At 34.7% G+C, this 239,348-nt stretch overlaps 20 protein-coding genes and 1 long non-coding RNA gene across 41 annotated transcripts; 10 read left to right on the top strand and 11 right to left on the bottom strand.

The window, feature by feature from the left end:
- Positions 1 to 7,071: 7,071 nt before the first annotated feature.
- Positions 7,072 to 10,625, top strand: LOC117920098 (protein NRT1/ PTR FAMILY 8.1-like). The gene is made up of 5 exons (XM_034837452.1): positions 7,072 to 7,206; positions 8,031 to 8,163; positions 8,315 to 8,532; positions 8,699 to 9,249; positions 9,611 to 10,625. Exons 2-5 carry the CDS (start codon positions 8,058 to 8,060, stop codon positions 10,440 to 10,442), a joined length of 1,707 nt encoding a protein of 568 aa, XP_034693343.1. The 5' UTR covers positions 7,072 to 7,206; positions 8,031 to 8,057; the 3' UTR covers positions 10,443 to 10,625.
- Positions 10,626 to 11,183: 558 nt separating this feature from the next.
- LOC117919608 lies at positions 11,184 to 12,230 on the top strand. Its single transcript, XM_034836807.1, has 2 exons — positions 11,184 to 11,577; positions 11,674 to 12,230. The coding sequence occupies exons 1-2, from the start codon at positions 11,245 to 11,247 to the stop codon at positions 12,115 to 12,117; spliced, it is 777 nt and encodes a 258-aa protein (XP_034692698.1). The 5' UTR covers positions 11,184 to 11,244; the 3' UTR covers positions 12,118 to 12,230.
- Positions 11,572 to 16,530, bottom strand: LOC117919609. 2 transcript variants are annotated; one of them, XR_004652100.1, is made up of 4 exons: positions 15,773 to 16,530; positions 14,039 to 15,559; positions 11,929 to 13,177; positions 11,572 to 11,733 (listed from the first exon to the last, which is right to left on the bottom strand). It is a non-coding gene; the product is annotated as an uncharacterized LOC117919609 (long non-coding RNA). The 2 variants fall into 2 exon arrangements; XR_004652101.1 differs by lacking the exons at positions 11,572 to 11,733; positions 11,929 to 13,177 and adding an exon at positions 13,392 to 13,878 and having other exon boundaries at positions 15,773 to 16,526.
- A 4,661-nt stretch (positions 16,531 to 21,191) lies between these two features.
- LOC117921190 lies at positions 21,192 to 39,473 on the top strand. Of its 3 annotated transcripts, XM_034839008.1 has the most exons (4): positions 21,192 to 21,309; positions 21,906 to 21,952; positions 30,651 to 30,971; positions 37,975 to 39,473. In XM_034839008.1, exons 3-4 carry the CDS (start codon positions 30,708 to 30,710, stop codon positions 39,100 to 39,102), a joined length of 1,392 nt encoding a protein of 463 aa, XP_034694899.1. In that variant the 5' UTR covers positions 21,192 to 21,309; positions 21,906 to 21,952; positions 30,651 to 30,707; the 3' UTR covers positions 39,103 to 39,473. The 3 variants fall into 3 exon arrangements, with proteins under 3 accessions (XP_034694899.1, XP_034694897.1, XP_034694898.1); XM_034839006.1 differs by lacking the exons at positions 21,192 to 21,309; positions 21,906 to 21,952 and adding an exon at positions 29,681 to 30,506; XM_034839007.1 differs by lacking the exons at positions 21,192 to 21,309; positions 21,906 to 21,952 and having other exon boundaries at positions 29,681 to 30,971.
- A 3,559-nt stretch (positions 39,474 to 43,032) lies between these two features.
- On the bottom strand, positions 43,033 to 47,094 carry LOC117920729 (protein OCTOPUS-like). Of its 2 annotated transcripts, none has more exons than XM_034838326.1 (2): positions 44,866 to 47,094; positions 43,033 to 43,828 (listed from the first exon to the last, which is right to left on the bottom strand). In XM_034838326.1, the coding sequence occupies exon 1, from the start codon at positions 46,871 to 46,873 to the stop codon at positions 44,882 to 44,884; it is 1,992 nt and encodes a 663-aa protein (XP_034694217.1). In that variant the 5' UTR covers positions 46,874 to 47,094; the 3' UTR covers positions 43,033 to 43,828; positions 44,866 to 44,881. The 2 variants fall into 2 exon arrangements, with proteins under 2 accessions (XP_034694217.1, XP_034694218.1); XM_034838327.1 differs by having other exon boundaries at positions 44,875 to 47,094.
- A 10,700-nt stretch (positions 47,095 to 57,794) lies between these two features.
- Positions 57,795 to 81,368, bottom strand: LOC117919661 (mitogen-activated protein kinase-binding protein 1). Of its 2 annotated transcripts, none has more exons than XM_034836877.1 (20): positions 81,173 to 81,368; positions 76,264 to 76,482; positions 75,411 to 75,519; positions 74,873 to 75,250; positions 74,715 to 74,770; positions 74,146 to 74,392; positions 73,997 to 74,052; positions 73,548 to 73,812; positions 73,237 to 73,400; positions 72,960 to 73,099; positions 72,783 to 72,884; positions 72,220 to 72,358; positions 71,931 to 72,017; positions 71,657 to 71,818; positions 62,244 to 62,600; positions 61,212 to 61,399; positions 61,002 to 61,120; positions 59,753 to 60,120; positions 58,860 to 59,078; positions 57,795 to 58,464 (listed from the first exon to the last, which is right to left on the bottom strand). In XM_034836877.1, exons 1-20 carry the CDS (start codon positions 81,347 to 81,349, stop codon positions 58,027 to 58,029), a joined length of 3,990 nt encoding a protein of 1,329 aa, XP_034692768.1. In that variant the 5' UTR covers positions 81,350 to 81,368; the 3' UTR covers positions 57,795 to 58,026. The 2 variants fall into 2 exon arrangements, with proteins under 2 accessions (XP_034692768.1, XP_034692769.1); XM_034836878.1 differs by having other exon boundaries at positions 61,212 to 61,396.
- Positions 81,369 to 87,726: 6,358 nt separating this feature from the next.
- On the top strand, positions 87,727 to 91,744 carry LOC117919552 (probable anion transporter 3, chloroplastic). Its single transcript, XM_034836711.1, has 8 exons — positions 87,727 to 88,372; positions 89,674 to 89,900; positions 89,998 to 90,346; positions 90,448 to 90,492; positions 90,670 to 90,816; positions 90,923 to 91,060; positions 91,188 to 91,221; positions 91,309 to 91,744. Exons 1-8 carry the CDS (start codon positions 87,962 to 87,964, stop codon positions 91,479 to 91,481), a joined length of 1,524 nt encoding a protein of 507 aa, XP_034692602.1. The 5' UTR covers positions 87,727 to 87,961; the 3' UTR covers positions 91,482 to 91,744.
- A 1,917-nt stretch (positions 91,745 to 93,661) lies between these two features.
- On the top strand, positions 93,662 to 96,756 carry LOC117919748. Of its 6 annotated transcripts, none has more exons than XR_004652137.1 (3): positions 93,662 to 94,536; positions 96,043 to 96,226; positions 96,400 to 96,756. XR_004652137.1 is itself a non-coding variant. In XM_034836994.1 (2 exons), the coding sequence occupies exon 1, from the start codon at positions 94,191 to 94,193 to the stop codon at positions 94,527 to 94,529; it is 339 nt and encodes a 112-aa protein (XP_034692885.1). In that variant the 5' UTR covers positions 93,662 to 94,190; the 3' UTR covers positions 94,530 to 94,536; positions 96,386 to 96,756. The 6 variants fall into 6 exon arrangements, 2 of the variants coding, with proteins under 2 accessions (XP_034692885.1, XP_034692884.1); XR_004652134.1 differs by having other exon boundaries at positions 96,003 to 96,226; XR_004652135.1 differs by having other exon boundaries at positions 96,003 to 96,226; positions 96,386 to 96,756.
- A 507-nt stretch (positions 96,757 to 97,263) lies between these two features.
- LOC117919747 (protein DEFECTIVE IN EXINE FORMATION 1) lies at positions 97,264 to 119,403 on the bottom strand. Its single transcript, XM_034836992.1, has 13 exons — positions 118,973 to 119,403; positions 118,427 to 118,537; positions 118,220 to 118,302; positions 117,767 to 117,884; positions 117,489 to 117,649; positions 116,276 to 116,787; positions 116,071 to 116,141; positions 112,731 to 112,987; positions 109,754 to 109,935; positions 98,441 to 98,724; positions 98,237 to 98,354; positions 97,950 to 98,132; positions 97,264 to 97,855 (listed from the first exon to the last, which is right to left on the bottom strand). Exons 1-13 carry the CDS (start codon positions 119,116 to 119,118, stop codon positions 97,538 to 97,540), a joined length of 2,544 nt encoding a protein of 847 aa, XP_034692883.1. The 5' UTR covers positions 119,119 to 119,403; the 3' UTR covers positions 97,264 to 97,537.
- Positions 119,404 to 120,340: 937 nt separating this feature from the next.
- Positions 120,341 to 149,717, bottom strand: LOC117920000 (mRNA-capping enzyme). 5 transcript variants are annotated; one of them, XM_034837336.1, is made up of 18 exons: positions 149,440 to 149,712; positions 148,909 to 149,120; positions 147,494 to 147,626; positions 146,157 to 146,308; positions 134,882 to 134,965; positions 134,714 to 134,776; positions 134,184 to 134,315; positions 133,879 to 134,085; positions 129,342 to 129,464; positions 128,430 to 128,479; positions 127,905 to 128,067; positions 127,656 to 127,793; positions 125,726 to 125,848; positions 125,512 to 125,610; positions 125,067 to 125,156; positions 124,854 to 124,938; positions 121,027 to 121,157; positions 120,341 to 120,926 (listed from the first exon to the last, which is right to left on the bottom strand). In XM_034837336.1, exons 2-18 carry the CDS (start codon positions 149,035 to 149,037, stop codon positions 120,783 to 120,785), a joined length of 2,046 nt encoding a protein of 681 aa, XP_034693227.1. In that variant the 5' UTR covers positions 149,038 to 149,120; positions 149,440 to 149,712; the 3' UTR covers positions 120,341 to 120,782. The 5 variants fall into 5 exon arrangements, with proteins under 5 accessions (XP_034693227.1, XP_034693228.1, XP_034693229.1 ...); XM_034837337.1 differs by lacking the exon at positions 148,909 to 149,120; XM_034837338.1 differs by lacking the exons at positions 120,341 to 120,926; positions 121,027 to 121,157 and having other exon boundaries at positions 124,881 to 124,938; positions 125,492 to 125,610; positions 149,440 to 149,716.
- A 6,716-nt stretch (positions 149,718 to 156,433) lies between these two features.
- LOC117919913 (steroid 5-alpha-reductase DET2) lies at positions 156,434 to 157,456 on the top strand. The gene has a single exon (XM_034837214.1). The coding sequence runs from the start codon at positions 156,556 to 156,558 to the stop codon at positions 157,327 to 157,329; it is 774 nt and encodes a 257-aa protein (XP_034693105.1). The 5' UTR covers positions 156,434 to 156,555; the 3' UTR covers positions 157,330 to 157,456.
- A 246-nt stretch (positions 157,457 to 157,702) lies between these two features.
- LOC117920495 (acetyl-coenzyme A carboxylase carboxyl transferase subunit alpha, chloroplastic) lies at positions 157,703 to 164,499 on the bottom strand. Its single transcript, XM_034838065.1, has 12 exons — positions 164,183 to 164,499; positions 163,391 to 163,735; positions 163,214 to 163,288; positions 162,638 to 162,745; positions 162,339 to 162,499; positions 162,028 to 162,142; positions 161,791 to 161,945; positions 160,485 to 160,536; positions 160,332 to 160,400; positions 159,806 to 159,883; positions 158,551 to 159,724; positions 157,703 to 158,179 (listed from the first exon to the last, which is right to left on the bottom strand). Exons 2-11 carry the CDS (start codon positions 163,718 to 163,720, stop codon positions 158,576 to 158,578), a joined length of 2,292 nt encoding a protein of 763 aa, XP_034693956.1. The 5' UTR covers positions 163,721 to 163,735; positions 164,183 to 164,499; the 3' UTR covers positions 157,703 to 158,179; positions 158,551 to 158,575.
- Positions 164,500 to 168,297: 3,798 nt separating this feature from the next.
- On the top strand, positions 168,298 to 175,723 carry LOC117921254 (OVARIAN TUMOR DOMAIN-containing deubiquitinating enzyme 3). Of its 2 annotated transcripts, XM_034839096.1 has the most exons (8): positions 168,298 to 168,405; positions 168,470 to 168,611; positions 169,311 to 169,398; positions 169,708 to 169,771; positions 170,126 to 170,231; positions 170,333 to 170,387; positions 173,054 to 173,107; positions 175,152 to 175,723. In XM_034839096.1, the coding sequence occupies exons 1-8, from the start codon at positions 168,378 to 168,380 to the stop codon at positions 175,293 to 175,295; spliced, it is 681 nt and encodes a 226-aa protein (XP_034694987.1). In that variant the 5' UTR covers positions 168,298 to 168,377; the 3' UTR covers positions 175,296 to 175,723. The 2 variants fall into 2 exon arrangements, with proteins under 2 accessions (XP_034694987.1, XP_034694988.1); XM_034839097.1 differs by lacking the exon at positions 173,054 to 173,107.
- Positions 175,724 to 178,101: 2,378 nt separating this feature from the next.
- Positions 178,102 to 182,899, top strand: LOC117919881 (ataxin-3 homolog). Its single transcript, XM_034837165.1, has 2 exons — positions 178,102 to 178,472; positions 182,036 to 182,899. The coding sequence occupies exons 1-2, from the start codon at positions 178,230 to 178,232 to the stop codon at positions 182,609 to 182,611; spliced, it is 819 nt and encodes a 272-aa protein (XP_034693056.1). The 5' UTR covers positions 178,102 to 178,229; the 3' UTR covers positions 182,612 to 182,899.
- Positions 182,900 to 183,332: 433 nt separating this feature from the next.
- On the top strand, positions 183,333 to 186,926 carry LOC117919882 (reticulon-like protein B12). Its single transcript, XM_034837166.1, has 4 exons — positions 183,333 to 184,178; positions 184,545 to 184,725; positions 186,185 to 186,396; positions 186,488 to 186,926. Exons 1-4 carry the CDS (start codon positions 184,112 to 184,114, stop codon positions 186,655 to 186,657), a joined length of 630 nt encoding a protein of 209 aa, XP_034693057.1. The 5' UTR covers positions 183,333 to 184,111; the 3' UTR covers positions 186,658 to 186,926.
- A 520-nt stretch (positions 186,927 to 187,446) lies between these two features.
- On the bottom strand, positions 187,447 to 192,241 carry LOC117919880 (E3 ubiquitin-protein ligase HAKAI homolog). Of its 2 annotated transcripts, none has more exons than XM_034837162.1 (4): positions 192,137 to 192,241; positions 191,142 to 191,452; positions 189,921 to 189,979; positions 187,447 to 188,830 (listed from the first exon to the last, which is right to left on the bottom strand). In XM_034837162.1, the coding sequence occupies exons 2-4, from the start codon at positions 191,394 to 191,396 to the stop codon at positions 187,651 to 187,653; spliced, it is 1,494 nt and encodes a 497-aa protein (XP_034693053.1). In that variant the 5' UTR covers positions 191,397 to 191,452; positions 192,137 to 192,241; the 3' UTR covers positions 187,447 to 187,650. The 2 variants fall into 2 exon arrangements, with proteins under 2 accessions (XP_034693053.1, XP_034693054.1); XM_034837163.1 differs by having other exon boundaries at positions 191,142 to 191,447.
- Positions 192,242 to 195,825: 3,584 nt separating this feature from the next.
- Positions 195,826 to 201,125, bottom strand: LOC117920408 (mitochondrial uncoupling protein 1). Of its 2 annotated transcripts, XM_034837907.1 has the most exons (11): positions 200,645 to 200,733; positions 200,307 to 200,458; positions 200,163 to 200,229; positions 199,553 to 199,771; positions 199,392 to 199,470; positions 199,114 to 199,247; positions 198,902 to 199,000; positions 198,708 to 198,812; positions 197,384 to 197,458; positions 196,600 to 196,686; positions 195,826 to 196,246 (listed from the first exon to the last, which is right to left on the bottom strand). In XM_034837907.1, the coding sequence occupies exons 2-11, from the start codon at positions 200,342 to 200,344 to the stop codon at positions 196,211 to 196,213; spliced, it is 939 nt and encodes a 312-aa protein (XP_034693798.1). In that variant the 5' UTR covers positions 200,345 to 200,458; positions 200,645 to 200,733; the 3' UTR covers positions 195,826 to 196,210. The 2 variants fall into 2 exon arrangements, with proteins under 2 accessions (XP_034693798.1, XP_034693799.1); XM_034837908.1 differs by lacking the exons at positions 200,163 to 200,229; positions 200,307 to 200,458 and having other exon boundaries at positions 200,645 to 201,125.
- A 476-nt stretch (positions 201,126 to 201,601) lies between these two features.
- Positions 201,602 to 207,799, bottom strand: LOC117920409 (probable sugar phosphate/phosphate translocator At3g11320). The gene is made up of 4 exons (XM_034837909.1): positions 206,934 to 207,799; positions 204,816 to 204,919; positions 204,454 to 204,682; positions 201,602 to 202,088 (listed from the first exon to the last, which is right to left on the bottom strand). The coding sequence occupies exons 1-4, from the start codon at positions 207,372 to 207,374 to the stop codon at positions 201,942 to 201,944; spliced, it is 921 nt and encodes a 306-aa protein (XP_034693800.1). The 5' UTR covers positions 207,375 to 207,799; the 3' UTR covers positions 201,602 to 201,941.
- Positions 207,800 to 209,737: 1,938 nt separating this feature from the next.
- On the bottom strand, positions 209,738 to 220,085 carry LOC117920407 (neutral ceramidase 2). 3 transcript variants are annotated; one of them, XM_034837906.1, is made up of 11 exons: positions 219,808 to 220,085; positions 218,547 to 218,696; positions 218,067 to 218,448; positions 217,521 to 217,729; positions 216,260 to 216,616; positions 212,677 to 212,941; positions 212,310 to 212,580; positions 212,076 to 212,201; positions 211,265 to 211,328; positions 210,769 to 210,935; positions 209,738 to 210,476 (listed from the first exon to the last, which is right to left on the bottom strand). In XM_034837906.1, exons 3-11 carry the CDS (start codon positions 218,408 to 218,410, stop codon positions 209,928 to 209,930), a joined length of 2,352 nt encoding a protein of 783 aa, XP_034693797.1. In that variant the 5' UTR covers positions 218,411 to 218,448; positions 218,547 to 218,696; positions 219,808 to 220,085; the 3' UTR covers positions 209,738 to 209,927. The 3 variants fall into 3 exon arrangements, with proteins under 3 accessions (XP_034693797.1, XP_034693795.1, XP_034693796.1); XM_034837904.1 differs by lacking the exon at positions 219,808 to 220,085 and adding an exon at positions 219,239 to 219,785; XM_034837905.1 differs by lacking the exon at positions 219,808 to 220,085 and adding an exon at positions 219,156 to 219,238.
- A 2,064-nt stretch (positions 220,086 to 222,149) lies between these two features.
- LOC117920410 (60S ribosomal protein L35a-1) lies at positions 222,150 to 224,067 on the bottom strand. Its single transcript, XM_034837910.1, has 5 exons — positions 223,935 to 224,067; positions 223,791 to 223,826; positions 223,481 to 223,709; positions 223,344 to 223,386; positions 222,150 to 222,469 (listed from the first exon to the last, which is right to left on the bottom strand). Exons 1-4 carry the CDS (start codon positions 223,964 to 223,966, stop codon positions 223,345 to 223,347), a joined length of 339 nt encoding a protein of 112 aa, XP_034693801.1. The 5' UTR covers positions 223,967 to 224,067; the 3' UTR covers positions 222,150 to 222,469; position 223,344.
- Positions 224,068 to 229,711: 5,644 nt separating this feature from the next.
- On the top strand, positions 229,712 to 236,036 carry LOC117920840 (protein SSUH2 homolog). 2 transcript variants are annotated; one of them, XM_034838500.1, is made up of 7 exons: positions 229,712 to 229,829; positions 229,928 to 230,131; positions 230,936 to 231,002; positions 232,448 to 232,782; positions 233,023 to 233,164; positions 233,267 to 233,392; positions 235,258 to 236,036. In XM_034838500.1, the coding sequence occupies exons 1-7, from the start codon at positions 229,790 to 229,792 to the stop codon at positions 235,640 to 235,642; spliced, it is 1,299 nt and encodes a 432-aa protein (XP_034694391.1). In that variant the 5' UTR covers positions 229,712 to 229,789; the 3' UTR covers positions 235,643 to 236,036. The 2 variants fall into 2 exon arrangements, with proteins under 2 accessions (XP_034694391.1, XP_034694390.1); XM_034838499.1 differs by having other exon boundaries at positions 229,925 to 230,131.
- The last annotated feature ends 3,312 nt before the right edge of the window (positions 236,037 to 239,348 follow it).

Here is a 239,348-nt window from a genome sequence, read left to right as displayed (position 1 = left end):
TTCTACACCCGGATTCAGTCCAAAACGAGAGTGCGTGCTCTCTTTCAGCCAAAGGAGGAAGGAGCATGGAGACAGCCAGAGAGGGAGCCCTTCCTTTTCTTTTATATATATATATATATATATTCATATATATATCACACACATTATTTGGACCACCACTTGACTTAATGGGCCAGTCAAGTGAATTAGGGTGAGCCCATAAAAATCAAACAACAATATGTGTCCAGTCCCATTATGGACCACAATGCAAAAATAAATAACACTGATTTATGACATTATTAAATTGATTATGTAAGTCCACACATAAAAATTCCAACAATCTCCCACTTGGACTACATAATCAAACATTACAACATACACATAATTATAAATCAATGTCCCATAGAATCTCATCAAAATAAATAATCAAAAGTAATCATACATGCTTCATTGCTTGATTCACAGGGAAATATACAATAGTAGCAATCCTTCCAACAATACCATAATATTATAATACCAAAAAATGGCTCCCACTAACTTAATACAACCTAGGCTTGCAACAACCCCATTTGAGATACATGTTCCTGAAACGCAATTATGGGTAAGCCTTTTGTTAATGGATCCGCCAACATACTTTTTGTGGACATGTGTTCAATATCAACAAGAGACTCCGCCACTTTCTCCTTAACAAAATAGAACTTTACATCAATATGTTTGGAGCGAGAAATATTCCTAGTGTTCTTGGAGAAAGCAACAACTGCGGAATTATCACAAAATAATTTCAGCGGTCTAGAAATGGAGTCAACAACTCCCAAAGCTGAAATGAAATTCCGCATCCACATAGCATGACAACAAGCCTCATAACATGCCACATACTCTGCCTCCATAGTTGAGGATGCTGTAAGTGTCTGCTTGACACTTTTCCAAGATACAGCTCCTCCTGCCATCATAAAAATATACCCCGTAGTGGATTTCTTATCATCTATGCAGCCAGCAAAATCAGCATCACAAAACCCAACTACATCAAGTAAGCTGGTGCGCTGATATGTCAACATTAAGTCCTTAGTTCCTTGCAAATACCTAAGGACCTTCTTAGCTGCTTTCCAATGTTGACTCCCAGGATTGCTCAAGTACCTTCCCAACATGCCCACAACAAAAGCAATATCAGGGCGTGTACATACTTGAGCATACATAAGGCTGCCCACCATAGATGAATAAGGAATGGTCTTCATTTCCTCTCTCTCATCATCATTTTGAGGACACTGAGCCTTTGAAAATTTATCACCCTTCACAATTGGCGCTTTAGTAGATTTACAGTTGTGCATATTGAACCTCTTCAATATCTTCTCAAAATAGGTTCTTTGTGACAATTTAAGCACTCCATTATCCCTATCACGAAGAATCTTTATGCCCAAAACATAAGAAGCCTCACCAAGATCCTTCATGTCAAAATGGGTTGACAGCATGTGTTTTGTCTCAAACAACAAGTCAGAATCATTTGATGCGAGTAGTATATCATCAACATATACAACAAGAAATATGTAACTACTCCCACTGACCCTCAAATATATGCATCTGTCAACTGTATTCTCTTTAAAACCATTTTGGGTGATAATACTATCAAACTTCAGATACCACTAGATCTTTCATCTGCAGAGCTCACATCAGTGGGCTTACTTGGCTCATCAACCCTCAAAGCCAAGTCCAAAATGTGGATAGTCATATGCACATTGAAAGACTCAAAACATTCCTCAAAATTATTCCAGTAAGAGGTTTGATGGCAGACAATTTCAGAGTAATACCAGGATTGCTAGTAGCTGGAAAATAGCAAAATTAAGCAATATGCATGTTACTACAAAATCATGCATTTGCTAGTTTCCAGAATTTCTCAATTTAGCAATAGCTTGGAATTTTGAAAATTCCACAGCGGTAAGGACAACTAATTAAATATCACAACCAAGATATACCAATTTTATTACCGAAAGGGCAAAGAAAATTAGTACGGTTCATAATATATAATCAATTTCCTTCACCAATCTAAGCATCCTACCAAGCATTGTTATCATCGATAGGACAATTACAATACCCGTATGGATCTTAGTAATCACAATAATAAAGCGATCAAAAGAGGGAGATAAAATATCTTAACAAAGACAATTTGACACATATATGATCACGATAGGCAACCACACATATGTTCACTATTGTCATGATAAACTAAAATATTCAATTTGCGCAACTTGACACACTTGGAATTGCGATAGGCAATCACACAAGTGTTATAAATTGCCACAATAAATTCAAATAGTTAACAAAATTGACCTTGAACAACATTATTGGTACAAAATAAAAAATTATACCATAAAACCAATAATAATAATAATTGTCCCAATAAAGTCAAATTTAACAAATGTATAATAATTCTAGCATATGCTCAATCAATCCAAGAATACCAAGGCAACAAACAAAAAAAAAAAAATTTGGTTTTTTTTTTTTTTTTTATGACGTCATGATGACGTCATCATGTCACTATTCATCTCCTTCTCCAGCTGAACACGGGCTGGTGCAGGAGAAAATTTTTTTTTTTTTCCTTTTTCGGCCAAAATTTTGGGCATTTTCCAACAAAAAACGCTTAGATTTCCATCCTCAAACATCAACCTTCAATCTAATCCCAAAATTTGCACAAAAAACGCATAATAGGAAGAACAAAAGCAAGCCCTAATTCTCGAAATCCCACCAAACAAGCTCCAAAAATCAAATAAAATGATGGGTTTTGCTCCAAACAATATTCTCTACAAGTTTCCAACAACAATCGGGCTTGAAAACCAAGAATTAACACCAAACGAAAAAACCCCAAAAAATTGTCTTCCGCAACCAGAAAACGGGAAAACAAAAATTAATCCAAAATTGCAGCTCAAATGTCAATCATGCACGCTCTGATACCAATTGAAGAAAATTTAAACAGCATAGGATCACATGTTGACATTTAAGCATGCATTGAACGGCAAAAACGGAAACGTTCACCTTGGTTAATTCCGTGAAAAACCATTTCTTCCTCTTTTCTGGTATTCAGGAAGCTCCTCCAGTGCTTGATGATGCGAGAATTACGGGTTAATGAGCTCTTCCCTTCTACACCCGGATTCAGTCCAAAACGAGAGTGCGTGCTCTCTTTCAGCCAAAGGAGGAAGGAGCATGGAGACAGCCAGAGAGGGAGCCCTTCCTTTTCTTTTATATATATATATATATATTCATATATATATCACACACATTATTTGGACCACCACTTGACTTAATGGGCCAGTCAAGTGAATTAGGGTGAGCCCATAAAAATCAAGCAACAATATGTGTCCAGTCCCATTATGGACCACAATGCAAAAATAAATAACACTGATTTATGACATTATTAAATTGATTATGTAAGTCCACACATAAAAATTCCAACATTTACTAGTCTAAGTTTTGAATTTTTTGTATGCATAATATAGTTAGATAAAAATTTACTCCTCTTCTCCTACTATGACCTTATTCATCTAGCAAGCGTCTATTTATTTAAATTTTTAATTGGACCATAGGAAACCTGCCATTGGAGATTCAGTATCCCAACAAACCACCTGCGGGACAGGGAGATTCCGTTTACAAGCAAGGATTTCCCTTTCGAGCCATGTTTACATACACCTGCAACTCAAATGGTATACTGTCACTGTCCAATCACATGTGTTCACCACCAAAAGATCCACGAATTTGGACCTTTCACGCGTCACCCTACATAGTCTCCGGGCCTTACCCTTGAGTGTAGTGAGTATAGGGCTGCCATAAGAAGTTGACAGAGTTGCTGTTTATAGCCATTAAGGAACAGAACTGGAGGTAGTGAGAACGGGGCCGAGTAATATTTTGACCTAATCCTGTCACATGGTCTAGCTCAGTGAGTGGTTCATGCGGAGCTGATTTATATTTCTGTGTTAAGTCCACATGGTGCCATAGAGGCTTTGACCTACCATTGCTTTTGTATTTGGATACCTGACAGCTTGTCTACTCCAAATGGAAATTTGCTATTGCAATCCTGTTTTAATAAGATTTTATTTTGTAATTCCCTTTATCTGTTTTAAATTTACATATTTTTTATTATTAAAAAAAAATTAAACTTCAAATTATTACTATTATGTCGCCCTCTTTTTGTGTAGGACCACATTGTCAAAGTCACTAACTTCCTACTGCATCAAATTTATGCTTTGTAAAACAAAAATTTGTTTGGGAAGATAAAATATTTTAATTTATTTTTAATATTTTTAAATATATTCTAAAAACAAATTTTATCTACAATACTTTATTTTTAATCATTTTATATATTTGTATAATTATTTTCTAAAATAATACTTAAAAACAAATAAAAATAATAAAAAATAATTAAAAGATGTTATCTGAAAACATTGTATTATTTTTTTTAAGAACATAAAATAGAAAATAATTTTTTTTGTTAAATTTATTTTCTTAATTTTTTATTTTAAAGAATATAGAATTGTTATAAAAAAAAGCTACTAAACAAACCCAAACCTTCTTTAGAAGCGTGAATAAGGAATTTAGGTTATGATTGTCATTTTTACTAAAATTTAAATAAAACTTAATTTTATTTCATTTTAAAGATACAACTCAGTAGCATTAAATATTGAGTTTTTTTTTATTAAGTGTTGAATTGTTTGCTCTTTATATTCTAAAAGTTAACATCTAAGAAAATTAATTTTTATATTAATTCTTATTTAACCAAAAATAATAATTTAACATATTTCTAAAGATCTCATAATAGAAATATTATAATAAAAAAATCTTATGACCACCTAACTTTTGGATTAATAATAAAAATGTTTAATACACTTTACCCCCTCAAACTATTCTATTTTTTGCACATTGCTCCCTTAGGTTATTGCACCCTAACCTTCTTAAATTACAGTGCTCTACATATCTTATGTTTTGCATATTGTCCTTTAGGTTTAAAATTAGGTTTTGGATTTAACTTGTATTGGATTTAAAATTAGGGATCCAAAAGAAAATGAGAGTGAGAATAAAAAGGAGCTTTTCACAACAAAAAAAACCCAAATGTCCGCTAAAATATCAAATTCAATCCCCAAGTCAAAACTACCACAAAAAACCAACTCATGAATTCAATCTAACACCTATTAGGCCAAATTCTATCCATTTATTAAAAAAAAAAAAAAAAAACCTAATTGCCAAAACCAAAAAAAGGGAGAATTTCAAAAAACAAAATTCCAAATTTACAATAAAATCTCAAACTTCAACCCCAAACACAAATCTAACACTAATAATTCACCAAAGGTACATTGCTTGATTTTAAACTGAAGGGTGATAATGTGAAAAACACAATATAGATGGAGAAGGTAAAATGTAATAAACTCATTAAAAAAAAAATCACATATTTTAATTTTTTTCTATTCAAATAAAAATATTGGTAAATGAGTGAAAATTTTTTTTAAAAAAAGTTTAAAAGTAAATTACATCTAATATTAAATTAAGAAAAAAAAAACTTATCTTAATTTGATTACATTGGCATCCTTATAAATTCATAATATAAATTTGAAAACAATTTTTCTATCCCTTAAATGTGGGTTGTACAAGCCAATCAATCAGGTATATTCCCTCAATTTCTATAAATGTAAAATAAATGGTTATTTGATTAAAACGTTTATTAAAATCCAATTTTGGAAATCTAACATTTTATTTATTCATTTATTTTATCATGATAAAAATGTCCTCATTCTTTTCTCATAAAAATAACATCTTATTTAAAACTTACATATAAATATTTAAAATAATTAAGAGCATTATGTCAAAAATGTATTACTCTTCAACTAAAAACATGGAAAATATTAAATTCACAAATATGAGTTCATCCATTTTAATTAATTAATTCTAAAATAAAATAGAAACTTTGCCCCTCTAAATTTTTTTATTTATTTTAAAATAGCTTTTATTAAATGAATAATATTTATCTTCAATATATTAGGATTTCAAAAAACACTAAAAATTATTTTTAATTAAAAGAATAATAGTTAATAGTAGGATTTGAATAAAATAAAAAAAAAAACAAATAAAAACTTCCACAGAATCTATTTAATATTCATATCTTTTTTAGTTCTCGGTCATATTAGGAAAAGTCATCTTTAATTTATATTGTAAGATATAACATGCTTTATATTATAGATAATTTTTAAATGAAACATCATTATCTACTAATTTTATATTTAATTATTTTAAAAATCTCAAAATTTTAGCCTTCTACTAAATAATTAATTTTTGAAAAATCCTTAATTCAAAATTCAAAATTCAATTTTTATTTATTTTTTATTTATTTGTAATTAGTTGACTGATTTATTATGGTAAACTTAAATTCTAAAAACTCCCTGAAATTCCATTTTCCACTTTTTCCGAAAAGGATCCACTTTTTCCGAAAAGGGATCCACACTTTTAGTCAGCACATTAATTTCAAGGACCCTCCGCTAATATCTTCCAAAAACATTACAATAAAATATCTTTACCTAATATGAAAATATCTTTACCTTTTAAAACAGTCTCTTTATAAAAAATAAATAAATAAATATCTATAAAGTCTTTATTTTTGCAGAAATACCCATAGAATAGATTATTTAGGAATTGCCTTGCCATAGGAAACGTGTCGTTGGAGATTCAGTATCCCAACAGACAACCTTCGGGAAAAGGAAATTCCTTTCATTAGGATTTCCAATTTCAGCAATATTCGCATACATAGTACACCTGTAACTCAAAGCGCGTACTGTCACTATCCAATCAAATGGGTTCATCATCCATGAATAAGAGGGTTGTTCCACACGCGTTTGCTACTTGCATTCACTCTCCTCCTCTTTTAATTTTAAAATTTTAAAAATCTCTAATTTTTTGTATAGTAATTTATTTTTTCCTATTTTTCCTTTCCGCAATTAAAGAGTAGAGACGGGGAGCAACTAAGAATATAGCACAAATCCAAGGATACCACTGCAAAAAGATGAAAATATATGCCTACCATTTGGAATATTTAGCCTTGCAGGCAACAGATGGACAGTGATGTGATCTCCTTCCATATCTTGCAGGAGATTGGAAGGCGAACCGGGCTCGGTCTCCTGGTTTTTCTAGCATTCCCTCTGCCCCAAAACCCTAGACTCTCACTGAGACTTCCCTTCTACTTTCTAATTTTCACTCAAGGTATGTCTCATCTCTCTCTCCCCTTCTTTCTCGAGGTTCGTCTTTAATTATGCATGTGCATGCAGTCATGTCGGTGGTATTGTCTTCTGGCTGCTCCATAGTTGATTCTTCTTCAATGGGTCTGTTCTTTAATCTTCAATAACCTTGGGAATATCCAGATATATCTATCCCAAGAGTAAGGAGTCTGTGAACAATGGATGCCGAATATGTTTTTTCTTTAATTCTTGGATTATTGCCCTATCGTCTTATCCCATCAACTGCTATGTTATTTGGTGGGTTTCCACAATTATGACTCCAATGTTTTTTTTACTCCTCTTTTTGATATATGTCACAATAAGAGTAGAAAAAAATGTTGTTGATTGTACAATTTTGGGTTGGAAGTTTGATCTGAAGATGGGTTTTTGTTAAAGTTGATCCATGGATTCAGTTGCCGATTGTGTCTCTTTGTTGTCCCATTGTTGTTCTCTAGCAAATGATATATTTAATGGGAATTGCAGTAACTTAGAAAATTTAGGCCTTTTCACTCGTGCATATCCTGATTTGGTTGGGTGTTTCTCTGGTCATTTCATGTTTAAAAATCGGGTATGGAAGGGAAGACAATACCATATGCCTATCAATATTTTATCTTTTGACCTTGCGGATAGAGTGTGCTAACAATATAGTGGCAATTCAAAGAAGTGTCACTCCAATCCTTCCATTTAGAAGACTGACACTTCTTTGTGCCTTCAATTTGAATGCAATATTTTTTTAAATAAAAAATCAAATCAAATCAAATTCTTCTATCAAATGTCATTGTTTTAGAATTGTTCATGCTGAAATTGTAGGTGAGTCAGAAACACAGGGAGCATACCATGGCAGAGGACGACATGTACACAAAAGATGGGACAATGAATATCCACAACAAACCTGCTAATAAGAAGAAAACTGGACAATGGAAGGCTTGCCGCTTTATCCTTGGTATGGTTCTAAAGTCTTATATGTTTTATCTCTTACTCTATCATTATTTATACATTTCCATTTACTAATGTTTTATTTGTAATAGTGTTTTGTTTCTGTCCTTTTGGGTGTTTTGCTTGATCACCATGTTTAACCTAATACATTTTTACAGGGAATGAATGTTGTGAGAGGTTGGCATACTATGGGATGAGTACCAATCTGGTTAACTACCTCCAGATACGTCTCAACCAGGGAAATGTGACTGCCTCAAACAATGTCACAAATTGGTCAGGGACTTGCTATATCACCCCATTGATAGGAGCATTTTTGGCTGATGCATATTTCGGAAGATTTTGGATAATTGCCATTTTCTCAATCATCTATTTCTGTGTAAGTTTATTTTAAAGCTTAAAAGTATCTTGCTCTTTCTTGTGTAAGAAAATCTTGAATTGGGTACATTAAAGCGCTTAGGAATTAACTTAATAGGATAGCTTAACTATAAAGTACTATTATTTTTCATCAAAATAAAGAATGTTAATATTTGTTGTTGTTATAGGGAATGGTGTTGTTAACCATGACTGCTTCTATTAAAGGACTAAGGCCATCATGCGATGATAATGGTTGTGACCCAACTAAATTACAAAGTGCAGTATGCTTCATAGCACTATACTTAATTGCTCTTGGAACGGGTGGAATCAAGCCATGCGTCTCATCCTTTGGTGCTGATCAATTTGATGTGAATGATGAGGCTGAGAAGAAGAAGAAGAGCTCTTTCTTCAATTGGTTTTACCTTTCCATAAACGTTGGAGCGCTTATAGCTTCCTCAGTTTTGGTCTGGATACAAATGAATGTGGGTTGGGGTTGGGGGTTTGGGATCCCTGCAGTTGCAATGGCCATTGCAGTTGTGTCTTTCTTTTCAGGTAGCAGGATGTACCGGCTTCAAAAACCTGGAGGGAGTCCTCTAACGCGAATTTGCCAGGTTCTGGTTGCATCCACAAGGAAATATCATGTGAAAGTTCCCAATGATAAGTCTCTTCTTTACGAGACTAAAGATGCAGAAAGTAATATTAAAGGAAGTTGCAAACTTGAACACACTGAAAAATTGAGGTATGTGGAATACTAGATGTTACTTTTGAGTTATTTATTTAGTGAAATTCCATGACTTACCCCAGTCTTTTTCCAAGGTTTTATGATAATCAGCAAACTAGGTGAAATTCATTAGCTAGCCTAGTCTTTTCTGTTTTTCCTTGATTCAAAATTTCAATTATTTTGTTTGTCAAATACTTAAAAAAATGTATTTCAATAAATTGTTAAAACACGGTATCAACTGATACAAACATAGGAGCTGCAACATTTGTTTTGCATTTTTCTTTAACAGCTTTAGTTCTATGCAGTCTCTGATTGATGATCCATACCTACTAATCTTGATAGTTCAATTGGGATCCTGATTAAAATTATCCAATCCCAGATTTTTTGACAAGGCTGCTGTAGAGGTTGAAAGCGACCATGTGAAGAGCTCGAATAACCCATGGAAACTCTGCACAGTGACCCAAGTTGAAGAGCTCAAGTCCATCCTTCGGTTGCTCCCAGTATGGGCAACTGGAATACTCTTTTCAACTGTCTATAGTCAAATGAGTACTATGTTTGTTTTGCAAGGCAACACCATGGACCAACACATGGGCCCCAACTTCAAGATTCCATCAGCATCCCTCTCTCTCTTTGACACTCTCAGTGTTATCTTTTGGGCACCCGTTTATGATCGAATCATTGTTCCATTTGCTAGGAAGTTCACAGGCCATGAACGGGGATTCACTCAGCTGCAACGAATGGGTATTGGGCTTGTTATTTCCATTATTTCCATGATTGTTGCTGGGATTTTGGAGGTTATTCGGCTCAACTATGTGAGGAAGCATAACTACTATGATCTTGAGTACATCCCCATGTCAATATTTTGGCAAGTCCCACAGTATTTCTTGATTGGTTGTGCAGAAGTTTTTACCTTCATTGGACAATTGGAGTTTTACTATGACCAAGCGCCCGATGCCACGAGAAGTTTGTGCTCGGCTCTGTCACTCACAACTAATGCATTGGGAAATTATTTAAGTACTCTGCTAGTTACAATTGTGAATAAAGTGACTACAAGAAATGGGAAGATGGGGTGGATTCCAGATAATATGAATAGGGGTCATCTGGACTATTTCTATTGGCTATTGGCCATTCTTAGCCTGCTCAACTTCCTTGTGTATCTTTGGATCGCAAAATGGTATACTTACAAGAAGGTGACTGGCCGTCCTGGCTGACACACATCGAGCAGTGTAATTGGGTTGTTATTTATTCTATATCCTTTATATGGTTGTGGGCATGGTGTTTCAACTTCAAGATTTAATTTTCTTTTCCTTGAATATTATTGAAGTTCTTGTAAGTATTGTGTTTGAGTCTTGATTATAAAGTATTTGTCAATTTCCTAGTTTCGATGTTCTTAATGTCAAACTTTGACTTAATTTGCATTCACAAATGTGAAGGTAAAAAAAAAAAAAGGAAGAAAGAACATTTTTCTTCCTTTCCGTAGTACTATTATTCCTTACCTTTTTTTTCATATTATAAAATTTAAATGTATTTCTTTTATATTACTTGCCATTCATCAATTTAAAATGGTTATATTGTTCTTAGTTGTGTCCCCAAAAGGCCCCACCCAAGCATCGGCCCTATCCACCCGTTAATAATAAGGAAAAAAAGAAGTGTGAAAAAATAGCCCCACAAACGGACGGACCAGTATACTGTCGTGTGAATGTGTGATGCAGATTGCAGAAGGAAAATATATTATCTTCTTTGGGCCCTAACGCGAATTCAAGAAAAAGAAGAGAAAGGAAAGAGTGTCTCTGACTGTGACACTTTTCCCCAGGGAAAGATATTGTAAGTTGTAACCACTTCACCTCACTTTTCAACGATAAACATTATATAATAATGGAAAGGGATAATGTACATTCAATGGGAGGTTCAAAATACTCCTTGTGTATATAAATCATCTTCTCTCCTGCTTTCTCTCCTCTCCTCTCCTCTCTTCTCTCGTCTCTCCATCCGACAGCAAATACAAGGGAATAGATGATTGCCCTCAAAGCCACTCAAACCTCCTTCACTTCCACCAAATATGTGCTTTTCCACACAAGAAGACTGCCCAAGAAGCGGTCAACTCTCTCCCTCTGCAAGTCCAACGACGATGATTCGAGTCCATCAGATGGTTCATTACCTGAAGGAGATTCTCGCAAGCAGGAACTTCTTGCCAGAATCGCCATGCTTCAGGCTCAGAAAGTCCGTCTCACTGACTACTTGGATGAGAGGTCAGCTTATCTAACTCAATTTGCTGAAGAGGCCAATGCTGAGTTTGATCAGATAGGAGAAAATGCACTCAAAGAACTCGAAGAAGCTGGCACTAGGGTCTGTTCACCTTCTTATATACCCATCCAATGCATAGAGATACAAGGGTCTTGCTTCGGATGATAATACCACTTCTTATTCATTTGTGATTAGCAGATTATGGAGAACATGGAGAGTCAGATGCAAGCCTTCCAGGAATCCTCAGAGATGAGTAGACTGGAGATAGAAAATAATGAGAAGAAGTTAGCAGACTTCGAAGGTCAAATTGAGAAAGAAAGGAATGAAGGGCTGTTCTTCAAGAACCTGAGGCAAAGGACAACTAAAGAAAAAGCAGAAGCTAAGGAGGAAATGGAGAAGATTAGAGAGCTTACCAAAGAAAATGCTGGATCAAAAATCAGAAGGAACATTTACCTTGCATTAGTTGCGGTGCTAGTCATCGGGATCATTGACAATCTGATCTCTCCTTCATATGATTGGCGGAAAGTTGCAGTTCTGGGGGCAATTTTGGTGGCTTTGCTTTCTCAATTCATCTATGAGCAGAGGATGACAACAGAAGCAGAAAGAACAGAAAAGGAAAAGACTGAGGAAGAAAACAAGTGAAATCCTTTATTTCCCCTGTTGTAAATTAATTTCTTACATATAATTTTCCACTATCTTGGATCACTATAGCATGATACAATAACCCCAACCAAAGTCTCACTGGTTGGGTTTGATACATCAGGCCACTTGGCTTTTGCATCATCCACATTTCATCTTGATGATAACTCTACAATCACCAAAACCCAGGTAACTGGGTTACCACAATATGATGCTTTATGATGAATTCTGCTCCATCGTGATATTGGGAATAATAATAATAATAACCATAACTCAAGCTTTTATATCAGTTTTAGAACAATTTAAAGATTGATGCAAAGAGATCTAGATACATATTTTGATTTCTTTGACACCGTTTTTGTAGTATGGGCAAGCTACAAATAGCAGACAAATGCGTAATGTTTTCTACCCGACATATCCAAGTTGGCAAGCTATTTCTAGCTACCCCAAGAATACACCCGCATTTGATGAACTCAGTTTAGCTTTAGGGGCCTCCCTCAATTTTAAAAAGATACTCTCCCCTCCCTTGAAGCTTAGTTACAAGGGAGACCAAACAACATGAAGTTATAAAAAAGGTTGCCAACATAGTTTCACTCCATTTCTTCATCACTAACTGGGGGATCAATGTATTTTCAAAAGCATATAAGGAGGTTTCTGTAATGAAACTAAAACCTAGAGATGAGGATATAATTCCCTCCCACACCCCCAACCTGCCCCCAACCCAAACACAACACTACTCAGGTTAATAATCCAGGCAGTATATAAGGTCAGGTAGATGCCCCTAATCTTTTACAGGATTCTGAGTGGAGAATACACAACTGCTGGTAAGTACATGTGCCACTGTATTTGGCATTCCAACATGCTTATAGTTCAAAGAATGATTTTCCATTGAGCTTCTGGTGATACATAAACTTACATGAATGACATTCGATGAGAGCCAAGTAGAAGTCTTGTTTTAGCAGACTGACTCTCTCACTGGACTGATCGTTTCATCAACTGGATGAATTGGTCTTGACTCTTAACATTTGACAAATTTTTTTTAAAAAAAAAGATCAAAATCAACCTGCAATAATGGACATAATATTGGGAAATGACTTCAGAGTCCCAAAAACTAAAATAAGCAGAGAAATGGCTGATAAACATCAAGGTTATGTTTGATTCCTGAAAAGTTTAAGAGAAAATAAAAGAAAAAAGAAAATAGAAAGGAAAAATAGATAGAAAGAAAAAGTGAAAAAAATAAAAAAAAATCAATAAATTATTTTTATATCCTACTTTAATTTCACTTGTTTAACCCTTATAAATAAAGATTAAATAATTTAAAATTTTATATTTAACTTTCATTTGTACTTTCTATAGTAAAACAAAATATAAAAAATTCATTTTTCTTTGCTTTATTTCTTTCCTTAGTATTCTCTAGGAACTGAATGGAACTTGAAAGCTTGTCACAGACCTTTTCAAAGAAAAACAGAAGTTTACAAGTTCAAAATATCCCCATGTGAGTAATTCCTTGGGATTGATGCATGCGTGAAAACTTGTGAAAGAAATATGTGGAATATATTCAGAAGCAACAATTGTTGGCATATATTGGACAGGAAAAAAAAAAAAAAGAAGCTAAAAACTTACTCCCATGATATTTCATGGCCAAAGAATCATGTCAAAGCCCTATTATCAAGCACTGCCCTGACAAGTATGTTCCATGTGATAGCAGTTGGAAGAACCCAATGATCTACTGCTTCATCCAAGAATCCAATGGCATCTGATATTCTGTAGCAAGAACAAAGGCCCTCAAGTGTAAATATTCTAGGAGATTGTATCTGGTTGTAGACCATTTTTAAATTGTGAAAGGAATACGTGGAATATATTCAGAAGCAACAATTGTTGGCATATATGCGACAAGAAAAAACACAAGAAGCCAAAAACTTACTCCCATGATATTTCATGCCCAAAGAATCATGTCAAAGCCCTATTATCAAGTACTTCCCTGACAAGTATGTTCCATGTGATAGCAGTTGGAAGAACTCCACGATTTACTGCTTCATCCAAGAATCCAATGGCACCTGATATTCTGTAGCAAGAACAAAGACCCTCAAGGGTAATATTATAGGGGATGCTATCTGGTAGTAGACCATTTTGTAAAATGCGATCCCAAATCTCTGGTGCCTTTTCAAAATCTTCTACTTTATAGAAATCCTTCATGATAGTATTGTGGGTCACAAGATCTGGAACACAGTTCCATTGCCTCGTTTTTTTAATATAGCTGCAAAGCATCCTCAACTTTTCCTGAAGAGCAGAGCCCATGAATTATAACCTTGTGCATCTTCACACCTGGCTTGAAACCCTTCTCTCAAGGGCTTGGAACCAGAAGTTGAGGGGCATGTCAAGCTTGCCTTGACAAAGGCCATTCATCAACAAGCTATATGTGATCGTGTCTGGCTTCCACCCTTTTTGCAGCATTTCCTTCACAAGGTTATTGACCATACCCCCAAAAAACCGAATTGCATACTCAAGTTTTGAAGCTCGGACAAAGCCATTAATGACTGCATTACAACACGAGGATTTGGTCTACAGCCATGCTTAGTCATCCTATCAAGGATACCAACCACTCCATCTAATCTTCCTTCTCTGCCTAATCCACTAATCATCGATGAACATGCAAACGTATCCAAATCCACCATTTTCTGCCTCTTCTAAGCTTGATAAAGCCTTATTCAAGTAGCCGTTCTTGCACAATCCATGAATCAAGATTCCATACGTTGTGGAATCTGTACAGCAACCTTTCTCTGGCAAGAGCTCCCAAATTGAAATTGCTTCATCCACCTTCCTATTCTCAAACAACCCTCTGATTAGTGATCAGTACGTTGTAACTGACAATACTACAGCAACCATCGTTCCCCATTACCTTCCACAACTCCAAACATTCCTTAATTCTCCCTACCCGAGAATCCCTATTAAGCATTGTATTATGTACAACCACATCTGGAGATACCCCACCCTTGAACATTGCTTTATAAACTCTTATCACCCCATCAAGATTCCCCAACCCACACAATTCATGTATCAAAGTACCTTAAGTAAACAAATCCTGTACTCGCTCATTTTCTTTCATGCTACGCCAAATCTCCAAACTCTCATCAAGCCTTCCGACATTTACAGATACCATTAATAATAACGTTATAAGGACGTTTGGGTAAACAACCTCTCCCAAATCTCATTAGCATTCAAAAGATCACCTTTCTTGAAAAACCCATCAATCAAAATGTTATAACACGCCACATCAGGGGTTACCTCTCTTTCAGGCATTTCATCGAACAACTTGAACGCATCTGACATATAACCGTTCTTCGCTAGCGCATTGATCAAAGTACCGTAGCTAAAAACATAAGGTTTCAAACCCTGCTCCCACATCCAATTCAACGGTTCCTTGGCCTTCTCAAATTGCTTCTTCCTACAAGAAATGTTAGATGAAAATATTATAGCTTTGCAAATTTGGAGAACCACCCACCGTTTCAAAGTAGACAGAAAACGACTAGGCGTGGACCCATTTATTGGACTGAATGAAAGCATTAAGAAGTGAATTGTAGGATATTTTTCCTGGTTGACACCCAAAAATCTCGTGCATTCTTTGAAAAATATCCAACGCGTAATCAGAAAAGATTACCGTTAATGCAACATCTTCCGGATACTTGCACTTCTGGTGCGAATGAGTTCCACAATTCTACTCACGTGAGTTGATACAACCCGGAAGAAGAAAGGAAAATTGACAGAGGTTTATATATGAAAGTTCAGAAAAGATTACAATAGTTAGATGATTTCCCCCTCCCTTACAATACCTATTCAATAAGAAAGACTAGAATATTTCATACTCATGATCTCGGCACTTATACTTAATTATTTGCGTATTTGAAATCCTTTCTTATTTGCTACTCTTAATAATAGGTAGGTATGTAACATTCTCTTCCCCTGAAAAACTTTGTCCTCAAGGTTTGAAGCGAGAAAAATGGCGGCTGAGTGGTTCCAAATCTTCCCATGGGGCATCCTCTTAGAATGAATTGGACTAGTTAATCGGGACTTAAGTCTTTGGGGGAGTTGCTATATTTGACTATACGATAATCCAGAATTGCAAGGGTTTCAAACAAGACCTGTTCGTCTTTGTTAACGGCTGGTAGCTTGGGTTCCGCAACTAATTGGTGGCTAATCTTCTTCTTTAGGCAGGAAACATGAAAAACAGGGTGAATTTTGCACGAAAAATGTAACGCTAAACGATAGGCAACAAATCAAACATGAGTGAGAACTTGAAAAGACCCATAAAATGGAGGAGAAAGTTTCATATTTTTTCAGAATGCAACAGAAGATTGTCAATATGGTTGGAGGCGAAGATCCACCATATCCCCCGCCTCAAAGGATCTTTTAGAATGAAGTTGGTCAACTTGTTACTTACAGTGTTAAGTTTTCTCTAAATTTTCTTTGAGCACCCGTATTATGACATTGCAATCCTTCAACTCGTGGTCAATAGTTGTCACATTAGAATCACCGGGAGTATATATTGGTAAAGAAGAAGAATGTTGGCTATAAATAATTTCATATGATGTAAGCTTAGTGGTTGTGTGGAAAGAAATGTTAAACCACCATTCTGACAAAGCAAGCCAATGCGACCATTTTTTGGGCGATCACCTATGATGCAATGGAGATAGGTTTCCAAACAACTATTAACAACCTCTATTCATCCATTCGACTGAGGATGATATGCAAAGCTGCTGCACAGATGAGTGCCTTGCATCTCAAAAGAGTATTCCGAAAGGTGTTGTTGAAGACCAAATCTCTATCACTGACAATAGTGGCAGGCATGCCATGTAATCAAAAGACATGGTCAATAAAAAGTTTAGCAACATCCTCGGTCGAATAAGGATGACACAATGCCATAAAGTGGTTGTATTTATTGAGTCGGTCAAGTAGAGATTGAGAAAGGTTGAAGCAAAGCTTGAAGAAGCAACATGTTCAGATTTATTACACTTATACACATCACATTCAACAACATAACGTTGGATATCTCCTTTTAATTTTGGTCAATAAAATTCTCGCTTGATTTGATGATAAGTCTTTCAAACCCTTGAATGTTCTCTAATGGGACTATCATGATGTTCAAGTAAAATTGCATCTTTAAGGAAAGAAGTTATACCTAAGACAAAGCGACCCTTGTACTTAAGTTGACCATTTGACCAAGTATAACTATGCTTGAATTGTGGATTGAGTTTAAGTGTGTCAATTAACAACTGTAGTTACGAGTCTTGCTGCCCCCTTTCCCTCAATGTATCAAGACAATTAGAAATGGGGCTTAACAAGGCCGTTAGTTGGGTGCCTAAAAAGTGCGAACCATTGCTAGAATTTTTTGGGAGGTAAGAAAGTGCATTAGCTGTTTTGTTATCTTTGCCACTATAATAAACAACTTCAAAGTCATAACCCATTAATTTAGATAAAAAACGTTGTTGTGCAGGGGTGTTGATTCTTTGGTCTAGCATATATGTTAAGCTTAAATGATATGCCAAACAAGATAGGAATGCTACTTATGAATTGCAAAAACCACTACCATTAGTTCCTTCTCATACATTGACATACCAAGGCTTTTAAGGGATAATGTGTGACTAGCAAAGGCTATTAGATGTCCCTCTTGCATTAAGACAACCCCAAGCCCCATATCGAATGCATCATATTCAACGATAAATTCTTTCGAAAAATCCAACTAGGCGAGAACAAGTGTGGATTTCATAGCTTACTTTAAGGAATTAAATGCAACTTCAACTTCTATGGTCCATTGGAAATTGATCTTTTTGAAAGAACATAGTAAAAGGTTGATTAATTTCTTTGTAATCTCAAACAAACCTTTTGTAGTAACTTGTGAGTCCCAAAAAGCCTCACAAGCTCTTCAATGTTGTGGAAGTAGGCCTTGCAAGCATAGCAACACTTTTTTTCAAATATGTGGAAACCTTATCTTTGGAAACCAAGTGCCCCAAATACTTCACTTATGATTGATTGAAGCTATACTTTAATTTCTTAATAAAGAGCTTATGTTGTGGTAATACCTACAAGGTGGTGGATAAACGATCCAAATGTCTTTCCCAAGTCCAACTATAAATCAAGATGTTACAAAAAAAAAAAAAACACAAGAATAAATTGAAGAAGATAGAACCAAAATACCTCATTCATTAGACTTAGAAAAGTTGTCAGCACATTTCAAAGGCATGACAAGGAATTCATAGTGGCTTTCATAAGTGCAAAAGACTGTCTTAGGAGTGTCTTATGGATGGACTCATATTTGGTGATAGCTAAAGTGCAAATCCAACTTTGAAAAAACTTATGTCCCAAGTAGTTCATCAAGATGTTCATCAATCACTAATATAGGAAATTTATCCTTAATGGTCTCCTTGTTTAAGGCTCAATAATCAACACACATACGCCAAGGGTTATATTTTTTTTATAAATTAACAATACTAAGGACGAAAAAGGCCTTACACTTGATCGAATAGTACCAACCAACAATTTTTCTCTCACAATCTTCTCAATTTTCATTTTTTTGGGCATATGGATAACAATAAGGTCATACAATTATAGGGTGGACTTAAGGTTTTAATGGGATCATAATGGGGGTAAACCATGGGGTTCTATAAATACAATCTCAAACTTAGAGAGGATATTTAGGAGATTGGGATTATGGTTTTCAAAGTTGGTTGGTATAGGCTTTGGTAGGATAAAAAATAGTTGAGCAATCATACCATGCCTTGATTTGCCAATTGTTTTCATAATTCATGTTGGCCTAATAAACTTGATTTCACTACTTGTAGCTGTTTATAGAACATGTCATCAATTCTTGAATTGAAATATCATTTTGAGTTGATGAAAGTCTCACACAATGGGTCTTAGAGTATTAAGTCATTGAACCCCTGAAACCATGTCACAACCTCCTAGAGATAATAAGTGAAAATCGACATAAAATGTGGTACCTTGCATAATCCATTCCAGACATTTTGTTCAATCTCATTCATTCAAACATTTTTGTTGTGTTCAACCTTATAGTTTTAGACATTTTCTTATTGTCCAAACTTCTAAATTTGAACCTTTCCACAGTATTTAGCCTTCCAAATCCAGACACCATGAAATAAGTTCTTTTTTTCTTTTCATAATGTTTCACTTCTAAATCATTTCTAAATTCTTCCTAATTGTTTTTCAATTATTTTTACAACAATTTTTTCATCAACAATGCAAGAATAAGCTCTAAAAGATATTCATATGGTATTATGGGAGCAACGGAGTGTCTCAATTAAGGTACAACCGAATATAAGGTTAACCTAGACAAGCAAGGGGCAGTGCCCAAATAGGTAAGCATGTCCTCCATTTGAAAATATTCATTTAAATAGAGCAAGTTTTTTAATAGATAACTAGTTAAAAAAAAAATGGTAACCCTAGACAATAAAGTAAGTATTAAAAAAAAACTTTTGTAATGTATAAACGAAAATTAATGGGTTGTCGTTACAAAATTAACACCCCATAAAATGTGTCTCCAAAGTCGCTAAGAGTTATGAATGATCCTATCTTTCTCCTGTCTACTAAAAAAGAGAGATTGGCTTGATCTTCAAAGAGGGCTATTCGAAAAAATTTCTAAACATTCTTTTTGTGCAAGAATAGCGAAGCAAGAAGCAGAAATATTAGAGCTACAACAAGTATGTTATATGAATTAAACAAAATGTATATAAAAAAAATTACAAATAACTATGAATATGGTTTGAATACTCTTTTGTTATTAAATGAACTTTAGAGAATATGATTTTCTATTAGGGTTTGTGGTTGAGAAAAAATAGGTTAAGAGAGAGAAAAAAAAAAGGTCTAAAGAGAGAAAACAAGAGAGATGTTTTGAGTATTTCTAAAACTTAAAAGTGGATGCATTAATAACTTTTTAATTTTATAGTGGATTTGTAAACAAAGTAGATGCAAAGATATTTTTAGTGGATGTAAACATAATTTACCTATATATTATCTTCCAACTTTCTTTACCTTTTTTCTTTTAGGTCATGGGAATTATGCTAAGTAGCAAGGAAAATAAACCGTGAGAAGGAAAATAATTTTTTCATATTTATTTTATTATAAAAATATGAAAAGATAAATGTTAATAAAATTAATTAGAATTTTATATATTTTCAAAATTATTATATCTTTTATATAAAATAATGTTAGTATATAAAATAATTTATTAATTTTTATTTTTATTTTATTTTTTTATTATTTTCTTTCTTTTATGTTGGTATATTAGAGAGTTAGTTGTATCTATCAACTCTCTTTGTGTTCGTCGTGGGCGCTTGAGTTAATGCATTATAAGGTTAGGTATGCGTATTTCTTAATAGCAATTACTTTTAAGAGAGTTGGTAGTCCTACATTTTATATTTTCTCCTTCTAAGTAACAATATAATGAAAATCACATAAAACAATCAATTTTGACATTATGAGTTCATTTCATTTACATCCCTTGATTCAAATTTCGTTACTTGGCACTCTAATAGATATATTTCATATATATAATATATTTTAAAAAAAACATTTTATATGCCTAAAATCTTTTTACCTAAATCTCTTTTTTTAAGAAATAAATTTTGTAAACAAAATAAATTTATAAGGGTACTAAATGATGAAATTTAAAATCAATAATAAGTAGGTATATTTACACCAAAATTTGTAAAATTTGAGTGAAATCAATCATTGAAATTATTTAGGTTATGTTTGATTTTAAAAAAATATGAGGAAAACATGATGGAGAAAAAAATAAATTTAATACCAATAAATTATTTTTATATAGTACTTTGAATTCATTTTATTTATTTTAACTATTTTATATTAAGAATAAGTAATTTAAAAATACATAAATTTATAATTAATTTTAATTATATTTGATTTTTTAAATATTTTTCATATTATATTTAAGTAATTAACCTTGTAGGTTGCCAGGCTGGTGACCATTTGCTCAACGTCTCGCCCAAAACAAAACATGGTATTCCCAGGCTCCCAGCAGGCCGGCCCGAGCACAGTGCTGCTCAATTTGTCACATTTTCACCTTTAAAAGTGGACACGTCGTCATCTTCTCAAAACCTATTCTTTCACTCGCCTACCTCATCAGTCGGCTGCTCTTCGCCAGTGTCGGCCTCTCGGATCAAGGTGCCTCTGCTTCTGCCCTCTCTCTTACACACGCACTTTTTTTTTTTTTTGGTTTTTCATAGAATGCCATGTTTGGTTGCATAGAAAATGGAACAGTGGAAAATTTTGAATCTCGATATTACCCACTGTTTCAATTCAAGAAACTTTGTAAAATTCCCTTCTTTGATTTCCCTTCCCTTCTCCTCCTATATTCTAGCCTTCAACATCCTGGATTTTGAGGGGGGAATTTTCAATTTTTGATAAAAAAAAATTAATATAAAAAAACTATAAATAAAATAATTAAAAATCCTAATAAGCTGAGGAAGGAAAAAATTAAAATTGATTAATTAATTAATATCATTAATTTATCAATCATGGTTAGTAAATGACCAAAAAATATAACTTTTGCAATTTTATAAAATTAATTCTTTAACAATGGCGTTTTAATTACTTTTAGCTCAAAGAAGGACATTTATGTCACTTCATAATTAAAAAGAAAATATAAAAAAGTAAAAAATATAAAGAAAAGTACTTTTCTTCATTTTTCCTAGGGTTTCTTTCTTCTCCTTCTTCTTCTTTTAAGTTTCTTTTTTCTTTTTTTTTTTTCTTGTCCTAAGGCTTCAAAGGGGGGTTGTGGAGGAAAGTTCAGAGGAGTCTCCAAAAGGTAAAGAAAACTTTCTGACACTGTGTATAATCTTGTGGTGAGAAACCCCTTTCCATTTCTTTAAAATCGTCTTTATTTACAATTAAATTCCTTCTTTTTGCTCTTAAATTGATTGAGAAAGTCTTATTAGAAGATTATGACGTTGCATGTGACTTTTAACTAATTCTCTTTTGTTTTTCTAACTGTTTGATTGTTAAGAAAGTGAAAGAAAGTGTAAAACCTCACATAAAGACTTTTAAATGTTTAGAGTTGTAACTTGTAAACATTATCATTTGCTTAGAATAAGAGCATAAGGGAATGGGTTGGAATCTTATTTTTCTCATATGAGTTATTTGGTAACCTAGAAAATGAAGGAAAATATAAGGATCTGTTTGGCAATTTTCAATAATAGTTTTCCATTTTTTGTTCAAAAAACAGGATAACACTTTTCACAATCAAAAGATTAAGTCCGGTTTGGTAACTGTATTTTAAAACAGTTCTAAAAAACGGTTTTTGAGAATAATGTTTAAAAATTATTCTCTAATATTTTGTAAAACAAAAGTCTGTTTAAAACCTAAAATGTTTTTACATTTTTAAATATGTTTTAAAAATAATTTTATAGTCAATGCTTTATTTTTAACCATTCTACATGCTTATATAATTATTTTCTAAAACAACTCTTAGAAAACAGTGAAAACAATAAAAAATAATTTAAAAATGTTTTCTGAAAACACATTGTTTTCTGTTTTTAAGAACAAAAAAAGGAAAATATTTTTTAGTTGTTAAGTGTGTTTTCTTGTTTTTGTGTTTTGAAGAACAAAAAATTGTTCTTGAAAGCAATTGTCAAACAAACCCTTAAGCCTTGTTTAGTAACTGTTTTTTAAAACTGTTTTGAAAAATAGTTTTTAAGAACAGTTTTTGAAAACTATTATATAATGTTTTATTGAATAAAAGTCTGTTTGGGAACCTAAAATGTTTTAACCTGTTTTTAATATTTTTAAATATGTTTTAAAAATAATTTTTATATCTAGTACTATATTTTTAATCATTATGTATGTTTGTATAATTATTTTTAAAAACAGTTCCAAAAAAACAAATGAAAACAATTAAAAAATGTTCTCTAAAAACACCATGTTTTCTATTTTCTGATAACAAAAAATAGTTTCTGGTTGTCAAAAGTGTTTTTCAATTTTTTTTGTTTTAGAAAACAAAAAATTGTTCTTAAAAGTTGTTAAATAGACCCTTTTTATATTTTATATTTTTTAAAACAAAAAATATAATGTTGTAGATAACATCTTTTAATTGTTTTTAGTTGTTTTCACTAATTTTCTAAAAAATGTTCTAAAAAATAATTATGCAAACATGTAAAACGAGTAAAAATAAAACATTAGATATAAAAATTATTTTAAAATATTAGAAGTAGATTGAAAACATTTTGGTTCTCAAACAAACTTTTAGTCAACAAACCATTGCTTTTAACAATTTTTTTCGAAAACTATTTTTGAAAAATAATTACCAAGTAGGGTCTTAGAGCGTGTTTGAGATTATTATTATTATTATTATTATTATTATTATTATTATTTTAAAATAGCTCTTAAAGAAAAAGTTTTTGAAAACAAATCTTAAAAATTAGTTTTTGAGAAGAATGTCGAACATACTTTTTTTTAACTAAATACTATTTTTTGCTTTTAAAAATAGAAACTTATTTTAAAAAATGGTTATCAAACAAAACCCATAATTTAAAAAAAAAAAAAACGATTTTCTTTCAAAAATTTTGAAATATGTTTTTGAGTCTCTAAAAATAGAAAATAAACACAATTACCAAACAAAAATAGAAATAAGTTCTCTGAAACTGTTTCCCCTAAAAAAAATAAAAAAAACTATCAAATATGTTTTTGAGTCTACTAAATGGTTTTCCATATTTAAAACTATAAAATTATCTTAATCAAAGAGGCTGTTGAATTTTGAAAGCTTAAGGAGTTTACTGTAATTTATCCAATATTTTATTTGGTTTCCTCTCATTCTTTATTTTTTGCAATAGAAAAAATCTTTAAGGACTTGTTTGGAAACATTTTCAAAAATAGTTATAAAAAAGTATTTTTTTTTATGAGTTTTAAAAAAAGTTTTTAAGAACAGTTTTTAAAAATAGTTTTATAATATTTTTCTCAAATAAAAGTATGAATTTGAATCTAAAATGTTTTCAACCTGTTTTTTTTTTTCAAATATTTGTTGAAAATAAATTTTATTTGTAATGATTTATTTTCAATCATTCTTCATATTATACAATTATTTTTTGAAAGAACCCTTAAAAAAACAAAATAAAACAGTTAAATATATTTTTAGAAAATAACATAAGATACTTTCATAACAATGAATGCTCTATTTAGGAAGTGTTTTCAAAATCAATTTTTAGAACATTCTCTAATATTTTTGTAGAATAAAAGTCCATTTGAAAACTTAAAGTGATTTTAACATATTTTTTATATTTTTAAAATATGTTTTAAAAACAACTTGTACTTTATTTTTAATCATTATCCATATTTGTATAATTATTTTTTAAAATAATTATTAAAAACAAGTGAAATAACTAAAAGTAATTAAAAATATTATTTGAAAATAACATGTTTTTTTGTTTTTATAAATAAAAATTTATTTTTTATTTTTTTATTTTCATTGAGTGTTTTTTTTTCTCTAGAGAATAGAAAACTATTTTCAAATTTAGACTAAAATGTTTTCAAAATAATTCTCAAAAACATATTTTGTGAACAATCGATAATCAAATATGTTTTTTTGTGTTTTTTGTTCTTAAAAAAAATAAAAATAAAAATTGTTCTTTAGATCCATTCCTAAACATAGCCTAACTTTTTTTTTAAGAGAAAGACCTTATTTCAAATGTGGCAAACATGTTCTATAAGTTATAAATTGTTTTTAATTATAAAAAATAAAAATATTGTATTAAAAATTGTTTTTCATGATTACAAATAGTTTTCAAATTAACCATATATCTTCGCTTTTTATACTATTCAATTAAGTAGAATGGAATTAATCTTTATTTTTTTTACGAAGTTAATGTCCACTTATGGATAATGTAAAAGTTTTGGATGTATTTTCTATATTTTTTATTGTAGGCACAATGCCTTTTGGCTTTTTTAATTTGTTTATTTATAGAGAAAAGTATAATGGTAGCATGATCACATAGTAACAAATTTTAAGGTAATGAAAATGATTTAGTCCTCTAGGCGTGCAATGTGTATAACTCTAATTTTCTCAAGTTACAAAGTTACTTTTGTTATGATTCCAGCTAATATCAATATAAGGGAAGTATCCTAGAGAGGAGGGGTTGAATAGAATGATAATCATTTTTTTTTTTTTTTTTGTAAATTTAACAATTATAGAATGCAAGTGACAATATAAGTAATAATATGATAAAAAGTAATATAAGAGCAATTGCAAATAAATAAGAGAATAGGGAAGAAAAGAATGCAAACGCAAGATTTAAAATGATTCAGCCTAATCCTAACCCACATCCATTCTCATATAACTGCAATCTCAAGCTTAAGGTTCCATTATACCAAGGCTTCCAAACCAAGCTTTGAAGCTTGACATTTGAATTAATAGGTTCCAATATACATTTGCAATTTTTCTCAATAAATACCTCACTTTTGAACTCTTCGAATGATACCCCACACTTGGCAAACCTTAAATGATACCCCACACTTAGGTTTTGCCCTCAAGTAATGCCCCATATACAAGAAAAGATTTTGATAAGATTAAAACTCATAGTTTACAATTTTGACATAATACTATTGGGATTTGACTCAAATGATTTATTTTTTGTTTTTTTTGACGAAAGTTAATATTTATAGAGTTTATGTTTTGGTAAAGTACCTTTTAAAGTTTTACTAGGATTAAGAAACTATTGTTTTCGGATTAACGCATACGGCTTTATAAATATGTGGTTTTATAGATAGAGAAAAAAAAAAGAATAGAAAAAAAATGTTAGAAAAATGTGAAAAAGATAGGCAAAACATGTATTGGGTTTTGGGTAGAAAGAGGCTGAGAGAGTTTGAAGCATGTGATCATGAAGGTTATAATAAATTTGATCTCCTTTTCCTGCGAATGTAGATGTTTACACCAAATCATGTAAATATTTTTTTCTATTTTATTTTATTTTTCCTATTGCATTTAAGTGTTATGATTTTTCCCAGCAAGTGAGTGGTATCATATTTGTGGTATGAAGATTGTGATACAATTACTTTAAAGATGATGTTAGGGATAAAATATAATAATCAACCTTTTGATAAGAAAAAACAATTTTAATATCTAGCAGAGTACCGTTAAAGATGCTTTGGTGCAACAAGGACTTCTCAAAGCATTATGAGGCAATAAACCATAGAGAATGATAGATGATGAATGGAAAAAATTTGAAGCAAGAATGGTAAATTCTATTTCTTTAAGTCTAGCTCCTAAAATACAGTATAGTGTTTTGAATGAAAAGTCTTCTTCTTATTTATGGGAAAAGTTAGAAGAAAATTATATGTCAAGATTCCTTACAAATAGGCTAATATTTGAAGAAACAACCATTTAGTTGAAAATTGATGAAAGAACGAATGTTAGAGATCATATAAATAAATTTAATAAATGTGTCACTCAATTATTAAGTATAGAGGTTAAGATTTATGATGAAGATCAAATCATTATTTTATTAGCATTTTTATCAAAATTAGATGAGACAATGGTGACTACACTCTTAGTTGAAAAGATAATGTTGACTGTGGATGAGATGTTAATTGCTTTCTTAGAAAATGAAAATATTAAACAACCAAGTAGTTTATCTCATACTGGACAAGCTTTTGTGATGAATTCTAAATCACATCATGGTAGAAGTAAATCACAAAAGAGGAATTATGATATAAGAGATGATCGTTCCCAATCACGCTTCTGAAGAGATATGGAGTGTCATTACTACCATGAAAAGAGACATATCGAGATGTACTATGAAGAATTGACAAAACACTTAAAAGTAAGGAAAAATCTTGAATCCCAAGAGACTTCAAATTCTACTAATATTGTTGATGAAAATTTTGGTAAGAAAAGTGATGTTTTTTTTTCTGTTATGGTTGATGAAAATTTTCTTGACTCTTGGATTTTGGATTCTAAACATTCCTTTCACATACTTATAAGGAATGTAATGTTAATACTATTTGAATGGACAATGATTCAAGATCTAAAGTCATTAGGATTGATACCGTAAAAGTGAGAATATTTGATGGTGTTGTGAGGACATTGAGTAATGTTAAGCATGTTCCTAAGTAGAGGAAAAACTTAATTTCTTTAGGGGCTTTGGACAATTTGGGCTATGTTTTTTCCATAAAGAATGGTATTATGAAGATCAACAAAGGTGTTTTCATAGCTATGAAAGAGAAAAAGGTAAAAAAAATTATATACTTTGATTAAGAAGACAATTTTAAGTGGGACTATGAAGGTGGAGCCAAACCATGAAAAGTCTTTTATGAACATTAAAGAAGTTGTCAAAGTAGAAGAGTACAACAAGATGATTAAGACTTCGTTTTCGGCTAAGACTACTCATTGGCACAAGGATGAGAGTAATTACAAAAAGAATGAAGTTATAAAGAAGACGAAGATGATTTCTTGAGTCAAGTTTGACAAGAGTTTGAACTTAACACATGTTTATTCTTACTAATTGTGCAAGATTAAGAAAATTTGAGTCAAGATGAAGTTTGTTGGGATTTTACTCAAATTATTTACTTTTTATTTTTTAGGAAAGTCATTTTTTAAGGAGTTTATGTTTTTGGTTAATTACTTTTCTATGTTTGACTAGGATTAGGAAACTATTGTTTTAGGGTTAACACATAGGGCTCTATAAATATATGGTTTTATAGAGAGAGAAAAAAAAAGTAAGAAAAAGTGTGAAGAGAAATAGATAAAGGATGTATTGGGTTTATTTTATTTCTTCCTTTTCCCAATAAGTGGTATTAGGGCTAATATAATATAATATAAAGAAATTAGGGTTGAATGGTGCATTAAAATAAAATGTAGGTTGTAAAGTAGGTGCATTCTAAAAATACTTCCTCAATTTAAATAATATTCAAGAATAGTTTAGAACTCTTTCCCTATCAATACAAAAAATGTGAAGCCTTTAAATAGGAGTTGAAAGCTCAAGCTAGTTGTTAGACACAATTTAGAGTGGACTAGTGGATCAAGTGGTCAAACTAGCTATTAGTCGTTGGATGGTCGGAGGTACAAAAAGTGACCATTAGGTCATAGGAGTTCGACTGATCGATTATTGGTTTGATTGATCCTCAATTGGTTGATCACTGGTTGTATGCCTCAACCAATTTAGACCATGTTACAAAATAATGAAAATAGACAACAAGAAAAAAAAAAAAAACAAAATAAAAACATACAAAATTACATGGAAAACCCTAAACGAGAAAAACCATGGGCAAAGAAGAAGAAAATGTACTAAGTCTAAAATTGGTATAAGAGGGGAGAGTTGTGAGCGACTACAACAAAAAATAATCATCAAATACCCTAGAAAAAATAATCATCATCACACACGCACCCCCAACCACTACATACCTTCTAAAAATCTCATAATTTTTTTTCACCACGTATGTCACATTGCAAGTTTTTCAAGTCCAACCAAATAGAATTTAGGTCATTAAACTCTAATTAACCAACTTATACTACTTTGAAAATTTTCCTAAACCGACTAATCTCTTAATCAACCGCTTGTCAAACAAACAAACAAAAAGGTAACAAAAAAAATGATGCACGATAATATTTAACAACTTCAATTGTTTTAGTATGAAAACTTAGATTGTTTTTTTTTTAATGATAAATGCACATCAAAACATTAGTTTTTATTCTTGGAACGATAAATCTTAATTTTTATGAAAATTATTCAAAAATACATAAATAAAATTTATAATTTTTTGCAATTTTTGCATCTTTAATATAAAATTCTTAGAGAAAACCCGATTAGATCATCATCATTTTGAAAGCCTTTTTAATTATGAATAACATTAAATAAATGTGGTTTTTATTTAGAACAATTATTCATCTAATTTATAAAAGAATAAAATCGATTTAGACACTTGAATGATTTTAGGTGCTTCAAGTAAAAATGAAATGTATGATTTTAATACACTAACAACCTTACAAAGAGATCTTAGAGAATAAATTTTGCTCGATATTCTCTTTAAGGTATTTTTTATTCTTTCTCGATTTCTCTTTATTTGATATGAATTTGATTGCTTTTTTAGAAATCTTTTTACATAAACATACTTAAAATAAATAATTAATTTCAAACTTTATTTTATTATTATCAAAATTGAGATTAATTAAACTTTCGTTTTACAATATTAACATATCCCATGTATCAAAAATCTATGAGCAACTATTTATATCATCCAATAAAAATAATTAATTTTGATTCTTGTAATTTAATGATCGAGATTGATTTTCAAATATTTTATGTTATCTAAAAAACTCTTATAAATGAGAGCAAAAGTTAAAATATCAGGACTCCAAATTCTTTGAGCAAGTCTTCTCCAATCTTAGAGGTAAGAATTGGTTTGATAAAAGGTTTTGATGGCCATGATTCGAATTTCATCCACTAATTAATATTTCATTTAATTTTTATTTTTAGTTTTGAAAAAAAAAAAAAACAAGTATAATGCACCGTCCCTCGCTCTTAGCCCCACGCTCTTATCACCACCAGTATCCATTAACGAAGGCCTGTGGTGTCTATTCTGCAATTTTCACATCAGCCAATTAGTACTAACAAGTAAAAAGCTGGCGCATGTTGCCGTCACACCTCATCTCACCAAAATGGCCATCAACTCTCACGGCATACGATCACGAATCGTGATGATGAATCATTTCTTTTTTGTTTTATTTATTTATTTTTTGAAACTTTGGATTCCGATGATTCTAGGGTTAGGGTTTCCTCCAGAGTCGTTGCCGTCTAAACCCTGATGCTCCTTTTGGTTGCTGAGCGAACCTCGGGAAAGAGAAGGGAATCTTGGAATCTCACAACCGTGGATTTAAGACCTACATTTTCTTCCCTTGTTCTTGTGGTTTCTTGTTAAACAATCGGATGATAAGGTTCTTCTTTGTTTCGACGGAGTAGAATTCGGGGAACAAAAAATCTTTAGTGCAGCTTCGTTTTCTTAATCCCGATGAATGTTTTATCATGAACTTGAGGGGAATGTACTATGTCCTTTTGCTAGTTTTCGTCCTTTGCGCCTGCCTTTTTTTTTTTTTTTTTTTTTTAATAATTTTCCCCTGATATAAGTTTTTCTGGAAGCAGTCTTCAAAACAAACAAAGCTTTAGTAGAACTTTGAGACCTCATATGACGGTTCCCAGGTGTTGCATTGGTTATTGAACATAATGCCCGGATATTGGAGATGAATGATGATGAGTCATGTTTCATTCTCGGACGTAAATAAACTTAAATCCTGGGTTTAAAACCATATTGCGTCGACGACCATATGAATCAATCCCATGGGGTTTGCTCAAAGTAGGGGGGCTCTAAATGGTTGGATGGTAAGATGGAAACAATTTTGGTACACTGTTTCTGGGACTCATCAGTAGGATAGGTCTAGCAGTTATCACCTCAATTATTAATTTAATTTGATTGAGTATAATCTTGATGAGGGAGAAGCTAATGATAGCAAATTTTCGTTTCAGGGTTGAATTCAAAAGAACTTTTAAAGAAGATATCTTGCTGCATCCTAAATATCGAGGATGGCAATAACACGGAGTGGCGGTGGTGGTGGTGATTGTGGAAGGCAGGGAAGAAAGCTCAAAGATTCGTCTACTGGAGATGCTAGCAGACAAAGACAATCACCTTTGGGGTCATGTGCTGATTCAGACCTGATATCATGGTTAAGGGGACTGGCTCTGAATCCTTGCAACTATGAGGCCTCAAAAGAGTCAGGGGGAAGATTATGGGATCAGCTTCTTAAACTGCGGAAAATTATGTTTCTGACTCATTCTGAATTTCCTCGGGTAATCTCAAATTTAGTATTTTCCCCTTGGATCATGTCATCACATTTGTTGCAAATTTCTTATCATACATGTGTTGTGCGATTTTTTTTTTCAATAGTATGCCTATAATATAATAATGTAATGCAAGTTAAAACAAATCCATATGATAGAATGATATTAAAGTTTAATAATAAGTAGGCATTTCTTAATTTCTTCAGATTTGTCTATGGGATTTCTAGCAAGTCCTCCTATGCCCTTTCATATTATATAAGACCATAATTTGTGTTAAATCACTCATCAACAGATTCTTTTCTTTTTCTACTAACCTAAATTATTCTTTGACCTTGTTCTTGTAGCATCATTAACATAACCTATATTGCTGTTTACTAAAGCAAACGTTGCTTCTGACAGGACCATCCCAGCTAATTTGTCTCATTTTGTCTCTAGTTTGTGTCACATGCGAGTTATTGCCCATGCATTTTCCTATGATTGTCATTTCTTGGTTCTTTGTTCATCCATATTAATGCCTTTCATATTAAATGCTCTTATTCTATGTTCATATTTCCAATTACTCAACACTTAATACAAGAAAGCATGGCTGCTTCATCTTTTCCATTCAATTTTATAGATATAAATTATGCCAAAAACCCTTTAAAAGCATGTGCTTACATATATTATGTTCATTGAAATCCAACCATCTAGCCTGAAACCAATTGGCTCTAGGAAGAGCGATTATGGCAGACAATTCACTTGAATTTGTTATTGTGGCTCATATGCCACTTCTTGTCCTAAATCTCATTGTTTTACCTAAAGTTAATTTTTCTTTTTTCTTTTGGGAAGAATTCATTGAATATAGTTATGTCATGGCATTCAGTCTACTGAGATGGGTAAACTGCAAGTTTATAGTGGGAACAGTGATCAAATCCCCCATTTATATTGTAGCTTTGGTCCCTTGTGATACATGTCACACTTTGGAATTGAACCCAAGGGCATGATAGTCATTAATTAATTTGTGTAAATGTGTTTTAAAGCTATGAGTAAGTCTATAGTGGACAATTCTACATAATCTGTGAGAGATGATATTATAGCAAATTCCAAACTAGAAATGTATATAGTTTGACCACCCTTAAGTCCATGGATCATGATAAGAATATCATACCTACATAGGAGGGTGAGTGGCTATTGAGGCAACTCAAGTGGCAAGGTTTTAGATGGGGATGTGAGAGGTCTAAGTTCCAACAAAGGAAAAGGTAAAAAATTAAGAAAAAAAGGTAATGAGTCTATATGTATATATATATATATATATATATATATATATATATAAAGCTTTAATTCCTTTTCCTCCAATCATGAGTTATGAACAAGTTTAAAACCTTTGGCAACCTTTATTTATTTATTATTTATTATTTTTTAATAATGAGATATAAACTGATTCCTTTCATAGGAAGTGAAGACAATAGTATAAGAGGGATGAATTATAAGTTAACAACTGAACGTACTTTTATCTTATGAAATAGGACTATTTTATCCATGATTTAACATACACCATGGGATCTATTTTTATACATTTTTTTTTTTTTTTGGATATGCAGATCTATTTTATACAATGCCAATTGTCTACCCTTAACCAACTAAAAAAGACACATGCTCGATGCTAACATTTGATGCAAACCACATGTGTTTTCTCTAAGGCGATAAAGATTGAAAGGAGGTTTTTCTTTATCTAAAACCCTTAAAATGATGAAATTGAAACAAGTTTAATTCAAAAGTCTTGTAATAGAGCATACTTAGACCTGTTTAGAGCAATTGCAATCTCTAACTCAATGCTTTTTGGGACATGGTTCAAAGTGTCGATCAATTCCTGTTCATCTCGACTCTTGACTAACTAGTATCTATTTTGGTTGTTATCATGATAAATTTGAAATGCTAGTAGAATATTGTGCAATTTAGTAATAACTTGGTCTCAACTTAGCCAACTCGTGAGACTACTCAAAATCACAACACCATGACTCAAATTCGATGAAAATGAAAAGGAAAAATACAGATAATCACTGTATTTATTGGAGATACCCGTTATCAATCAAGAAAAAATTGCCTCAATTCATAAGTATAAACAAAAAAAAAAATTAAAATTAAAATACTTTATTTTCAAACAATTATCAACATGTTATTGTTAGAGTAGGCAATAATTTGTTGGAATAGACAATTATTTTCTATAAATTAGCTATATATTTACTGTTGTATTATTATCACTGATGTGGATTTGCTACGTATAAGAGGTTAGGATATTTTTCCTAGTTTAGTGCTCTATAGGAAAACTAGTGTAATCTATACATCTTGTAATATTTTTTCCTAAGAAATATTAATTTTCATAACTCTTTCATAAATTTAAGATGGTATTAAAGTTTCATTTGGTGGAAGGTCATGTGCTCAAGCCTTTTTGCATGTATGTTTTCCCCATTTGTAAATTTGTTTTCTCTATTTGCATAAGTCCAAAAGAGCTATTTGTGGTTGTTTGCCTACTAGCATGTGTATCTCTCCACGTATGGGTATGAGGTTGCACATGAGGGAGAGTGTTAAAGAGTATGATGTACATTGCAAATCCAAATCCTACCTTGTTAGTTTAACAGTTGTCAATCAATATTTTTCTGTATTGGGTGTAAAAATTGGTATAGTGATGTTATGAAATGTTTCAATTCTTGATACAATTATAAATTATTTTGAAGATGCAATTTATAACTATTTAGATAATGTTAAATATGATAGATTAAAATGTTACATGGATATCACAAATATGATAGATAATGGATGGCAATGACCTTTGCCTCCTATTGCTTGGGTAATGATCGAAGGATGTCCATGACTTTCTCCAGTTTTGTATAGATCTTCACAAGAGCTTGGATACCATTAATTTGAACAAAAGTGAGATCTTGCCAGTGGGTAGAGTGGAGAATGCTGAGTTACTGGCAACTGAGCTTGGCTGCAAAGTGGGATCTCTCCCTTCTACTTATTTGGGGCTCCCTTTGGGTGCTTCGAATAAGTCAGTGAAGGTTTGGGACGGTGTGGAAGAGCGGATGAGGAAGAAACTTGCCTTGTGGAAAAGGCAATTCATTTCTAAGGGAGGAAGAATCACTCTCATCCGGAGTACTTTGGCGAGCATGCCAACTTATCTTATGTCATTATTGCGCATGCCAAGAGTGGTTAAATTAAGAATTGAGAAAATACAAAGGGACTTTCTTTGGGGAGGGGGAGCGTTGGAGAAGAGGCCCCATCTTGTTAAGTGGGCGGTTGTTTGTACTCACAAAAAGATGGGTGGATTGGGGATTAGGAATCTCTCCATTCTTAATAGAGCCCTCTTATGCAAATGGAGTTGGCGTTTTGCGGTTGAAAGAGACTCATATTGGAAGCTTATTATTAGTACGAAGTATGGGATTGAAAGAGGAAGGTGGAGCACTTGCGGGGCTAGGGAGGGCCATGGGGTAGGGCTTTGGAAGGAAATCAGCAAGGAAAGTTTGCTACTGCTCAATAATGTATCTTTCTCGGTGGAGGATGGTAAAAGGGTGAGGTTTTGGAAAGACATTTGGTGCGGGAACACCCCCCTTTGTGAGGCTTTTCCATCCTTGTTTGATTTAGCGGGTTCTAAAGATGCATGAGTTGCGGACTATTGGGACCCAATGGGGGAAGAGGGAAGGTGGACTCCTCTTTTCCTTATACCTTTCAACGACTGGGAGGTGGAGGAGGTGGAAAGACTCCTATCGTCCTTTCAAGGGAAGAGGTTGGATGCTGATGGGGAGGATAGGATGCCATGGAAAGGGACGAAAAATGAGATTTTCACTGTAAAATCTCTTTACAAGTCTCTTGCTCATAGCCGTGCAGTCTCGTTTCCGGGCAATATTATTTGGAGTCCGTATGTTCCTACAAAGGTGAGTTTTTTTGCTTGGGAAGCTTCTTGGGAGAAGGTCCTTACTCAAGATCAGCTCAAGAGGAGGGACTGGATTCTAGCCAACAGATGTTGCTTGTGTTGCGTTGAAGAGGAAACGATAAACCATATCCTCGTTCATTGTTCTAGGGTGAAGATTTTGTGGGATCTTGTGTTTTCTCTTTTTGGGGTTAATTGGGTTCTGCCGTTTTCGGTGAGAGACACTCTATTAAGTTGGTATGTTTCTTTTAAGGACAAGAATCATAGAAAGGTTTGGCGGGCAGCTCCTCTCTGTTTATTTTGGACAGTTTGGAAGGAAAGAAATAGGATAGTCTTCGATAATGAGGCTTTGTCGGCTTAAAGATTGAAAAACTCATTTGTTTGTAATCTCTTATCCTGGGCTAATTCTTCTATAGTTGTAGGCCCCTTATCTTTGTTTAACTTTGTGGATTGGTTGGGTTCTTGTTGAGGGCCAGTGAGTGCTTGTGTTTTTGTTGCTTGTTTTAGGTGTCTCTTGTATACTCCCTGTATGCTCCGGGTTACCTTTCAAGCACCCTTTCTCTAATATATCTTTGTGCTTTTGCCTATCAAAAAAAAAAATTGTCTCAATATCTTTCATACTAAAAAGTTCATAACTTTGCACAAGAATGTTTATTTTTTATTCTTTAACCTGGTTTGTTCCTTTATGGGTGATCTCTAAAAGCTTCATATATCCTTGGAGGATTCACATTGGCACACTATTATATTTATTTATGGTTTAACTTTGGAATAGAAACCCCATTTTCAATTTTTGTGGGAACATAGGGGACCATTTTAAATGACTTTCCATAAATTACAGTCAATAGATTTCAAAAACCAAGTTATTCTAACCTTTCGAAAATCAAAATAATTTCCAATAAAAAATTGGGTTCTATTAACATAAAACTCTTCCATATGGGATGAAGTTGATGGATTAGTCATTACCTCTTAGACAGATAAGTCTTTAACAAGAGGTCTAATTCTAATAGCAAATGTGAAGTCTAGCTAACCCTACCTAAGGACAAGGGGAAGGGTTGAATTGAGTGTTGGTCAATTTTAACAAATTTTAACTCTTATTGATGCCAATGACAAAATAAGAGATAATAAAGACAATGAAGATTAAAAGAGAGTGAGAAAGAGAAATATAAATAGTGTTTTATGGTGGCTTGGGGCAATCTTGACCTACATCCACTTTCCTCGAGCTCCAAAACCAAGCCGAGGTATCTACAAATCTTTCAAGGCTTCAATCAAACCTTAATCACCTTTACACTTGGATTCTTGTTTCCTAGGGACTTTCTACAATACACACTCAAGAGATTTATAACTCTTGAACTCTCTCACTACTTACAATTCAAAGAGATGGTATTACAGGAACCTAGCAACAAGTTGTAGCTCAAGAATTATAATGATAAGCTAGGATTGAAAAGGGTGCACTAAGCTATGCAAACTTTGGGTCTATTTGCACTCAAAAAGCAATATGATAGCTGTTAGGATTGATAAACAGTAAATTTAAGGTGTTCTCTTAACAATAGATAAAGTTTGAAGCACTTATACATGAGATGCATTGGGAAACTAGTTGTTTAGACATGATTTCCCTCGATCGGTTGACCTAGGCAGTTGATTACTTGAGTTTCCCAACTCAACCGGTAGCCATTGCCAAAGCATGGTGAGAACACTTTCAAGGCTAATTTTAAACTTTTGCAAATTTCTCAAGTTTAGCACAGAATTAAAGGAGAACAACCAGCTAGACTACTCGTAACAAATTTGAAAAACCCTTCTTGAAATCATTTTGGCCAAGTTAAGCTCAGGTTTTTCCTCAATTTGATTTTCATCCAATTTTTAAAAGAATAAAAGCAGTTTAAGATTATTTTGGATGAATATAGGGTGCTTTAAAACAAATGACGTGCATTGGAATTTTAATGCACCAATTCAACCTTACATACAAATGTCCTAAGGGGTATACAATACTTTGATGCTCTTGTGATGTCTTTTTCATCCTCATTTTGCTATTGACTTGTTTAATTTTCTTAAAAATTGAACATCAAAGACTTAAGAATATCATTAGCCACTCCAATCTTGTTTTGTAACTAAGGGAAAACCTTGGGCTAACAAACCCCTCATCAGCTCTTTATAAAACCTTCTGATTTTTATTTTTTTTTTTAAATATTGTCTTCACCATCTCAAAGAACTCCTCTTCATCCTCTTCATTTCATATCTTTAATCACCGTTTGAGAAGACTGAAACTGGAAAACAAGCTTTAGATTAAAAAAATAAAAATCTTTAACCTTAAAAAGCAAAGTTCAATATCACATGAACAATATATCCAAAATAATAATAGAGTAAACACATGATATGTAAAAAGGGGATCTAGAATTAGGGTTATCTGGTAGTTGATAACTGGGTTGCAACCTCTTTATCAGAAACCTAACTAGGCTTTTAGAAACATAACTTTTTTCTCTATACCTAAATATCCTCATAAAAGCCCAAGTTTCAACATATTTCTCTTCTTTCCTAGTGGCTACAACCAATAAGGATATCAATTGAAAACCAATCTTAAGCCCAGAGGAAAAGAGAACTATCTAACAAAGATCCCATGCCCATATAGGACATACCTTTATCTTATAAAGTCGATGTCAGATCGTGTTCATTTTGAGTACCTTAAGTGAAACTAAAAAGTCCTAGTGATAATTGTTGCCTTTAGCTCTAGGCTTATTGAAATAGCCATTTAAATTTAGTTTTGAATTTGAGAAGAATTGTTTATTAGAATTTTTCTATAAAATAAATAAAATTTTATTTTTTAATTTTTTCTTAAGATTATCATAGAATCATATCCTTGTATGCTGTCACCCAGCTTCAATTAGCAAGATAAATCCAACACTGACAAAACATTACATAGAAAATGCAATTTTCCTTTCACTTTATTGCTCTTCAGTGGTGTTAGTTTGCATGAATTTCTCTATCTTGCAATTGAGTTTTCTGTATCTTCAAGCAATTTTTAGTTGAGGTGCTCCCTCCTCCTTAAGATGAAATTTAGGCTCTTTGTTCTTGCAAACTAAGGGAAGAACCTTTTCCATGCCTCTTTCTCAGAGAAAGCGGGCACTTCAGCAGTTTCTAAAGGGTGAATTCACAACTACTCCTGGACTGGTGAAATCTGATCAGCAGAGTTTCAAGAAATTGAGAAGGCAATTCTTTCACACCTCTTCAATTTCATGCTCGCTTAATTCGGCTGACTCCATTGGAAGCGACAATCAGTGCATTGCTCATAACTCGCGTAGTTTAGGTAGTTTATTGACATTTGAGGACAATTTTCAAGGAAAACATGTATCTACCAATTTGCCTGTTTTGGATAATTCAACAGACTCGAGTTCATTAAAAAGGGATTCTTCTCCCTTAATGGTTTCAGATGAATCAATTTATGGTTCTAATCCAGTGAGTACAGAGAACTTGACCATCCATGATGCTTCCTTGCTGGATTTTGATGACTCGGTTTACAGTTCAAACTCATCAAATTTGGAAGAACCAAAGCAAACAGATCATCAGACACCTCGACGATCAATCAGGTTATTGAAGTTCATTGGTGATTATCTTCCAAGAATGGCTATTCCTGTTGGGCCTTTCTTTCAGGCCAATGTTCCTGACTGGACTGGTCCATCTGACCAAGGGAATCTTTGTGGTAGGGATGGTGATTCCGAAAGTTCAAGGTGGTTAGGCACCCAAATTTGGCCCGTAAGAGGGGAAAGTACAGAAACTTCACCTAAAACAATTGGGAAAGGCAGACCTGACTCTTGCTTCTGTGCCTCTCCTGGATCTGCTGATTGCGTCAAACTTCATGTTCATGAAAAAAGTCTCTTTTTGCAATCTGATCTTGGTCCTGCTTTTATGGATTGGAAGTTTGACGAGATGGGGGAAGCTGTCTCAAAGTCATGGTCATTGAAAGAACAAAAGACCTTCCAGTCTCTGATGAAGTCAAATCCACTTTCTAATGAAGTGAAATTTTGGAAGCATGCCTTCAAGTGCTTCCCAAACAAGTGCAGGAAAAGCATTGTTAGCTATTACTTCAATGTGTTCCTCCCTAGACATATAAGCTTACAGACTAGATCATCCCTTAAACAAGTTGACACTGACGAAGATGAAGCTGAAGATGTTAATCATACAGATTCCCAGGAAGGTCGTGCTAAAGATGTGAAAGCTCGATATTTGCGTCGGGGTTGTTGATAGCTGAAGGGTGACAATCATATAAACTCATCATAACTTGGTGATTCTAAGATCCCTTTTGTAGCCTGGTTTTTAAACCTTTTTTGAGTACGCATCAAGGTGTTGTTTGGGTTCTCAAACACTAAAATTTTGATCATATCAGCAGCAACTTGGTTAATTTACTGAGTTGTTTCATTGAACTTCACTTTTGATCATTTCTTTAGCAACTTGGCTAGTTTCTTGAGTCATTTCTTTTAGCATATTACTTGGCAAGTTTTTAATGTTTAAGCAGGAGTACATCTTGTAGCAATCATTTTTTGCAATTGAATTGTAAAATATGAATGTCATTTATTTGTTACTTGATATTTATTTTTCACCTTATTGATGCAATATACTCGTGCTTTAGTTCATTGAGAATTGGTAGTAAAACAAAAGTTCTCACTAAACTGAATATGGTACAACCATATAGCTTATATCACATTTTTTTTCATACCACTTGATGTGTGGTTGGTGCAAACAATGTGATCATGTCATAATTATATCATTTTTGTTGGTGAATGTGGCAGTGGTACCAAAATCAGGTGATTACTCTGGCAACTTAATGTTTATCCCAGGTTTTAGAAGGCTGATTACTTCAAAGCTTTTCTCAGCAAATAGCTTTGGAAGTTTAGGGGAGGGAAAATTTTGAGAGACAGGTGGTGGTAATGAAGTATGAGGGTAGGGGTCGGTGGTTCTCTATCGATAGTAATTCTCATGGATTAGGCATTTTTGGAAATGGATAAGCAAAGTTGGAGCATTTTCTCTGTCGGTTTCTGGGCAAAAGGTGAGAGATATGTTGCAATCTGCCTTTTAGCAGGGCAATTCAAGATTGAGAGTCAGAATTAGCGACAGATTTTTATTTTTTATTTTATTGTTGTCCTGACTCATGAGATGGATGGTGTTTCTGGTGAAGCTGTGAGGTTTAGGCGCTTCCCAAAAAGGAGATTGGTTCTTGGAAATGACTCTTGCCACAGCTCAAATGGGAAGAAGATTTTACTTGGCCCATCGGTATTGTATAAAAGCAGCACAACGTGACTAAAAGGTCATGTTCTGATTCATTGTGACCTTCCTGGGAAGTTATGATCCTTGGCCTTTGTCGCCTATAGCTGAATCACAGTATCATGTGGAAAAACATGAACCAATCTTCTAATTAAAAACGACTTTTGACTTTTGACTTTTGATTTCTATAAAAATAAAATTTTTATTCCAATTTTTGAACTTTAAAGATGCTCTTAACATAAGGTCGATGACAATTCGGATTAGTTGGAGATGTCCACTATAGCCCATATAGGCACAATTTTGTAGTGTTGTTTTGTGATAACCTATACTTGCTTGCCAATAGTTCTGGTTGAGGATGACGTTTCATTTCTTGTTGTTTCTATCATCTTTTAATCACTTGTATGTGCACATCGTAGAAATTTTGGTTTGTGTACATTAAAAATAAACTTTTTTTTGTCATCTTATGATAGCCTACCAAGTACCAATGATGGAAAATTTTGAAATATTACCAATGTGTTGACATATTCCGGCTAAAATAACAGTAATTTCAATGTACCAAGCAGGAACCAGGAAGACATCCCTCTTCTTCAATTTGATCACCGCCAAACTAAAAATTCACTTCTGTAGTCCTTGTTTATTGAGTACTGGAAAAAGCTTATCTGGTCTGACTCACCTTGTAAACATTTGTCTATGACTTTCCTCTCCATCTTCCACCCTATGCTAGTTTGTCAGCATTCTATATGATAAAGTTATCACAATTGGTCTGCTATATCTGTAACAAATACTGGATGGGAACTCTCAAGGGGCCCATGAACAATGGAGTTCATGTAAGGTTCATGACCTTGTTTTGAAGAGCAGGAAATTTAGGATACCAAGAACCATGAATATAGATTCAGCCATGTCTCCACTCAACTCAACTCAACTAGGTCGTCGTCTTAAACCAGGAAAAGTGGCATTGTTCTCCTTAGTAGAGAGTGTAATTTGGAACCATTCGCATCTCTTTTTGACTATCTTCCTAAAATTGAAAAAGGAAAGGATTTAAAGGACAAAAGGGAAGGCAAAGTGAATGTAACAAGTAACATAAAGCATTTCTTTATGGATAATGACCATCTCAAATGACGCGTTTTGTTGACCATGAAGGGAAGATTGATTGAGCTCATTGCTTAAAAATATATACACCTTGCAAAGACAAAAATGATAATCCATCAATTCACTTCACTGATAGTTTTTACTAGAGATCACCTGTTGCTGTTGTTGGACTAGCTTTTCCTCCATTGTGGGTAAACACCTATTTCTTTTTGGCTTTGCTTTTTCATGAACTCTACATTATTCCCTCTTTGAGAATGAGTAAAATGTCCCAAAAAACAGTTAAGTTTGTTGTCAAGACCCAGAGGATTTCCAGGTTCTGATTTGATGATGCCAATGACTCTTGCCTGTTGCTTTTGCAGAAGACGGTTAAAATTTTTCGATATCAGTTTGTGTGAAATATGTGAACAGAAAAAATGGGACCCTCTTGGTGAAGAAAATGAGTATATGACCGTTGACAATGAGGCTTTTCATGATCTCAAAACAATTTTTTACCAACCATTTCCCCTATGGGGTTAATAGGAACAGGAAGGAGCTTGACATGCCATTGGATAATGAGCCTCTTTTTTCTCTTTTTTCTTTCCTTCTTTCTTTCTTTTTTTTCTCTCCCCATGAAGGAGCATTTTGGGATGTTTTCCTCCTCACTTTTTTGACTTTAGAGGCTTTTTTTTTATCATTGAGCTTTTACATAAATAGAAAACAAAAGGAGAAAACATAATCCTGCAACTTATCGAAAGCACACAATAGCGTTGATTAGTTTGATTCCTTCCATATTCCAGTGCCAGTATGCAAGAAAAAGGGGAAAAAACAATCTTATTTTCTGAGAATAATGATTACTTAGCTTGATCCCTGTTCTTCTGATGGGATTTGAGCCGACTGAAGCCTTACCCCCCCTTTCATCGTGAATCTCATGGCCAAAATTATTGATATCTGGGAGCTAGAGTCACATTTATATATTGTCATCTGATAGTTGAAGAAGCTCTAGCTCCATGAAATAATGCCAATTCTGTGGGTGTTGAGAGTTCGAAACAACACTGCAACAAAATCAAGGTGCCCATTCCCATTCCAAGGACTGACCTGGAAATTGAACAGCCTGTTGCCTACATTGTTGTGCCCATCAAAAACAAAAAGAAACAGCATGCTGTTCCTCCCACAATCAGCTTGGGTGCCCCAAGAAGAAGAAATCATTCCTTTCTGCTTTCCCGGCCGCAGTTTAAGGCATAATTCCCTCTTGTCTAACCAGTCGGCCGTGGAAAATGAAGCCAGGATCTCAAATTACCGTTCACAGCCAGAAATTGAAAGTAAGTCCATTAACAAAACATACTTAAAAGGTCCGGTCCAGCCAATTAAGTGATGAAACAGAGGATAGACTCGGCACTTAGCTCTTTTCACTCCCCATCTGATCTTATCAAGTACTGGTGTTCTACTGATGGGATATCAAGCACTTGGAACCGTACACATAAACATTAACATTCGGTGTCAGCCTGAGGTTGTGCGGTTCCAACTCCAGCTTCCAAGTTAACCCTGTAGCTCAACAACCATGCTGACAAAAAAAATGAACTCAATTCTCTTAACTCATCAACTGTATGACTCCATTTTTGCAGTACATGCTCCTTTCCATCCGGGTCCTTCAAACCCAAGAACATTATGAACAAAAATTGTATCAGTTTTTACGAGAATTGTGAAGCCAATTGCCATCTCTAAAATTAATAAAGATGATGAATAAATCAAGGGGCGCCGATCCAAGACCAATGTGAATTCAAGAATGAGATTGATTCCATTTCAAAACCACATTTTTAGCATTCAACCTAGAAAATTAAATGGATAGCATTTGAAACCCCTTTGGAGCATTGATATTTAAGGCATGATTTCGTCAATTTTCTTATTGATTTACAAGGAAATAAGAGATTCAAAACCAAAAACATTCTATCTCAATTTTGACAAATCAACCAACTCATCTCTGAACCATTAACCAATGGCAAATACAGGATACAGACCCACAATAAATAAAAGTAAAATGATGAGGAAGAAGAGGACGGAAAGAACTGATGCCTTCTGAGTTAATAATTCTCTGGACATGAGTACTCCATGTTCTCAGCAGCCTTTTTGTGAAAGTTCTTGGATCTCAGCCTTCTGCCTTGTGTCTTTTTTTTCTCTTTTCTTTTTTTCTGTTCAAGAAACAGATTGTGCTTGATATGCCTGCACTCCTATGGAAGCAAAGACTTGCAACATTGCATCCACCAGTTTCACCAAATCCATCACTCTGTCAAACTAAAACATGGGCTATGAGTTCATATGTTAGCAGGGAAGAGTCTAACATTACACATTCCAGCTGTTGAAGTTTAAAATAACACAATACTGCTGTTGAAGCCCTCTCCAGAAATGGCTGGCTCTTGACTTTCCATCGATATTGATATTGATATTGCTCTCTTCGCTGACCCAGACCTAATAACCAGGCTTGAACATAGCTTTGAATAATGAATCATCATCAGTATCTGCCGCCTGCAAAATCCCATAAATGCAGCTTTCTGTGCAAAACCCAAAGTGGCCCTTCGCTCCAACTCTGCTACCAACAGGGGTAAATTTGAGCTGTAGAACCTCCTGCATATAGGACAGGTGTTCACTGCATATGAACAAAAACCCATGTTACTCGGGTGAGATTAGAGCAGAAGCATACGGGTAAAAAGGGAAGGCACAGCGAATTGAAGAACATGCCACAATTTTTCCACTTCTCATTTTAGCTATGTGTATTGTAACGATATTGAGCTCTGATTAATGTCAGACATTATATGCTATTCATTCTTGCAATTATATCCTCCTCTGAACTAGAAGGATGAATGTACCATGTTTGCATTGCTACACCATCTTAGAAACACAAAGGACCAACCATGAGCTCTCAGAGAGACTGACCCATCAGCAATCAATGAACTCATCTAAGAATAATCACAAGTATGACCTCAAAAAGAAACATTCACATCAATGCCACCCAGACGCTGAAACATAGAGAAAATGAAAGCTAAATTGATTTCAACAAACTAGAGTTTGGCACAGTGAAAATATAACTTGATCAATCGAAGAAAACAAACAATTGAAGTTGAAGTTGGTGTGAGCTAATAAAAATCCTATTTATGTAGTTTTAAAATTCCAAGTGGGATCCAGGTGAAAGCTCACCATTAGGTCACATCTAAAAAAGGTTGAATATTTGATAGCAAAGTACGACCAAGAAGATGTCTACACTTTCTCGTTTCCAACCAATCAACTCTTGACAGATAGCCAGTTCTGAGTCCACATTAGCATCACCCTCATGTGCACATTGTAAATGTAATACCAACTTTCAACAAACACCAAATTGCACATAAGAAAAGGTTAAAAAGGAAACGACATCGGGTCCTAAGGCCAGCATATCTGCATTTGTAATCTACACGCTACCTTTTGTAGAGATTTATTTTGCACGTAGGAAAATTCAAAGCCCTAGAAACAATATGATCAGTGGAAAGAAGATACTGAAACTCTTGTTATTGGAATAATTGAAAAAGCATGCAACATGCAGGAAAGACAAAATGCAGGGTGCTGTTTTATCCAAACCACCATCAAGAATACATAGACATGTGTAATTTACACAACAAATGCAGCAAAAATAACAGTAAATCAAAAGAACACCTGATTGACCTTCAACTCAATATAGCCGCAATACACTCCTTGCAATAGAATGTGAGTTACTTGGTCTAGTCTTCCCGGAACCACCTCTCCGACTGCTCCTTAGAGGAGTCAAGTAAAACCTTAAGAGGCCATTGTCGATGTTGTTTGGTGAATACCTAGCACTCCGATTCCGCTCCAACACAAACTCATCTCTCCTCTTTTTCCCATGCCCATTGCTCTCGGCGCTGCTTTTCCTTGTACTGCTGAATGATCCTCCCATGGTAAACGAATTCCTCGAGCTAACACTGCTATTGCTTCGAAAGACCTTCCTGTTAAAAGCTCCTCGTACATCTCCGTTGCGCTCGCCCCGCAGTTCTGGCCAGGACTCAGATAAGGACCGCTCAACCCCATTTACCCTGCTGAACCTATCGTCATCCTCATCCTTGGTGCCACTCCTGCGGTGTATAAAACCCCATATATTCCAAGCCTTGCTCCACCGGCTGGACTTCTTGGAGCCCTTCCGCTCACCGTTCCCGGTGACGGAAGCAGCATCCCTAAAAGCCATTTCAAAGGTCTCTGAGCAGTCATCCCGTAGAGAATTAGAGTTTGAATCCCTCAAATCTTTATCAGCAGGTATCAATTTTGGTCCATGGAAGTAATCAATGGTTGCTGGAGACACCTTTGCATTTGAAACCGACTTCGACTCATCCAAATCCGCCACTACCGCTGCAGCTGTCTTCCTTATGGAGTTGGACCGATCGAGACTCTTCCTCCGCCTGGAAGACGAGTCGGAGTAGTAATCTCTAGTCTGAGCAGACCCACCAGGAATGGACTCATCCTCATTGACAGAAGAATTCCTAGGCTCCTCAACAGGAATTTGATTATCGGACCTCTGAACTGGTACCGGAGCATCCTCCACCACAGAAACCATAGGCGGTAGACGGGGAAAGGTCCGTCCAATCAAATACCCATCCCAAGAAGCCCTAGGCTCATCAAATGAGTACCTGGGATCATCGAACGAGATACGACCAGCATCAAGTGAGAACCTGGGATCCGTGTCGCAAGATCGCCGGCCAAAACCGTAATCGGCGATCTCCGACTGTGTTTCCCTGTACTGCCTCCCAATGGGCTTCTCCACCGGCAATGTGGCGGAGCCACCGCCATTGTCACGCTTTTTCATTTTCTGCTTTCGCCTCCATTTCTGTAATTTCTTGCTGAACACTGAGGCCGCCGACCAGAAACTTCCGGCAATCTCCTTCAAATCTCTTCCCGGTGGCTTCTTGTTCTGAGAATCGAGATCTATGTGATCCTTCATGGTCTTAAAATCTTCTGGTTCTTGTAGCAGTAGTTGTTGTTGTTGTTGTTGTACCTGTTGTAGTTGTTGTTCCTGTTCCTGTTCTTCTTCTTCCTCTATGATTTCCTCAACCCTGTCTTCGACACCGTTCACCACCACATTGGGTTCCTCAGAAACCCTAATTTCGTCCTCGGTCTCGTCCTCTTCTTTGGACTCGAACACGGGACCTCCGACACAAGAAGAGCCCAAATTTCTGGTATCAACCTCAACCTCACCCCAAGCTTCCCGCTTGGAACCCTTGCGTTCGTCGTCGAGGTTGAAAAGGGTCCAGAGAGTGTTCCGAACCCTAACGTCACAGGACTTCCTCTGGGGCTCGACAACGCCAGAGAACCCCTCACCTTTGGAGGCGGAAAAGGACTTGGTGCGGCGGAGTTCGGGGAAGAAGGATGAAGAAGAAGAGGGTTTGTGACGATAGGAGTTGGACTTGTCGGGACCGCCACCGGAACCCTTGAAGATGGCCTTAAGGGCGGCGGCGGCGGTGGAGGAAGTGGCGATAGAGTTGGAGGTGGATTTGCGAGCGGAGGAGGACTGATCTAAGCCGGCAAGGCGTTCGCAGAGGCATGAGGGGCAAAAACCAGTGAAATGCTCGTCAGGATGGCGGTCACAGGCAAAGGAGGAGCGGTGGGGCTGAGGCAGAGGCTGAGGTTGAAGTTGAACTGGTTCTGAAGGATTCATAACCGAAGGTGTGCAATGCACACTCTGCTCATGTTACGCTCAAACACACGCACAAACTGAATGAGTGAGTGAGAGAAAGAGTATGTGTTAAGTGAGAGAGAAAGAGAGAGAGAGAGAGACTGTGAGTGCGGTGAGGGGCTTTAGGGGTCTGGGTTTAGTCCCAACGGACAGTAAGAAAGTGAGAGAAAGAAGGAAACAACGGGAAAACACAAAGAAAATCTCCTGAAATTTCTCTCTCTTTCTCTCGTTCCATAATAATAAAACTTTATTATTATTCTTTAATATTTTTTAAAATTATATTTGAAAGAATAACAAGGGGAAGGAAGAAGGAGAAGGGGATTGCTTTGGATTTTCAAAGATTCCTGTCGAGAGAAAAAGCAAAAGTAAATCACGCCATCACTAGGAGGTGGGGGTCTCTCTCTCTCTCTCATTTCGCTTTCTTTCTTTTTCTCCCTTTTTCTTTTTCCTGTTTTGGCCTTCTTTTCGTTTTCCGCTTTTCTTTTTCCTCTATTTTCACTTTCCTCCTTATTATATAAATACATAACTTCCACTGTACCCACCCCTCCCTCCTCTCCCTCTCTCTCTCCATCAGTTACAATTTACAACGACGTCGTTTATCGCTCTTTTCTCCAGTCCAACATCAGAACTTCAAATAGAAAAAGAAAATGGTAATGTTTTAATTACAAATTGTAAATACGCCTGATTATTATTATTATTATTATTATTAAAAAAATCAAGACTATAAAATAAATACAAATAGAAATGATATCAAGTTTGGAAACTCTAATAAAAGGTATTCGATGGGGAAAAACTTATCCAATTAATTAATGCGGATATTCTCTTTAATTTGCCCAAACGTATGACTTCTATCTATATACGTTTTCGCTTTATCTAAAAATATAAAAGTATAAACTCTCATACATTATGTATACTAAATATCCACATATATTATGAATGATTATTCATTTTCTTTATAAAAATTATTATATTTTGCACAAACATACTATATACTATATTTCCATTAATAAATACAATATTATAAAGAAAATGATTACAAATATTTTCATTAAAATTGTTTAAAGACACATATCAAGTATTTTTAAAAATATCTCCAAAAAATCTAAAAACTCATTTGTGTTTTTGGTATTTATCGTGGTTGAATAGCCTCAAAGGCAAGGGTAAAGAAATTGAGTTGAAATATGAGAAAAGTCAACCCATCTTAGTTGAAATGTTGGAGGTAGGAAGGAAGTACAATTATTTGTAGGGGAACAAAACATAGTCCATCAACAAACAATTGCCTCATACAAATTACAATGTTCATCAACAATCATCTACTTCTACTTTTTCACAACGCGGTTTGAGCCGACTTACAGAGTTTCGGCTCGGCGAAAAGCGCAGTAAAAATAAAGGCCACTTTAGAAAGCTTGCAAAAAACAAGGTATAAAATTGAAAATGAGAGACCCAAATTACCCAAAATGTCCCTCCATTCACCCGCGACTAGCTGGCTCCGTCCTGCCCAATCAAAACATGAAAAAATAAATTAAAATATTTAAGTAATAATTAATTGAAGTACTAATTTAGGCTTATTGGGAAGCAGAGGTGGGGGGGAGTAAGTAGTCCAGTTGTGACAGTGATAGTGTGATGTGCCACCAAACCCCATGACAAGGAATCATTTATTTCACATAAATTTAAAACCTGTGAATATGCCTCTTTGTGCTTTCTTTTAAGGAAACCATAAATAAATAAATAAATGAAATAATTGTCTTATTTAATTGCTTCATTAACTGCTTATTTGATGCAGTTAGACAAAAATTAAATCAAGAGAAGAGGGCGATGGCATGACAGGATTGGAAGCAGACACGTCCAAAGGCAGTGAAAGAGAGAGAGAGAGGCTGAAAGTAGAAGAAACAAATGGTTTGAGTTGAGGCGCAGAGGGAGCCATGCATAAGCATGCATGCATGCATGGACGCATCATCGCCCACATATCCAAACTAGTGGTGGGGTTCATCCCTGAAAAAGACGCCTCTGCTACCTGATTGGACAATGATGCTTCAAAGCATGCATTCTCCATCTTTTCTTTTCTTTTCTTTCTTTCTTTCTTTCTCTGTTGTTTTTTCTTTCTTTTTTTTTTTATAATTGCTAAAGAAATTTTATTTTCGTCCACTCCATGATGAAAGAGAGCAATTTTTATGTACAAAATGTGTGCAGATTAATAAGAAACAATGGTGAGGGGTCTCTGGCATTATGAAAATATAATTTCATAGTATTTAAGGTTGTAAAACAATTATTTCATGGTATTTTAAGGAAAGGTAAGAGATGAAAAGAAAAGTTGGTTGGTGGGTTTGTAAAATTTTGAGGGTTGTGGGAATGGTGAGGTATGTGGGCGGACGTCATCTTTGGTGAAAAACAGAATCCAGATTAGACGCATCCATGTCCGTATAGCTTTTCTTAAACGCGCATGGTCGGAATACTGGAATGCCCGCTCTCTCTTCTCCTCACCTCACTCCTCTGCTGCCGCCCCCACCCCTTCTGCAATCCTTCCTGTAATTCTTTCATTTTCCAGGACCCTGCCCAGGTATAGCATGAATTATCCATCTCCCAACTCATTTCATCTTCTTTTACTTTCTTAAGAATTTTGATGGATGATCATAAAATTTAGAATCTCTGTTATATAAGTCTCCCAAACCCTAAATTCTATCTCTTACTTACTAGTTTAATATAAGTTATAACCCATAAAATCAATTTTAACGTCATAAAGACAAAAAATAATAAAATCGTTAGTACAAGATAATTAAAACATGGAAAAATATTAAAGTTTATTCTTTATGGTTTTTATATTTCTCATTTTTTAAAATAAAAATAACATGTTGCTTCGAGTTTTTATGGATTTTTGAAACTTTCGACTCAAGTCAATTCGAACATTTTTGAGTTATTATTTTTTGAATCAAATTTAGTCGTAATTCATTCAAATCTTACCCACAACAACCCAAACCCATCCAAATTACGGTATTATGCTTGAGACTCTCCCAAGTTCCCTATAAAACTAATTAGTGATGACACCAACAAGCTTCTCCAAAACTTAAGTTAATGGAAGTTAGAAAGGAAAGAAAAACTTAAAAGATGTTATCTCTAATAGAGGTTTTCTAGTATAAGATAACGATAATTATTTTTCTTAAAATAAATTATTTTCTAAATATTTTTTGGGAACCAATTATAGCTTAAGGCTCACATCAAACATGATTTTCTTAAAGAGATGCTAAATTTTGTTAATGTGGGTATTCTTCAACAAGGGCAAATACTTATGGTGGTTAAGGTTTTCATCTTGTATTACTATTTATGATAAGGTCTTTATCCTTGCTAAGTTAACTCAAGATGAGTTACAACTTACTATTATAAGATTAATGTTCTCTATACCATATATATATATATATATATTGACTATGCTCATTCTTGCTTATTGTGCATATGGTGATTTATTTAGGTTTATTCATGAAGTTATTTGTCGATTGATCAATATATTTTGTCATGTGGTTGCTTGAGTTAAGGCTTATCCTCCTAATCACCTATCAAGGTGATTAAGCATATTTATTTCCACAATCCCACTAATCTAAATGTGATAGTAATTATAAGCAAAACTAGAGTACCAACCATGGCTGAACATTAGTATGAGTTACCACATGACAAGCATTCAGGTGATACCCTTTTACATATCTTAATATTTTTATATTCAAATTCATATTTAATTAATTAAAGGGGCAATTATGTTAAGGGAGTAAATGAATTTGATAACAGCCCTAAATACCATATATTTACATAATTATTGGAAAGGATATAAAATATGAATGACAAAAATACCCTTATCAAGTGCCACATCAAATGACACTATATCCTGTCCAATCAATCCAATACTCTCCATAGTTTCCTTTTTGTATTTCGGTCTCATCTATCTAAATGGTTTCCACTATTTCATAGGGTGATCCTTGTGAAACCCAAACCTCCATTATTTCTAGCCTCTGCAAGCTCTATCAACACCATCATAGAATATCTCAACTCACCTGGTGGTCTTCAATCTTTGGACGGTCTTCGAATCCAAACTTTGTCTCTAATCTTCAACTATAGATCGTCACATTTGGGTGTGAACTTTTGTCTTCTTGAATTGATTTACATTCCAAGACATGGGTGCCACTACAATGAGAAAATGACAATGGGGTCGGATATCTTAGCTAATGCCTAAAGATATTCTAGCCTAGGTGCTTCTAGTTCGGGTATTGATTGGGAGCGGAGGAAGATGGTGATGGAAAAATGAGAAGAAGTTGTTAGTAGTGGTGATGTTGATGTTTGTGTTGACCGCATTTGAAGTGTCAATTCTCAAAATTGAATCTATGGATAAATGTTTGATTCTTGGGTAGGTATCATCACAATCTCGTCTTCATTGTCAACCCAAGAGGTTCTTTTCCTTTTTTTAAGAAACACTACTATTGACTTTTTTTTTTCTTTTTATTATTATTATTATGTTTGGTTGTTGAAAAAATGAGAATAAGATTGAGAATAAAATTTTAGTTTTTGTGATTGTTGTTGCTTAAGTGTTTGAAGTTTTGAAACTTGAGTTAAATGGTTGTGCTAGTGCAGTTTTTTATTGTAAGAATTATGACTGAATCATGGTTAACATACTTATGCACACATCAAAAAATACAAATGTGGAATTTGAACAATTGTATAAAACAATTATACTAACTATACAAGTATACAAAGTAGCTAATTCTACAAGAATTAGAATATTTCTTTTCAACTTCCCTACTTCTTTCCCTCATTTAACCGTTGCTCACTTCTAAGAAATACATTGACACATCACATATTCATCTCATGTATGTTTGTAGACCCACATATTGAAATTTTTAATACCTACCCCCACTAAATGTATAGGATTTCCTCTTTCGAAGTAACCAAATTACGGATTTTTTTTACCAAACCACTAAAAACATGGTTAGCATACTTATGAACATACCTAAAAATATGAATGTAGATTTTGAATAATTATATAAGACCGATCAATTAAATATACAAGGGGTGTATAAGACAACTCATTTTGAAGGAATATGAGTATTTCTCTATAACTTAGTTGCTTCTTTCCTTTGCCTAAGGACCATTCACTTCCAATTAATATGTTTGATGCATTACATACTCATCTCCTATATGTTTGTGCATTTGTATAGTAGAGTTTCAAATACCTACCCTCCTTAAATGTAAAGGTTTTCTTTTCAAAAACAACTAATTTATGAGTTCATTTTTATCGAACCATTGGAAATATGGTTAACATATTTATATACATATCCAAGAATACAACGGGAAGAGTGGTACTAATTGTATAAGACCAATGAACAACTCTTTCCGCAACTTGTTTCTTTCCCCTACCAAAAGACTTGAAGCATTTTGAATAAATGAGAATTAAAACAATAAGAGTTAAGTTTTGTTTTCAAAATCTAAAAAATCCAATAAGTATAAAAATGGATTATTATTTTTTAGCAATAAAATAAAAAATGGAAGAAAAAATTTGTCCTTGGAATTAAAATTTAATTTTTTTTATCTTTTAGTTGATTTGTAAATGTTTTAAAAATAAATAAGAAAATGAAAATATTTTAATTGAATTATAAGTTAAGATTTAAAAATAGAAAATAATAATAACTTTCACATAAAATACAAAAACTTTTAAAAGTTTATATTAAAAAGGTAATGGTATTAAAATTTTAAAAATTCAAGTAATAATTTTTATTTTCTATCTCAAATTTTAAAATTTTTGAAAGTAAATTTTAAGGATATAGAACAAGTCTATATTTTTTATAGAAGAATTTTTATTTTTAAGTTAAAAAAATTATTATTACATTCTACTTTCAAAAAACAAAAAACAAGATATTTATTTAAAATAAACCTCAGTAATAAAAAAATTTTAAAATATATAGCAGTAAAAAAAATTATTTTAAACTTTCAAGTAATACCAAATATTTAGAGATTTTAGGGATTTTGAGTTTTGAAATTATAAACCAAATTTGAGAATTCAACATATCTTCGTCTTCTTTTCATTTCTTAATCTTGTCACCTTAGCTATTCACATATAACACTAAAAGTCTCCGCATCTTAATTTTTTAAAAAGCCATTTATTGAGTATTTTTGGGTGATAATATGTGCTCATGTAGCCTTCACGATAATTTTGAAACTTGTTCTACTTCTACCCTTTTATCCTAATTATATAAAATATATGACTTTTAAGACTATTATCATACTAATTTAAATATTGAAATATTGAAAATTATTTATGTAAAAAATAAATTATATTTTAAATTTAAATATAAAAAAGGTCTAATTTATAAATTTAATATCATTTTATCTCTTTTAATTAAAAAGCTATTTCATATCAAAGAAAAGAAATGAGATTGAAATAGTGGGTACGGGAATCTTGGTTTTAAGCTATAAATTGAAAAATAGAGTACGGATTTTGGAGTAGCATTGGAGGGATGAGAATCAATGAGGGGGAATGGAATTGATGGAAGTGGGGGTTGGAAGGGGGGTTGAAGGCGCCGGTGAGTCACGAGATAGAAGGGAGTTAGGGGTGGGGTGTGAGCGTGGGTAAATCCACATAGACGGGGGCCACACGCCCTAACCTTTCGGTTGCAAATCACGAGGCCCCATCAATTTCACACCATCACATGGGACATGTATGAGAGAGGGAGAGAGGGAGAAAGGGAGAGAAGAGAGAGGACTTTGGCTTTGGCTTTAGCTTTGGCTCGGCCTCTGCCCCTGCCCCTGCCCCTGCCCCCTGCCCTCTCAAGTCTCAAGTCTCAAGTCTCAGGCCATGTATAGTGTATTTGTGCATGGAATGAGGCGTAAAGTCATCTCCTGTCCTCAACCTTTACCTTTTCTTTTTCTTCGTTTCTTTTTTTGTATTTTTATAAATAAATTTTTAAAGAAAAAAAAGGGGTTTCAGGGTTTGTCTTTCTTCCTCTTTCTAAATGCATGCTCTCCTTATTCTCTCTCTAGTGTTTTTGTCTTTCTAGGGTTTTTATTCTTTGTTTTTGCTCATCAGTCATCACTAACCTCCTAAATCCAATGTGGATATAAGCTCCACTAGTGGGATTTTTTTTTTAAAAGGGATTTGATTTGGGACAAAAATTCTCTCCTCACTGTGCCCAGTGGCCCCCTCCAACAATCCCATCTCTCCCTCTCCCCCTCCCCCTCCCCCAGTCCCTACACTCCCAACACCCCAACATGTAGTGGTTGTTTTCAAATAAAAGTCTTTTCCATGTTGTGAAACCGTGTCGTTTTGTACCCCTTGCTTCATACCTTTGTAGTCCATTCCACACATCCAGTCCCCACACCCACCTCGATTTTTTTTTTTAGCCACTTTCACTCCAATCATGGTTTGGTGTTTAGAGTCTTGGCTTATATAATGACATCCCCATTGTCCTCCCCTTTGACCCTTGTCGTCAAAATAAGATGGCGATATGCCACCCTCTATTTCTCATCCAAACAACATTCTCAAATGTCTTTTGCGATTACCATTCTACAATTCTTACCACCAACATACATTACAAAACCCAAAAAGTACACACTGATGCTCCTGCTTCCCTTTAATTCAATTAATTACTTGCCTCGTGTCTCCTCATCTTTATTTGAGAGTCAATTTTTCCAACTAGCTTGTGTGGCTTTGTATTATTGTATGGGATAATCGAAATAAATAAATGAATTAGGTCTGTGGATAATCCCATGAGACTTGAATCCTTCCATTATGACTCATATAAATTCAGAAAGTTTTTTTTTTTTTTAATGATCTTTAAATGATTAACCATTCATTTTTCTTCATTATTCTCTAAATAATGCACTTGTTCATTTCAAAAATTGATCCTCATTTCTAGCATTATACTTGCAGCTTAGAATTCATGACAAACACAAAGAGAATTAATGGATTAAGTTCAATGATTTTGATCTTGGAGAAGCACAAACCGGTTGTGTGATAGAAACCACCATATTGAGTAAGATACTCATACATATTGTGTTGGATGAACATCAGTGTATTGAAGGGTGTGATGCAGCTAAAGCCCCATTTCTCGTGTCACTTAGTATTTAGATTTTGTATTGAGAGTGACACATAGAGGGGATCATTAGTACTATTCAAAGCATGCAAACAAAGATTAGGATTATGACACTTGTATAGATTTGTGAGACATTTTTTTTTTGTAGTTCATTTTTCTGCTGTTTCCTGAAGAACTGAAGATTCTGTAGTCAGACCAGTAGTTTTGTCTCCGGAGCTTTATGCAGTGAGAATGAGCTTTCCTTCACTTCTTTAATTTTTGTCATTTTCTCCATGAAAAGAACAAGAGAATTCAATCTCTTTTAGTATTCAAATCCCTACAACATGGTCATAGGACACCGACTTTATACTAAAAACACAAGCCCTGTGATAAAATGACCGGCAACATGCTAGTTCAGTGGCAGCTGCATCAAACCAAATGATTATAATAGCTGCAATTTCATATATAAAGGAGCTCCCCCATGTGACAACTGGGGTTGCAGGAGCTAGCATTATCATGGAGTAGAACCCAATATGCAGACATGGAAGGCCATTTAGAGCAGAGAGGATGGCCCTGGAAACATTCCCATTCCTCAATCCTCATCATGCGTCATCTCAATATTCCACTTAGCCAGAGCACCCTCTTCACTGCAACCACAAATGTTCTGTTTGAATAGTATGATTGTGGAAATGGAAGGAGATTTGAAAAAGAGTTCTGTTGAAGCTTGTAATAAATGGGAAATTTTAGTTTGGAGGAATTAAGGTCAGTTGAAATGTGATCAAGAAGTAAAGGCCAAGATGAACACGCACGCTTAGATTGAGCAAAATCTGGCAGAAGCCATGAGGAATAATGGTGTCTTACTATAACCAAGATCATAATTGTCCATAATTACACAACCATATTTGTACATAAAGTTGTTCTCCTGGTAGCATTGTTGTGATTAGAATAAAATTTTTTCTTCTCATTAGTTTATGGGGCAATAAACGAAAAGGGAAAATGAGTATGCAAAATACATGTCTTACAGTGAATAAAAGGGGGGGAAAAAGAAGGCACATCATTGCAAAAGATGAATGAATGCAAAAGGACAATCGAATTGAGTCCTTTACCCCACACACATACAATACAAATAAATCAAAGGCCCTTTTCCCCATTTAAAAACACTGTACTGAATGATAGCCCACTATAAGCAAAGCCTCCGTTTTGGACCCCAACATGCCATTGCAGGAACCTCATTCACATCTTCCTCCTAATATGATGAAGCATGTTATTTTGAAAGCTTTTATTATTATTATTATTATTTTGTAATAGTGCCTATGCTTAAATTATGGCCAAAATGTGGCCAGACCGAAATTTATGTCTCGTCTGGGCCATGATCTCGGATGAGAATCATTCTTTTGCAACTGGATTCCACAAGAAGGTGGATCTAAAACCCATGGGGTTCCATTAGAATGTGGCGTGGCGTGGCATCGCCTATTATTAGCTATAGCACTATATAATTAAACATGTAGAGTGAAGGAATCCCAAGAAAGTATGTAGAGTTTGGCATGTTACTAAAGCAAGACAAAGGCATAGAAGAAGCATACAAGAGGATGATTTCTAGGCATACCTTCTTAGGGATTTACAAATATTCCAAAACATATAGATATCTGAGGCGGTTATTATAAGTGTTTTTAGAGCTACATTATTCACTGACATGCCTTGAAATTTACAATAAAGAGATTACCCTATGGTTTTTTATATTAGAATTGCATGAAAATCACCAGAGGAATTGGTTTTCAAAGGTGAAGGGATAGGGAAAAAAGCAAAGATGGACTTTGCTTTTGGTCCCTTTTTCTTTTTAATGTTAAAGTGGAGAAGCCAATGAGTTTATGGTTGGAAAGGATGTGCCTAAAAGAAAAGAGTGAGTTCACACAATAAAGACTCATTTTCTTTCTTCTAAATTTCCCTTTTGGAAAATTTCTTTCAGAGAAGCAGCCCATCTCTGTTGAATTCAGTGTTGTGATATCATTGCTCTGCCATTTCTCCACATCAATCTGGAACTTTGGAATAATAATGGGCTCAGGAAAGCACTTCTGAACTGGGCCTCTCCTGTGACAAGGTTGGGCCACATGCTACTAAACTGGAGCCCGTATTTGTTTCTCAAAAGGTTCAATCTTAAAAGAATAGGAAATAATTCAGAAATAAATATGAGTGATAGATGTTCAAGAAGTAGAGAGAAGACAAGGGACAAAACAGCAGAAGCTGTGCATAGGGCTTGGACAAAGATTGGTACATCTGGAAGCAGATTAATAGCAGAAATTTTGATGCCATGAGAATTTGTTGAAATCCTTCTTTGTCTGTCCAGATGGAGGAGGCTCAACAAGAAATTAATTGTTGGAGTTAAGGACTACTTGAGTAAGGCAGCATAGTGTGCCCTTGCTACTCTTTTTCCTTAATAATGTCTATGCATGACTTGTATGGTCTGCATCTACCTCCATTGCAACTTTTTCCTCTCTTCTTTTCTGTAGTTCAACATATTTGACATGACTTTAGCACTTTTATATATATATAGACACACACATGGATAGATATGTGTGTATCTATCTTTTGTTCTAACGTGACTTCATGTTCATTTCCAAACCATTACCAATTCCATTTTTTTTCACTAGTTTTTTCCCAAGGAGGGTAATTATTTACAATGGCTTCCTCTCTCAAGGCGATTTTGTTTTCCAGGAAACAAATGGAGGTAAATATTTTACTAGCAATGCTTCTGATTTTTTTTTCCTTATATGTTTTTTTTTTCTCTTATCTTTTCAATCGTCCACTGTCCTCTCCAAGACTCCAACCTATATGTAGGTTATACTTTTGACAAGGGTCCATCTCCCAAATGCTTAATGCATTTCAAACATTATTATAAGTAGATATTCCCCATATCTCCCATCTCATTCTTCATTACAAAATCTCCTTGTATCTCATTGAAAAAATGAGAAAGCAAGGTACTACGCTTATTTACAGCAACATTATTTTATGGCACAATGTACAACATACCTCGTTGGGTCAAGGAACATGCCCCAGAGTATCGAGCTTGATCTTCAGCATCCCAACCACCCTTCATGAGAGATTCTCCGCAAATGTTCCTAACAGAGGTTCAAGGGTTGAAACTTCCTTTTTAGTTTTTCCACACAAATTATTCTTGCTGGCTTGCACCAATTTGGCAATGGCATTAACCTTCTCTGCTATTGATGGTAGCAGCTCTGCTGCATGATGGTATAAATCAGCTTCAGGTCCACTCGAAATCTCTTCTCTAGAAGCCAAATTTTCCAAATTAGAAAATAACCGGAGTGCACTCCCAGCTGCAGCATCCAAACAGACCAATGCCTTCTTGCATGCAATTATAGGTTCCTCCATTTCAGTTCCCTTAATAATACATTCCTTCTGGTCTCTGACTTCTCTTACTTCCATACACAACGAATTTTTTTGGACAAAGCATTCACTTTGAGACTCTGTGTGACTTGAGCTCAGCAAGCCTTGAGGTGGGTTATTGGTGTCCTGCAATGAGCATCAATGGCAGCAAAATCCTATCATGATGATCCATAGTCATTTCATGGCTACTATAACAAAGGCTTCCCAATTTCCAGTTTTAAATGAAATTAAAGATTCAGGACTTTTCAAGTTTCCGTTAGTACCGATCTGGATTTTGAATTAAAAGAGTTTTACAGATTCAATTTAAGATCACTCAATTGTTGGGAAGGTTTCATGTTCATTAAATGAGCAAGATGCCTCACCAATTTGAAAGCTGAGATTTATTACCAACTCATTGAATTCTCTATGCACTCCTATTTAAAATTCTATCACTTTTTGTTTCCTAGAATGTTCCTTAAGCACATCCCTATTATTAGAGTAAACACTATCCCACAAGCTTAGTGTCAGAATAATGAACATACCTGTTCAAAAGCATCTATTAACTGTGGTTCTTCCAGCCCTGGAATTGATGGATTCTTAAATATAGAGTGCTGGGACGATTCTTCCCCACAATTCAAGGTTTCACTACCTAAATCTTTAATGTAAGTCTCAAAAAGTCTACTGCAGTCTCCAATACAGTCTCGCCGCACAACAAAACGCGCAGAGAATCTTCTCCTACCTGAAGATTTCCTTCCCTCTGTCTAAAAGCAGATAATATGTACCAAATATCAGTATAAAGCTTTACAAATATGAACAATTCTCTAAGAGCCATTTATTGAAATCAATAGGTATATTTAAAGAAAGTTGCCATCAATAACATCTTTTTTTTTTATCATGTAGAACAAACCCTGGGGTTGCTCCTGTTGTCCTCCATCTTTTAAATACACAAACCTCCTGCTTTTCCATTCCTGAAAACTTATGACAAGTAAAACTCTTGAAAGGAAAAGATTGGTAAATCAAATTCTCAAAAACTAAGGATAAGGAAATTATGCCTACAATAGTTGGTTGCATAATAAGCACAAATTGGAAGTTTTTCAGTTAAAAGGTTGTTTGTACTGTTCATGGCTTCTGTATACTACTAAATATTATTAAAAGATATCTTCAATAATCTACCAACTACTAAAAAGTATTTAATATTTCTTTTATACATTGTAAGTTTTCGGATGATGACTCAGATGTAAACATTTATTAAGAGAATTTAGTTTAAGATTAGTGTTAACAATTGAGAAGTTCTGTTTTTCAGACTCCCTACTCCAATCAGATGGATTAAGACACCATAATGGGCTTAAACAGTATAAAGTGGCAGAATTGTTGGTATGATGATACCAAATATAAGTATAATGATATTATATGTTTGCATGCAACAGCTACTCACCTTTGGTACAGTCGATAAAGTACTGAAATGCTGGTTGAACAGGTCATTGTCTTGGGACTTGAAGTCTAAATTTGTTTGCACCCTGCTCTCAGTTGTGTTTGATTGCAACTGTGCTGACACTTCACTAACAACATCATAATTGCATGCACTTGCATTATGAATACAAAGTTGATCATTGTTCTCAAACATAGACCCAGGAGCATGATATTGAGGATGTCCACTTAAAGTCGCCTCTGGTCCATCATCCACAACATGGTTACCATGGCTTGAAGGGTGCTCCACAGAAACATGATTCACTACTGTGTGACCTCTTGATGAAATTTCTTTGTGCTCTTCATTAATTGGTGTCTCTACAGCCATGCTTTGTACTGTATAAGAGTATTCAATTCATAAGTAGGAAAAACATTTCTGGGAAAAAAAAAAGACCTTTACTATGATCTCCATCTATAGAAATTTATTTACAATTTTGCATAAAAGATGTTCTGTGAATTTGGGCTGCCCAGAAATCAATAAGGACTGCAAATGAGATACATATCATAATGTCAACATGAAAAAGAATTGCAAACCACCATTTGATTGTTTTATATTCTCCTTGTTTTAATGTCTGTTCAAGCGAAGGGGGGAGCTAATCAAGCATCTTCTCCTCTATTGTGAGTGGACTTCGGAGTTTGTTGTGTCTTTGGTATCCTATTTGGTAGGGCTATCTTGGGTGCCTCCTCAATCTGTTAAGGATACATTGCTAAGATAGGTTGTCGTATTGTGGTAGGGGTAGAAAGAGGATGTGGAGGATGTCACCTCTTTGTCTGTTTTGGCTCATTTAGAAAGAACATTATTTATTTATGACTTGGGAGTAGATGGGGTTAGCAAAGAAAGACCTTAAATCTCTGTTTGCATGCTCTAGTCTATGGTTTCTTTGAGCCTTGATAATGAATTCTATTTAGATTGCATAGATTGCTTAAGAATGAGATGGTTTCCTGTGCACATGGGTTGTATCCTGTCTTATGATTGGCATATTTCTAATCTCTCCAATTTGCCTATCAGAGCAAAAAACTTTGTGCATATACATGCAAAAGTGGTGCAAAAACTTCCTCTACTTGTTGAAGCAAGTTCTTTATAACATAACACGCCACAAGAATAAGCAAGTTCTTTGTTGCAAAGCAAGAAGAAAATTGCTTTTAAAATCTTAGTTTTATCATTATTTTCATCCTCCATAATGCAGATATTAGATAAAGATAAGGGTTGGACTCACACAAATGTGGGCTGGACACTGGCATCCTCATGTCCTTGATGTCCCAAATCTCTGGGGAGTTCAGTAGATCCAGACAAACAGTGTGAATGGTGAGCCAACGATTGTCCATAGCAAAATTTCTGAAGCACAAATATGAAACAATTAGCATGGAAGATAATCAAATGCCTTTAGTCCACATGATAGAATCACAGAAATTTGATGGATGCTCACCTATGGATTTCTGGAGGCATTGAAGAACTTCCGCTGCAATCAGTATCAGATGAACTGCTGAATATGGTACCAAGGCACTGCTTGTTATCTCCCATATCATGTTTAGGAGGAGTTTGAACTTCAGGGTACACAAAATCATGTCCATCACAACTACCGACTATGGGGGAGAAATTTTTCAGTTCCATCTGCTGGTATTAAGAGTTGGAAGCATCAAGGAGCAGAAAGATAACCAGGATTAGAGACATACAATGTTAAAATACTTTGACAACTTGCCAGGGATCAAGTATTAGGTGGGAAAATGACCACTTGTCTATTAAATGTTCCATTAAAAAAGATTAAGCATTTGGTTGAGAGGAATCAAGAACTTCGACAGAACAGAAAGAACGAAAAATCAATGATACTGTTGAAAAATCAAAGATTTCAACCCATAATGTATATCATGCACCCCAACACCCTCCCTCACGTGTAGCCTCCATTTTTGGGCTTACAAATAGACTTAATAAATTGGGTAAATAAACATGCAATGGTGAGGTCCAAACACATGACCTACCACCAAACAAGGTTCCAATATCATGTTGAATAACCAATTTTCCTAAAAATTTAATGTTGTAGGATTTAGGCCCACAAAGTATATCATGCACTCTAACAAATACTGTCAGACCTTAAAAGTTATACCATTGGGAGTTATTATGAGCATCTCCAACAAAGGTTCATTTTGATCTTCACACAAGTATCTTGACCTACTTGCAAATATCTATTTTACAAAACAATTCTCTAGTTCAAAATAAAAAGTAAACTGGATCTAGTGAAATGCCTTTGAAACTTTCCAGAACAACTTAAGTGTTTCACTAAATAGAGAACTACAAAGAGATGAAGAAAGGAAAATAGTGAAGTGAGATCTTATTGGGTGTAGCAGTGTTAGACAATGAACAGCATATATTCTGTTTCTGCTTTTTCTATTTCCATTTTTTTTTTCAGGAATTCAGCATAATTTGCACCTTCCATGTGTACAACAACTATAACATGAAATACCTCAGATGAAATGACCACAGCATCTCCATGGGCATTCTCAGAACTAGTTACTTTAGATCGTGCCCACTTAGGAAGTCTTGAAATGCTAAATTTAAATGCTGAGGTCTCTTGATGATTCTTTTCTTGACGCACACTTCGATTGACTTTGTTGAAATCTGTTGGCAAGGATTTATCTTCAGGATTGATTTCGCATAGGTGGTAATCCTCTTCAAGGGACAAGATCCGACGACTTGATGAGAGTGGCAGGAGCATGCTTGCTGGAGACAAAGGATCAGAACTTTCCTTGATTCTCTGCAGCATCCTTGAAGACAAAGAGGTCGGCAATTTCCAAACAAAAATACAGCTATCACCACCTACCTGAAAACAACAACAAAATTTAACAGTGTATGTACAATATATAGGCCAAAATGACACCTGTGTATTAAAAGAGAGAGAGAGAAGAGAACACAGTTACACATTCAATTACATGTATTTTCAGGATTCTCCAATAACATTTTTATCATTTTATTGTATATCAGTATTAATATTATTGTATGAATTTGCCTTTTACCACAAGATATTGTATAATAAAATGAACAATATTTATCAGGACTGGCTAGTTGGCAAGTCCAGAGTTAGTTCCCTAATTCAGGACAGAATCCTAAGAGGACATTAGTTGCTGATAAACGGTGGCAAAGTGTATATACTTCCAGATATGGGACCTTGTAAAATAAGTTAAATGATTGGGTAGCTAATTAAATATACTGTAATTAATTTGACTGAAATGATGCAGTAGTAAATGCAATTTTCAAGAGTTTGGGAAGGCCATTTCTCTGTTACTTATAAAAATTAAAAGGAGTTTGGGAAGGCCATTGCCTCAGTCTATCCCTTGGACCATCCGTGTTACTAAAGACTGATTTATGTTAAAAACCTTAGCCTAATTGAAACTACCTTCTGCCCTTCTTGGAAGTTTTTAGTTCAAGGGAATTAGGAGTTGGAATTTTGGAGAGAAAAATGCTATTTGCACCACCAGTTTTACTACCTTGCTAGATGGCAAATGGTGATTGGATGCCAAAAACCTTGAGCATTTGCAAATAGAGACCACTTTTTATGACATCCAATCAATATTTTCCATATAAGCAGAAGATAAAAATGGTGGTACATGCAGCACCATCCTTTCGGAAGTGAATAGATTTCTCTCTTTCAAGGTAGTAAACATAGGCAGATTCCACCCAAATGGGATACCTACAAAACATTGATACGTTACCAAGTATCCAATACCATGTACCATGTCATTAGACTGACATGGTGTAATCTTCAACTTCCTTTTCCCTAGTGAACACTATTAGTTGAGATGTTAAAATGAAAAAATAAAAATAAAAGAAAAGTAATTGAAATTGTATTGAAGGATTTTTTCAAATCAAGTTATCTTTTTTCTTCTTTTCTTTCTTTCTTTCTTTCTTTCTTTCTTTCTCCTTTCTTATTTCAAAATTTATCCAATATTTGCATTTCAATGACACTTCTAATTAAGAGAGCAAAACAGTATGTTGGATATAAACAAAAGGAAAGAAAAAAATAGCTCTTAAACAATTTTTTTTATCAGAAGCTCTTACACAATCCTTGATAATCAATCTCAAATTTTTAGAAAATATATACTTTACAGCATTTTTCATTTTTCCTCTTATTTTTTCCAAATAATAATAATCATAAAATGAGTAACATTTCACTTTTACTCAAAAATATGAGAACCCTCCAATTGTTTCTTGTAGAATACGAAGAATTGGAAGGTTAAAAAGAATAAATTTGTTCCTTTTTTTTCAGTTTTTTCAATAAGTACATACTCACATATTTATATAAGTATTCCTAGCACAAAAAATAGAAACTTTCCTAACCTAATTCTTTCAAATCCCCTTGATTACGGGATTGTCCTAATCCTCTCCTTAATTACAAAAATATATAACTATAATCTTTCCTAATTACATTCTTTCATGCTTCTCTATCCAATTTTATTTATTTTCAAATTTTTGAACTCATCCAGAAACTTGAGAAGGCATTTGCTAAGCATAGTAACTTAATATGACTTAATTGACTTAATTTTAAGTCATTAAGTATGAAGGTATTCAGTAGATCAACTTATCGACTTAATGTGACTTAATGACTTACTTTAAGTTATTATGCATATTAAGTACATTCGGTAAAGTAACTTAATATTGTAACTTGAAGTTAAAAATGACTTTGGTAAATAAATTTAATAACTTAATCTGATTTAATAATTTAAGCATAATTGAACTTAAAATCACTTTAAGTCATTAAGCATTAAGTATTAAGTTTTACCAAACACTATATTAAGCATGATTCGTGAAATGACTCAATACTACTATCTAAAATCAAAATTAGCTTAAAGTAATAAGTTAAATTTCCCTATTGCCAAGATTCTTGACTTCTCACTAGGTCTATACTACAACCATAGCTCTTTACTTCCTTATTTTTCTCTCATCAACTCATTATTTAATATTAATGAAGCTAAATATGTCAAAACTAATAATTTTAATAGTCAAGGAAAAAGTTAATTAGTAAGTTTTAAGTTAGCAAATTCAGAAAAATTAAAATTAAATAACCTTAAATCATTAAACATTTAAGTTTTTAGTTTTTTTCACATGCCACCTTAATCTTAAACTCATTGGAATTATTCAACCATAGAAATTGAAAAATACAAATTACTCATCAAAAAGTGTTTGTTGAGAAGAATAGGTCTAAAACCATTTGTCGGAAAGTTTGCTTAAAAATATTTTAAAATATAAATAGGAGAAATTGAGAAAGAAAAAGAGAAAAAAGATAGCTTGATTTTAGTATGCACCAAGTTTTTTGGAGAAGCTAAGTTTCCAAAAGATATGACCTTAAAAAAAAAAATCAGAATCTAGGATATCAAAGAAAAAGAAGGGCTTTTATTAGAGGAAGATGAAGAAAACCTAAGATTTGTTATGGACAAATTCAATCATTTGGCTATTCTAGAAGAGACTTTATAAAGGCAAAAGTTAAGGATCTTTTGGCTTAAAGAAAATAAACAAAAACATGGAATTCTTTTATCATTAGACCAATACTTGTTGAAGAAGCAACTTTATTTCCAAGTTGAAAGTGAATAGGGAGTGGCTTTCTTAGGAAGTAAAAAAAATCATTATTTAAGAAATCTTAATTTAGGAGACCTAATATAGAAGGAGAGGTTGCTTCAAATGCATTAGCATCATGGATAAAAGATGGTTTTAGAGGCCATTTTTTGGGAGGAAAATGTGGTGGATGCACTCTCAAATTCGTGGAATGGGAAGGGGGAAAACACAAATAGGATGTCTAGGCCTAATAGATTCTCAGTAGCCTTTTAGCAATCTTTCTAGCCAATAATGAGAGGGGAGTAATAGAGATTTTCCAAAAATTTCACTTCATTGGGTATTTTGAAAGCAACCTCAATGCTATGTTTTTTATACATATTTTTAACATGGGTGAAAGAGAAAGTATTAAGAATTTTAGACCGATCAATTTCTCAAAGGCCTATATAAATTCTTAGTAAAAGTCTTGGTGAATGGATTCAATAAAATGATTAAGAATAGGGTATAGGAATCATAGAATGCACTTGTAGAGGGTCAACAAATTTTGAATATTGCCAAGGAAGAGAAGTTCCAAGATAGGTTTTAGCACGCAAACTGAATATAGAAAAAGCCTATGATAATGTAAACTATTCTCTTTTCAGTTATGCAAAAAATGGATTTTAGGTGAAGATGGTTGAGATGAAAGCATTTCTATATTTCCACAATGAGACTTATGGTATTAGTTAATGAAATTTGCAGAAATGCTTTGAGTTTCAAAGAATTGAGATAGGGTGACCCTATCCCCATTGTCTTTTTAGGTTGATAGTGGAAGTCTCAACTCCTTTATTTTGAGAGAAAAATAAGGGAATACATTAATGGCTTTAAGGTAGGAATAAGAGGGGAAGATGAAATAAAAGTCATTCATCTTTTATTTGTAGAAAACACTTTACGCTTCTATGATGTAAATATAGAGCATTTGAAATATTGGAAATGGATGCTTATTTGTTTTGTGATTGTGTTATGATAAAAACTCAGCTTACATAAGAGCAAAATGATCCCTATTGGCAACATGTTCAAGGTAAAGATATTAGCCTACTTGTCTGTTGTTAAGGCTAACTTAAATATGCGACGGGGTATTGTAAGTGGCAGAGTGGCCTTACTGCCATGATCCACCGAGATTCAGCCCTATGTCTCTCCAATTCGTCCCTCCCCCCTTTCCTTGACCGTGGCCCTGAGGTTTGAACCCCTTCGGAACGCGCCCGGTCTGCCCTCCCTACCCTTCAATGAATCTGTCGGTCGGGATCCGGGCCCCCTTATCGCCACGACCCCAATGCCATGTCTCAAAAACATGGTCAAGGCATGGAAACTTGGAAGCTTAACCAAGACACGTGACATGATGCAGAACAATACAAGATGTTTCCTTTGACTTACCTTAGATTGCCTTTAAGAGCATTTCACAAACCTTGTGTTTGTGTAGTTTGGGGTTCAATTGAGAAAAGATTTGAAAGAAAATTATGAGCATGGAAGAAACAGTATTTGTTAAAGAGAGGGGAAAGAAAGACTTACCCTTATTAAGAGCACCCTTTCAAGGGGCTTAATTTATTTTATGTGATCCCCAAAAATGTGAAGACTAGACTCAATAACATTCGAAGAGGTTTTTATGTGGAAATCATCCAAAAGAAGAAAAATGCATCTTGTGAATTGCACAAAAATTTGTAAGGACAAAAAAATTAGAAAACTGCATTCTTTGAATGCTGAAGCTACATAGCAAATGGATGTGGAAATATATACACGAGGGTAATAACCTATGAAGGAGGATCATTTATTGAAAATTTCAAGTGGTGAAAGTGGATTTCAATGTGGGGTTGTGGCAAGATATTAGAATGAGGTGGGAAGAGTTACATTCTAGCACTTCTACTGTGGTTTAGGATTAAAAAGACGACTGATTTCCAGGTGGATAAATAGGTAGGGAAGCAAACTTTGAAATAGACCTTCCTTATGTTATTTAGTCTAAACTCTCTTAGAAATGTTAAAGTGGGAGGTGAAAGAGGATAGAGTTCATTGGTTCTTCCAATTCCAAAGACATTTTCAAGATTGGGGAATGAATAAAACCCTGAGGGGTAGCTCAGTTGGTCCGGCCTTGGGTTTGTTCCCCAATGGTCACCAGTTCGAGTCCCCTCAGGGCCACTAGAGGTTTACCCGATCGTTAACTTCAGGGCCCCGTGGGATTAGTCGAGGTGCACGTAAGCTGGCCCGGACATCCACGGTTATCAAAAAAAAAAAAAAAGATTGAGGAGTGAATAAGGTAGGACAATTTCTAGATATCATTAATGTTGCAAGATTTCAAGCAACAAAAGAGGCAACTTATTGTCAAGAGAGGATAAAAAAGGCGATATCCTTTTGTATCTCCTTATGTGCTAAGGATATGAATCTATTTTATGTTCATGAGGTTTGAGGAACTAGTGTTTCTAATGAGGACTTCTTTTGCATAGGAGGAGGTAATAGAGGAAAATCTTAATTATAAACCTTGTTATGAGGATAGGTAGTTGATAGCAAACAAATGCAATTTTCATAAAGCTAGTGAGGTGACAACAAATCATATCCTAATTCACTATAATAAGACCAAACCAAGGGATTAGTTACTGGATATTTTAGGTTGCAATGGGTCTTCCCAATGTCAATTAAGGAGCTTCTACTGGAATTGAAGGCTTGAGGCTTGGATAATTGGAAGAGGAATTGGTAAATGGCCCCTCTTTGCTTATTTTGATGCATTGGGACAAAATATAACAAACTTCAAATAAAGAAGAGCATTCAGATCACAAGCTGAAAAAAATGGACTCTCATCAAGTCCCTTTTGGATTAATCTAGGGTCCCACCAGTGTTGGCTAATTGTACATTACTCAACTTCATAGATATCTTAAATTGTGGATAACAGGTTACTGTTTTGATTTTTTTTATTTTTTTTTTCCTTTTGTGGGGCTTGTGGTCATGGAAATAATTTGTGCCAATTAATAGGACATGTAGATCCCTTTAGGTTATTATTCAAATGACATGAGCTTGGAACTAAAAATAGAAATTACACCTGTCAAACAAAGCATTTCAAGTCTCTAACATGAAGAAAAAAAAATTCAATAATTATAAATACCAAATTACCATTTGATGCAACTGACCACAAAGAGAAGTTTTTTTTTTTTTATAGGAAACAACAAAGGAATATATTGATAAAAAGGATGTACAAAAGAAGGATGAGGAATCCTCCCACCAAAGAAAAACAAAACTACAAGGAATCAAATATAAGAAAATACAAAGTATAAACAAACAAACTCTCTAGTTAGACCAACCCATTGGGATTACACACCGCCAACCAATCAAGTTGTAACACGTTAAGGGGAATCCCCTTAAAAACCTTAGAACAAAAAGCCCAAAGAGAAGCAAGGAAACGAATAGAATCCCAAAGATTCTCTGAATTCCTTGCTTTATCCTAAAAAATCCTTGCATTTCTTTCCCGCCACACCACCCAAATTAAATCGATGCACGCGGCTTGCCATAAAACAATCTCTCTCTTAGAAAATCCGAAACCATTAAAATTAGTAGATATCCTGTCAAAGATGCTCCTTGGAGGTACCCAATCCATCTTTGCTAACTGAAATAATCTGTGCCACAACCCCATCGTCAAAGAACAATGGAGGAAAAGATGATTTACTGTTTCTCCATGCTTCATGCACAACTTACAAATGTCGGGACTAAGTGCTTTATAGGGTCTTCTCAACTGTAGCAAGTCATTAGTATTTACCTTCTTGTGTACCACTAACCAGACAAAAGACTTGACTTTGAAGGGGACTTGAAAATTCTAGACGAACTTAGTAGGGAAAACTGGAGGCAAACCAGAAAATTGGGATAAGGCAAGAAAGAAATATTCGATTGTAAAAAGTTCTGAATGAGATAAAGACCAAGATCTCATATCTGGAACCGAATGTGATAAATGTAGACGATCAAGAGACTGCATGAGGCCTTCTAAATCTTCTATCTCAAAATCAGAAAGGTTTCGGCAAAAGTTAAAGTTCCAAGAGAATGGGCAAGTAGAGCCGAGAATTGAAGAAATAGGAGTATTTTTATCCGTGACTACTCTAAGTAGTCTTAGATATTGGACCCCCAAAGGTTGGTCCCCCCATCACAAGTCTTCCCAGAACCGAATTCTTTCTCTATCTCCTACCACAAACCGAGTAAACTTGGAAAACTCTTGGGAGACTTGTGCAATAGCCTTCCAAGGACAACGATGTGACCATCTGACTATAATGTTGGCATCCCAACCATTGGAGTGTGATCCATAAGTGCTTAAAATAACCTGATGCCACATAACTGAACCCTCCCTAGGATATCTCCACAACCATTTCCCTAAGAGAGCGAAATTCCTTACAGAAATCTTTCCAAATCCTAATCCCCCTTTCGCCTTCAGATTACACACTACATCCCAGCTAACCAGATGATCTCTTTTGCCTTCCCCAACCCCTGAACATAAAAAATCTTTTTGCAATCTCTCAATTTTTGCTGCCACTAAGGCGGGAATCTTAAACAAGGAGAGAAAGTAACAAGGCATATGGGTGAGACAAGATTGAATGAGAGTTATCTTGCCTCCAAAAGATAAATACTTCTTTTGCCACCCATCTAATCTTCTCGAGATCCTCTCAATCACAGGGTCCCAAAAGCCATAAGCCTTGGGATTCCCTCTCAGAGGAAGACCCAGGTAGAGTATAGGCCACCCAGAAGCCTTGCAATCGAGCATCTCGACCAACCTAGAAAGATGATTCTGTTCAAGATTAATGCCATAAATATTACTTTTTTCAAGGTTAACTTTCAGCCCAGAAATATGCCCAAACACTAGCAAAACACTCTTGAGGATTAGCATATCCTCTTCTCGAGTGCTAGAAAAGAAAATGGTATCATCTGCAAATTGTAAATTGGATACCCTTGTTTTGTTCCTACCCACCCTAAAACCCTCCAAGACATTTCTTTCCTCTGCTCTCAATAACATCCTGCTCAATACATCTGCAATTAAAGTGAACAAAAAATGGGATAAAGGGTCTCCTTGTCTTAAACCTCTAGATGCCTTAACCCACCCTTTAGCGTTTCCATTCACTAGGACTGCAAAAGATACCGAGGACAAACAACCTCTCATCCATTTCCTCTATTTAGGACTAAACCCCTTCTTCTCCAACACATGATCCAAAAAACCCCAACTCACATGGTCATAAGCCTTTTCAAAGTCAATTTTCAAGACAATTCCTTCCTCCCCTGATCGTCTTTTCTCATCCACAAAGAGAAGTTCTCAATTAATAAAAATCATAGGTGCACATAAGATGCTCATGAAAAATATATGGTGGCTTAATTAGAATATATTCGGTTTTTTTTTCTTTAAGATGAATTTAAGAACTCACTGAACAGGGAGAAACAAAGGGGCAAAATTTTCATTTGTAGATAATGTTTTGCAAGGTTTCCAAAATAAAAATATTGGTAAGGCATCTTCATTTCAAGAATGCTTTAGGCATTAGATTGAGTTAGTGAAATAACTCAGATTTGCTTAATTATAGTAGAGAAAAATATCCTTTGATATAACTTCCCATGGATAGTCAAAAATTAAGCATAACAAGAACTTATAGAAATAGCCATTGGACTAGCTTCATGACCAAATGTTACAACGGGAATCAAACTCACAAGTTGATTACTTGGTACCATTTCTAGTAATGAACTACCTGTTCATGATTTCGATTCCCTTTGCATGGCCCTTAAGCAATAAAAACAGCGGACTACAATGGGTCAAAAAAGTGTCATACAAATAATTTGTCAATAAATAGGCCATTTTAAATCCCTTTATGCTATCATTCCAATGGCATAAATGTGGAACTAAAAGAATAAACTGTACATGCCAAAAGAAGTATTTCAAGTTTTTACACAAAAAGTTTTCAATAATGAAAGATCCAAAAGTACAATTGGATGCAACAAGCAACATGGAGAGGTTTTCAATCACCTTAGGTTTATATAAATCATAGTCACAGTATGATGCTCATGAAACTATACCGTGCCTTGATTAGATTATGTTCAGTTTTGCCCGTCTTTTCTTTAAGATGAATTCGAGAACTCATTGCATATGGAAGAGACAAGGGGGTAAATTTGCAGATAAGGTTTTGCAAGGTTGCCTAAAATAAAAACCCTAATATGACATCCTCATTTCAGGAACGCTTTGGGCATTAGATTGAGTTAATGAAAAAATTCATATTTGCTTAATTATGGTAGAGGAAAAAAATTATTAAATATAACATGCCTGGATGAATAAAATTGAGCATAACAAGAACTCACAGAAATTATGTGCTTGCAGTCAGGTAAGAAAATAACACCAGTTATAACTTCACTATGCCCCATTTCTTGTGCAACCATCTCTCCCGTGATAAAGTCATACATGCAGATGGACTTGTTGGAGTAGGAACAAACAAGGTAAGTGCAACTTGGGTCAATGGTGACCTACAGAAAAGATTTGTTCTCAGCATGAGATCATATATTGATGTTACTAAGCATTTCTAACCATCAGCATAACTCAGCTTTATTTATTTAATTCCTCAAGTAATGTACTCACCTTTATTGGGTCTCCCAAATCTCCATCTTGCTTTAATGATTTAATAAGTTTCCCAGAAGCAATGTTGAATGTGTTTATCTTCTTATCCTATAATTAAAAATGCTAAATCATAAGTCATATTCAGTGAACATTATTCCAGAAATTAAAGGAATTTTCTAGTTATATCATATCAGGCCAGCTAACCAGTTGGTTTGCATGGCACATACACAACCATTTTGATCACACTATAGCTAGAAAGCAGTTGTGGAAGTCAGCCACAAACGATAATCATTCAGATGCTAGTTTTTACCTGTCCAACTGTAATAGCAACCTCCAATTTTGGATCAACAGCCATGTCATACACAGTTCCATGAGATGCCATTTGATGATGGCGACGGGAGATCTTACAACCAGTAGCCATTACAGCCACATCACGGAACACTAGAGACCTAGAAGAAAGGGACCAAAAAAAAAGGTAAATATGTTCACTCAGATAAAGACCCAATTGACTGCTACATGGAAATGAAATTGTTCTATTCAGAAAAAAACAGGGGGCAAAAATCATATATTGGAATGGCATCAGAGAAAAGCCTTAAAAAACTGGTGTCACTAACACGACAGAATATTCCTACTAGCACTGAATACAGAAAATTTTACCATTTTAAATGTATGGAAAACAAGACAATCAAACTCCAAATGCTACTAAGAACTATATGGGCTCACTCCAACATCACATAAATCCAAATGGAATAATCTCATTTTCTTGTATCTTCAAACATTCCCTACTAATTCTGATGGAAAAAAAAAACACTCCCCACTAACTGTCTGAGTTTAAGGAATAAAGGCACAGAGGGAGCAATTTTAGGGACTTACCGATCAGCACTGCAACTAAGAATCTTACTGCCATTGGAAGTGAGTTTTACAGAAGTCACAGAAGCTGAATGATCATCAGCACTTCCAACAAGATCAAAATTCCTGACATGGAAAGAAGCTTAATAATTAACATGAACATCCAGCAAGCTAGATAAGCTCACAAGTTATGGAGACAACCTCTCAACATCATAAAGATGGATTAAACGATCTCGTCCCCCAGATGCAAGGAAGTAATGGCTTTTAATTTCATGAGAAGTAAAATCCTTCCTGCTTGGCAAGTTAAAGCTCAATGATAGAATCTCTGCATCATGAGCATCCTTCCAGAGTACCAAACATTTATTCATGATAAGATGCACAAGTTAAAAAGCACTCATATAACATAAATTTTTGTTACATATATTACTTGATTCGAACAAGCATGAATTATGGAATTCGCATAGGTATCTATGTCTACCTGGAAACAGGTATAATCAGAAGTGTGTAGATTATAAATGTGCAGGTTTCCCTGGCAGTCACCAGCAGCCAGGTACTTTCCATCTGAGCTAACTGCCATAGATCGAAATCCTTGTGTGCCAACACCAGAACCCACATTATCACTTTCAAGGATCCCAGCACTTACTGCACATGAAGACAGAAGCCACAGAACAACAAGTAAGCCACACGTTCAGACAAATTCCAAAACCAACAGATGACGTAATGTGTGTGCAACACAGTGAGTGTATGTGTATGTTGTTTTCAGGCCTGCAAACATGACAAGACAATTACCTAAGTGTGCAGTCCCCACTGGTTCAGTAATTAAAGAACAATGGTCCACGGCAAGTTCGGATGTGGTATCCTCTGAAATATCAGATTGCAAGGCAAGATCCCATAACCTAATATTACCATCCGCAGAACATGTTGCAAAAGAAACTCCACCATAACAACCCCTAGCTACACATGCAAGAGACGGATCATGCATGTTTTCACAAGAGAGACTCTTGATATCCCATATGCATGCACTATGTGAGACAAGTACACAGCACCTGCTAGCCTGGAAAAGTATAGACAGGTCTTACTAGTTTAGATTGTAATCTATGTAATAAGTTTATAAAAGGGCTTGAGAAACAATAAATCCAGACACTATTGGAGGCACAGAAGGAAATCATGGTGAATATGTCCAACTAAATGAAAAACAAAAAAAATGTTAAAAAAAAAAATTCATGTAAATCAATCACCTTGTGTACGTCATGAATGTCCCATATATAAAGACTGTGATCTCCATAAACAACCACTGGAAATCAGAAACATTATCTAATTAAAATTGCACATAAAAGATTAAAAAAATATATATACTGTGAAGATATAGTAATACTTGATTGCTTACCAAGCTTTCTTGAGGTTGAGAATTGACAGGCAATTGCATCAGGAAGTGTAGGACCAAGTTGACAATTCGTTTTTGAGACTTCCGCACGACAAATCTTATTCTTTGCCTCTTCACATATTTTGGACTGTGAATATTGTAAACTTCCAGCATATTCAAGAGTTTCAATGGTAAAGAGTTGTACAATTCCATTACTGCATGCACAAGCAATTAACTTGTCGGACGTAGATAGTGCAAAACCTTTCTCAACCTGAAAATTAAATTCTAATATTTATGAAAACCACAGAAGGGAGAAATTGACCCGAATTGACCACTTTAATAAAAGCATGAGACCATATGAATCAGTATAGCTCAAACAGCTTTCCTAGTATACAAGCTTTTACCAAGTATAAGCAATTTTTTGTCATTTCCATGTCCATGTTTATATCACATTTTGGCAAGTGAGTACGCGTTATGGCATGCACAACCAGTGCTACTGTTAGGAAGGGATTCAATATAGTCTACTTGACTGAGACGCAAGCTGAATTTCTGGTATTTATCAAGTAAAATATAGGAGAAACAAACATGGTTACCTCTAAATCCACTGACTTTCGTACTGACAAACCAGAATCCAGTAAGCATAAAGCACCTGCAAACAAAAGAACTGGATGATTCACTGAGGATCAAAATTTTAAAATAAAAAGAAAGTATGAACTGCATAAAACATCATGTGATTTTATATAAATCTCACCTACATCGGTTAGTGCATAGATAGGAAACAATTCACAAGTCTCTTCTTTACCACCCAGACTACTAGAAGCCCAAATGGGGGATGAGACCGATGTAAAAGAGCTTCCTTTATGATAACCAAGATTAATAGGTTTTCCATGCATTGCTATTGACCCAGTGCCAGTATCTGTGCGAAGCTTTGTTGAAGATCCAACCATCCAAAACTTCAAGTGCTTCTTTCCCGCTGTTATAATTAATTTTCCATCTGATGAGAAGCTAACAGATGCAATGGCAGAACAAGACGAACTTGATTTAAGCTTTGCAACCAACAACCCTCTTTGCCAGTCCCAAAGGCAGATATATCCATCATGTGGAAATCCAACAGACACCAGATGTTTCCCTTGAAAAAATAAATAAAATAAATATATAAATAAAAAGAAAAATATGACAAATGAAAAGGAAACAATAGGAGAAAAATAATTTGTCAACTTTTTAGTATCTTGACAAGAAGCACAAAAAAGATATGGAAAATAAGTTCTAATTAACTAGCTCAAACTAACCATCAGGTGAAAAGGCAATGCATACAACCCCATATTGATGACATTTCAGTTCAGATATGAAAGCCAGAGTCTTACAGTCCCACACTAGCACTGCAGGTTGGTGCCCTGACTGCAAAAAAGCACATTAGATAAAAAACCATTGGGTGGAAAAGTTCCAGCATGACAATAGTAGCTCAAAGAGAAGGAAGAAATAAATATTGTTTTTTTTTTTTTTTTTTGACAAACAAAATTCATATTACATGCTCATAATAAAAGGGCACGTCCTATGTATACAGGGGGTATATAAGAGGTAAAATAAATAAATAAATACATGTCTTCTTCATACCCTTCATCATCACTCAATTCAGAAGTCAAATTGAAATTGGTTGGGTCCATTCTGTTTAGAACATTTTAATGTAGAATTTCATCACCAAAGATGGGGACATGAAAGAAAATTGAACTGATATCAGATAACTTTTGTGATTTAATTAAATGCTACTGATTTAAAACACAAAATAAAGTCTCATTGTTGCTCTTTCCCATCATGGATGTATTAAGGGATCACACCATCTAAGACGGGTTGCAATATGCAGGCTAAAATGACAAGAGGAAGGACAAAACAGTGTGGACAGTGCACTGAGAAACAATTAAAAAGGATGTAGCTCTAGATAGAGATGAACAATTAAAAAGGTTTATCCAGCCAACTCCCAAACAGTTAGAATTCAAACTTTTGTGAAGTTGAGCCTTGTTAACATTTTACCATTATTTGGACATTTTAATATAGAACACAATGCAAAGATACTTCCAGTGTGTATTCCAGGGGCACCCTAATAAAAATAACAACAAATTCAACGTGATTTTTCATAATGTATACCTCTCCAGCGGCAATGAAACGCCCATCCTGCGAGACAGCAACACAGTTCAAAGGCTTTGGCATTCGATGAGACACCATGAGATGGGACTGAGTGCCAGAATCCACATTGTAAACCACCGCAACATAGCCAGCCATGTAAACACAATTCCCATTCTTGATGCTGGAAGCCAACCCATTGGCGTTCTTTGTTGTCAAGCCAATGATTTCTTCCAAAACCAGCTGTAATTTCAAAGAAAAAGAAGCATCAAGTAGTGTCAAGATAGATACTTAAGTCTATGTTATTTAGGTTCATTTGTTAGAGAATTGGACAGCTGTCAGTGTCCTATTAGTTCAGTTGTATAATCTTGTATTATCAGTTAGCTAAGCTATATTTAAGAAAGTCTGTAAAACTTGTCATTCAATCAAAGCAATCATTCTTTCACTGAAACATTTTAATCCTCTTTACTTTCTTAAGATGGTGTCAAAGCAAGTAGTAACAACTATGGAGAATTCTTCAGCCTCTGTCTCAGAGGCATCTTTGTCTTCTTCAAAATTTATTCCAGTCATCTTCAGTCATTCCATCTCATTCAAGATTGATAATAATAACTTTCTTCTCTAGAGACAACATACTCTTGCTGCTATCAAGGGTCACAAATTGCAAAGATTTGTCTATGATGATGAATCAGTTCCAGTAAGGTTTCTGAGTTCTTTAGATGAAGCTGCAGGAAAGATAAATACAGATTTTCTTGATCGGGAGCAGCAAGATCAGTTATTAGTTTCTTGACTACTTTCTTCCATGTCCGTGAGTGTTTTGATTCATATGGTTGGTTGTGAAACTTCTCACCAGATTGGGGCAAAATTAGAACAGTATTTTGCTTCCCAAAAAAAGCCAAGGTCAATCAATTCAAGACTCAATTGCAAAACACCAAAAAAGGTTGTTTATCAATCAACGAGTATCTTTTGAAAATAAAGAATTTGGTTAATCTTATTTCTTCATTCAGTCATTTTATTTCTACACAAAATCACATCGATGCAATCTTGAAGGACTAACATCTGAATATGATACATTCATTATGTTAATTACATCAAGAATTGATATCTATTCAATTGTACAGATTGAGTCATTGTTGCTTGGAAAGAAACTCAATTTGAAAAGCATAACAAGAACTTGGACTCTGCTCAAGTGTTGCAAATGATACACAGTCTCAACACCAGTTTCAGCAGCAGAGAAAAAAGTATAACAATTTTGGAAATTCAAATTTTCAATACCATTTTTCTCAGGGTTTCGGTCCTTGATATTCTGGTCAAGGGAATCAAAATGTTCCAAGACTCTAGAACAATTGAAGAGGCTTTAATGGACATGGAAGAGGCAGAGGTGGGGAGAAACAATCCTGGAGTTTCAACAATAATAGTAGACTACAATGCCAACTTTGTGGTAAATTTAGTTATGTTGTGTAATGGTATTATTATCATCTTCACCAATCTTTTCAGGGTCCTTTGTTTCAAGGACCAAATCCAACATTTCCTCCTACTGCATAAATGACAGCAACGCTTGCAACACCAGAGACAGTGACTGACATCAATTGGTATTCAGACTTGGGTGCCCCAAACCATGTGACAAAAGATGTGAGCAATGTGATTACAAGGAACAAATACATGGGGCAGGACAGAATTCATATGGGAAATGGCACAGGTTCATCAACTCATCATATGGGACCTTCGTCTTTTCTTTCTCAGTTTTGCTCCAAAATCTTACCTTTGAAACATCTTTTACATGTTCCCACTATTACCAAAAATCTTGTCATTGTTTCCAAGTTTGTTAGGGACAACAACATATTCTTTGAATTCCATCCTAACTCTTGTTTTGTCCAAGATCATATTTCCAAGGTGGTCCTAATGGCAGAGAAGCTTAGAAATGGCTTGTATGCATTTGATCACACACAAATGGGCTTCCAAAATCAGTTGCAGCCCCTCTTTCCATAGATTGTTCAGTTCTACTTTCTAGTAACAGTATTACACTACCTAAGCACCTGACTCATTCTAGTTCTTCTTCTCCTAGTTCTAATATTTCTATTTCCAATCTTTTTATTCTCTTTTTTTATCTTTGGTATAGCAAATTGGTTGTAAAATCCATTCTCACTCAATGTAATATTCCTCATGCTAATAAAATGGACTCTGTTTTTTCTTCAGTGTGTTAGTTGGGTAAAATTCATAAATTTCCCTTCCCTTTGCCAAAAACTGTGTACACAAAACCACTGCAATTAATTCACTCTGACTTATGGTGTCCTTCACCAACTACCTCATCTAGTGGCTATAGGTATTATATACATTTTATTGATGCCTATTCTAATTCACTTGGATATATCTATTGAGAAATAAGTCTGATGCTATTCAAACATTTATTAGTTTCAAACTCAAGTTGAACTACAATCAGACTTCAAGACTAAGGCAATCCAAACCAATTAGGGTGGAGAATACCAAGCCTTTACTGACTTTTTAGAGTCTCATCAGATTTTTCACAGAACCTCTTGTCCTCATACTTGTGAACAAAATGGGGTAGCTGAGCGGAAACATAGGCGCATAGTCAAAAATGACCTCACCAAAGCCTCCATGTCACTTAAATATTGTGATGAAGCCTTTAGATCAACAGATTTCTTATAAACATACTACCTACAATCACATTACAACACAAGTAACCCATAGAAGTTCTATTCAAAACAAAACCTGATCACTCAATGGTAAGGGTGTATGGCTGTGTCTGCTTTCCCAATATGAGACTATACAACAAAAATAAGTTGCAATTTAGGTCCATTCAAGGTATTTTCCTTAGTTATAGCCTCAATCATAAAGGTTATAAGCGTCTCGATCCAAACAGTAGGCTATACATATCTAAAGAGACATATTTGATAAACATTCTTTCCTTTTTCTCAGAAAAGTCTACCATCCACAACTTCTTCTTCTATACAAACAGGGCCATTGATTTGAGCCTTTGGTTAAACCATCTATCATTTCTTCTCACAACTCAGATAGTGCCTTCTTTGCTCAACCTTCAGTTAGCAGTACACAATCTGTACAACTGCCACATTCTTTACTTCCAAATCTTCCTAATTCTACTCCTACCCAAGTTTTATCTTCTCCTATTCCTACTAACTCTCCATGTGATTCTAGTAATGACTAACATACTGAATTGAATGTCCATGTTGCTACTGCTCCTTGTCCTTTTGTCTCTGTTCCAGATTTCAAACTGCCAGCATAGTCCAAGATGGCAATACTCACAGCATGGCAACCAGGTCAAAAAATGGGATTTACAAACCTAAAGTCTCCACAGCTACAAGAGAACCTAACACTGATGAGGAGGCTTTATAAACAGATCATTGGAAGGAAGGCAGCAATGAGTGATGAACTTTTGGCTTTGATGGGGAATCCAACAAGGTCTCAAGTTCCTCTACAGGCTGGAAGGAAGACAATAGGGCGCAAGGGCGTTTTTGAAGTGAAAGAAAAAACGGACTGATCAATTCAGAAATATAAGGCATCGTTAGTGGCTAAAGGGTTCAGTCAAATGGCAGGGTTTGATTTTAATGAGACCTTCAACCCAATAGTAAAACCAACCACCATTAGAATAGTGCTGACAGTAGCTTTGACAAGGGGCTGGATAGTTCAATAGTTGGATGTGAATGATGCCTTCTTAAATGGCACTCTTCAAGAAGAAGTCTTTATGGAGCAGCCTCTAGGATTTGTTGACACTAAGTTCTCTCATTTAGTTTTCCAACATTACAGAAGTTGTCAAGGGTCTAAACACTCCTGTGACCAGTGGATAGAAGTCGTCATCTTTTGGTAGTGGCCCTGTGGAGGATGCCCAACTACATAGGTCAATTGTCTACCAATTTATGCAGAATCCCTTGGAGTCGTATTGGAAAGCAGTGAAAAGGATTTTAAGATACCTGAGTGGCACTTTAGGATATGGTTTACACCTAAGAAGGTCTGAAAATCTTGATTTGGTTGGATTTTGTGATGCAGATTGGGCTTCCAACTCTGATGATAGAAGACCAAAATCAGAGTATTGTGTTTATCTTGACTCAAAATTAGTAGCTTGCCATTCAAAAAACAGCATGCTATTTCTAGATCAAGTACAGAAGTTTAGCTAATCTTTTTCCTGAATTCACTTGGATACAGTCCCTGCCATCAGGTATCAAAATCTCAATTTAAAGGATTCCAGTGATTTGATGTGAAAATCTCAATACTTCATGCTTGCAGCCAACCCAACCCTTCGTGCTAGGACAAAACACGTGAGCTGGATCTATACTTCGTAAGAAAAAAAAAAAAGGGTTTTCCAAGGAAGATTTGAAGTCAGACATGGGGAATCAACTGTTCTAACTGCTGGAGTGTCCAGCTCAAGATTCTTCTCTTCACGAAACTAACTCAGAGTAGAAGATCTTTCTACCCTGAGTTTGTGGGTGCTGTCAAGATAGATACTTTAGCCTGTGTTAGCTGGGTTTGTTGGTTAGAGAAGTCCTATTGGTTTAGCTCTATAGTTCGTTGTGATCAGTTCGCTTACTATGTTTAAGGAAGTCTGTAACACTTACTATTCAATCAATGCAATCAATCTTTCACAGAAACATTTTCATCCTCCTTGGTTTCTTAAGAAATAGGAATCACTTCACAATCCGTTCCGCCGCTGAAAAATGTGGGAAAATAAAGAAAACAAATTTTCAAACACGGATTTCTCATTACTAGGATCCGATCGTTTAATCCAACTGATCGCATTTGTCGATGGAAGCCCTTCAACATTTGGAGAGAGAAAAAAAAAAAAAGAGAGAGAAAGCAAAGCATTCAAAATTGAAATTATTATTTTTCATTTCAGTTTTTACTGCTACCAAACGGAGGATTAGGGTTTGAGTGTAGGGGGAGTAATAAAGATCTGAAAAGGTACCTTTGAAGATGGATCTGGTTTCTTGGGTTTGCGACTGATTTTCATCTTGGAAATCCTTAACCCTAGCCAGAGCCAGGAGACACGAAACCCAAATATTTCAAAATGGCTAGAAGCTGTTGAGAATTGGAATACGAGGGAAAAAGAGCCGTTACATATGAGACAAGAATCATTCAACATCTATTATCTAGGAATGGGAGGGAAATCTCCACGAATTAAAGCTAAACCGATGATCTCGTGGGTTTCCATTTTTATGCTATACGTGTCGGTGATCCATCGGTGTCTCATAAAATTCCACCTTAAAATTTACGAAAGAAGAAAAATTATTATGGAAAATGATTTTTTTGTTTGGTTATTTTATGAAAAACATTTAAAATTTTTAAATATAATTATAATTAAAATTAATTACAAATTTATATATTTTTAAATTATTCATTTTTTTTTTTTTACATTTTCTCTTTCCTTTAAGTTTTGAAATTAGAGAAATTACACACTAGTTAGGGTTATTTTAAATTTTTTTTAAATATAAAAATAAGGGTATTTTAGGTATTATATTTTTAAAATTATGAATTCATCATTTTATATGAAATAAATTGTATTTTAATATTTTTAGATTAAAAATTATTAATTAGTCTATTTATGTTATGAAATAAAATGATGTTAATCTTCTTAGATAAAAATAAATAAATAAATAAAAATAAAAATTTAACTCCATTTTTTAAAAATATTTACAGTCTAGTACATCTCATCAGGGTTCTCCCTTATAACACCTCGTGTCAAATGAGAATAATTGATCCATAATAGTAATTTACAAAATATTACATTAACATCATTTCTAGAAAAAAAAATTCAACTTTATTTTTCAATTCATTAATATAATTACAAAATTGAAAATGTTTTTTAGACGCTGGTTGATTAACTTGTTTTTACATTTTTCAATTTGACCATAAAAATTTAAAAATAAAAACATAATAAAAAACTTTTAGTCTATTAAAAAAAAAAAAATCAATACTCCCACTTGCTGCCTCTTCTTATAAAAAACCATAAAAAAATACAAAAGTTTATTGTTACATATAGACACTAAACATGTTGTTGCTATTCTATTTTTTGAAAATATAATTAAAATTATCAAACATTTATAATATATATTTATGGAAGTATTGGGTGTAGTCAAGCACGTCTACCAAAATTTAGGAAATAGGATAAAATATGACTAGTGTGAGTCCAACGATTGTATAATAGACATGAGGGGATGAAGCACCACTATTTTAGAATTATGAGAAAAAGGCTACCAATATCATGTAAAAATATCTCATGAATCCTAACCTTGTCTAGCCTACTAGGTGTCACACCCTTGATAATCTATCCAAAATTTTCACTGAGTGTGCACACTGTGCAGTGCTAAAAACCCTTTCTTAGCCAACCTTTCTTTTCAAATCTTACAAAAGCAACGTAACAAGCCACAATAATTACGAGAACCCTTCCCAACTTGTATTATTCCAATATTTACAAGAATACAAAACTATTTTCAAAGTGTCTCAACACTTTGTCAGAGTTAGAGTACAATGCTTAAACTTCTAAGCATTAAAAAAAAACATTTATTCTCTGCCTTAGAGATGCAAGGGGCCTTTTACATGACCTAGCCTACAATTTACAAAATTCGAATTTCAAACTAAGGAGCCTACTGGTGGTTATGTAACCACCATAACTGCTTGCATAGCCACCCAGCTAAAGACACCCCTTCGAACCAAGGTGTCTCTTCGCACCAGCCACCAGCATCCACAACCATTTGTCAGTTCCTTGTTGCTGAGTGTTGTCTTGATCAACCTGCTACTACTAGCTAGTTGTCATCCCATCAAGCTACCGATGAGTCTCCCTAACAAGGTGTCTTCTCCCCATAAGGTGTCTTTGATCAAGACCTTTTGAACCAACAACATGCATCAACCAGCTTACTAGGTGTCTAATGCGTCACTGTGTCTTCCCTACATTGATGTCTAAGTCCATACCATGTCAAGGTGTCTATGACCTGGGCATGTGGTCTAGCTCCTTTTGTTAGGTTAAGGCTCCACAACAACTAGCCATGACATTACGCCCATAGTTGTTCCTTCTTGGTGCACAGGGCATTGCACTCCTGTGCCATACATAGGCATCATCTTGCACCCATGGCTTCTCTAGCTAACTCACTGCACAAGTCTTATGCGCCATCGTGTTAGCGCAAATAGGAGGTAGGGTGCACCATGCCACGTGTCGTTGCGGTCACGGGTTGCACACCACACATGTCGTGGAGCCCATGTGTGCGTACTTAAATGTTGTCTGTGTGTCCTAGGTACGCTTAATGCCATGTCGCGGTATCCCCCCTACCTCCTCTTTAAAGAGCATTATGGGTCATTCTCAAGATGTCATGAGGAAACATTAGATCCCCTTGAAGAGACATAATGAAATATTTAAATAATTAATAATTATATTTCGTAATAAATCTCACTCTTTATCTGCACCAACTCCATAGTCGTGATATGTCTAGTGTGCGCTAAGTGTGTGGGTGGGTGTGGCTTAGTGCGCGTATGGGCATGGCATGGTGCGCACATAGGCACGATTGGGTGCGGCATAGTGCGCGTATAGGTGTGACATGGTGCGCAACCTAGTGCGTGAGACTGTTGTGCGTGCACGGTGCCCGTCTAGTGCACACACGCTGCATTTTTGGTGCCCACGCGGTGCATTTTTGGTGCCTACGCGGTACATTTTTGGCGCGCACGATGCTTATCTAGCGTGCGTGCAGTCTCCTCATTTATCTCACAAGGTTTGAACCACCAAATCTCCAACCTATCCCTACTCTCCGTCTAGGCTCCCCATGAGTCCCTTTCCTCCATCATTAGGTCAAGAGACCAGTGGGCTGACACTAGGGAGTGGGCTGACACTAGGTAACTCACACTTCAATTGATAAAAAAAATCATTATCAAATAATAATCGGCCTTTTTTATTTTTTAATATTTAATAATTGAGGACAACATAAACAAAAAGCTCAACAACTCCAATGTGACAATCTGACATTAACTTTAACTTTTATGTCAGCATGGGTCCAGGCATAGAATCAAATATTTGGGATGTGGGACCTCCCGGCTGGTTCCAACATTTATAATATGATTCTTATCACCTTTTATCAATGACCTTCCTTTGAAAGTTGGTAATAATTTTTTACTTCATATAATATGTGCTAAATTACTAAAGAATAACGTTGTTGGCCTTAATTTGTCGTACTTAAGGTTTTTTTATTACGGTACATTGAAAAAATATGGTGGTTTTTTAGTATATATTTTAATTATTTTTACTTGCTTTTTAGTTTATTTTTAAAAATAATTATAAAAATATGAAGAATAATTGAACACAAAAATTAATTTTTAAAAATATTTGAAAATATAAAAAATAAATTAAAATATTTTAGATTTTCAAACAAAGGTTTATTATGAAAAACATAAGGAAATCATTTTTTAAAACTATTGTAAAAAAAAGTGTTAGAACAAAGATTAAATACTTTTTCCATAAAGTATTTTCGAAAATAATTTTGTAAAACAGTTTTTAAAATAATTTTTGAAATCGGTTTTGTAATATTTTGTAAAAAAAAATTATTTGAAAACTTAAAAATATTCTTAAAATGTTTTTTTATGTTTTTAAATATATTTTAAAAATAACTTATATTTATAATGTTTTATTATAAATCATTCTTTACATTTTTATAATTATTTTTAAAAATAATTATTAAAAAATATGTGAAAATAGTAACAAATAATTAAAATATATTATCTAAAAATAGCATATCATCTAAGATATTGTTTTTTAATTTTTGATCATCAACCTTATTTTTATCTCAAAAACTGAAAATTATTTTTAAAAATAGTTATAATATATCTAAGTTTTACAATGTTTTTTAAAAACATTTTTAACTCAAAAAGTGGTTGAAAAAAAAAATCACATATTTGATAAATAAAAAAATAAAAAACATTTTAAATTACTTATATAGTATTTCTTGAAAAATTATTTGATGATGGGTGATTTTAAAAACACTTGACCACTTCCAGCAAAATGTGCTCTAACATTCTCTTCTTGCATTGGCATGGGACGGGAGAAAAAACAATGTGGACAGCGCCTTGTAGTTAAAATATTTTCTAGTGCCGCCCGGAAGAATGAGACAAATTGCTGCATCCAAGTGTTCCAACGTGGTCCTCTGACATTTTTTGCAAGGAATGGTTAGGACAGAGCATAACCCGTTGGAAGGAGAACTCTTTAGAGGAGTCGAGTTCAAGCCATCAATAGCCCTTACCCAACTCATCGGATGCTAAAATAGCTATTAGGGTCGGGACGAGAATAATCAATCTGCCTCGCCTATCGATTATCGAAGAAGGCCTTGACCCTGGAGCCTTCCTAAAGGTTATATGAAACTCTATAGTTAGGACAACCAATGTTGTTCCTAAAACCCCTCTTTATTGAGTCAAGTAGATATATCCGCCCCGAGGGCAGAGTTGTTGCTCATTTATTGATGTTTAATGCTTTTGTCCACACCCTATCCCGAACAGACTATACAACATAATTGCATCTCCGTAGTCGTTCCAATATTTCTCAATTAACCACCATATAAAATAAGTTAAATTAAATTGAAGTCAACAGCGTCAAACATGATTAATTTATTTATGCAATAATAGCTGAAAATGGACCCTCAGCTCAGGCTATTGTAGTTTGCTTCTTACATTTATGTGAACCGCATTGGCAATTGAACTGCACCAACTACATTTATGTAGACAATGAAGTGCCTCAAGAAATGTTCTTTTAATTCTTTGGGACCGGATCGCTCTTTGCCGACATTGTATACTAAATTGGTGGCTTTCTCCTTGTTGCATCCTATTTATTTGATGCGCAATTAAAAAAAAAAAAACATCAAAATCAATATGGAGAGAAAATGATCATGTTTGTTTAAACTTTTAGAGTCGTGTCAAAGAGGTTTACTAAGAAAAACCCTTCACCAATAATTATATCAAATATGAGTTTATCTTAAGATTAGAAATCTCATTTGAAAAGACCATTAATAGAAGGATCTCGTTATAGTTGCATAAAACGGTACTTAAAAATTGTGTTCTAGTGAACACAAACTAAGTTTTGTTGTATTTACAAGAACATGAAATGAAATTATTTTTAAGAAAATCAAATCAAATAATAAGAATTAAACATCTGTGTTTTCAAGAATATGACCATATATAACAAAAAATTGATTTTTTTTATATAAGTTTTTTAAAAAATGGATTAATCTTTATTATAAAAAATTATTATCCATTCCAATAAAAAAATAACATATAAAAACTCCCAATAATTATAAATATCCAAAAAGCATTCCAGGAAAAGACAATTAAAAATTAATATACTTATTACTTACACCATTTTCAAAGTAAGTTGTCTGTCTCTTTTGTTGTATGACATATTTAACCACTAAATAAGAAAAATGCCAAGAATTTAGATTCTATTTGATGGTTAATTTGAAAATTGTTTTTTAAAATCATTTTTGAATCCAAATAGGACCAAAAAGAAGAAGAAAAGAAAAACGGTTTTAGTATAATGTCCAAAGATAATTTATTTGATTTAATTAAATAATTAAAAACAAATGGTACATTTTTAGAAAATAAAATTGAAAGGCATTGTGAATGATTTTTGATACAATTTAAAAAAATCTATGAACTGGATTCACTATCAAACAAAGATTTCATTTTTCCCCATGTTGGGATTCTTGGCTTATTAGGAGCTAGGCTACAAAAAAGTATGGTATAGAGGATCACATGAGTTAGATCTTACCTTTTAAAAATTGATTGCTTTTTAAAGCATTATTTTATGCTTATAGGTCATTCATTCTCTTAGGATTATCTAATATTTTTATTAAGGGCAATAGGTTTATTAAAAATAGGTTGTATTTAAGTAAATGAATACGTCATGTGATTCATTTCATAATAAAGCATTATCTAATATTTCTATTAAGACAAATAGGTTTATTAAGAATAGATTATTTTTAAATGCTTGACTTAGAAGAATAATAACTTTTAAATATTATTTAAAAAATAAAAATAATGTTAGAAAATATAAAACAAATTTATATTTTTTGCGCTTAAAGTTCATATTTTTTAACAGAAATTATTTTTATTTTATATATTTTTAAACGTGGTTGCGTGGACCGCCGCAACAATGGACCGCAACAATGAGAGACTCTGGACTCCAGACTTTTCCTTACCTACCCTCTGTGTGGACTCATCATTCCCATTACTTACCGCCGGAATTTAGGCTTCAAAATTCATCACTTCGTCACGTACAGACAGGGGCCCACTTCGGTGATCAAGGGGCAAACGTATCTGACCCCAGTGGGCAAACGGGATCAATCCACGAGGCACCGGCGCGTCCGGTGAAGGATATCACGGTGGGGTTGGTAAGAGGGGGCGGGCACGTGGAGCCACGTCGAAGTGCGTAGTCCTAGACGACAGCATAAATTTGAGTTTGCGACAAGAATGCCCTTGCAGGATTTGTTTGTGAGGACTCAGAGCTGAGGAGACCGAGTCGGAAGGCGCGCTGCTCTCACGGTCTCACCAACCCCAAAACAACTCAAATCCTGTTTCTTTAATCCTCTTTCCACACTCCACTCATCCTCCCGATCCACTCCTTATTAAACAAATGAATCAAATGCTTTATCTAAAGGCACCCAATTTAACCTTTTCTATATAAATTGTATTCATTTCTTCCATCCCTCCCTCTCCAGGTGTCTCTGCCATGGCAGCAGTCACTCCGTCTCAATCTCTGATACGCTCCTCTCCTCACAACTCTTTGCCTTCTTTGATTGGTTTTAGGAAAACACGCCTGGGATTGGAACCCAAGCTCGTCGAAAGAGGCATCGGATGGAAGAGTTGCGAGAAAAGAAGAGGGAGGAAGGAGTACGTGACGAAGAAGGCGGCGGAGAGGGGATGGGTGGTGAGGTGTACGGCGGAGGGGATGGAGAAGGGAATGCTGATGAGAGGGAGAGCTGGGGAGCCTAAAATTACGGTGCCGGAGAGGTTCAAGGTGGTAACTCTGTTGGCCATGGTTATGTGCTTGTGTAACGCTGATCGGGTCGTCATGTCGGTTGCTATTGTTCCTCTCGCTGCCGAGCATGGTTGGTCCAGTTCTTTCTTGGGTATTGTTCAGGTGCCATCCTAACTAATTCTTTCCCTTCCATTACGCTCTTGAGTTTCTGGGCTTTAACTTTTAAAGGTTTTTCTTGAATTCAGTTGAATTCTCTCTCCCTCTCTCTCGTAAGGCTCTTGTTCAATCGAGTCCAAACCTAATTTTCTGGGTTTTTAAATGTTTTTTCTTGAGTTCCACTCGTTTTTTTTTTTTTTAATCTTATTTTCCATTTCTTGTTTTAGTCGTTTGGGTTTCTCCGGAGAAAAAGAGAAATTTTGCAGTGGTTGAAGGTGGGAGATGTTGGTGGTCCTCCGTCCAATACTTTGGGTTCTGACTGCACGCCATAACTTACAATATCTTTATACCGAGGCTATTAGAAATATTAAAAAAAGAAACACATACCCACGACTCCACGAGGCCACAACTTGCTTTATAATTTTTTAATTAGGTAAAACACACAGTAGTCTTTGATTAGAGTTTAACGATTTTCCCAAGTTGTCGTGGTCTATTGGCTTTAAGCACAGAAAGACGGAGTCTGCAATTTGGTGGGACCCAAACATCCTACCAAGAACTGAAAGTGGTACGATACCAATTACCAACCCCCCTTTCTTTTACGTTTGGAGGTGTTCTCCTGTTGGCCCAAATCGAAGCAAATTTATTTGGTTTCAACTTTCAATTATTGCCTGCTGCCAATTTGTGGAAAGCTGCCGTTTGTCTGATGAAAAACACTTCTCCTAAAAATATTTTAAACTATGATGAAATGCAATTTAAAATAATAATAACAATTAGTAATTAAAAAATAATATTAAGATTATTAATAATTAATAACAAAAATGATGACGAGATTAATTTGATTAAGCTATTAAAGGCAATTTGGGTATAAGATGGTAGTGAATAAGTCAAACTATTAAACTTTCAAGTTTTGGACACTACTTTTTATCGCCTTTGAAACCATAATTGTGCCTTGTCCCTTGTCCCTTAATTATTTGACGCAGAGAGAGACACTCTTTCAGCACTTGTAAAACAAGCATACATACAAATTATTATCATGTTTGCAAGTTGGATGGATTTGGATGAATTTTTGTCATGACATTTGGATGAATCTATTTCTATAATTGTGTATGGGCTTCCAGCATTATTAGTCATTTTTTCTTTTACAAAGTAGGGTAAAGGAAGCTGAAAAATGGCAAAGACCAATTTAGAAGGCATGTGGCTTTGTAATGTGCCCTGTGTAGCGGGATTGTATTTGCATGTGTTGGTTTGCTTCATTTTTGGATCTGGTTCATTGTACTTATACTATCATGTTTCATTCATGGGTGAAGTCCTCATTTCTATGGGGATACGTATTCTCCTCGGTGATTGGAGGAGTCCTAGTAGACAGATACGGAGGAAAGAAAGTGATGGCATGCGGTGTGGCGTTGTGGTCTTTGGCTACTCTCCTTACCCCATGGGCTGCCACCCATTCCACTCTCAGTCTCTTGGCTGTTCGTGCCTTCTTTGGACTTGCAGAAGGTGTGGCTCTACCTGCTATGAGCACCCTCGTATCAAGGTAGATGCCTCCTTCATCTTTAATAAGTTATTCCATATGATATCTAATGAATTAACTTGAACCAGAGCTATTCCGATGTATGTGTATCTATAATTAGGTGGTTTCCAATAAATGAACGGGCGAGTGCAGTTGGAATCTCCATGGCTGGATTTCATCTTGGCAATGTCACAGGCTTACTTGTGACTCCTATTGTGATATCATCAATCGGAATTTCTGGCCCTTTTGTCCTCTTCTCATCTCTTGGACTGCTCTGGCTGACCATGTGGGGATATGGGGCCACGAGTGATCCACGAGAGAGCCATCTGATTAGCCAGTCAGAGTTGAGGTTAATCCAAGCAGGCAAAACTGAATCTTCAGTAAGAAATGGCAAATTTCTGCCTCTGCGCCTCCTATTATCAAAATTACCCACATGGGCAATTATTTTTGCTAATATTACTAACAATTGGGTAAGTTTTCCTTGTCTTCACCACAACCAAAATTCCTCATTCACTATTGGTTGTTGCTGGTTAGTTTGCAACAAGAATTTGACACTTGCTTTGACTTGCAGGGGTACTTTGTTCTTCTTTCATGGATGCCTGTTTATTTCAAATCTGTAAGTGATCATTTCCTTGGTCATCCCTTTTTGGCCGTATGTTAAATCATTGTGAACCTTAATGGCAATGGCACTTTGTGAGAGTTAATAACAGTAAGAGTGTGAATGTTGGAACCATTTTTTGGTAGTACATTAACATGGAAGGCACTAAAAGAAAGTTCCCTCCTGTGAGTATAGGTATTTGATATTAACTTGAAGCAAGCAGCTTGGTTTAGTGCTGCCCCCTGGGGAATGATGGCGATCTCAGGCTATATTGCAGGGGTGGTGTCGGATTACTTGATCAAAGTAGGCTACCCTCTAACACTAGTCCGGAAGATCATGCAGGTAATGGTTTGCAGTTCAGCTATGCTGGACTTTTGACGTACAAGAGATGCCCTAGTTCCTCCTATTTTTGGTGTTAAAAACTTATGGATCGTAATGAACTTGGCAGTCCATTGGTTTCATTGGGCCTGGGGTGTCACTGCTCTGCTTGAACCATGCCAAGACACCAGTAGCTGCAGCCATGTTCCTGACAGCAGGTCTGAGTTTGAGCTCTTTCAGCCAAGCAGGATTTCTCCTCAATATGCAGGTAAGGTTCAGAACAAATGTAATGCTTTGGTTTGGTTATAATTTATAAAGCGTAGCTAGCTTTTCAAGATTGAGTGGGTGGGTGGGTGGCCCGATTATGATTCAGCTTTCATGGTTGATTTTATCAGGATATAGCTCCTCAATATGCTGGATTTCTACATGGTATGTTCTGGAATCTTTTTGCTGACCCAATTAGGAGGAAAGGAAATCTGGTATACTAACAGCAGTGACATTGTCATGACTGAACAGGAATTTCAAATTCAGCTGGGACAATAGCAGCAATAGTAAGCACGATTGGAACGGGTTATTTTGTACAATGGCTTGGATCTTTTCAGGCATTCCTAACTGTCACAGCCCTGCTCTATTTTGCAACAACCATCTTTTGGAATGCCTTTGCTACTGGAGAACGGGTCTTCCTTTAGATTGAAATGTGAAATAATAATATCCTTGAGGCAAGGAAGATCAGTGGTTTAGAAGGGTAAATTTATAGGTAGTTTACAAGAGTGACTTGATCATGTGCAGTTTATTCTTTGTTGTGCCATCTGCCATGCCAATGCCGTGTCATTCTTTTTGTTGTCTAGATTTTTGCTATTAGTTGAGTGAGATGAAAAGTGTATACACAACTCTGCCCAAATTAAAATTTCATTAATTTAATGAATGAGATATTTGTTGAGTCTATGTTTAATTCGACTTGGTTCATAGCTTGTTTTTGGGCCTTATTTTAGCTATGTCTCATAATTATATTAAATTAAACTCAATTTTTAACTTATTTATTTTAAAATTGAATTTTTAGTTATTTAATATAATAAAATTATAATTTCAAATAAACTCTATTTAATTTATTTATGAGAATTAAATTTTTATTAAAGGGTTAATAGAAAATTTTAAAAATAGTGACTATATTTCTTTAAATAATTTTAATAAAAAAAAAAAATTGATGATGAATGAATTAAGTAATATATTGTTTTTATTTACTTAAACTATTTATGCTATAAAAGATTTTTCTTTTCTGTTTTGTTGTAATTTTTTACTTTATAATTTATTTTTATTTATTTTCTTATTATATATTACTTTAAAAATTTTGAATAAAAAAACTAGGAAGAAAAAAAAAAAAGGAAAGGAAATGGTTTTCATTATGCATACAAATTTTGAGAGAAATAAATTTAAACTGTTTAAAAATACGCTTTCTCAAATTTTTCTTATCTTTTTAAAGGAAATATTTTAAAATTTTTCATAATATTTTCTTTCTTATTTTTTTCTATCCCATTTTCCCCGAGGAGAATGAATTTTCTTAATATTTTTCCCTTTTTTCTTGATATATTTGGAGAATGCAATATACTATAAATAGTTTTTGTTAAAAAAAAATATTATGAGAGCAAATTAAAAATAATTCACTATTTTTTACTATTATTTATTACATATTTTTAAGATAATTTAAATTATTTTTAACCATAAATTTACATGCAATTTATTTATTTTTATATTTAATTAAATATAATAACAAAAATGGTGGATTTATGACAAGTATACTAAATATTTTTTAAATAAAGTCTTTATTATACCAAATAAAAATAGAATTACAAATAAAAATTTATTATTACAATTAAAATTTTATAATTAAGATAAAGCTTTGAAAGAAGGTTTACATATTCATTTTTTTTTTCTTGTAGAAGGTAACAACCAAGAAAATTTAATTATTTATATGTACTTTCAAAATAAATTGTGATAGTTAATTACATTTTTGTACAATAACAAATGATAATATTCTTTTATAGTTTAAGTCTTAACACAGAAAAGATGACTTAGGTACCAAAAAAATGTTTCTAAGTACTAAAAACATGAATAATGTGACTTAGGTACAAAAAAAATATGACATAGGTATTAAAATATAAAAAAAAAAGTAATTTAGGTATTAAGGTAAAAAATAAAAAAATAAAAAAAACTTAAATATCAAGGTATGAAAAACAATGACTTAATTATTTAGGTATACAAAAGTTGACCAGATACTAAGGTACTAATAATGCGACCTTGACACCAATAATGCAACCTAAGTATAAAAAATATGACATATATTAAAGCATGAAAAATATGATTTAAATATGAAGAATACCTAGAGTATATAAAAAAAAATGATTAAAATATGTAAATAAAGTATTAAAATATGAAAATATAATCTAAATAAACATAATATAATTATATAACTAGGGTACAAAAAAATGAACAAGATATGAAGAATATTATTAAGGTATCAAGATATAAGTGGCTCTTGAGTCTGAAGCTAGGAAACCGGCACATTATATTAGTGAGTATTGAGCCCTCAGTCTCAGCCTCAGGTCCAAAAGTTTGATACATTTTTGGATTAGGCCATCACACTAAATCATACCTTTTGTCTCTACTGATTTGAGTCCTTTATACTACATAATTTTCAAGTAAATCAGGCCTTGCCTACTGTAAGAGCTGGATTTATTTTCTAAAAACCTCAACCACAATATCCAAGCATACTCGAAATTTAAAAGAAAAAAAAAAAAAAAAGTGATTAAAAGGGGACTGATGGTATCAAGTCCAGTTTGAAGGTGGGCATTGAAATTGACAAATGCGTGTTGGGGTTGGCTTCTGTGACTCTGTCGTTGTTTTCTATTCTAAATGGAAATTGAGGATATAAAATAATGGTAGATGAAGCAGATCCCAAACAAACTATCCCCAATCACACACATTTCCTGATGATAAAACCCATGTAGCTGTTTCACAAGAGAGACCCTAAACCTACTTTGACTTCCTCGCCGAGAGCAACCATTCACCCTTCTAACCAACGCCTTTGAATTCTTTCTTTAATTATCAAGCAATTCCATCTCCTTTGTTGAGGAGATCGCAGAATCCCCAGGAGGGAAAAACTTTTGTTTTGGTTGTGTCCCTCAGCAAATTCTGGCCTTTACTCCTAGTTATGATTTCAAGCACACCCAACATCTTATCAGCCTTAAAAACCCTCAAGTTTCGATATCAGTGACTTCTCCGCTGAAAATTGAACAAACCCAGATAGCTTTTTGGGGTTTCAAGAACACCCGGTTAGCGATATCTGATTTGGTGTTTTAGGGAGCATCCGAGAGTGAGTTTTCTGATCTGGGTTTGTGGATATGAATTTCAGAAGCATGGAAGAGTTCTGGCCTTTCTATGTCAATCAGCACTCAAAGCCAGCCACAAGGCGTTGGCATTTCGTGGGCACACTTACTGGCATCTTCTTGTTGTTTTACTCGGTCTTCTTCAATTGGTGGTGTGTGTTCCTCGTGCCCTTGTTTGGTTATGGCTTCGCCTGGTACAGTCATTTCTTCGTGGAAGGAAACGTCCCCGCCACATTTGGGCATCCAATTTGGTCTCTTCTATGTGATTTCAAGATGTTCGGTTTGATGCTTACTGGCCAAATGGATAAAGAGATCAAAAGACTTGGAAAGAGGCCCGTCTTGCAAGTGTTTTGATTCTTATGTAAGTTGTGTTTTTTTTGGTTCCTTCCTTCTTCAAGATATACTTGTAATTGCATCTCTCCTTGCTTTCCGTTCTATTTAATCTGTGCTCTTTTCATTCCTTCCTTGCCTTTTTATCCAATGTTGCTCTTTAAATGTATATGTGAATAAGTTGTTTAATCGAAGAGAATTGATACAAAAATTGGTAATCGTAATTAGTTGTGGGTTGGATGTTTCTGTGTGATTATAGCTAAATATGTCAGTTTGCACAGAAGCTTCTGGCTTTTTGAGCAGCCAAATGGATTTGTTGTGTTACATTCAAGCAAGTATTTTGAAAGAAATTGACTTTTTACAATGATGAATGTGTTAGTTTATTGGTAATCGTCTGGCTTTGGTTTGAAACTAATGCCCGTTTGGTTTTTTATTTCTCTGTTGGTCTAAGTCATGAAGAGTGTGAACCTAGGAAGCATTTATGCTTGACTGTCTCAGTGATGGATTTGGTTCCCTTGTAATTGGTTTTGAATTGGGTTTCAACCCTATACAATTTGGCAGGACAAATAGCATTATAGAAAAAATTGGAAAAAGGCTAGAGACATTAAGATTTACATGGTTCAGCAGTTAGAGTAACAGGGAAGCAGAGAACTAATATTACTAGTTTTGGAGAATAGATTCTAAGAATGAATTTCAATGCCCTTTGTGTGTTATAATATATATTAGCTGTACTCAATTTCTTGAAGTCTTGTAGTCGATTTGAGTTTGGGATCAAGAATCTTTGTTGTAGAGCATGGTTGAAAGAAAGGGCCAAATTGGGTTTATTTAGGGATCTTATAGTGAGGATGTTCTGTTTATTTTAATCAGTAACAAATTAGGTTGACATTATTAGTAATTACCCAATAAGAAAGTAACATTTTAGCAGGTGACAGTAGTGTTTCTGTAGCAAGTTATGAATGGGTATCCTTCATTCTATTGTAGTACTGAAATTTTTTGGGCTCTTTTGGATGTTAGAAGCAATGTGGCAAAGGAAAAATAAAAGTTAGAAGAAGAATTAATCACTCTTGTATGTTGAGATGCAAAATAAGAGAGAAAATAGGATATAGTGGAAATTAGAGAAAAAAATGTGCACATTTTGAAGTTCCTTATTTTCTGTTTAACAAAGTAAGAGAAGTTGGGAAAAGAATTAATTCAAGCTCAGTCATTATCATCTTTTCTTGAATCCTTTTCCTCATAGTTTCTATAAACCAAAAGGTTAGGATGCTATCCTTTTGAGTTGCTTTAGTAGGGTTTTGATGATGTTACGATTAATTTGAACATCGGCATGGGGTTCTTGTTATTAAGGGTTTCTGGTCTACCAATAGTCCTAAACCTTTCTTTTGAGTTAGTGGATGATCAATCAGAGTTGTGGCTTTGAACTTGTTCAAAAATCCTACTGTCACTCAGGATCCATTACTTTTTGCTAATCTTCTGTTGCATCGTGTTCTGCCTAGGCAGTATAATTCTGATTGATGCACCCAGAAAACTTAAATTGCAGCTGGAATCTGAGAATGGGTGAACTTTTTAGCATCACGCTTTGAAGGATGAGTACCTGGTACTAGAACACCTAATATATAAACATCCTAACCAGGTGAAGATTGACCATCTGCCGACGCACTTCCACTGTCACTTCGTTTTGTAATATATGAGCTTGCTCTACCCACAGGCCACAAGAAGGGCAGGTTCGTTTAGCTGCATAATTCTAATTAAAATGATTCTCAGAAATGGAACAAAAAGCAGATTTGTATAGAAAAGGCATAGGATCTTGTTTGTTTGTTTGGTTTTTATTTTATTTTATTTTAATTATTTTTATGCAGAAGCGTATTTTTTTTAATTGCCAGATGATACCATGCAGATATTTTCCCAGCTGTCGCCTTGGTGGGAAACTGAATGACGGCAAACGATAGGATTAAAAGGAGACTGTACGCTTTTCAAAACTATAACACAGGCCAGTTGCGACAACAATTGCAAATAAAGGAGAAAAGGATGTTAAACGTGGGCTTTTCTTCAAACAGAACAAGCTTCTGCAATGAAAATGAAAAGAATGGGGCAGGACAATAATTTGGATTTGTTTGCATCTAGGAAGCAAATTCAAACTGTTATCAAGTAGACCAAAACTCTTGGAAACCACTGGCAGTTGAAATTTTCGATCATGAAATGATTTTCAATCAGACAAATGAGTTTAATCCAGCTCAATTAATTTTTCTTCTAATTGAAGATTCTTGAATAAGGAAAAATCATTTGAGCTCTCAATAAAGCGAACACCAGAGCTCACAAACTATTACAAATAATGGGCAGGGGTGCCCATGGTTATGTTTTATGCTCCACTGCCTTAAAACATGGGAAAGCACATGTATTAAGGTGAATGCGCTTACAATCAAATCAAACCAGAGTCGTTAAAACATTGAGTCAAAATTGTTGCACAATACTTAGGCTCTAGAACTGGAGAACTTCATTGGGCTGAGGACCAGAAGGCCTTTGGTGTAGATTGGTGACTACTTTGTTTTACATTGTTTCCATGAAGGAGCCGGGACCAAGTTTTTTTTCATTAGAAACAACTTGGATGCCTTGCTACAAGCTTTTCTCGTTTACTTGACACTATTGAACAAGATCTTTATACGAGGCTTAAAACATGGTCCTGATGTTGATAAATATCTATGCCACATATGATGTCTTTGAACAATGAAGATCGAAAAACTAACTGAAGAAAATGAGGCAATGGGAACCAAGAATTATGTTGGCAGCTATGAATAATACAATTTCAACTCACTATTTTGGAAACTCTTAATTCAGCCGGTTCCAGAAAATAACTCTTTTCATTCAGATGGATGTGAGATTGAATTCGGTAATCAAACACTTCACCAAAATAGCACAAACGTTTCAAAGTGTTTTTTTTTTTTTTTTTTTTCCTGTTCTGGGTGAAAAGTAAAGATAACCATTCGCGCTTTGTGAACTTTGGTATAAATGTGTCCAGGTGTGATACCATATAATCATCACAAATCAGTGTTCCGTGAGAATGATGGCAAAGGCATGGCCTCCTGTGGTCGTAGGATGACCAGCACTCCAAACATTGCAAGCATTGGGAGGACAAGAAGCCACTTCAGCAGTTTGTAATAATGCATATGGAATGTAAGGGAGAAATCATCTGAGAAATAGAGTCCGTTCTTGTCTACCATCTCCACCAAAACTGTCCCTGTTGTCCTAACTCCAACTGTTGGAAGTTTTATTCGATGTTTTCCAGCACGATCAAAGGTCTGGTTTTGCTTTATTCTTCTCTCTCCTTGGTAGTTACCAGGAACCAACAAAGTTGTCTGCATTTGTTTTTTTAAAGAAGATGATTGAACACAGAAGACTGAATTGCAGACTTTAGGAAACATAAGTTGAGGTAGGTAAGGAGCATCTTACTGTGACATTATAAGGAGCTTGAGACCCTGATGGGAATCTGTATTTGTCTACAATCTCTATTTCCACCCAAAAGCTCTTGCCTTCTTCATCACGGAAAGCTCTTGATGACTGTGAAATATAAATCCCTTCACGGCTGTGCCGGTTTGCAACATTGTTTCTTCCCTGGTTGGGTGATCTCCATGCCTGGAAAAGTGTAAACTATGATATTAGAAACCTTTATGAATCACAAACCTATGAAATAAAATTTATACACAAAAAAATAAAATTCAGTTTTGGGTCTATCCTGCCTTGAGGGGATGATGTGGAGCAGGAGTTGAAAAGCAAAATACATTGCCATTCATGGTTGTAACAATAAGATCAAGATCATCTCCACCATCAACATTGTCCGCCAGGACCATGCTATATCTGTAACAAAGGCATTTATATTTTAAACAAATTTTGAAAAATTAAACAGTAAAACTAAAGATGAATAGTAGTGGAGGATAACTTACGAAGTTTCACCAATATCAACAACATCAGCACATGATGTGGGTCCATCTATAAGGTACAAATAACCGTCAAATGATGTTGTAACAAGAGTAAGTCCCTTCTTTTTTTCCCCACGTTTACTTAAATCAACAAGAAGAACTTGATTCATCACTCTTCCATGAGTTCTATAAGGGTATGGACGAACTTGTGATCCATCCTTGCCATTAAGAACATATATATTTCCTGATAGTGTTGGAACCACAACATCGGTGTGCCCATCCCCATCAACATCGCCAATCGTAGGAGCCTGAGGAATGTGTTCTGTATATCAGACCAGTATGGTATAAACAGTAGATCATTCAAACACCTTTAACCACTATATGATATCATACACCTAGACAACCCTGTACCTAGAACCACGGCCCAAACAATGTAATATAGTTCTTCACAATAGTAGCATATATTTTGAGCAAAATGATTTTCAACATCTAGAAGAATTTTGGAGGGTTGCATCAGTAATCATCTCAAGTATCCTTATCTATAGTTTGCAAATGATACAAATGCTTTTTTCTCTAGAGCTAATCCAACAAATATCACAATATATATATATTTTTTTTATAACCGTGGATGTCTGGCCAGCTTACCAACAGATATCACAATATTAAACACACTCCTTCAGTTTTTCGTAGATTTTTACTTTTAAAGTCAACCTCAATAAAAGCATCCTCTTTTGTGTTAATGTGAATTTGGACCAACCCCTTAGGCTAATGGCTTCTCTTGTGTTTGCATCTTTTTTATTAAAAAGAAAATATTCATTGATAAGGATTTAAAAGCATATGTGAAGGATAAGGCATCCCTCCCAAATATACAAACTCTAATATATACCTCAATATAGTACCACATGAAACCATATAAGTGAAAAGCAACTCTACTCTCTATAGGGATCAATACATTTACAAAAAGAGATCAAACCTTTGCCCCATGTTTTGCTATTTCAACCTTTTGACTTACATACCAAATTCCAATTGATTTGACTTGAGACGAGTGTCCCTGAAAGCTATAGTTGCTAAGGCTCAAAAAGAGGAACAAAAATAAATTAGTTCTCGTATAAATTTTATATTTTTCCACTTCTCTTAAAAAATACTTGTATTTCTTTTCTGTCACACTATCCAAATCAAAGTAAGGCAAACAATTTGTCATAGAATTTTGTCTCTAACTATACTCCCCAAACCCTTAAAGGAAATGATCATCATGTCACTTATGCTCCTAGGAGAAACCCAATCAAGCATGAAATAGCCTGTGCCATAACCTCAAAGTCATCGGATAGTGCAACAAAAGGATGATCAATCATTCTCCACTCCCTATAGACATAGTGCAATGGTCAGGACCATGGGCTTTGTAAGGTCTTTCTTACATGTGGCAGGTCATTGATATTAACATTTACCCATTAGCCATGCAAAGACCTTAACCTTGGAGGAGTTTTAGATTTCCATATGAATTTTTGCTAGAGAAAAATGAATAGAAGCTGATAGGTTGGGCAAAGTAAAAGAAATTTTTTTATAGTAAATAGGTCTAAAGAAGATAATGACCAAGTTCTCATGTCAAAGGCAAACAGTGATGAGTTCATATGAGAGAGAGAAAGAGAGGATATAAGTCTTTCAAGGTCTTCTATTTCCAAATCAATGAGGTTACAATGAAAGTTAAAGATTCCAAGAAATAGGAAAAGAAATACCGAGGATAGATGAAATAGGAAAATTTCTAGTCATCACAACTCTGAAAAGATTTGAAAATGGAGAGCATAAAGGTTCATCCCCCTACCATAAATTTTCCCAAAAAATGATTCCTTACCCCATTACCCACCATAAAATGAGTATGTCTAGAGAAATCTAAGAAAATCTATGCAATGGCTTCCAAGGGAATTGATGCAACTACCTAACTAGAATGTTGTATGATGGGGGAAAGCCTTTTAAAGTTTATTCAAGGAAGAAAGGGAAGACCTAAGTAAACTTTAAGTAGGATTAATATTAATTAGAATTGAATAGGGATTGGTATTTGTTGGAGTCTAATTAGGATTAGCTAGTTGAGTTATAATATAATTAGAATTTGAGTCATGATAGGTTATTAGAGTCCTAGTAGAATAGGTTATTAGAGTCCTAGTAGACTTTGGATTTCTTAGAGAAGCCTATAAATAGGCTAATCAATGTAAATCAAAGGGATGAATTTTGATGAATAATATTATACTTTCTTTCATTGCAAGGTTGCAACCTTCAATGGTGAGACTCCATTGATTTTCTTCTAGGTGAGACTCCTAGAAGGCCTTAGTGAGACTCTAAGGTTTTCCATCTTTTCTTCATTGTTTCTTCTTTCTCTCTATTTCTTATCCTATAAATTTTCTCTACCATAAAGTTTATTCCTTGTTCCTCTCCTTACACCCTAAAAATAAAACCCTAGCCCACCTACCCTTGAGTGTAGGCAACCATCCTAGGGTTGTCCTACATCATTGTATCTCATCTATTAGGGCATATTACCTTATGTCAAAGAGCAATAGATTTTTAAGGAAACCTCCAAAGCCGCTTCTCTGAGAGGCCTCTATTCCTTGATGGAATCTTCCTGAACCCTAAACCCCCTTCCACCTTGGGCATTGCACATTAGATCCCAACTAATGAGAGGATCTCTCTTTCCCTCTCCAACTCTCGACTAAAGAAAATCTCTTAATGTTTTCTCAATCTTTGTCGTCATTGCTCATGGAATTTTGTTTAAAGAGTTGGATTAGAGTGATTATTCCACCTAGAGACAAAAAGGCTTTTTCTCCATCCATCCAATCTCCATGTAATTTTTTCAACTTATTGGATCTCAAAAAGCACTAGCCTTTAGGTTCCCCTCAGAGTGAGTCCCAAATAGGTTAAGGGCCACTAAAAAACTTTACATTCAAGCACCAAAACCAATCTAGTAATTTTATCCTGACTCGTGTTGATAGCAAGTAAAGTGCTCTTGTCTAAATTGATCTTAAGTCCTAAAATGTGTCGAAAACCCATTAAGATTAGCTTAAGGTTTTAGAAATCTTCCATGTTGGCCTTTGAAGAAACTCCCAACTAGGAAACCTTCCAAGTGATTGTTCTCTTTTTTTTCTCAACACTATCCTACTTAAGACATCAATTGCAATGATAAAGAGAAAAAGGGAAAAAGGATCTCCTTGCTTACAACCTTTGGTTACTTTAACTCATCCTTTAGCATAATCATTTATTAAGATTGCAAAATTTGTTCAAGACACACAACCCCTCATCGAAGACCTCCATCAAGTATTAGACCCTTTCTTTTCTAGTGCTTGATCAAGAAAACCTTAGCCTATACAATCATAGGTCCTTTCAAAATCAATCTTGAAAACTACACTCCTCTCCTAATCATCTTTCTTTTCATTGGCTATCAATATTGCATCTAAAATTTCTCCCTTCAACAAAATCTCTTTAGGAGAAATGAATGGTTTCATGAAGGACTCCTTGAATATAGTCTAGTAAGACTTTAACCATCATTTTATATAGACTTCTGATAAGGTTGATGGTTATGAAGTTTCATATTTTATTACAATGGCTCCTTTTTAGCACAAGAGCTATGAAGGTAGCATTGGGACTTTGGTTTTATTACCTAACTATTGTCAAACTCTTGATAAATCTTCCTTATCCATGTGTCAACACTCTTGAAACATGACTAAGTAGAAATTGTATGACTTTAGTGCCTTTTCTTTATTTAACGAAAGACAACTTTGCGAACTTCCTTTTCAGTAAAGGGATAGTCCAACCAATTAGCACTCTCCACTAAAATAGTAGACCAATGTAAAGTCTCAAGAGGGCCTAGAATATGATTTTTCAAAAAATTGCACCACTTTCTCCAAAAAATCGCAAAATCTTGTTTGCTTCTGCTTCCCACTTATTTTTCTCCAATTCCAAAGTTTCTATCATGATTTTTTCAAGATTGATAGAACAATAAAGAAAATGGATCATCTAACAAAATGAAATTAGGTTTCTAAACTAAATAGTAAAGGGGGTTTGGTTTTAGAATTTTTTTGTTGAGGAATAAGGTATTTCTAGGTAAGGAAGAATGTTTTTTTTAATGAAAGTGATGCTATATGACTGAGTAGCAAAAAATATTTAGAGTAAATGATTGGAATTCTAACATGGTGATTCAAGAGTATCATCAATATTCGAGGGAAAAACTACATGAGGTTTCTATCATTTTTCTTTTGTATACTCAATTCCTGATTAGGTATGGTTTGTAGATTTTTCCAAGAGACATATGGTTGGAGTCCAATCATTTCAAACCTCATATCCTTGCTTCTATTTTATCTTAAGGTTTAGAGGTTCTACTATTTCTTTTGTTTAGACATTTCCTTTATTATTATTATTATTATTTTATAATAAAAAATAAATATTTTCATTTATCAATCAATTGATAAATACAAGAAGGATAAGCGATCATTCAAAGATGTACAAAAGATGGTAGAAAGTAACCAAGAACTATAATCACAACAATTAGACCCTCATAAAAACTTGCACAAACATTTCCTCTTTTTATCCATCTTGACATTTTAATTTTGTCTTATCTAGTTAAGAATTTGATGATTTCACCATTCTTGTCTTTGTGACTTCATGTTGATACATTTATCTTTTTCAATAAGCTTGATGCTTAGCTCTTTGGGGTCATTCTCATCATGAACTTGTAGCTTTTTCTTCTTGAGCATCATTGGAACTTCAAAGGCCCACATAAAGTGTTTTTGCCTTATTGGTGACAAAATAAGAGGTCAATACTAATGACACATTATGGTTGAGGAGGACTAACAAAGGAATGCTTGACCATTTATTTCTCTCTTGCCTAGTGGCTCTAATTCTTTGTCACAAACTTCTACCAAGATTGCTTTGATCTTTCCTATGATTCTATCTGATTTGATAATCATAGACTTCTTAGGTCACATAGGAAATTCCAAGCATTATTCTTTTAGTGATTTGGGTAGAGAGATGTTGAGATTTTTAGGATAGATGGAGGTGTACAAAAAAAGGATGAGGAATCCTCCAAAAAAACTAAACAAAAGGTATGTAGGAACCTCTAAAGTACTAAGTAAACCTATACAATTGTGAAGTACCACAACCTATATGGAAAGATACAAATAGCAATCACTCTTTGTTGGCCCATACCTTTGGAACTACACACCAAAAACCAATCAAGTTGAATCACATTAAAGGGGAATGCCTTTAAAGGTTGTGGTGTAAGAGGCTCAAGAAGAGGCAAAGAAAGGAATGATATCCCAAAACTTTGAAGTCATCACCTTGTCCAAAAAAATCCGAGCGATCATCATTAGTTTCTCCTATGTTTTGTAGCACCCAAATAAGCATCATCATTTTGAATAGAGATAAGCATTTTCTTTCAAAAGGAGTATTGCAAAGGTCTGTCAAGAGGGGAATCCCCATCTAAAGTGTTATTTAAACTCGATTTGATGGTTGTTCCTTGAGTAATCTAAGATAACTCATGATGATGGTACTCGTCAGGGTAGCCCAGTTGGTTAAGGTGAACATAGGAAAGTGTGGTCCCAGTAAGTGACACATAGTCTTGAATTTGAATCCTCGATACCTTGGATTTACCAGGTGTTGGTTGTTGCAAGCGGTTAGCACCTCGAGGTTTAGGTTCCCATAGATAGTCCTACTGGCTTGGCTATGGAAGGTTTCTCGGTTATAAAAAAAAAATTCATGATGATAGTGTTTTCAAAGATCATAGGAGTTATGTGTTTAGAAAGACCCCTCTAAGCATGTTGGAATGGGATTCTCCATGGAAGTTGTGATCCTTACTGTTAGATAGTGTATAGTTATTTAGGTTATTTACTTTTCCTTTTCCTTCTCTCTCCTTATTGTATTGTGGGTCCCACTAGCATGTATATATATACTCAAGTCCAATGTGTATTCTTTACAGTTTTTCAATAACAATAATTAGGGATTCTCCATTTTCTCTCTCTTCACATGGTATCAGAGCCAAGGGAGAAAAAAACCCTAATTATTTCCGGTTTATCCGTGAATCCATTCTAGGAAATCTTTCAGTGACCGTGTTTCATTCCGGTCACCCTTCCCATCTCCTAAAGTTTTTCGATCAACCGTATCACCGTCAGAAAACCCTCACCGCCGGCGACTTTTCCGGCGACGTCCTTTTCCGACACCGACCATACCATCAAGTGCGCAAGGAGGAGATCTTCAAGTTTTCTCAAAGCACCGGAGGGAGAATCTCAACCACGCGCCGGCGCGTGGAGCACTTTCCAGCCACGCGCTTCCACCTCCAGCCTTGCCTGACGCCGTCTAGCCACCCTCCATCTGTGCTTGTGTCATTCGAGCCCAGAAAGTGCATTTTTTGGGGTTTTTTGTCTCCGTCGGCCCTCAAAACAGCCTTTCCGACGACCTCCGGTGACTTCCTCTCCACCCCGAGCCCTGCACGTGTCTTAGGAAGTCCGCAATAAGCCGTATTAGGGCTCTCTTCAATCCAAATGTATTTCGTTCACCAGATAAGTAGATATGACTACTAAAAGTTCCACTTTTTCCTCTATCATATCTGGATCTCCTATGATTACTTCGGAGAAATTGGTTGGCAGTGAAAATTATTTGTCCTGGTCAACCTCTGTGGAACTTTGATTTATGGGTCAAGGTTATGAGGATCACCTTGTTACGCAGGAAGCGAATATCCCTGAGGTTGACAGAGTACAATGGAGGAAGATAGATGCACAGTTATGTAGTGTGTTATGGCAATCAGTTGATCCTAAGATTTTGCTTCATCTTCGGGCCTACAAAACATGCTTCAAATTTTGGAATCAGGCGAAAGGGTTATACACGAATGATATCCAACGTCTTTATAAGGTGGCTTCTTCTATTATCAATGTCAGATAACAAGACATGGATTTATCTACTTATATTGGCCAGATTGCCTCTCTTAAGGAGGAATTCTTGACCGTGATGCCTCTTACTACTGATGTTGGGGATCAACGAACACAGATTGACAAGTTCTTCATGGTTCTTACGCTTATTGGCCTCCGTCCAGATCTCGAGACTGTCCGCGATCAGATTCTTGGCAGTTCCTCTATTCCATCCTTGGATGATGTGTTTGTTTGCCTCCTCCGTATCTCCTCCATTCAAACTTTGCCATCTGATAACACTTCAGGTTCTTCTGTGTTAGTTTCTCAAACTAGCTCTCGAGGAGGACGTAGTGGTAACCGAGGTAAAGGCCAACGTCCTCATTGCACCTATTGCAATAAGCTTGGCCACACTCGTGATCGGTGTTATCAGCTACATGGGCGGCCTCCTCGCACTGCCCACGTGGCCCAGTCATTTGATCCTCAGTCGCCTCAGCCTCCCAGTTCCTCCACATCTCAAGGTATTTTCCTCACTGATAGTGAGTATGATGACTATTTCCGCTATCAGGCCACCAAGTCAGCTTCTGTTACTTCTGTTGCCCAGACTGGTAATGCTTCTGCTTGTCTTACCTACACATCTTCTCTTGGATCTTGGATTCTAGATTCTGGCGCTTCTGATCGCATATCTGGTAATAAAGATCTTTTCTCTTCTATTACTACTACCTCTGCCTTACCTATTGTTACTTTAACTAATGGTTCCCAAACTATGGCTAAAGGTTTTGGTTTCGCTCATCCTCTCCCTTCCCTACCTCTCCATTCTGTCCTTTATGCCCCTGAGTGTCCTTTTAATCTTATTTCCATCAGCAAAATAACTTGCACTCTTAACTGTTCTATCACTTTCTCTGATAAATTTGTGACCTTACAGGACCGGAGAACGGGGAAAACGATTGGCATAAAATGTGAGTCTCAAGACCTCTATCACCTCACCGCGCCTTCAACTCCTGCAGTTTGCATTTCCACTGATGCTCCCCTCCTCATCCATAGTCGCCTGGGCCACCCTAGTCTATCCAAGTTCCAAAAAATGGTCCCTAGTTTTTCATCTTTGTCGTCGCTTGCGTGTGAGTCCTGTCAGCTTGGGAAACATACTCGTGTCTCGTTCCCAAAGCGTTTGAATAATCGGGCAAAGTTTCCTTTTGAACTTGTCCACACTAATGTTTGGGGTCCTTGTCGGACCGCGTCTACTTTAGGATTTCAGTATTTTGTCACTTTCATTGATGACTATTCTCGATGTACTTGGTTATTTTTAATGAAAAATCGAGTTGAGTTATTCTCTATTTTTCAGAAATTTTATGCTGAAATCCAAACCCAGTTCAATATTTCTATTTGTGTATTGCGCAGTGACAATGCCAGGGAATATTTTTCTACACCATTTACTTCATTTATGTCCCAACATGGGATCATTCATCAGTCTTCTTGTGCTCATACTCCTCAACAAAATGGGGTAGCTGAACGTAAGAATCAACATCTTGTTGAGACAGCTCGTACTCTCCTTCTCCATAGTCATGTTCCTTTTCGTTTTTGGGGGGACGCTGTTCTTACAGCATGTTATTTGATTAATCGTATGCCCTCATCTATATTACACGATCAGATTCCTCATTCCCTTCTTTTCCCTGACCAACCACTCTATTTCCTTCCTCCTCGTGTTTTTTGTTGTACTTGCTTTGTTCATATTCTCACTCCTGGACAGGACTAACTTTCTGCCAAAGCCACAAAATGCATCTTCTTGGGATATTCCAGACTTCAAAAGGGTTATCGTTGTTATTCCTCTGAGACTCATCGCTACTTTCTCTCCGCCGATGTCACTTTCTTTGAGGACTCACCGTTCTTCTCCACCTCTGAGTCTCTTCCTGTTTCTGAAGTCTTACCCCTTCCCATTATCTCCCCACCTGATGCAGTGCCTTCTCGCCTACTTCAGGTTTATCATCGCCGTCATCGTGTCGTTGTTCCTCCTTCTTTGGCCGAGGTACCTGTTGACTCACTTCCTATCCCTTCGGCTTCTCCTGCCCCGACTCTGCCTCCTTCTGCTGACTTACCCATTGCTCTTCGGAAAGGTAATCGATCTAGTCGTAATCCTCATCCCATTTACAATTTTTTGAGTTACCATCGATTATCTTCACCCTATTCTGCATTTGTTTCTGCTATATCTTCTGTTTCTCTTCCCAAGAGCACCCCTGAGGCTCTTTCCCATCCAGGCTGGCGACAGACAATGGTAGATGAAATGACTGCTTTACACTCCAATGACACTTGGGATCTTGTTGTTTTACCCTCTGGTAAATCTACAGTTGGTTGTCGTTGGGTCTACACAGTTAAGGTTGGCCCTGATGGTCAGGTTGATCGCCTTAAGACTCGCTTAGTTGCTAAAGGCTATACTCAGGTTTATGGTTCTGATTATGGTGACACTTTCTCTCCTATTGCCAAGATAGCTTCTGTTCGTCTATTGCTCTCCATGGCCGCTATGCGTTCTTGGCATCTTTATCAGTTAGATATTAAAAATGCTTTCCTTCATGGGGATCTTGCTGAGGAAGTTTATATAGAGCAACCACCTGGTTTTGTTGCTCAGGGGGAGTCTGGTTTAGTGTGCAGGTTACGCCGTTCTTTATATGGCTTGAAACAATATCCTCGAGTATGGTTTAACCGTTTTAGTTCTGTTGTTCAGGAGTTTGGCATGTTCTGCAGTACAACAGACTATTTCGTTTTCTATCATCATAACTCTTCGGGACAGTGTATTTATCTGGTAGTTTATGTGGACGACATCATCATTACAGGCAGTGATCAGAATGGTATTCAGAAACTAAAGCAATACCTTTTCACCCACTTTCAGACTAAAGACTTGAGAAAACTCAAGTATTTCTTAGGGATTGAGATAACTCAATCCAATTCCGATGTGGTTCTTTCCCAAAGGAAGTATGCTTTAGACATCTTGGAAGAAACCGGTATGTTAGACTGTAAACCGGTAGACACTCCTATGGATCCAAATGTCAAACTTATACTAGGACAGGGGGAGCCTTTAGGAGATCCTGGGAGACATCGGCGACTTGTAGGTAAACTGAACTACCTCACCATTACTCGTCCAGACATTTCTTTTCCTGTAAGTGTTGTTAGTCAATTCCTACAGTCACCATGTGATAGCCATTGGGATGCTGTAATCCGCATTCTTCGATATATCAAAAGCACACCAGGCCAAGGTGTGTTGTACGAGAACAGAGGTCATACATAAGTTGTTGGTTACACAGATGCAGATTGGGCTGGCTCACCCACAGATAGACGTTCCACTTCTGGGTATTGTGTTTTTATTGGAGGTAACCTAATATCTTGGAAGAGTAAGAAACAAGATGTAGTAGCCAGATCTAGTGTTGAAGCCGAGTATCGAGCTATGGCTCTGGCAACATGTGAACTCATATGGCTGAAACATCTTCTTCGGGAGTTAAGATTTGGAAAGAATGAACAGATGAAGTTCATCTGTGACAACCAAGCCGCTTTGCATATTGCATCCAATCCAGTCTTCCATAAAAGGACCAAACACATTGAAGTTGACTGTCACTTCATTAAAGAGAAGATCGCATCAGGATGTGTGGCGACTAGTTTTGTCAATTCAAATGATCAACTAGCAGATATTTTTACTAAATCTCTCAGAGGTCCTAGAATTAAATACATTTGTAACAAGCTTAGTGCATATAACATATATGCTCTAGCTTGAGGGGGAGTGTTAGATAGTGTATAGTTATTTAGGTTATTTACTTTTCCTTTTCTTTCCTTATTGTATTGTGGGTCCCACTAGCATATATATATATACACAAGTCCAATGTATATTCTTTACAGTTTTTCAATAACAATAATTAGGGATTCTCCCTTTTCTCTCTCTTCATACTTACTTTATCAGAAAGCTTGAGTATTGCAACTCATGTTAGGCTTCAACAATCTTATCGTAGGGAAGACTCAACATTGCTGATAGCCTAGGCTCATAGTTGGAAAAGTACATAGAAATTTGACTCATGGATGTGTAAATCCATTGTCATTACTAGAGCTTTGACATGTTTCCACTATTTAATTCCTTGGATGGCCACCCACATTATGGATTATTCAGAAAAGTCAAGGAGCTTCAAATGAAGTATCTTTTTAGGGGATTTTTTGCTACCTTGAGTGGTATCTTTTCTTTCATGTGTATATTTCTCTTGGACAATGTTTAGTTCTGTTGTTTTCCTCCACAGCTCATACTTCCTGTAATTTCATATTTACTTTTTGTGAAATGAATTCTTTGCATCCAATCTAAAGAAAAAAAGAAGAAGAAATAGAACCCTAGTGTTCCTTTTAGGCTTGTTTATGGCTTGAAATTAAAGCTAAAGACACATTCATAAACTAGAGCTAAAAACTAAAAGCAAAACTGAAAGTGAGAACTTACCTGTGGAACAAGACTCTTAACATGTGTTTCCCAAATCTCTTTTCCCTGCGCAGTCCATGCAGCAATATTGCCATGGGTGTCAGCAGTCACTAGCTCAATTTTACCATCATCATTGATATCAGCTGCAACTACACCTCCCTGAATTTCAGCCATTTCAAGAGGAAACTTTTCTCTTATCTTGCCTGGATATATATTAAAAAAAAAATACATAAATATATAAATTGCCTGAAGGAATTAAATGAAGGCTAACCATATAATTCAAAAGCATGAAGATCTTTGCTCCTAGAGCTAGACATTATGTTTTCTTTAATTTTTATTTTATTTTACCAAAAACAAGCATTTTATTATCATGAAATAAATAAATATAATGAAGGATGAGAAATCTTTCCCCCAAACACAACAACTACATAACTCTGATTAAAAGTGAGAAAAATGCAAAACTAAAAGTGCTTAGAACTACAAACTCAAAACTCAACGAGGTAGAATATCCCCTACAAAAGAGAATAATTGATTAGCTCCCTGTCTTGCTATGGTTAGTTGCCCGAGAAATCTAATAGAAGGAACAGCCCATCTCTAAAGCCATATCAAAATTTTTGCTCAGGCACTCATCAAACCTCCACAAACTTCTCTTTCTTATTTACTCGAGTTAGAACCACTGTAGAATCTTCCTTTGCTAGAAGGTTGGATAGACTCTTAGCTTTAGGCTATCTAATAAGGCTAATCTCCTCCTCGATGGTTAGTCCCTTTTAGAATACTCTCACTAACGTTCCATGACTATTTGAGGAATCTAACAGAAAGAACACCCCAACTCTAAAGCACTATCAAAATTTTAGCCTAGTCACTCATCAAATATCTACAAGCTTCTCTCTTTCTTATTTACCCGAATTAGGATTACTGCAAAATCTCCCTCCACTAGAAGGTTGGATAGACTCTTAGCTTTAGCCCTTCTAATAAGGGTAGTATCTTTGCCTCAATCATTAGACCCACTCCCAACATTTTTAGAGAATAATTTCACTAATGTTTCATGATGATCCACAAACATTCCTCCAATTCCTAATTGTCTAGGATTAGCAAAGGAGCAACCATAAAACTTCAACTTAACGTTGCCCATTGGAGGAGACATCCAAGTAGGGAGTATCTCTTCAACTAACTTGGTAGATCTACATACTGAGTTCCAGTTTAGTAATATAATGCTCAAAGAGGATGCCTGCAAACGTTACTTTGGTTGACACTAGAGACAAAGAATTTGATTAAATCCCACATTGCTTCCAAAATACTCTATTTTTCCTAAAAAATCATTGCATTCCTCTCCTGCCATATAGTTCATATTAATTTAAGACTAGCAATACATCAAAGTGACTTCCCTCTAGGAAGACCTCTAAATCCTAGTAAGCAATAGTCAGCATCTCCACGATACTCCTATGTGGATCCCAAACAATCCCAGTAAGTCTCAACCTATATGCCATAATGCTAGTACTACTAGGAAATGCAAAAAAAGATGATCCACTAATTCCCCACTCCATTTAAAAAATCTTATTTATATATGAATTTTTATACCTGCCAAGACAAAATATTTAGTTCTCATAAATGCCATCTGTATCAATTCATCCTCATTCTTTTCCTGCATTTTTTTAGTATTTTTTATTGTTACACAATAGCTTTATATAGTGACAAATTCCTTTTATTCATTTACCTTTCTGGACATTATCTATTTGGAAACAATGTAGGGACCCCATAAAGATAAAAAATTTCAAACATAATATATTCTCCCTTAAATTTACCAGTTTGTATGTATGTATGTTTGTGTGTGCATGCCTATCATAAAACTTTATTTAGATATGCTTGGAAAAAAATAAAAATAAACAGGCAATAACCTCTCCCATCTTGAGGAAATGACATTAATAAAAGATTGCACTACAAAATCAGAGGCAAGTGAAACTAGTAGGGTCCATTTTTTAGATGAAAACAAAAATCAGCCAAAAACCATGAACAAGTGTAGAATATCATCAACCATGTGTTTCTATTCTCTTGCTGCAGATGTTTTTCTGGTACCAGTTCTGCAATCTACTCCCCAAAAGACATCAAAGAAATTTTAGAATACAAAAACAAATGAGGCTGAACTAAAATGTGTCGAGGTGTCAAGAGTATAGCCCTTCTAGGAAGTGACTTACAATAAACTGGGATTATGTACAAGGAGAAAACAGCAAAAATCCAAGCCATGTGATACAACTCTTTTTCCCAGGAGACTGGGGAGAATGGACCTACCAACTATGATGCAACACAGGGGTCAAGCATAAGTTATTCCTGGGAAACAGTCCAACAATCTTTTAAGAGAAAAATTAGAAGAAATGTATTCTGAAATGATTATCATAGAGTGCAATGGTATTAGCCAATCATACTCAATACTATCTTGAATTTAACTATCAAAAAAAAAAAAACAAATGGTATTAGCCAATCATGAAACAGCTGCTGATTGAGTGAAGCAGCAAACAGCAATCACATGATGACCATGGAACCTATACACAAAAAACTTAGATTAAAAATCCATGAAGCAGAGGAGGAGGAGCATAGGGCCAGGATAACCAATGGATCCCAAACGCAGGAATGTAGGAAAGCAGAGACAGTCTCATGTATTTCAAATGACTAAAAAATGAAAAAAGGAAAAAAAATATAAATCCTAAACTAGTTAACAGTACCAAATGCACACATATAAACAAATAAATTGGAGTCATGCTGAGACCAAAAGGGATGAAAAACAGAAGGGATCAATGCAGAGAATAACTATCAAGGAGATTGAGATCTAAACCAGACAAACATTACAGAGCTGATGAAGCCCCCTGATCACCGCTTCAGTGTTATCAAAGTTATAATTTAAATTTTAAACCAAAATCAAGCTAAGAATAATGAGAAAATATGATCTAATCATATGCATCAATTAGAAAGAATTAAAAAAAAAATTCCAATCTTAGAAGATTACCATGATGATCAAGGACATAAAACAAGCCGAAGGAGGTTCCAACAAGAATGTCCAAATTCCCATCACCATCCAAATCAACAACAGTTGGGGAAGAATATATATAAGCACGGAAGTTTCCAGCATCAGTACTAAGATCTAGTGGTGTAGTCCACTTAACTTGCTTTGTATCAAGGTTGAAAACAACAATAGCACCAGCTACATATTTTCCAATGTCAATATCACCCAGTTCCTTCAAATGCTCTTGGTTGTCATAGTACCTGTTAACTTATAAAGTGGCCAATTACTTTGAGATCACCTTGTTAAAAGAAGGCAGTTCTTTCCAGTTTTTTAACAACATCAGGGAACAAGGAAGAACAGAAGAAAATTGGCATTCGTTACAAGGAAAGGCAGAACACAAATTCTATATGTTTTCTCAATATAAGAGAGAAGAAAAGGCAGAGGTAGAAGATATTGTCTGTCAGTCTGCTTGCAGTGAATGATGCATATTGACAGTGTTAGGGCAATAATTTGAAGCTCCACTTCCTCACAGTGCGCATCATCCACCAATTTCATGGAAAATTACCTCACAATCTTGGACCAATGCATTGATGTTCATGTACTTATTCATTTTCTTCAGACCCCACAATTTCATTATTAAAATCTCAGATTTCAAACCTATCAACTCGGTCACTAGCTTGTACAAGATCATAGTTAAGGTCTTATCATGGGTATCCAAAGAGTCCTTCATGAAATCATTTATATTTCCCAAGAAGCTTTTGTTGAGAGGAGGTAAATTCTGGATGCAGTTTGGATAGCTAATGAAATGGTGGAAGACAAAAGGCGTTTAGGAGAGGACGGGATATTCTTCAAAATTTTAAAAGGCTTATAATCATGTGGAATGGGGTTTTTGAGACCATGCACTAAAAAGAAAAGGGTTTGGTACAAGATGGAATCTTGGATGAAAGTTTACTTTTCATATACAAATTTTGCGATTTCAGTGAATGGAAGTGTCAAAGGATGGGTTAATGCAATTATGCAACCAAGAGTTTAAGACAAGGCAATCAATTTTCCTCATTCCTTTTCACCATTACAGCTAATGTTGGAAGCAGGATGTTGTTGGGAGTGAAGGAGAATGGTAGGCTGGGAGGCTTTCTAGTGGGTGGGAGTAGGACTAGGATGTCTTATTTGCAATTTACAAACAATAACATTTTTTTCTAGAGCTTCTATGAAAGATTTTCAAAACCCAAACTAATCTTGTTGGTTTTTAGGTGCATACCGGGTCTTAAGATTAATTTAAACAAGCGTACTCCTTCTAGTATCAACATGAGTCATGATTTGATCTCCAAGCATAGTTTTAAAAGACGCGCTTAAAGTGTGCCTAGGCCTAAGAAGCAATCACTCCCTAGTTATAGTGTCTCCCTTGCTAAAACATGTGCCTTGTTAAATAGGCATGCCTTATGTACTTTACTTTTACTTTCTAAATATTTTTATTAAATTTCTAGTTGTATATTAAAATTTATATAATATAAGTACTTTTTTGTTGAATGCTTCTTTTAAAATATTTGGAATTTTAAATTTTTTATTGATTGGATTAGATTTGAAATAATATTTTATAAAATTGATACGCATCCTAGGTCACATTTCACTTTACTTAGGCATGGGCCTTGTGTTGCACCTTGTGTCTAAGTTGTAGGAAACTTTTGCTCCTTAGATGCACACCTTTTAAAACTATGTCTCCAGGTTGGCCACAATGATTGAATGTAAAATCTCATACTGGCCTTTGACTTACCTGGGTCTTCTGTTAGAAAGGAATCTGAAGGCAAACAATTTTGAGATCCAATGATTGATAGAATAAGGAGGTTAGATGGGTGAAAAAAGCCTTTTTGTCATTACATGGAACTTTAATCCAATCATGCTTGTCTCACATTCTTAGCTACTTCCTTATCTGATTCCATGTAGCATCAAAAATTGAGAAATTGCAAATAGATTTTATTTGGTTAGGGGTTAGAAAGGGTTAAAACCATCGTAGTAGTTGAGACCTGGTGCATAAGCTTAAGGCAATTAGAGGCAAGTATTAAAATATCAGAAATTATAGAAATACTGATGGTTAGATTTTATGGAAAGATCATGAAATATCATAAGGATATTTTGACAAAAAATATTGGTGAAATGAAATTGATCAAAATTCATATAAATATTGGAAAAAAGACTCTAACAAATGATAAAACAAGCAAGAATACACATATTAAAGTTGTTTTATTGAAAAAAATAATATATGTATGATATAATTTATTATATTTAGTAATATAATATGAAAAAATTGAGAACACTTTTAACACTAAGATGATAATCTATCTAATATTCAAAATATAAAAAATGATGATATATGTATGCGTTTTTTTTAATGAGAGACAACAATATAATATATTAAGATAAGTAAAAATAATTACCAAAAAGGGATGAAGAATCCTCCAAAATAACTACACAAAAAGTATGTAGGAACCTTCAAAGTGCTAAGTAAATCTATACAACTATGAGATGCCACAACCCATATGGAAATATACAAAAAGCACTCAGTCCTTGTAGTCCACACCTTTGGACCTATGATATATGTATGTATTTTTGTGTTTAAAAATGTTAATAATTTTTTTACAAGTATTTAATTATTATATAAAATATATAAAGAAAGACACATTAATGACATTATTATGATGTTTTTAGTTACTAGATCAACAGAAAACCAATAAGCATTTAATAAATTATTTACCCAGTACATTCTCCTTCAAACCAAAATCAATGTAGATGAAGATTTATTGCAAAGACTGAAGACGGGGGACCAAGGTTAAGGAACCAATAAGCTGGCATTTCCAGCTATTCATGAAAATGATAAAATAGGATGAAAAATCAAAATAGCATGAAACAGCCATAAAATCTCCAAGAGGAAAAAAGGGACACAGGAAAAGTTTGAAGCAATACAACAAGTCATGTTCATAAAAATAATTGGTAATAAGCAAGTCTGTTGCAGTAAACTATCAGTTGAAGGATATCTGGTGTTTTCTTATTAGCAACCCTTTTATATATTCCAGCAAGAGACTATCCATTCCATTAAACAAAGTGAAACAAACAGTGCTGTTCTTCAAAGATAAAAAGAAAGTTGCTTTTAAAATACATTAGATTGGACAAGATCTATTTGGGTAGGAGGTAGTTTTAAAGATGGAAGCTAAATTGTTAATGATGATGAGATTTGAGTTCCCATCAAACACACTGTTACCTTAAGTTCATACCGAAGTTTCAGATGTTAAAATGTTTTTAATCTCCAAGAAGAGAGAAAAAGAACTAATATATTGGGAAAAGAACTCACTCATGATCAAAGAAATAGGACACAGCAACAACCATTTCTGACACCCCATCATTATCAATGTCTGCTATGACCTGATGAAAACAAGAGCACAATAATTCAACCAAGTATCATAAAGTATACCTAACCTGAATCTATTAAAGAGAAGCAAAAAAGATTATCAGAAGGACAAAATCATATGTCTATGAAACTCATATTTCAAACTTACTGGAGTACATAGGATATGCGAGTCAATGTTCACATAATCCTCCATTTTCTCATGTTGCCCTTCAGTCCACCCCTCATCTCCCCACATGGATTCATCAACATAATCATCATAGTCATAACTATACTCATCAGCCAGCTCATCATTTTCACGGAATAGCTCAAAAGATGAATCAGCTTCCGCTTCCAAAGCCTCATCATTTTGCACATTCACAGATTGACCATCCCCACTACTATTTTCTTTGGATTGAGAATGACCCTCTTGTGACCCTTTTGAATCATTATCTTCAAGAAGCCTTCTTCCTGTGTTTGTCCCATTCTCGGCATTACTGGTCCTGACAGACCCAATATCCTCAGAAGAATTATGTGTGCTTGTTGGCAGCTTAATGTTTGTCTCTGTTTCATTTCCATTTGTTTTCCCATTGTTCTCTAGATTGGATGCATTCGCTGTGCCAAGGTGACTTTCTGCTGATGTAAGAACGGAAGTGTTTGACCCAGATGTACTTCCATTCATTTCTACAATGACATCCCACATTTAATGATATGATCAATCAATTATACAAGATAACTATACAGAAGCAATTCTAGTTCTGAGCTTCTAGTACAATATAGAATCAATTTAAATGAGCAAGAGAGTGCAGTGAATTTAAACTAAAATGCTACTACAAAAATATGCCATATTTCAAGGCAGGAAAGTACTCAGGATTCAACCGCCTGTGGGATTCAATGAATTCTCTGTGCCATGGGCTGTGTAAAAGAATCTTTAAAGCTAACAAGTAGTCATCCAATTATGTAAGAAGCCAGGAGATTTAAAGGATGTGTTGGGAAGTAGGTGGATTCTTACAAATTGCTGTGCTACGTAAAAGAGGGATGAGGAGGCTGTTGATCATATACAAGGAACTGTATGACAATACTCCATACTGGGGTTAGAAACATGATTGATGTAATGATCTTAAAGCAGAAAGTATTACTACCCCATGTAAATGGTTCATGTCATATCATCATGTCCAAAATCATGAACACAGAAAAACAAAAAATAATAGTTAATCAGCCAAGTATCTTTAAACACCACTGAAGATATAAAAAGCCAAGTTCCTATCAACCTTGCTTAGTTGACAAGTTGATGTTAAATAACAGGGGCAAGAGAAAATGAGCAGCAATAGAAGGTCTTATATTCAGAGTTTTAACCTCTTGGAGAGATTTATTTATTAACTTACGGGAGAATAATTTCATATCAGCAGCTTCCTGAACAAGTTGGTCATCCTTAACATCTGGATGAGAACGATCCACTGGATCTGGATTTAAACCCACGTACCAATCTTTCCGAACTCTCCTTCGAGGCACCTCTAGCTTATCAGTCATCATGTAACCTGAGACCCTGAAATATAATAGACGGAACTGTCCTGAGATTGGAAAATGATGGAGCAGAACTAGCTTAACAACATACATCACATAACAATCAGAAGCCATTCATACAAAAATAACAAAAGACTACCTGAAGAAAAGCACTTCACCATTGTAGGTAGCCAAAGCTATTTCTCTTACACCATCCTTGTCGATATCATACAGAAGAGGACTGGAATGGACAGTTGACTGGTGAAATGCAGGCCAGCCTGATATGTATAACAGCATTAAACTCAATACAAGCATCTGGGAAAATCAGTATCATTGCATTTCTCCATAAGTAGCACTTTTCTTTCATCAATAAAATATCATATTTGTCTATATAACACTTCTCTTTCCGATAAAATAAAATGTATTATTCATGTCATATCTATATGCATATTCTCAAACAATCCAAAGACTGCTTGAAGACTCAAAATCCCTCCTATTCTCTTGGCACCTTCTGACACTAGTCTGTAAAATTAAATAAACAGCTTACTGGATATATTTAGTTTAACATAATGGATTACCCAGGAAAATTCTATATAAAAGTTTCAATTATTACCAGGCATTTTATCTCCATCAGAACCTTCTAAGACCTCCAGATAATGAACAAAAGAAGGAACCACTATATCAAGCTTTCCATCACTGAGAAACAAAACATAGAAAGGCCCCATATCAAAATCTAAGGATATAAGATCCTATGCCAAATGAATCAATGATCAAGGGAAGCTCATAGTTAGATAATAGTAACAAGGGGGATTTTTCTCACCTGTTAATATCAGCGATCAATGGGGTAGCATATATGCTAGAGCTAACCTCTGTCTGCCATCTCAACTCCAAATTTCGAGGGCACCGTGTATTTAACAAAGCATCCTCATCTCTATATCCACATAAAAGGAAATTTTTTAATTAAATTTGCAAACACAATACAGCAACACACTCTTCTCAAAAAAATTTAAGCATATTAATAAAACAGTTGAAATAAAAAATCTATCTACATCCAATTGAGACTATCGCAGAGGAAAAACCAGTAAAAAGCAGAATTGTTAGCTTCCTGTAAATTCCACACCGGAATGGTCAATTAACATAAAACCTTGTTGAATAAACTTCAAATTATCAATTCCCTTGATTTATTTTCCCTTCTCATACAATAGTTCCCCATTCCACTGAGCCTAATGCAACTCTCTCACTCAATAGACCTCAATTTTCATTTTCTGGAAACCAAAAGAATAGAAAACATGTACTTCAAATTGCCTTTTCCTTTTTCAATTATTCCCAAGTAGAATTCAAATCCAAAGAGGGAACGTAAACTCACAAGTTAGGGTATCCAAGGGCATCGTCGCTGGCCTCTCGTTCCCGAAACTTGTTCTTGTTCGACTCCTGTTGGTCCGATTGAATGAAACTGGAGCGAGTACAAAGAAGAAGACAAATAAAGAAAACCCTAGCCGCCAAGGATTTCATTCTCGACTCAAAACTGGAGGTCTACAAATAAAAATTGAAAACAAGAATGTGAATCTTCTAAAATAAGAACCCCGAAGAGGTTGTCGAAGATCTAGTCTAATAAATCAGGAGCAGAAAACCCCTAACTAGGGGTTTTGAGGATATCAGAATGGTTTCGGAGCAGAAGATAGTCGAGGACATTGAAATCTGCTCCAATCTTAATCAGTCTGAATGGATCAATGCGACTTCCGTGCACATTAACGTCGGCTTGAGGTTTCTGGGATTTTGAAAATAATTATCAAACAAACGTTAAAATGAAGAAGTTATATGGAAAACCTAATTTTGAAGTTTTTTTTTTTTAAATAACCATAAATATTAAAATTTGTATTGAAATTATATTTTTAAAATACAGTCCCAATGTATTTACTTTGTATTAAAGTTTTCTTTTCAAAAAAAATTATAGTTCTGGAAATAGTTATTGTTTTCCTATTTCTTCTAATATAATAATAAAATATAAAAATTTTAGGAACTTTTGACGATCAGATCTAAGTCATTGAATGATTATTATACAAATATATAAAACTTATATAAAATGCGAATAATAAAATCATTTATAAAGTTCAAAACAGTAAAATGGCATTATTACCATCATTCGTTCAAATTACCACCAACCCCGTTTTTCTTGATTCAAATATGTCCCAACTATTCTTTATTCTTTAGGCCAAACATCTCCATTGATTCGAATGACTCAGTTCAACAAATTTGTTGCAAGTATTATTGAATTGGCCTGTTTTTAAAGTCATTACCGGAGAAAGGATGACCCTTAGCTCCCACTACAATTCTTAGAATTTACTTCATCTCATCTTGAAGCTCCGACACTTCCAAGACATTTTACTTATCCGTAAGAAGAAACATATTTGTGTCGTTACTCACTCACGTGAAAAGAAGGTAAGGGACAACTCCCAATCCTTCACTCAACCTTAGTGTCGAAACCTGTTTAGATTATCACTGTGGACAAGAAGCCAAGGCATTGCTTTCAGGTTTAACCAATAACATTCCGGCTGCACCCGATCAACCATGATCGTATGCATAATCTGGAATTCTATGAAGATGGGACTCTGGATTTGTTGGTGCTAGGAAACACTCGTTTAGGTTTTTCTTAATCTGATATTAAGTTATTAACAAAGGAAGGGAATAAATAAATAAATAAATAAGATGAAAGGAAAAGGAGAACACAAGCACGAATCACAATATGAAACTTGAGCTTCAGGTGCAAAAATGATGACACTTCTTCGAGACAACTCAGAATCACTAGGTAAGTGAAAAATAATAATAATGTCTATATTAATATACATGGTGATCCTAGTACTATTCTTAAAATCTGGAAAACTATCAAAAGAAAGAATTTGAGTCCCAATGAGGAGAACAACTTTTAAGCGAGCAAACTGGATCATATAATTCACCAGTCTAGCTCAAGCTACAAGACAGTGACCAAGGGGTAGCTAACTACACAATATTCTCAGTGACCCTTTTGTTGATCCGCCAAATACACATACCAATCATGATGCCACTTAAAACACCTAGTAACTTGGGCAGTCAGAAAGCAAGGGCACACATCTGGGGCTGTCCTGTTGCCTGTATCCACTGCTGATTCTGTAGATTTTCGGGCAATTGTCACTCTCCATTCACCTACGTCGTGCTGCATTTGTATGCTGGTGGGCTTTGCTATCATTCCATATCCTATCAGCATACATAGGCAAGCGAACTATTTCGCGAATCTCAGTTAACAGCACTTCCTCTGTAATATTGTCCCTTATGCTTCGCATCACCTTTTTTTTTTACAATGCAACAAGCAACTTCATTTAGTCCAGCAGGGTTAAAAGATTCTAAGAAGAAACAACCAGAAAATACAATGGCAATAAGTTGGACCTTCATGTATGTTCCAAACTCATTTGGGGTTGATTTATCAATTCTGACCCGCATAAAGCTCCATTCTTTTGCATCAAAATCCCAAGAACACTCAATAATTTTTCCATGATATGAAGAGGGATCTAAACCATCTGCAAGTTGTTATACAAATGGAGCGTAAGTAATCAGAATCAAGCCTACAAATCTCAATTAATAAGATGAGAAACAGCCTAGAAAGAATAACACAATTATGCGGCACGTCCAGAGGTATTTCCAAACGCAAAGAAATATTGGAACTTCAACATCCAAATGAAATTAGAATGGGTCAAAGTATTTCTTACGAAATTCTCTCCAGTTAAAATGCATCCCCAAACTGGTGATGTGCTCTTGACAGTCTCAAGGTTGTGTCGCCAACAAATATCATTTGTTCAAAGTTATGAAAATTGTAATAATTTTCAAGAAATCTCATAGAGAGACACGGCCCCCTTAACAAGGAGATCCACTGATAGGAGAGAGTATTAAAAGTATCCCAGATGCTAAGAGAAAGACTCAATTCAAATGTTCTACATAATAAAATATTATAACAGTTCAATCATATTGATTTCACAAATTCAAGTCATTTGCTATTACATCTATGCATGCATAATAGCATATTCAATTTGGTTGACACTTCACAGTGAGAATCTGAATGCAAAGGTTGCTTTTAAACATTTTCTAGGCACTAATACAGCAGGAAATTGGAGGACATGGTAACAATAAAACTTAAACCTGAAATCCCAAGGTACTGGGATAGGATACACAAGACAACATGCAATTCAGCTCCATAGAGTCGTATCCTATAATCACATCATAAGCCATATTGCCAGGATGCAATGGGACATTGAATATATGCTTGGCTTAAATTCTTTAGAATATAGTAGGAATGAACAACTGTAACCTAAGAAGCCAGCCCAAAAATGTATTGCAAGCACTAGGCGTGAATATGCACAATAATAGAACCCACAATTCAAGGTTGGCTCTACCTCAAGGCCATTAAGGTGGTTTCCTAGGGCGCCACTTGGAAGAAAGGGCATGATTAACTTTCTCTTTTCAATGTGGTGTCATTGCCAATGTGATAAATTTTTACTATGCAATGCCTACCCAATGAGAGAAACCCCCCCATCAAATTTTTATGTGGGACCATCACCTTTGTTGCAAATTATTTTCTATCTTCAGGAGTACTATTTTTTTATATAGACAAACAGAGGATACAAACAGCGCCTAGCAAAAGGGGTGTGCATCATATTTTAATGGTATAATCAAATACCAGGAGAAGAAAAATGGAAACCTCAAAAAATTTCTGAGTTATTTGGTTAAAAGACCTAAAATAGTTTTAAAATTGGAAAAACAACCTCCCATTGTCTTTTTTTTTTTCCTTTTTTTAACTAACCTATTTTTGACACTTTTGCCCTTCTTTATTTCAGCTAAAACAACATCATCCCTCATTGCCAATTCATTTCCCTCCCATTTTGACCTAGCTCTCTCTCTCCCCCTCTCTCTCCCTCTCAGTTCGCTCCCTCAAGGGATAAAGATCCGCAACAATAATTCTTCCAGCAAGGGATAAAATCAGCTGCAAAAATTCTTTCGTCTTTCATTCTTCTTCAAGTTTGTCATTCTCCATTTTTTTTGTAGCTTTTTGTCGGGGGTTTTTACTATTGTTCTTTGTTGGGGATATTTGCAATTACTTTTAGTTGAGATTTTTTGCATTTAGGGTTTGTAGATGTTTCTGATAAGGTTTTTTACCCTGGTTTTTTTTTTTTTTTTTAGGGGGGGTGGTGATTTTTTGTTGGGGTTTTTAAGGCCAGTCCAATCCGGTTAATTGGGCCGGAAAATGGTCAGGCCGGAATTGGACCAGTTAAACCGGTGGTCCAACCGGCGAACCGTACGGTTCCGTATGAAGTATGAACCGTCCGGTTCAATTTTATTTTTTTTTCCTCCATTGTCACTGTTTCCCCCACCCCCCTTGCAAAGCCATCCCACTGGAAAAGCTCTTCTTCTCCGTCGAAACCTTCCCGCCAACCCTGCTGGAACCCTACCTGTCCCTGCGCCAGAAAAGCCCTGCCAGCAGGGACCCCACCACCCTTGCAAAGCCAGCCCACGAACCCGCTGGAACACCACCACCTCCTGCTTGCGCGCGCGCTGGAAAAGTTCTTCTTGCTCGCCGGAACCCCTCCGTGCTGAAACCATCCCCCTCCCCTGTGCTGGAACCCATTGCGCTGGAAAAAGCCGAAAAGTTTTCCCCTTTTTGCCTGTCGGAAAGCCCCCACCCGACGTCGGAAGTGGAAACCCACCCCCCAAAACCCCACTGGAACCCTGCCCGCTCTTCTACTATCTTCTTCAGTTCTTCCAGATTTTTTTTTTAATTTTTTTTACCTTATCTCATTACTATTTATTTCCTTTTATATTTATTATTTTTTTATTTTGTGATATTTAAAACTTATGCTTTTAATTTAAATTAATGAAAATATTACAATTTTAAATAAATTCTTGATTTTAACATGAATTTTAAATTTCTAAAATTTAAATTTAAATTATGATTTAATTTAAATAATTAATTTGAAACTAATTTTCTAATTTTCAAATAAAATTTTAATTTTTAAATAATATATAAATTATTATTTTTATTTTTATAATTATTTAAATTTTAATAATTTTTAAATTATATATTTATGATGTCACCGGTTCGACCGTCGATCCAACCAGTGAACCGTGAATCGGTAACTTTTTCGGTTCAGTGACCGGTCCAGTTCTAAAAACATTAGGTCTTTTACCTTTATTTATTTATTTATTTATTGAGATTTTTGTTGTTTTGTTTTTTGTTATGATTTTGGCAGTTGTTTTTTTATTAGGATTTGGGTTTTTATTAGGTTTTGAAAATAAGATCAAATATATGAACATTTTAATTAAGATTTGTAAATAAAAAGAAAACTTTACCTCATTTAAGTTCTTTTTAAATGAAACTTAATCATAGTACAGTTCAGGTCATTATAATCAAGTTTTCTATAGATGAAACAAAAATTTAACATCAATTAAGCTTTTTCTAAATAAAACTTAACTATGGTATAGTTTTTAGATTATCATTATGATCGAAAATTTAACCTTATTTAAGTTTTTTTTGTAAACCAAACTTAACTCCTGTGCAGTTAAGATGCACACCCTTCATGAGAAATTAATAATAAAAATAAAGTAAATTAAAAATCTAATGGATGTTTTTTTTTATAAGTAAAAATATAGTGGATGTTGATGATATGAGAAAGAAGGAAAGTTCGAAATCACACTAGAGATGAAGTCATGTAGTGAGAGGGGAGTATGCTTGGATCCACATTCGAGGGAAAGTAACAAAAAAGTTTGAAAGATAAATGAGAAGGAAAATGATCAAAATAAGTGGGAAGACGTGCTTTTGAAGGGAAACAAATTAAAAGGGTAAAGGGTAAAAAATGGGGCATCTTTCATTAAAACTATGGAGGGAGGTCATTCTTACAATTTGATGATTATTTTGTCCTATCTACCCAAATAACCCTAAAAAATTTCATCTAGGCTTATTAGAACACTTCAAGACATCAAATAACAATAAGATATATGACTCATCTAGAAGCCTCATTATAGTCACCATAGTTTTTTCTCTAAGAAAAGGATCATGTCCTTAAATATGGAACCAATCTCTTAAAGTCATGCCACAAGTGTGCTTGAATGTGCCTATAGAGTTCCAAGTGTTCAAATTCATAATGCAGGAGTGCATCAATGCAGATTATATTGTCAACAAGCAAAGAAAGATATCAACCCAAGGAATTGAAGAAATCTAAATTAACCTTTAAATGAAACCCGGTTCCCTTCCATCAGTTTCTCTTTCCCTCGTTCATTCAGAAAAAGCTGTGGATGATTATCAGCACTCATCTGTCAACACAAGTAGCATCACTCTCAGGTGTCCAGGGTTAGTGAAAATTCATAATCAACATAGAATGATATAAAATCCATTACAAAATGCAAAATCTAAAATTGAGTATTAAAGTTGGGATTAAAACCTTAAATAGAAAGTCGACTGAGTTCATGTTAGCGTATTTCCACTTTAAGAGGCCTTCATGTGTACGGGGAATATAAGGATCATCCCAACCCTAGCAAATAAAGACTATCAGTGAGCTGCTATACAACTTAATAATAAACCAATAAGTCAGCTAAAGTGTAACATGTCTTTAATCATACACTGAATTATCAGAGTAAGAAGTGTTGATAGGAATGACTAGAATATTACATCAGAATGAGACGAAGGTTATAAATTAATTATCACCAACAAGCTACTTAGAATTCAGCAAGTCATTGCCAGAGAAACACGGACTATGCTTTATAACCTCAATAGTAATTAACATGATATGAATAAGATTGTAGACAAGAAGAGACCCCTATTGAATCCATTGTCTTGAGAAAATTTATCAAATTTCAGTGCATTTACTGTTTCTGATCCTTGAGCACCTGAAAAATAAGACCATCTGCATCATGTGAAAGTCTTGGAATGAATTCCTTTAGAAGCTTGGTAACAGTAGACAGCAACCAAAAATCCTTCCTTCTCACCTGATAAAACTTATTAAACAAATCAAAAGCAAATCCCAGAAAATAATAAAAAAGGAAAAAGAAAAGACAGGAAATTGAATCAGTTGTAGTAAGTGGTCTTTAGCTCACTTCATACCCTGAATGGTTCCAAGTCATATCTGTAATAAGGATTCCTACTTTGGTAAACATTCTGGCGTTCATAATTCCGAGGCTCGATCACTTCTTTTTCTAGCATCTTCCACCTTTCATAGAAGGGCCGCTGCACCAGTTTTTAATTATCAAATTTATGGTCAGAATTTGGGGAAAAAAATGAATAATACATGTTATGACATTGCTGAAAGAAATAAGCAACAAAGAATCAAGCACACTTGGAATGAATCACATTTGATGATTCTGTGATGATTAGAGCTGTTCCTTGAACATCTGACAATGATTTATTATATTGAGAGATGGGAGCAACAAGACAATGAAATTGTTCAAAGCATAAAGAAATTTTCACCATACCTTATCAGATGGTTGGTTCTACATATTATGAAAATGCCCAAAGCTCTAAAGATGGCTCAAACTCTAGTAGCTTCAGTCAAAAAATAACGACAAGTAACCAGTGACACCTTTTAATATAGCACTTGTTGAATTGGAATACCTATTCAACCTGAATCCATCAAATTAAGTGTTGTGTTCTCCAATTGGAGGAAACCATTTAATAAGCCTTAATTGCTTGGTTTTACTCAAATTTGAAGCTGAAGCTGAGGGTGAATAGATGGGTTGGTTTGCAACAGTGGTGTAGGGATTGTCCTTTGTGTGTGCCCTTCCTGTCCTTGTTTGCTTTTGCCCGACTCTAAGGAGGCATGGGTGGAGGATATCTGGGACTCCTCGGCTGAGGGGAGGGGGGGATGGAATCCTGGCTTTTCTAAACCCTTTAATAATTGGGAGGTGGATGTGGTGGAGAGCTTTTTGGAGTGGTTGCATGGGAAGGAGTTTGTGGAGATGTGGAAGGCATGGTGCCTTGGACTGAAACAAAGAGTGACAAGTTTTTTGTCAAATCTCTCTACAACGCCTTAAAGCTGGGCGACTCCTCTTCTTTCCCCACAAGAAGCATTTGGAACTCACAGGTGCAGCCTAAGATTAGCTTCTTTGCTTGGGAGGTAACATGGGGTAAAGCTTTAACCTTGGATCTAGTTCAAAAAAGAGAGTGGGCCCTAGCAAATAGATATTTTATGTGCCATGAGAATGAAGAGACTATAGACCACCTTATTATTCATCGTGTTAAAACAAGGGTTTTGTCTAAAATGTTCTTTTCTTTGGTCAAGATGTCTTGGGTGCTTCCTTCTTCAACCAGAGAGACTCTTCTCAGTTGGCAAGGTTTTTGGACAAAAAGCTCAAGAAGATTTGGAGAGCAGCTCCTTTACATATATTCTAGACGGTATGGAAGGCGAGGAATAGAATGACCTTTGATGATGACATGCTTTTGATCCAGAGACTAAAATATTATTTTGTTTACTCCCTCTGGTCAAAGATAAAGTTGTTTTATAGATGATTATACTCTTAACTTTAGTTAGTTTTATTGATTAGTTGGGTTCTTATTGAGGTTGTTTTAGCGCCATCTGTTTGGATGTTTTCTTTTCCTCTTTTGGCTGTTTTGGCAATGGATGTATAGGTATTGTATACCTTTAGTCACACTTTTGGCATGCCTCTTTTTAATAGATCTTTTTCTTTACCTATAAAAAAAAGAGTGAAGAAATATTTTAGCCTATCCACGCACGCACGCACGCACGCACACACACAGGGATTCAAGCAACATTATTGTTACGCACATGCACCCGTTAGGGCACACAGCAATGTTCAATAATGAGGGGCACAGCAATCACCTCTAAGTGAGACAAGTGGTCTCAAACTACAGAACCACTTGTAAATATAGAGAATCCTTGTCTCTGTTTCTACATAGGGTCCTATAGAAAGGTAAGCCAAGATCCTACTGGTGCTGTCATAAAATGAATAGGAGACTTAGGCACCAGAAAAAAATGAAATTGTGTGATGCCATCTTATCACAGAGTTGAATATCTAACCTCTATGACTGACACTTGGTTAATTGCCATCAGATCATAGATGAGGTATCTCCTCTCCTGCTTCTGTGAATCTGGCATGGTATCGATTATCATCTCCCCATCAAGCAATGTAAAATGATGAGTCTTTTCGACAAAACCCTTGCAAGCAAAAATACTAATGTCAGAATGCATGTCAAATATGTAATTAGATCTACGCATGAGGCGCCAAAACCAGAAATCTTGCTGAATGTAGAATACTTGCATGCATACATCATTTGTAATTTTGCAGGGAAACCTCATCTGGACCCTCCGAAATGTAAAAGTCCTATCAATTAAATAGCACCCATCCACAGTTATTAGCATCATATATCGAGTTCCATCAGCTTTCCATGTGGCATAATAATAGCGTTGTCTTAACAGTTGTAGATTATCCCTGCAAGCCACAAAAATGAAATGCAATTATAGTCTATCAAAGTAAAATCAAGAAGAGGGTTGAATAAAGATATGAGGCAATCCACCAGGGTTCCCTATTGCTCAGTTCATCTAGATCAAATGACTCCATGCCACAAAAAGCAGGAAAAGAATTATTAAATTTATTGTTGCACTTTCACTTACAATAAGACGAGCTCATGTCAAGCCTAATTAAACAAAGAGAACTTCTACTCAATCTATGAACTTAAATGTGGTTGAATAATACAAGGTCACACTTTTAACATTTAATGAATAAATAGAACAAAAAGCACTCTATGTAGATAATTATTGTCAACAAATATGTTGCCAAGTTGTAGATTATCCCTGTTAAGTGAAACTGGGTGTGACCCGGGGAATTGCGAGGGTCCTCTATGCTGAAAACCAAGAACAGTAATAACAACACTAATGTCAAATAAAGATAGATACGAAGGGCATGCCAAGCACAACAAATAAGCATTGAATTTCACAGCATTCTTATCTCAGAAAGCATAAAAAACTGCAATTGGTCTTCGACAAGCTAGGACTTTCGCACAACATAAAGTATTCCAAATACCATTAAAAAATTGGGCATTCTTCCCATTTCAAACAGGATCAAGGTGAATGTCAAAGTAAAGACTGTTGACATATAATAACAGAACAGCATAGTACATGATATAAAACATCTACCTGGCCATTTTTGGAATAGAATGTGTTTACGAAAAAAAATATTTGCTTCTCTCTGATAGGTTTATCAAAAACAATGTTAGAAATGTCTTGATAGATGGGAGGAACTATCAAAGTAAGACTAATGTAATCTAATTAATCAGGAAGAAAAAATTAATAGCATACATGTGATAGCAGTTTCAAATCAAGTTGGGCAAAATGATTGTGAACTGTTGACATATAATGACAGAACAGCATACTACATGATATAAAACATCTACTTGGCTATTTTTGGAATAGAATGTGCTTACTAAAAAAAATATTTGTTTCTCTCTGATAGGCTTATCAAAAACAACATTAGAAATGTCTTGATAGATTGGAGGAACTGTCAAAGTAAGAAAAATGTAATCTAATTAAGCAAGAAGAAAAAATTAATAGCAAACATGTAATAGCAGTTTCAAATCAAGTTGGGCAAAATGATTGTACATATGAACTTAATAGATAATCAAAGATCCATTCTCTCAATATAGGATATCTTCAGAAAAACAAGCTGCAGATATAAAAAATGGAAGGGGAAAATTTTCAAATGCCTACCCCCCCTACAGGCAACTTAAGTGATTGATAACAGAACTGCTGCAGTGCCTTCTGCTGCTCAGGAGGTATGTCATCTCCTATTTTGTCGTCATTTGTCATTACTACATCTACCTCATGCTTTTCCTGAAATAATGGAGGTGAATTAGAACCAAAAGCAAAATAGAACTTACCATTTTAAACATTTTCTTGCAGAAAATTCAATTGAAGCCACAGATGAGAGTATTTTGAATTTGTTAACGTAAATCTCAAGCATACTGTCAGAGATCTTGATTACCACCAATTTATAAAAAAATATGACATTCTCCACAAGGCAAATCATTATCTAAACTATGACAGTGCCATTAGTCAAGAACAAGACTATGAAATGACATATCATTACCAAGTATTCAGACAAACTAGGCATCAGATTCATCATTCTGCAGCTTTTAAGTTTTTATCAAATAGTACAAGCCATTTAAGCAAACTTAGCATCAGGCTCCTGATTCTGTGCCTATACAATAAGAACAAATTCCTCATATAATGCTGTACATTCGAAATTTTATCTTTCTTTTTTGGTTCTATAACCAAAATAAACACTATTAACCTACCTTAGTGTGTTTGGATGAATGCGAATTTGGATAGAAAGGTTCTTAACTCTAAAAATAATTAAAACCATAACCATAACCATAACCAATTATGTGTGCTGGAAATTAACCAAAAAGGCAATGACCAACTTATCTCTAATTATCATTAGCAGTTGCATCAAAATATTGAACATTGTCAAAGTTTTAGGGTGTCCTTTCGCTTGGATTTCTTGCTCGCTCAATCAAATCAAAGATTATGTAGCCAAACCAGGGGCCTCATAAATATATACTTTAGTGGGAAATTTTTTACCTCCATGAGCACAAGCCTTTGCATTTGCTTCAAAAGCATTTTTTTTATAATTATTAATTTTGTGCCTTTTTTTTTTTTTTGATAGATAAACCCATAGAAGCTTTATTAGAAAAAGGGAGCTTAAAAGGCAACCCGAAGCATACAGGGAGTATACACGAGAAACCAAAAGACAAAAAACAAAAAGGCAAACACTCACCAGCCCTCAACTAGAACCAACCAATCAACAAAGTTAATTAAAGAACGGGGTCCTCCATCTAAACAAGACTTAGCCCAAGAAAAGAGATTACAAACAAAAGAATTTTTCATTCTTTGAATCGACAAAACCTCATTATCAAAAACTATCATGTTTCTTTCCTTCCAAACCGTCCAAAATAAACAGAGAGGAGCTGCCCGCCAAGTCTTTCCACGCTTCTTGTCCACAAAGGAAGCGGACCATCTTGAGAGAGTGTCTCTAACTGTAAACGGGAGGACCCAATTAACACCAAACAAAGAGAACACAAGATCCCACAAAACCCTTGCCATGGGGCAGTGAACAAGGATGTGATTTATCATCTCCTCTTCAACACAACACAAGAAGCACCCGTTTGCTAAAATCCAACCCCTCCTCTTGAGTTGATCTTGGGTTAGAACCTTCCCCCAAGAAGCTTCCCAAGCAAAAAAAAACCACCTTTGTAGGCACACAAGGGCTCCAAATGATGTTCCACGGAAACAGGACTGCACAACTAGATTCAAGAGTATTGTAAAGGGATTTTACAGAAAAAATCCCATTCTTCAATGCTTTCCACAACACTCTATCCTCCAAACTAGCAACTAGCATCTTTCCTTGAAGGGACGAAAGGAGCCTCTCCACCGCCTCCCAATCATTAAAAGATCTAGAGAAACAGGGAATCCAACCCTCCACATCCTCCACAGAATCCCAACAATCCACTACCCACGCATCTTGAGAGACCACTAAGGCAAACAAAGATGGAAAAGCCTCACAAAGGGGAATATTCCCGCAACAATGTCCTTCCAAAATCTCACCCTTCTACCATCCCCCACAGCGAAGGAAACATTTTTAAGCAATAGAGAACCTTCCTTTCTAATTTCCTTCCAAAACCCCACCCCATAGCCCTCCCTAACCTCACGGGAATTCCACCCTCCACCTTCTTCCCCAAACTTCCTACTAATAATAAGCTTCCAAAAGGACTCCCTTTCAACCGCAAAGCGCCAACTCCATTTGCACAAAAGGGCCCTATTGAGAATAGAAAGATTTCTAATCCCCAAACCGCCCTTCTTTTTATGAGAACAAACAACAGCCCACTTTACAAGATGAGGCCTCTTCTCCAACGCTCCCACACCCCAAAGGAAATCCCTTTGGATTTTCTCAAGCCTCAATCTAACAACTCTTAGCATACGCAACAAGGACATGAGATGGATAGGCATGCTAACCAAAGTGATCCGAATGAGAGTGATTCTCCCTCCCTTGGAGATGAACTACCTCTTCCACAAGGCAAGTCTCTACCGCATCCTCTCTTCCACGCCATCCCACACTGCCACCAACTTATGAGGAGCACCCAAAGGGAGCCCCAAATAAGTGGAAGGAAGAGATCCCACTTTGCAGCCCAGTTCAGAAGCCAAAACCTCAACGTTCTCTACTCTTCCCACTGGCAGAATTTCACTCTTATTCAAATTGATGCTCAGACCAAAGATGGCTTCAAACCACATTAACAGCCAACTTAGAAAAGCCATTTGCTCTTGGGAATCCTTACAAAAGACCAACGTGTCATCAGCAAACGACAGATGAGACACTTGGATCCCACTGCCACCCCTTCCCCTTATCCTGCAACCGGTAAGGAAACCCTCCCTAATTGCTCTGTTAATGAGGCAACTTAAGGCCTCCATCCCTAAAACAAATAAGTAAGGGGATAAGGGACCCCCTTGCCTTAACCCCCTAGAGCTTTGGAAAAAACTCAAAGGCGATCCGTTAATCAAAACTGAAAAAGAAGCAGTGGAGATGCACCACCTAATCCAACCAGCCCATTTCTCCCCAAAACCCATTTTTTGCATCACTATCAACAAAAACCCTTTTTTTTTTATGTGGGGTATACAAAGAATACACAAGGACCATCAAAACCCCAAAAAAAAAAAAAAAACAGGATGTAGAGTGAGGACACAGGCTAACATAGGCCTAGGCTATCTAAAATTATGCAAAGACATGTTAGTTTACTCCATGACACAAGCCCAAAACAATAAGCTCTCAAAGTGAAGCTCTTTTAGCCACCAGCAATTATTGCCCCACACCCTTAAAAGTTCTGTTCATTTCCTTCCAAATTATCCAACATGATCAAATGGAAGCTGCTCTCAAAATTTCTTTGCATCTTCTTGCCAAAGAACCATTGTGCCATTGAAACAGCAAATCTTTCACCGAACAGGGGACAACCCAAAAGAAAACAAACAATGCAAAAATTAAACTCCCTAAGCTGGTAGTCCACTTGCAAGGTACCAGATTGTGGTTGGCAGATTCCTCCATACATTTGCATGGACAACACCTGTTAACAATGACCCAACCATGCTTTACTTCTTCATCCCCTATTAGAATTTTTTTCATGTGTTGCCTTGCAAATAAAAGAGACCTGTCCTGGAAGGAACTTTGGTTCTCCATTTCTCTTTGGCAGGAAAAGAGATTATCTTATCTGTAACCAGCACCTTATAGTGGCATTTCACAGAGAACACCCCCTTCTTTGAAGGCTCTTTCTTACAATAGCTTGTCTCTCACATCACTTCTGATGTCTCTACTTGTAATAATTCCAGGCATGACTCCAACCCCTCTTAACTCCCAATTAAAGAAGCCTCTCAGAAAACCAGGTATCCAGCACCCTCTGGGCCTTTCTACCTCCCAACAGTCATCCACTCAAGTGCTGTTATGACTATGAGTGGCTAAATTGAACAAAGAAGGAAAGCAATCTTTCAAAAATATCTGACCAAAGTCTTGTCAGATTTTGTTTTAAGAAAGGATAACTTATTGCCCTCATTCTGCCATAGTGGAAAACAATGGGATGATTCATCTGCTTTTAATAAAAGAAAAAAAACTATCGAAGAGCTGGAAGGGGATCTTCAGTGGCCTAATTTCCATTAGAATAAAATGGCTAAATCTGAATATCAAAGGGCTTTGGAAAGGAAACAAAGGAAGAACTAAAACGAATTATTGTCAAAGAGCTCACAGGAATTTCTTAGAGTATGAGTTTCATGGTTATATCAGATGCCAAATCTGATTTTCAGTGCAGAAGAATTAAACAAGTGATTTCTTGCAGAGGTTAAAAAACCACCCAACTGTAACTAACAATCAGATAGCAGGGTTGGAATCAGAAAAAGATAAGGCTTATGTAATAAGAGATTATAGCTAACGAAACCAGGCGACAAAAGCATTACTCATAGATTTGTGCACAAACTGGTGGACACAGCAGATGACTTAGAAGATAACTGCGAAATGGCATTAGCTACTTTCAAATTCAAATTGTTTTGCACCAAAATTCAAGTGTCTTATATGAAACAATTACTTCCCTTTGCATCTCTACACCACAACAAACAAATGAAAACTTTCCAAGCAGCCAAACCAAAAGAATATATATTGCACACATCAGAAACAAGGGACTAAAAATTATACGTCCAAGGAATTACATACATGCCCAGGAGCCACTGAGACTCCATCATCATCATCATCAGGCATCGCTTCACCATTGAGATCAAGATCTGAAGATCTCTTCCACTCAGGAGTTGGAGGACAAATGACCAATTCAGGCTTTCTTTCATGATAAAATGCATACAGTCCATCAATATAATCATGTTTGTAGATTCCTGGAGGACGTGCATCAGCAAAAATTTTTATTGCCTGCATGACAAGGCAGAAAATTTCAAACTAAACACAGTTGCTCAAAGTAGCCAATAAAGAGACAGTTCAAACAATGTTAACATAAGCACATAACTGACCTGAGTGACAGACATTGACTGTGACCGCATAAGATAATGAACGATCATATAACCTGTGCGATTATGACCATGGGTACAATGTACCAGAATATACTTCTTTGTTTGTTTCTGACGAGAAAGAAATTGAGAGACCTGAAAATAAGTAAACATATTTGAAGTATTATAAGCGACTTTTTTTTTTTTTAGCATAGCATATTCAAGGTGTGAATAATGCATAAGAAAATGATATGCTTGTCTTTAATAGCTCAAGAAGTAGCCTGATCAAATGAAAAGATAACTCAGCATCCGAGATAAAATGACAGGGCAAGGAAACCCATACAAACATAACATACAAGCATCTTTGATTCGTTATAAGCCACCCAAACTTTAAATCAAATGCTTGCTCCAGTACAGCTCATTGAATGTTAAAATATACAAACAACATGAGAGAAAAACACGATGTTTTTACTGTGATAGAATAAGTATCATATATTAAACCCTTTATGGTACTTCTTTTAGAATGATCATATATGTGTCTAGAAGAGACTTACTTCATAAACAAAGGAGTTTACAGCTGCATTATCAGGTACAGAATCCCGCCCCTTGCATGCGATCTTAAAAATAAAAGAGAGAGAGAGAAATTGAAGTCAAAATGATTCAATTAGTATACTTAGTAAAGCATAATTTGGGACATATTTGTCAAGTAATCCACAACTCACCTTGATATGCTTAATACCTTCTCTCTCCCAATCTGATGATGGATAGTAACGAGTGGTGTTGGTCAGATCGATTACTAAACCAAGCTGAAAAATTAGTAAACAAAATTAATATTTTCATTCCAACAATGAGCAAGGAACTTTAATCCTCTTATTAAAATTTTCCAAAATAGAAATTTTTTTTGTTAAAAGTACTCCCATAAATTAGTCAATTGGTTTTATGAAATAACACAGAGAACTAATCCTAAAAGCTACAAAAGTACAAGTTACATACTTACATCCAAGATACCGACACCTCCTCTTGAATGGAAGTAAAAATATAACAAATCAAAATAATTCACTGAAATATATAATTAACATATATGCTAATAGCACCTAAGAAAATGGTGTAGCAAAGTACACACAATGTATACAAATGGTTGTCATAGGTAATTCCAAGGGCCTGATTAAGGGGGCAGGAGGTTTGGAATGAATTCACATGCTAGAGAAAAAGTGAGCGATGGGAATTTGAAAGCTAAGAATGGCATAGTGGACATGTCAATCATTGGGAAAAATGGGACGACAAAGATGAGGAGAAGTTGGATGGCTCTAAGAAGCTTCTATTAGGTGGGCTAGTAGAGAGCGGAAAGGTAAGTAGTGGTGAGCTCTCAACTGACAGCAAGCTTGGAGGGTTGGACCATGAGAAATTGTAGGTGGCCCACAATGCGAGCGAGAAGGCTGCTAAAGTAGGACAAGACAAGAGTACCCAATTTTACTTTTAAAAAAAAGTCTTGTAGCCCAAGTAAGATATAGATCAGGCTAGACCCAATCATCTAAAAGTTTTCTCAATGATGGTTTGAGAAGCAGAGTGGATCAGGCCTTATGCCCTTAACCCATTTAAGAGGCTCCTTTGTTTTTTTTTTTTTTTTGGTTGGGGGGACTTGATTTTGTGCAAAGTCATCTTCACAAAGAGTAGGCTCTTAGGTCAAGAAGCAAAGGGTTCCCATCCTATGGTTGGATTCGTCAATTTAAGGATGGCATCATCTAAGTTGGTACCTTCTTCATCATTAATCCTCTGTTTGTGCATAGACATGGCTCTCTTAGAGGAAGTTTCTAGATTTCCAAGTTAATCACTATGCTCTATGAAAAGGGGTAGGGTTTCCTCTTCTCTTATCATAGGGTTTCCTCTTCTTTTACCTTCTTTGAGGGTGTGCTTGTTGATGAGGGCAACTAAGGAAGGGCATAGAGGCATAGGTTTTTGGAGATGGATATCAGAGCAAAGATAAAACCCTATTAAGGATGATTTTGGCGAATGGCAATCTAGTGGACTTTTAATCAGTAAGAAGGCAAATGACGATTCAATAGGTGTGGAAGTAAAAAGAGAGGATGCTACTTTTCAAGATCTTTGAAGGTTGGTCAAATAGCAATCTAGCTACATTTGGCAAGTTCTTAGGCATGTCGACATAAGCGTTTGAAGCAAATAAAAAATATAGCTCTCGTTAGAAAGATGAAGGCGAGAATGAGGTTGAAGGGTCAAGTCAATGAGAAGAGAACAAAGAAAATTTGTTCTTTGAAACGTGAAAAATAGCTAAGGAAGTTAGAGTGCTTAGTGGATTACAAAAAGAGGAGGTAAGACTAGCAAGATAGGATAGGAGTTGGCTACAATTTGCTAATGAAGTTAAGAATTCTATCTTGTAATGTTAGAGGAGCCAATGATAGAGGGAAGAGGAATGATATAAAATCTTTAATTAGATCATAGAAAATAAACTTGTTATTTTTACAAGAGAGAGAAAATCCAGAAGAAGCCACTGAAGATAGTGAGAATCTTAAGGGGTGACAAGATTTTTAGAATAGGGATATGTGGAAGCCAGGGTGGAAGCTAGGGGAGTAGTAGTTTTCTGAGATAATAGGGTGCCAGAGCTTGTTGGTATGGAAGTGGGCATGCTTTTTATTTTATGTCATTTCAAGAGTTAAGAGGATGACTTTGTTTAGGTTGTCAATGGGGTGTACAAGTCAACTACAAGGACAGAAAAGGAGGTCTTTTGTAGTTAGGGGTTATCAATGTTAAAATCTCTCGATGTTATCCACCCCCTTTGAATTACAAGCCAAATGCCAACTAAGTTAAATAACATTGAGTAGAATACCTCTAAAAATGACAGTACAAAAGGCCCACAAGGATGAATAAAAGTTAAGTATATCTCACATCATTTCTTCCGTTCTCCACTTTTCCTCAAAGATCCTAACACTTCTCTCTTACCACATAATCCAAAGTAAAGTGAGGCAAGTGATTTGCCAAAGGGTCTTGCCTCTGATGGAGCTCCTCAAACCTCTATATGTAATAGCCATCATATCACAAATACTATTAGGTGGAACCTATACATTTTTTTTTTCTTTTGATAGGTAAATAAGAATTGTATTAAAAAAAAGAAAGTATACACATCATATACGAAAAAAAAAAAAAGACAAAAGGCATGAAGACACAAAAACCTGCTACTGCACCCTATCGTGAGCCTACCCAATCCACAAAGTCTAACAATGATAAAGATCCACCCTCAATGTACAATCTAACCCAATCCCAAAATAGATACAAAAAAAAAAAAAAATTAATTGTTTGATCCATGTTTTCAAAGTTGTCAAAAGTTCTCCTATTTCTCTCCTGCCATAAAGCCCAAAACATACATAACGGAGCAGTTTTCAAAGCCTTCTTCCTATTTTTACCCACAAAGGACTCATGCCAACTCAAAAGGACCTCTCTAACTGAACAACTCAACACCCACTGAATGCCAAAAAGCGCAAAGATCAACTACCACAACAAACGAGCTTTCGAACAATGGATGAGAATATGGTCACTAGTTTCTTCTTCTTCCTTACACAAGTAACATCTATTAGGAATCCTCCAACCCCTCTTTTTAAGTTGATCCAGAATCAAAACCTTGGCCCAAGTTGCTTCCCAAGCAAAGAAGCTAATTCTCGAGGGCACTCCTAAGAATTCCAAACAATGAACAGTTCCACTCTCCTATCAGCCAAGAAGGAGTAGAAGGACTTAACAAAGAAAGCACTATCCTTCGTAGGCAACCATACCATGGCATCATCGGTCTCCACAAACAAGGGGTGTGCTAACAATCTCCCTAAGAAGGCTTGCACCTCCTCTAGCTCCCAATCATGCAGTTGTCTCGTAAACCTAAGACTCCAACCACCATCCTCCCAAAGGTCACTCATCCAAGCATCTTTAGAGGAGGCTATGGAATAAAGCTTAGGAAAGGACTCCCTCAAGGATGAATCCCCACACCACTAGTCCTTCCAGAACTTCACCCTGTTTCCAAACCCAACTTTAAACCCAACTCTTGTTTTGAACATCTCCCATATGCCTCTGATAGCCTTCCACACCCCCACACCATGTCCTTCCCTAACAACTTTAGAACACCAACCCCCCTCAACTTGCCCATACTTGCCCACAATCGCCCGTTTCCAGAGAGGGTCCCTTTCACTTGCAAATCTCCAAGACCACTTGCCTAAGAGAGCCTCATTGAGGATGGTTAAATCTCTGATACCCAAGCCTTCTTGTTGTTTGTCCAACCGAACAATAGCCCATCTCACCAAGTGTGGCTTTTGTTCTAAAGCACCTCCTCCCCATAAAAAGTCTCTTTGAATCTTCTCTAGTCTAGCGGCTACTCTCCTTGGAATGACAAAAACAGACAAAGTAAATCAGCAGACTGGACAAAGTGCTCTTCAACAGGGTCAACCTTCCACCTTTTGAAAGATACTCTCTTCTCCACAACACTAATCTTATTCGAAATCTCTCTTCCACCCCATCTCATACCCTAAAGGACTTGAAAGGAGCTCCCAACGGAAGTTTTAGATAGGTAGAAGGGAGGGAACCCTCCTTGCACCCTAAAGCCTCAACAAGATCCTCTAAGTTTGAGACTTCCCCAATGGGGATGAGCTCACTTTTCTCCAAATTAATCTTTAGGCCTGACATAGCCTCAAACCACATAAGAATCCAACTCAAGTACTCAAGGACTTCCTTCCTAGCATTACAAAAAAATGAGGGTGTCGCCCGTAAACAACAAATAGGAAATCTCCACCCCCTCCCCTTCTCTTCCCCTAACTTGAAAGCCATTGATGAACCCTCCCTTCTTTGCCGTCATAAAAATGAAAGAAATAGCCTAAGGCGGAACCCATACTAACTTAGCTAGCCAAAAAAGCTTGTGCCAAAGCCCCAATGTCAACGAGTAATGTAGAAAAAGATGGTCAATCAATTTTCCACTTCTCATGCATAATATGCACCAATGAGGACTAAGAGATTTGTAGGATCTCCTCAATTGTAACAAGTCATTGGTATTTATCTTCTTATACACCACTAACCAAGCAAAGGCTTTAACCTTTACAAGGGCTTTTGATTTCCATAAAAATAATAATAATAATAATAATATATTGGCTGGAAAGAACAGGAAAGGATTTGAAACAAGAAATTTTTTTTTACTGAGAATGAACCTAAATAAGATATAGACCAAGTTCTTGAATCTACAGCAGAAGGAGATAATTGCACAGAAGTAAGAGAAAACACAAGTCTTTTGAGGTTTTCAATTTCCATATCATTGAGATTGCGATAGAAGTCCAGGTTCCAAGAAAATGGAAAAGAGTTACCAAGAACAACTAAAATGGTGAGATTTCACTGTGATAAGTCTATAGAGACTTGAAAATTGCGAACGCAAAACTTGATCACCCTACCACACGTCTTCCAAAAACAAATTCCCTGTGTGTTACCCACCACAAGGTGAGTGTATGAGGATAAGTCCTAGAGAACTTGTGCAATGGTCTTCCAAGAATATCTATGTGACCATCTAACAAGAATGTTGGCATCTCATCCCTTAGGTGTGTCCTATAAATGCTCGAAAAAGCCATAGGTCATAATTTTCCTTGGGGAACCTTCATATCCACTTCCCTAGAAAAGCACAATTTATCAAAGAAGTCTTCCCATTCCCTAAACCTTCAAACTCCTTTGGCCTACACACTATATCCCAACTAATATGATTATCTTTTTTAACACCCCCCACCCCCCCCCCCCCCCCCCCCCAAAAAAAAAAAAAATTCCTAACCAAAGAAAATCTCTTTGCAATTTCTTAATCTTAAAAGCCTATTGATGTTAAGATCCTATAAGAAAAAGGTAGGGATGTGAGGTAAACAAGACTAGATTAGGTTTATTCTCTCCCCCACCCCCAATGACAACAAAACTTTTTTCCACCCATTCAATCTCCCCGAGATTATATCAGCCATTGGATCCCAAATCTGTTTGCCTTCAGATTCTCTCCTAAAAGAAGACCTAAATAGGATAAAAGTCATTCTAAAACTTTACAATCAAGAATCAAGGCCAACTTGGATATCATATCTTGGCTTAAATTGATACTAAAGAGAGTTTTCTTCTCTAAGTTGAACTTAAGCCCTAATATTTGCCCAAAAACCAAAAGAATTAGCTTGAGGTTTTGTATATTTTCTAAAGAGGTTTTAAAAAGGAATATGGTGTCATCCGCAAATTGTAAACTACTCTCCTATCCCTACACACTATGAGACCCTTTAGTAAACCACTCTCCTCTATTCTAATCATCACTCAACTTAAGGCGTTTGTTACAATGGTGAAAAGGAAAGGAGGAAGAGGGTCTCCCTATCTTAAACCTCTAATTACCTTAACCTAACCTTTAGCATTTCCATTTACTAGGATTGCAAAACTTATTAAAGATAAAAATAAAAAAAAAATAAAAAAACCCTCATTCAAGATCTCTATTTTGTGTTGAACCCATTCCCCTCAAATACATGGTTCAAAAAACCCCAATCCACATGGTCATGGCCCTTTTCAAAATCTATTTTGAAAACTACCCCTTCCTTGAACACCTTTTCTCATTGACAATCAAAACAGAATCCAAAATCTATTTCAAGGAGTTTTATGACTAAGGTAAGTTTGAAGAAAACCTTCAATGCTACATTATTTTGTTAATTCCAGAAAAGGAGGGTGAAAAAAACTTTAAACACTTCAAGCCCATACATCTGATGGGTAGTCTATATGAGTTTCTCGTTAAGGTATTGGCAAACAATTAAAAAAAGGGTTAGGGAAAGTAGTTTTCAAGGTCTAAAATGCCCTTTTTTGAGGGAAGACAAATTCTAAATGTGGCAAATGACTCTATGCTGAAAAGCGATACCAACAGGGTAAATTGTAAGTTTGATATTGGAAAGTTGATTGATTAAGTTAACTAGAGATTCCAATTATATCTATTCTTCAAAAGATAAGAGTTTAACACAAATAAATAGGGAAAAAAAGGGTTCCCTTGTTTAATGTTAGATGGGGTGTTGTTAACTAGAACAAAAAAACTTTACTATAGAAATACACCATTTAATCTTATGTCGGGATTCGAAGCACAAGGGAGAGTGGTTTGTTGTTGGGATTGATAGCAAGTGGAAAGGATGGCGAAGGAGTAGAGGTGTGCCATTTGGTTTTTTGTAATGCTTCGCAAAATCAAATTGCTCATTTATGTTGGCCGCTCATGTAGTTTAATGTTATCTCAAAGGTTAAACATAAACCTAGAGCAAAGCCAATTAATTCCAATTAGGAGGGATGTTGCTAATGTGGAGGATTTGGCAAATAGACTAAAAAGAGTGGTGGGGAAAGTGATTTCAAATTCCCAACACACTTTGTTGAGACCAGACAATTTTTGGATGCAATCCTAATAGTAAACGTGGCCATAGACTCAAGGCTAAAAGGCTTAGAAAGTGGGATTATTTGTAAAATGGATATTAAAAAGGCCTATGACCAAGTGAACTAGGGTTTTTTTTATAACAGTCATGGAAAAAATGGGCTTTAGGGCTAAGTAGATAAGGTGGATGGGGGGTGCATCTCTGCGTTTTTTAGTTTTGATTAATGAGACTGTAGTAGGTTTCTTCTAGAAGTTCTAGTGGCCTAAGACTAGTAGACCTTCTTTCCCTTTCTTTTTCATTATAGCAATGAAGGCGTTTTCCTGTATTTTGAAGAGGGCAATGGAAAGGGGCTTTCTAGAAGGTTTTTTGGCTACTATGGCAATGTCTAATCTTTTATTTGGGGATGACACTTGATTTTTTATGACAAACAAGGAGTAGTAGGAGTAATTAAGTTTGGCATTCATGTGGTTTGAGGTGGTTTCCAATTTGAAAATTAATTTGGATAAAAGTGAGTTGATCCCCGTGAGGGAGGCTTCTTATGCAAAATATTTGGCTAGGGTGTTGGGGTGTAAAGTGGGTTTTCTCCCTTCTTCTTATTTAGGCCTCCCTTTGGGAGTGCCTCCTTTAAATCTTTACGAGTATGGGTATAATGGAGGAAAGATTTTAGAAACGGCTTACTTTATGGAAGACGCAGTAATTATCAAAAGGAAAGAGACTGACTTTGGTAAAGAGTACTCTATCTAGCTCCTCAATCTATTACATGTCCTTATTTTTAATCTCTCGTAAGGTGAGTCTAGGATTGAAGAAGATTCAAAGAGACTTCATTTGGAGGGAGGAGAGCTCCATTGTAGGCCTTGCTTAGTAAACTAGTCGATAGTTTGCTCGGTTAAAAAGGATGGGAGCTCAAGTATTACAAAATTTACTCCTATGAATAAGGCCCTTCTTAGAAAATGGTGTTAAAGATTCGCTTTTGAGAATGAATCTCCATGGAAACAAGTTATTGTAAAGAAGTATAGAAAGGAGGAAATGTGGGTTTTGGTGGTGGTGGTAGGGGGGTCGGGCCTTAGCTCTTTGTCTTTATTTGATTTTATTTATTAGCTAGGGTGCAAGTGAGGTGAGGGTTTTTTTTGGTGTATCCCTCTTCTTTTTTGCCCTTAGGTGTCTTGTATACAGTGTATATACTTTCGTGCGCCCTTCCATAAGCGTTTTTTAATACAATTGCTTTTACCTATCAAAAAAATAGTAGAATGAAAAAAAAAATGTATGTTCAATTATGTCAGATGGATGGACCCATAAAAAAGAGAAAATTTTAATAAACTTTATGGTTAATTGTTCAAAAAGAACCATATTTATGGAATTTATTGATGAGATGCTTCATCAATCATTAAGGCAGAAGATAGGATGTTTGACTTACTTGACAAATGAGTGGACCAAATTAGTGAAGAAAATGTAGTTCAAATACTCAAGTTGTATTTGAATTTATTCTAAGAAATACTACTATTGAATTTTTCATTTAAATTTTTAAAACTTAAATTATTTATCCTCTAGCGTATTCGAATTTATTCTCATTGTCTACAATGTCACATAGGGAGGTTGTTGGAACAAAAGCAGCCACATTTGTTCTGGTCACTATGGGCTGCACATTGCCCCAACTTCATGCTTAAGGATATTGGATGTTTTTTTTTTCCTAGGATGGCAATTTCATGCAAGGTGTCTATGCCAATATTAATATCCTAATTCAACTTTATACTGAAATTTTGGATAATATTTGATGATAAATGTGCCTAAGAAAAATTTATTATATGATATAAAATTATACATGTGACTTAGGACGCAGCTCCCTTTACTAAAGTTTGCACCTTAAGTTGTGCCCTGGACCAAGGCTTTAGGAAAACTATGCACCTTGCGCCTTTTAAAACTATGCTCATAATATGGATTTTTACTTAGTTATCAGAGAAAGATCACCTTTCCAAAGCATTACATGCTACATATCTTCTAAGCATGGCCAAAATGATTTATAACCTCCAAATTGCTCTGCCCAACCACAAGAGAAGAAAAATACCTAACAACAAATCAAAATTTCCAACTGTGCCTCCAGTATCTCTATCCGCAACTGAGTAGAGCATCCCAAAAACAAACCCCTCTTCCCCCCCCCCCCCCCAAAAAAAAACTCTTCTAAAAAACAAAAAACCATATTTCCTCTCTCTTTTTCCCTCTGTTACAGTGTGAGCAACCATCAAAGTTAAGTTTAATCTTTCCAACAAGGGGATACCGCCAAATATTTGGAAAATTAAAGAAAAAGGTGTTACTGTCATGAAGGAGAAGAAGAAGAAGAGCCCCCTAATGATTAAAGTGGCTTATCTTTCCAAAGAGGATAAGTCAGTATATAGGAATATTTATAGGGAAAAAGAAATACCATGGATGAGGAAGAAAAGTTATGAGATGGCATGGCCATTAATAATGCAATTCTCAAATGACAGTCAATTGCATTAGCATGATCAAGTTGGTCAGTCACAAAGATCAAATTTTAATTTCAAATGGAATTCATGAGACAAAGACCTATTGAAGATGAAAGTTTAATAAATGCAAAGAGAATGTCATAAGCATACAAGTAGAAGTGAAGAGAGAGATGGAGCAAAATAGCGGTGGGTGGGCGGCTCGATGATTAGGCAAGTGGATATTAGCTACAGGAGAAATTGGAAAAATTGGTCTGCATATGTAATGAGATTTCACTACAGCCCACTTGAATGACTTCAAGTTTCTTGTGGGCGATAAATTTTTTTTTTTATCAGATTCTTGTGGGCAATAAATGGCATTTGCTAAATCTATCAGTAGATATTACGTACAATTACTGAAAGGCATATTAAAGCAACAATGAGACGGGCATGAGGGACTAGCTGACTCAGTCCATCAAGAGACAACTCCTCCCTCCACCTCTTCACACACAGTATAAATATGAAGATAGATGCAAAATAGGAAGCTTGCAGAGAAAGGAAGAACGAAATTGGCAGTATTATTCAAGTGATATTGAACGAGTTATATCTCCTTCCCACTAGCACAAAAAATCACAAACGTTTTACCTTCCAATAATCCTCTTAATACCCTTCAATACTAGGAATCACCCAGTCCCAGATTCTGGCTTATCAAATAGACACCTTCAGGTAATTATCTCTTACTACTGTCAACACAACTCAAAAAAGGCTTAATCCCAACAATTTGGACTTAACTACATGAACACACACACACATGGAGAACAATTGACCCAACTTACACAAAAAAACACAAAGTAATTGAATGTGTTTCATCTTAGTTCACTGTTCTCTCACATAAAAACAATCACATCCAGAATTTTTATCCAGGGTAATTTGAAGAAAGAGGAGCATCCCCTCATTCATTCTATAGTTGTTCCATGATTTCTATATCTTCTGTTTCCCTTTTGGGGTTCAATTGGGGTGTCTTTTTTTTTTTTAATAAGCACACAAAAAAATATTATAGATAGATAAAAGGCTAAAGCTCACCAACATACATGCAAAGGGAACCAAGCGAAGAGAACAAATAAAGGAGGGCAAACAAAGGGGAAAACACCACCTGCCCACATCTACTTAAAATCAAACAAACACATAGCGTTTCCTTCCATATGATGCATAATATGGTCCAAAAAGGAAAGCATAAAAGAGGATTTAAGCAATTGATAAGAGGTTTCCACATATTCAAAAGCCCTTCAATTTCTTTCATGCCAAATATTCAGCAAAGGCACAGAGGGGCATCTAACCAAGCTTTCTTCTGTTTTTTTCTTACTTAAACCCCATTCCAACTTAGAAACATCAATCTAACTCACCCACTGCAACCTATATAATGAAAAAATCAACTGTCACACAAGTCAAACAAACACAATGTAGAAGCAAGTGGTTGATGGACGACTCCTTCCTTTTGGACATAAAACATCAATTTACTAAAGAAACCCCCTTCTTTTCAAGCAGTCTAATGTCAGGATCCTTTCCCAAGATGCTTCCATGCAAAAAAATCACTTCTCGTCAGAACCCACAGATTCCAAATAACTCTAGCTAGGAAAGCCTTTGAAATCCCTGAGGCTAGTAAAGAGGTGAATGCTTTAAGAGAGAACTTTCCATTTCTTGAAAGCCTCTGAACTCCTTGGGTTCAATTCAATTTTTCCTGCCTCAATGTTGATCTTTATCAAAACTCACACTTAAAACAAGACACAAATAAGTCATGTCATTTACAGTCAATTGCGTCTTTGGATGGAACCTAACAAGAGGGATTATGAAGAGCAAAGTAGCGAGGGATTCTCCTCAGATCATTGCTTCCATTAGCTCTTGTTCACAAAATTGTTTTAGCCTTGTATAGAGCATTTCACAACTATAGGATGCATTAATGTCAAGTTTGCTCCTTTTTGCTCATTTAACTTTTAATAAGAAGACATCTTATAAAATAAGCATTCCCAGGTCTTTAACAGATGTTGCATGCATGCCCTATATGCTACTCTTCCTTTCCTATATAAGGGGAATTATCTAGGCCTATTACAAAAATAGTGCATTTCTTAGTGCCAAAAAATTAAGGGCAAAAATAACCACATTAAGTACTATGTGCTTACTTTTCTTCCTAGAACTCTCTGTTGATGAATCACTTGTCTAGAAGAGTATCTTTTACCAGGAGCGACAAGGTCATTGAAGGATTCACCGAGAGGCACCTTAGAAGGAATAATGAAATTGATTTCCTGACCAAATGCAGGGCAATCCAACCAACCTACAACATCAAGAACAAAATTGTTACAAAATGCCAAAAAACAAAACACATGGCACATTTAGATGAATGGGACCAAATCTTTTTATATCATTGAGCATTAACATGTCATTATAATCAAAATAAAAAAAGGTATGAATTTTCAGTATTTTGGATCAGTTTAATTTTCCTTCGAAAATAAAACTAGAATGGAAGAAATTAAGCAAAGCCAAACTTCACAGCAAAAGGATATTATAAACAATACCTTTTCTACAGGAAGAAAGAACACAATGTGGAAAATATTTTCTCAACATAGGAAACCCTCACTATCACCATGATGGAAACTTAGCCAACTGTCATTTTATAGGCAAATTAAATATGTGTGTGTGCGCGCGCGCGCGTATGTATGAGCACAAGCATGTATAGGCAACTAACAAAAAGGGCGGCAAACCCATAGCACACAGAGGATACAAAGCGCATTAAGAAGGTTAAAAAAGAAAAAAGAAAAAAGAAACAAATACAAGGGCCCTAAAACAGAGTGACCCCTTCCCGAGAAAGCAATGAAATAAAGAAGGATTAGTATCTAATGTTTTATATGTTATGCATGGTACACTGTCACCATAAAACACAATAATGAATTGCTAATTCCATCTCTCACCTTTGGCACAACATACTTGAATGCGACTTAAGAAGTTTCATATAGTATGTTGGAAGGATTGTCAACCCTACATCTCCTAAAAACCAGCAATAAATAATGAAGTGGCTTTAAAAAAGTTATCCTGGTAATCACTTCAATAAGCACCAATTAATCAGCCTCAGACTCCTACATACACAGGGTCCTTATCTTTTAATCAGATATATACACAGAGTCCTTATCAAGATAAATATATTGGATCAAACAGCTGAAGCTATAGTCAAATAGCTCTTATGTATTTCTATGCTATAAAAAGAAAACATATACTTATCAATGCAAGCCCTTTATCTACCTATCAAAAAAAAAAAAAACATATACCTGTAAACCACAAGCATTCTCTTTGCTACTTTACTCAACCATGCCAAAATCTAATGACTCATTAGTCACTCAGAACCACAATAATGACACATATCAGGATAAGTTTAACTCTCTGTTACATTATGAAGCTTCACGGAAATGAAAGCAAAGTTTGAAAATTAACAAACAATCTACACAAATATCACCAAAAAATTTACCAGGGGGGAGCTTATTTCTATCATGTGGTCTATGATTTCTTGTTTGAAACGGTCGATCATGCACAGAAGGCCCATTCACCGATCTGTCATCTGGGCGTTCTCTTTTCAGCCGCCTACGTCTTTCTTCGCGCTCCTATGACAAGAAACCCACAAAATCATTAGTTACATGAGCAGGAACACATTATCAAAATGCCCTTGAAGCTTGGCTTAAGTGGTAATGGGTTGGGCAGGATTGTGAGTGGTACCAAGTTCAAGTCCTAGTAGGAGCAAAAAAACCTAAAAGAAAAGAAATAAATAAATATATATATATATATATATATATATATATATATATATATATATTTAGCTACCAAAAATAAGGCACCTATTATCAAAATCAAGATGAGAGTCTTTGACCAACAGAAAGTTCTTTTTCCACATCAAAAAAGAAAAAAGCAAAACTAACTGCAGGTTAGAACTCAAACCATGTAAAGAGAGAGAGAATAACTAACAAACAAACATATAAAATGAGACAACTACTCTGATTCATCAGAGGCCATAGGAAATAACACAAACCAACTGGTCTAGGTTCCCATGCATCCTAAAAAAAATCGGATATCTCTAATAAAGTGTAGACTATGAATTTTTAGTGTTCAGGTATACATTCTGTGTACTGGTGCGCTTGTTTCCGCACTCTTTCTATATAGCACGCTCTTTATTTACCTATAAAAAAATGAAGTTTTAGTGTTCAGCGCAATTGAATTGCTTTTTTTCCCTACCACTATATTTAACATTCTAGGAGTGACACTTCATAATACACCTGAGGCTGATACAATTTTTAGCATCATTCTATTTATCGAAGTAGAATATTTATATCAAGATCAACTCCTCTCATATACAAGGACCATCCTGAACATTCTGCTCTTGAAACCTTGCAATTTAACCTTCACACTAGAGACATATAATAACAATTATAAACTAGGACCTTAAGAACATGCCAGAATACCCAAAAAAACACAACAAGAAGACTAAAATAAATAGGAAGTTCTAGCAATAAGGCTAAAGAAAGGTTGGAACTCCAAACTAACTAATAGTACATTCCAACCCAAAAAGTAGTTTTTATGCCTCTGTGTGTACTTTGGATGCACCTGCATCACCTGCACTATGAAGTTCTAACCTAGGCTCATTCCCAAATGACTGTCAAACAAAGTTAATTGCATGGGGATGAAATCTACTACTACTCAACTTAGAAGGCTGTATGCCTTTTGGTGTGCTCATTTCAAACTCTGTATAGAAGCATCCAAACTCCCTTCTTACGTCACCAGATTCAAGTCAGAGCAACTTCGTCCAAAATTCATAAGCCAACACCCATAAGAACAATTACATTTATATAACAAATCTGTAAAATCATATGAAGCCATGATTGAGAGAAGTACCCGGCGCGAAATTTCAACTGCAGACTCTACATGTTCTTCTGGTGCAGTGTATTCTTCTATATGCCGTTCAAAAGTCTCTTCATCTTCTTCAGGTAGCGGCGAGGCATTTAAGTCCATTGCAACAAGCATTCAACATTTGCTAGCCCAGAAAAATTCTCAATAGCCCATAGTGCTTTTTTTTATAGCGCTCGCCAAAGCAAACTCGTTCAATTCTTCATAATAAAAAAATAAAATTTTAAAAAGAGAGAGAAAAGAAAAGAAAATTGCATTTTATATGAGCCGCGGTGCCTCACAGAGTAAAACTTAACAATAAAGAAATAAAATCAATCATCATATAAAAGAAAATCGTACATATATACTGCACCATCATGAATTGGCAATTAAAACTAGACAACGAAATTTATAGAGAAAAACCTTGAATTTGTAAATTAGGTTTCAAGAAAGCAAAAAAGGCAAATAAGCAATCAAGAATACTTCAAAACCCAGGAAAGCGAAATCGACGATGAATTCTGAAACAACGCAAGCACTCACCATGTATCAAAGAGTAGACCGCTTTTGACGATCAGATGAACCACCAAGGTTGGACTTCTACGGCGTGGATGTCGCCAAAACCCTACTCCCTCTATTACAGGGAGAACAGTTGGATTCGAAACCCTAGGGAGAAACCGGTAAATAGACAAAACAGAGACGCCTAGAGAGAGAAAGTGATTGGAAGGCAGAGATCGTGAACAAGTTCAAAATCAATCCATGCCGTGAAACGGAGAGAAGAGTGGAGGTCGGGCCGATTGCGAAGTTAAAGAAATTAAATAAATACCAACCTAAATGAGATAAATCAAAAAATAAACATTGTTTTTAAGTTAAAACCTTTAAGGGAAAAAAAAATGGGGCCAAAGGTCGGGTATGCCCCTCTGAGGCGGTGAAACGAGGAACTGTGGGACTAAGAAAAGCGAATGAATGAAAGGCCAATATGGTCATTCTATCGACATGAGCCGTACGTACTCGTGGATTCTACACCTATTTCAAGCATTTTATTGCAATTTTTCGATTAAAAAAACAATACTTTTTAATTGAAATAATTTTATTTTCTCTAGTTTTTATAAAAAATAATAATAAATTAAATATGATTAAAATAAACAAAAGTATAAATATTCTTAAATTATTTAAACTTTCATATAAAAAAACTTAAAATAATTAAAATAACTTATATACGTTTGAAATAACATAAAAGTAATTTTATTTTTTTACCTTATTATTTTCTTATATTTTTCAAAAAAATCAAACAAATTTATCTCGTGGATAAATCATCAAAAGGTCAAACATTTTTAAATGATATAATTTCACAAACATTTTTTGCGTGACTTTTAAAAATAAAAATATGACTTGCATGCACTTAACTTTAAACACATTTTTAATGACACTTGTCTTTTATTTTATTTTTTGATAACCAAAAATAAAAAATTCATTCAAACAAACACTAAATTATTAATTTTAAAAATAGCACATTTTCTTTTTCATCCGATATTCTCTAATTTATTATCAAACTTAATTTTGAAATGAAAATATGTAAGATAAATATACATCGATCATAACAAAAGTTGATAATAAAATCTCTATAAAATAATACCATTAGGAATAAAAAGAAATGACAATCTTAGCGGGTTATTGATTTATTTATTATAAAAAAATATATATTGTGATTCTATTGGATATATGTAGTGTCCGATATATAAATCAAAAAACAGTGAATTCAATAAAAAAATTAATATGTAAATGACTAAAAAAATAGAAAATTGGCATTAATAGTAAACAATAAAAGGACTTATTAAAAATAAATAAAAGGCGTGATGTTAAAACTTAATATCTTAAAATAACTATTTTTTAGGAAGTAGTTTTAGAACAATCACCCATCAAAGTTTTTTTTTTTTTTCTTTTCTTTTTAGAAAACATTAAAGGTGATTTTTTTAATATTATAGCTAATTTTTCAAAATTTTAAAAAGGTTTCATAAATTTTACCAAACACATAATATTTTTTTAAAAACAGTTTTTTAAATTAAAAGCCTTTTTATAATCTCTATACTCGATCTTACTCAATGTATTTCATAGATTATTAATTTATATTTCCTTAACTCTTAAAGGTTTCTAAAAATATTATTTTTGGTTGCTTATAGTAAGGTTATTAAATTAATATATCGACTCAATTTGAAATTAAAAAATTTATTATTTAAACGATATTATTAATCTATCCAGGTTTAACCATATTTTAAGGAGGACGGATAAATTAATTAATCAATGGTAAAGATTTGATTACATCATTATACCTTTCATTGAAAATAAAAATAGTTTATTTAGACTATTTATTGAAAATAAAAATAAAAATTATACTAGTGCTTTATGACAAAATTATTAAAAAAAAAAAAAAAAAAAAAAAAAAAAAAAAAAAAAAGAGTAAAAATAATAAAGATGATGAGTGTGAAAACTGTAGAGTGAGGAGTGGGCTTCCGGGAACAGGTAAAGCCAAGAAGGTCAAAAAGGTAGACATGCCTATGAAGAAACTGTTATGGTTGAGGGGCACATCTACTCATAGCCATTCCTCCAACCACTATCTAAAGTTTCATCCACCGCCCCCTACTCTCCTTTACAATACCTTCCGTCTTTTCAGTTTCTTTATGATTAAGATTGGTTTATTTTCGTGTTAATCAAAATAAATGTATTTATTAATCTATTAATTACCCTTTTATTTGTCCCTTAAATTGTATTAAGAAGGAATAGGATGTCTCCTGGTTTGCTTCCAAGACAAGGATACGGCGACACCAATTAATTACCCTTTTAGTTGATGAATAAAAAAATTTAATTTTTGGAGTAAAAAAGATTGTGTATCAACCAGGCCATATGTGTATATATATATATATATATTATAATTAAAATGTTATTGTTTTATTTTTAGTAAAATCAACCAAACTTATGTTTGGTTTTTCAAAAATATAAAAAAAATAAAAATGATTTTCTGGTATTTGGCTTTCTTGTTGAAGTTCAAAATTTATATATATTTAATTTTTTATATAACGAAGGTAAATAAGTTAAATGGATTTAAATAAATATATAAAAATAATGTATTAATTTTATTATTATTTTTTTCTCCATTTATTTCCCAACACGTTTTCCTTTTCTTTCTTTTTTTTACACTAATTTTCTGATTTTGTCTTTTTTCTTTAATTGAATACAAGGTGATTTTTTTGTATATTTATATTTAATAAATATGAAAAGTAACCTTCTTTCTGAAATAATTTCCCACCAAAATAAATTGGGGGAGCGGAAGTATGGTTTGTTTTTTCTCATCTTAACAGTTAATTTCTGGTATTTATTAAAATGGATGATTAAAAAAATTCAATTTAAAAATAATATTACAATAAAATTGTTTAGGAAACATTTGAGGATATTTGGTGTCTTATTTTAGAAGCTTTGAAGTGGAACAATTGATTATTATTTTTAAAAGATAATTTCTCATTATATAAAAGATTAAGTGATAAAATCTAACATTATTACTGTCCTTGTAACTAAATTTGGAAAATTATTTTTAGACTCTAAATATCTCGTATTTTCTTTCAATAAAACTAGATTTAGGGTCAAGTCCGATCGTCCTAAAATAGTTTTGATGAATGTGTTTAACAAATTTTTTTTATGAAAATTTCAAAATTTTAATTTTAACGAAATCTTGAGAATAAAGATAGTATTAAAATTTAAACATTAAAAAGAAATTCAAAATGTTAAAATTAGTTTATCCAACTTAATTCCTGTTCTTATTATTCATGCGACATTTATTCGGAATTCATTTTGAGTAGTTATCAAAATCTACCCCTACTAATTAAAGTCAATATTTATAAACTTTTTGATAGAATAAATTATTTTTTTGAGTTTTATTAGGATTAATAAACTTATTGTTTAGGGTTAGCCTAGCTTAACAAAAGAGCCAGTAGGAAGAAAATTAGCATAGATAAGTAAAGGTGTATCATTTAATGTAAGAGAGAAAAAAGTGAATGACAATAAAGATTGATAGATGTCTAGAAGTTAGGTGTGAATGGAAATAAAGATTGATAGGTGTCTAGAGGTTGGGTTTTTCATATAGAGATGTCAATATATAGGTATATAGAGGTGTGAAGGTATATTGGGTCTTCGTTTTGTAGAAGAGATCAAGTTTAGCATTATTATTTTATTTATAACTAAATTTACAATGACTTTTGGGCTTTAAATATCTTACATTTTCTCAAACTTATTTTTCTATAAAATCATATTTAGGGTCAAGTTCGATCATTCATTATAAGTATCATCGACCTCCATTGTTGTTGGTATGACATCTTTCTTTCATTTTATTTTATGATATTTGTGTTTTTTCTAATCTTCATGTTATGATATTCCTTTCTATATATCGATATAGAGGTATATAGAGGTGTCAATATAAAAAGTATATTAAAAGAGATTTAGGGTGTTTGTTTTTTTTTATTTTTTGTTGAAAGCAATTTGTTTTTAGAATTTAAGTTGTTTGTTTTTTTTTATTTTTTATGACTTATTATAAACTTTTTACTAAATAAAAAAAACCAAAATATATAATTTTTTTTAAATAAAAAAATAACATATTGATTTTTCTTTATTTTTTAATACTTAATAGAAATAAAATACTATAAAAACAAACAACCTAATATTTAACACTATTAAATATTAAGGTTCTATTTAGAATTAAGTAAAAAAATAAACACTATCTTAAGTGAGAAAATATAGCATTATTACTTTATCTATAATTAAATTTGTAGTGAGTTTTCAACTCTAAATATTTCATATTTTATGAAACTTATTTTTCAATAGAATAAGATTTAGGGTTAAGTTTGTTCATCTACCTCTAATGTCATCGATTCCCATTGTTGTTGGTACCACGTCTTTCTCTCCTTCTATCCCATGATATTTGTGTGTTTTTTTTTATGCTTTAATATTTCATTATATTTATAGTCTTTTAGTCTTTATTTTAAATATTTTATTTAAAATTAAATCAATTCTACTTTATTTCAGCAACTTTTATTTTTTATTAATATTTGTGTTATATATATATATATATATATATATTAATTTTTGTATACTCTATTTATTATTTGAGCAATTTTAAGAGTAAAGGTTTAAACCCCTGTTGAAAGAAAAAAAAATCCAAAATTTTTCTCTCATGATTCGAATCTTGGGGTACTAGTACAAATTATTATTATTTTTAAAAGTCAAATAAAGATAGAATAAATTATCTTTTTGAGTTTGATTAGGATTAATAAACTTATTGTTTAGGATTAGCATAAGCTTAACAAAAGAGCGAGTACGAAGAAAACAGTTTAGTAGAAAGATAAAGGTATATGATTTAATGGAAGAGTGAAAAAGTGAATGACAAGAATGGCAGAGAAAGACAGGTAAAAGGTGTATTGGGTTTTTGGCATAGAGGTGTCGAGAGAGCTTGAACATGTTTTTTTATTAATTAATTTGATATATGTGATTCCTTTTCCCTAGGCTATGTTTGGTTCTTGGAAAATTTGAGGGAAAATGCGAGGGAAAGAAAATACAAAGGAAAAATATAAGGAAAGAAAAAATGAAGGAAAATAAAAAAATAGATTAAAAGTTGATAAATTATTTTTTTTTTGTTACTTCAAACTCATTTTATTTATTTTAACTCATCAATATAAAGATTAAATAATTTAAAAATATATAAGTTTTTAATTAGTTTTAATTATATTTGATTTTCTTTGATATTTTTCATAGGACAACCATGAGAAAATCATTTTCCTTAGCATTTTTTTTTTTTGACCGGGAACTTATAGCCCAAGCAGAAGGTAGGGGCAAAGATAAAATGAAAGACAATGGAATCGTGAAAGAAGTTGAAGATGCCCTCCCACAACTTCCTGAACATATCATCTACTGCATCCTTATCAAACTTCCAGCCAGAGACCTTCACAACAAGTTCAGATTCATCTGCAAATCATGGTACAGAATGATCTCCAGCAACAAATTCATTTCCTAGAATGCAATCAACAGTAAACCCGAATTGCTAATACAAGCCACATGCTCAAGAAACACTAAGTTAAAACTACTGGTGGAGGTGGAAGAAGAGGAGAATGGGTTCAAGCTATGCGAGTTTGACATGAAGCCGGTGGTTCGGATTAGACCGGGATGTCATGGTCTGCATTTAGTGAATGCCCCAAGACAAAAAAGGAGTCATGCGTGTCCTGAATCCACTCACCAAGTTTATACTTACTCTCCCTCGATGCCCTTCGTATTGCCCACATGAAGCTTGTGGTTCAGCCCTTGGATATGACCCTACTGCTAATCAGTATAAAGTGGTGCACGTCTACAATGCTACCTTTGGGTTTGAGATATTCGACTTAGGCTGTTCCGATGGTGAATGGAAACGGATTCCTAGACCATTCCAAGTGTATGATCGGCCCTATACTATTGATTTTTCTTGGAGTGATCCAGTGTCGGTAAATGGGCAGGTCTTGCATCGGTATGTTAGTTCCTGTGAAGTCATCATTTCTATGGATGTTAGTGATGAAAGATTCATCAGAACCCGTCTCCCAGACTGTGAAAAGAAGATCTGTAAGGGGAACTATGCTTTGATAGTGATGGATGAGTGTCTTTCCTTTATGCATACCATCTCCTTCAAGGAAATTGACGTCTGGATTCTGAAGGATTTTCATGGGCAAGTTTGGCTGAAGAAACATAGTACTGTTACAGAGTCAGTAAAGTATCCGCCTTTGATGGATTCTTCATTCCCAAGGGAGCATCAAAATGATTTGCCAGATCTTAGGAGGCTGGTTGCAGTTGGTTGTTTGAGAAATGGTGAAGTGATAGTGTTCAAGCTCCGTCTTTCTAAGGGCACAGGTTTTGGGTTCTATTTATATGATATGAAGAGAAGAGTACTGAGGAAATTCAATATGAAAATCAAGGCTCAACAGTACTTCATTCCTCACAGAAGCGGACTAGTTTCCTTGAAATCTGAAGAGAAGCCATTGGCATAAGAAGCTTCCTCTGTGAATTCTCTTCCCATCCCAAAGGATAAACATCTTATAACTAATTATGCAATTCTATAACATTGTTGGTTTTTTATTGAATCGAAGTATTAGAAGTGCTCGAATTTACAAATAGTAACTGTTGTTTTAAAATAGTTATAAAAAATGGTTTTTGAAAACTGTATTTCGATGTTTTGTAAAATAAAAGTATATTTAAAACCTAAAATGTTATTAATCTATTTTTATGTTATTAATTTATTTTTATGATATTTGAAAATATTTTTCAAAAAATTAAAAAATAATTTCAGTGTGTCCTTTAATTTTTTTATTTAAAACTTGCAATGTCTAAAAATCTCAATTGTTGCCCAACAAATTTCCAACGCAGAAATGGAATGTGAATCTGGGTGAGTGAATTTTGGATTTCTTCCGGTAATTAGACGTCCAAATAGTTGGAAAGATAGGTCATAGACAGGAAATTTTCTGACCAAGGAATGCTGTTTTAATTAGGATATGGGACTACTTGTCTGTCTAATAGAGAAGTGTGTTCCATATAAAGTCGGAACCAAGGAATAAGGCCCCTTTTTCTTCAGTGTGGAAGCTGTTGAATGTGGATTCCATGGATTGGGACCGAACCCTGTTCCACAACTCTCTCATCGCCCTCTACCTCATAGCCCCACCCACATTCATCTCCCTTCGTTTCCTCCAAGCCCCCTATGGCAAGCACCACCGACCGGGGTGGGGTCCCACTGTGCCGCCATCCTTGGCATGGTTCCTCATGGAATCTCCTACTGTGTGGTTGACCCTCCTCATCTACCCCTTGGGTGATCGTTCCTCCAATCCCAGATCCCTAATCCTCATTTCCATCTACCTCTTCCACTACATCCATCGCACTCTCATCTACCCTCTCCACCTCCGCAACTCTACTGTGGCTAAACGGAATGGGTTCCCGGTCAGCGTGGCGCTCATGGCCTTCGGATTCAACCTCCTCAACGCCTACTTGCAAGCCAGATGGGTGTCTCATTATGCTAATTACGAGGACGATGGGTGGTTCTGGTGGCGGTTCTGGGTGGGACTGGTAATCTTCCTGGATGGGATGTTGGTGAATGTAAGATCGGATTTGGCGTTGGTGGGTCTGAAAAGCCAGGGCGGAGGGTACAAGGTGCCGAGAGGAGGGTGGTTCGAGTTAGTGAGCTGTGCCAACTATTTCGGGGAGGTGGTGGAGTGGTTGGGATGGGCGGTGATGACGTGGTCTTGGGTGGGTTTAGGGTTTCTTCTGTACACATGTGCCAATTTGGTGCCAAGGGCACGTGCCAACCACAAGTGGTATTTGGAAAAGTTTGGGGAGGATTATCCCAAGGGGAGAAAAGCTGTTATTCCCTTCCTCTATTGAAACGCTGTGTCTGTTTTTGCTTCATTGTTCAAGTGAATGACGATCTACCAATTATGCTGGTTGTTTAATTTAGTGTTGGTGGTTTATTGAGCAATATTATTATAATTTATGCTTGTCTTTTCTTAAAGATGTACCGTAATTTCATGCTTTCGCAGTTTTGTTATCCCGTATCTGATTCCGGTATAAAGGAAAGGCAAATTAAAACAAATAAAAATTGATATTCTTATTTTTGAATTCTAAGATAATAAAAGTAAGGAAAAAAAAAATTAAAAAAAAAATTCATTGATGTTTTTTTTTCCCCCTTTAAAAAGTTTCATGAGGATGCACCTTGCATTCTTTCCAACGTTCAGGGGACAAACAATGATAATAGGCGTCCATAAAAATAACTGAAATAGATTGACGAGCAAAAGATGATGTGAAAGGTTCACCAGACTTGTGATATCCTGGTTTTTGGAAGGATGCCATTCAGCTTTCCTTGGCATTCACAAAGCCTATACAAATGCTCCCAGAGTCTATCAATTGAGAAAAAAAAGTTCTATTGATAAACAGAATGAGGGGAAAGGAAGTGGATGAAGGGGCAAAAGTAATTCAAAAAAAGAAAAAAGAAAAAAAAAAAGCAGTACCATAATGGCACTCTCTATGTTCCTGTAAATACAAAAACTGTTGGATCTCATAATGAGATGGACTCTCAATGCATGCTGAATGCACTAACAAGGCTACAGGTTGAGGTAGGTTCCATTCCAAGATGTGGGTGCAGTTTAAATCGATCTGTGAACTGGTTCATCAACCACCGCCACCGAGCTGGTTCTAAGCCGCCTCACTGGTAGCATACAGATAAAAAGGAAACTTACTGCAAACATCAAACCACAGAGAAAAAATCCAGTGAGTCTCCACATAACACAACTGAATTTACATGTTAACCTACTCATTCATGACTATGACTAATAGGTGTAAACCCTTTTTACCCACTAATCCACCTTAGAGGCTTCTGGATTATTAAAGTCTTCAACATGGGTTCAACAGGAGACAAACGTAGGCCACTTCAAGCAAAATTCTGAGGTTTTCTTTTTAAGAAAGAAAAAGAAAAACAGAAGCTGGTTTCCTAGACTCTACACCTCAATTAAAACACAGCTAACCATCCCAAGGAGAAAGAAAGATACATGTTTTTTTCCTATCATGGAAATGGATAAGTTGACAAATGATAAGAACAGATGAACTCACAATCAGCAAAGCTACAGTTTGCACCCTAGTTGAGCTCTATTTCTGGCCCAGCATACTCGAAACTGTTTTCTTTTGGGCTTTCTTTACTCAAACTTCCATTCAGTCCACCAGAAGATTCTGCAGATTCAGAAATGTCAGCGTTTAGCTTCTCAAACTTCTCCAATAACTCTGAGGAATTCATAGCCTCTGCAATGGTTTGCCTGATTTCTTGATCCAGAGCCCTAATCTTATCCTTTGACTCCAAATCTGGTGTCTGTCCTGCCTTTGCCAATTCCAACTTCAGCAACTCAATCTTGCTCTTCAAATCTGATGATCTGATCGCATCTTCAATTCCCTTGTTAATTTCTTCATTCAACTCCTCTATCTTCGACTGGAATCCCGGGACAGGAGTCTCCTGAATGAGGTCCATTGCTTTTGATTCCACACCTGCAACATCCAAACCCAAGGACTTGAGAACCTCAGCCATTTCAAACTCAATCTCTTTCTTCACCCTCACAATTTTCTCCTTCAGCTCATCATCTAAATCCCCAATCGTAGACATCTCAGAATTTTCAATTTCAGCTTTTAATGCCTCAATCTTCTCCTTTAGATCAGCGCGATCCATAACCTCTTTGAATCTCTTGTTGATTTCCTGCTTCAAAGTGGTTGCCTTGTTCCTCTCTGAGATAGTCTTGGCTTTACTTATTTCATTCAACATATCAAGCTTATTCATCAGGCTTGGATAATTAGGAGCCTCAGACAGCCTCTGGTTGAACTCATCCTTGAGCTTGGAGATCTTGTCTGCTAAAGCTGGATGCAAGAGCTCATCCTGTGAAGTTCTTGCTTTTGCAAATTCCTCCCGCAGCATCACAAATCTGTCCTTCAAGCCCATGGTTTGAAGTGCCTCTGAATATTCATGCTCAATCTCATTTTGCAGCTTTTCTATCATCTCATTCAGACCTGACTCTGGAAGCTCAGTATATGACTTCTTGGCTTCAAGAATTTGCTGTTTCAGCTTTTCAACCTCATCCTCCAGTTCCACATCGGGAGTTTTGTCCACAACAGGTTCTTCTCTCTTCTTCATGTTGACTTTTCTTTCAGGATCAACTGGGATACCTTCCTGAAACCCACCAATTTTTCGGAACTTCAGCATGCGATGCTTTAGTAGCTCTTGTGTTTCCATCTTTGTGAGTTCCTAAAAAACCCAAAGATCTGTGTTAAGATTTCAATAGAAATATATCATTCTTGAGGATGAACTGCCACGAGTTGTACTCACATCCATTGCTTCAACAATAGCAATTTTAATCTGTTGTGAGGTCCAAGATGGATCTGCATGTGCACCCCCAAGTGGTTCCTGTTACAGGTGAGTGAACTCCATTAAGACATCTAAAAATGAACATAAAGGTTGGATGTGGAGAAGCAAATAGAACACCATTATCCCATGGTGGAAAAAAAGGGACACCATGCTCTAAAATTCTAGTGAAATGCTGCACCTACAAGGCATGCATGGAACACAAGTTTCATCTATTTCAAGTCTCCTTTTTCTAGTGACAAAAGTTCATGGGAGAAGCAAAATTTTCACTGAAAACTTCATTACTGTCTTCAAAATCTGGAGCTTGGTAGAAATGCCTAAAAATGTTATCTTTCACAATGGTAGGATGTGCCAAATTCCCCTCATATCACCTTTTTATTGTTTGGAGAAAGTGCATTATCATGGATGCCAGATACATAGGATAGAGAGAAAGGTGAGATATAAGAAAGAAGAAACGTGTACAAAATGTTCAAGTGGAGAAGAATATTACAGGGATGATCCCATCTGCAACTTGAAGCCTGCAGAGTTCTCCAGCAGTTATCCTCAGCTTCTCAGCTGCCTGCAAAGAAGGGAGTATCAATGGTTTAATATCAATTAAATCTCCTCTGATACAAAAGCCCAGAGTGAAAAGGTCAATATAAACCTTTGGAGCAGCTTTTGCACTCTTCCACAAAATTGCTGCACATGCTTCTGGGCTGTAGAATTGAAAATGGATCAAATCAGAGGAAAAAAAGAGAAGCAATAGAAGAGGCTGATAAAAATGGTTCACAGGGAAATAATTCAGCAAAGATATACAGGTAGCATACAATAGCTATTTATAAAAAAGAACCTACATCTAGAGACTTCCCAATTGATTGGAACAATAGAGGCAAGAAAATATATAATCGAGCTACCTAAAGGGTCAAATAGACTTAACAATAAAGGCAAGCACTACAGTGGATCAAATGACTCAAGTCAAGGCTCAAAATAGTGTTCATTAAGCCATTTGCCCCTAAGTAGCAATTTTAAGTAACAATAGGAAACAGAAATCTAGCTCTTTGTTAGCTTAAACCAAAAACTTCCTTAATCCTTCTTGATATGAGAAACAAGACAGATAACAATGCTAATAGCATGTAATGCTTGAACAGATATTGAGTCCCACGTTTTTTTGCAAATGATTGTGCATACAGTATTATTATTACACACACAGTCTGGAGTCATGTATGCAAGCTACAAACATCACACCTTCCCATGGGAATGTTTATTTTTTAAGCATCAAGAATCAATATTGTGATGGGAACAAGGAATTATCCGTGAAAACTTTTTCAGTCGGCATAATTGGGTTAAGCTGCCTATTAAACATCAAAATTTTCTTTTAGTGGTAGGCCTATTTCTGGCTTCTTTCACTGATTTTTATTTCCCTAAGAAAACTCTATCAACATTAGTGTGTCTTGCAGTTTCCACCATACCATCGTCCCCCCAGTCAAGACTTTGCTCTGGTAGATAAAAAACTAGAGCTTCACCTCTTGTCATATATCCAATAGAAACTGGGAGGAACATATTAACAAAAAGATTGGAAATTAATGAGGTGATGTTTTGATAGATCAACTTTTCAGAAAAGGAAAATTAAGAAAATTTTCTTGAAGCCACAGCATGAAAAGAAATACAATTTTAGGATCATGTATATATATAAATGGTGGCAGCAGATGGGGAAACACAGATTAAAGCTTGTCTGGCAACAATTAATTAAACTAAACATAGGACTCTACATATTCCTGAACTAATGATTGAAAATAACAGATAAGAAGTCACTTTTCTTTCCAAGTTGTTTATGAGAATGGTAATCTTTAAAGCTGAGGAATTGATGTATCACTTATTTGAGACCCATATGATAAGCACTTTTAACAAGACAAGACAAGCAGGCACATAATCAATTTGCACTATCTAGAGGGGTAAAGAATTTAAATCACCTGGCAACATAGAAAACTGCATTTTCAAGCATTAACAATTTATTAGCACAACCTATGGCCAGAGCACCACCAGAGCCACCTTCCCCAATAACAATAGAAATAATCGGTACCTTCAGACCAAACATGGTCCTCAAATTGTGGGCTATGGCTTCACCCTGCATGTAAGTAACGCAAACAGTTCAGTTAAGTACTACTGAAAGAAATCATGTAAGCCCAGGATTACAATTGTTCACATACTTGGCCTAGTTCCTCAGATTTAAGGTCTGCATATGCCCCTGGGGTGTCAATAAAAGTAATGATAGGAAATCCATGGTGATCTGCATAGTACATCATCCGTAGAGCCTTCCGATAACTGTTTCAACAGAAAAATTATTGTTTAGCATTACATACTAAATTTCCTCGTTCTGGGGTTAGCATTGCCAATGAGAAGGAACTGCCTATCCATTTCCAAAGCTAATGAGATCATAGATGTCGCAATAGCATAAGGATTTCTTTATCGTATTCAGGTGCATATCAGTAATAACAAATTCTCCATCCTAACAACGTACCCATGAGGAGTAGGCATCCCAAAGTTACGTTGGACATTCTCTTTTGTGTTTCTACCCTTTTGATGGCCCATGAACATGTACCTTCTACCATCTATGGTTCCAATACCAGTAACAATAGCAGGATCATTATACCCTGCTCGGTCTCCATGAAGCTCCACAAACTGGAAATACGGGGATATATGAAAGAACATATTAAAAAAATTTCCTTTTAGCGCCCATAAGCACAGAATTTAGATATCTTCTTGTAATGCAGATTCACTGAAAAACCTGAAAATTTAGTCAGCTGGTTGGCATCATACCTTGTCAGTAATGTTAAACACGTGATCGAGAAAAGTTGGCCTGTTAGGGTGCCGTGCAATTCCCACACGCTGTATAGGAGTCAGATGTGTATATAGATCTTTGAGAGCCTGAAATCAATATTGGGAAGTCATGATGAGTTTAGGATAGGATGTTTAATAATATTCAGGCATTTGAAGGATGATGTGTTTCATATGTTAGCTTTAACTAATAGTCAATTTACATAAGGTTCAGGCCAAAGAACTCAAGCAAAAGACATGGAAAAATGCAAGGACGGGATAATCAATTCTGTATGTAAGAATAGGACCTGCAGGTGCAGCTTTCATATTCTATACAATGAAACTAGAAATTTACATCCAGGGGATAGTTGACATGATCCATAACAAAGTTTGCTCTAAGTAAAATAATGAAATAAATTGATTGTCAAATAAATAATATCAACACATAACCTACAATTTACTTCACTAATTTTCTTAACCCCCAAACTATAAAATCCAAAGTGAGGAGGAACGATTCTTAATAATGTTTCAGATTCAATAATTCAGAGTCAAGTATAGGCATGCATATATTCATTAAACCTGTTGATACTTATTCTCCAATGAGATAATCTGATCACTGAAGTCAAGACCAGTTTCGTTTGCCATTCTTTGTACCTGAAAAGAAGAAAAATTTTATGTTAGGAACTCCGAACGCCACAGTTATGCATTATCAATTGATTTATCATTTTAGACTCCCACAAAAAAGAAAGGACATACATCTACAATCTTCTTCTGTAGATCCAGGAGGGGTTTCTCAAAATCCAAAGTAACCTGCTTCGGTTTCTCTTTCAAAGGCTTGAAATATGAGAGATGGGTAAGGAGGCCTCCTTTAACATTGGGATCTGGATCAGCCGGCCATGGATAATCATGCTTCTTCGCCTTCCCAATCTTTGCACTGACAGTAAAATTCCTTCTCCTCGTGTCAAATCGCGCTCTTCCTAAGGCTTTCAGCGGGACCCCAGAGACACCATTGCTCGAGCTCCGGAGAAGATCCGAAGCCATCGAAGTGCCAGAAAATGCAACCGAAGAATGTGACATAGACGCCATTCTCCAAATCCTCAACTGGAGCCACAAAACAGATCTTCAGAATTTCAGACAATTGCCCACCAGAGACAGCTCCAAAAACAATAATAATAATAAAAAGATAATAACGATTCCCGAAATTGCTTAAACAGCAATGCCTCCTTTGGATACTTAGAAAATACAGGAAACGAGGCGCTGAAAAAGCTTTGGAATCTCGTATTTTTCACTATTTACAACCTAAGAAACAGAAACCACCAGTCGGCGCGGCCGAACACTAACATTTAGGCTTTTCTTCAAGGCAAGGGAAAAAAAAAAAAAAAAAAAAAAAGAGATTCAAAATTAAATTTCCTCTTTTTTTTTCCCCCTTTTTCCTCAGCTGTTTGAGCAAACGATCATCATCAGAAACCAAAACTACAGATTCAACATGCAAGAAATCACAATCAAAGATGGTCTCAGAAAGAGGCGGACAACTGTTGGAGAAATTACCGGAGAGCAGCTGAGATCCCCGAAAGAGAAGAGCTAAAGAAAGGAGGTGGGCGAAGAGAGAGAAGTAAGAAGAAGATTTTATATTAGGGAGAAATGAGAGTGTGAAGGAGCATAGAGAGTATCGCCTGGGGAGGCCACGTTTGGTTTGTTCTTGTTTATAAGTGAGAAAAATGTCGATACTTCCTATGCCGGAGGCTACCCTGTCATAATGAGCTAACCCTTTTCGGTATGGCCGTTGGAGCGCCACAGTTGTTTTGAGTTGTTGCCTCGCTTGCCCTCCCTCACGTGCCTTCACTCCCTTTCACACTGGACGGTGGCTCGATTTCCTCGATGGTCATTTCGCCCTTGTCCTCATAGAACTCCCCTCCATTGTTCTTTTAAGAATTAGGACTCTTCTCTTCCCCTGTTTTTAATCGCGTGGATTTCACTTTTTATATTTCAATTTCCTTGTAACCCTAAGTGGCTTGACTCTTGTCCTTCCAACATTGACATTATTCTAGAAATAGTAAAAATAGTTTAATTTTTTTTTTGGTCATGATTCAATTTTAATATGCCAATTTAATGATTTTTTTAAAAATGAATTAAATTTGCCAAACAACTTTATTACTTGAAAAATAAATTTCAATGTTAATAATTTAAACATAATTATCCAATATCATCACATATTAAGTATTAAACATTAACTTTTAATAAATAGTCTAATCATAAACTCATTAAAAGTTTGAAAAACCGATAAATTTTATATATACAAGATAGAAAGAAAATAATTGGGCAATAGAGCTCCTAACATTTGGCAATGTTGTATTTAATAGTTATCAAATGGATAAATGCTAAATTGTTAAGCATTATAAAACACTACTTGCAAGGATTTTTAGATGCATGATGAAAGGGACATGCAATCTTGAAGACAAAGTTTGAACTCTTTAATGCATGTTCAAGTGGGCATATGACAATATAAGGTGTCTAATCTTAGATAATACAATAGTGAGATATTAAAGTGAAAGCCTTATAAAATATGGTATAAACTAATATGTTATCTAGAGTATGAGATATGTGGATAAACATAAATTTCATATGGTGGAACATTATAATACAATGTGTAAAACTTTTTAAAAAGATCTTTGAATTATTTTGGAAGCCAAACCCTTAAGATATTATGAAGCGATAAGTAATATTATGAGCTAGATCCATAAAGCATGATAATAAGATGGGTGGTATATTATGCCACTTTGTAAAAGAAGGAAAGAGATAGGTAAATTTTAACTTAAGTGATATTTTTGACAAAAACATCCATATTGACGAAAAATGCTAAATATGATATAACTAAAATGACTACATATAGAATGTCAAATTGTATGTCCCATGTTGATGCTACAACAACATGTGGGATGACTTTTAGGAAAGATATTGGAAGTATCGAGTAACACATCTTAAGGACAAAACCCAAGTTCCCAAAACGTGCGTAAAAAAACATAATATTACAAGAGATGTAATCCATAAAACACAATATTACAATACATGATATAAGCCTCTAAGATATGTTGAAATCATGTGTGACATCAGAGGAAGTTGGATACATTGAGCATAGTACTAAAACACATGGCATTAAACCCCTATATTGGAGATTGTACCTTCTCCATAAAAGAAAAAGAAACGAGCATCCTATTTCCACGTCTCTTTCCTTTATATCAAAATGATACTGTCAATGAGAATATCTCGAATGACGAGAAGAAGAAAAGATCGTGTGACTAAAAGATTTTGGAAGTATATAAGATGTGTCCCAAGTAAAAAAAGTCAAGCATTTAAGTTATGTCGAAGTAGTACACGACTTATGAGGGACAAGATCGATAACTAGCGATAAAATGACATAGAACACGAAGCGTTGGTGATAACTTTTATAAATAAAGACAAATACAAGTAGTTTACTTTTACCATTATTCCTTCTAAATCAAGATGACACTTTTATGACAATGTTTAAAAATGATAGTTGGACCCACTTCAAGGTCTTGTACCTTCTAAATTGAAACAACAATTATAACGTGTTAGGAATGTCAATCTTATCAATTGTTACAAAAATCCTAAGAATAATCAACCATAAAGTTTCCATTGGTTTGAGTGATAAGTCTGTCTATTGGTAAGAGAGTTTTTCTTGAAAGTATTCCAATATTCAAGTTCTAAAGACATGTTAAAGTAGTGTGTGACACTGTGAAGGTGAGATTCATAAAACACAAAAATAAAATATGGTTATAAGGGGTGTTATATTGTTTTCATCAAATAAAGAAAGAGAAGGATGATTTTCAACTTAGGATGTACCTTTTAATGAATGCCTAAAATGATGGAAAATATAGAATATGGTATGACTGAATGAATAAATCTAAAATGTGAAGTTATAGGTCTTATACAACTCCATGTACAAGATTTTTGAGAAAGATCATGGAATAGCAAGGAGTAAATAGCTTTAAGAGTAGAGGTCAAACTTCTAAAACATGTTAAAAGAATATATAAATTTACAAGGGAGGGATTCATAGAACACAATAATAAGATATGTGATAAGAGTCCTCAAAGCATTTTGAAGCAATACATGACACTACAAATAACAAGATAGATTGAAAGTAGTAATAAGAGACATGATATTAAGTCAAAGTTAGAAATTATATCATTTTTTTAAATAAAAAAAAAGGAAGTGGGAAGTAACCTATTCCCACTTATCTTCCCTCTAAATTAAAATAATAATTCTAACAATAATGTCTTGAAAGAAGAAAAAAATATTTTCTAACTACAAAAATTTGAAAATATGAAGAAGTGAGACAAAGCCTTCATAGTAAAAGTCAAGCCCCCAAGACGTGTGGAAGTAGAAATCCATAAAACACTACAAAAAGACATGCCATAAAAATAACAGTTGGAGAGTATATTACTTTTGCAAATTAGGAGGTCTTTCCCTTCCAATTGGAAACCACAATTTCAAAGAAAATGTTTGGAATGACAACCTTACTAATTCTTTTAAAAATCTCAAAGATTAACAATTGTAAATATTCTATTAGACTGGGTGAAAAGTTTGGTTATTGGTAGGACAAATCCCACCTTAGACTAGAGTTATCTATGGTTTAATCTTATCCTAAAGTTTAATCATAGAAGTGATGTCCATATATATATAACATATCACACCACTCTCTTATAATCTTTGAAGAATTAAGGTTGGAACAATAGAACCAAAGGATTAAGATACATGGAGCATGATAATGAAATAAGTGGTATCTAGATTGTTTTCATTCAAAGGAAGAAAGAGACGCATATCTCTATACATGGAATATAATAAAACAAAAATGATTTCATTTAAAATGTCAATTTGTAGCAGTAGCCCTTAAGACATGGTGAAATGGTGCATGACACTATAAGAATCAAGACACATTAATATGAGATATGATGTTAAATTTACAAATTGGATATTACGTCATTTTCATAAATAAATAAAAGAACAAGTAATGTATTTCACTCCTCCATTCCATCCAAATCAAAATAATGTCTTTAATGATGATATCTTGATTATAAATAGTATAATTAAAAAGTTTTAAAAGTACGAAGAAAATAACATATAGTTTTGGCCATTTCATCCTTGCCTAAGACACATTCTTATTCGTGACACTCAAATAGCTTATGTTGGACCCAACATCATATTTTTCTTGCCATTGTTCATTCTTTTTTTTAAGTTGTAAAATGATAGTAAGACAATAAAGATCCCTAAGTGACATTAGGTCATATTTGAGGAATTGTTAGTATTGTAGAAGATGGTTCATTACCTTATTAGATATAGAGAGGTTCTAAACCTCTTCCCAACACAAATACCATTATTAAGGGAAATTCATATTGGTATTGATTCTAGGAAGACTTTTACCTCATGGGCAAAGGTGACTTAGCAATAAAAGCCTAACCTTTAAGACATATTGGCGTAGTGCCCAAAGATACTAAGGATGGAGGTTCCTAAAACACTACAAAAGTACACATGACATGAAAGCCTAGAGAAAACCCGAAAGGCTGCTTCACATCCAATGTTTTTAACAAACGAATTTTTTTGAAAGTCCATCCGCATAAAACGACGTCGTTTCTACGTAAATATGAAATAGACGCCCTCTTTCAATCAACGCCGACCCTTGCAGGCAGTCATTCCCTTATCTACTGCTGTCGCCTACAGATTTTCATGGCAAACAAACAGCATTTTTCGAATGGTATCTATTCGAATTCTACTGTCTATTTTCATTCCTTGCTAGTATTTTATTTATTTATTTGCAGAGGCGGTTCTTCAACAACTCAAACATGGAAGAGCCCGGTTCGAGCTCGTGTCTTCCCCAGTTCCTTCAATTTCGAGTCCAAAGTTGCCCACATTTTCCACTGAAAACAGACCCCAATTTTTCGCTAGAATCGGATCTTCACTGTAAGCTTCGTTATTATGCTTTCCTAACTCCTCAACATCTAACCCGAGGCTGTGTATGTTTGCTTGATGAGGGAATGTAGCAAAATAAAAGAAAGTACAATTTTTGAAGCTTGAAACTTTTTCATTATCCAGAATATGAGGAAACAAACATTAGACTCTAAAATATGTTCCCTTTTTAAATTCGAAAGGAGAATAATGTTAGGCGTATTTCTCACAATATGGATGTGTCTTTCTTTTAATTAGTTATCGGATGGGGAATTCTGATGGAGAATAATGTTATACCTATCTCCCACAGTATAGTTGTCATTCTTTGAATGGGTTGTTGAAATTGGAAAATTTTAGGAATTTTTATTTCTCGAATTCCTGAAATATTGCCAACTTTGTCGGATGAACAACATCGAATCTATTTTGTAGAATTCAATGGTTTCTAAATTATTTATGAATTTTGTGGGCAAAACCCTAATTATAGCTGAAATCCTTGAACCACTGGAATAATTCTAAAATAACAGTAATCCTTATTTGGTTTATAATTCTGCATTCTGATTTTTTTGACTCTCAATTTCACTATTGTATCTTGTTCCAGTCATTATTGAATCTGCAACTATGAAATGTAAGCTAGAAATATATTGAATTCAGGGGTTTTGTCACTGTGGTTGAATTATAACAGCTTCCTTTTCCCCCCTATGTTCTGTTTCTAAGAGGTGGAGCATCACCTGCAATGAAGAAAGTGCAGCGTTATTCAGTTCAGAAAGTTACTGGGGATGGTCGGTGTATGTTTCGTGCACTGGTATCATCTGGCTTCTTATTTTCACTAGTTTTTTGTTCTGATACTAATTTGCATCAGCAGATAGGACTAGGTGTTGGTATAAATAAACAAATAATCAAATGATCGGCATAATGTGCAGAGTTTTCTTTCTCCTGGTGAACTTAGAGTGCGTTTGGTAGTGATTTTAGAAAGTGTTTTTAGACTTTCTTACATTTGAAATTTTTTATCTCTCAAATATTAAAAAAACTGAACGCACCAAACGCTACCAAACACATACTTAGTTACTTAACACTTTTCCACTATGATTTAATCTCTGGTTTATGAAATCAGGTAAAGGGAATGGCTTTCAATAAGGGTATTGCTATTAGTTCACGCGAGGAAAGAGATGATGCAGGTCAGTTATATCTATTTTTTAACTTTGGGCTTTGCTTTAAGTGAAAGTTCTAAAAAGAATAACAATAGTGCAACTGACATTTTCAGAGTATCTTTCTTGTATATAATAGCTTAGCTTGAGATTTTGAAGCAAGACTTTTGCTTGATTTCAAGTTTTTTTATTTATTTATTTATTTCTTTTTATATATATATAATTTCTTTTACTTTTGATTTCCTTATGTTAATGAAGAACATTTTAGTCCTTTGTGCCTCAGCCACCAGGAGATCTATTTTTTTTATTTCTTTCCAAAGTTAATGGGAATTAAATATATATATGTATTAATATAGAACTAGGCTGTGGTGCCTAACAACGCAGATGAGCTACGGATGGCTGTGAAAGAGATCATATGTGGAAATGGCAAAGAACGACGTCAGTATGAAGAAGCATTGGTTGCGATCACTGTTGAGGAGTCTCTGAAACGGTAAAATTCGCAGCCTATTAGTGTAAATAAAAGTTTCCTATTGTTTTTTAGTATTTTCATTTATTATTATGTATCCTTATGTTTCAAATGCCTTTTTGTAGTTACTGCCAACGCATTGAACGGCCTGATTTCTGGGGAGGAGAGTCAGAGCTACTGGTTAGTCTGTCTTATTCTCACTGTTTAACACTCTATTTAATTCTTTTGAAGAAAGGCATAACTATTGTTGGTGGTATTTGTGGGACAAAATTTGTAAACTAAGATATTTTTTTATTTTTAGAAGGGCACCTCTAGGAAATTTAAAAAAAGTGCATCATGGCAGAGTTACTGGTTTATTTATTTTTAAATTTTCTACTGCATCTTGAACTCATCTTTCCTAAGGCACAGCAAATCCAGGATTGTGTATCCTTTAGCATTCCAAGTAAAACCTACGGGCAACTGGTAGTACAAACCTGGAAAATGATTTTGTCTTCATCATCTTTGCTGATGCTCGAAATGGTTTAGTTAGAAGGGAAAAAAAGCCTATTTGGGATTTGTTTTTAAAAACACTTTTCTATTTTTAAAAACAAAAAACATTTTTTTAGACTTCGAAACACATTTGGTAATTTTTTTTTTTTTGCCAAAAATGCTTTTTTCTAACATATTTTAATAGTTTTAAGGTGTTTTCACTTGTTTTCAAGGGTCTGTTTTAAAAGATAATTGTACAAATATGGAGAATAATTGACAACAAAGCATTATAGACAAAAATTATTTTTTAAAAAATTATGTGAAAACAAAGAAAATAGGTTGAAAACATTTCAGGTTTTCAAATAGATTTTTGTTCTAGAAAACATAAGAGAATTGCTTTTAAAAATTGTTCTCAAAAATTGTTTTCGGAAACATTCCGAAACAGACCCTAAGTTTTCTTAGTTTTGTTGCACCATTTGAGGCAGCTTATTCATTTCAGCTTATTATGTAATTAGGTTTGTAATCTAGTGAGTAATTAATCTTATGGTATAGGGGGCTTGCTGAATTGATTAGCTATTCAATAAATTATCAACTAAACATGTATGTTTGCCTGCATGCCCTTGAAAACGAGCAATGTTGTTCATTGTGGATTGTCTGAGAAGAATTAAGTGCTTTAAATGTAATGACCTTTTGTAATCTCTATCAAGATTTCCATTTAACTCACTAAAGCCTTTAAATCCAATCTTTGAATTGGCCACATGAATACCTTTTTTTTTTTTTTTCCATTTTTTTTCATTTAGCTTATATTTTTTTTTTCCTTTGTTCATTTTGCATTTCTATTGCATCATGGACTTACAATGCTTGAAGTGATTGTAAACAAACACCCGACTAGGGATTCAACATTTGATGATCAAGTTTGGGTCTGCTTGTTCATCTTCTGTACCAACTCATTATAATCTCTCTCCAAATGGAAATATGCCTCCAGGTTCAGTCTGACCTAGCTCACCCTAAGAACATTTACATTTTGCCCTTGCATGTGAATGTTGCATGCTAGTAGACTTTGAATTTCTTAAAGAAGCCTCGATGTAAATCAAAGAATGAATTAATTGATGTTAATAATATTATTATTTTTTATTGCAAGTGTTGCAATCCTCAATGATGAGACTCCATTATTTCTTCTAGATGAGACTCTTAAAAGGCTTTAGTGAGACTCTAAGGTTTCTATATTTTCTTCATTGTATTTTTTTTTTATTTTATATATATATATTTTTTTCTCTACCTTATTCCTTGTTCCTCCCCTTACACCCTAAAAATAAAAACCCTAGCCCACCTATTTGAGTGTAGGCAACCATCCTAGGGTTGTCCTACATAACTTACCTTATTTGCTGCTATATTGCCAAAATAGATGCTTTCTTAATCTTCCCCTACGGCATTTGCTCGCGTCAATTGTCCATCAACAATAGCAGCATTATATCAATTCTCTTGTCATGATTAAATAACCATTGCCTTATGCAGCAAAAAGAAAACACCTTTTTTTCCTCTTGCTTTCATCAATTGATCCTGTCATCAACAGCTGAATTATTGTCGCAACTGTTTTCTATTGGTTTTGGATAAATAACCACTATTGTCTCCATTGTTCATTATTGTCATTACTGTTATATGTTCAGTATCTTTTATGGGTCAGTGATCAGATCATTTCATGGTTACTTCAAATCTATGGTTTTGAACAACTGGATTGAAAGTTTTGAGGTAAAGATTCATTTTTGTAATTAACTAAGCCCTAATGAGTAAATTCTCTATTTTATGGAGTTGTTATGTAGGGCTAGCTAATGGTCAACATCATTGTTTATGCTTGAGCCAGTGGCCCTTGGTGCATTAGATTGAAGCATGCTCAAGCAGTTTTTTGTGATTGTGCTTGAGGTTATCTTTGAGATGAATTATAAAAAATCTGTTGTATAATCATGTTGGCATGAGCTTCATCCTCTTTTTAGGGTTCTGTTGCTTTGTAATTGTACATTAATACTTCAGAATTTCCTTAAATCATGGATGTGTTAAATTTCTTCTTATGTTATATTAACATAAAGCAAAAAATGTAGTTATTTCTCTCTCTGTTGACCCCCCTCTCAATGTTAGTTTGAATTATTATTTGCATATTTTTCATGTTGTCCCATGGAAAACCTCTAGTGCTTGAATTTATACATTGCACATGGTAATTCTTTTTTATTTAAACAAACGTTTTTCCTTTACTGATTCCAAGCTCCCCCCCTCCCCTTTCTCTCTCTTTCTCTCCCTGCCTCTCTTTCATGTCTGCAAATAGAATCATCATGTTGCTTTGGTCAAACATCCCATACTGACCAATGATCATTAAACTCTGTCAGGTGTTATCAAAATTATGTCATCAGCCAATCATTGTATATATACCGGAACATGAGGTGTGTTTCCGCTTGAACAAAATATGTGAGATAGATGTTTACTTCCAAACTATTTTAGAAATGAGTTCTGTAATCTTATTTTTCTGGTTGACAATGCTTCTTTTAGTTGCATTGGACTTGCTCAATATCTGGTGCTTTATTTTTTCTTTTTTGGTTATTATCATATTTATTGATGTTGCCACAAGTTCATAGAAGGATTATGTGAGTTCTTATTCTTGATTATGGAACTACCTAGAGGTGGGGGTGGAGTTGAATAGGTAGTCCAAGCAATTTGTATCATTTTTATTTTTATTTTATATGCGGAATTCTCAAGATCAACAATTTTAATCAATCATTGAAAATCAAAAAACAATCACGCATAAGAGACTCTAAATATACTTGGAAAACCACCTACGAAGTCTTCCAGAAACTCCGTAGAGGTAAAAAACCATAGGTCACGACCACAAACAAATCCACTAAATATGAAATGAACATATAAATTTTACCTGATTGGAATGCAGCTATCCCAAGAGTGTTGTATTGACGAATACTTACACCATTTCTTGACATCCGCGATGAAGCACCTTGTGCTCCTTAGTGGATTACCTTAACCTTATGCTAGGGCCATCGGATCAATGTACCTTGCCTTTTTGCCGAAAGGACTTTTAAGAATGCTCTTGAAAGATCTAAGCAGAGAGATGACTATAGATTACCTCAACCCCGTGTTAGGATGGAGAGACGACTATGAATTCACTTACATCTTTTTCAGTATAGACAATTAGGTTTTTTATATCAAAATCTTAGACGAATATTCGGAATAGATATTTCAAACTTAAATTCACCAAAAAGTCCAACAAAAATGCGAAAATAGACTAAAAAATTTGAGAAAAATTAACCAACATTGGAACGTCCTCTAGGGGACATTTGAATGTGGAGTAGATGTTTGAATACCCCCTTAGAGGGTGTTTGTACATCCCCATAGAGGATGTTTGAATGTCCCATGGATGATTGAATGTCCTCCTTTGTGAGGTTTAAATGTCCATTTGCATTTTTGTGCATTCAGCTTTGTTTTTTGATATTTTCTTTGAAATTCCAACTACATTATGTTCAATAATCATATGCCGTACTCTAATACATCCCACGCATAAGTACCTCAAATTTAAAATAAATTTGAAGCAGTTAGAAATCGACTATTAGTATGACCTTCGGTATGTATGATGTGTCAGATTTAGTGCAATAATATAACAAAATTATCAACCTAATCTAATACAACAGATGAATATGATTGTTATATGCCCTATTGTTGAGGGAATCATCAGACAATAAAAATATGAAGTCCTCCAAATACAGATTGAAAAAAATTTCCCAATTTTATTTGTATAATTTAGGGATATAACAATGGGAGGATAGTGAAAAAGGCATGGTAGCGCTAGTGAGAATTTGCATGCTCTAGCTAAGCTCACAATTTTAGACCAGGTTGGCTGACATTATTGCTGTTGTTGAATTTGAATTGGACTTTCTACATTTTTCTGCAATTTATTATGATTAGATATGGTCATTTGAACTCACCTGGGATGAATATGTTCTCTGCTTGTAACATATCATGTTCATTGCTTGTGTCGTATTATAATTTATTATTAGTACATCAAAGAGGTTGGAAGGTGAGGAGTGCTTAAAAAATTTATAAGAGAATTTTGGCATGTGGCATGATGGCATATAGAGAGAATGAGTTACTATGAAGATAGTCCATATGATCTAACCGAAGTTTTGCATTTTGCTAGACCAGATTGATTGACCAAGATTTATATTGGCAAAAACAGCACCGTCAAGCTCTTTACTATAAAAATACATCAAGCTTTTTATGGATTAGCTGTTATTTTCTCTCTCTTTTTATTATATAGAAAATTCAATACAATACTGAAAAGCTGACCCAATCAAAGGCTCGCCATTGAAAATATGAATGGTTTTATGGGTCAACAAACTCATTAGTTAACTTGAAAAATTAACAATGTGCATGGGCCAACTGCAGCACTGATGCTTACATATTTTCTTGATGAGATCTCAGCATACAAGGGGTGGATGGAGCTCTGGTTTTATTCCCATTGCAGAGTATGGGAGTGAGTTTGGTAAGAGTTCGAGAAACGGGAAACCCCGGGGAGTTGTGAGGCTGTTGTACAGTGGGAAGAACCACTACGATCTGCTTATCTGACTACTGAATAAATTCTTGGCAAGCTGCATGGTCATGCCATTTTGTACGTGTATTTTGAGCAAAAAGTCTAGAACCTTGCTCATTTTATGTGAGAAATTGGACGATGATACAGAAAACTTTTCTTTAAAATTTTGTATGTCAAGTGAATCTGCAGCCATGCATTTCTAACCATGGGTGGCTGCCCATTTGTTATTTGTTTTATTCTCTGTTTTTCCTTTCATCCTCTGATGGACCCGTGGCCTTGATTTGGGTTTTCACTTTTTACTCGGTTACAAAGTCTGGGTCTTGACGGATTATCATACAGCCTGAAGGATGCTTAAATAGTTATACTCAAATATCGTTTGACAATGTACTTACTATCAAAGGGATTCTGGATTGAGGAGGTGAAATCTGGAAAAGACTGATGGAATACAATTCAAGTTTTTACATGTGAGGGAAAACTATGCGCAAGGAATAAATTCTCCCCTCAACTAAAAGCCTATCCAAAAGGGTGCTTTAGCCGACGTTGACGGACTCATGGGAGTGTAATCTGACCAAGAAAATCATCAACAGAGAGCACGGCTGTGCTCAACCCTACCATGTCCACGCCACTTCCACCTCAAGTTATTCTCATTATTCCTAATTAACTACTGCAGTATGGCGCGTGTCTGCAATTCCTTATTAAGGAATCAAATAGTCTCTTCAGCAGGGCAAGTTACTTAACGAGGGTGGTTTCCTACAACCATTAGTAGCTTATTTTCAGACAACTGTACATAATAAATTCCAGCAAAAATAAAAATGAAAGACAACCTTGTCCACGTCATTTAATTAATTTAAAAATAGTTTCCCTACATTACCTATATAATTTTTTTTCCTTTCTATATTATAAACGTATTGCATATTTGCATCTCATTCCACTAAGAGCGTAATAGGGCAGGAGGAATGCAGTGGTGATGAAAATACAGATTTTTCTCAATAGTACGGTAATTTTAAAAAGTTATGTTTAAATTACTGTAGTAAAAGAAGTTATTACAAATATACGGTAATTTTTGTCACCTAGGAAAAAGGATTTGCCACTTAGGAGAGAGGAGAGAGGAGAGAGGTTCAGCGGATAATTTTTTTTTTAAACCAAAATCATCTTTTCAAATTTCAAAATCAAAGGGAAATCGTCTTTTCAAAGACGAGTTCCATGAAAAAAAAAATAGTATTTAAAAAAATTCCCCATTTACAAGAGATGAGTTCCATGAAAAAATATATATATATAAAAAAAAGAAAATTCCTCAAGGTATATATTTTAAAAAAAATTCTTTTAAAAAAAAAAAAATTCCACAAGGTTTCCCATGAGAAAAAAATATATATATTTTTTAAAAAAAATCCCTAATTAAAAAAAAATAATAATAAAATAAAAACAATTCCACAAGGGGAACTCGTCTTCTCTTCAAGAGACGAGTTCCCCATGGGAATTTTTTTTTAAAATATATTTTTAAAAAAATTCTTAAATTAAAAAAAAAAAGAAAAAAAAACAATTCCACAAGGGGAACTCGTCTCTTCAAGAGACGAGTTTCCCATGGGAAATTTTTTTTTTTTAAATATTTTTTTTTTAAAATTCCCAAAAAAAAAAAAAAAAAAAAAAAACAATTCCTCAAGGGAACTCATCTCTTCAATAGACGAGTTCCCATGGAAAAAAAATATATATATATTTTTTAAAAAGTTCCCAAATAAAAAAATAAAAAAAATAATTCCTCAAGGGAACTCGCTCTTCAAGAGACGAGTTTCATGAAAAATAAAAAATATATATATTTTTTAAAAAATTCCCAATATATATTAAAATTTTTTTTCCCATGGGAACTCGTCTCTTCAAGAGACGAGTTCCCTTGAAGATTTTTTTTTTTTTTTTTTTTTTTTTAATTTGGGAATTTTTTTTATATATAAAAAAAATTTTCCCATGGGAACTCGTCCTTGAGGAATTGTTTTTTTATTTTTTAATTTGGGTATTTTTTTTTCTCATGGGAACTCATCTCTTGAAGAGACGAGTTCCCGTGTGGAATTGTTTTTTTTTTTTTTATTTAATTTGGGAACTTTTTTATAAAAAAAAAAATATTTAAATTTTTTTTTTTTCCATGGGAACTTGTCTCTTGAAGAGATGAGTTCCCTTGTGGAATTGTTTTTTTTTATTTATTTTATTTTTTAATTTGGGAATTTTTTTTTTAAAATATTTTTTTAAAAAATATATATTTTTTTTCCCATGGGAACTCGTCTCTTGGAATTGTTGTTTTTTTTTTAAATAATAATTTGGGATTTTTTAAAAAAAATATATTTTTTTTTCAAGGAACTCGTCTCTTCAATGGGGAATTTTTTTAAATACTAATTTTTTTTTTCATGGAACTCGTATTTGAAAAGACGATTTCCCTTTGATTTTGAAATTTGAAAAGATGATTTTGGTTTAAAAAAAAAATTATCCGATGAACCTCTCTCCTCTCTCCTCTCTCCTAAGTGGCAAATCCTCTTTCCTAGGTGGCAAAAACTACCGTATATTTGTAATAATTTCTTCTACTATAGTAATTCAAGCATAACTTTTTTAAATTACCGTATTATTAAGAAAAATCCATGAAAATACGGCAAGGAAAGAGCTTTAACACGTGGCAGACGGTTCCTTGCACGTGCAGACTGGTAACGTCCATATCTTGGTTTCAAAAGTAAAATAAAAAAAAAAAAAAGGAAAAAAGGAAAAGAAAATAGCAATAAGCAAGAAAGGCCCGAAATAATAAATAAATAATAAATAAAAGACGAGTGTAAATAAATAGAAGAAAGAGTGACATACATACAATTTCCTCATCTCCAACATCGCACAACCCCTACCGAAACTGAAGCGAAAACGAGATTTTAGGGTTTGCCCGTCCGAGAGAAGGGACGAGAGATAAAAAGAATTGTTGAGATACACAGAAAGAAGCGGCGATGGAAGGTCCCAGCAATGGCGGAATGTTGTACCATGAGGTACAAGAATCGAAGCTCTGTGCTGTACACTGTGTCAACACTGTGTTGCAGGGACCATTCTTTACAGAAATCGATTTGGCCGCCCTCGCCTCCGACCTTGATCTCGAGGAGCGTCGGATGATGTTGCAACCCAGTGCTCCCTCTGCCGAGTTCCTTTCTGAGGACTCCCATAATGTCTCTATGGACGGGGATTTCAGTATCCAGGTTTCTTTTTTATTTCATTTTTCGATTTCGTCTGTCTTATTCTGGGTTTTTTTATTTCGTTTTTGAGGTGAAATTAGGTTCAGGTGTGGAGGTTTGATCGATTTGAGTTTGAATTCTCCGTGGTACTGCAAATAACACTGATCAATCTAGTTGTGTATAAGTGCAAATTTTGATGAATCGTAATTCGTGTAGCGCATCAGTTGGTTTTTTATGCGATGAATTCATTTCTTGGTGTGCATGGAATTGGAGGGTTTAATTGATTCTTCATTTATATTCAGTTCATAAGAATTTTCTCAAATTTTAGCATAAATCTTTCTTTTTTTCCTTTTCTTTTGCATGAAAACTTAGAATTGTTGTCATTCAAGTGTGACTAGCGTTACAACCCAAGCATCTGAATATCTGGAATCAGAAAGTGTAATATTAGAACAGCAATAGGGTAACAATATGGTAGTTCATGTTGGATTGCCTATAGCTTCCATTTGAATTAAATGGAAGCTATGTTAAATATGCCTTGACGTGATCCTGCTCCACGTGGGCATGTTGGAATGCTGTTTCTATATACGGGTTATCAACTAATAATAACGGTGCCTAATGACGGTTTCTATATATTGTCTACTTTCTTTGTAGTCAGATAGTGTGTTGAAATGCTGTTTCTTTATACTGGTTATCAACTAAAAATAACACTGCCTAACGACAGTTTCTATATATTGTCTACTTTCTTTATAGTCAGAAATGACACTTTTAGACTGTCATTATCGATTACTGGAATACAGGTTCCATTGCAGTTATGATGACTTGGTGATGTTTTGATGATAACTTTTCTTAAGGAGATGACACTTAGGCAATGCTTATGTGGCCAATAAATACATTTGTGTGTTAATTGACTTGTTTGGCATTGATCTTTGCTACAATTTTGCCCAAAGAGTAAAGTTCATAGAAACACAACCTTTGCAGCCGAAAAATGCGAGGTCAATGCTACAGTTTTGAAGGGAAGCTGTGGTTTTCCTACTGGGTGTGATTTATTCCTACCTTCAAGGTTGTTGGAAGAGCTAGATTGTAGAAAAAAAAATTGAGTGGGAATTGCAAAACCATGATTCATCTAGTTATTCTTGCTCTATGCGCTCAGACACACGTATCTTTTTTCTCCCTTTGTTAGAATTTCAACTTGCTCTGTGGTTTGTAATATTTGGTTTAAAGGGAACGAAAGTTAAAAATGAAGTGGTCCAGATCTATGCTGATGATCAGTATTTTTTATTTAATTTTTACTCATTTTAAGTGATATCATGCTTGGACCCTAATTTGTCTGTATTAAAATATGAGAATATGTTCAATTATGCTATTCTTTCCTTATATGATTTCTATTCCCAACATTTTTTCAGTAATTTTAATCCAGCCGCTGCTCTTTGGTTGATACCTAGGTTTCTTGCCCCCACATCATACATAAATTCATGTTCCTTGATATTTGAGTGATGCAAATGAGTGATTTATTTAGCTTCCATCCCTACAGATCCTTAATACTACAAAAATTTCAGATATTTGTTTCCTCATTCCGATTAATATAGGATAAACACTCCTTGAAAACTCACTTCAGTAAGATAAGCCAAGAGCCAAAGGTGCCATCACGTTACTAGTTCAGGCCCCATTTGGTCAGACAGTAATCATTTGCCAAACAGTGTGCCATCGGGCTAGATTTGGTCAGGCTGAGGTCAGCCCAAAGTCAGCTTGACTCCAATCCCCTAGCCTGAGTGCAGCTGAACATAATCACAGACGGGATCTCTTAGCCTGAGCTCAGTTTGTTATGTGGAATGAACTTTGTGCTAGATTTAGTCTGGCCTGAGTTTTGAACAACACAGCAAAAGAAAATTTGCGAACGTTTTGCTCATCACTACCTTATTATAATTTATTTATTTATTGATAGGCAAAAAGATTGATTATATTAAAAGCACTTGAAAAGGGTGGATCAAAGCACACACAAAGTATACCTTTTATAATTTATTGTTGTTCCTTTTTTGGATTTTAGCTTAGATGAGTTGCTCATGCTAAGGTAGCTCATCCCTTCTGTAGCACCTTTTGACATGGCAGTTTCTGTACAACCCCATTGATAGACTCCTTACCTTATCTAATCGCTTGCCTTTCAGAAAAGAAAAATAGTTTACATCTGATCATTAAACCTTGTCCTTGCAAAATGTCATTGATTCCTTTGACATATAGACCTCGTGATGTAATGGAAAAGGGGCCAAGAGCCTCAATAACAAGTAAACTCTTTCTTCCCCACTTATTTCTTATGCTCTAAAATCCCCTTTAGATTTTGCATTTTTTTTTTTTTGGTTTCCCTTTTCCCCCCCTTTCAACTTTTATGTTATAACTTTCAAGTTAATACATATCTCCTATGTAAACCTTATGTAAATTTTCCAATTGCAGTTGCTATTTAGTGGTATGTGCTTGGAATTTGTTTACCATAGTGGATGAGATGCTCATAATAAGTTAGACATTGATTTCCTGTTTTACTTTCCAACTTGTCAGAATAATTGTAGCTCCAGAGAGGTGGTATGGTCCCTTGATTTATATTTTTTTCTTTAATTAATTGGATGCAACATGTAATTTAGGATAACCCAACTATCTTATGATTGTTCTTTAACCATTTAAGTTCAGACCAGTGTGGAATATGTGTTCTTTGAGAGTATTGATGGCATATAATGTGAAAAAAGAAGTACAGGCTGTTAGGGAAGGGCAGAGCTACCTTATGCCCAGATGGGGCACTTTCTAGTTTCTCCTCCTGAAAAACCAAACCCATTAGTAAACCTAGTTGAGATTCAAGCTTTTGGCCTTCTAGTTAGCTGTTAGAGTGGCTGACATCAAGCTAAAGTATTAAGTTTATTGAATTCTGCTGCCCCACCCACCCCCCAAATCCCTTAGTCTTTGTGCCCAAAATAAAATTCTAGCTTCACCACTAATGTTAAGATATGGGATTCTAAAGTGGCCTTCCAGTTAGATCAATCCATCAAGTTACTTTTATTTGAGGCAAATAATATATTTATAAACGGCGTTAACCCCTCTGCTACCATGTGGCTATTCTGGCTGTAAAATATGTTAGGCGTGTTTTTTTAAGATCTGAGTTAAAGTTCAGAAGTTCCCATGCTATTAGCTTGCAACATTTCTTGAGATAACAAAAAATTTTGGAACCATGATTAGCACTTGTTATCTTTCTCTGGAGGATCATAGTGGAGGGGGCTCCAGCGAGTTTTCATCAAGATAAGTTTGGTGGCCTTTGGATTCTTATTGAAGGCTCAGCAACTTGATGCCTCTGATAATTCCTGAAGGTTCTTTCAGTTAGAGAATTTTGACATTTCTTGTAAGTTGGTAGCTTGGTTTCTTTGTTGATTCTGTGAAGATAAGAATAGAACCATAGTTGGAGTACTTGTAGCAGAAACAATGGTATCCATTCCAACTTGATTTTAGTTTCTGCTGGGCAAAATGAAAAACTGTGGGCTTTTTTCCATGGTGATTATTGCATGGTGCCATATTCAGCCAACTTGATGATGTGTCAAAATTCCTGTCTGCAGGTTCTGCAAAAAGCTTTGGAGGTGTGGGATCTGCAAGTGATCCCCCTTGATTGTCCAGTTGCTGAGCCTGCCCAGATCGACCCTGAGCTGGAAAATGCATTCATCTGTAATTTGCAAAACCATTGGTTCTGTATAAGGAAAGTGGGAGGCGAATGGTACAATTTTGACAGTTTGATTGCAGCCCCAGAGCACCTCTCCAAGTTTTACCTCTCGGCCTATCTTGACACTCTAAAGAGCTCAAACTGGAGCATTTTCCTGGTGAGGGGAAACTTCCCAAAGGAGTGTCCCATTTCCTCGTTTGAAGCTTCTAATGGTTATGGGCAGTGGCTAACACCAGAAGATGCAGAAAGAATAACTAAATCATGCAACTCAACAGAGCGGCCTCCTGAAATTTCCAATCAGAATCAACAGCATTCCGAGCCACTTATACCATTGGAGGAAGCAGCGGAGCATGAAGATGAAGACTTAAAAGCTGCAATAGCTGCCAGCTTGATGGATCATCCAGCCATGACCAATGCGGAAGCTGACACCCCCTCACAGAATGAAAATAAAAACATCATAGAAAAGGACAAGTGATAAGAAATATTCTTTTATATCCTTGTACTGGTTGAGGTAAGGTCTTTATATTGGGATGATATTTGAACTCACGTAGCCTTGGGGTAAAGGTCTTTATATTGTGCAGTCCACACAGCTTCAATTTACCTTGTTTGTTCTTTGTCAAAGTTTATATTATTGACAGTGTAAAAACTGTAAGAAAATAACCTCAGCCTTCCCTACCGGAAGTGAAATTCTGAATTTCTGCTGTAATTTTCCGTGAGGGATTTGTTTGTTTTATCTCTTCTTTTCCAACCATAAAATTGTTTATGTTTCAGGGATTACGTGGAGGGAGTAAAAATTATTTTTTTCCCCCACTTCTGTTGTTAATTTCCGAATGAGCCTATTGCAAATGAACCGCAGTCAAATGAGCCCCATTGATAGAAAGAAAAATTGTCAGCCATCATACGCTCCAACAGTTAGCATATACTTTGTTGCATACGCCTTACATGATATGAATTAAAATTCAATTGATGTAATGCCAATGGACGCATGATGAGAGCATTGGCACCCTTTTCATTAGGAACAAAAAAAACATACCATTACCGGGTGGAAGTAACGATTGATACAAATATGGAACTTTATGTCATAATGGGTGTGGCTGGCTGTAAAGACTAAAAGGCCCTGTTTTCTTCAGACCAAAAGGTGGGTCTCCTTGGTAAAAACAGCTTCCCAACTTTGCTATTTCTCTTTTCCAACTTCATGATGAGGGTGACTAGCTGAAGATAGGTATTGTGCCTTAAAAATGGATTCTACCGGCTCACCTTAGAAGACAAGAATACCCAAGCCACCAAACTTCAAAGGCAGCTCACACACACCATTCCATACAAATTGATGGACGAAAATACCCCAAAACAATGGGTGGAATACCTTGTAAAGCGCCAACCAATTCGGGAGAGAAAATGTATAGTTGAGGTGGAGAGAATCGAGAGAATAAAAAGCAGCCCACTTCACATGGGAAGCAGTGCCGCAGTCAAGGTCGTAACTCATGGGAAGGGGAATGTCCTTCAACTCTTGTTATTTTAATTCAAACCCCTTTTCTCTTCCCTGGTTTTATGTTTTCTTCAACGATCAGAAGCCAAAACGGGGTGGCCTTCCTCTACTCCCAAACTCGTCAGTTTCAACTACTATGAAGTGGTCATGAGGTTTATTTGAATTGAAGCCTCCTTCATAGTAATTACCATTTTTTTTTTCTCTGTATTAAGGGATACTAATTATAATAGCGAAAGAAAAGGAATGAGTGGTCTGACGCTTTTAGGCTGGAATCTGAGATGAGACCGCCAACCCAACCCCACCTTTCAACACTATACATTCTATATTCCATATATACACAGGAATAAGAAAAGAAAAGGTAGATGAAAAGTAAGAGGGAATGCTTCTCTTTTCCTCAGGATCACCATCTCAAGGCTGTTGGATTTTTCTTCATTTGATTTCAGGGGGGTCCAATCTGAATTCAGACTTCCCTTCTGAATTTTCTTTTTAATGGGTTCATCGGATCGATTGTTTAATAGGCAGAGAACTGTTCATCAGATCCTCGGAGGAGGTCTTGGTATGATCAATGCTTTGTTCCTTTGAATTTATCTCATTACTTCAATCATGGGTTTTCATTTTCAAAATCCAAGCACTTAGTTTTCTTGTTGAGCTCATTGCTCATTGAGTTTGATGAGATTTGATATCGAATTTTCTCCATTGTCTTGCTTTTTAAGTGTTGAATGGAATCAGTATTAATCTAAATCAGGGGAAAAATAATCCCAATCTGATGCAAATTTAGAGATTACTTTTGGGGGTTCAATGGGATTGATTACATTTTCTTTGATCCAATCTACTGACAATTAGTATAGGAGTTTGTGTTTGATCCAACGACTATTTATTGTTTATGTGTTGAGAAATTTATGTATTTCGTTTGTTTAAACAGTTGCAGATGTGATGTTATGGAGGCAAAAAAATCTGACAGTGGGGATACTGTCAGTAACTCTAGCTGCCTGGGTGGTGTTTGAGTTATCTGGTTACACTCTATTGTCCCTTGTTTCAAGTGTTTTCCTGCTACTAGTCTCCATTCTTTTTCTTTGGGCTAAATCCGCAGCAATTCTTAACCGGTAATGTAGATATAGTGCTTCTTGAATATAATTTGATACTATTAAGTATTTTGTCTACTCTGTGATATGTTGCAATTAAGCACTTGAAAGATAATCAGTTGAATTTAGTGATCTTTCATTGCTTAGGACAGAGTATTCTTTCCAAATTCATTTCTGGGCTTGTATGATACAATCTAAGACATACTTCAATTCTTCTTTTCTTGCTTTGAGGTGCCTAGTTAAAATGATCTGATACTTTTAATGCCTTCAACCCCTTTTCTAACTGTCTGCATTTTATTTTATTTTTTGATTAAAGGATCTGTGTTCTTGCTTTGAGTTTGTGCTGTGCATTGAACTTTTATTGCATTTATGGTCCTTTGTTAAATTTGTGAAGCTTGTTGCATTAAGGTAATTCTGTTCTTTCAAGAATTCTATTTGAAAGATGTCTTGGAGTTTGATTTTCTTATAATATTGAAGCATTAGTTGTTGTTGAGGGTATTTATATGTCCATTGATATCAATACACTTCTACTCAGTTCCTGGTGCTCATTCTTGAATGAGAAGAACATACATATCGAGTTGGAAGGAGGGATATACATCCATCACATTGATGAACTGAAGCCTTAAGAAAATAACATGTTTTTAATGCTAAAAGCACTCTCATTAGGTATTTGCTCAACAATTTTGTTCTTCATCCAAACTAATGTTGGTGTTTAGAACAATCTGATTGGTGAACTTTCAGATATATTAATCTAATAAATGACCCTGAGTTGGATGACCTAGGTATTCATAAATTTGACCTTTCGGCATGTTTCATTACATATCTATTCTCATAAACTAGTTGCACTTACTTTCTTTATCCTAAGCAGCAAGGACTAATTGATGAAAATCCATTCCTGGGTTTAGGTCTCTCCAAAGGAGGCCTTGAGTAATTTGAAGTTTATATGCATTTCAACTTATAAAGGTCCTCCTGCAGGATTTTAGGTTGAAACTAATGACTTGGTGTAGTAGATTTGAATGTTCTTGCTGACTTTCCATTCTCTCAGATGGCATGATCTTATAAGTCTTTGATATGCCATTCTTTTCCACTTGATGTGTTAACTTCCATGAAATGTCATATTATGAACTTTATCAGTCAAGGAACCTTGATGAGGTTCTATCATCCAAAGGACACAAAATATTTATAAATATCAATGGGAAGAAGTAATCATAGGAACATGTTAATTGTTCAATGTCAGCTGCATATGAATCTTCCTTCTTGTGTGTTTCTCCAAAACTTGCACACTGATGAATGTATTTACATTCTTTTCTTCTCTAAAAGCCATCTCTAGAATGCCCTTAAGGGGTTCTACTTCTAGTTTCTAAATGAAGATTTACATCAGGACTTTTATATGTTGTTCCATACATATGATTGGTTAGAAGACAACAACAATAGCATTACCAAAAATGTTGCCAACTAATTCTGTAAATGTTTTATACAGACCTGCACCACCCCTGCCAAATTTGTATCTGTCTGAAGAAATTGTAAATGAAGTTGCAGCTTTCATCCGGACACGCACGAACACCTTGCTTCAAGTGTCCCAAGATATTGCCCTGGGTAAGGACTCAAGGATGTTCTTCAAAGTAGCTGCATACCTATGGCTGATTTCTGTTGTTGGAGGCTTGACTGATTTCCTAACTTTGGGTTACATAAGTAAGTTACAATCTGTGAACATGAGAAAAATTTGGACTCTTTTTCATATCCTTGATGTAAAGCTCATAGTCTCAATTTTCCTTTGTGGCAGGTCTTGTTATTGTCCTTACAGTTCCAGGCCTCTATGAGCAGTATGAAGATTATATTGATAGATATGTGATGATGGGCTACAGAAAATTGCAGCTATTGTATATGAAATTAGATGAGGAGTGTATCAGCAAGGTTCAAAAATGGATTTTGGAGAAGAGGAAACTGAGCTGATATATTTTTTTCTTAACTGTGATTTTTTGGGTTGTCTATTTTCTTTTCCAAACTTTTAAGGTGTGAGAATGCATCTTTTTCATTTTTCTCTGTTGTATCTTTATTTTTAATGCACAGTTTTTAGGTTTTGACTGGAGAATTCATAGGAGTCCCTGCTATGTTTACGGCTTTGAGGGAGGATTAGGAACATGTTTACTTTGAAAGTGGCATAAATGGTTGTGATTTTGTTTTGAGACCTTCTATACAAAGAGAGATTGTTTGGCACTGAAGTAGATGCAACCGAAGTGTAGTTTCTGATTTGAAATACAACTCCGTGCTGCTTCAAATGAAAAATATGCCTAGTTCATCCTAGTTCTCTTTGGAAAACCCCTCCAAAATGGTGAGCTCAGAGAGAAGGGAGGTTGGGCAACGATACAAGCAGAAGGTTCCATTGCTTTGGATTCTTTTACATTCAAATTTGGACATGGAATGAATGGGCTAGGGCTATTCCACTATATACATCAAATTTGAAGCAAGGGATTCAATCCTGATGTCAAGCTGCGTTCAAAATATGCAGAATTAATCACAAGGATTTAACCCCCACTTTGCCAAACTCAATGGCTCTGTTTAATTAAATAAAATATTTGCTCATCACTTTAATACTACTTAATTGGCTAGCTTTGCTGACAGGTACTAATCCTGTGGGGAACTAATGAACAATCTACTAGTAGAGGAAAGCATTCTCCTCCAGTTAGGCAATTCCCTAAGATTCAAAATGAAAAAAAGGAATGGTTTAGTAATGTCAGAAGATCAAAGGAAAAAGATAAAACAAAAAATCATTTTCTGTCCAAGAACTAACCAGTACACAAACCAAACCACCTTGAGCAGAAAACATGAAGAAGAATGCTCTCAGGGCCGGAACTAATCAAGTTTGAACCATGTGTTTGATTGATGAATAGCATTCTCCAAAACAAGAAGTACATAGCTCAGACACAAGACAAAGTGGCAGCAGGGCTAGTCCTGCCCACTTCCAAAACTATCATGCTTCTCCTGCTGCCATCCAAATCCCTGTCCATCTCGGCTTGTATCACCAGAAAAGAACTTAGCTCTTTTGAGCTGTGACAAGTGAGGGGGTGGTGGGGGTGGGGGTGGGAGTGGCAAGGGTGGTTGTGCCAGTATACCCTTGCCATCCCTGGGATCCATTGCAGCACTACCCTGTGTTGGTTCCATCCCCTTGTTGGCCAAAGGTGGAAGAGGAGGGTTTGAAGGCAAACTTCCAGGATTCCGTCCATAATCACCTTGAAAAAATGCACCTCTCCCTTGAGGATCTGATGCATTTCCCAAACCATCTGGAATTGGTTGACCCCCTGTTGGACCTTCAAAAGGCACACCCACAGGTCCGCTGTTCCAGGGACGAGGATAACTTTCTGGGAAATTCACACCACCTACTGGACCAGGTGGGAAACCCAACAATGACCCTTGTTCTGTTCCAACATCTGGTGCTGAATCAGGCCGTGCCATCTCATGTGGAGAGCTGTAAAATGTTTGAGCTCCCTCAGATGGAAAATGATGATAATTGAACGGAGGGGGAGTTAGCAGTGGATTTGGATTAAGTGGCACTGCAAAATTGGGTGGTTGATGGGAATGCAGAGGAGGGTATTCAGCATATGGAGACTCAGATAAAATTCCTTGCTGCTTGTCTGAAAACTGGGCAGATTCTTGCTGCAGACCACCCTGATTGTCAAATGTCTGTGGATGGAAGCGGTGCAAACCAGGCCTGTCAAAACCTTGGGGAGGTCGGTTGTTATCTGGTTGGAGCTCCGATGGATGAAAGAAAGGTGGTGGCTTTGGCTGTATGATTGGCCTGGAAGGTGGTTGTTGTTCTCTAGGCTGTTGGCGACGAGCCTTGTCTTCCCGATCATGAAGCTGGGAACTTGAGCTAGGAGAGAAAACTGGCCGCGATGGAGCTCTTGCTGTGGAGTCGGAAACAGTAGATTGTTTGACACTCAGAGCTTCTGACTCGTTTCCATCTTCTTTCTCTGCGTTTGGTTGAAGAAGGTCTGCATGGCTCTCATGAATATGTGACTCAAATTCAGCCCTCTTTAGGAAGGACTTTAGACAGTGAGGGGCTGCACAGATGAAGATCCCTTCCATCATTTTAATAGTCTGAATCTTCTGAATGCGTTCATCACAACTGTCACATGAAGAACAAGAAATGATTGCTTACTTAATTCATCTAGCACTACATAACATAAGATACAGTTTTCTCTCAGAAATTTGAGTCACAAGATACAAGCAGTGTAGAAATAAGCAAAATGGAGAACTGCATTAACTTGCAGCTAGCTTGTTTTGACAACCTGTAAATCCCTTATGTGAGTTTACAACATTCTAACCAGTTTGCCTTGATAAGCTTGTCATTATAACTTTTAGATGCATGCAGCAATTGAGAACACATAAAGTGAAATACAATGAGAATATTTTATAATTATTATGTGATGCAGGTTTCATATTCGAAAGCTTCTTTAAGGCTGAAACCAACAATATGAACCAAAAATGATAAAGAACTAAAGAAGTGGGCAGAGGTCTGTGAAAATCAATAAGCTGGTCACCTAACTAGAGGTCTGCAAACCAAAAAGCTATTAGGTACTTGAAGCAAGTTACAGTAATTTCCCCAATAAACTCCTTTCCCGAAAATGTCCATTCTTTTCTTCCCAAAATAGACCATAAGTTGCAAAAAAATGGAGTCATTGTGTGATACAGTATTTGGTATTTAAAATTGGCAGCAAAAAGATCTATTATACAAAATTGTCCAATTTCACATGAAACTAACATTCTTTGCATCATTCATGTTTAATCTGATAGGGAACTTTTATTAATTAATCCCCAAGGATAAATTGCAAAGCTTCATATCTCTCAACTCTGAATTCCAGACAAATTTGTAGTAGTACTCATGAGATGCAAATATAACTTCAAATGATATTAGCTTTAACTAGAGAACTTTTAAATCACATAAATCATCAAGGGAGAGTAAACAAATATGAGTGAAATGAATGCAAGCAGACACTAGCAATTGAATTCTATAATTACTTTAGACAGTAAAAGAAATTGCAAAACTTGAAAAAGAAAATAAATATTTTAACATGAATACTACGAACTATATCAAAGAAATTACTTATGTTATCAATATTTCAATATGAATAATAGAAACTATAGTCAATATCAGAATAATATGATTAAAAGTTTTTATTCTGGAAGTGAAATGTAAAAACCAAATGTTGCCTTACAGGTAGCAGATAGAATCACTCCTAGCACAATCGAGACAAAAGGCATGCTCACATGGAATCTGCAAGAACATAAATTTGTTAACTTACAAACAGTCTAAATCAGGCTATTAAGACTTCAATTATGCATGTTCAGGATAGTTGAAAAAGGACTCCTAATATAAGCAGCCCCACTTTCCATGCAAGTGGGAGAAAAGTCTCTCTCTTGTTGCCTAGTGCAAGACAGTTTCAATGAAAAACTTTTAGCTCTTAAATGCCTTATCGGGAGGTGTTCCCTTCCTCAAAATAAAGAGCACCTGTGTACATTTATGGCTGAACAAAAGGGTAAACAACAAAATAAATCATATATTATAAATACTAGAAAAGACCAGCTTTCCCATGTATTCATAAGTTTAGCACCCTCCAAATAGTTATGGTGCAAATTATCAACATTAGGCTTATGCTGCATATAAGTAAATTACAAATGGGTAAAGCACAAAATAAATCATAAACCATAAATAATAGAAAAAAAAAAACCAGCTGTCCCATGTATATGGAAATTTAACATCCACTGAATGGTTATGGTGCAACTAGTTATCAAAATTAGGCATACATTGCATATAATTGAATTATGCATGGCATCCCAGTCATCCCCTCCATAGGCCACTACAAGATTCTCATATCTTCTATATGACATGCTTCACAGTATCCTTAATGCTTGGACAGCCTTTGAAATATCATGTGATGCAAGTTAGTGTTGCACCACCACCACAAAATAACTTTTAATAACTAGCTACAGTGCATAGATGGTTAAATGTCCTCAAATGAGTCGACAATCAATTATATATATACACACACACATATGAAAAGGAGGAAATTTAAGATTTAGAACCTTTTTTCTCAATTTAAAAATACTAAATAATAATAATAATAATCCGGATAAGCACTTATGGTTTGCCAGTTCCCCCTAGTTTTCTTCATATCTGCTCAATTTCTATTTACTCTGCTGTTTGATTAGTAATAGAAAAACTAAGATATTCATGCTGTAAAGAGGAAGGTCCTGTCCAGATTATTCTGCCTAGACAATTCCATTATTTCCTTGGAGACCTGTTGTTTTGGATACTTAATTAGGATGGAAAAAACACCCTGTGAAACCAGAATTTTAATTTTGAGAAGAGCAAAAGTTCAAAGAACACAAGTACTAAAAGTTAGTGGTGGATCAGAATAATCAGGATCAGTGGTTACCAGGCGTCCATAGATTGCAATGGGGAAATCACATCGAACACAGAAATGAACTCGTTCACCGAGCTGGCGACGGGATCTCCGACCTACAGTCTTAACAAGGGAAGCAGCAGTCATTGAACCGAGGCTCTTTGCCACAGGGAGGTCTGCAAGGACAAGGTGGTCAGGACATGCAACTGTCACTGTTTCCACCGGCAAAGGCTTTGACCCACTGCCACTTCCCAGGGATGGGTCCCTGCTAAGCCGGATTTGAAGCATCTCCACCCAACTATCTTCCTCCCTCCTTCAATCTTCTGCCCAGCAAATAACCTTCCCTTCAGATCATCAAGGCAAACAAATATTAAAAATTAATTTCCGTATCCTTCTGTACAAAATCAGAAAAAAATATATATTTTACACAGGGAGTTTGTAAATGCATAAGTGGAAGATAATCATTCCCTATGTTTGAAATGGAAAATCAATCACAATCATCAAACTATAACCAGTATCCACTGGATAACGAAGACTCGACGGCCCGCACGCCTTGAATGTTTTTCTTAGCAAAAAAACCTATCGTATTGTAGTAACAATTGATGAATGCAACATCATCTACTATGCCACAAAAGAGTTTACCCCTCTCAGGATCAGATCACCATCATAAAGATTGCATATTATAGAACACACAAACAACTATACATCGAACTTTTCGAATGCGACTCTCAAAAACCAAAACAAGTTCTAAATTTTCACGACACAATTTAAGAAAAAATGAATGAATTCAAGGTCGCCCAAATAAAATTCGTTAAATCCCTAATCAATGTTTTGCAATCATGGTATCGAAGACCAAAAGAAAAAAAGAAAAACCTATATATAAACCCTAGAATAGAATCACAACTATTTTCAGCAGCATAATCTGTAAATCGCAAGAGTTTGATCGGGAATCCGAAATTTTGATAGTGAACATAAGACAAGACGGAGAATTAAGTGCAGTGACAGAATGAGCAGCGAAGAAATCTCACCGGGAATACGGCAGTGGTGAGTACGGCGGCGACTTCTCGGTTGGTGTTTCCTTTCTCTCAGTCCTCTTACCTGGGGGGATTTAAGAAAGGGGATCGGCCTCCATCCTATTTTTGCTCCACACGGAGTTTGATTTAAAATCTGATTGAAATGTAACTTCTCTTAAGCAACATTTTATTGTTCAATCTTTTGATACAATATAATCAAAATTTAAATAAATTTTATTTTAATTGTTTATAAAATTAATAAAATTTAGGTTATATATATATATATATAATTCTTAATAAAATTATTTGTTATACATTAAACGGAAAAGTTATGATTGTCATAAATATATAATTTATATTTTATTAAAATTAAAAATAATTATAATAAATTAATATATATATTAAAAATTTTAATTATATTTTATTTTCTATTGATATATAAAATTCAATGATAGAAGATCAATATAAATATATTAATATATTGAATTTTATTAAATAAAGCATGTATAACATTTAAATATGGAGATGTATTTAAAATGAAAAAAAGTTATAATGTTTAATTTAATTAGTTGTCTATGTATTTTTTTATTTAAAAAATATAAAATTATATATTAATTAATTTCATATTTATCATTAATAATCATTATAAAAATAAACGTATACATAAATATTTATATTTGTTTAAATATTTTATATGATGAAAATTTTAAAAAAGAATATATAAATATTTATCATATTATTTATCAAAACGGCTATTTAACTTAATAGTCCTTGTTCATTTTGTTAACCACATCTCCCAAGTTCAATTATGACGTGGAAATTTACAAACCATGGGTATTATCAATTTATCAGTACCTTACACATCTTAGTAACACATAAATGGTATGGTAGACTTGAGTAGATGTCCAACAAGTTTTTTGTCAAATCATAGTTGATCGGTATGTATGAGATTGAATAGTTCAATCATTGGTTTTGTAGTCTAACTATTGGTTCAAGCGGTTTGACAACAATCTAACCATTGAATAGCCTATTTCGCTAATTGGCCAAACAATAATTAATTGATTCATATAAAATTAGATGGTCGAATTATCAATTTGATGATCTAACTTTTGATTCAAGCAATTTGACAATGGTTTAGCCTTCGAATAATTCATTTCGCACCAGAGAGGGCAATTGACGATGGATCGTTTAGATCTGATTGTCAAAATATTGATTTTTATTATCATTTTTTTTATTGAAATTTATTTTTCTTAATTTTTTATAAGTTTATACTTTGTTTTATCCAATTTTTATTCATTACGAATTATTTGTGTGAATTAAGATGTTTTTTAAAAATTTCCTTTTTTCTCATATAAGAGAAATAAAAACAACTTAACCACCATTTTTTTTTTAAATATTATGAATATATATTTTTATGATATAATTAAATTATATCAAGAGAATCTACTTATTTTCCTTTTTGAACTTTAATGTCACAATTTGACCATTTTTTTTTTGTTATAATTAGATTAATTTATTTTACGGACCTTATTTGACAATGGTTTTAAAAAGCATTTCAAAACTTTTAGCAATTGAAAATAATTTTTTTTCATAAATTTTTTTAAATAATAAAAAATTAGAAACGTTTCATAAAATTAGTATAAAATGTATTCTTAATTAAAATGATTAAAATATAACCCTTTCAAGTAATATAGACTTCTCTTTAAAAAAAAAATGATAATTTATTTTTGAACAAAAATATTCTTCATCAACTTTAATACTTTTTTATAAAATAATATAAAAGATATTTTCACTCCAATTATATTTATAATGTCAAACACACCAAGGTACTTTCGTATCTTCCTTATAACTAAGATTCTTCTTGATCTATACTTATTAGATTTGTTAGCTTCTAATGGATCATTCAAGATGATACAAATCAAAACAAAACACTCCAAGATGTAACACAATGTATATATATATGTACATTACAATACAACTCACATACTTCGTGCTTTTTAATAATGCAAATGCCCTTATAACCTACATTTCTCGAGTACACTCTACTAATTTTTGTTTCAATAAAAAAAAAATTGTTTATTGAAATTGTTTTATGTTGGATAAAATTTTATAATATCAAAATCACCTCCTTAATACTATAATTATATTTTTATTTTTATTGATCTCGTGATGTATTAAGTATAGATATTATTAATTTGAAATTTTATCAAATAACTTTTTTTTTTATGTGTTATTTTCGCTCATCCTTTTTTTTTTAAATAAAATAAAATCATTGTAATTAAATGTATTTATCTTAAACACTAGGGAGGTGAGTAAATTTTTTTTCTTATTTAAATGACCATCAAAAATTAAATAATGGTTAATAAACATCTTTTTATTTTTCAATTTTCTCTCACCTTTTTTATTTAAAAAAAAAACACCTTTACCATTTTCACTTCTTTTTCCTTGATTTTTTTTTCCTTTAATTTATTTCTTTCATTTTTTTTTCATTAACCTCTAAATATATATCTCAAACTTTAAGGAGCTAGTGAAATTAACTCAATTTTTTATTGCAATGAAATATTTGGGCTAGTGGGTGGCGTTGTGAAAAAAAAAAATCATATTTAATATTTTACCAAAACAGTAGAACTGGAAAGTATTTTGGTGATACCAAAAAATAAAATAAATTAGGATGTACTCAATCGACCGAGGGTTTCGAGGGTTAAGAAGTTGGACACGTGGCATGACAAGGGGTGTCTTTGAAGCCGCACTCATAAATCATAATCCCTCCTTTTTTTTTCCCGTTTTTCTAACCCCATTATAAATTCTTGTGGTTCCAAGTTTGCTTTCCACTAAAGTTATTAAAATTTGAAGTGGTGGGTTGGAATATTTTTTACTTTTCACAATTTTGGATTTGGACGGCTCTAAATCACCGTCCAAAGCGACATGATTCAAAAGAAAGGAAGAGAGAGAACAAAAGAAGATAGCATTGCGGTTTTCGGTCGCCGTGCGGATAACGTTGGAATGAAGAAGATAAAGGTATTTTTATCTTTTTATATTTAAATTTTATTTAAAAAATACAAAATAATTGTTCATTAGACATTTAATATTTCTCCATCACTAAATAATCAATATACACTTTTTCATTTTTATTAATCAAATTCTTATAATTTTTAGTACTTATAATTCAAAATTAAATATTTTAACATTTAATTTTCAATTTTAAAAAATAAAAAAAAAAATCATATTTATGTTTTGCCCAATTGTGCATATGAAATTTTGACATAGTATATATATCATTAAGCCTCTGAATCCTCAAGCATTAGGCACTAAATTTTACAAATATGCCATTCAGCCAACCAACTTATGTCGTTGACAAAAGGATCGAGCAACTTATATCTAAGAGTAAAAATTATACATAAAATAAATCTGGATGGTTAATATAACCTTTATATATATATATAATTTTTTTAATATTTTTGGATGGTGGGGGATTAACAAGAAGAAAAAATAAATAGAAAATAAAAAATTGGAAGCAAAACTAGATTCTCGTTAATAGCATGCAGGGAGAAATAAGGAAAAGGAACGGACTACTTAACAGTCTTTTTTAAGTACGCGCATAAAACTAAATCGATTCTAGTAATTATAATGTCAAATTATATTCATATACTTTTAGTTAAAAGTTGTTCTTTAAAGTAATAACATACTGAAATGGATTGGTCAAATTTGAAACTCACCTCTCAAGGTTGCTAATCAAGTCTCTTTTCCTTCTTTTTATAATGGAGGGGACCACTATCAATCAATCCCCAGAGAACATACCAACACAGTTGCAGAGGCTCCATGAAGAAATAGTGTGGTGAATAACCCAGAAAAGGAAACATGTTCCCAACAACCATGCCCCAGTAAAAAATAAGAAGCGAAAGTGAAGATTCTCAGTTTGCAAAAGATCATTCTAATTGCTTCCCTTGCAGCTCGCCTAATCAACAAATACAATTAAAACAGAAACAATTTGGGTTCTTTATTTTTCTCTAAACGACGTTTAATAGTATCGATGCAATCCCATGCAAAATTTATTCGCTACCACCTTGATTGTCAGCTCTCTTTAAAAACTCATGACGACTCTATGCGTTGGACGAACTTCTTAGCCTGTCATGGGAAGAGAGAAACAATGAGCATAGGGACACGAGAAAATCAAACTCCTTTTCTTGACAACTCAGTTCTAAGTGGTAGCATAGCAGATGCCCCCATGAACAAGCTTTTCAAACCTTTTACTAAGAAAAGGGCCAGCCTTCAAGAGAGATTTATCCAGTATGCCGAAAGGAAAAACACAATCTCAAATGCAGGTAACGTTTCCTAGTCACAATTCTCCATGTAATACGTTTTTTGCACTACCATAAAAACATCTGGAAATGAAGTTGAAAGCCATGCACCACCATGTGCAAAGCAAGACCAGAACAATTAAAAGGGGCATAAGAGTATCACACAATTTGAAACTGTACCTGTTCCAAGGTCAGAAACATGATGACGTTCCAAGATCCCAGCCGTCCAAAATTTGGTATAAAACCCTTGTAGAAGGCAAGAGGCCCCTGCAAAACAGATATTGATGTGAGTTCACATGTTAGTTAACATAGCTGTCTGCATTCACATAAAAGATCCTTATCCGAGTCAATTGTAACAGAGATCCAAAGTGCAAACAGCAAGGTAACAGAAATAAAAGCCCTTATGTCATTAACAATAATTATAGCTACATACTAGCAGCAAGTAATACAGTATTTGCAAATCTTTAAAAAAAATTTCCTACCATGAACATAAGTTTTTTTTTTTTTTAATGAGAAAACAATGAACATAAGTTTTGGTGAATGAGAATTTGTCATGGAGAATAATGAGAACAGTTCTGCAATGTATTTCGCAGTGTGATCAACATACATAATAACATAAACACAAATTGCCCAGATTAATATGTATCTTCTTATAAAAAAAAACATTATCATAGTAATAAAATGGTAAGTTAATGCCTGTTTGGGTCCACTTCCTGTTGTCTGATTTTACAATCAGAAAATATTATTAAATTTTATATAAAATACAAACTTATTTATCTTCTTCTTTTTTTTTTTTTTCAGAAAAAGTAGCACCACTCAAAGATCAGAAAAGAAAGCCATCAGAAGAAAATGATCAAGGACAATGATCTTCACCACGTCAATAGTCTAAACATCAGAAAGGTAGAAAACTTCATATCATGTAGAAAGAAAACACATGAGAGCACAATGGTGTCAATTCACATACATCATTCCTCAAAGTCTTGACAAAACAATCCAGTGTATTTTTGTATGTGGAATCTCCCATCATCCTTGACTTAACCTGAAAAGGAACCAAAAAACATCAAGTTGTATTACAGCTGAATTGATATTATGACTTTTACAGCTTCAATTACCCTGTGCATTGAGCCACATATGACTTCAGAAAGCAAATTTTAAGTGACCAGCTCATGATAAGGACTTAAAAGAATTAATTCATCGGAGATACAATTTTTATAAGGTCTAACTGTTAAGAAATGAATATATGATCATTCTACAGCAATGAAAACTATTGAAACTTAAAAAGGAAGATTATAAAAACATGAATAAGTTAAATACGATATCATTTGTTGAGAAACTAGTAGTTGTAAGTACATAATAAAATTTTAAACTGCTAACCAGCTGGAGCTATATCAGTTGTTAAAGCAAGCCAGGTAGCAGTATCCACCAAGAACAGGTTATCTAATCTTGACTGTGCAAGCTTACTGCTAGTTATTTCTAATGTTAGTGAATACCATAATGTTGGAAAAGCACTTCATTTCGCATAACTGGATTGGTAGAAAAATCAATCACATTATTAGACCATTTAGAAAATTTTCTTAGAACTCAAAAATCACAGTGAAATCATTTTGAACAACCATATTTGAAAATTTACATAAAAGTTTCTGCAATGTACTTAGATACAAAATGGTATAAGATACATATATTCCATAATGAAAAACCATTACCAAAATATCCTGTTAAATTATTGATCCATGTTAAGAACAATTTGTTGGGATGATTTGGAATCACCTAATTTAAAAACTCTCAAGCACTTCAAGACAAATTTGTCAGTAGAAATGTGATAAAACCAGATAGTCCAAGATATTTTATTATCCTGAACTATTATCATTGTATGGCTAATAATCAATTTCATACTTACTGTAATAAAAAAGACTTCAACTTACAAGATGTATTATAGTGGGGCTCCTGGTTATAACTACCGATATTGACATGGAAACAAGCCTAAATATGATTATCTATCATCCAAGACATGCTTATTTGCAAAAAAAAAAATGATGGTAATTAGCTAAAAAGATGATTATCAAAACAATGGTTCAAGTCGAGCAGTCGCAAGTTTTGACAGAAACATTTTAGAGAAGTTCTAGTTGGTTTGCCTACATAATACATGGTCTCAGAACTCTCACCCAAGCCAGTACATCCATTTGATAGGCATTCTTAAGTAGAATGGTTATCAGTATCACTATCATGCTGTAAAATGCACAAAACAAAAACTTGTTTTGAAGAGAGGAAATGTGAAAATAGAGAGATACCACATCAACTGGGGAGCCAATACAGACTGCGAAAAAACCCGCTCCCAAACCAGCTAAGAGATGAGTCAAAACATTATCTTTGAACCCTGGAATTTTCAAAATCGTCTGCATTGAAATAAAAAGGTAAATATCATTACAAAGTTGCACATCATAAGACAAAAATAGTCCACCAATGATGAAACTTTGTAGACAACCTGCTTCACTTGATCATAACTGGCTAGTTCAGCAGCATTTATAATAGCATTTCTCGCTACATTCGGTCCAAGCCCAGTCCACAGAGCCCCAACTCCCTCCTAAATTTTAGATAAAAATTAGTAAAATTGGATAAAGACATCAAACAAATGAAACTTAAATAAATTATAAAGAAACTAATAAATAATATGCATATAAGGGCAAGACGTTCCACCTGTCTCACTATTGTAGAATAAGCATTCAATGATCCGGAATAGCGTCTTGGCACACCAGGTGGCAATTTTCCTTCAGATTGAAGTCGAACTTTCACAAGGTCCGTTGGATTGGCAATTGTAATCGCTAGACCACCTGTTTAATTATGAGAATTAAACAAGTACATCATGAGAATTAAATCCCAATCACAAGTTTAATAGGAATCATGAGTATGTGCTCACTATACACATTATATTCAAATGAAGAACAAGTACATCAGAGTCCAGCATATGTGCTCACCAGTTGTTAGTGCAGCAAGTATTTTCTTGGATAAAGGAACATCTCCAACATGATCCTTACCCACATAGAAGGCCTTCACCTGTCGAGCATGTAGATTATGCATGAAAATTAAGTACTAATCAATCAAAAAAGTGGGGGAGAGGAAAAGATTTGAAACCTACAGGCTCATACATCCCAATTCTTAAGCCTCCAAAAAGGCATTGACGATGTAATCCTGGTACAATGCCCTTCCAGAGTGCTGACATGCCTTCTTCCCTAGCGATGGTACCAACTGTACCTAGCAGACCCCTATATTTTGGTAAGGCCACTCCATCTCCTGCAACAGCTTTCTTTTGGAGCTGAAGCCTAACTTTAGCAGTATCCAAAGGAATTGTACAGATCTGCATCAAAATTAAAAACACTTCAGGGATGCCATAACACCATAGGAACCAATTTACATCAAGACAGTACAAGGTAGTTTATTTCAAGGATCCAAATTAATCTTTAGAAGCTTGGTGTCTTGAATTTCTCATGGTATACATGTAAGAAGAAACACATTGGTACAATGTAAAAGAACCCCAACACCACTCAAAGAACCTAGTTATACTTGGTTCGCACACAATTCAGGCGTTTTAACCTTACTGAACTGGATTTTTCTAGAAGATCCAGAATCCACGCACAAGGATAAGAATTAGAATTGATGGTTCTTGGACTGCATGATTTCAGGGTAAAGTAAATTATCTACCAATATCAGGCAAAATTCAAACTGATGGAATTGATGCATAGGATCACCTGATTAGGACAGATTTTGACATTTCTCAGGGTTCTGGGTTCCAAATCAATGAAAAATGATCCATCTGTATTCAGCCAGTTCAGCGGAGTTCATTCTTACTCAACACATCTTGCAAAACCCGTAGGAATCTAGGCCAAATCCCCTGATTTTGCGGAATTTCCTTACTCAGCACCGAGTCCATGCACCATGATCACGTCTATTATTTTAACTAAGGACCTCTTTGGTGCATTATCTAAACGAGTTTTGTGCTTCTAAAATCAGTAAAAAGGAAAATGTGTTGAATGGTGCAGTGTGTCTGAAAAGCAGAACACAAAAACAAAAAGGTAAGGTCCTAAACAGCACAATTTCCCAAAGCTAAATTCACACTCCACTCCCAGATCCATCACAGCAGATCTCAGAAACTAAGAACAACAAAAATTAACACAAAGCGATCGTAGATTTATTTTAAAGACAGTCAAAATCTATGCAGGCAACCGCATACCTCAGCGAAACAAGCAGCGAAAGCGCTACTAGCGAAGGTTCCAGCGAAGGAGATATTGGTTTTAGGACCGTGATCCGCCATGAGGAGAGAGGAGTTTAGTGATTGGACCCTGGAGGTCTCAGAATAGAATATGGAAAGAGATGATTAGGGTTCTAGTTATTTTTATAAAGGAAGTCTAGAAGAGTGGCGCCGAACAAATACAAAATGTCGAGAGAAGCAAGAGTGAAGAGATGAGTAACGGCTTCGCTGTAAATTGGGAATCTCGGGAAAAGCAACAACCAAGTCTCGGCAATTGGCTGCTTCGCTCTGCTCTTCCTCGTCAGCTTCATTTATTCGTTTTTGCGCCATTACTCATTCGCACTACTCACAAGTCACAACGCATTTCCCTTTCTCTATTTTCCTTTTTACATCTTTTTTTCCCCTCTTTTCCCACTTTTACATGCTCCGTCCACGTTCGACTTTGACGCTTGAGCAAATTGCCTTCAAGCCAATCTTGCCTCGCCGCGTCAGCAGCGTCATGAACAAGTTGGTAAATTTGGTGTTTTTATTTTTATTTTTATTTTTTTTTCTGGCAAATTGCGAGAATTTTGCAGGGTATTTACCAGAGACACGGAACCTTGGCAGGCATTCCCACAAAAAGTCGCCTTTCTCCGATTCTCAGAATTATTCTTCATGTAAGTGGCGAGAATTCCTCGATAGGTTTTAGTTTTACCAAAGGCGCAATGTCGTGTATGTTTTCTCATGTTACATCAAGGAAAATTGATTCCAACCCATCCGCAATAATAGTGTTTGAGATGAATACTTTTTTCTCGTGATTCATATGTTTATGGAAAACCAGTAGGACCACCAACCGCAACATAGGGTAAGAGTTGCTATCAACCGCAATCTTACAGTACTTGTCCAACAATGTAACTGCTGCTCATAATAATAATAATAATAACAATAATAACTCCAGTGTAAATAAAAATATATGGATACATCTTTCATTAAATAATCAAGATATGACACCAAGGTTTTAAAGACAAAATGAAGAAAAATAAAATTACCAATTGGGGCTGAATCCCACCCCTAAACGAACTGTTGATAGTACAGGGAAAATAGGAGCTTTTACTAAAATTTCCTTACTTTTTTGAGTCTCTGTTAATACAAGTGGAAATTCTTCTTTCCAATTTCCCGTAAAAGAATCATGGGGACCATGGGATGGCCTCAGCTACAAGCATATGTTAGGATCATGGGCCTGGAGGCTTCCACTGCACCCTCATGAGAAGTAAAACAAGATAGTGTGTGTTTAGGGTTCTCATTTGTTCCGTTTCTTGGATTCGCTGTACAGAACAACTCCAATAACAGTGAGCATGTAGCCCAGCATCCCTGTCACTGAGACAGGATTTCTAAATATTAAAATTGATATAACTACAGCAACAGCCCCCTTTGCATTCCCCAAAACCTGCAAAAGTTTAAAACAAATTCAAACTCCAAGTAGATAATAAACCCCTCAATAGATATTCTTAATCTAATAACAAAATGTTGGCAGAGGGTACATTCATGGTGCACCAAGACTAATAATTTTGACATCAAAGACCAATTAGCAAAATTATTGGGATTGGGATTACTTTTTTCAAGAATCCATATCTCTAATTTGCCACATGACAAAAATACAGAGTAGGCATAATTTCCTTATGCAGCACACCATAACCCCTAAATTATTTTTTCATGACTGGTTGAAACATTGTCACACATAGAACTTTGTTTTTTATTCTGAGATAGTTATCATTCATCTGATAATCCCATTATACATTCAAGAGGCATCAAGCTAATTGTTTTGACGTCAAGACTAAATAAATAGCAAAACTATTGGGACTGATTTTTCCAAGAATCGATATCTCTAATTTGCTAAAAGACAAAAATACAGAGTCAGCACATGTTTCCTCATGCAGCACAATATTATCCCTAAATTATTTTTTTTATAGGACTACTATATCCTAATTATTAACATCTGTTGCACATGTGACCTTATTTTCACATTCTGAGACAGCTATTGTTCATCTCTATATCAAGGAAATTCCATTTGATTTCTCACAACAGCTCACATGATTAAGAAGTCTTTTTCCATGGTTACTGCTATCTATTTTACTCTCCAAAAGCATACTATTTGATAATTTAATATGATCTTTATGTAAACGAGGTAATTGCCTCATAGATTTGCAACCTCCCAAGCTCAAATTTCAGATTCTTAAGTTCAATTATTATGATGTATGATGGAGCAATAGCTTTGTCAAACAATATCAATATCAATATCTCTAATTTGCTAAAAAAACAAAAATACAGAGTAGGCACGTGTTTCCTCATGCAGCACAATGTTACCCCTAAATTAATTTTTCATAGGACTACTTGATCCTAATTATAAACATATGTTGCACATGTGACTGTTTTTTCATTATGAGATGGCTGTTGTTCATCTCTATATTAAGGAAATTCCATTTGATTAAGATTCTCAAGTTCAATTATTATGATGTAGGATGGAGCAATAGTTTGTAAAACAATATCAACATTAAAAAGCAAACATACTGGTGCTTCCTTTTTGAGATGGAAACCTTTTCTAGTTATTTACCACGATTGTGCTACCACTTGCTTCTATGAGCTTCAATTCTTTTAGCTTATGATATCTGTCAGAGAGTATGATATGCATTGTGGTTCACATTCTAACAACGAAAGCATTTTCATGGCTCAACATGGTATTAGAGTCTCAATTAGCGAGATGTTAGGAGTTTGAACAGTACTACATGTTGATTTCCCTAATTTATTAAGCCCCTAGACCAGCCCAAAGGAGACTGTCTGTCCCTATCTCTCCATGTATGGGTATGGACAGTTTTTTTTTTTTTTTTTTCTCTTTTGATGATAGGTAAAAAATGGGTATGGAGAGAGTTAGAAAGATGGTATATATTGTGGGCCCAAATTCTAGCAGCTTAAGCTTTTAGAAACATTGGTTCCTCAACAATATTCAAATCCTCTCTTGGACTCTTACAGTATAGATTCCAGAAACACTTTCATGCAATTCTTATTAGTTGAATTTTGAAAAGGGGTAAAATTCCAACCCTTTTCTCTATTTTTCTGATTATACTTATAACACTTAGGTGGTGTTTGTTTTTTTACTTAATTCTAAATAACACCTTAATGCTTAATAGTGTTAAATATTAGGTTGTTTGTTTTTGTAGTATTTTATTTCTATTAAGTATTAAAGGGTAAAAAAAACCAATATGTTATTTTTTCTATTTAGAAAAAGCTACATATTTTGGTTTTTTCTGTTTAGTAAAAAGTTTATAATAAGTAATGAAAAAGTAGAAAAACAAACAATCTAAATTCTGAAAACAAATTGTTTTCAGTAAAAAGCCAAAAAAACAAACACCACCTTAGTGAATTGCATCATATGAAATTCTAAGAATTTAATAAGTATTCTCAATCAGCCACCATCAGCATTATTAAGTCTATATTGTACAACTTGAACTCAAAGATCAAGTCAAAGGACTGGCAAAATCTAAGAATAATACATCTAAGAGATTTCATGTAAAAACATTTCCATGAAACTTTAGGTAAACAAGTATGTAAAAGTATGCTCAGTTAATGGAGTATTTGGATCATTAAAAGAAAAAAAAACAATTTAAAAGTCAAAATCTCATACAGGAACCATATGCCAACTCAAATAGTTGGAAAATACAGTGTGTTCAAGAAACTGCTATACCGTGTGCATGTGTTAAAAGAATATGCAGGAAACCATGAAAGAGGAAGAAACACATTAAAATTCAGGACCATACCTGGAGTGTTAAAGCACTGGTGTGCTTAGTGACCAAGAAATTGGTCAAGTTCACAAAATATGCTAGAGCAGAATTGAAGAGGAGATACCATATTATTTTAATATCATCTCTGGCAAGAGCCAATGTAATTGCAACCACATTTTCCTCCATAATTAGTGTTGCAGGAATTAAGAATGCAACAGCTATTGGAGCCATGTACAGCAGAAGGTTCATAGAATTCAACTTTTCCCTGGAAAAATTTTGGATCATTTTAGTCTACACTGATGAAACAGAACAATGTGTACCTTAAGTTCCTAATTTGTCTTTAACTTTTAACAAAAAAAGAAAAATCAGAGAGAGAGAGAGAGAGGGAGATTTAATACCCTTCTGAGGTCAGCAATTTCCCTTGAAGCACTGACTTAAAAGCCCTTGCAGCTGTAGCCGAAATGCATATTATAAACCCAAACATATGGAAACTCGGTTCACCCTACAGCCATATAATAAATTTTCATAAAGATAAACATAACTTTTTGCTCCAGAAAACAAAATACTGAAAATCAGCAAGGATCTCATAAATAAACAAAATACATATCATGAACACCATTTAAGATCAGGTAGAGACAATCAATCACAAAAAGCAATGCTTATTCAACTAGGGCTTTGCAACACAAATACTACACCATTTGAAAAGCCAGATTCTCAGTGCAAATTCAACCATTTCCTCAATTTTCCTCTTCTCCTTCTACAAAACCCCTACCAGCATCATAACTGATATCTATTGACACTTTCCACCATTGGTTTTTTCTCTAGGCACCACTGACCATCTCAATAACTGTTCCTGTTCTCATAGCCTATAAGAGTACACCTCACCAATCTCCTCAACAAACTTTGTCTTGTAGACATGCAATTTCCCCAGCTTCCTAGCATTCCACTCTGTGAAGCATAACTCAACTGACAGCTCTTTGCTTAGGAAAGAGACAAAGAGAATGTGGTGAAATTGTGGAAGGTCATTAGATTCAAATAATATATAAACGTGACCATTGACTGAATTTGCAACCAGCTTGACAAACCAAGAGAAGAAGATACAGAAGGGTTTTGAAACAGAATAAGGCTATATTAGAGCCGTCATTCCTGTCTGATCCTTTTGAGTAGTAATTAATGGAATAACCACAAATTGACAAGAAGAGGGCCATTGTGGACATTGTTTGTTGACAGTTTTAATTGAAGGTACCAAAATTAGGATATGCCAAAAACTGGAATGCAGGAAACACTCATGAATCAGACGATTCAGGGATATGCAAGCTATGAATAAAGAGTCTATTAAGTAGAATCTGGGGAAAAAAAGTAAGAACTGGAGAAAACTGTTGCTAGGAAATTAACATGAAAGAGCATTAACCTTATCCTAGTTTGGTCTCCCATAAGGGAGAAACTTAAGAAGACCTTAAAATTAGAACTATTGCAGGATAAATGAAATGAAAATATGCTTCTGTGAGTGAGTGGTACGGTACATTAGCTACCAAAATGAAAGGGGAAAATTTACACAATTCCATATGATTAGTCATATATTATTATATATACCCTAAAGATTAGCCATATATTATTATATATAATTTAGTCAATCAAGGTTCTATTCATCAGATTTTGAGGTCAATAAGGGTACAAATAAATTATTCATAAGAAATTCAATGTAAAAGAGAGACAGATAAGAGAAATTGTCAAGAAGTTTTGGTTACATGCAGTAAACCAATTCACATTGTGGAGTGAAAAAACATGGTTCAAGTTCAGACTTTTAGAAATAATAATGAAACCAGAAAGAGCTACATTTAGGCATGATGAATCAGTTACTGTTCATGATTTAACCGAATTATAAATGATACTTATGCTAAATGCATATGGTGGGAACCGGATTTGGTTGATTTAAATTAAGTTTGTTCATACCCATTTACTACTAAGTAAAATGAAATTCTTATTAAGATTTTTGTTGTTGGTAATTTGTTAAGAATAAAATCACTAGAAAAATTAATACAACAGTAATGTTCAAGATTCATCCAAATCAACCCAATTTTCAAACCTTTATGTACCCTGTTTACTTGCAGCAACAAAAATGCTGGGAAGGCATACTTTTCTGTCAAAAATTCTAGTAATGACATTATCCACACAAGAAGATAATTTCTTTTTCATCTAGTAACACAAGCTGCCGATAATTTTCTTCAATCTAACCAAAACCAATTCTGATAAGTCACAGGACACAGGATTGTGCAGGGTAATGCAATGCATCCTTGGAAAACCAAAATCAAATATGTGGGAGTCACACGGAATTGCATTTTTTTATTTTTTACTTCCATATGCATCATTTTGTCAATTTGATTTTTTTCATCAACACATATATCAAAACAGATCCTATTCTTATGTTACCAAGCAATCTAAAATATAAAAACTAAAGAGGAAGAAAGTGGAGTTCAATTGAGATTGAAAGATGAAGTCGAAAAAGAAAATCTTACCCCGCTGGCAATGATGACGCCGGTGACCACAGGAATCAAAGTCAGATAGGTTATCCAATCCTCCCTTTTCTCCTTCATTAAATAAGCGAACACAGCCGTAAAGAAGGGCGTGGTGGCCCCGACCGCCTGATTGAACGACACCGGAAGGTACCGAAGAGAGACGTTCCCACAAACCACCGACGAGCAAAAAACAAGACTGAGACAGGAAATTTTCAAGAACTGTGCTCGAGACCGTATGGTCTGCAAAGGAACCATCTTCATCCAAGCAATAGCAATATAGCTGAGAAGCGAACAGGCCATCATGTGACACATGGTGAGGAAGATAGGGTACTTGAAGCCATAGTTGCTGAGCAAGTACTTGTTGAGGAGCAAAACCCCAATGTTGGAGGAGTACCAAGAGGTGACGAGGCCGATCGTGAACCACCGGCTCGACCCCTTCATGAGCTTGATTGATTTTTTTTTTTTTTCTAGGGTTTTGGGGATAAGAACAGAAGCGGAATGGATTGGACTAGAAGAGCATGAATTGCGAGGCTGAAAGCTAGGATTTAGGAATGGGAGGATATAATCGATCCGGAAATAATGGAGCGTTATTGATAGAGATAGAGAGGAGAGCGTGTATCGATCTAGAAAGAGAGAGATGGATTGATTGGAAGCGTTTTGAAATGACGAAAGTGAAAGCCCTTCTTTAAGCCTTCTTTATTATTATTATAATTATTATTGTTGTAGAGAGTGTTGAAGAAGAGAGAAAACGAAGGCGTAAGAGGCTTAATCGCAGGGACAGGGAGGAGAGAGTAAACGTTTCAGGATTTATTTAAGGTAACGTTTTAGAAGGGAAAAAAGAGCAGAGAATCCCAGAGTGAGTGGTCAATCAACTGTTAGTGGTGGGAACGTACCGGTCTTGTGAGAGAACAGGCTGAGTCACGCCTGCAGCATGGCGCGTGGGTCCCATCTACCAAATACCCGGACACGCTCTCCACACCCATGTTAGGGAGCCGCCCTGTTAAGATATTTGTGATAAGACTGGTCCGGTAATTCGGCGTTGCAACTTGTCGTGGTACAATTGGACATCCTTGCCCATCACCCTGCTTCACACCCCTTTCAATCATTTAGTAGCAGGCGTACGGCGAACGGCGACAACATCTTTTTGTCTAGGAAAATATTTCCCTCTGTAGCTTTTATTTGTCACTCACACTTACGGCCTTACTCTTTAAATTTAAATAAGAGGATATAAATACGATAAGAAAAATAAAAGTGGAAGGCCAAAATGGTCACGTCCGTTTATTACACTGGTATTGAATTTTCCAATAGAAGTTAAAAGTGGAAAGACAACTTCTCCGGGAACTGCAACGTGAAAATGTCAACAAACTCATGTATGGGTGAAAAGGGTCAAATGTGGTGGATTTGGAAGGCGGCAGGAAGAGGGAGACCCTGAGCTGAATGGTCAAAACTCAAAAGTCCAAGGTTGGCAAATTCAGGTTCCAAATCACCATATTCAGGAGGGGCACTAAGTCTCCAGTTTAATGCGGAAAATATCAAGTGGAGGTTTGGGTGGGCTTAGACCTATTCAAATGCGCATATGCCACTACTACTGCATATCCTGTGAATTCACATACACGGTTCCACCCCCACAAAGATTCTGTGTGTGTAGGTTTAGGCATCACTACAAAAGCAAACACTGATGAAGGGCCACTTCCTTCCCATCCATGCGTTTCACGTGTTTATTTTTCTTTCCCTTTTTTACCCCTTTTCCTTTTTTGGTTTTGTTCTCGAGTCCTATTCCTAGCATAAAACTTTTATTATCCCAGCAACTGCTTGGAATGGTGGGACAGATACTGAGCAGTGGTTAACATTCCTAGTTGAAAGAGATTTCTACAGTATGTTACATGCAGAGACACTTAACTTAGAAATCTCATGGCTTTTTTCTTTTCCTGCATGTTGCCTCCACGTGTGTGCTGATAGCAAAGAAGACAAAGGCAATCTGAAATCTTTAAGCCATTTGGGGTAGTAGTGTAAATTGGCCAATAGTATTAGTTGTAATTAAAGTAGGATTAATATTACTTGAAATTAAATTATGATTAATATTTATTACAATCTGATTAGGATTAGCTAGTTGAGTTATAATATAATTAGAATTTGAGTCATGATAGGTTATTAGAGTCCTGATAGACTTTGGATTTTATAATTAAAATTAGAATTTTAATAGGTTATTAGAGTCCTAATAGACTTTAAATTTATTAGAGAAACCTATAAATAGACTAATCAATGTAAATTAAAAGAATAAATTTGATGAATAATATTATATTTTCTTTCATTGCAAGGTTGCAACCCTCAATGGTGAGACTCCGTTGATTTTCTTCTAGGTGAACTCCTAAAAGGCCTTAGTGAGACTCTAAAGTTTTCCATATTTTCTTCATTGTTTCTTCTTTCTCTTTATTTCTTATCTTATAATTTTCTCTATCATAAAATTTATTCCTTGTTTCTCTTCTTACACCCTAAAAATAAAACCCTAACCCACCTACCCTTGAGTGTAGGCAACCATCCTAGGGTTGTCTTGCATCACTTCCTCATTCAGGTTGTTTCACAAGTAAACAGTTAAAATCACATCCCTGCAAGGCTCAAGAGTTCCTTCCTTTTCTTTGGGGTGGTTCCATTTAGCAAACCATGGTGATGCATAGAAAGAGAATCTAGAAATTCAGAGATGCAGAAAATGATGATAAGAAGATCCACATCCAAAAAATGCATGATGAGGGGTGGAGAGAAACAGTAGTTGACACAACCATGCATGGTAATATGCTGCAAACTGATTGAGCAAAAGGGGAATATCTCCTCCTCATTTTCCTTTCTTCACAATAGATAAAAGATGTTCAGGCCTAGTTTCTCATGCATCTTTCTTGTTTTTGTATTGCTATCTGGAAAACCTATGCACTGAAGCCAAGATCTATATGAATCTAATGGACATAACTCACAACAGTAATTATTATAATGAATACAACTCTATGCCACTATAAAGGCACTAGATGAACCTGTGAAGTGGCGGATTGAGCCAAAAATGTTCTTCGAAGCTCCAAAATGTGTCATCCTGTATACACCCAAAACTGCGGATTCCGGTACCCTCCATTCTATGGTTGCGTGGCTAAGAGGACTTAGTTTTGAAGACCTCGCCCACTTAAAACGAAGGCAGAAATCATCATCATCATAGGCTGGCACCCACCTCTCCTGATTATGAAGAATCTCAACCAGAGCAAATGTGCCCTCAGTCATGAGGTCATTCCTGGGAGATGCAGACCAGAAGGTGACTGTAACAATGTCCCGCTTCCTGAAGATGGCTCTTGGAGGGACATCAGTTTTAATATCCCCAAAATTCACTCCAGGAGGGGTGATGTCCAGGATAACTGGTGGTAGCAAGCTGATTTGCCTTTGCAGGAGATCCGGGGGCTGTGGACCTGGTGCTACCTGTTCATCTCTCACAATGGCCATTGCTAGTTTCTCAAACTCCTGAATGTAGGCACTGAGCGTATGCGGACCATAAAGAGTAGAGGCTCCCTGCAATCAAAATACCAGTTATGGATGAATCTATTCAATGTTGGGGATTCTATTTGAAAACACTAAGATTTGTTGATTTTTGCAATTCCTCCTGAAGGTGAGAATTAAAATAATGAAATTGACCAGAATAATGGTGATGGATTTGACCATTGTTCTTCATCACTTCAATTATTCCTCCTTCCAGTTTGAGAAATATAATTTTCCAATAGAAACATTACATATACATACATACACATATATATAAAGGATTTAACTTGGCCCAAATTAGAATTTGAGGAATGACAATACAGACCTCATATCTCTGCACCTGGTACTCCTCAAAGGTGGTCACATACTGTGAATATGTATTTGCCAACCCAGCAATAACAATATGGACATTGCTGTCCAAGTCGCTACCCCCAGAGTACAGCACACTCTTAACAGCATCCCGGAGACGCCTGCCAGCCATTGTAGTAAATTCTGCAAGGAATAATGAAGTTAGGACTTCTATTTGCTAAGAGCAACATGCAACCACCAAGGAATAGAATATGCAAGTTTTTGGAGTTCGAATCCCTGCTACAAGAAAGTGGATACTTCTTACAGAATACAGTACATTTTAGTGCAAGAACAAAAGTAGCTAGAACCTTACAACTCTGGCACCAGATAATCTTTTTCCACGTTATTTCGATCTCCATACCATTAACTTAACACAGTGGATGGAAGTATGTAGGAAGAGTAATAAAATTATAGAAGTAGAAGGAAATACTGGCAAAAAGAGGGAAAAAAATAAAAAGGATAAATACTTTTACCTCCAGGTACGCTGAGAATGACAAGTTGCCCTATTCGCAAAATTTGAACTGGAAGTATAGAGGGCTGCATAAACCATGGAAAATGAATTTGAAGCTGCAACTAATGTCTTATCTTGTAAAGAAAGAAAACAGATCAAATATTAAGTCAACAAAGCCTTCATCCCACCAACTCTAGGCTGACTACAAGAATACTTTTATACATTTGTTTCTTCAAAACATCTGTGGAGTTGTGGGGAAAACTAGTGCTAATTAGTGTGTTTTCTACAACAGAAGTTGATAGCCAATTTGATATTTCCAGTTTTCTATGTGATACTGGCATTAGTATAACATATTCATAGTGTGATCCAATAAAGTTTCCAACTTCATTTTCTACAAAATGCTTGAAGCATTTCAATTGATTGCTGAAAACCAGTATTTACAACAATTTAGCAACTGCTTTCTTTTTTCCTGGCACTGCAAATATGTTCTACTAACAGCATATTATTTGTTTGAAACATAAATGGAAATAAAACATCACAATAAATCTCAATTCATATGCCAAAAACCCACGAAAAATTATCAATACAAATGTGTCACACAGACAAAGATGGCATGCCCACAAACAAGTCCATTTAACATGGTTTGATTCTAGATTTCAAGGAGGGACCATTTAGCTCATTTCAGCAGCCAATCTCAAATGAAATTATCCAACATAAAACAACTAGCTATGAAATGCAAAACTCATATTTCTAGAGTTTGTGCTCAAAAATCATATGCCAATAATAACATCATATTATGTATTAAGTGCAAACTGATTCAGATTGGAGCTCACCGCCCAGTCATATGGATCCTTCATCTCACCAGTATCAAGCAAGATAGGCTTCGGAAGATGACACTCTATCTGCTCCTTATTTGGTGTTTTCAGCAAGTTGCGCACAAAACTCCAGAAGACATTCCCCTGAAAGAGCACCAAAAAGAGAAGAAAAAACAGAGCCACATTCGTTTAGAATTTAAGGTTCAAAGCATACCACAAAAAATGGATTAATGGCACTAAACTCCCAGTAACCTTGTTATCTCCTTGCTTAAAATCAAAAGCTCCAGGTCCATCAGTGGTTCCTGCAGCAAAAGCAAACCCCATGGCAGCTGGGCATGTTTTCAATACTTCAGTAACCACTCCCTCCTTGGACAATGTGACCTCAAGGTTGGAGAAATCTACATAACTGTGTCGGTAAACAATCTTCCCACTCAACTTCTCAGTTGCACTGTTGAACAGTTCCATAGCTTTTTTGTATTGTCTTTCACCAATAATACGTGTACTTTCAAATTCATCAGGATAACTGCCAAGTGAGCACCAAATATGATTTAATATTCAATGAAGTATCAAAATTCTGGCATCAAACTTCATGAAATTAGAGAAATGGAACAGTAAGTACCCAGGGCCCCGGCCGTAGCACAATTCATTCTTTCCATTACAGGTACTATGATAGAAATCGCAAGGCAGCCCACTGTCTATGCAAAATGTGCCAAGAACATTTGGGCTTACATCACCACAGTTAGATTGGCAGAATGCAGATATGAATTGAGGCTTGTCAGCATGCCTAAGAGCACTCCTGACTCGCCTTGAAACACTCGAGAACCTTGTTGCAGGTTTTCCTTGAGAAGGTTGGAAGGAAGCAGCAAGTTCTATCAATTTCTCACCTGTATCAAACGAACTTATAAATTATGAAAAGAGAAATGTTTTCTACTTCCAGTGGAAAGAAAGATCTGAAGAGTTGATGCTGCCCATTAGCTCTCCAATGAGTCTAACAGGCAATATACACAAGGCTGGAAAATCAATGAAGATGACTGTCCAAGATCTACCGAAGAAAGGAATGACAGGAAATAAAGAATTCTTAAATTACTTTGTCAAGGGTAATTAGGTCATTTTTGCAATTTTTAAGTCTTCTACTGTCATTAGTTAGTGTGGTTGGTATTGCCCTTGACGCCTGGCTCAAGTGGTAAAGAGTTGGGGTGGGTTTATGGGAGGTTCTAGGGTCATGTCCCAATGGAGACAAAAGGAAAAAAAAAAAAAACTACCTATCAAGAAAAAAAAGAAAGTGGTTGGTATATGAGTTACATTTAGAATTATGAAAGTTTTTTATTGGAGACTTCTCCTTAAAAGAAGTTTCTACATTTCTAACATATCTATTTTCCATGTTTTTTTATTTTCTTATTTTTAGTTTTTTTTTTGAGTTTTTAGAATTTAAGTCTTCTAATTAGAAACTCTTATTACAAGAAGTTTTTATAACTAATTTTTAATTCTAAAAGGAAATTTTTTTTATTTCTTTTAATTTTTTTTAAAAGATTTAATAGTTTTAGGAAATGAAGAAGAGTTCCAATAAGTTACATAAGGTTTACTTCTTCTATTTTTATTCAATTTTTAGAGTTTTCTAAAGCCTATAAATAAGACTAATTAATGTAAAACAAGGTTAATGATTCATGATTAATACTATTAAGTTTTTTTGCATATCTTGCAATTTTCAATGGTGAGATTCCATTACTTTTCTTCAAAATGAAACCCTTAAAAAGAATTTAGTGAGACTCTACGGTTTTCTACCCCTCTTCTTTATATTTCTTTTTCAATATATTTTTTTCCTGCTGCTATAATTTTATTCTAGTTTCTCTCCTTAAATCTAAAAGATTAAAGCCCTAACCCACCTATTAGATTATAGACAACCCTCCTTAGATTATCCTACGTCAAAAATCCTGACCAACACCTGCAATTGGTTTTCTTTTTCCTTTAATTTGAACTGGCAGTTCTTTCCAAAGAATTAGTCCTGGATCTGACAGCCTATCATATCATGAGAAAAAAATTTAGCGTTCTGCTTGGGTATTTTACAGGATATAATATCTTATAGGAAAAAGATGGAGAAGGGTTGCTCAACTGAATTCAAAGAGGATAAATTAGAAAATCATGGACCCGAAGGTTATGCTAATTAAACCTTGTAAAAGCTGAGCTCTTTGCTTCCTGTCAAAGTCCTATGTTCCAAGCCCTGTAGCAAGCAGCTGTTGCCATGATGCAATTATTATGATCTTTATCCCATAACCTCCAGGTAGCCTTTGTCTTTCCAAAGGAGTGGTACATTAAAAGCAATGCCACTTCCCAAAGATTTTAGGCTTTTTCACCCTTTAAGTTGCTTGCCACTTAGAACAAAAAAGCAACTCTTTGTCCCTTTTCATGGCTCGATAAAAAGAGTTCATCCATGGGACCAAAGAAAAGGGGAATGAATAAGAAAAAGAAAAGAATGAGAAGCAAGGAATACAGGTTGATTTTTCAAGAGGATACCAAATAATATTAAGAGCCATCGGATCCAAGGAGTGGCAGAGGGGATCACCAGAGGGAAGGGAATATGAGGAAAATGAACTGGAAGTGAGGAAAAAGGTTGGGTGGGGAAGAAGATAAAACAAGAAGGAAAAAGGAGGAAGAGCTGCTTCCCTCTGGCCTAAAGGGGAAGCAACTAGAAGGGCAAAAAAACCCAAAATCTTTGGCAAGTGGCCCAACATTTGTTTTTTAATGGTTAATTTTTTTCCTTTTTCCTCTTTTTGTCCCCATTGGGACTTGAACCTAGAACGTCCCACAAACCCACCCCAATCCTTTATCACTTGAACAAGTGGCTTTATGAGCCATGCCCTTGCAAAGACAAATAGTGCATCATTGTAGTACATATTGCAAATAGTGCTTTCCATGTTACCAAGGTAAGGGCTTTCAAGGTAGGCTAATGTAGAGAATAAGACTACAGATATCTGAAGTTCCAACAAGCAGAGACCTTGGAGCTTTTACAAGGTCCAAGGAGCATAAATATTATGGGATCTAGAATGAGACCTCAACAGATCAGTGTTTACTTCAGATAATTACTAGTTCACCATGCGTGAAAAGTATAGCTACCATCTGAAATCAAAGAAATAACCATTGCAGCTATCACTGATAGTTATCTCAAATCCCTTAAATAGAGGCATGAAAAAAGGAAATCAAGTTACTGAATAGAGCTATAAATACTCCAAACCTAAGTCATTGGATATAATTTTGTAATTGATCCTCTTTGAATGTGGTTGGGCAACCCTTCTCTATCATTTTTTCTCTAAGCCAGCTTTCACTCTGTGATTGTACTGGGTTATATATGGTTCAGGTATCACATATCTATTGTTTTATATAGAAACTAATATTACTAAAAACCTAGTAAAAATTTTTAAGAATTGATTTTATTTATACTTTCATGATCAAATTAAAAAAGGTTATTCAAAAAAAATTTATTTAATTATTAGGCAACTTAGTTTTCGACCGGAACCTTCTAAATTAAGGACCAAGTTGAAATTGTCACAATTGTTTAATATATAAGTTGGATCTTCTAAATTAGACAATTGTTTATAATTGTCTAATGCTTGACCAGAATCACAATATTCTAACAACCTGGTGTTTGCTATAAGTCATTTTATGGGTGACCCACTAGCAGAATCCATTTCTAAACAAGGAGTTTATCTCAATGTTGAGTAGTTTACAGGGTTGCAGTGGGAACAGAGTCTTAAGGGAAACTATGATCTTAGTGATCCGTCCGTTTCACTTGGGGATCTTATATGGGACGTTGAATTAGTTTAGGATTAGGGAGTGGTGAACCCCATATGGCAGAACAAATAAGGATTACTTTAAGGGATGGAGTTCTTGGAAATAAAACTTGAAGAGATTGTCTTAAGCATCAAATTTTGCACACTTTCTTGGGGGACAGGATCCAAGACAATAAGATTGCTTATTTAGCTTTGAGGGATGCATAATCCAATTATAACAAAGTTTGGACCATCCTAAGTGCATTGGTATGTTGAAGCAACTGCAGTGGACAGACAAGGGCACAATTATCTAAGCAGGTTATGGGAGAAAAAGAATGAAAAATTTTAATCCCATAATACATGGGCTACATAAATACCAGAATTCTCAATGCAACATAGCAAGCATTTATTATTCTTAAAGAAGCAGTGTTAACTTACGTTCTTCATGAAGATCGGGAATTATGCTTGAGACTCTTTGAGGGAGTCTGGTAGAGCCAGACTGACCAAAATATGAGCTTTCAGAACCATTCAGGAAAACATTCTCTTCAAACCAATCCTCCATAAATCGTGCAGCAGCTCCTTTGTTGTCACCACTTATTAATGAGTTGGTACGACTCATAGAAGTTCCATGAGTTGCAAACCAGTTAAAGCTGCCCACTGGGCCCCACTCATCATCAACAAACTTAATAAGGGTCATCTCTTTGTCAACATCATACTTATATTTACTCCTTTCTTCGACTGGATTATTGAGATAAGCACTAGGACTACGATTTATACTGGCATCCAAGATCTCTCCTGATAAACCACAATTTACAGTCAATAGTTAAAAATGAGAAGGAACAATCTCACAATATTTCAGGAGCATTAACTGAAATATAGTGAAACATATTAAGTCTAAAACTATCAAGTTGATGGGATTTGAGCTTTAACTCCCCCCATACGAATGTTTCCTAAATAATGCTGTAACTGGGACTATTAGGTCCAGTAGACAAACATCCAGCCCAGAGATAAGCAAAACACAACATACATCCTAAAATAAACTTGAATGACAAAGTGTTAAATACATATGATTAAATGTACTAGTTAAGCCCCATTCAGCAGCAAAAAGAAATAAATACAAAAATTGAATCTGGTCATGTAACACTGAGGGAAGAACAAAAGAAATTAGTTACAGCAGAGAAATAAAGCCCCAGGAAATTTTTCTTAGATATGTATTCTAAATAGATTTCCCAAATTATAGTACAAAAAGAAAAGAAAATCATTTTTCTTTGGACATAGCCATTTATGGTATAAAATCCATTTCTTCTTTGGTTGCAAAAATGCTTTGACACCATAAGACCAAGTTCCTTAAACAAACAGAAGAGCAAAGATAAAAATTTGTGTCCTTTTAGAATCTCCAAAGTAAATCAGCTATGGGATCTCTTCTCTCTCATGTAGTCTGTGGATCAGATAGAGCTTCGGTCTTTTTTGGGCAAGTTCTTTCACCAAAGACTACAAGGTAGGATTCTCTGTCCATTGACCACCTCCTGAGTAAATTAGGTATAGGGTCTCTTCTCTCTCATGTAGATGTGGATCAGAGATAGAGCTTTGGTCTTTTTGGGCAAGTTATTTCACGGAAGGGTACGCGGTAGGATCTGCTATACTAAATTGTAGCAAGCGAAGGCAATATGGAATATGGATCATCAGTTGTTTTCCTTACCTTCATTTACAAAAATTGATCCTGGCCGAAGATTATCATGAGCCATTGTAATACTTTTCTCAATGCCATCAACAAGAACATCAAATGATTGTCGTACAAATCCAAGAGATGTTACAAGATATACTATATATTGAAGATAGCCTCCCGACCCAGCATGGCTGTGAATACCACTAATGGCGACATTCTGTTCAGTATACAGGTTACCATACCTAAACAAAGGAAAATAGAAAATGTAATTATTCAAACAAACAATTCATTAGAAGCAGTCCAGTAAATCAATCCAAGGAATGGAACCAACTTCTGAAGGCATATCAATAAGGAAAACTGAAACTTGCAGATCTAGGGCATAGTTAATATTCATTTTCCTTCAAAAGTGCTAATGAAGCTCTATAGAATTTCCATAACTAACCTAGGTAAAATAACAAATTACTATGTCAAAAATGTATTACAGATCTAATTGAGTGAGCCTTCCACTCTATCAATTTATCATTTACCTGCAAAAGCAGAATCAGAAGTGGAAATCAAAATATAAGGTCAGTTATTTACCTTACTCTCAATCTTTCTATAACTTTTAATTTGACAAGTTGTGAGGCCATGCAAGCATCAAGGTTTACAAAAACTACACGATCCCCCTCAGGTTCTGCCACAATGAATGTACGAGCTCGTAACCTGAAGTGAACCCCAGATGCTATCTGCTCCATATTTGCATATCCCATCATGTTGACATCAGCAGCAGGCCCTGTTATGTCATGGCTTCCTAAGCCAATCAAATAAGGGGAATTGGATGAAGTTACTCTACCACTTAGGAGTGAGAGCAACAGGAAAACACATAACCAAATCATTGCAGATGGCTTCTGCTTGCAGCCATAGACACCAGAAAACATCTCCATAAGTGCTGTACAAAAAATTGGTATTCCTTGTCGACTTCCTTTACCAAAGAAAAGGAGAAACCATGTTAACATAGTCCTCAATTCATAAAAAATCAGAGAAACACTGCTAATCCAACTTGAGTTTCAGAGCACAAACCTCCAACAGTTCAGATCTGATTATGCATATTGATAACACCTGTTATTGACCAGGGAGGTAAGGAAGGTTCCGGAGCCTTAAGAGAATAGGATCGATAGTCCTGTGTGCCAGGCTTTTCCAAACTTCCTTTGCCTTTCTGCCAGTGAAATCCTATTTCAATGAGGATTTCAACAAATTCCATAGAACCCATATCAGATCTCATTCATTTATGATTAAGCCAAACTAACTATATGATATACCAAAATCTGGCCATTTAATAACTCCAACATAGTGTTGAACTGGCCAATAATGAACTTCAATGGTGATTTCCCGATAATCAACCAGCTTATAAATAAAGTTTACAGAATGGATTATTTGGAAGGACTAGATAAAAGCAGTCTAACCAAAAAAAAAGAAAAAGGAAACAACTAGATAAATGTAAGTAGTTTTCATTTCCTTTCTTGATGCTGCGGAACTATGGTGTCTCTCCATCCATATGTAAAATTAACTTAAAAAGCGACCATTGTATTGTACAGCAATTCAGCATTTTATTTTAAAATAAAAAATAATAACATAATCATCAACACCAGAAGTTATGTCAAATCAAAATTTCTTCTGACAAACACTCACTTCAGGCCGGCGATCACGGCTCCAAAAAAGAAAACAGGAGCCAAAAGAACCTCAGACGAAAAGAGAATCAGAAATTTTCTTACCTGAAAGCAAACCCAGAGACACAGAGTGAGAGTGAGAGAGAGGGAGGGTTGAACGAAATTATTAAACCCTAAGGTGACAACGACATGAGAGGGTGGTGGTTGGGAGGATCAATTGCTAATAGACTCAACATTTGGCAGTTTCAGCGGGAAACTACATTGGTAAGCAAATGGAACCTCATGGGCTTCTTCTTTTAAGAGTTGAAAATAGTGTTTTCCACAATCATTCACAAAAAACGGCACGTTCTGCGAAGCCCACAACCACGCTCCATTCCTTGTACTCAAAATAAAAAGCCTTTGTCTCTTTCCCTTCGAAACCATGACTTCACTTTCATCTTCAATTTTAGCATATCTTAGATTAAATTCCACGACAGGGAGGTGGAAAACCAAACAAAAAAACACTGTGTCTTGACACTACATGAAAGGAAGCCGCGGGAAAAAAGAAAAAAAACCGCTACAGTTCGACACTAAAGAGGAAACGAAGCCACCCCACATCAAACGGAGAAAACTAAAATCTGCGTTTCCAACCCCAATAAGGAGAAAACTCAAAAAAAAAAACGGAGTGTGCTTACTGCTTAGGTTGGTTGAGTAATGAAGAAACAGACCAAGTTTGCACTTCTGCATTTTGTACAGCAGAGAAGTCTTCTCTCCATATGATGTTAAAATACAACATGCGTACGAAATTACACGCAGCTCATTCAGGTTTTACCCCCAAAGCCGATGAGAAATACAAGAACAAAAAAACTAAAAGCTGCAGTTTGGTTCATATCAGAGATGACGGAGGAACCTGGAAAAGCAAGACTGCTTTTTGGAAACGGATTAAACCAAAGCAGATCGGCCACTGTTAAAAAATCCAAGAGTCGCTTTAGCTATTTGGTCCAAATTTTGAAATTTATGCCAAAAGAAGGAATTTCTGATGGGAAACTTTTTTAATTAAAAATAAAATAAATCGGATGAAATTTAAATTTCCTTCGCATACGACTTGATTGTCCAATACAAACTTTGAACCGAATCAAACGCTTGAAAATTACTTAAATTTATTGTAAAACTTCAAGCCTTATGATAACCCTATGCTCAAGTCACTCGTTCATTATTACAAGGATATATGATTAGAAACGTCAAAAAGAATTCGAAAAGTGACCCTCATTTTTTTCAATCAAGAATAATCGCCTTTTGGAACAAAAATATCCCTTATCACACTTTTTGTAAAATAATATCAAAAATATATTTTTCCATTTTAAATTATTTTTATAATTAAAAAAAATATGAAGATTACCTTTGCAAAGTTTGGTCTCTTAAACCCAAGTATTCCTTATTACAATGGTGCTGCTTAGGCTTAGGCAATGTAAAACCCTAAATCCAAATATCATATTTTGTAAACAAAATTTCTGCCAAATTGACAAAATAGCACATTAGAAAAAAAATAATCTCCAATTATTAAAAATTATAAATAGAACATGAATTTAATATTATCCTTATAAACACTTTTTGAAATGGGATAAAAAAAAAAAAATTAATGAAAGGAATTTTGCATACAACATATTTCTAAAACTTCAGATTATGTTCTTATATGTAAGTGATTGATTCATCCCCTTTATACAAATAACTCTATTTTGCATTGGTTTAACCACCAATAAAAATCCCTCAACATATTAAATAAACGTGGGCAACAAGGCTCGTCCCAATTTTTTTATTAATGCATGAATGCAGTTGATAAGATTCACAGGCCCCTCCTACCACAGTGCCTTTTATCATTTTTTTTCTTACTCCTATAACCTTACTTTTTACCATTTTCATATATTTAGAACCGCAGCCAGGCATAGTGGCATTAACCAATGTTAAATATATCATGGTTTTTATCCAAAGGAAACTGCCACCACATCTCCTAATGGCTGAACGTTGGCTAATCACTTAATCCAATGGTTTTCAGCAACATCATCAGAAGAAAATCCTTTCATGTAACCCTATACCACGTGGATCTAAGCCCGCTTCATTTTTTATCCACATCACCAGAATGCCATTTGATTTCCAAATGACATTCTTCAAAACTTGCAGCCTCGAGATTTTAGCACGCTACCTTGGAAAAAAGCTATTCCGGTATTGTTGCTGCATATTAAGATGGATAACAAGATGATTTAAGACCGAGTCCTAGTTAGTAAAAATAAATAAATCAATTTGAGAAGTACGATGATATTTATCCACATCATCAAAATGTAACCTTGTCTCTCTCGAATCCCGGGCAAAACATGAATTTGATCCAAATTAACCCATTTAATAATACCATTGATTAACCTAATTATATCTTTAAACAATTTAACCCATATTTAACTCATTTTAAATTTATTTTTAAATAAATAGTTATTTGAGTGATAAACATATATACAAAACCTAACTCAATCCAATTATTAAATAGAAGAACCTGATTATTAAATAGGTTACATGACATTTGCATGTTTAATAATTAGGCAATATTTTGGTTTATGCAAGTATCGGGTTTGGATTGACCTATGTAGTAGAATACCTAGGCTTTCTCACAAGGGGAGGCAAGGATATAACAAGAACTAATAACATTCCTTAACTTACTTTGCCAAACATTTCAATTAGATGCAGATGCTTAACTGACTTGATCTTAACATTACAGTAAGATACAGCTCACTATTGCCCAGCACACAAATCAAGGATATGAAAGTGCCATGGTTTTTCATAACAGCGCTATGAAACAGCCTTGATTGGGAACACATGATCAAGCAAGCACTAAAATGCTATTATGAGGAACAGAATCACAATTAAACATGACTGCAATAGCTTCTTGTTAACATGGAATCATGGAAACCTCACCATTCACCAGGCATTGAAAATGTGGGAACCACTTAAATCCCACATCAAGCCATAAATAACTTGCTTCATAGAATCATGCTTAAAATGATCAAATTGAATTCACCAAAAAAATACTAATCATCACTTCTCATAAAGTTGGAAGTAAAGTCTGAAAACACGACCAGTAACTCAGCAAACAAAATAGAGGGGAAAAGCCCAAGTCTAGAGCTAACCATTGGTGTTATCAAAGATAAGCCTTCCACCCAAAATAAATTTAAAGAAAAAAAAAAAACAGAATAATGACCTAGCAGTGTCAAAGTACAAAACCTTTTAAGTAAACCCAATAGAAAGTAACATACTGGAAGTCACATGATTCAACTAATCCTGCGCAATCTAGAATGTACATGAACCGGCAAGCTGCAATTGAAATAGAACAAAAAATTAATGACAACAAAAAACAAGGTAAATGATGTGATAATGTCATCACAACATAAGCAGAGAAAAGAGTATACAAGATAATGTATATGTCAAAGGTATTAGCAAAAATAAAAATGAGATAGTGCTGATGCAACCAGTAGGGGCAGTATGGTATTCTTATATGGAAGCAACCATGATCTGAGGCTTCGGATAAACTAGAGTCTTACAGGGGAAACTATTTACCAATAGTACAGGTCACAACTGATCTAATAGTTAGGAACAAGTTAACAACTAACAAATTAGGAAATAAGGGAATGGTAGCTCCAAACGAAACATATATCAGTGAAACATGATAACCGTTATAAGCAAAGGATGCATCAAGTCATCTCCAGTTCACCGAAGCATTAGATATTAAATGATCCTTATGGTCTGGTCGGATATTTGGGTTCATGGCCAACAAACATCAATAGTATTCCAATCCAACTATAAAACTTGGTAAGTATTAATCATTCCTTAGTCACTACAAGCAACATTTATGAATGACTTGATACATCATTCCAGTTCAGTTCAAAAAAATGCATCAGCCAAAATCAGACAAGAAAAACAAAAATTGAATGGTTAAAACAAATTTCATACTGTTCCAGCCACCACAACTCAACATCAATTTATAAAAGTACATCCGCATTTGATTACACGGAATGCATTCAATTTATAATTGCAATTCTTAGGAATATATAAATCATCAGAACCATGTGACAAGGACTAGGGCATCAGTTCCTATTCCAACCCCCCAAGTTCATGCTTCCGAGTTTACCGAATGAAACTACAACGGTTCTAGGTTTTTGTAATGAGATTATAAAGAAACAGACTGTACCTCAAATGTTGCTCGGGTACATGAAAACCCTAACCCTAGCTCCCTGTACAAGAAAACCAAAAAATCCCAAAATCAGGATCAAAACTCCAAAGCTATAATAAACACAGAAAAAAAGGAAGTCGAACTAGAAGTCAGACCATTGATTTGGGAGGAAGGTTCGACTTGAATTTGGCGCGAACGACTCCACTGTTACCGTGAGGCCTAGTGACCTTTCCCCAAATGCAGCGAAAGTGGGAACCATCCTTCTTGACCTTGGCCTTGTAAATGTAAGCCATGCGCTTACCACAGTACCACGCAACCTCTTCCTTCGTGTTCACCCCTTCGATCTGAATCAGAGACGTGTTCGGGTACTGGTTCGATTTCGACCTAAACCCAATTAACCATCAACAATAATGCAATCACTTCTTGAAGTCAAACAATAGGATTAGGGTTTCAGTGTTTTGGTACCTTTTGTACCCGAGAATCGTTCCTCGGACATAGAGCCTGTAGATGAAAATGAAATGAGATTCAAAGAAGTGACTAGATATAATTTGGGTTGAAGAAGATTAAAAAAAAACAATAGGAAGATTGAAATGAAGAAAAATCTTGGACCTGACTCGCTCTCCTTGACGACCTTTAACCATTTTGATGGGAAGAGAGTAACCCGCAGAGCGCCACAAGAGAGTCGAGAAAACCTAGTTCGGCCACCAAGAGTCAAGAAACCCTAATGCCCAAACTATTGTTTGGCTCTGGCGTGCCCTTTTGTAGAGACCGTCACACGCAATAAACTGCTATTTTTTAATTTTATATCTTCAAAGCTATATATTATGCGCTCAAAATATATTTGAATATAAAAATAAAATAAATTTGAATTTTTTTTATATTTTTTTCTTTTTAAATGTATGTAAAATACAAGTATAATTTTTTATATAAAAATTTATGTGATCTTATTTATTTATTTAATTATCTATTTGAATACATTTCTTATTTTTTTATTTATAAAACCAGAAAGTAATAATGACTCTTTTATAAAATATATAAGAAGTTTTAGAGATTTACATTAAAAATATATATATAATTTTAAAGAATTAAGACATAAAAAAAAATTATTATCTCAAATTTTAAAATTATTTATAAAGATATAATATAAATCTATATTTTTCTGTGAATGATGTTCTACTTTTATATAATATATATATTATCAAAACACAAAATGTAAAATTAATTTTTTTTTTAAATCATAAAAATAAAATATAAAATTTTATAGTGCATTTATTTATAAATGATATATGCTTTAATATAAAAATATATAAAAAAAAACAATAATTTAAAAAATAAATAAAGAGTATGAAATGTGCGGTTTTAAGTTTAGGATCTACTTATAGGAGTTTTGGATCAAAATAGCCCTTTTAAAAAAAAATTATAACATCTAACCACTCTTTGAAACTTATGTTCAAATTGGCCTCTTTAGTGCCACGTAGACGTCATATCATTAAAAAATATATTTTTTTTCGTTATTTTAGTTAAAGCCGCAGTTGGCAACTACGGCTTCATTTTTTAACTAAAGAACTAAAGCCGCAGTTACCAACTACGGCTTTAGTTAATTTTTTTTTAATTTAAAATTTAATTAAAAATTATTAAATTACAATTTATGATTGAAATTTAAAAAATATACTTAAATAATAAATTATTTATATTTAAATTTAAAAATCTAGTATTACTTTAACAAACATAAATTGATAAATAGAAGATATTATAAATAAATATTTTATTTATTAATAAATTAATAATCTTAAAATAATAAACTTATATAACATATAAATAATATATAAAATTGTATAATTTATTAATTTAAGATATTTAATTTGTTGTTTTTTAAGGTATTAATTTATTTGTATTATGATAAATTTATAACATATAAATAATATATAAAATTGTATAATTTATTAATTTAAAAATTTGTATAATTTATTAATTTAAGATATTTAATTTGTTGTTTTTTAATGTATTAATTTATTTGTATTATGGTAAATTTATTTTTATCAAAATAATAGTATACTTTTAAGCCTAACTGAGATTTTGAATATAAATAATTTATTATTTTAAGATTATTAATTTATTAATAAATAAAATATTTATTTATAATATCTTCTATTTATCAATTTTTGTTTGTTGAAGTAATACTAGATTTTTAAATTTAAATTTAAATAATTTATTATTTAAGTATATTTTTAAATTTCAATCATAAATTGTAATTTAATAATTTTTAATTAAAATTTTAATTAAAAAAATTTAACTAAAGCTGCAGTTGCCAACTGCGGCTTTAATTCAAAAATGAAGTCGTAGTTACAAACTCGGCTTTAGTTCAAAAATAAAACCATAATTGAAAATTGTGGTTTTAGTTCAAAAATGAAGCTGCAATTGTCAACTGTGGCTTTAACCAAAATGACCAAAAAAAAAAAAAATTAATGATATGGCGTCTACATGGCACCAAAGGGACCAATTTGAATATAAGTTTCAGAGAGTGGTTAGATGTTACAATTTTTTTTTCAAAAAAGGGCCATTTTGACCCAAAACTCTACTTATTGCATGATCCCCGAACAAATGCTACTTCATTTTGTTCATTTGTTTCCACATTTTCTTTGAATTCCAATGTATGACATCAAAGTCTTGGTCACCTTTATGTTAAGGTTTGTAGGCAAGTCTTAAATATGTGCATTTTTTTCACTAAATAAAAGTCCTTAAAGTCCTAAATATGTGCAAAATCCCTTTCATATTTTTGAAACCTAAACTACTTCACCTTTATAGCTGACACACTAATATTTAACTAACACCAATTAATGAAAGCGCTTAACCAGATATTATATTCATTTTGTTAATGTTTTACATGGATTTGTCCTAATATGAAGCTACAGTTGCTATAAAGCTATTTGAACTCAATAGGAAAATTTTTTATCAAGGAATGGTGAAAATCTTATGATAGAAACTTCCCTCGATAAGAGTATTATTGGGGCCTTATAATATGTCATAATGATGCATCTAAATATTTTTTATTTGATTAGTAAGTTGAGTTTTTTACAAACTCCCATAAATGTTTAATGACAAGCTTGTAAAAGAGTACTTCATGACTTGAAAGGCACCACACTCATGGTCCTTACTTCAAATCCAACAAACAATTGATTTTATAGGCTTCACTTATGTTGATTGGGCAAGCTGCCTGTATAATAGACGATATACTAGGGGATAGTGTATTTTTAGAAGGTAATATTGCATCTTGGAGTTTCAAGAAACAAAATATACGAGCATGATCAAATACTATGTTATGATATCGTGCATTGGTTTTTGTTGTTGTAAAATCAACTTGGTTGCACTCTGTGGTTAGAGATTTGGGAGTTGAACTCAAATTACCATCAATCATTCCGTGTGACAATCAATGGGTGACTTTGTTGTCAATTATTCTTGTATATAATGCTCGAACAAAGCATATTGAGATTAATATGCATTTTGTTTGAGACAAAGTTCTTCAAAAGACATCGAAGGTGCACTTTATTCCTTTAATATATGCCGGATTTTTTATATTTTTACCAAACATTTGTCAACAATTAGATTTTTAAAGTTGAAAAGTAAACTTGAAGTGAATAAAACTTTTTTTTTTTTTGAGAAGGGGTATGAAGGTAGACATGGTAGTTGCCACATCAAGTGCCGCCTTAGCTTCTCTTATCCACAATATCTTGTAACCAATTTAGTTAGACCATTGAAGTTTGTGGAAGTTTTTTTTTTTCTTTTGTTGTGCTCAATTAAACACTAAGCACGAGAGAGAGAGCTTGGACTACATATTATTAAATTTCCTTGATTATCCTAAGTTTTTTTTTTCTTCTACCATTTCATGTTTAATCGACTTATCAAGTAATGCTATTAGGGATGCAAGTTAGATAATCATTTTCAATACTTTAATTGAGTTTGAGTTAAGTTTTTTCAACTTGAACTCAATTTGGGTTGGGTTCGGATTAAGTTTTGAACAACCTAGGCCTAATTCAAACTCACTTAAATGTCCGTATGATATTTATAATGTATAATATCATATATAATAATATTCATATTCTTTTTAGATTTTTAAGAAATATGTTATAATAATATTCATTTTCTTTTTAATTTTTTTTTTAGAAAAATATAAAATTATATTTTATCATATACTTTCTCATTTTTTTTAGAAAGATACATAAATTTATTCTTACATCTTTATTACTATTTCGAAACTTATTTACTATTTAAATTTTCATATGATATATAACATTTTTTTCAAAAAAATTATAAAATGGATTTTGAATTATGTCATTTAATGAGTTTGACCAACTCGAATTTAATGTAATCCACCTAAATTCAACTTGAATTTAAAGAAATGAAGTTGTGTTAGATTTGGGTTGAGTATCTTATGTCAAAGGTCGAATTAGATTGAGTTTAAATTATCTATCAACCCAACCAGCCTATCCTAATTGCAGTCCTTAACGATGTTAACAATGGTTTTGTGTTTATTGACAATATTTGAAAATTATACAAAATTACTTGATTTATAGTGAATTTAATCTTGTATGTATAGCGTTGATACTAATTTGTCTGACTCGTCTATTGAAAAGACGATTAAGTATGTTATTTTCACATAATTACAACTCAATCACATATAATTAATTTAAATGTCATATTATATTGATACTACAATTGGCTTGACTTTCATACTATTAATTTAAAACCATAGTCTTATGGTTATTGTTCTTTAAAATGGAGCTTTCTCATTAATTTACACATAATTTATAATAAAAAAAAAAGTAAAATAATAATTTGTATACGTTTAGCGTATTAGACAAGTTAAATGAGTAATAATCGTGTTGAATAAGTTATTATCATACCAAATTGAAGTCATTTTAGTAAACTTTAACATAATTTAAATATAAGAAAATAAAAAACAAGTATAATCAATATGAAGATTTTGATTTGATTATTAAATTAATCATATTTAAGTTTAGAATTTAAGGTCATGTTTGGTTTTCAAAAAATATAAGATAAAGAAAATATAGAAAAAAAGTATTAAAAAATGAAAAAAATACAAAATAGATTTAAAGTCAATAAATTATTTGTATATAATTTTTTAAAATTCATTTTACTTAGTTTATTCTATTATATAAAAATCAAATAATTTTATAATATATAAATTTATAACTAATTTTAATCCTATTTGATTTTCTATCATGGTTTCCATATGAAACCAAACATGAGAAAAAAAAAATCTTATTTTTTTTCTTAATATTTTTCGGAAATCAAACATAACGTCCAACAATGATAAGATAAGATGAATTGACTCTTCTAAAAAAAATTATGGAACTTAGACTAAAATTCAATTCAAATATAATAATTTTGAAAAATTATAAAAATGTAGGTTGAAATTTTGGTTATTAGATAATGGTACAAATAAATTAAACATAATCAAAATATACAACATATAATTAAATCATAAAACAATGAGACATCAATAGAGTGTAAAAGTATCAATCTATAAACATGACAAATGACAATTTATCTTGACAATTTATCCCGCTTTTCTGTAAATGTTGGTTTCGCTATCGTAATAAGACTTTATCAACTCGTTTAAGAATTATTTTTTAAAAGACAATTTTTTATTCTTAAAAATAGAAAATTGTTTTTGGATTTGAAAAAACATTTGTTATTTTTTAAAAAGAAAAATCATTTTTCGAGAACTCAATGAGAAAATAGGGTATATATATAAAATTGTTTTTCAAACTATTCTTAAACATTATTTTCAAAAAGAATTCCCAAAAACTTTTTTATCTACTTGACCATAAAATGCATGTAATATTTGTAAATATTACGGGTTTGTTTGATAGCCATTTTTTTAATACAATTCTAAAAAATAGTATTTGAGATTTGAAAATTGTTTTTCAATTTTTACAAAAAAAAAAAAGTTTATTTGAAAACTTAAAATGCTTTTAAACTATTTAAAAAAATATTTTTTACATCTATTATTTTATTTTTAATAATTCTACATATTAATATAATTATTTATTAAAATAAATCTTATAAAACAAATAAAAATAATAGAAATTAATTAAAAAATATTATTTAAAAATGTATTTGATGTGTTTTTTGTTTGGAAGAACCAAAAAAACTGTTGCGAAAAACAGTTACCAAACCGTCTCTATGCTTCATTTGGTTTACAAAATTATAATGTTTTTATTTTATTTTTTTAATAATGAGACTTAGCAACTCAACAACATTTCAAACTAGAAGATGAGATTGAGAACGTGGGAGTGGGACCGCAGTGTGCAAGGCGACAGGATAGTTTCCCTCTTATTTTTTGATTTTTTCATGATTTTCATTTCCTTCGCAGCTAAGCAAAATTTATCATTTATTTCTTCCGCATCTTCATCACTCTCGCACGCACAACGACATTCACAATGGAGGAGCAGCAAACCATGGAGGTTCCTTTCCTCTCAGGTACAGACTTTTCTCTTTCTCTATTTCTACCTGAGGTTTAGCTTCGGGGTGTTCTTTATTTTTTATTTTCTTTATTTATTTTTTCAATTGGAAAGAAGCGAAAAGTGAAATTGCTGACAAAGAGAGCGAAAGATTGAGTTCGTATCAGTACGTGGGGAGAACCGGTTCTGTGATTCCCACCGCTTCGTTGGCTGGAACTGAAGTCAGCGTTGAAGAGATTCGATCGGCTGCAGCCTTTTCTGATTATTATCCTCCTTCCCTCCATGCCGCCTTGATCAGTTCCCCGGAGCCTGATCCTGACGGTAATCTAATTTTCTATTCCCAATTCGCTATTTGTAGTTTTATTTTGTTGAATTTAAGTTAATGGATCGTCTAATTTTGGGGTTTAGTTAAGGCTGATCAGGCGTATTGTTCCGTCATTTATCTTTTAATTGCTCAGTTTAAAGAAGTGAAGTTTCTGATTTTCTGGTTAACAGTGATGATCATCTCGTCAACACCCACCAAGGAAGTTCGTCATTTATGAACCATATGCATCCTGATATATATATATATATATATATATATATATATATATATATTTTTTTTTAAATATCAAAATTGACTTTTTTTAATAATTTTTTTGGGGGGAGGGGTGTTGATGTGGGGGTTGGAAGGGCGGGGATTGAAATATTTGGATGAATTTCACCAAAAAGTTTCAAGCTGACCATCACATTGTTTTGGCTTAATCAGTAAAAAAAAAAAAAAAAGGAAGAATAGAAAAGGGACTAGGTGCTGAATTTTGGAACCAGGATATGCATAAAAGCACAACATATCTTAGTACATCATTCAATTCTGAATGAACTTCTAGCTATTTAGACCAAGGAAGCCATGAACAACTATATGCTCAACCATTGGTTTGGATAGGAAAGTATAGGCTAGCCGTGTCTTACTTTCATTGTTAATCGATTCACTTGAGGTGATTCATGCATCAATGTTATGATGACATGCTATTCTCAATTTCAATATAAGCATATTTTGTGTGAAATAAATTGGAACAATTTATGCTGAATGGTAGTTTTGCTTGATTATTGTACTCATTTAAAACCATAATAAGTCACTTGTTGCAGAGCAAGCTATTGTATGTCAGGGTGCATATGGTGGAGATTATGGTGGAAACACTAATGAACTTCAGAGGTTAGATTGGACGATCTACTCCTTTAATTGCATTTGTGTATGCTTGTATTTATGATAGAAATTGAATTGATTGTGTGATATATAGTTTCACCTACAATTTATATGTGTAATGAGGTAATTATAAAGAGTGACAGCAGCCGTCAACACTAATATTTAACAAACAATTTGGAGTGCCTACATTTCATGAAAATCACGAATGTACCTTGAATCATTAGTTGTACACTTGTACTGGTGACACTATTTTTTTAATGGCCCTGTGCTTGATAATGGCTATGTACTTTCAAATGTTAAGTAAAATGTGACGAAAGCATTCAATCTCCATTGAACAATTGAATGCTTAGTGTCTATTTAGATACACTTCATGTTTTTAAATAAAAAAATAATAGTAACTTTTATATAAGATACAAGAACTCTTATATACTTATATTGAAAAAGTGATGGTTCTAAAAACTAGTTAAAAAATCAGGGTATTAAAAAAATTTTACCACCTCAAATTTTAGGTAATTTGAAAGTGATTTTTATAGACATAAGATAATTCTGTACTTTTTTTGTATAAGATGCTCTACATTTATATAGAAGTTTTTCATTTTGAAAAGAAAAGGCAGGAAGTGTATCCAAATGGGTACTTAATTATTATAAATTTTTATTTTTTTTATGGGGGGGTGGTTGTGGTTTAGGGAGTGAGTGTTATTGTTGTTGAGGGAGATGACATAGCTTTATTGGATAACTATTTGCTTCACACATGAATAAATTTGCGTTTCTTGGGAGTCATAACCGACCCTAATTAGGTGGTGTCTGAGGTTCACATAATTAAAATTGTTGTTTCATTTATGTTCAGGTCATGAGTCTATTATAATCAAAATTTGGAAAAGGTCGATTAAGATGCTTTCAGTAGGCATATTTAATTTTTATTGGGATGTCTGCATGCTGCACTATGAAATTATTTGCATAAGACAATGCACAGGCACTTTCTTTATTTTTTTCTTAGTTGTATTTGTACTGTAATTCACAGTTTGGATCAATCTTTTCCTAGGAGCATCTGTAACTCATTTTGGAGCCATCTTCCTTGATTCACTTATTTCTGGTTGGGGATGGTCAAATAGCCTATATCTTAAATTATCCTTTGCTTTGGTCATCTATTTTCCATTTTACACTTAAATTTGTGGAAGTTGATTTTAGAGTAAATGAGGCACTTCTTGGAGGATTAGAAGTCTGTGATCAAAATATTGATAATTAAAAAAAAAAAAATTATTTTAGCTAGTTTTTACAAATATCAAATTGAGGCAAATTTTTGCTATTAGAAAATGGGCTTTAATTGTTCATTTTTCTCAGGAATCAGGCAATCACATGTGCATTCTTTTGCATGTGAAAGCAAAAGCAGATAAATTGTTTTATTCCATCTATCTATCACAACATTTTTATTGATAAAATTAATTAACTTGTAGGCAAATATTAGATGAGGTGGAGATACGGGAGTTACTCATTGATCATGTTGGTCATCGTTGCTGCTGGGGAAGTCGTCCAGCTCGTACTTGGAAGATTCATGCAGTGGAAGATTGCAATGTTTATGTAGGAACTCTAGAAACTTTTATAGAGGAGAGGGAAATCATAAAAGAAAGAGAACCATACCATGGTGGCGGCAAAATTGATGGAAAGGATAAAGGGCCTGGACTAGGAATCTGGGAATTGGATCTGAGGTCTGAATTCCCTGTTCTATTTCAACCCCATAAAGAATCACGTGCCAAAATTCCTCATTCTGAAGCTATTGAGAAATGCTCAGGTAAGGATTCTGGAGGATCTGTAGGATTGATAAGCTATAATTTTCAGTTGTAAAGTTGTGCTAATTTTTGTTCATAATTATTCTGTTATGTTCCACTTTCTCTCTAGTTACCTTTGTTTTTGTATTTTATTAATGAAGTTAGCTTTTGTTGGGTTCTTGAATTTGTAAACTGTACTCCATATTTCAATAGTTGCAATCTTTATTGCTTAGTTCTAACACAGCTTTAGAAAGGATTCACAGGTTGTGCGGGACGGGGAGATATTGTGTGTTCTACATGCAATCCAGGTCAAGAACCTGGGTTTTACAATGAGAACCGGATGAGTCAGTGTCCTACTTGCCATGGAAGGGGTTTAATTGCTCATAGAGATGGATCCGACACAAAGTGAGCTTTTTATTTTTCTGTTTATTGATGGATGAAAGCAAGAGAGTAGGCTTTGGTGAGTTTCTCATGGCTCATGTAACCTTAATGGTTTTGCCTCTGCAGATGTGTGAAATGCAATGGTAAGGGCAATATTTCTTGCCCCATTTGTGGATCCCGTGGGCTAATTAAATGTGAGTTGTGTCGTGGAGGTGGTTCTCTTTTGACACACGATGTTGCTGTGATTAGATGGTACGTATGTTAGATCCTGATACAAAGCATACCCTTATTGCAGTGGTTAAAGAAATTAGAAAGCACAAGTGCTATCAATTTACAGCGCCAACTAATCCTCATTAAGTTGTGATGAAATGGAGTCAGTTCTATTGCAGTATTTGAGAACTTCATTTAAGCTTGATGTAGTTACTCATCAATCATTACATGTAGATTGTAAGTAGCCATCTGTTAACATCTATATTCCTCTTTTATGTTCTATGACTCTTTGTTTAGATGACCATTATCCTGATTTTTTTCTTTCTTCTCTCAGTGATTAGATGATAGGGAACACCTGATCTATATGTACCTTCTACAACCATCATATGAAATTAGATGTAGGTTAAGACTTTGGCATGAAACATTGTCTTGGCTGGAGGTCTGAATGCACTTGATGCTAAGCTGATTATGTGAATATGGCACACATAGTACTATGCTGGTGATGGATTGGTGGCTACGAGCCAAGCCAGAGTATAGGGAGGATGTTTACCTAGTTATTAACCCATAAACTGTTCAGTGCATCATTTTTTCTATTTTCATGTATCATATACATTGTAGGATATATATATATAGAAAAAATAAATATGCATATCATATATTGGAAGAATGAAGTATCTGACAATGTATAACTAGTTTTAGGAAAGTTTTTGAAAGAGTTAAAATATAGACATTCATTGATAGTATACACACATGAAAAACATCGAAAACTAGAGTTTTCACAAATTCTCCTTAATTGAATGATACATTGTAATGTGAAGGAGTTCCAAAATATTTACTTTTTGAATTTGAATTATGATTTTTAACTCCAAATTTCAACTAGTAAAAAATACTTGGATGTCTTGTTGACATCTATATATTTACTTGCTACCTTCAAAGTACTACCTTTCAAGTTCATGATCATTACCTCTGCCGAAGGAAAAAAGATCCAAAAAAGAAAAAATAATATGTAAAGCAACGATTTTCATTTGCCAGCATGTTCAAGTTTGACATTTGGATTATATGAAATAATATTTATTACAAGAATAAATTTATTTAAATTTTACTATTTCATACTTGCCTTTGACAGCAAGTGTGCAATGTTTTTTTATGTTGGATTATTTTATCTCTCTCTTACTCTTTTATCAACAATTTCTAACTTTAGAATACATTTTAAACAATTAAAATATAGATTTTATTTATTTATTTTTTCAAATTTCATTTTTCTTACAAACTATTGTGTTTTATTGTGTATCATATATGTATCGTAGATACATTTTGATAAGATACATGCTATTGATGAATATCTTTTGGCAGTAAAACTAATGTACCATGTTGTCTCATATTGTGTGTTATAAGTTCATAACAATTATGGTCAGGATTTTACATTCCTGTGTTACTTATTTATGGTAGTAATCATGATTCAGATATACTCAATTTTATGTATAAAAGAGCAACGGTTCGCTTTGACGAGTCCCATGTCTTGAAATCATCTTGATGAACATAGATCATTGTGCTTCATTTAACTCACAATAACTATCAATAACATTAGTTTCAAATTTTCACCAAGATGGTTTTTGATGGGGGACCTCATGAAGAATACCATCTGTATGAAATGCAAGAGTGATGCCATCTATAGTTAGCTTCTAATATCCCATTATTAAAAAACTCAATGGTTTCTATTAAGAACAGAACAGTGGTATCAAATTATTCATGTTTTCTTGAACCTGTAAAAAATTGCCTTCCCAGAGTAAACACATCTGCTTGATATGTAAAAATTTGTTTTCTCAAAATAAAGCACATATGTATAAATCTATCTGTAAAAAGCCATTTGAATGTTAGATGACATAGAAAAGTGATTGCCTTTGCAGGAAGACACTTTCAACCAGAAAAGTAAGTGCAACTAGTGGGGCAGCTTCAGTTCCTGATGAGGTTTTCCACAGAGCCAAAGGGGTCCAGTTGTGCAATACTCAGGCCCACCAGTGCACCCCTGCATTTTTTGCTGATTCGTTCTTTCTCAACAAGTTTTCTTCGGAAGTAATTGCAGATAGATCTCCTGTACCTCCTACTGCAAGGGTCGTATGTGAGAGGCACAGTATCTCTGTTGTACCAGTGACACGTGTCACAATGGCTCATCGTCGTCAGTCCTTCAGTTTCTATATCATTGGCTTTAGCAGGGAGGTATACTTAAAGGACTACTACCCATCTAGGTTTTGCTGGGGCCTATGTCCTTGCTTGGATTGGTTGAAGTTGTAAGTAAGCAGATTTCTGTCTTCAAGGGGGGACTAAATCTTTTCTGGTACAGATGTTTTTGTTAGTTCTTGGCCTTGCATCAGTGAAAATAAGTGGGATTTCTCATGTTGAGATTGAGTTTGCCATTTTCTCGACTTGCTACACGTAATTCAGTGAATTATTTGTTTGTTTGGGTGACAATATGTTCTCTTCTCCCTTATGCTTTCATATTTGAGCCTCTATGGAAATACACTTCTGTACTGTAATAGTTTAGCTTGTACTGCTCTCTCTTGGTATGTGTATATTTCATTTGATCTTTTTTTTTTATCAATTCTGTGTTAAAAACATGGATCATTGATGAAATGACATGGTTTATACTTTGTATCATTGGAGAGGAAGTAAAGATATACTTTTGACATATTTACCAAGAATGCAGAATGTGAGTTCTTTTGATTATTCATAGAAAGTTCACCCACTCTGCTGGAAGCCTGGAACACTATTTCAGCTTTTTGGATATAATTTTTTTTTTTTTAATCCAAAATTTTCTTAACTATTGAAGTGTGGATGAGCTGGGAGACTGGTTTTTTTTTCTAGAAACCCATTATGAACACCAAGCAAGAGTCAAGACAGCCAGCCAGGGACGGTTCCGGGTGACCAGTTCCTAGAGAGAAATGAAAGCAACTTCCTGTTTTGGGGTGTGTGAACTCAATTCATTGTGTTTCTTCTCTTAATAATATTGAATTAGTTTAACATACTGGTTCGTAAAGTGCCAAAGCAAGGTGCGACTTCGCCCTAACCTTTTCCATTCCAACCTTTATAAGCCACCCACCTTTTTTGTCTCAGTCCTGGCTTTACATGTCATGCTATGTCGGATGTGCTAGTTTGGGAGTACTGGATTGGTTTGTTGTCAATATGATCAGCTGTGCCATCGTCCATGGAATACTGGTGTACGTGTACGGGCGAACCCCCCGCCACGACGGCCCCGCTCTACAGGTCAAACGGAAAATCAACGCTTGAACATGACTAAGAAAAAGGAAGGTCTAGAAGTAGGCTTTAAACCTGTACAGTTGACAAACCTAGCTGCACCGTCGTCTTCTCATAGACTCCCCCCATTTCTATAAATATTTCCAAGATTAGTGTGGCTTTGGCATGTAGGAAAGCAACCACAGTAATGAATTGCCACATGAAAAGAGACGTTTCTCGATTTTTAGGGCGAGACAACTTCTTTGAAGCAACCAAAATCTCCTCTTGAAGATACCAATTTTTAGAAAGAAATTTTTTACAAAGAGACTCTTTCCTCAATTTCCTTTTTATTTTTTAAACTAATTTTTTTTTAAAAAAAAACTAATTTGCAGATATTTTTAATAATAAAATCCATATTTTTATAACTAATAATAAATGTTTATAATAATAAAATTATTTAAAAGATATATATTAAAAAATTAATTAATTTTGTATACTAAATCTGATGTATAATTTATGGATATATTATTTATAAATATTAATATTAAAAATTAATTATTTTATAATTTATAAAGAAAAAAAATATTATAGAAGTGTAAATTATCCTGACCATTGATTTTTGTTTTCTTTTCTTATTAAAGCTAGAATTTTGTAGATGGTAATGTAAATGCCATACAAAAATAAATGTTATTTTATATTGAATTAATTTTTTTCTTAAATTAATTTCTTATTTTGTAATCAATTAATATAAATTCATTTTCAAAATAAAATTTAAAATTAAAAGAATATAAAAATAAGAAAACTTACAATAGGAATCAAGAAAGTTTTAATAAAAGATGTAATAAGAGTCAAGAAAGTTTTTTTATCATTTTAATAAGATGATAATATTGTTGAGGGCTAATGTTACCGGACCACTGTAATTGCCTGACGAATGCGCATTCTCAACTGAAGATGATACTTCCTTCCTTTGACTTGCAAAAGATGTTCGGACAGGGGGTCCGGACACACCCTCCAATAGCTTTATTAGTTTTGCTTTCTAACATTTGGATATTTTTTACGGGGCCCTTTTCTTTATGAATGCTCACCTTTTTTTTTTTACTGTGTGAGGGCCTTTTATAGTGTAAGGAGTTTTGTCCCCTTTAATGGTGGGAAAACTTTTTGGCTTGTTATGAGGGTGCTTAGATGGTGGCAAAGCTATTATTATCCTACAGGCGGCTGTCAGATATTGTGGGAGAATGACTTGTCATTGTCCTTGTCTTTTCGCTATGCAGGCGGCGTAGGAAAGGTCGTGGTAGGTTGCCAGAAGTGACACAGGAAAGTCCCGTCGAGCATGTTTTTGGTAAAATGAATAATGATTGCCCGCGAGACGTGGTCAAGACTCTTGTTTGAGACGCTAGCCACTGAATCCGGATAGGACATCCGAACAGGGGAGGTGTGTGTTAGTCCCATGGTCGTCCGGATGGAGGGTTTGGACGTGCCAAGTGTAGGTCCTTGTGCGCATCTAGACATGGGGTTGGACATGCCACGTGTTCAATGGAGGAGTGTTTTGTGAGGCTACCACGCGTTCGTTTAGGGGTGGTCCCTACAAATATTACATATTTATTTAAAAAAATAAGACACATCAATTATGTTCTAAAAAAATTGTAATTTCAAATTATAAATTTACAATAAAAGCTAAAGTTTATTATAACAGTGGTATTTATATAATAATATTAAATTTTACAAACCAAAATTTTAATCCCATTGCATTATTTCAAGCTGGTTTGAAAACTGTACACGCGCTATGCGGAAACATGGGGCCGCCGTGAATTTCCTCGACATTCACCCAACTAAGAACATTGTTTTGGTACTTCCACTTCAACATAATACCACATCGTATAACAATCATTGGCAAGGATGCTGAATGGCTCAGTTGACGTGTTCGGTTTTGGTAGGACAGTGAGAGGAGTATGACATATGGGTTTCTAGCCTTTCAAGCCTTCCACACGGCTTTAGGCTTACGTCACGCCCAATTTCCCATACGGTCCATACCCACATTCTCCAAATCTTGTTTGGACCACTTTAAAATAAACAAAAGAAAATTCATTTTTATGACACGCAATGATATCGCCACGGAGTGGAGGCCCAATATCGCAAGACTTGAAATTCAACGTTAAAATCCAGGGGTTTCACACGTATTAGTGGGGTTGTTATCCTCCAATCCTCTCGAAGCTCCGTGGACGCTTTCAGTGGAGCATTAAGGCATTGCATTGCTCACTAATTCTTCCGGTCTTTCTACCCATTATTAACGACCATCTACCATTCGTGGCCGTGGAAACGCAAAGCCCTTCACTCCTCATACATTTGGCGAGTAGGACGTGGTGAACATAACCTTTTGTCGTAATGATGAGTGACTTTTCTTTTTAAGAAAGATTCCCGATAATTAAAATTTTTTAATTTGACTTCACAAAAAAATAATAAAAAAATTGTAGTTAAAAATATTATAAATTTAAATGTAAATTATTTAAATAATTAAAATAATTGCAATTGCGAGGAAGTGAAGGATACCTAACACATGAAATTGCAAGTGAAGCCTTAAATTATTGGTTGGAAGTGCGTTGAAGGAACACTTAATATTTACAAAGTGGACATAACAAAAAGATGAAAAGTTAATGTGGTGGTTAACTCGCCAGCATCTTAGTGTTGATGGAATGGACAAGAAAATAAAAGAGAAAGCAAAAGTCACACACAACATATGTTTTCAAAAAGGTTTTATTGTGGTTCTAAT

This window comes from Vitis riparia, chromosome 8 (assembly GCF_004353265.1).
Source record: "Vitis riparia cultivar Riparia Gloire de Montpellier isolate 1030 chromosome 8, EGFV_Vit.rip_1.0, whole genome shotgun sequence".
In the NCBI taxonomy this organism is placed as follows: Eukaryota; Viridiplantae; Streptophyta; class Magnoliopsida; order Vitales; family Vitaceae; genus Vitis; species Vitis riparia.
This window is presented reverse-complemented; position numbering and strand designations above follow the sequence as displayed.

Excerpts from the sequence above, each read along its gene's own strand:
- LOC117919608 (XM_034836807.1), top strand. The coding sequence starts at position 11,245 with ATGATTGCCCTCAAAGCCACTCAAACCTCCTTCACTTCCACCAAATAT. Across the intron at positions 11,578-11,673 it reads TCGAAGAAGCTGGCACTAGG|ATTATGGAGAACATGGAGAG; the intron begins GTCTGTTCACCT and ends TGTGATTAGCAG.
- LOC117921190 (XM_034839008.1), top strand. The coding sequence starts at position 30,708 with ATGGCAATAACACGGAGTGGCGGTGGTGGTGGTGATTGTGGAAGGCAG. Across the intron at positions 30,972-37,974 it reads CTCATTCTGAATTTCCTCGG|AGAAAGCGGGCACTTCAGCA; the intron begins GTAATCTCAAAT and ends CCTCTTTCTCAG.
- LOC117920000 (XM_034837336.1), bottom strand. The coding sequence starts at position 149,037 with ATGCTTGTTGCAATGGACTTAAATGCCTCGCCGCTACCTGAAGAAGAT. Across the intron at positions 134,316-134,713 it reads TAAACTCCTTTGTTTATGAA|GTCTCTCAATTTCTTTCTCG; the intron begins GTAAGTCTCTTC and ends ACTTATTTTCAG. Across the intron at positions 128,068-128,429 it reads CACCCAGTTTCACTTAACAG|GGATAATCTACAACTGTTAA; the intron begins GGATAATCTACA and ends TGTGGCTTGCAG.
- LOC117919748 (XM_034836994.1), top strand. The coding sequence starts at position 94,191 with ATGAATTTCAGAAGCATGGAAGAGTTCTGGCCTTTCTATGTCAATCAG.
- LOC117920495 (XM_034838065.1), bottom strand. The coding sequence starts at position 163,720 with ATGGCGTCTATGTCACATTCTTCGGTTGCATTTTCTGGCACTTCGATG. Across the intron at positions 161,946-162,027 it reads AATCTGAGGAACTAGGCCAA|GGTGAAGCCATAGCCCACAA; the intron begins GTATGTGAACAA and ends ACTTACATGCAG. Across the intron at positions 159,884-160,331 it reads TTGCAGATGGGATCATCCCT|GAACCACTTGGGGGTGCACA; the intron begins GTAATATTCTTC and ends CACCTGTAACAG.
- LOC117920840 (XM_034838499.1), top strand. The coding sequence starts at position 229,790 with ATGGAGGAGCAGCAAACCATGGAGGTTCCTTTCCTCTCAG. Across the intron at positions 229,830-229,924 it reads GGAGGTTCCTTTCCTCTCAG|AAGCGAAAAGTGAAATTGCT; the intron begins GTACAGACTTTT and ends TCAATTGGAAAG. Across the intron at positions 231,003-232,447 it reads AACACTAATGAACTTCAGAG|GCAAATATTAGATGAGGTGG; the intron begins GTTAGATTGGAC and ends ATTAACTTGTAG.
- LOC117920098 (XM_034837452.1), top strand. The coding sequence starts at position 8,058 with ATGGCAGAGGACGACATGTACACAAAAGATGGGACAATGAATATCCAC. Across the intron at positions 8,164-8,314 it reads GGCTTGCCGCTTTATCCTTG|GGAATGAATGTTGTGAGAGG; the intron begins GTATGGTTCTAA and ends ACATTTTTACAG. Across the intron at positions 9,250-9,610 it reads GAACACACTGAAAAATTGAG|ATTTTTTGACAAGGCTGCTG; the intron begins GTATGTGGAATA and ends ATCCAATCCCAG.
- LOC117919880 (XM_034837162.1), bottom strand. The coding sequence starts at position 191,396 with ATGCTTCAAATCCGGCTTAGCAGGGACCCATCCCTGGGAAGTGGCAGT. Across the intron at positions 189,980-191,141 it reads TTGCAATCTATGGACGCCTG|ATTCCATGTGAGCATGCCTT; the intron begins GTAACCACTGAT and ends ATGTTCTTGCAG. Across the intron at positions 188,831-189,920 it reads AGTGATTCTATCTGCTACCT|TTGTGATGAACGCATTCAGA; the intron begins GTAAGGCAACAT and ends TTCATGTGACAG.
- LOC117919881 (XM_034837165.1), top strand. The coding sequence starts at position 178,230 with ATGGAAGGTCCCAGCAATGGCGGAATGTTGTACCATGAGGTACAAGAA. Across the intron at positions 178,473-182,035 it reads ACGGGGATTTCAGTATCCAG|GTTCTGCAAAAAGCTTTGGA; the intron begins GTTTCTTTTTTA and ends TCCTGTCTGCAG.
- LOC117920410 (XM_034837910.1), bottom strand. The coding sequence starts at position 223,966 with ATGGTTAAAGGTCGTCAAGGAGAGCGAGTCAG. Across the intron at positions 223,827-223,934 it reads CGTCAAGGAGAGCGAGTCAG|GCTCTATGTCCGAGGAACGA; the intron begins GTCCAAGATTTT and ends TTTCATCTACAG. Across the intron at positions 223,710-223,790 it reads ACGATTCTCGGGTACAAAAG|GTCGAAATCGAACCAGTACC; the intron begins GTACCAAAACAC and ends AATTGGGTTTAG.
- LOC117921254 (XM_034839096.1), top strand. The coding sequence starts at position 168,378 with ATGGCAAACAAACAGCATTTTTCGAATG. Across the intron at positions 169,772-170,125 it reads CGAGGAAAGAGATGATGCAG|ATGAGCTACGGATGGCTGTG; the intron begins GTCAGTTATATC and ends CTAACAACGCAG. Across the intron at positions 170,232-170,332 it reads GTTGAGGAGTCTCTGAAACG|TTACTGCCAACGCATTGAAC; the intron begins GTAAAATTCGCA and ends GCCTTTTTGTAG.
- LOC117919552 (XM_034836711.1), top strand. The coding sequence starts at position 87,962 with ATGGCAGCAGTCACTCCGTCTCAATCTCTGATACGCTCCTCTCCTCAC. Across the intron at positions 90,347-90,447 it reads CTAATATTACTAACAATTGG|GGGTACTTTGTTCTTCTTTC; the intron begins GTAAGTTTTCCT and ends TTTGACTTGCAG. Across the intron at positions 91,061-91,187 it reads GATTTCTCCTCAATATGCAG|GATATAGCTCCTCAATATGC; the intron begins GTAAGGTTCAGA and ends TGATTTTATCAG.
- LOC117919661 (XM_034836877.1), bottom strand. The coding sequence starts at position 81,349 with ATGTTGAATGATTCTTGTCTCATATGTAACGGCTCTTTTTCCCTCGTA. Across the intron at positions 74,771-74,872 it reads CTATGCACTAACCGATGTAG|GTGCTTTATGCTTACTGGAT; the intron begins GTGAGATTTATA and ends TTTTGTTTGCAG. Across the intron at positions 73,813-73,996 it reads ACATTCATGACGTACACAAG|GCTAGCAGGTGCTGTGTACT; the intron begins GTGATTGATTTA and ends ATACTTTTCCAG.
- LOC117919882 (XM_034837166.1), top strand. The coding sequence starts at position 184,112 with ATGGGTTCATCGGATCGATTGTTTAATAGGCAGAGAACTGTTCATCAG. Across the intron at positions 184,179-184,544 it reads GATCCTCGGAGGAGGTCTTG|TTGCAGATGTGATGTTATGG; the intron begins GTATGATCAATG and ends TTGTTTAAACAG. Across the intron at positions 186,397-186,487 it reads CCTAACTTTGGGTTACATAA|GTCTTGTTATTGTCCTTACA; the intron begins GTAAGTTACAAT and ends CCTTTGTGGCAG.
- LOC117919913 (XM_034837214.1), top strand. The coding sequence starts at position 156,556 with ATGGATTGGGACCGAACCCTGTTCCACAACTCTCTCATCGCCCTCTAC.
- LOC117919747 (XM_034836992.1), bottom strand. The coding sequence starts at position 119,118 with ATGAAATCCTTGGCGGCTAGGGTTTTCTTTATTTGTCTTCTTCTTTGT. Across the intron at positions 112,988-116,070 it reads TCCTATTTCTTTGATCATGA|GTACTATGACAACCAAGAGC; the intron begins GTGAGTTCTTTT and ends ATAAGTTAACAG. Across the intron at positions 109,936-112,730 it reads TTATGTCCTTGATCATCATG|GCAAGATAAGAGAAAAGTTT; the intron begins GTAATCTTCTAA and ends ATATATATCCAG.
- LOC117920408 (XM_034837907.1), bottom strand. The coding sequence starts at position 200,344 with ATGGACTCGGTGCTGAGTAAGGAAATTCCGCAAAATCA. Across the intron at positions 196,687-197,383 it reads TCAAGACTTTGAGGAATGAT|GGGCCTCTTGCCTTCTACAA; the intron begins GTATGTGAATTG and ends TCTGTTTTGCAG. Across the intron at positions 196,247-196,599 it reads TGTTTCTGACCTTGGAACAG|GCTAAGAAGTTCGTCCAACG; the intron begins GTACAGTTTCAA and ends TTCCCATGACAG.
- LOC117920407 (XM_034837906.1), bottom strand. The coding sequence starts at position 218,410 with ATGGAGATGTTTTCTGGTGTCTATGGCTGCAAGCAGAAGCCATCTGCA. Across the intron at positions 217,730-218,066 it reads ATAGAAAGATTGAGAGTAAG|GTATGGTAACCTGTATACTG; the intron begins GTAAATAACTGA and ends TCCTTTGTTTAG. Across the intron at positions 216,617-217,520 it reads ATCAATTTTTGTAAATGAAG|GAGAGATCTTGGATGCCAGT; the intron begins GTAAGGAAAACA and ends GTGGTTTATCAG.
- LOC117920409 (XM_034837909.1), bottom strand. The coding sequence starts at position 207,374 with ATGAAGGGGTCGAGCCGGTGGTTCACGATCGGCCTCGTCACCTCTTGG. Across the intron at positions 204,920-206,933 it reads GCGTCATCATTGCCAGCGGG|GGTGAACCGAGTTTCCATAT; the intron begins GTAAGATTTTCT and ends ATATGGCTGTAG. Across the intron at positions 202,089-204,453 it reads CCAGTGCTTTAACACTCCAG|GTTTTGGGGAATGCAAAGGG; the intron begins GTATGGTCCTGA and ends AAACTTTTGCAG.
- LOC117920729 (XM_034838326.1), bottom strand. The coding sequence starts at position 46,873 with ATGAATCCTTCAGAACCAGTTCAACTTCAACCTCAGCCTCTGCCTCAG.